Source organism: Balaenoptera borealis, assembly GCF_965194805.1.
Source record: "Balaenoptera borealis genome assembly, chromosome: 16".
Classification (NCBI taxonomy): Eukaryota; Metazoa; Chordata; class Mammalia; order Artiodactyla; family Balaenopteridae; genus Balaenoptera; species Balaenoptera borealis.
Window position 1 is genome coordinate 51,893,304 of NC_138872.1, and position 211,008 is coordinate 52,104,311.

Consider the following 211,008-nt stretch of genomic DNA (forward strand, 5'->3'; position numbering starts at 1 on the left):
ACTTTGGGAGCAGGATATATTAATTTTTCCCCTTTTCTTTTGTGAGTGTATACGTGTATGCTTCTGGGTGAGATTTTGTCTGTATAGCTTTGCTTTCACCATTAGTCCTAGGGTTAGAATAAATGTTTTCTTAATAATTTTTTCCTTATTTCCTATTTTTAGAAATTAAAAAAATTTTTTAATAAGTTTTTTCATATTTTTTATTTTTAAAAAATAAAAAATTTTTTTTCTTAATAAATTTTTTCTCAATTTTTTTCTTATTTTTTATTATAAAAACTTAATAAATCTATTTTTAAAAATTAAAAAAAATTTTTTCTTAATAAATTTATTCTTAACTTTTTTTTCTTCTTATTATTTTTTTTAAATTTATTTTATTGATTGACTGATTGCTATGTTGGGTCTTCGTTTCTGTGCTAGGGCTTTCTCTAGTTACGGCAAGCGGGGGCCACTCTTCATCGCGGTGCGCGGGCCTCTCACTATCGTGGCCTCTCTTGTTACGGAGCGCAGGCTCCAGACGCGCAGGCTCAGTAGTTGTGGCTCACGGGCCTAGTTGCTCCGCAGCATGTGGGATCTTCCCAGACCAGGGCTCGAACCCGTGTCCCCTGCATTAGCAGGCAGACTCTCAACCACTGCGCCACTAGGGAAGCCCTCTTATTTTTTATTATAATAGTTTTATTTTATTTTATCCTCTTTCTTTCTTTCTATTTTTTCTCCCTTTTACTCTGAGCCATGTGGATGAAAGGCTCTTGGTGCTCCAGCCAGGCATCAGGGCCATGCCTCTGAGGTGGGAGAGCCAACTTCAGGACCCTGGTCCACAAGAGACCTCCCAGCTCCACGTAATAGCAAATGGCAAAAATCTCTCAGAGATCTCCATCTCAACGTCAAGACCCAGCTTCACTCAACGACCAGCAAGCTACAGTGCTGGACACCCTATGCCAAACAACTAGCAAGACAAGAACACAGCCCCATCCATTAGCAGAGAGGCTGCCTAAAATCATAATAAGGCCACAGACACCCCAAAACACACCACCAGACGTGGACGTGCCCACCAGAAAGACAAGATCCAGCCTCATCCACCAGAACTCAGGCACTAGTTCCCTCCACCAGGAAGCCTACACAACCCACTGAACCAACCTTAGCCACTGGGGACAGATACCAAAAACAACGGGAACTACGAACCTGCAGCCTGTGAAAAGGAGATCCCAAACACAGTAAGATAAGCAAAGTGAGAGACGACAGAAAAACACACAGCAGATGAAGGAGCAGGGTCAAAACACACCAGACCTAACAAATGAAGAGGAAATAGGTAGTCTACCTGAAAAAGAATTCAGAATAATGATAGTAAGGATGATCCAAAATCTTGGAAATAGAATAGACAAAATGCAAGAAACATTTAACAAGGACGTAGAAGAACTAAAGAGGAACCAAGCAACGATGAAAAACACAATAAATGAAATTAAAAATACTCTAGATGGGATCAATAGCAGAATAACTGAGGCAGAAGAAAGGATAAGTGACCTGGAAGATAAAATGGTGGAAATAACTACTGCAGAGCAGGATAAAGAAAAAAGAATGAAAAGAACTGAGGACAGTCTCAGAGACCTCTGGGACAACATTAAATGCACCAACATTCGAATTATAGGGGTCCCAGAAGAAGAAGAGAAAAAGAAAGGGACTGAGAAAATATTTGAAGAGATTATAGTTGAAAACTTCCCTAATATGGGAAAGGAAATAGTTAATCAAGTCCTGGAAGCACAGAGAGTCCCATACAGGATAAACCCAAGGAGAAACACGCCAAGACACATATTAATCAAACTGTCAAAAATTAAATACAAAGAAAACATATTAAAAGCAGCAAGGGAAAAACAACAAATAACACACAAGGGAATCCCCATAAGGTTAACCTCTGATCTTTCAGCAGAAACTCTGCAAGCCAGAAGGGAGTGGCAGGATATACTTAAAGTGATGAAGGAGAAAAACCTACAACCAAGATTACTCTACCCAGCAAGGATCTCATTCAGATGTGATGGAGAAATTAAAACCTTTACAGACAAGCAAAAGCTGAGAGAGTTCAGCACCACCAAACCAGCTTTACAACAAATGCTAAAGGAACTTCTCTAGGCAAGAAACACAAGAGAAGGAAAACACCTACAATAACAAACCCAAAACATTTAAGAAAATGGGAATAGGAACATACATATCGATAATTACCTTGAATGTAAATGGATTAAATGCGCCCACCAAAAGACACAGACTGGCTGAATGGATACAAAAACAAGACCCATATATATGCTGTCTACAAGAGACCCACTTCAGACCTAGAGACACATACAGACTGAAAGTGAGGGGATGGAAAAAGATATTCCATGCAAATGGAAATCAAAAGAAAGCTGGAGTAGCAATTCTCATATCAGACAAAATAGACTTTAAAATAAAGACTATTACAAGAGACAAAGAAGGACACTATATAATGATCAAGGGATCGATCCAAGAGGAAGGTATAACAATTGTAAATATTTATGCACCCAACATAGGAGCACCTCAATACATAAGGCAAATACTAACAGCCATAAAAGGGGAAATCCACAGCAACACAATCATAGTAGGGGACTTTAACACCCCACTTTCACCAATGGACAGATCATCCAAAATGAAAATAAATAAGGAAACACGAGTTCTAAATGATACATTAAACAAGATGGACTTAATTGATATTTATAGGACATTCCATCCAAAAACAACAGAATACACATTTTTCTCAAGTGCTCATGGAACATTCTCCAGGATAGATCATATCTTGGGTCACAAATCAAGCCTTGGTAAATTTAAGAAAATTGAAATCGTATCAAGTATCTTTTCCGACCACAACACTATGAGACTAGATATCAATTACAGGAAAAGATCTGTAAAAAATACAAACACATGGAGGCTACACAATACACTACTTAATAACGAAGTCATCACTGAAGAAATCAAAGGGGAAATCAAAAAATACCTAGAAACAAATGACAATGGAGATACGACGACCCAAAACCTATGGGACGCAGCAAAAGCAGTGCTAAGAGGGAAGTTTATAGCAATACAAGCCTACCTCAAGAAACAGGAAACATCTCAAATAAACAACCTAAACTTGCACCTAAAGCAATTAGAGAAAGAAGAACAAAAAAACCCCAAAGCTAGCAGAAGGAAAGAAATCATAAAGATCAGGTCAGAAATAAATGAAAAAGAAATGAAGGAAACAATAGCAAAAATCAATGAAACTAAAAGCTGGTTCGTTGAGAAGATAAACAAAATTGATAAACCATTAGCCAGACTCATCAAGAGAAAAAGGGAGAAGACTCAAATCAATAGAATTAGAAATGAAAAAGGAGAAGTAACCACTGACACTGCAGAAATACAAAAGATCATGAGAGATTACTACAAGCAACTCTATGCCAATAAAATGGACAACCTGGAAGAAATGGACAGATTCTTAGAAATGCACAACCTGCCAAGACTGAACCAGGAAGAAATAGAAAATATGAACAGACCAATCACAAGCACTGAAATTGAAACTGTGATTAAAAATCTTCCAACAAACAAAAGCCCAGGACCAGATGGCTTCACACGTGAATTCTATCAAACATTTAGAGAAGAGCTAACACCTATCCTTCTCAAACTCTTCCAAAATATTGCAGAGGGAGGAACACTCCCCAACTCATTCTACGAGGCCACCATCACCCTGATACCAAAACCAGACAAAGATGTCACAAAGAAAGAAAACTACAGGCCAATATCACTGATGAACACAGATGCAAAAATCCTCAACAAAATACTAGCAAACAGAATCCAACAGCAGATTAAAAGGATTATACACCATGATCAAGTGGGGTTTATCCCAGGAATGCAAGGATTCTTCAATATACGCAAATCAATCAACGTGATACATCATATTAACAAATTAAAGGAGAAAAACCATATGATCATCTCAATAGATGCAGAGAAAGCTTTTGACAAAATTCAACATCCATTTATGATAAAAGCCCTGCAGAAAGTAGGCATAGAGGGAACTTTCCTCAACATAATAAAGGCCATATATGACAAACCCACAGCCAACATTGTCCTCAATGGTGAAAAACTGAAACCATTTCCACTAAGATCAGGAACAAGACAAGGTTGCCCACTCTCACCACTATTATTCAACATAGTTTTGGAAGTGTTAGCCACAGCAATCAGAGAAGACAAAGAAATAAAAGGAATCCAAATCGGAAAAGAAGTAAAGCTGTCACTGTTTGCAGATGACATGATACTATACATAGAGAATCCTAAAGATGCTACCAGAAAACTATTAGAGCTAATCAATGAATTTGGTAAATTAGCAGGATACAAAATTAATGCAGAGAAATCTCTTGCATTCCTATATACTAATGATGAAAAATCTGAAAGTGAAATTAAGAAAACACTCCCGTTTACCATTGCAACAAAAAGAATAAAATATCTAGGAATAAACCTACCTAAGGAGACAAAAGACCTGTATGCAGAAAATTATAGGACACTGATGAAAGAAATTAAAGATGATACAAATAGATGGAGAGATATACCATGTTCTTGGATTGGAAGAATCAACATTGTGAAAATGACTCTACTACCCAAAGCAATCTACAGATTCAATGCAATCCCTATCAAACTACCACTGGCATTTTTCACAGAACTAGAACAAAAAATTTCACAATTTGTATGGAGACACAAAAGACCCCGAATAGCCAAAGCAATCTTGAGAATGAAAAATGGAGCTGGGGGAATCAGGCTCCCTGATTTCAGACTATATTACAAAGCTACAGTAATCAAGACAGTTTGGTACTGGCACAAAAACAGAAATCTAGATCAATGGAACAGGATAGAAAGCCCAGAGATAAGCCCACGCACATATGGTCACCTTATCTTCGATAAAGGAGGCAAGCATATACAGTGGAGAAAAGACAGCATCTTCAATAAGTGGTGCTGGGAAAATTGGACAGATACATGTAAAAGTATGAAATTAGAACACTCCCTGACACCATGCACAAAAATAAACTCAAAATGGATTAAAGACCTAAGTGTAAGGCCAGACACTATCAAACTCTTAGAGGAAAACATAGGCAGAACACTCTTTGACATAAATCACAGCAAGATTCTTTTTGACCCAGCTCCCAGAGAAATGGAAATAAGAACACAAATAAACAAATGGGACCTAATGAAACTTAAAAGCTTTTGCACAGCAAAGGAAACCATAAACAAGACCAAAAGACAACCATCAGAATGGGAGAAAATATTTGCAAATGAAGCAACTGACAAAGGATTAATCTCCAAGATTTACAAGCAGCTCATGCAGCTCAATAACAAAAAAACGAACAACACAATCCAAAAATGGGCAGAAGACCTAAACAGACATTTCTCCAAAGAAGATATACAGATGGCCAACAGACACATGAAAGAATGCTCAACATCATTAATCATTAGAGAAATGCAAATCAAAACTACAATGAGATATCATCTCACACCGGTCAGAATGGCCATCATCAAAAAATCTAGAAAAAATAAATGCTGGAGAGGGTGTGGAGGAAAGGGAACACTCTTGCACAGTTGGTGGGAATGTAAATTGATACAGCCACTATGGAGAACAGTATGGAGGTTCCTTAAAAAACTACAAATAGAACTACCATACGACCCAGCAATCCCACTACTGGGCATATACCCTGAGAAAACCATAGTTCAAAAAGAGTCATGTACCAAAATGTTCATTGCAGCTCTATTTACAATAGCCAGGACATGGAAGCAACCTAAATGTCCATCGACAGATGAATGGATAAAGAAGATGTGGCACATATATACAATGGAATATTACTCAGCCATAAAAAGAAATGAAATGGAGGTATTTGTAATGAGGTGGATGGAGTTAGAGTCTGTCATACAGAGTGAAGTAAGTCAGAAAGAGAAAAACAAATACAGTATGCTAACACATATATACGGAATCTAAGGGAAAAAAAAAAAGGCCATGAAGAACCTAGTGGCAAGACAGGAATAAAGACACAGACCTACTAGAGAATGGACTTGAGGATATGGGGAGGGGGTGGGGTGAGATGTGACAGGGTGAGAGAGTGTCATGGACATATATACACTACCAAATGTAAAATAGATAGCTAGTGGGAAGCAGCCGCATAGCACAGGGAGATCAGCTCCATGCTTTGTGACCACCTAGAGGGGTGGGATGGGGAGGGTGGGAGGGAGGGAGATGCAAGAGGGAAGAGATATGGAAACATATTGTATATGTATAACTGATTCACTTTGTTATAAAGCAGAAGCTAACACACCATTGTAAGGCAATTATACTTCAATAAAGATGTTTAAAAAAAAAAAAAAAAGAAATAAGAGTGCGTCAATAAAAGGGAGCTGATGCTGAAGAAAACTCTCCTGGAAAATGGTGTAAAGCCCACGAGTGGCCCTGGAGCCAAAGGCCTCCTGCCCACCCAGCTCCACACCCTCCTCTGCCAACCCTACATGCCTCTTTCCTCACCCTGGACAAAGGGTCTTTCAGGTGGCCATTTAGCTACCCTGATTGTGCACTTGCATTTTTGGCTTATTCCACAGCAGCGAGTTCTGTAAACTGACTACGTATCGGGAAAAACGAGCACTTGTTTTTGTCTGGAACTTGACACAGGAGGCTCGTGCTGGGACTGCACTGGGTGACGGGGCCCGGGGGCCCACCTCGTGACTCACAGACCACGGTCATGTTCCCTCCCAGCCTTTATTTTGCGGACAGTCACCACGCACTAGGTGTGCCCTCCATGGGTGGCTGCTCAGCCCCACGGTGGTCCCCAACTGGCCTCCCGGCCTGTGGCTCACCCCTCCCCTCACCGGCCACTCTGGAAGACACTGGTGGGATGACGCTGGGCTCAGGGCCGGCTCTGTCTGGCGCAGTGTCCACCCTCTCAGGAGAGGGACTCCAGGATACCCAGCTGCACTGGAAACCAAGACCTCAGTGCCTAATTCAGCCGTATCTCCCCTGAGGACAGTGACAGGCGTCTTTCTGTCCATCCTGGGCAGCCTGGTGAGCCCGATGCCCACTGTCCTGCAGGCCTCCCCTTTCACCCCAGGGAAGCTCCATGCCAGGTGCGAACGCAGCGGTATGGCTGGGTACTCTCGACCCCTGGGTCAGTGAGGCCCCTTCCGGGACAGCTCTCCGCCCAGACCCCGCAGCCTGCCCACACAGACTGCCCGACACGCTCTTGGTGGGGATCTTGAGTTCTGGACAGCGGGCTTCAGAATGCCTGAGACGCGGACGTTCCCATGCTGCTTCCCAGCGTGAGGGCGCGACACACCCGGTCCATACTGTGCCTTGATTCTTCAATCCATTGTAGAAAACAGTGATCAGAAATAAAGGTGTAGGATGAGGTGAACTCGGAGCAAGAGAGGATGCCCACCTGTGAGCCCGGCTCCTCACGGCCCCTCGTCCTCGACAGGTGGCTGCAGGTGGGCGAAGCTCAGGAAGACCTGCTCCAGCGAGATCTGGCTCACAGAGTAGTCGTCCATGCCATACTTCTCCTTGGCCTTCTCCAGAACACCAAACACCTTTGGAAGCAGAAAAGCCACTGTTAACAAGCCAGGGCCTGGCTCCTCGGCTGGTCTGGGACTCCTCTGGCCATAGGGGGTGGTAAGGCCACCAGAGATCCTACCCCTGCACGGGGCGAGCAGGCCCCGGCACCAGGCTTCCTCCTGACTCTTCCCAGCTCAGAGTATGACCTTTGGGCAAGATGTGTTACCTCTCTGGGCCAGTCTCCTTTTTTGCACCATTTTTTTTCCAACTCAGATACTTGAGGTATAAACCCCCAAACCTAGCAGATATTAGGGTGAGTGTTAGAGCAGAAACTGAAAGTGATTCCTCCTTGGAAAGAGCTGGCTGGAGAAGGAGCAACTGCTGGAGGCCCAGTGGGGCCCAAGCTCACCTTCGCCCAGCTGAGGTCACTGCCAGGCAGGTGGTAATGGACCATCCCTTGGTGCTCATCTTCCAGGACGCTACCTGCACAAAGGAGAGACCGTGTCCCCCTGAGGGCCGGGCTGGATGGCCAAGGGAGGGAGGCCCAGGCCCCTGGAATCGTGGCCCTCGTCCCAGGGGTCAGGGATGGACAGACGCACAGACGACCTCTGCACAGCGGCACACACCTGGGAAGGTCAGGTCCACGAATGCCTTGAACTCTTCCAGGGCTTCCTGCTGCCTGTCGCTCCGGATCTTGGCCCGTAGGGAGTAGCCACTGCCAAACTTGCTCTTGAGGTGCTGTGGGCTGCCCAGGCACTTGAACTGACCCTGCACCATGATGGCCAGCCGGGTGCACAAGGCCTCACACTCCTCCATGCTGGGAAGAGGGAGTGCAGGCCTGATATAGCACTGGGGGATGCTGATGCCCACCCTCCACATCAAAAGCTGTGCACATGGGAAAGTACTGATGCCCAGATCAGGCTGTTCCTGATTCCCATACTCAGGGTGTGGCCCACACGGTAGAGCCTAGGGATTCTCCTCAGACTTCACCAGATGCTGACAGGTCTTCTGTCCACCCAGCCCCTCCCGGCCCACCCCTCCTACAGCCCCGGTCCTGGCTTTACCTGTGGGAGGTGATGACGATGGCCTTTCCGGACTCGCGGGCCCTTGCCACGGTGTCCCAGAGCAGGCGCCGGGCCACGGGGTCCATGCCAGTGGACGGCTCGTCCAGGAAGATGACTGCTGGCTCTCCAAGCAGGGCAATGCCGGTGCTGAGCTTCCGCTTGTTGCCGCCGCTAGGGCAGAGGGGGTGCAGGGGAAGGTAAGGCGGATGATTAGCATGGGCTCTCCGGGTCCCAGCACAGGACCGGGCCCAGTGATGGCAGAGTGTCCCAGGTGAAGAAGAATGAGGTGAGCGTGCCTGGAAAGCCCACCTCATAGAGTAGGAAGCCCTAGAGAGAGCTGTGCCCAGGGGGTTGGTCCACAGCCCCACACAGAGCAGTAACACCACCTGTCTGCACCTAAGGGGGCCTGACAGGGGGTCCTGGCTGTGCCTCCAGGTGGCAGGAACCTGAGGGGCAGCCCCTCTCATCTGGAGCTGCCTGGGCCATGCTGCCAAATCCTCACTGATCCTGGAATGATGGGTGGGAGCTCCAGCCCCTGACCCGCGTGCCCCCTGCTCTATGGTAACAGAGAGCCTGACTCCACCCTGGGAAGGCCTGAGGTCACTGAGGCGGGGGGCAGGGCAGGGGCCGGAACACAGGCGCACCTGTACGTCCTGACCAGCTTGTTGGCGTGCGGCTCCAGGAGCAGGCCCCGCAGCGTGTTCTCCACGCAGGCGCTGATGTAGCACTCGGGGACGCCCCGGAGCCGGGCGTACATGACCAGTGTCTCCCGGCCCGTCATGTGGTCCAGCAGGGCATCAAACTGGGGGCAGTAGCCAATCCGCTGCCGCATCTGGGGTTGGAGCACAGCCGGGAGACAGCAGGTCAGAGGGTTTCTCTCAGGGGATCTGTCTAGGGTGGTCCCTCAGTCGGTGCACAGGCCCTGGCGGCCTCCCACTGCCAAAGTTTGCCGAGCAGCACTTTGTTGGGGTTGCTGGAGGGGCTTGGCTGGCTCAGTGGCGGGGTAGGCACCGGGAGCCAGACTGCCCCCCACCCAGGGGTCAGAGACAGGTCAGAAACCGGTCTACCCCGGGCAGCACAGGGGCGGATGGATGCAAGAATGCATTGATTATACAAAGTGACCGTGTCCATGCAATGCTTTACAGCTGACAGATACCCGTTCATTAGACGCTTGACAAACATCTAATGTGTGCTGGGACCTTTCTTTTTCCTCCTCTATTAAGAGATGTTTGCTGGCAACACCTTTGGGGTGGGGCGTCACCTGGGCAGATGGCATGGCAGCTGGTCTCGGAACAAGTGGCTACGTTCAGCACAGCCAGGATGCCGCGTGGCAGGCCTCCACCTCCAGCCACGTTCGGCAGCTGGTGGGGACAGGCAAGCCTGGTTTCTGTGGATTCCAGAGATGTGGTTTCTTTTTCTTTAACCTCTTTGGGGTTCTTAGACTTCTGGAATCTGTTCTTAATTGGTCTGGGAAAGTTCTTGGCCATGACCATGGCAGTTACTACCTCTCCCCCCGTTCTCTCCTTTCCTGCTGGAACTCAGATTAAACGTATTTCAGACTTCTCACCTTGCCTCCATTTCCTAGATCACATTTACAGTTTCCTCTTCCTTGCGTATAATTTCAATCTTGTCTGTTTATTTGAACACAGTAACACAGTTGTTTTATAATCTGGGTCTGGTAACGGCAAATCCAAAGTGGTGGGCTTGTCCTGCCGTGGAGCCCTTGTGTCTGTGGGCTCCAGCCGCAGCACCCTGTCTGCTTTGTTTGCTTTGCTTGTGCACTGCTCACAGGCCTTGAAGCACTATGTGAGGGGCTCTTGGAGGCCTAGGATGAAAACCTTCCTGCAGAGAGGGTGTGAGCTGCAGTGTGGTGGCAGAGCCACCTGGAAGCCCCTGCTGCCAGTTCAGGAGATGCAGTCATTCCCAGGCACAAGCATCTTCTCTGTTCCTTCCCCTGCCCTGCTCAGCACACGGGAAACCGTCCATGCAATCCCCGGGGGTAGGGAGAGCAGGAGGGTGGCCTGCTTCATCCTAACGTAGAGGGGTGGTCCTTTGTTTCTGCCCCATACACTCGATAAGGTCCCTAAACCCAGTCACCGGGACCATAGCGCCCTCTGTGCAGGGGCACTCCGGTGGAGCCTCTCGGGGCTTGCAGATTGCGGAGGTCTTCACCATGCCTCGGGCTCTTCGATGCTCTTAACTATGTGGTTTGTCATTAACATTTTATCCTGCTTTTGGTTCTCGGTGGGACGTCTGGTTTGAACAGCCCAGAACACCATTATTATAAATCTATGCACACAGACTAGAGTTCTTTCCAGTGGGCAGAGTTCTGTGGGTGCCACTCTGTGCCCAGGTCCAAAGAAGCCACTTCTCCGGGAGGGACCCGGTCTCGGCCCGCCTGCCAGGCCTGGTCCCGTCTGGCCGAGGGGGCTGTAATCTCCTCAGTCTTCTCCCCATCACTTGCTTACCTTTGGCCGCGGTCACTGCCTCGTCCTGTTGTCCATGAACCATGAGCCAGAGACAAGCCCCATCCCTACCTCCCGGGTGCCCTTCTTCTTGCCTCCCTGGCTGTACCCACCTTCCCGATGTCAGAGCTGATGCTGTAGCCCCCAACAAAGGCGTCCCCAGAAGTAATGGTCTCCTCCCCAGTCAGCATTTTGAAAGTCGTGGTTTTGCCGGCTCCGTTGAAACCCAGCAGGCCAAAGCACTCCCCTTTCTGGACTGCGAGGGAGACCTTGTCCACGGCGAGGAGGGGCGCTCGCTGCTCATACACCTGCACAGTGCCCGGGAGAAAACACAGCTGTGCGGAGGCTTGGGGACAGCCGGGAGCCAGCTCTGGGGGGGGGGCCGGGGGATAGACCCGCGGAGAGAGGGCCCGCCTCACCTTGGAGAGCTCCTTGATAATCAGAGGCGTGTCCAGCAGGGAGTCCAGGCTGGGGGCCAGGATGCGGTTCCTTTCATCCACCACGTCCTGGTCTTCAGGAAGCGCTGACGTCTGGGTGTACACTTCTGTCTAATTGTTCCGGAGAAAGACCACCAGGGTGAGCTCCCGCCAGAGAGGTCCTTCCCCATGGGAGGAAGGGCTAAACTACTCACCCCAGCTCAGCCCCACGTGTGCCGACTCAGACCTCCCACAAGGAGAGCTGGGCAGCCGTAAGGGCTAACATTTGCCTCGAGGAGACACAAACTACCTGGGGGACAAGGACGGTGCAGGACTCATGGAGAAAACCACGAAACCCCTTTTCTTAGAAAAGTCATATCTTAACCCCAATTAGCCCTGGGTTCCTGTCCATCCAATGCTGTCTCAACAGGTTTTGTTTGTTTAGGGAGAGAATGTATGTGACAAACATGAGGGCGCCCCAGCCCACATGCCTCCACTGAGACCGAGGTCCCTGAGGCCCCAGGCTCCCTCGACTCCATGGCTTCAGGGTCTTGGGAAGGAGAGCCCCTGGGGACGGTGAGGCCGCAGCCCCTCCCAGGCTGCGAGCGCTGCCGATGGACACGCAGCCGGGCTGTGGCCAGTGTTGAGGCCCTCCCTGTGTGGTGGCCCCAAGGAAGCCCAACCTCGGTTGGAGGGCGCCCTACGCAGAGCAGCCAGAGGCCAGACGGGGGCCCTGGAGCTACTCACCAGCGCTCGCCTCCTCCGGAAGGCACACAGGCAGGCCTTCAGCCTCCACAGCAGATCGGTCTCAATGAGGAACAGCAGGGTGAGGTAGGCAAACCCTGAGGTGGCCATGGAGGTCACGAACCTGCCAACCCCCGGAGCGCTCCATGCATAGAAGTTCTCCTGGTACTGGATGTCTATGCAAGCAAGGGACAGGGTGCTGTGGCCATGCCCTGAGCGCCCCTCCCCTCCGGGGTCCCAGCCCATGACCCTCTCTCTGGGACCGTGAGGTGCCTGCACCCAGCCCCCAGGGTGGAGGATGCGCTGGCGCGGGGCCCACTGGGCTTCCGAGGGTGTGTCACTGCCACACGGGGGCCCCAAGCACCTCCTGCGTTTTGGTGGCTTCACCATGCGAGGTGGCCCTTGTGCCTGCGATGGGGGACAGGCTGTGCCGAGAGAGGCCTGGACACTCACTGTGTTTCCGGCAGTAGTGGGCTGCCACCTCGGAGGAGGTGCAGTACCTCCTTGTCTCGTAGTTCTCGTAGAAACTGCTGACCGCCATCCCCAAACAGTGGTTGGGCAGCACCAGGAACACGCGGTCCAGGGTTCTGGAAAGTTCTTCTAACTTGACCGCTGTGGGGAGGAGGCACAGACAAGTCAGCGCTGGAGGACACACCACACCTGCCTCCAAGAACAGAGCAATCGGGAAGGGCAGGTTTCTGGAGTTCCCTGCATAGCCAGCTGTGCCTCCCCCAGGGATCAGGCACCAGGCCTCCGGGGCAGCACCTCTGGCAGGCGGCCCCACCGGCCTGCCCGGTGCCCCCATCTGGGCCTCCCCCATCGGGCTGAGCAGCTCTGTGGGTGCAGGGATGGGGGTGCAGGGAGGTGGTCTCCTGGCTCCCACCTGGGATGCGCATGATGGTGACCACGAGGAAAGTGGCGATGCCCGACAAGATGTTGAATATGGTCAGCCTCGTGTAGGCGGTGGCCGCCCCAGAGAAAAAGAAGCTCATCAGGTACATGAGGGGGATGATGGCCCAGCCATAGAGCATGAGCAGCAGCAGGGCGTCGGCCACGTGGCCGTCCTGCGTGAAGGCGTGCACGTCGAAGGCTTTGAACACCACCTGCAGCAGCACAGACAGGCGGCCGGCGTGCCCACAGGGGGCGCATGAGCCCAGGCCCATCAGCCCCTCTGGCCGTTTCTGCCCCCCACCCACCTCCGTGGCTCTCCTGGTATCCTCCCTGAGGAAACAGGGAGCTGTCCACCAGGGCACCTGCTCCAGGGCCCTACCTACCAAAGGGGGGCAGAGGCTGGGGGTGTGCAGACAGGCGAGGGGGGCTGCCAGGGCATTCCCAACCTCCTCCCGCAACGGGGGCTGAGCTGCCAGCATGGACCCCAGGCTGGTTTCAGTCCACGCAGGGTCCCCAAGGCAAGCCCCCTGGACGCGTGGGGGAAGGGCCCCAGCACCATGCAGCTCACCAGCAGCAGCAGACTGGGGACGAGGAAGGACATGAGGTCCCACAGCAGAGCCGAGAGCCAGAAAGTAGCCACGTGGACTCCGCTCACAAACTGCACGTGCTTGGCCTGGACGGCCCTCTCGCTGACCGCCAGGATGGAGAATGTGCTGGACAAGAACGCCATGGCGAAGAGCAAGTTGAGGGCGATGTCGAATCCCTTCCGGCCCCTGCGGGGGTGAGGAGGGGGCGCACCGACAGGTCAGGGACAGAGCACAGCATGTCCGGGCAGGTGGGGGTATCAAGTGCTGGGTCACTACTGTCCAAAGCAGGTGATGCAGTGGCCCAGCCACTAAAGGGTTTAAGAGAGAACATGAGAGCCTCAGGGTCTCTGCACCAGGAAAATTCCATCCCCCTGAGAACAGCTCCTCCTCTGGACATCCTATCCCCAATGATGGCAGTGCCACTCTCCCAGTTGCCTTCAATCTGTCCCCGTGCCACCCACTCCCCACAGACACTCAGGTATGGATCTGAGACCTCCACCTCGCTCTCTCTGGCTGCCCCAGTCAGACCCGCTGTCGGGCACAGCATCAGGGTGGTGGCCGTCTCCCCGCTCTTGAGTGGGCAGGACATTCAGGTGCCAGCAACATGTTCCAGAAACCAGCGCTGACAGCATTATTCTGTAGCTTAAAACACCCCCACCCCACGAAAGGTTCAACAAATGGTGCTGGGACAAATGGATGCTATGTACTGAGTGAAGTGCTAACACAACGTGGATGAGCCTCAAGAGTGAAAGAAGCCAGTCATGAAAGGCCACGCACATGGTATCTGATTCCATCTACGTGAAGTGTCCAGGACAGGCAAATCCACGGAGACAGAAAGCAGACTCCTGGCTGCTTAGAGGTGGAGGAAAGAGGAATGGGGAGTGACTGCCAGTGGTCCCGGGGTTTCTTTCAGGGATAATGAAAACGTTCAATAAAATTATATTGTGGTGATGTCTCCACGACTCTGAATATACTAGAAACTGTTCAGTTGTACACCGTGAACAGGTGAACTGTATGGCAGGTGGATTATATCTCCTAGAGCTGTTACAACAAAATGAAAACTCCTGTTCCTTGTCCACTGTCACCCTACTAAGCCCGACTCCTCAGCCTGATCCCCGGCATGGCGAGAACAGAGGACCACCGCTGTGTCTCTGCTTCCGTGGTGGGGACTGGAGAGAGCAGAGGGGGAGGGAGACACTAGAGGGCCAGGGCACAGTCTAAAATGGGAAGTGGGGATGAAACCGCCCCCCACTGATTAACTGCCCTGAGGTAGGGTGATGGTTCTGAAATTAATTGATTTTTCCGGCTTCCTCTGGACGGTCCCCAGTGGTCTGGGGACTCTGCAACCAGGAAGAGGGAGAGTCCCACACACATGATGGTGTGACAGGCCTAAGGACAGAGATGCCCAACGGGCTCCCTGACTCGAGGCCACTGAGGGGCAGCGACACACACAACAGCTGCGTGCTGCAGGCTGGACGGGAGCAGACACTCGGATCCCCCAGGGACAGTGGCCAGCAAGAGCCGGGTGCAGATTTGGGAAGAGGGCACGGCCCTCCAAATCCTCAGGAGTCTCCCGTGGGGCCTGGGTGTATGGGGGCTGTGGTCTCACCAGCTTATCTGCTGTCCAAGGGAAGGCTGAGTATGGAAGGCTGAGAAGGATGTGGGGCAGGAGTCCCCAGCCAAGAACTGGGAGATTCCTGAGGGCAGAAACAATGCTGTTTTTACCGCTGTGGCCCTTGGGGGTCCCTGGCAGTGCCTGAGGTGGTCAGTCCTGGTGAGGGGTCCCGACCTGATGGGAGCAGGGTCCTGACTGGGCTGGGCCAGGTCCTGACCATGCGGGGATGGGGTCCTGAGGTGGGGGGACAGTGCACATACTCGTTGAACTGATCCTTGGCGGCCTGCAGGGCACTCCGGGGCTGAGGGTAGTTGGAGACCGTGATGGAGGCCTGAGGGCCGCACAGCAGCTTGAACAGAAGGTTGTCCACGATGGCCAGCGCGGTGGCCGGCGAGTGGTACGCCTGGTTGTTGAACAGGGCAGTGACCACCGTGCGCTCGCCCACGTCTCTGAAGGATGCCGCCACCAGGCACCGCTCGTTAAAGCCGCCCCCCTCCACCGAGGCCCTGAAAATCAGGAACTCCTCCAGGTCACCTGGGGGTGGGCAATGGCAGAGTCAGCAGCGTCCTGCGTCCCCCTCCGAGGCCCTGCTCTGTGGGGCTCTGAAGGGCTGGAGGAACAGCAGAAAGGATGCATCACCTTCCACCCGCACGCCGTCCACGGACCATGGGGCCACGCAGGGGGAGCAGCAGGACCTGGGGCTGCAGGCCTCGGGGGGGACACCCCCATAGCCACAGGAGCTGAGTGGCAGGGCAGGCTCTTCCTTCTCCCCCACAAACCCCCCGTTCACACACTAAAGGGCCTCTCAGAGATACAGGGCCCGGACCTGGGCCAGGGTCAACGTGGCAGGAAGAAGGCTGGATCAGGAGGAGGTGAGGGTCCAGAAGTCAGAGCTGTGGAAACCTCTGAGCTGCCTGAAGGGTGAAGCCCCCAGTCAGGTGCAGGGAGGGGCGGCCCTAGGTAGGCTTGGACCAGCCCTCAGGACCACAGGGGTGGGTGAGGGGCTACGTCCAAGGGTGCAATTACACAGGACTGTCCCTCTATGTCTCTGTTTTTCCAGTTTTCAAAGAAGGAATAAGTACCCTTTTATAATCATAAAAAAATAAGAGTTTTTAAAAAGAGTGGCCTGAGGGAAAAGGCCCTGGGAGAAGGAGCTGTTCTCTTGACACGCGGATGAGCTCCAGCGAATCCCCACTTCACATCAGATTCTCTGGGCAGTTGGGTTCTGGGCAGCCCATATGCCTGGCATTCTCCTGCAACCCAAGGGCAGCAACAGAATCCCAATCATGCCAGGTCCGTCACTTTGCTCCTCAGCTGTGGCACAGAGCAAGCGGGGGTTCTGACGGGGGTGGGGTCAGCTGTCCACCCACGAGTGACCTTGGGGGCATTCAGTTCCACTAGCTCACGAGCACACACTGCCCAGCCCACAGCTAGCCGCACAGCTGCAGGGAACCAGCATTTCACACACGCTCACTGCTCCCGCCTTGCCTCTCACTCAGCTGTCGCCTGGGGACAGCGATGACACCCACACTGTGGGACCCCAGTGTCAGCGAGGGGACAGGGACCCGTTGGTGAATCCTAATGGAGACAGTTACAGAGGCTCCCGGCAAGGTCTGCTGTGGCTCTTGGCACACAAGGAAAAGGGTCAGATGCATTAGGTGCAGCGTAATTCACCCACAGTAAGGTGCTCAGGACTGAAAGTCCCCACGCTCCATGAGGGAGCAGGCAGTCTGGCCTTCCACACCCTCCCAGGCCCGGGCATCTACGGCACTGTTCTAAATCCCTGGAGCCACCACGCACCATGACAGCCCTGAAATCTTCACACCAGGCCGAGTGACAGGCAGAAAACAAGATGGGATGGAATGGGGGTGACAAACAAGGCGCCCACCACTGTCAGTAGGGCTACTCAGGGCCCTGATCGCTGGCAGGCCGAGCAGGGACTCCGGCTGCAGCAGCTCCTCCTGGCAGCGGTGCCCCTGGCAGTGCCGGCCTGCTCTAGGCCGTTGATACGTTCGACATTTTCCTAAAGAAGAACCTGACCCCTGCCAAGATTTTGGGACCATCAGTGTGCTGAACCTCAAAGCTGCTGGCCAGGAAGTGGGAGGGGAGCAGAAAAACGTGAAAAACTTCAAGCATATTCCATTTAACTAGAGTGCGATGCCTGCTCTAAAGCCAGGGCAGTGTCCAACTGCCACCGCCAGGGACACAAGATAGTTTCGGTTTTAGGATGTGGGAAGAAAACACCATGTCACATAAGGCATATCGTGACCGGCCTCTCAAACAAAAAAAGGTAACGTAAACATCGCTGAGGTTTTACATTTCATTTGTAAATGGTCCTGAAGAATCTGACTTCTGTAAATGACCGCCTGGACAAAGTTTAGCCCTAGAGACGTGGACTTTTGTCTTCCTTTGACTCAGGGCAAAGATTTTCTCCCCCAGGGGACACCTGGCAATGTCTGGAGTGGGAGTGATGCCAGGAATGCTGCTAAGCAAAGAACCACCCCACATGTCCACAGTGCCTTGGCTGAGAAGCAGGCTCTGACAACACAACTCGGGCCCCAAGCCCCCTGGGGACACCCCTTACCCAGCACCTCTCGAGGTTCCTGGCCCTCAGCCTGCAGCATGTCTTTCAAATGCTCTGACAGCTGCTGATCCAGCCGAGAGGTCCCGGGAATCGAGAAGGGCATGATGGTTCTGCCATACTCGGCCAAGGTCAGCTTCAGGAGGGGGTCATCGAAGATCTCGGAGGAGTAGTTGATGGCCAGGAGGGCCAGGGTGATGCATGTCAGAGGGACCAGGACCTGGGCCGCTACCATCTTCCACTCCCGCCAGCTGTATGCGGCCTTCTTCAGGAACATGGCCCAGAACTGCTGGCAGTGGAGGGCCAGCTGCGACAGAGGGGATGAGGGTGATACAACCGCCACCCCAGAGCCAGTGCCTGACCCCGCCCCCCAGCAGCAGGCACGGTCTGCACATGAGCCTGGGGTCCCAGGGCTTCTCCTGGGGCCCAGTTGATGACATGGAAGACCCACAAGAACACATCCCCATAGGTCCCAGCTGGGCCCTGGGGGTCTCACATTAGCTGTGGTGGCAGGGCAGGCACTATTCCACCGTCGAAGGAGGTTAAGGGACCCTCTGCTATCCCAGAGGGGAGCCGAGGCCTCTGCTTTCCCCGTGCTCCTGGTCAGAGGACTCTGGCCACCCTCACAGCAGAGGAGATGGACAAACCTCCCCCCACTGCCTATATTCCCCACGCTCAGCCCTTCACTGTCCTCTAAGTGCAGGTCAGGCCGGCAGGGACCAGAGTCCAGCTCCGCCATGTGCTGCCCATTCGACCTTGGCCCAGGCCTCAGCTTCCTGTCTGTAAAATGGGACCAGTGCTGCCCTCTGTCTCACTGGGTGCCGGGCACACGGCAAGCTCTAAGCTCTCGGTACACGGGGCACTGTTAGCCTTATAAGCAGCGTTCACCCTTATTCGTGAGTGGCCAGGTTATTAGAACAACGAGAAACAACAGGTGCTCGACTAAAATGTTCCGGGTTTTCCTTCTGCCTGCCAGCCCATGGGAGCACGAGCTGTAATCTGCCCTCTTCCCAGAGTGCTGACCCTCCCTATGCTATCTGCCCCCGCGGCCTCTAACGCATGCAGTGCTCGGGGTTGCGCAGTCTCACCCCAGTGTTGAGCCTGACGGCAGTGTTCTCCTCGATCAGGGTGCCGACGCCGTCAGTTGGGTCCATTGTCCCGCACAGGTGGCTGTCCACGGCCCAGTCGCTCGCCCGCCTCTCGTGCTGGTACTGCAGGGCAGGGAGCTGGATGGCTTGGATGTCCATGCTGGTGTCCACCAGCTTACCGACCCTGGTCGAGACATGGAGGCCCACTCACAACTCGGCTCCTCGGGGAGGGAGAGGTGCAGCAAAGGCGGGCGACTGTCAGGGGCACTAAAGCAGAGCGCCATCTGCTCCATCAGCTGGGACTTCATTTGTTCATTCACTCATTCATCGATAAGTATCTCCAGGACACCAGCTATGGCAGCCAAGCAAAGTCCAGGAGAGAGACAACTAGACAGGGCCCTGCCCATGGGGGCCTCCCGGTCTCCCAGGGAGACTGATCGAAGTCAGCATTTATAACCCGGGCTTTCCAGAGGGACAGGATGGGGCTTGGGGCACGATGGCAGCACCAGGAGGGCTTGTCACAATACAGGCCACTGCGGCTTGGGGCGCTCACTGTCACGCTGAGACCAGGGAGCAGAAGAGTGTGTTCCAGAAGGGGCAACACTGGGACAGGTGAGACAGAGACGGGTGTGTGGAGGGCGGGCGGGTGGTAAGTCTGCCAGGCCCTGTGGCGGAGCCTGGTATCGGGGCCGCACCGAAGCCAGGGAGCCACCCGACTCAAATGGCACTGTACTTATATTCACTTATCCTGTTGCCTCCTCTAGGGTATGCGATCCTCAAGGAAAAACATCTATCTCACATTTATTTTTGTATTTCTTGTTCTTAGCACTGTATCTATTAAATAAAGCATTCAAGCAATGTTTGACCAATGTATTAACCATCTGGAGCTCACCCCGTAGTTCTGAGTGGTGAAGGCTAAATTTCACATCTTCATCATAGATGGAAACACACTCCGGGATCATTACCTAGACCTGAGAGGAGCCTGGCCAGCCTGATGCTGCTGAGGTGCTCCCGGGAGGGGCCCCAGGGGAGGTGCCAACACACTCACAACGTGGGAGTGGAGTTTCCAGTGATCAGAGCTCGGCTGCTCTGCTGACTGAGTCACTGCGTGTGTCAGGAACCTGGCTGAGTCTGTGCAAGTGTTAATATAGGGCTGTGATGTGAACTCGGGCTCTGACAGCCAGCCCACTGCCCTGCTGCCCACCCCCCCGGGCTGTAGGTCCACCTCAGATGGGTGTTCCAGATGACAATCAGGGGGATTGCTTTATTATCACACTTTAGAAAAATCATCCGCAAGGCTGAGCCCTAGACAGATGCAGACGCACGTTTACTTACCGCAGGAAGACTTCCTCCATGGTGGTGACAGAGGCCCCGAAGCTGGCGATGCCCAGCTCCTTCTGCTTCTTCTCCAGTTTAGCAAAAAGACTTTCAAACCTGAAAAAAAAGACCCTGAGTGATGAGTCACTTCTCAGTGACTTTCTAGATAATTTGTTTCTAAATAATCACCTCTGTGCTGCATGGGGGAGGAGCAAAGGAAGGTTAGCTCCTTGAGATGCCTTCTCAAAAAAAAAAAAGTTAGGCTTTGTTCTTCCCCTGCGCACCCTTTCTCCCCCCACGTAACATTTTTTTTTAATAATCTTCTTTTTTTTTTTTTGGCCATGCCGCACAGCTAGCAGGATCTCAGTTCCCCGACCAGGGATTGAACCCAGGCCACAGCAGGGAAAGTGCTGAAGCCTAACCACTAGACCACCAAGGAATTCCCACACATAACATTTTTTGAGTATGTTGGCCTATAAGGCATTCTTCGATACCTATACACCTACATGAAATCACAAAGCAAACCAAAAGAAACTGATGAATATTCTTTTACTTACAGGGTAGGGAAATACTTTCTAAGAAGAAATAACAAAGGAAAAGATATAACCCATTAATCCCATCTGCAGTGGGAAAAAAATCTCACAAAATTAAAAGGCAGCAACAAATTAGAAAAAGTTGCAACACAAATGGTCGATGTTAATACATAAGCCGTGAACATGCAACACGCAGAAGAAGCGATGCTTATAGCCCAATAAGCATGGGAAGCAGTCAACCTCCCGCCAGCAGGAATGGAAGAAACACAAAATGCCAATTACGCATGTGTGTGCCATTTTCACCATTAGATACACAAATATTAAAAAGAAATTTTACTCAAAGTTGGCAACTGTGGAGTAAATGGACACTCCCCTATCCTGCTGCTGGGGAACTCAAACACATCACCTTTCCAGAAGTGAATCTGGTAATATTTACCTCACTATTGGGAATCTATTCTAAGGAGTCATTGGAGATCTTGACAAAGATTTTTCTAAAAGGATGTGCATTAGCACATTTGTGTGTGTGTGATAACAGAGTAGGTGTAAAACAAATTATACTATATCTAAGTCAGAGAGGACTCCCCTGGTGGCACAGTGGTTAAGAATCCATCTGCCGGGCTTCCCTGGTGGCTTAGTGGTTAAGAATCTGCCTGCCAATGTAGGAAACACGGGTTCGAGCCCTGGTCCAGGAAGATCCCACATGCCGCGGAGCAACTAAGCCCATGCACCATAACTACTGAGCCTGTGCTCTAGAGCCCGCAAGCCACAACTACTGAAGCCCACGTGCCTAGAGCCCATGCTCCACAAGAGAAGTCACCGCAATGAGAAGCCCATGCACCGCAACGAAGAGTAGCCACAGCTCACCGCAACTAGAGAAAGCCCGCACACAGGAACGAAGACCCAATGCAGCCAAAAAAAAAAAAAAAGAATCTGCCTGCCAATGCAGGGGACTGGTTTCGAGCCCTGGTCCAGGAGGATCCTACATGCCACAGAGCAACTAAGCTTGTGCACCACAACTACTGAGCCTGCTCTCTAGAGCCCGCGAGCCACAACTACTGAGCCTGCGAGCCACAACTACTGAAGCCCGCATGCCTAGAGCCCATGTCCCACAAGAAGAGAAGCCACTGCAATGAGAAGCCCGTGCACCGCAACGAAGAATATCCCCTGCTAGCTGCAACTAGAGAAAGCCCGCGCGCAACAACAAAGACCCAACGCAGCCAAAAATAAATAAATAAATAAATAAATTAAAAAAAAAAAAGAGTCAGAGAACACTGCCGCGATTAAAACCACATTTCTCAATCCAGATTGCAGCAAGATTAATATACTTTTAAGTTTTCTATTCCAAAGTTTCTGAATGTGACTTAAGAGTTTGGTTTTTACCTCCCCACACCGGGAGTCTGCTCTGTTTATGAGGCCCGTGTTCATGACTCAGATTCTGAGACCAAGAAGACACACGAGTTCACAGCTGCACACTAACCCCGAGTGGCTGCGGTGTGAGGAGTGAGCCTCGTGCCGAGTGTGGATGGCACCAGGGCACCGAGCAGCCTGTGACGAGCCACTCTTCTCCTTCTCGGGTACAGCCCTGACGCACAGGGAGGCCTGGCAACCTGGGCCCAGCAAGCAGATTCAGTGGGTACCGACCATCACAGGCCCAGGAGCTAAGAGGTGCCCCTGGCCAAGCCACACAGGTGTAGGGTGGGTGACTCTACACACGGAGCCCTTAAGGCTCCCTGAGCCTCCTTCTCAGATCTGTACCTGTGGGTGCTCTGGGACACACACGTGCCTGTGCATGCTCTCTCTAGGATGTGTACCTGTGCGTGCTCTCTGGGACATGTATGTACCTGTGTGTGCTCTCCTTGGGAAGAATGAACGACAGCTCTGCTCCGGCACTGCTCTCCAGGGTGGCGTTGGGGACATGGTGGTGGACCAGCCGGGAGATGCCCTCGGGGTTGCAGTGAGGCTCCTTCACCAGCGTCATGTGGTAGCCTGCGCCTGGTACACCCAGGAGCCCAGTGAGGCTGCAACCCACTCTCCTCCTGGCCCGCCCAGGGCCCCGGGCTCCTGCAGGTCAGGCTCCTGGGAAAGGGGCTGCAGAGCTGGGGCAAGTGAACTGGAATCGATGCATCTCAGGGCACCTCAATGCTGTCCTGAGGGTCTCACCTCCCCACCTCCGCCCACTGGGGAGAGATATTGGAGGACCTGGGGTGCTGAGCATGATAAGGAGGTGAAACCAGAGCTGGACTTCAGATGTCAAGTCTCAGATACTGGGGTACAAACTGTCCCCAAGACCCCTTCTCCCTGCTTTCTCAGTAGCAGAACCTAAGGACAAAGGCCACTCTCTTACAGCCTCCCCCCAGCCTGATGGTGACCACACTAGGTCACCTTCTGCTTTCGGGGCTGTGTGCTGGCCAGAGGAAGCTGCAGATGTGAGGGGTGCAAATCCTGGGGTGTCCTGGGGGTGGGGCGCTGGTCTTCTGTATTGGCTCCTTCTGCTGGCGGGACATGGATGTGACCTGGCGTGCCAGGACCATGTTGGACCATGAGTTGCCCTCGAGATGGAAAGCCATGCTCATACAGCAAAGACGGGGCTGACTCCATGCGCTGCCCACCAGCCCTAGACAGTGCCGTGGGCCCCTCACTTGTTTGGGAGCTGCAACGCTGGCGAGCGGGCTTGGTCTCTGCAACGGCACCCCTGCTCTTGGTGGCCCTGGCACTTGACTGCTAGTCCACTGCTCAAGGCTGAATGATGCTCCAAATCAAGACTACCTGCTTCATTCCTTCTTCATTCTCACAGGCCCCTCTGCCTGGGGCCTCGGGTCTCTACCCACAGGTAGCAGAACAGGATGTCTAGAGAAGGCCTCTCCCTGCCTGATCTCAGTGGCCCTTCAGGAACGTTACCAGTGGATACTTTCTCCAGCACACTGGACCAGCAACGCTGACCCCACACAGAATGGAGTTTCGGCTGCCTGCCCCGCTGCTTGCCTGCGACCGCTCACCATATTTCTGCTTCAGGAACAGAGATGACCCGCAGCACTGCAGCTCCCCCTTGGCCATGATGGCGATGCGGTCCCCTAGTAGGTCGGCCTCATCCATGAAGTGGGTGGTCAGCAGGATGGTGTGGTCACTTTTGTGCTGCTGAAGAAGGTCCCAGATGGCCCTCCTGGAGATGGCGTCCATGCCCGAGGTGGGCTCGTCCAGCATCAGCACCTGGAGGGCAGAGGAAAGGGCTTGTGATGACGGCAGAGCCATGTCCTAGGCCCAGGCTGCTGTGCTGCAGGCCCCGCCACCCCTACCTTGGAGCCTGCGATGAGGGCAATGCCGATGGAGAGCTTGCGCCTCATCCCCCCGCTCAGGAACCTGCTCCGGGAGTCCCGCTTGTCCTCCAGACTGAGGATGTGCAGCATGCGTTTGACTTCTTCAGGGCACTTCTGGCGCGACAAGCCTTTCAGCTGACACAGCAGGGGACAGAGATCTGGCAGCAGATTCTGACGGGAGGCCAGCCCGTCCAGCTGGCACTGGAATGGTGCTGTCTCCGTCCCTCCCCAGGCTGGATCTCGCGTCCTGACACCCACCCCCCCGCAATTGGTGAACGCCTCCTCGGAGCAGGTTCAGTTTGCTGGGAGGCTAAGGGCTCACATGGCTGCCCTGGGGACCCGAGCATGTAGGTGATGGAATAACCACGACGACCCATGAATCCTGTCACCTGCCAGCTCACCTGAGCATAGAAATACAGGTGTTCTGCAACAGTCAGGTTGTCAAACAAGACGTCATGCTGCGGGCACAGGCCCAAGCTCTTCCGGATCTGAGCCATGTCTTGGGAGATTTCGTACCCACTGATATACGCCCGTCCACTGGTCGGGGGAAAGAGACCTAGGGCCAAGCAGAAGACCCCGGGGCTCAAGTTCAGTGCGAACATCCTCCAGTAGCACGAGGAGTGCTGAGCCTCCCTGGTTCACACGGTGTGCACCCTGCTGTGTGGGTCTCTGGAGACAGAGGACGGTGGGGGATGCCGACTGCCAGGATGTGTGGCTTGTAAGGAATGAAAGAGGCGCATCCCCCACGCTCTCCGAGCCCAGGTCCTACTCGAGCCTGTTCTCAGGGAGGACAGGACGACCGTCAGGGCTGGGCTGGCTCATCCAGGACGGCTTTCTAGGAGAGTGGGCTCGGGACCAAATCAGCGTGGGTGGGGCCACCTCTGTGTGGCCTGAGAGGCTCCCATCCTGTTCCCAGAGCCCCTGGGGCTCCACTAGCTATCAGCACAGCAGGGGGAGGACAATAGCCACCTGAGGGCACAAGGCCGGGGCAGCGCTGAGGTGGCCTTGAAGGAAGGGCCTGGAGGTCAGGGTGGGGCATGAAGGCTGGGCCCCTCACCGGTGAGCATGGAGAGGGTGGTGGTCTTCCCCGCGCCGTTGTGACCCAGCAGGACAGTGATCTGGCCCTCATACAGGTTCAGGTTCAGGTCTCTGACAGCTGCCTTGCCCTTGTTCCCCACTCTGAACACCTGCAGGAAAGGCAGAGGGTGGCCCCGGACTTCAGGAGCCCCTCACTGCAAAGGGCCCCTTCTACTCCCCTCTGGAATACCCGACCAAGCGTCTGGGGAGGAGACCACGCCCAGTACCGCCAACCAGCGCAGAGAGGCGGGAGGAGGACTGAGAGGAGGCCCCGCTGCTTCCTGCTGCTCTCCGCCCCACCCCAGGTCCCCAGCACCCCGGTGTTTTGGTGTCTCGGCAGGACTAGAAGGCCCATGACGCCCAGGCATCATACATGGCGAACACAGAGAGCATCCACTGCAAAGCTGGTCAGAGGTTAAGTGGGGCAGCACGGGTTGCTGACTCGACCCTGAGTCTCCACACTGGGCCCTGGGGACAGAGCCTGAGGGATGGCTGGTGCCCAGGAGAGCCGGTCAGAGGGCAGCCACAGGAATCCAGGAGAAACAAGGCCCAGAGGATGGTCTCCGCCCCGTGACCCTGCGGTCCCCGTCCCCATAGGTATGGCACCTTGGACACATGCTTGATCTTGATTCCGGCTACCAGGTCCTCTGGCTCAGCTTCAAAGTACTCGGTCCTAAGCACTTTCTCAGGGTCGTCATCTTCCTCCTCTTTCCCTAGAACTGTCCTCGGGTGCCCGCACCAATACGAGGGCTAGGATGGAAATCAGAAGCTCTCAAACAGCCAAGTCACGTCAGTTCATTTTGTTTGTGACAACCAACCGAAAAGCTAGAGCAGACAGCAGCTGCCCTTAGACTCCCCTGCTCGGCGCTGCTGCAGGGAAGACGCTGCTTAGAGTCCAGGGTTGGTGTGAGACCCAGCGCAGTTCTGCACCCAGCTGCCCCAGGAAGCTCTGAGACTGTTTCCTATTCTGCTGAAGGGGCTTACTGTGCACGTCAACTCAGAGGTGATACAGGGAAAGTTAACAATGGAATTTAATACAAAGACAGGTCATTAAGTCCAGCCCAGAGCCACGTGGGACGAGCCCCCAGCTGCATCCTCACTCAGCCACGCAGGCGCTCGTGAAATAAGCAGGAGAAGCCCAAGGTCCAGCCTCCCTCTGCTGGGAGGAGGCCTCCCCTTCTACGGTCTGGCCCCGGCAGTGCAGGTGTCACTTGAGGGTGGCACACTGATGGCACAGTGGCTGGGTAGGGTCACAAGAGAGGTGAGCACAGGGCCCTGGAAGAACGCCCACACCCCGGAGGGAAGCCCTGCAGGGGGAGAACATCTCACCCACAGCTCTAGCCCCCACATACCCCACGGCCTGGGGTGGTTCCTCATATCACAGTCCATTGGTTTTAGGGGACACGTGTCTCAAGTTTTAAGTGACTTTGAAATCAGAATGTGTCTTACAAATCACAGAAATGCCATAGTTTAACTGTCAGTATTTTTCTTTCTTAGTGATGAAGTAATGGTGCCTCTAAGAATCAGGGTCATCTTAGATTTTTTAAAAATGTATTTATAGCTTTATTTTATTTTTATTTATTTATTTTGGCCGCACCACACGGCTTGTGGGATCTTAGTTACCTGACCAGGGATCGAATCCTACCCTGGCAGCGAAAGCCCAAGTCCTAACCTAACCACTGGACTGCCACAGAATTCTCCAAGGCCCATCTTAGATTTGATGAAATACAGTAAATGGATGCTTGATACATATTTGTTGAATCAAAGAACGAACGATGAAGCGGCACCTGGCTAACCTAGCTCACCAACAGGGAATTAGTTAATGATACAGTGGTACATCCATGGAATACTGTGTAGTCATTAAAAAGTGAAGTTGGAAAAAAAAAAAAAAAAAAAGTGAAGTTGGGGCTTCCCTGGTGGTGCAGTGGTTAAGAATCCGCCTGCCAATGCAGGGGACACGGGTTCGAGCCCTGGTCCGGGAAGATCCCACATGCTGCGGAGCAACTAGGACTGTGCACCACAGCTACTGAGCCTGCGCTCTAGAGCCTGTGAGCCACAACTATTGAGCCCGTGTGCGACAACTACTGAGTCCGCACGCCTAGAGCCCATGCTCTGCAACAAGAGAAGCCACCACAGTGAGAAGCCCGTGCACCGCAGCGAAGATTAGCCCCCGCTCTCTGCAACCAGAGAAAGCCCGCGTGCAGCAACAAAGACCCAATGCAGACAAAATTAAATAAATAAATAAATATTAAAAAAAAAAAAAGTGAAGTTGGTTGATAAAAACACATATGTTTAAATAGAAATATATTTATAAATAAATTTTAAAAATTTATAAACGTGTAGATAAAAATCTAGAAGCATATTTGTAAATAGACCCACATGTATATGTACTTAAGATATCTAAGATGTACTGTTACGTTAAAAAAAAAAAGCAAGTTTCATGCATTTTTACAATATAATCCCCCCTTCTAAAAACAAGTGTATATATGTTATAGCTGCACATGCATAGAAAATCATCTGAAGAGCTACACCTCAAAGTGTCAGCGATGTTCATCTCTGGGGGGTGGGAGTGTGCTGTGCACTCCAGCATGTGATCGTTTTTACAAGAAGCTCTATTACTTTGTAGGCAGAAAACCCAACAAGACGTTTTTTGAGAAAGATGGCTGGGAGGGGGCTGTGTACTGGCCCTGTGGCAGGCCAGCCAGCGCCAGCTCCTCCTCTCGGACCCTGGAGTGCAGGGATCACCTCGGGCGTGGGGGTCTCGGGGCCTCTAGGACACACGGCTCATGACAGCGCACAGGGCATGCATTGTATGTCAGGGACTGGAGGGGCCTGGCGTGGGCGCTGGGCCCACCTCCACCCCCACAGAGGTGGCTGTCAGAACTTACCAGGATGAAGAAATACCAGGGCTGGGGCACGCCGAACTGGCCTGGGAGGACGGCCTCCACATACCAGGTCACCAGGCTGTAGAGGACGGAGTCCAGCAATAGCATGCCGAGCACTTGCCCAAAGGAGAAGTCGTCGTCCACGTTGACAGGACTCAGGAGGTCTCGCCACTGGACACCTGTGCCTGGAAGACACGCCAGGAAACGGGCCTGAAGCGGACCCGTGGCCGCCAATGCACATGTGTGCGCAGCAGTGCAAAGTCAGTGTGACGGCTCCCCGCGTACAGCAAACCTGACAACTTTCTTCAGGCATTCAGACAAGAGCAAGTCACCAAATCGGTGTCATAGAACCAGCAAAAGCTTGTGAACAGACGAGAGGGGCTCATGTTTGATTTATGACATATACACAGATAAACACATATCCATCTACATAACATACCTGTACATATACACGAATGCACATACACGTGTACATACACATACACACATACACGTATGTGATCTGGGTAAGGCCAACACTGGAAGAGGGTGCATTTAATACAAGTCTTTTCAAAAAAAGGAAACACTCCCAGCATACATAAAGCTCTGTTTAGTGGTGCTCGTGGTGTTCTGTCCTCTCTCTGGTTTGCAACATCACAGTCCAAATGATGCTTGGGGATTCTGTGCGGCTGGACCACCTGGGTTGGCTCGAGGGCCCCTGATGGAAATGGCTGCTCTCCAGTCTTGGTCACTGTTCACTTTCAAACAACTAGAAGTTTGTCTATTTTAAGAAAATTCAGGGACTTCCCTGGTGGTGCAGTGGTTAAGAATCTGCCTGCCAATGCAGGGGACACGGGTTCGATCCCTGGTCCGGGAAGATCCCACATGCCGTGGAGCAACTAAGCCCGTGTGCCACAACTACGAAGCCTGCACTCTAGAGCCTGTGAGACACAACTACTGAGCCTGCATGCCACAACTACTGAAGCCCACAGGCCTAGAGCCTGTGCTCCGCAACAAAGAGTAGGCCCTGCTCGCCACAACTAGAGAAAGCCCACGTACAGCAACAAACACCTAACACAGCCAAAAATAAAAAACAGGAGAAAATTAAAAAAAAAAAAAAAGAAGAAAATTCAATATAGAATTTTGAAAACCAAGAGGTGCCATATAGTTAGACTCCTCTTTATAAATGGCTTTTTAAAAAGCATTTGAACCCTGGAAGGGACTGTGCCTTTAAAAAAATCTACATTTTATCACACACTACTGAACGTGGAGAACCATGTATATTTAAAAGCTCCAGTGTCATAGGACTTTGCCAACTGAAGAAAAAAATTCTAATTAAGGATAAAGCCACACTAAAGGTTCCCGTGGTCACCCACCTCCCTCCCTCCTTAGACCCACAACTAGGAAGCTACAACTAGGAATTGCATGACTGGAAGAAACCAGAGCATTCAGCCTGATAGAGAACATCTGGGTGGGGCGGGGTGAGACCATCCCAAAATGCACTCAGGTCAGTCACTCAGAAGCGAGGTTGTATCTCACCTCCTGCTAGCAGAGCCAGAGCAACAACAGGAGCTCCTGGGAGACGGACACCGACACAACACCAGCCACGCATAAACTCATCCTGTCCCTTCTGTCTCCGCTTGGAACCAAGGCAAATGAGACAGAGGCAGGGCCGGGTCTGGGTCCACTTGCCTCTTCAAGGCCCTTCTGTGAGGTGGTCTGAGTGATCCAGAAATGAACGGGGCCTTCTCCTAAGAGGTGAGCGCTCCATCTCTGGAGATTTCCCAGCAGGTGTGGGGTTAAGGGTTAAACTAGGCGTCCTCTCAACCCTTTAGAGGAGCAGCCTTGACTCTACCATGTGAAATCTGAGAATCTCCTACAGGGTTTGCAAAATGGGAGCCCCCAGGCCAACGTCAGCCCTAGAGGTGTTTATTTGACACCCATGACATTTTAAAAATCAGGAAATTTCACAAAACTCAAGAAAGCAATGTCCTGGTCTGTGACTTGTTCCTCTCTCAGGCCTTCCTGCCATCATCATCAATCACTGCAGAAGGTATCAGGGGAACAGGAGGAGGGGAGATGCTAGTTCTACCAGTTTACCAAGAGCTGGGAGCCCATCGAACCCCGCAGACTGAGACCTCTGGCCTAGGGATCCTAAAGCCTCGAGAGGCAGGCAGAGACTCAGAGGCAACCAACTTGAATCCCACCACTGGCAGATGCAGACACTCACGGCCAGTGTTTTCCTGAAGTAACGGCCGGTTCCAGGCAGGGCTTCAGGGGAGCTCAGAGCCGGGACCACAATGGTCAGGTGGTGGCCAATGTTGCACTGGACACCTTAACTCTCTGTCCTGTGAACCACGTGTCTCTGACCCACCTCCCCTGTGGCTCTGGTCACTCCTCCCCGTCTGCCCTGGGCGTGAGCCTCCCCCTTGCTGAGGACCTGCCTTCCAAATGCACTGTTCGTTTAGCTGTGCTGATGTGTCTGATTATTGTTGGAGCGAGAGTCTTGAGGCTGGAGGCTTCTCTGCTTAGACCCTCTGGGGGTAACTGAATCAGCAAGGACAGCCTGTGTAAAGGAAAATACTCACCTTTTGCTTCAAATTTTCCTATGAGCTGGGCTCCCATTGCCATGGCAACATTGGACAGGAGGCAGGAGAATAGCTTCTGGCTAAGCGTCATCCAGTTGTATCGAGGGGCAACGAAGAAGTAAGGGATGTACGTGAAGAAGTAGAGGAAGCCCCCGATGGCTGCTGCCATGTTGGCTATGGGCGGAGAGAGGAAGACAAGTGTGCCAGAACCAGGCGAGAGCATCTGCACCGATGGGCTCCATCCATGGCACAAAGGACGCCTCTCTCGGGCGAGCTGCCCAACCCCAGCCTGGCAGGAGCTGGGGACACGGGGACACAAGCCTCAGTGCTGGGGGGGCGCTCCATGCTCGGCCCTCAGCCTCTGCCCTTGTTGGCGTGCCTGTGCCCACCCCGGGAACCGCACGTGGATTTCTCCACCCTCTCCTGCAGACCTACCTCCAGCTATCTGGGCATCGTACACCTGACACGACTAACACGGAGCATCTGATCCCCCACCTGGTCCTGCCCCACCTTGTTCACTCGTGCATCCCACAGATACTCGCTGGGCCCCTGCTCTGTGCTAGGCCCTGTTCCAGGCACCAGGAAACAGAACAGACAAAGCCCTCCGCTCGGGGAGCTTAGGATCCAGTGCAGACACAGCCAGTAGACAAGAAGGTAAGTAAAGCAGATGGTGCTGGGTGGGTACAGCCCTGCGAACAGCAACAAACCACAGACCCAGGACAAGACACTCCCTAGGCTGGGGGTTGCAACTATAACCAGGTGGCCAAGAAAGGCTTTGATGAGGAGGTGAACGTGGAAAAGACCTGAAAGAGGTAAGGATGGGGTGGTGGAGGTGTGGGGAGACAGCATGGCTTCAGTCCACGCAGTGGCCCTTACACTCTTTGGTCTTAAGACTCCTTTATGCTGTAAAAAGTTGTAGAGGATGTCAAAGAACTTTGTTTATGTGGGATACAAACATTACATATACGTCAATATTCCACTGTGTTAGAGATGAATACTAAAAAAATTTAAAGATATTTAAGAATAACAATAATAAACCCATTACAAGTTAACATAAGCATTTTTATGAACAACATCTGTATTTCCCACAATTTAGTGGGAAGAGTAGCCTCGTGTAACATTCTTGCAAACCTCTGTAAAGATTTAACCGATTACAGCTGGATTCTCATATCTGCTTCTGCATTCACTCTGATGTATTGCCTTGTTTTAGGTGAAGTGAATGAAGAAAATGAGCTTCACAGAGATCAGCAGTTGGAAAAGGGACAGGAATTTTAATAGCCTTTTTAGGTATTTTGGATATTCTTCTTTGTTACCACACCACCACTTAACAAGGGGTGGTTTCTTAAAGGTGAGGTGCCACGTGGAATCAACCTGAACAATGAACTTTTTATACTCTGTTATGTGAAAATCTATTGGTCCATCTTGTACCTGGAACGGGTTATTTCCTACTCTTGCATGATTTTGTAACATGATGCATTGGCCATTTGGAAAATATTGCTCGTTGGGCAAAAAACATCTTCCAAATGTTGACACATTTTATTACACCACATAAAAAAATCACATTGGGTAATATTATCACTAATTTCATAAAAAAGTAAGTAAGTACTGGGAGGCTGTAAAGCTCATGGTGGTAGATTAAAGTTTGCAAAACTCTATTTTTGTTGCCTGAAAGCCTGAATTTTGTAATTGACATCAGATATTGTCAGTTGTTTTCCTTAAAAAGGCAGCTCACACTTGAGAAAATGCTTACCAAATACCAGCATGTGAATGACAGTGTGACGGTCATTGTTTCAAGCAAAAATGGTGTTCCGTGAAAAAAGTGGCTAGTTTAGCTGACAACTCGAACACCTGCACACATGCCGTTCCTCAAGAGAATCATTATACTACAGTACTCAAGGAAGCGCTTTCTGTGGACATCTCATTGAGTCACACAGAATATTAGAAAAGTATACTTGAGAGTCAAAGGTTAACAAAATTAACACTTTTTACTGTTCCGTCAAGGACATTTTTGAATGAAACGGGCATTTTTGTTTGTTTGTTTATGAGAGCGTGTGGTGTGAAGAACACGCCACTGCCTAGTGCAGTTTGGAGCCTGTCTTGATCGTGCTCAGGGCCGACAGTTTTACCACTTTTGCTTTTGCACCATCAGTGCACATGTCAACATGGTAGAAAAGGCAAACGACATTCTGATATTATCATAAAAAGTTCTGATTTTGTGAACCTCTAAAGGTCCCAGGAGCCTGTGGACCACACTGGAGAACCTCTGACCTGGGTAGAAACTGAAGAGGGGCAGGGGCAGAAGCAGGGAGGCCAGTTATGGGGCCACCGCCGTCAACCAGGCTGGAGATGACAGTGGCTCGGGCCAGGGAGGGGCTGTGGGGGAGGTGGGAGGTGGCTGGAGTTCAGGGGTACCTTGCGGTACAGTGGACAGGATTTGACTGGACTGGGGCAGGATGCTAGAGGGAGAGGAGTCGAGGGCATTCCCAGGTTTTTAGTGTGAGCACATGGTAGAGATGGGGAAATGGGGTTTTGAGGACACCATCAGTAGTTCAGGACACGTCTGACTGAGACATATGTTAAACATCTAAGGGGAGTTGCTGGGCATGAGTCTAAATCTGGGAATCACCCCCATGTTTAAAGCTCTCCAAGGGAGTAAGTTTGAGTAGGAAAGAGACTTCAAAACAAGAACATCAAGGACTTTAAGGAGTAAATGAAGAAATGCTTCCATTGATAAAAGGAGGATTTTTCCCCACAAAAATGGATGAAGAAACAAGAATAAGTGGATATGTACAACAATCAACTGGAGAGTTGGTAAAGGATAAATATAGTCATAGAAATAAAATCTCAAAGATGAGACACAGTCTAGAACATACACAGTCCAAGAGAGAATTAGGGAATTAGAAGACAACTCTAAGGAATTCATATAGAGCTCAGCACAAAGAGATTTTTTAAGGTATGAAAAAGTAGTTAAGAGACATAAAGAACAGACTGAGAAATATACCTTACACCCAAGAGGGGGCTACTATAAAAAAAAGCAAAAAATAACAAGTATTGGTGAGGATGTGGAGAGATTGGAACACTTTTGCACTGTTGGTGGGAATATAAAACGGTTCAGCTGCTGTAGAAACAGTATGGCAGTTCCTCAAAAAATTAAAAATAGAATTACTATACAATCCAGCAGTTCTGCCTCTGGGTATACACTCAAATGAACTGAAAGCAGGGTCTCAAAGAGATCTTTGTACACCCATGTGCATAGCACCATTATTCACAATAGCCACAAACGTGGAAGCAACCCAAATATCCATTGATGAATGAATGGATATGCAAAATGTGGTCTATACCTATGATGAAATATTACTCAGCCTTACAAAGGAAGGAAACTCTGACACAAGCTGCAACAGGGATAAACCTTGAAGACATTATGCTAAATGAAGTAAGCCAGTCACAGAAAGACAAACGCTCCATGATTTCCACTTACATGAGGTCCCGAGTAGTCAAATTCATAGAGACAGAAAATGTAATGGTGGTTTCCAGGGTTGTGGGAACGGGGTAGGGAGTTAGTGTTTACTGGGGGCAGAGATTCAGTTTTGCAAGATGAAAAGATTTCTGGGGATGGATGTTGGTGACAGCTGCATGACAATGTGAATGTACTTAATGCCACTGAACTTTACACTTAAAATGGTTAAGGTGGTAAATTTATGTCATATGTATTTTACCACATTAATAAAAAAAAAAAAGTTACAAGACATGGAAGGACAGACTGAGAGGCTTCCACTTAGGTCTAATAGAAGAGAAGGGGGATTAACAGGGAGCAAAGTCTGATGGATGACGAACGGAAATGCAGAACTGAAAAGACATGAGTCCTCAGATCCAAACATCCATACAGAAAAATCAGACCTAGACTGTCAGCTGACTTCTTCCCAGCAATAATGGAAATCCGGTGGCAATAAGGTAACGTTATCAAAGCGCCAAGGAGAATTTTATATGCAGCTAAGACAGTATTCAGGAGTGAGGGCAAAACAGAGACATCTTCAGATACACAAAGTCAATGAGAATTAACCACTCGCTGAGCTTCACTGAAAGAACTGTTCAGGGATGTACTTTGACACCCAGAAAACTGAATCCAAAGGAAGGCACAGAGTAAAGAAAACCTCAGTCTCCGGATTATTTCTGCTCAGATGCCCTTGGACCCCTTGACCTTACTCATCCCAAGAGAAACTGCCGGTCTTCTGAGGTGTGCATCACCCACAGACCTCCACTCTCAGGGGCAGGACAACTCACCTTTGCTGAAGAAAGTGCTGACCATGAAGCTGAAGGAGATGGAGGAGACAGCAAAGCAGGCCAGAAAGACCAGCACCAGCGAGGGGTCACTTTGCGCGAGCACTGCCACGTTCTTCTTCACCTGTGCGGCCATCCCGTTGGCAGGTGGGGGCGGGTCGGGGCAGGGTAGGGGAGACAAAACCAGGAAGAGTCTCAAACTTTCCCAGCCCCAAATGGAGCTGGTAAGGGTGGGAGAAGGGCTACACCAGTCCTCTCTACCAAAAGGGCAGACTCCCCAACCAAAGCCGTAAGTGTGGAGTCTTGGGGTCTCCCTGGTGCTGCCACACCTGTCTCTGGCCCTCCCGCCAACTCCAACACCTTGCTTTTCATGTGAGACCCCCTTCTGAAGCCACACTCACCTTGATGCAGAAGAGCAGGGTCATGAAGGAGACAGTGACGAGGAGGAAGAGGAAGAACAGGAGGAACCACGCAGTCCAGTGCAGCCAGCTGCTGAGCCCCATCATGCGCATGTACTCCTGGGGGAGGGGCACATGTGCTGCTCCACACGCCCCACTGCTTGCCACCCCTGCCACACCAGACCCCGGGAGCCTCCCTCACACTAAACCCGCACCATCCAATACAGCGGCCTGCGGCCACACGTGGCTATTTTGGCTGAAATTACTTAAGATTAAAAAGCCAGCTCCTCAGCCGTGCCAGGCACAAGTGCCCAGTGGGGCCGTAGAGGACAGCAGACCCAGGCCTGTCTGTTACCACGGACAGCACTGGTCTGGGGGAGGGGACCAGGGCTGATTAAGTGTCTCTCATGTGCCAGGCACCAAGCTAGGCTGATTTTCCAACTTCCTCTCATGGACAATTTCAAACCATCAGAAAAATAGGAAGATTGGAACGGTGGCCACTCACATACCACTTGGGCTCAGTGATCACTCAACATCCCGCCACACTGGTTTCATCTATGCACCTGGAGGCGCGTGCGCGCACAAACATTTTTTCCTGAACCATTTCCTTGTCCACTGCTAACCACCTCAGCGTCACACCATTTTATTAAAGTTATTTAGGCACCGAAGTGGACAGGACCCACCTCATTAGTTCTCCCAGCCCCTCATTTACAGCAATTTAAAAGCGCCAATAGGGACTTCCCTGGTGGTCCAGTGGTTAAGACTCCAAGCTTCCAATGTAAGGGGCATGGGTTCAATCCCTCGTCGGGGAACTAGTAAGATGCCACATGCCGCATGGTGTGGCAAAAAAAAAAAAAAAGCTCCAATAATCACAGAGTTGGCACCACTGAGAATACTCTAAATGTCCTTCCACTGGCACTGCAGACATTGCCAAAGGAAGAACTTCACATAAATTCTGGGTAATTCTGGCAGCGTCAAAGGTGAGAGCTTACAGGGGACACTATTCACCCAGGTGTACACAGTTATGTCAGTGAGATGCCTGTGGAGCACACCTCACACACTTCTCCATCCCCCACGACACTGCCTGACAGCCGGGCACCACAGCTGTCCTTGATCATACGCAAAGTTCGCTTCCTGCTCTCCATGTATGTGAACATTTATCTCGTGTTGACCTACTGTTTCAACAGAAACAGAATTCGACCCGCATACGTAATTCAGAATTTCAGTAGCCACATCAAAAAAATTTAAAGGGAGACTTCCCTGGCAGTCCAGTGGTTAGGACTCCGCGCTTTCACTGCCGAGGGCGCGGGTTCCATCCCTGGTAGGGGAGCTAAGATCCTGCAAGTCACGTGGCGTGGCCAAAAAAAAAAAAGTTTAGGGACTTCCCTGGTGGCACAGTGGTTAAGAATCCGCCTGCCAATGCGGGGGACACGGGTTCGATCCCTGGTCCGGGAAGATCCCACATGCTGCGGAGCAACTAAGCCCGTGCGCCACAGCTACTGAGCCTGTGCTCTACAGCCTGCGAGCCACAACTACTGAGCCTGTGAGCCACAACTACTGAAGCCCACGTGCCTAGAGCCCATGCTCCGCAACAAGAGAAGCTACTGCAATGAGAAGCCCACGCACCACAACGAAGAGTAGCCCCTGCTCACCACAACTAGAGAAAGCCCGCGTGCAGCAACAAAGACCCAATGCAGCCAAAAAAGTTTAAAGGAACAAATGAAATTAGTTTCAACAATGTATTTTACTTTACCCAATGTATCCAAAACACTGTCTTTTCAATGTTCTGTCTTTAATATACAGCACATGAACTACAGCGCTTTATCAGGGTTTTAAAAATCTGGACAGAACAGGCTTGATTTCAAAGAAGCCTGAGATGGGCTGAGCCATGTGGGCACTAGCCCCACGCCCAGCTGCCCTGGTGCCCCCAGTGCCCAGGAGCTGCCCCCACCTGATGACAGGACTCAGGACACGACGGCCCATGGCCACACTGTGCCCGGACTCAGGATCTCTCAAAGCCAAACGCAAACAGGGTTACCTTCAGTTTCCTCTCTTTCTCCTGCACGACAGCCCGGATGATGCTGAGTGAGGTGTAAGTGAAGCTCAGCATGAGCAGCAGTGGAAGCTGGTACTGGATGGCGACGAGGAAGGGGTCCGAGATAAAAGGCGGGTAAGGGAACCTCTTGGCGATCACGGTGAGCTTCTCAAACAGCTGGTGCGTGGAGGCGTTGGCGTGGTACTGCATGACAGCCCTGTCCACGGCATGCTGCACGGCCAGGAAGCCCTCACGGATATACCCTGAGTGCGGGAGCAGAGGACGTTCCGGCACGTGGGGTCGATATATGTGGGAGAAGCCAGGTCCTGGGTGCTGGTGCTCAGAGCGCTGTGGGCACTGAGCTGGTGAAGTGGCCTGGGGTTTCCTGCAGGCCTCCAGTTTGCAGGGGCCGCCCTCGCTCTTTGGCTCGAGGCCCCTCCTTCCACCTTCCAAACCAGCCAGGCAACATCTCTCTGACTGGCTTCCGTGTCATCACATCTTTCTCTGACTCTCTCTTCTGCCTCCCTTGCCCACTTTTAAGGACCTACTGGGATAATCGACAAGTCTTGCTCCCTTGAGACCAGCTGATCAGCAACTTTCATTCCATCCACGCTTGAGTTACCATCTCAAAGGGAGGCAGGAACCACAGACCAAAGGCCACCACTACACGACCTTCGTGTGCTTTGTGGTCCCTCCCTGCTGGCCCTTTCTGACTCCCCACAGTTGTCTGCGATAACATTTTTAAAGTGATAAGGGTCAGGGGGATATGGTATTCCAGTCCAGAGCGAGGCTTGTGAGAGGCTGAGCCTATGGAAGGAGTGGGGCATAGCCTCAGGAGAGAGAAAGGCAGCCTGGATTCCTGAGGTCCGAGCCCAGGGGACAGAGAGGGGACATGGGGTGCAGGTCTGGGTGGCGTGGGCACCCTCATTCCTAAAATAGTGACATTTAGAACACCTAACATCCTCCAACACAGAACTGTCAGCTGCCTGAGTTCAAGCCTCTAGAAAAAAGAATAGCAATTTTATGCCCACCACACCCCCAGCATGAGGTCACCATGTCTGTGCACTTCTACCATCTCCCTTGAGTAAGTGGTTTTATGGCTGCAGAAATAGCAGGTGCTCAGTGAATGTTACCCCTCGTTGTGCTGGGTGGGGGTTTAGTTCTCGTCTTCATTGCGACCCTGCAGAGTAGTGAACGACAACTTCATTGGACAAACGGGGCCACTGAGGCCCAGGGCGTTGAGCCACACAAAGGGGGAGGGGACAAAGCTGAGACGGGACCCTGGTCTCTTGGCTTCAAAGCCAGCGTCTTTCTCACGTCACAACGCCTCCCCCAGGAAACGTCCTGCCTGCTTCCTGCTCCCTAGTTGTTCTTCCACGAGGTTCTGCATGCTGCCATGGGGTCTTCACCACCACAACCTCTGCAGCTGCTGAACACCGAGGCAAAGCCACCCTGTGTGATCAATCATGTCCCACTGCTGAAGTTTTTATGATCGTAAATAATGCTGTGTGGAACATCTTTTGTGCGTCTGCGTTTTCTCCTTCTTTCAGACTATTCCAGGGGCTCAATTTTTGTCAGGGGATCAGGGGTCTAAGGTATGGACATTTGGGGGTGGGCTTGGGGGGAACACTGGCCTAATTCTTGGAGGGCCTGCTGTGTGCCAGGTTCACATCCTTTCCACATCTCTTGGGGTCTTTGTGTTTTTTTTAAACTGATTTGGATTAAGGAATCCTTTATAAAACAGAAGGTATTTACCCTTTGTCATTTGCTGGAATGTTTTCCCCAGTCTCTTATTTGCTTTCAAAATTGGTGTTATGTCTTTTTCTCTTTTAGCAAATTTCAAGTTTGTACGTAGTGAAATCTGTCAGTCTTTTCCTTGGAGAACTTTCGCCTCTATTGCTTCCCAAGCTTAGGAAACTGTCCCCACAAACAGGACGGACAGCCCCGCCCCGGGTCACACAGCCAGTGTCTCCTGCTGCTGGCCACAGGCAGTGGGTGTGGCAGCTGATGTGGCTTCTCCTCCTCTCCGGTTGGTGACCTGTCCAGGGCTTCATTCTGGGGCCTTGCACACTTCACCTTGCCTTGCTCGTCTTAGCTCCTCTTTTGGATTTAAAATCTTTCCCTGGAACATTAGCCTGGTGATAGGGCCCTGGCACCAGAAAAACATCTCTAAACGCCGGCTGCCTCCTGCCTTCCCGGCGCTCTATTTAGGGCATTCCTGGGTCTTTTCATCAAAATCTCTAACAAGTTCTGCCTCTTGCAGACCAGGGAATTCTGTGTTCTTTGCAACACCCAGGATGCCGCCTGGAGCCTGCGGCTGGACCTCGGCTTGAGGGCAAAGTCTAGTCCTGGGCCCCAGCTACTTGGTTCTAAGATGGGACCTTGGTCAGAGGGGACAAACAAGCCAACTACCTGCCAGAGTTACAGCGGACAGACCGACACACCCTCTGGCAATACAGTGAGCTGAGATCCGACTTCTGCAAACATTCCACTGACTCAATGAAACCACGGACAATTACACAAGGACAACAGAGTGTACAGAGCCTACACAACTGTACAGAGAGAGGGGCAAGGAGAGAAGGGAAATGGAAAACCAAGCCCAAAAGACCCAGTGCAAACTGAAGCTCCTTAAAAACTGAAATATAAATGTTTCATTCAACAGCACGTTTGCTGGGAAATAGGGAGACAGCCTTTGCTGTTTTCAAAGATTATTTTGCTTTTCAGAAGCCAGTTTTACTGGATGTTTTCTTCCTTCTCCTACAAAGAAGAAGGCCAAATAATCATAAAAAATCTTCCTCCAGAGAAATGCAAGATGGGTTCCCCCCACATGATGATCATGAGCCAGCACCCCGGGGGAGGGAAGGAGACCCCCTAAAAGTGCTCCTCACCAGGTTCTCCGCCGTCAGGGGACGAGGGTTCCCTTGGTCCTGGGCTGGGGAAGAGTGGAAAAAGGGAAGTGGTGTGCCAGCCTTCTGTCTCTTTCAGGAAAAAGGAGCCTGTCTGGGTCCACATGTAATTTCTTCGCGTGTAACTGAACCGTAAGTGATATTTCACCTACGGAAACAAAGAGAAAACCAAGCGCTCTAAGGGATCCAGCCAGAGGAGCAAACGTCTGCATCCAGTGGGAGGGGCTGGGGGACCCTTGTTACCCTGACCTCACCACTGCCCCAGCCTCCGCCAGTGTCTGGCTCTCAGGAGGTCAGAGCGAGAGGTCCTGCCAGGGCACAGAGAGCCCAGGGGCACCTCTGTGGTGCTCTTCACCACCCTCTTCTGCCATTACCAATGGGAACTCCACGCATGACTCATCACTGCTAACCAGTGCAGGGCCGCCAGCGTGATGCTGAGGGACCTGACGGTTTCCCAGTCTTATTGCCACCAGGGCAACCAAAAAACCTTTCTGTTTGTTTGTTTAAATATGTAACAGAAATTCTAATGCCATATGGTGCTAAGTCCCGAGTATCTGCTACTTTCCTACTTGTCCTATTTGACTCTTTCGAAGGAGACCCGTAATGCCTTTCATAAAACGAGAGGACAAAGAGGGGCCACAGCAATGGTCTACGGCCACTTTCTTCAGACGGGAGAGGTTTCTAAACCGCTCTGGCCTGACAGGTCAAACACCACCAGGGCCCCTCAGTGAGCTAAGAGGTGATTCTGGACCCAAGGGGAAAGTCGCATTTGCTCCCAGGCAGGCAGAGCGCCTCTGGCTCCTGGGGGAGGAAGCTTGGCTCCGTGGGGCTGGGGTCCTCACCGCCAGCGGCAGGGGATCCCTGCTGTGGTTGAAGGCATGCTCGAACACCACGGCGGCCAGCACGTTGGCGGAGCAGTTGTCGTACCTGACGTAGTCCTCAAAGTCCTTTTCGGAGGGGAAGCCGCGAGCTGTGGGGAGCAGGGGGGCCCAGAGTTGCCCAATCGTCCACTCTGCTTGAGAAAGCTGAACCTTCAGATAAAGGACTAAAGCTTCCAAGTTTCTCTAGGGCTTTGTAAACCTTTCCTAAGACTCGAGGCTTTTGTTTTTGGCAGAGACGGGCTGCGGTGAAGACTGGCAGAACCTCACCATCGAAGCCGGCCCTGGGCATCTAGAAGCTGAGAGCTGGAGCAGGGCCCCTCCATGAGGGCAGCTGCCCTGCCCTGGGCTCTGCAGCCAGCATCAGTTTCTCTCATAACTATAATGGTGGGCTTTAAAAATTCAAGTGGACACTAACGTATAGTCTGTTCAACGACCTCTCTCACCCAGACCCCATTTCACATAAAGGGTTTGACTATAATCACATAGTGAGGGACCAGGGATCTTCCCCTAAGTGTTTGCTACACTGAATTAAACAGGCCACAGTGCCAAAATCAAGAGGGAGAGGAAAAGGGATAATACTTTCTATTCTGAAAGCAAAGACCTAGCGAGGGTGACTGGCACATTTCCTGGGAATGGCCCTCAGCAGGCTTCCTGATGACCTTTATCAGAGCTGTCCTCCCAAAACCATATCCCAGAAGAGATTCCTGACACCGGGCCTTGCCCTCATAATTAAAGAGCTTTGCAGGGTATGTGGACGCCATCTCCACTTTGAATAGCCAGGGGCTGTGAACTGTCACACACACTGCTTCCCGCAGCCCTCACAACCCTGATCCCTATTACAATGAGACATGACACAGGGATTCGCGGGCTGCGCGGCCACTACAGGGCAGGCTGCATTGGCTGCTGCCCGGCTCCCCGCCTGGCCAGTCCCTGCCCCACAGCCCAAGCCCCGCAGCACTACTGAGTCCCCAACAACTCACCTCTCATGTTGATCACCAGCGTCCTCCTCACCGTCTCCACGACGGTCCTCACGGCGTCACTCTGGGATGGGACGTAGGCGAGCTCCCAGGCGGCTCCCGGTGGAGGGAAGCTGAAGAACAGTGGCAGCTCCCGGATGGACTGGCCAGGGTAGAGGGTGGCATTGGGCACGTTCTCTGACTGGATCTTCAGGCGAAGCCAAATCAGGATCCCGGAAAACAGCAAGGGCAGGAAGAGCTCCAAGATGGTCACCAAGACCTTCCGCTTCTAAAGAGAAATGGAAGCCGAGGGCTGAGGAGTGCGAGGCGGGGGCTCCTGGAGCCCCTCCCACTGATGCCCCCTCTCGCTGACACGCCCTCTGCCAGGCCCCTCTCGCCCTTCCCCCTGCAGTGTGCCCCCAGGGCCAGACCCACCTGCAAAGTGTAGTTCTTCCAGAGCAGGAGCGCCAGCTGCCTGAGCACCGCCATCCTCACCAGAAGGGCCACTAGTTGTGGACCAAAGACAGAAAGGGTATTGGCTCAGGTTTGCGAATCGTGTTTGGGGAAGACGGGGAGAATGGGGGAGAGTCAGTCCTGAGACACAGACCCTCCACTTCTCCTCACCTTCTTTTGTCCCAGCCTAACTCAGAACAGCTCCCCAGAGGGAGAGGCCAGTTCTACTCTGTCTGTTCAAGGAACACACGCCCTTTCAGGAAGCTGACTTTGTTTCTTCTGGAAACGTGAGATGAATGGCAGGGCTGGTAGATGCAACGTGGCCACTGGAATGTCAATCATTCGATGAACGCTATTCAGATGTTCTCTGTGGTTCGTATGAATGTGCTATTTCTTAGCAAAAACTCAGGCTGATGGAATTCCCCTCCCTGACTGCTTTATTCTCCATCATCACAGAACAGTAAAAGGAAACTCAGCCCAGTGTCCTGGCTGCCAGCTGATTTCTAAGACCTGGAGAGGGCTGTGAGGGAGCAGGGGAGGAGCCTGGGGTGAGGGCCCTCAGTGGCCTTAACCCAGGGGCAGACACGGCAGGCGGACGCGTGGGTGGCAGGATGGCATGTGCTCTCCCACCTTGAACTTAAGAACCAGTTTTTCCTGCTTTAACTGTGAGCAGTGGTCTGTGAGCTTCCACACGACACTGGTCATTTTCCTCCAGAGAAAATCTACTCTATGTCAGGTATGAATGTTATATTTAAATCTGGCACGTATGGCTGGGAAAATCTGCTGAGAGACTGATTATCAAACACAGTGACAGCAGAAACAAGAACAGAGCTTTATAAAGGTCTCCCTCAATTTAGGGAAATCCATGTCACGAGACTGCAGTGTGAGAAGCAGAGACACGGAGCCACACTAACCTCTAGAGGAGGGAGTTGGAGTTAGGTCAGGAAGACCCCAGGACGCTCACGACTAGAAGCACCTAGTTCCGTAAGCTGCAGGCATGAATGCCGAGGCTGGACCTGAGGTGGGCAGCGAGGGCGGCAGAGGAGGGGAGGCCCTGGAGAGCTCCTGGTCACCGTCTGCGCCCAGGATGCAGATGGAGCGGAGAGGGGCCCTCCACAGCTCACGGTCCTTCAAGTGGGGAGAAGTATCCGTGACTCACAGGGAATAGTCCTGAGTACAGTGAGCCGGCTCCACACTCAGGTCGATACTAACCCAACACCATCCATTAGGCGCGTCAGGACGGCACGGACAAATGGCTGGTAAATCCTTCATTACTTAACCCGCTCTAACACTACGGCCCAAAGAACCCACCTCGAGACCCAGTGCGCATGGAGCGAGAGCTTGTTTTTTGTTTTTGAAACAGCCAGTTTTGCTTTTGACTTCAGTTAGCTGAAAAATCATTTCCATTAAAGCTCATTTTTAAATTAAACTCTTGCTTTTAAAAAAAAAGATGTAGCTGTCCATATCTGCCTAAAAGTAGTTCCTCAAAATTTAAGCTTTAAAGGGCACCCAGTAAATATTAGTACAAAACACAACTGCAAGAAGTTATTTACAAATTAACTTAAAATATGGCTTTTATTTAACCATATGGTTAAAATATGGAGAGATTAAAGCTAAAATAGTAATGAAGTGCTATTAAGTGGCAACTTAATAAATTATCCAAATTCTTTTAAAATTAATAAGGTGGAAAAACCTGTCTTAAAATCAGTCGTAGACAGTTAATAAAAGAGCAGTAGTGTAACGTTACCCACGAAGGCCTATGGCCTATGAACAGTTTCAAGAAGTGGTTTAGGCTAAGAGGGGAAAGCAGTGCCTCCAGCGGAGCTGATCATCCCCACAGAGAGCTGATGGGTGCCTGGCTTGGCCGAGATGAAGGTTCCTCCTCTACCAAGAGGGGAATGTGGAAAGGTCACAGTTCAAAGAAGTCTTCTGGTCAGAGAAGTCGATGACTTCCTTTTCTGGAAAAGTCTGGTTAAGAAAGGACACGTCCCCACGCTTAATCCCACCTCTCTAGGCCCAGAGGGGTGGGCAGGGCAGAGAGACAGACCGTCCACCTTCCCACTAGGACAACACCAGACAGCAACACCGGGGAACTGACCTGAGTCCTGGCAGAGGCTCCTGGCTGAGGCCTTCCTCTGGGGCTACAGGAGGTCTGGCTGGGAGGAGGTGGCCCTGCACAGAGGGCTCTGGGGTGGGGCCGGTAGGCCTCTGGAGTGCAGTGGGCTGACCTTGGAGCTCGGGAGCACTGACGCCTCACAGGACATCAGGAAGGGCCTGGGGCTCGCTGGCATGACACTCCGGCCACCTGTGGGCAAATGGAGGGTGCCAGAGCATAATTAAAAAAATAATCATAAAACACCTCTCACCGCGTTAGGAAATCGAAGTGCAAAATACACTGCAAGCATGTTATTTAAGCAAAGCCAAGTCCAATATCAAAGAAACATGGATTTCGGGAAACAGAGAACGCTGGGGTGGCTTTTGTTCTCTCCTGGTACAATAAACTGTAAGAAGCTTTTATTTTATATACTTTTATATTTATAGAGCCTCCTAATCCAGCCCAACTTCTGGTACCATCACCCTTTCAAGACTAAGAAACCAGGAGGAAGTGCCTGACCCAGGATCACACAGGAAGCAAGCCACAGACCCAGGATCTGAGCTTTCTAGTCTGTGTTTTTACCACTGCACCCCTACAGCCTTGTGTATCCTAAAAGCAGCAAACATCTTTGTAAAGTCTGTATGTATTTCTCCCAGAACCTAACATTAGAAATCAAAAAGAAAAAATATCCCTTGAGCCCCACCACCTTAACAGACATCGTACGTGTTTCTGTCTCCCCAAGGCACCCAGCTCTTTGCTCTGTGCCTGCCATGCTCTATCTGAAGTCTCACTAAATGCCATACTCGCGTCTGTTCTGTTTGAGCAGAAAAGGAATTTAAAGGAGATTCCCAGAATTACAAAATCTGGGAAGCTTTCTGGTTACGACAGCAAATGTACACGAGGAAAGGAAGTTAAAGTTCCTCAAAACACTTAAGACCGCGGCACTCGGAGTCCCCCAGAAGTGGCGGGGGTTGTGATCCAGAACCAGCCCAGGCGGGTCCACTCCAAAGCAACCGCTCGCAAAGCCCCACAAGAACGTCTGAGGACTTCCCCCGAGGCTCACTTCACTCCTCCCAGGACAGAGCCAGGAAGGGAAGGGAAAGCTCTTTTTACCACGGAAAGGCGTGTTTGCTTACCGTTAAAATATTAAACATTACACAAATCATTGAGTATTTCAATGTTTGGTTTTCAGGTGAGCAGTGGAGCTGGTCCAGAGTGAGTGCCTATTGTGGGCTGCTAACTTCTGAGAACTCTTTTTTTTAAAAATATTTATTTTTTTGGCCACACCAGGTCTTAGTCGTGGCATGCGGGATCTAACTCCCTGACCAGGGATCGAACCCGGGCCCCCTGCACTGGGAGAATGGAGTCTTAACCGCTGGACTAGCAGGGAAGTCCCTAAGAACTCTCTTGATGGCACACGGGATTCCTCTGAAAATGGCTGTCCCGGTTTGGGAAATGGTTGTCCTGGTTTGGGAGCACCGTGCCGGGTGCTTGCCACTGCGTGTTGAGTCCTGACACCTCTGCTTCCTGATTTGGGTATTTTTTTTCATTATGGGCTTGAATATGTCCTCCTTGGGCACATAGCATACGTCCTTGCTATGTGCCCAAGCAAAAGAAGCTTTTATTTCTGCATATACAGAACAGAATGGTGTTAACGCTTCTGGAAAGGTCACTGCCGAGTGGGCCTCAAGGCCAGCAAGCAGAAGTGGACAGAGCCCCGGGGCCAGGCACACGCTGTTATGTCACGTGTCCTGTTGTATCCCGAGCTTGGTGCCTTTCCTTCCACGGAAGCCGTCTGCACAGGCCTGGGGGAAGTCATGGCTGGGAGGGAGGGGGTCTCAGTAAGGTCAAGGCAGACATCTTGCTGTCACACAGAGAGCGGACAACCAGGGCTCTGCCCTCTTGACCACACATGTGGAACAGAGAGATGCCCTTGTTGGTGGTGCTGGCTGGGACTCGGCACTTTTCCTAAAGACCGAGGTGGGTGAGGACCCATCTCAGCTAGGAAAGCATTTCCTTCTGGACACGGGGAGCCCACAACAGTCAGCGGTGTTAAGTCTACGTGTGTACACGTTGCAGAAGGCATGATAGGTACTTCACGTTTGCTGGTAGAATCTGTGTTTTTTTAGGATACACAAAACAAAAAAGCATTTACTCATACAACAAACATTTGCCAATACTTACTGTGTGATAGGCACTTATACCAGGCACCAAAGATCTGGAAATGAAAATCACAGTGTTCTTAATCCAAGGAGTTCACAGTCTGCAAATGCTTGCATGTACTGTAATCACTATAACTGAAGCCAAATGAAGCATCATGAGATTCTGGAGATCAGGATTCTGTGTGTATGTGTAAGACAGGGTGAGCTCTGGGAAGGCTCCCAGGAACAGGTGACACAGGAGACCAGTCTCGGGTTTCTTGTTACTTGAGGTAGGGAGGGCATTATAGGATCATGAAGAAATGAAAAAGTGTGTGGGGGTAACAGCAAGTAATTCTGAGCGGCTGGGGAGGAGCAGCAGGGACGGAGCCAGAAGGGGAAGCCGACCAAGGCCTTGGATGCTGTGCCAAGAAGGGAGCAGGGGAGGAGCGGGGGTTGGGGTGGGATGGGGGGTGGGGAGGGGATCCAAAAGTGCAGTAATTCTGCTCGAGGGTGTTCTGTTTTGCTTATAATCTTTTACCCAGTACCTGATCTTTTAAATTGTGAAAATATCTAATTCAGTGGATTCTGCAGGTGAATGTCCAAATACCAATAAGCACCGTAAAATATAGGCTGAAAATAGCAGGCACATTTATAGAGGGTGGTCCCCACCAGTGAACCCCACTATTGGTCTTCAAGTGGGGTGAGCAAGACAATCTGCTAGAGTAAAGGAATGGTAAGAAATTCTACTTTAAAAATGAGGAAAAATTGGTTTTACTAATATTTAACACATGAATGCACCCTGGCACTCTTGCTGGCCTGTGTGTCAGCAGCCACAGGATCCTGACAGAGGAGGGGCTCTGTGACACGTGGGTGATGATTGGCCCTTGCCTGCTAGTTTACTTTAAGTCTCTCAGGTGTGTTGGAGTTTACATGCTTTGGGATATCATGGTTGTGGTCAATTAAAAAAAAAAAAAAAGACTCAAATAGCTAAAGCTTTACAATACTTTGCAGTGATCTGGGGAGTTGTGAATACCTGGTTATCTTGTGACTTAGAACTTAAAGAGGAAGTACACATTTTCTTTCATGAGAAGCGTCAAACCTGGAAACCTTTTTCTTTTTTTATTCAATGACAAATGAGTGCAGCAGTGTGTCAGCTAGCTTACTGGTTTTAAGCCAATGCACTCAAATCTGTCCCTTCCAGGAGAAGGTGACAATGCATGAGTTACAGCTTTTCAAAATAATCTGTGCCAAGAACAGAGCATTTATGAAAACAGATGTTTGGAGATGTTTCCACAGGTGTGTGACTGTATTGCCAAGGATGTGGCAAGTGTGCCATCCACATGAACACTGACACCTGCACAGCAAAAGCTTTGGGAACCAGGACTTTCACCTCCCCTGATAGCCCCTGAACACTTAGCAGCCCAGATTCATCAAGAGCCCTCGAATGACTGGCAGGTGGGATTGAAAAACAAGTACCAGACGCACAGCAAGTCTGCATGCCTCCCTGAGGTTCACTGTGCTTACCTGTGAACCCCTCAAGAACCAGGAACTGAAATAAACAGAACTCAGAACCACATGTTCAAATGCTGGACTCAGGTTTCACCAAGAGTTTATAAATGGGATGTAGACTTGATCACATGGCTTTCTTTTAAAAACAGCACACATTTGTACAATAGATTATGTACTATTGATACACTGAAAAATTTAATCGTGTTCACTTCGCCTCTCATCCATTTAATAGGTCTTTATTTGTATATGTTTCTATGTCCATGATATTCAAGACAGTAGTATATGGCTTTCTTTTATAATAAATAAATAAAATATATGGTGGTGCATGCTCAAATTCTTTTACGTATAGCAGTGAACAGGAAAAAAGCCTGTGGACAACTTATTTACAGAAATGACCCTTGTGTGGTTAAGGTGGGAACAAATGCCACAAGCCGCAGTCATTGTCCAAGAGCCCCATGAGGCCAGGTTCAAGGCCATGGTCATTTGCATTGGGAGGCCCAGATGGACACCTAGTTTACGGGTCTCACACTCAATGCCACCACCTGTGCTGTCCTGGGTCAGGGCGGCGGGCTCCTCAGAATCATGTGGCTCTGAGTTTACACTGGAGCTCCTGGCAGGGAGTGGTGGGGTATATTTTTAAGCCAAAGGTGTGGCCCAGAGGAGGCTATCGGGAGAGAGTTCTACAAAATCTGTGCCACTGCCTGCTCTCCTAACCCCTGCTGCAGCCTCGGGCCCATTCCCCGTCCTGCTAGCCTTCTGCCTCTCTAGGTGTAGGAAATGAGGTAAAGAGGCAATTGAGAATCCCCAGAGAGAGGTAACCATGGATCTTCTGCAACAAGCAAGGCAGCAAGCTCATTACTCAGCTCCTACAACCACACCTATCTGCCCATTGACTCCAAATCTCTCCAAATGTGGCGAACAACTCAGCCAGTCGGGGGGACAGGCACTGCCCAAATCTCCCAGGACAGGGACTGCCACGCCTTACTTTCCCGGGAGTGTGTGGGCCTTCTGTGGTTTTGTCGGCTTGGAGTATCACCCACCATTCCCATCTCTACTTTCTGAAATCCTTCCTATCATTTCCCAGTCCAGTTCTGGCCCCTCTGTGAAGCCGCCACTGACAACCCTGACTGGTTCAGGGGTTCTTTGTCTTGGCTTCACGATGGAATCTTCTGGGATGCTTTAAGACAGAAACTGATACTGGAGGCCCACCCCTGGAGATTCTGGGCTGTGGCCTGGGCATGGGACTCTTTCCCGGGTGATTCTAACATGCAGTCAGGGTTGACACCTTCTGCTCTTGTTGAAAGCCATCCCTCCACCTTTACATACTTGAGGCAGCTTTTCTGGATGTCTCATGTGGCACTTATCTCGTTCTGTCTTAGGTCAGTTACTTGTGAATAAATCATCTCTTTAGCTCCATCCTAAGGTCCCCGATCATGCACAGAGCCTTGCCCATCATTCTCCCCAGAGTTCTAGAATGCTCCCCACCCCGCAACAGACTCAATAGCAGAGGAGTCTACTGCTGTTTCAGGAAGCAGGGCAGGAAAAGAAACTGTCAACTAGGGAGTCTTACCTGGGCCTTCCCAGTTGAGACTAAGTCAAAACAGGTTCCCATGGACTGCCTGGCATATGCACTGTGGAAAGCTAGTAACTCAGAAAAAAAAAAAAAACCAACAGCTTGAGCTCCCTCTCTTGTTCCAAAAGGCTGTTTCATCAGAATGATGATAGATCACCTTAGAGAAGGAAAGATGTCATCCTGTTTGTCAAATATAGTAAGCAAGTGTTCAACTAAAAAAAAAAACCAAACAAACCTCTGAGAAGTTAAAAAAGGTGGGGGGATTCCCATGGCATCCATTTTTACCTGTTTTCCCTTTCTTTTACTTTTCCAATGATGTTAACTTTCTAAAGGAAAACATCCTTAACCTTTTCACATTTACAAAAGGCAGCATCAAAATGTTCTGAATCAAATGATATAGCTGCTCAGGAGAAAAGAGCATAACTCTTCCACTTGCACCTTGCCTGGATTTCCACACTGCTACAGGGTCTCATCCACTTACTTCTTCAGCAAGCGTTTCTTGAGTGCCTCTCATGTGCCAGGTGCTGGCTATGTGCTAGGAGTGCAAGCCCCAACAAGAGACAATCTGTGCCTTCAGGGAGCTCACAGATCAGGAGGCAAAGGGACAAACAAACAGAAACAACCCTATCAGGTAACAGGCTTTAATTAGGCAACGTCCAAGGAAGTGAGGAGGGGCATTCATGCATGCGACAAATATGCGCCAAGCATGTGTCCTAAGCCCTCATTTAGGAGATAGTCCCTGCCCTCATGAAGCTTATAGTCTAGCTGAGGAAGGAGCCAACACCTATGTAAACACAAATTCATACCAAGTACAGACTGACCATGGGCACCAGGGCTGTTGCAGGCCCTTCTGCCTAGACCAGGAGGTCCCTTTCCTTCTGTCCCCCACACAACTCCCACCACTAACAGCGGACCACTGGACCCCCATTCTGAGGCTCATGAGAAGGCGGGTTTGGGAGCAGGGCGGACTCCGTTACGGGGACGCATTCCCACCCACACCGGGAATCGCTGCACCGAGACATGAGCCAGCAGCATCCTTGGCGGGCCTGCCTCAGATCCCCAGCCTGTGATGCCGCCTGGCTTCAGCAGACAAGTGCTCAAACTGTCTGCCGGGTGAAGGCCAGCGGGTCTTAGTATGGTAAATGTCTGTCCACCCTCCTCGGCTCGGCACAAAGGATTCCACAGCGATTCTAGCTCCGGGAAGGTTACGTTTCTCCAAGGGGGACCGGCTTTAAGGAACTGCCTGAGGGGATGAGGACACGCCCAGAGGCTCGCGCCGAGGGGAAGCCTGAGTCAGGGCGGCCTTGCACTGCTGCGAGATGCACCTGCTGCGCCGCCGGAGGAGGCCGCGGGCAGGGCGGGGGCGGGGCAGGGCCGCAGGAGGGGCCGGGTGCCCGGCCGGGGAGGGCGGCAGCCCGCGGTGGGGAGGGGGCCCCGGGCGGGGAAGCGGCCCCCAAATCTCGAGCCTTGGGAGCCAGCGCGCGCGAGCGGCGGGTTCTGGGGCACTCACCGACCCTTAGCGCCCGGGCGGCGGCGGCCGGGGTGCTGCCCTCTCGCGGGGCCCCCTCCCTCGGCTCCCGGCTCTGCTCTGACCTCGCGGCGGCGGCAACCGCTGCTGACAACTGCTAGGCCGCCGCGGCGGGGAGGGAGAGCCCGAGACCCACGACGGGCGGAGGACCTGGCCGCTCGTGGTCCTGCAGGGGGCGCACCTCGGCCGGCTCGCGCATGCGCAGTGGGCCGCCCTGCGGGTGCTAGCCCCTCCCCGGGACGGGACGCCCCGCCCCGCCCCGCCCCGCCCCGCCCCTGATCGCGCCTGCGTAGGGCTCAGCGCGCCTGCTGCAAGGCCGGTAGAAGGGGCGACGCGCGGGATTCTGGGCGAGGGCTGGATCAGGGAGGAGACTCGCGTGGTCCGCAGGGACTTACAGGCGGCTGAAGTAGTCTTCTCCCGAATCTCTGCCTTCCCTGGCCATCCTCCATTTGCCGCCCAGCACTGTCTTTCATTGGGCGCCGGACACCTTCTCACGGAGGGAGGGCGCTTTGCTGCCTCAGGCCTGGCACGGAAGCTGCTGGGCGGAAGAGGCCCTGGGGGTGGACCTTTCTAGGAAATTTCTAGAAAACGACGGTGGGGTGGGCAGGACGGCCCAGCGTCCCTGAGTGTGGCCGCGGTCCCGGGGCGCAGTTCAGAGGGGCAGGGAGGCCTCGGGGTCACCTCAGGCAGGAGGGTCGAGAGTTAGGGTCAGGGTTACCTCAGGAGGGTCACGGGTTGGGTCGGGGTCCCCTGAAGCCGGGAGAGTTGTGAGGCTGGGTTGGGGGTCACCTTGGACGGGAGGGTCCCGAGGCCCGACAGGGATCACCGGGGGCGGAGGGTCTCGAGGCGGGGGCGGCGCGTGGCTAACAGTCCACGGGGGCTGGCCACTCGGCTCCCGACTGCCCAGGTCGTGAGCGCCGCCAGCGGCCCATCAATTCCGAGGATCCTCCCGCGGCCCGACGTGCACCTGCCGGCTGCCCAACTGCCCGGCTTCCCTCGGCCCAGCCTCTGGCGGCTCCTGGTGGAAGTCGCCGGGCCCAGGACGCCGCCTGCTGACCAGCCGGGCCCCGTCCCCGCTCCAAGCGCGCCTCTGGAATGAGGACAAGACTGACTGAATCGTAAAGTAATGACCCAATTCGGGAGGCAGACCTCTGCCCCCCAAGACTGTTTATGGATTAGTGATAAGAGCGTCTCAGTGCCCCATTTGTTTACTTAACATCTTTTATTATCTGAAGTAGTGTTATTTACTTGTTTTTTCTGTCTCTCACCAGAAGATGGGCTCCATGAGTAAAGGGATTTTGTCTAGTTCATGGCTACATCCCAGGGTCCTAGCATGTCTGGCACAGAGGAGGCATTTGATAAATATTTGTTGAATGAAAGGGTCACAAAGACCTGGCTTCAAATCTTGACCCTATCCCCTAACTAGTGCAGGCATGGCATTTAAACTTCCTGAACCTCAATTTCCTATCCCTGAAATTAAAATAATACCAAACGCAAAGGTAATTAGTATTTCAAAGTGAAATGAGAAAAAAACATAAGTGCTTATCGCAATGCCTGGCACATAAATGCGAAATAAATGGTAGTATAATGGGAATATAACTAGAGACTTATATAGTCTGGTCTCTGTAATGAGGATTCAGAAAAAAAAAATTGAAGGCAATTACTGGGTAGGTAGAAAAGTGGATTATTAGTATGTGACAAACATCTTAAAAACCATCTCTCCCCATTATTCCTCACAGACTGCACCCCTTCCCTCCCAACAAAAGTGTTGGGAAAAACTCTATGAACCTGGCTGACTGGTCCTTCTCTTCACCCTGCTTCTCCTCCTTAATCTTTTTTAATTTCAGGAACCCATCCTTCCCATTTCTAACTTACATTGGTTACACCTTGCAGTTTTTTTCAAACCCCTTCTAAACCTGATCCCAGTTTTGCATAACCAAATCCAGAAACAGAACTAGCTGACTCAGAATTTCCCTTATATGGAAGATGAGGGTAGGGGCACTGGAAAAAGAATGACCACGCAGATCAAGACAGACATCTGGGGACTTCCCTGGTGGTGCAATGGTTAGGAATCCGCCTGCCAATGCAGGAGACACGGGTTCAAGCCCTGGTCCGGGAAGATCCCACATGCTGCGGAGCAACTAAGCCCGTGTGCCACAACTACTGAGCCTGTGCTCTAGAGCCTGCGAGGCACAACTACTGAGCCCACGTGCCACAACTCTTGAAGCTTGAGTGCCTAGAGCCCATGCTCTGCAACGAGAGGCCACCACAATGAGAAGCCCACGTACCGTAACGAAGAGTAGGCCCCGCTCGCCACAACTAGAGAAAGCCTGTGTGCAGCAACGAAGACCCAACACAGCCAAAAGTAAATAAATAAATATATTAAGAAAAAAAAAAACAACGGCAAAGAGTTCTATATCTTTGTTCTTAATCATGTTAGGGTGCCTGCTATTGTAATTATTATCAATTATCATAATCATGAACTGGGAGGGTGTGAAGGTCACTGGCAAAGGCAGATTGTCACATGCAAAGATTCCAGGCTCTGGACTCCTGTTCAAAAACAACTGCCCACAGTGGGCTGGACTCTTCTGATGCTCTTCAACAATCACTGAAGAATCCACCAATGTTCTGCTCAAGGCCCACTACTGAAAAAAACAGAACAAACGTAGATGCTCCATCTAGTCTTCTCCTTCCATTGGGAGGCCCACATAATGGTCATAATTTTGTTCAAAGTACACAGTAGAGATGAGACTGGAACCCAGGTGTTCAGGTTCCTGAGCTCTTTAATACTCTATGGTACGTGAATTACTCACATTCATATACCATGAATATATGCATAGAAATTACATGGTATACTTCTTGGGATTCATATGGCTCAGACATTTCTCAAGATTGATGGCCAATGTTAAAGTCGATGGTGTCACTCATAAACAAATGTTATGGCTTTACAAAAGGCAGTAAACCTAGTCATTATAATAGTTGGCTGACATACATAATAATATACCTATATATACTATATGTGTTTTTAAAATGAAACCAATATTTTAGCACCTTTTTTTTTTAAATTATTTATTTATTTATTTATTTATGGCTGTGTTGGGTCTTCGTTTCTGTGCGAGGGCTTTCTCTAGTTGCGGCGAGCGGGGGCCACTCTTCATCGCGGTGCACGGGCCTCTCCCTATCGCAACCTCTCTTGTTGGGGAGCACAGGCTCCAGACGCGCAGGTTCAGTAGTTGTGGCTCACGGGCCCAGTTGCTCCGCGGCATGTGGGATCCTCCCAGACCAGGGCCCGAACCCGTGTCCCCTGTGTTGGCAGGCAGACTCTCAACCACTGCGCCACCAGGGAAGCCCCACACCTATTTCTTTTGAGGGGCACAAATACTAGCTAGTTAGCTAGCTATACCTACATATGCTTATATATGTATTTTTTTTTTGTACAGTAGTTACTGGTATTCAATGCAGAATTTATTTTATTTAATTAATTTATTTGGTTGCGCTGGGTCTTAGTTGTGGCAGGAGGCCTCCTTAGTTGCGGCATGCAAACTCTGAGTTGTCGTGTGCATGTGGGATCTAGTTCCCCTACCAGGGATCGAACCCGGGCCTCCTGCATTGGGAGCACGGAGTCTTACCCACTGCACCACCAGGGAGGTCCCCAATGCAGAATTTTAGAATAGGGTTTCTCCAGTTGTTTCCATAGGACTATGTTATAATTGAGGGATGCCTTCTAGACTAAGAGCTGTACACATACTCCTTCATTCAGTGATTAAGAGGCATTATATTGTAGTGGTTAAAACTGGTTATGGACTCTGACCACACAGCCTCAAATTGAATCCCAGATCTTAATGTCTTAACTTTTCTGTGCCTTGGTTTCCTTGTGTAAAATGGAGATTGTATAGTACGCACTTCATAGGATTGTTGTGAGTATTCGATGTATCAAAACATATAAATCCATGGTATATTTCTCCATCTGTTTGTATCATCTTTAATTTCTTTCATCAGTGTCTTATAGTTTTCTGCATACAGGTCTTTTGTCTCCTTGGGTAGGTTTATTCCTAGGTATTTTATTCTTTTTGTTGCAGTGGTAAATGGGAGTGTTTCCTTAATTTCTCTTTCAGATTTTTCATCATTAGTGTATAGGAATGCAAGAGATTTCTGTGCATTAATTTTGTATCCTGCTACTCTACCAAATTCATTGATTAGCTCTAGTAGTTTTCTGGTAGCATCTTTAGGATTCTCTATGTATAATGTCATGTCATCTGCAAACAGTGACAGTTTTACTTCTTCTTTCCTGATTTGGATTCCTTTTATTTCTTTTTCTTCTCTGTTTGCTGTGGCTAAAACTTCCAAAACTATGTTGAATAATAGTGGTGAGAGTGGGCAACCTTGTCTTGTTCCTGATCTTAGTGGAAATGGTTTCAGTTTTTCACCATTGAGGATGATGTTGGCTGTGGATTTGTCATATATGGCCTTTATTATGTTGAGGTAGGTTCCCTCTATGCCCGCTTTCTGGAGAGTTTTTTTTATCATAAATGGGTGTTGAATTTTGTCAAAAGCTTTTTCTGCATCTATTGAGATTATCATATGGTTTTTATCCTTCAATTTGTTAATATGGTGTATCACATTGATTAATTTGTGTATATTGAAGAATCCTTGCATTCCTGGGATAAACCCCACTTGATCATGGTGTATGATCCTTTTAATGTGCTGTTGGATTCTGTTTGCTAGTATTTTGTTGAGGATTTTTGCATCTATGTTCATCAGAGATATTGGGCTGTAGTTTTCTTTTTTTGTGACATCTTCGTCTGATTTTAGTATCAGGGTGATGGTGGCCTTGTAGAATGAGCTTGGGAGTGTTCCTCCCTCTGCTATATTTTGGAAGAGTTTGAGAAGGATAGGTGTTAGCTCTTCTCTAAATGTTTGATAGAATTCACGTGTGAAGCCATCTGGTCCTGGGCTTTTGTTTGTTGGAAGATTTTTAATCACAGTTTCAATTTCAGTGCTTGTGATGGGTCTGTTTATATTTTCTATTTCTCCCTGGTTCAGTCTCGGAAGGTTGTGCTTTTCTAAGAATTTGTCCATTTCTTCCAGGTTGTCCATTTTATTGGCATATAGTTGCTTGTAGTAATCTCTCATGATCCTTTGTATTTCTGCAGTGTCAGTTGTTATGTCTCCTTTTTCATTTATAATTCTGTTGATTTGAGTCTTCTCCCTTTTTTTCTTGATGAGTCTGGCTAATGGTTTATCAATTTTGTTTATATTCTCAAAGAACCAGCTTTTAGTTTTATTGATCTTTGCTATTGTTTCCTTCATTTCTTTTTCATTGATCTCTGATCTGATCTTTATGATTTCTTTCCTTCTGCTAACTTTGGGGATTTTTTTGTTCTTCTTTCTCTAATTGCTTTAGGTGTAAGGTTAAGTTGTTTATTTGAGATGTTTCCTGTTTCTTGAGGTAGGATTGTATTGCTATAAACTTCCCTCTTAGAACTGCTTTTGCTGCATCCCATAGGTTTTGGATCGTCGTGTTTTCATTGTTATTTTTTTCTAGGTATTTTTTGATTTCCTCTTTGATTTCTTCAGTGATCTCTTGGTTATTTAGTAGTGTATTGTTTAGCCTCCCTCTGTTTGTATTTTTTACAGTTTTTTTCCTGTAATTCATATCTAGTCTCACAGCGTTGTGGTCGGAAAAGATACTTGATACGATTTCAATTTTCTTAAATTTACCAAGGCTTGATTTGTGACCCAAGATACACTCTATCCTGGACAATGTTCCATGAGCACTTGAGAAGAATGTGTATTCTGTTGTTTTTGGATGGAATGTCCTATAAATATCAATTAAGTGCATCTCGCTTAATGTATCATTTAAAGGTTGTGTTTCCTTATTTATTTTCATTTTGTATGATCTGTCCATTGGTGAAAGTGGGGTGTTAAAGTCCCCTGCTATTATTGTGTTACTATTGATTTCCCCTTTTATGGCTGTTAGCATTTGCCTTATGTATTGAGGTGCTCCTATGTTGGGTGAATAAATATTTACAATTGTTATATCTTCTTCTTGGATTGATCCCTTGATCATTATGTAGTGTCCTTCTTTGTCTCTTGTAATAGTCTTTATTTTAAAGTCTATTTTGTCTGGTATGAGAACTGCTAGTCCAGCTTTCTTTTGATTTCCATTTTCATGGAATATCTTTTTCCACCCCCTCACTTTCAGTCTGTATGTGTCCCTAGGTCTGAAGTGGGTCTCTTGTAGACAGCATATGTATGGGTCTTGTTTTTGTATCCATTCAGCCAGTCTGTGTCTTTTGGTGAGAGCATTTAATCCATTTACATTTAAGGTAGTTATCGATATGTATGTTCCTATTACCATTTTCTTAATTGTTTTGGGTTTGTTATTGTAGGTGTTTTCCTTCTCTTGTGTTTCTTGCCTAGAGAAGTTCCTTTAGCATTTGTTGTAAAGCTGATTTGGTGGTGCTGAATTCTCTTAGCTTTTGCTTGTCTGTAAAGGTTTTAATTTCTCTGTCGAATCTGAACGAGATCCTTGGTGGGTCGAGTAATCTTGGTTGTAGCTTTTCCCCTTTCATTACTTTAAATATGTCCTGCCACTCCCTTCTGGCTTGCAGAGTTTCTGCTGAAAGATCAGCTGTTAACCTTATGGGGATTCCCTTGTATGTTATTTGTTGCTTTTCCCTTGCTGCTTTTAATATTTTTTCTTTGTATTTAATTTTTGATAGTTTGATTAATATGTGCCTCGGCATGTTTCTCTTTGGGTTTATCCTGTATGGTACTCTCTATGCTTCCTGGACTTGATTGACTATTTCCTTTCCCATGTTAGGGAAGTTTTCAACTATAATCTCTTCAAATATTTTCTCAGACCCTTTCTTTTTCCCTTCTTCTTCTGGGACTCCTATAATTCAAATGTTGTTGTGTTTAATGTTGTCCAAGAGGTCTCTGAGACTGTCCTCAATTCTTTTCATTCTTTTTTCTTTATTCTGCTCCCTGGCAGTTATGTCCACCATTTTATCTTCCAGCTCACTTATCCGTTCTTCTGCCTCAGTTATTCTGCTATTGATTCCTTCTAGAGTATTTTTTTTTTAATTCTTTTTTTTCTTTCTTTTTTTAAAAAATTATTTATTTATTTATTTTTGGCTGTGTTGGGTCTTCGTTTCTGTGCGAGGGCTTTCTCTAGTTGGCGGCGACTGGGGGCCACTCTTCATCGCGGTGCGCGGGCCTCTCACTATCGTGGCCTCTCTTGTTGCGGAGCACAGGCTCCAGATGCGCAGGCTCAGTAGTTGTGGCTCACGGGCCTAGTTGCTCCGCGGCATGTGGGATCTTCCCAGACCAGGGCTCGAACCTGTGTCCCCTGCATTAGCAGGCAGACTTTCAACCACTGCGCCACCAGGGAAGCCCTAGAGTATTTTGCTTTTAATTTATTTATTTATTTATTTATTTTTAGCTGTGTTGAGTCTTCGTTTCTGTGCGAGGGCTTTCTCTAGTTGCAGCAAGCGGGGGCCACTCTTCATCGCGGTGCATGGGCCTCTCACTGTCAAGGCCTCTCTTGTTGGGGAGCACAGGCTCCAGATGCGCAGGCTCAGTAGTTGTGGCTCACGGGCCCACTTGTTCCGCGGCATGTGGGATCTTCCTGGACCAGGGCTCGAACCCGTGTCCCCTGCATTGGCAAGCGGATTCTCAACCACTGCACCACCAGGGAAGCCCTAGAGTATTTTTAATTTCAGTAATTGTGTTGTTCATCACTCTTTGTTTGCTGTTTAGTTCTTCTAGATCCTTGTTAAATGTTTCCTGTATTTTCTCCATTCTGTTTCTGAGATTTTGGATCATCTTTACTATCATTACTCTGAATTCTTTTTCAGGTAGTTTGCCTATTTCGTCTTCCTTTCCAATTTGGATTCCTTTTATTTCTTTTTCTTGTCTGATTGCTATGGCTAGGACTTTCAATACTATGTTGAATGAAAGTGGCAAGAGTGGACATCCTTGTCTTATTCCTGATCTTAGAGGAAATGCTTTCAGCTTTTCACTGTTGAGTATTATGTTAGCTGTGGGCTTATCATATATGGCCCTATTAGGTTGTGGAATGGTCCCTCTATACCCACTTTGTGGAGAGTTTTTATCATTAATTGATGTTAAATTTTGTCAAAAGCTTTTTTTTTTGCATCTATTGAGAAATCATATGGTTTTTATTCTTCAGTATGTTAATGTGGTGTATCATATGGATTGATTTGTGGATATTGAACCACCTTTGCATCCTTGGGATATATCCCACCTGATCATGGTATATGATCCTTTTAATGTGTTGTTGAATTTGGTTTGCTAATATTTTGTTGAGGATTTTTGCATCTATATTCACCAGTGATATTGGCCTGTAATTTACTTTTTTTGTGTGATATTTTTGTCTGGTTTTGTTATCAGGATGATGCTGGCCTCATAGAATGAGTTTGGAAGCATTCCTTCCTTTGCAACTTTTTGGAATAGTTTAGAAGGATAAATCTTAACTCCCTTTTTTATTCTTAATTGATATGTCAGTTGGAATAGTTTAGAAGGATAAATCTTAACTCCCTTTTTTATTCTCAATTAAATTAACTCCCCTTTTTATTCTTAATTAGTATGTTGGCTCCCTTTTTGTGTTGACTTGGTGTGCTAGTGGATTATTTATTTTAGGGGTTTTATTTCCCAACCATCAATCCTTCTTTTCTCTTTTTAAATTTAAACTCTCTGCTATGAAACAATATCTTGTGTTTCTAAGAAATTTAGAATTAAGAAAACACATTACATAAACAATTCTTTCAATTGGAAAGGGTTGTTACAGACTATAGTCATGCGTACTATAACAGTGATCCTCTTCTTGCCAGAATCTCAACTATCATATTTTAAAAATACCTTTCAAGTTATAACTACATAAACTGAACATTTGATTACATCTATATTTTGTTTAAGAAAGATTGCCTTTCTTTCCTCTCATCAACAACACTTTCATTAAGCTAAAGCATCATACACATCCTTAGTATCCCTAACAGTGGGTGATAAAGATGTTAATGACCTATAAGAAGCTCTTGCAGCTGTGTAACTGCACAGACCTAGTTCCTTGAATCAGTTTAACCAGTTATGGTCTGTGTAATAAAAAATTACACACATTCCCAATTAATTGATTTTTAATTTAATTTGTATGACTTTTAAAATTTTCTAATTTAATAGTGAAGGGGTTTAGGATTATGAATTTTCCTGTTGATACAATTTTGCATCAGTATAGTTTTTTAAATAGAGTTTATTTTTTAGAGCAGGTTTAGGTTCACAGCAAGATTTAGAGGAAGGTACAGAGATTTTCCATATGCTCCTTGTCCCCTTACAGACACAGCCTCTTCCATTATCAACATCATTATTCCCCAAAGTCCATAGTTTACAGTAGGGTTCACTCTTGGTGTTGTACATTCTATGGGTCTTGACAAATGTATAATGACATGTATCCACCATTATAGTATCATACACAATAATTTCACTGCCCTAAAAATCCTCTGTGGGTCACCAATTCATCCCTCTCTCCCCAACAACCCCAGGCAACCACTGATCCTTTCACCGTCTCCATAGTTTTGCCTTTTCCAGAATGTCATATCATTGAAATCGTACAGTGTGTAGGCTTTTCAGATTGGCTTCTCTCACTTAGTAATATGCATTTAAGTTTTCTCCATGTCTTTCATGGTTGATAGTTCATTTCTTTTTAGCACTGAATAATATTTCATTGTCTATGTGTATCACAGGTTGTTTTCCATTCACCTACTGAAGGACATCTTGGTTGTTTCCAAGTTTGGGCAATTGTGAGTAAAATTGCTATAAACATCTGTGTGCAGATTTTTGTATGGACATAGTTTTTCATCTCATTTGGGTAAATGCCAAGGAGCACATTTGCTGAATTGTATGGTAAGAATATGTGTACTTTTGTAGGAAACTGCAAAACTGTCTTTCAAAGTGGCTGTTCCATTTTGCATTCCTACCATTAATGAATGAGACTTCCTGTTGTTCCGTGTCCTAGCCAGCATTTGATATTGTCAGTATTTTGGATTTTGGCCATTCTAATAGGTGTGTAGTGGTATCTCATTGTTGTTTTAATTTGCAATTCACTATGATGAATGATGTTGAGCCTCTTTTCATGTACTTATTTGTCATTTCCTTACTTCAGGTCTTTTGCTCATTAAATTTTTTTTCATTTTTTAAATCTGATTGTTCATTTTCTTACTGTTGAGTTATATGAGTTCTTTTTATATTTTGGATAACAATCCTTTATGACATATGTCTTTTGTAAATGTTTTCTGCCAGTCTATGACCTATAGCCTCTCATTTTCTTGGTCTATATAGTGTTTTGTGGTTTAGGAGAGAGTTTTTAATTTTCAAAGTTTGCAGTGTTTTTTTGTTTTTTTGTTTGTTTGTTTTTCCTGTGCTTAGTGCTTTTATTTTATTAATATTTACTTTCAGTACATTTTGATCTAGGAATATGGTCAGCATTATTCAGCTTTTTAGAATCTGACATTTTCTTTATGGTTGACACAACTCTGTTTTCATGAATAGTCCATGGATGTGTATAAACTTTTCTGACCCACTTATATTGACCCTTTTTCATATGGTGGACATTTTGACCCCAAGGATGATTTGAATGCACACTTTAAGTCAGAATTACACCAGCAATGATGAATTTTCATTTAGAAAGTATTTTCAACAAGAACTCCACTAAACTAATTTCAGTGAACCACATCAATATCTCAGTCCTTTTGGAGTCAGGGGTCAAGTCTTCTAGAAGTAGTAAACTGAGAACCTGAGAGACCTTATCTGTGGAAAGAGACAGAACTCCATGGCTGCCATCCAAACTCAAGTCCTGTGGTTGGACAGAGTATCTGGTTTTAGTTCCTAGCTTAAGGAGCCAACATAATGTAAATTGACTGGCAACTGACTGATATTTTACTGGAGTTTTATTTCTGGGGCATGGGGGGAATGTTTAATAAGCAAAATTCTGTAATTGTTCAACCCCTAAGTTAGTCTCTAGGTGTTTCTCAAAATCACACCAGTAAGAAGTGGGCTACTAAGGTTCTGCAGCTGCTCAGAAGGGAAATTGCCTCCTATTCCCTACTTGTGAAAGGCCATGAAGGATGGCAAATACAACCAGTTTTCCCTCTTTCAGTGTATGTTGGATGACTTGGGTGGTCATATTCTCATCTTTTAGCCCAAACTACCATAGCCCAGGGAGTCACATGTAGACCAGGACCAGAGAAATGCACATTGCCCAGACAGCCTAGCCTTGATCTTGGATACAGAAACTGCACAAAACATAGCAGATCTTCTTTTGAAGAGGGATCAAGTGTGTTTTATGTTGAACATAGATGGTTTATTATATTAGGCTGAGAAGTTTGGAAATTTTGTATGTAGGAAGGATTTCTCTTTTCTGGAGAGCAAAGGAGGTATGCTTTGTGCACCCCCCCCCATTTCTGCTGGTAATAGAAACCTTCTTTGTGTGTGTGTATGTTTGTGTGGGGTAACTATTCCATATAGTTCAGGAGATGCTGACCTCTTCTCCCCCATTTTCCATACCCTCCTTACGCCTGCCACTCTGCTGGGACCCAAGCTAACCCAATAAGAGTCCTCCTAGGAACTACCAGGAAGGAGACACTCTTCTCTGTGGGATTTTGATATAAGCCTAGAGCTCCTGGGGGCCATCTCCTCCCCCCACCCCACCATGTATTTAGAGACTGCCTGACAAGAAGATACACAGAGGAAAGTAGAATGGAGAGAGAGAGACAAACTTTGATTATATTATTTGAATACTTGGATTCAGCTGTGTTCTGTAGTTTATTCCACTTTGGACTTGCAGTTATCTGAGTAATGAATCCTTTTGTGGGGGGCGGGTGCTTAAGCTAGGTTGAATTGGACTTCTGATGCTTGTAACTGAAACAAGAAAAGAAGTGGATGGCATTGAGATATCTTTCAGAGACAGAATCATCAGGACTTACTGATGGATTTGATATGAGAGGTGAGGGAAAGAGATTAAGGTTAAAACCTAAATTTTTGGCTTAAGCAACTGGTATAGACTTACCATTTACTGAGCTGGATAGTAGAAAAGGCAGAGAGAATAAAATCAAGAGTACCTTTGTGGACACTTCAAGTTTGAGATGCGCATTAAATTCAGTGCCCACTACAAGTACTTTCTTGTGAAAGCTGCCCCATTTCTGAGTTATTTGGAATCATTTGAGCACTGATTGCATTTCATCCTCAATTTTTTTCAAGGGTGTTTATGGGTCCATCGATGTTTGCGTGCTTGAAAATGTCTGCCTGTTAACTTAGCTGATTATAACATCTTAGAATTGTACTCTTTTGCCTCCATCCTCTGAGGATATTCCTGTACTGTCTGCTGACAGTCTCTGGGGAGAGGACTGAGAGAGGGTGGACTGATTTTCTCCCTTCTGGTCAGTGATTTGAGTTGGTATTTTGTGGGGTTTTTTTACCTGGATGCTTGTAGGAATATTTCTTTATCCTTGAAGTTCAGTGATTCACCAGGATGGTCTCTATTTTTACAGTTCTATTTAGGTTTTTATTGGAACATGAGGATCTTTAAAACACTTTTTTTTCTGATTTAGCTATTCCTTCATTTGACACGTTTTCTCCTAATACACACGTATTTAAATATATATATATTTCTGTTCTAATTATGCCATTTGCTATGGATTGAATTGTATTCCCCTAAAATTCATATGTTGAAGCCCAAACTCCCAATGTGACTCATCTGGAGATAGAGTTTTTAGGTAATTGAGGTTAAATGAGGCCATAAGAGTAGGGCCCTAATCTGATAGGACTGGTCCTATAAGAAGAGGAAAAGAGAGGGAAGTCTCTCTCCATCATGGGAGGACACGGTGAGAAGGTGGCCATCTGTAAGCCAAGAAGTAAGCTCTCACTGAGACCTGACTATGCTGGCACCCTGATCTCAGTCTTCTAGCCCCCAGAACTGTAAGAAAATAAATTTCTGTTGTTTAAGCCATCGAGTCTATGGTATTTGTTATGGCAGCCCAAGAAGACCAACACACCATTCTCTATTTCAGGAATATTAATTATCTGCATCTTACATATCTTTTTATCTTTTCTATCTGTAATCTTGTTTCTATTTCTTTTGTCTCTATTCTTTTTCTCATATATTTTCTCACATTTATTATAAATAAGAAAATATATTTTCTCACGTATATCTTGCAGATCCCAGAATTCTGCTAGTACATAGAGCTCTTCCTTTTTTTTTTAAAGATCGCACATTACTTCATTGTTTAGATAAATAATAGTTTTTATAACTAATCCCCTATTGATGGATACTGGGCTGTTTACAATTCTTTGCTGTTATGAACACTGCTGCAATGAATAACCTTGTACATATGTCATTTCATACTTGTGCAAGTATGTCTGTAGAGTAGATTCCTAGAAGTGGGATTGGTGGGTCAAAGGGGTAGTAATATGTTCTTGTAGAAATTCTGAATAGTTACTGTGTTGCTTATTTTAAGCCCATTTTTTCTTTTTCTATCTCAGTCATCTGTTTTCCCAAATATAGCATAAATGGACTTTCCTTAACCCCCTTTCTACTTATCTGGGACCTGTTTGAATCCTGTCCTCATAATTGAGCTTGAGGCTGATAATTCATCATAGTTTGTGTTTGGTTGTGATGTGATCCTGCAGAAATGACTGAGGCCTTTATTCTGACTGCATTGCAGCCTGGCTTCTCTCTGCCCAGGCCTGCTTCCTTTACTCTCCAAAGCACTGATTTTGAGAGTGCTCTCCAGTAAACTTCCTGTGCAGAAATCTCCATCTCAGTGTCAGCTCTTGGTTTTAAAATGCATTTCCCTGATGACCAGATAGGTTGAACACTTTTTCATGTTTATTAGCCATTTGGTATTCTCTTTTGGAAGTCATCTGTTCAAATCTCTTGCCTATTTTTCTACTGAGATGTCTGTCTTTTTCTTAGTGACTTATAGGAGCTCTTTAAATATTCTATATACCAGTTGTTTGTCAGATGTATGTATTACAGATGTTGTAGATGTCTTTCATGGAACAAAGATTCTTAATTTTGATATAATTCCTTCTAGCGTTTTTTCTTTATATTTAGTGCTTTGCAGTCATGTTTAAGAAATCTTTACCTACTTCAAGGTCATGAATATGTTCTATTTTTTTTCTTAAAAGCTTCATTGTTTTACCTTTCACATTTCGATCTGTATTTCCCCTGAAGTTGCTATTTTGTGTGCGGTGGAGGCAGGAGTCAATATACATTGTTTTCCATGTGGACAGCCAATTGACTCTGAGCCATTTGTTGAAAAGACTGTTTCCCTGTGTTCTGCAGTGTCAGCTTTGTTATAAATCAAGTGACCATATACCTGTGAGGTCTTACTAGACTTTTACTCTGTTTCATTTGTCCTTAAGTTTGCTTATCCTTAAGTGCATCTCTTTTGATTCTCACTTTACTTGTGCTATAATGTTTTCCTTTGTATATATTATTTTCCCTTACTAGGCTTATTTTCCACCGCTGGGTTCCATGAAAATGAGCTCCATTACTGATCTTTTTATGCTATCGTTTTTCCCAGACACAGTGCCTTCAAAACATAATTGCTTTAGTGCATAATTGCCAGTTATTGTACATTACAAGAATCTAAATAAACTTTCTTTTTTTTAAAAAATTAATTAATTTATTTATGGCTGTGTTGGGTCTTTGTTGCTGTGTGCGGGCTTTCTCTAGTTGCGGTGAGCGGGGGCTACTCTTCGTGGCAGTGTGCGGGCTTCTCATTGCAGTGGCTTCTCTTTGTTGCGGAGCATGGGCTCTAGGTGTGCGGGCTTCAGTAGTTGTGGCACACGGGCTCTAGAGCACAGGCTCAGTAGTTGTGGCACACAGGCTTAGTTGCTCCGTGGCATGTGGGATCTTCCTGGAGCAGGTCTCGAACCCGTGTCCCCTGCATTGACAGGTGGATTCTTAACCACTGCACCACCAGGGAAGCCCAATAAACGTTCCTTTAAAAGGAACAGTCTACCTGTATTATCACAAATTTTTAAAAGATATGAAAACCTCCACCTGCTCTTATTTTTTTCCTGTCCACTGAACTGTAAATGTGGTTGGAGAAAACCATGTATTCTCATTGTCCCTGGCTGTTACTTTTTATTTGTGTTGCGCCAGTAATGAGCCAAAATACTTCCTCATCTACATGGTGAGGGTTAGGGTTGGCAAATTCTAATGCCGACTTTTAAAGAATTAAATGCTGAATGTTTTGGTAGGTGGATATTGTTCCTAGTTCTTCACTCTTTCCTTGTATGAAATTTTACATCTGTGCCCTTTACCATGTGATGCTGCAGTGCCCCCCACTAGAGTAGTCAGAGTTTCTTTCCCTGTTGTGCTAATACTGGGCTTGGCTGTGGGGTTTGCTCTGGCCAGTGGAATGCTTAGCAAGTGTATGAGCAGAAGCTTTCAGCGTATCTGTGTGGTTTGGCTTGGCCTCTTGCTATTAGAATAACATGCTCCAGCTGGTAGCTGGTCTGAGGAGACACATAGAGCAAATCTGTATTAGTTTGCTAGGGCTGCTATAACAAAATACCACAGATGAGGTGACTTAAAGAACAGAAATTTATTTTCTCACAGTTCTGGAGCCTGGAAGTCTAAGATCTAGGTGTCAGCAGGTTTGCGTTCTTCTGAGACTTTTCTCTTCAACTTGCAGGTGGCTGTCTTCTTGCTGTGTCTTCACATGGTCTTTCCTCTGTGCCCATGCATCCCTGGCTCCTCTTTGTGCGTCCAGATTTCCTCCTCTTCTAAGAACACCAGTCAGATTGGATTAGGGCCCACCCTAACGACCTCATTTGAACTGAATCACCTCTTTAAAGGCCCTAACTCCAAATACAGTCACATTTGAGGTACTGGGGGTTAGGACTTCAACATGTGAATTTGGTGGGGGGGGCACAATTCAGCCCATGACAGGCCTGAAGATAAGTCCAGCCAATCCCAGGAGGCCAGTACAGCCACAACTTTCCAGCAGACCCATAAGCAGGAAATAAGTGCCTGTTGTTGTAGGCCACTGAGTTCTGGTGTGGTGTTTGCCCTATAAGTTTATGGCAGCAATAGCTGACTAAATAAGTGCATCACTACATTCACTACTTTTGTTCATCGAGGGGAAATTCACATAACACATAATTAGCCATTTTAAATTGTACAATTCAGTGGTATTTCATGTACTAGTCATAATGCTGTTTCTTTAATTTCTTTCTTTTTTTTTTTTTTTGGCCGCGTGGTGCGGCATGCGGGATCTTAGTTACACAACCAGGGATCGAACCCGTGCCCCCTGCATTGGGAGCATGGAGTCATAACCACTGGACTTCCAGGGAAGTCCCAGTTTCTTTAATTTCTAATGCACAACGTCAGAGATACTTTAACTGGAGGAAAAATATGCATATTTCCTCAATGGAAAAATGTTTTTCTGAAAAAGAAAAGCTCATTGTGGTAGTATCTAAAAATTAAAGCATATGTTACACTTGGGAAACAAAGACTGAAAAGGGAAGGAACTTGGTGCTATCCAAAGTGTTTTTCTTTCCTCACAATCATGTCTGTTCCAACCACATGCCTACAAAAATTGCCTACCCTTTAATTAATTTATTTATTCATTCAATATTGCTGAATGACTACCACATGCTGGCCCTACTCTTATGTCTGGGGATTCAATGGTGAAGAAAAAAAAGAAAAGACAAAAAAATTCCCTGCCTTCATGGAGCATGTGAATTCTAGTAGAGAAATCATATTAAATCAGATAAATAAGTTAAATAAATACAACGTTAAATAGTTTAAAAGTGCTAAGAAGCAAAAATAACAGGGAAGATTGATACAAAATGTTTAGTGTTTTTGAAATTTTATATAGGATGATCAGGAAAGGCCTCATTGAGAAAGTGACTTTTAAATAAAGATCTGAAAGAAGTAGGAGAGCTAGCCATGTCAACACATGAGGGAAGTGTGTGCTGGGCAGAGGAAATAGCAAGTGCAAAGGTTTGAGGCAGAACTGTGGTTTCTCTGTTCTAGGCCTGTGACACAGGAGCGGGAGAAGGAGGGGAAGTAGACCAGGAAATGAAGTGAGAAGAGATGAGGGAGGTAACAGGTTGTATCCCCTAGAGCTTTGTAGCTCATCGTAAAGGCTAGGCTCTTCCTTGGAGCGAAATGCAAGCCATTAGAGAGTTTTGAGCAAAGGAGTGGGTGTGACCCGACTTGAACAGGATCACTCTTGCTAGTGCAGGGAGAATGGATCACAGGGTGGCAGGAGCAGACACATTGATACCACTGAGGAGGCTCTTGCAGAAATCCAGGCAAGAGATGAGGTGGTGTTGGACCAGGGTGATAAGAGAAGGGGTGGTGAAAAGAGATTGAATTCTGGGTATATTTTGTAAGTACAGTCAGTAACCCTGTGTAACTCAAAGAGTGGAACTGACATTCATTGAGATGAGGAAGACTGTAGGATGATCTGTTTTAGAAGAAATATGAGTAGCCCCGTTTTGACAGGTTAAGTGGAGATGGCAAGCAGGCAATTGGGCATTTGGGTCTAGAGTTAAAGGCAAGGTCAAGGCTGGAAATATAAATTTAAAAGTCATCATGTAGATGGATTTAAACCCAAAATAGTGAGTGGGAGCACCTTCGGAGTGAGTGCCGCTGGAAAAGAGATGAGTCCACAGATGGAGCCCTGGAGCACTTTAATATTTAGGGGGGGGGGAAGGGAGGAGGAGTCAGCAAAAAAGAGAAGGAACTGCTAGAAAGGAAGGAGGAAAAGTAGTCCAGAACGATGTTCTGAAAGCCTAAGAGAAGAAAGCTTTTCAAGGATGAAAGAGTAATTCAACATTTTTATGTTATGCATAATATTTCCCCCATTTGTTTCCCGACTAGTGGTGATCCCTCCTCTTCAGCTAGAAAAATGACAATGTTCAGGAACTTAAAACTTCTTCTCTGGAAGAATTTCATTTTAAAGGTAGGTATGGTTATCTGTAGGGAAAATGTGAGTCTCCTTGGGAGGAACTGAAATATTTAGTTAAATTCGTTTCTAATAATGGAGTAAAGAAAAAATTAAGAACTTTACTTGTAAAGGGGCCCTTTTGTGCAAATGAGCCATGTTTCCACAGTAATTCTGTTAGCCCTAATTATTGAAGGTAGCATCATTGTTACTGATTTCTAGCCATTGGTGTTATAGAAAAAATAAAAGGAGATGTTTCTAGCTAATTCTCATTCTGTTTTTTTCTTTGTCATGTGTTGTACAGGGAGGCTGGAAGAAATGAAAGCATTCTTTTATTTATATATGTAATATATATTTTAGTGAAGTATAGTTGATTGAAAACGGTCTTAATGGAAGAACATTTGCCACATAGCCACTTAATGCTTGTGTTCTATTTTGGATTAACATACGGCTTTTGTTTTTATTTTAGAAACGAAAGACTCTGGTAACTGTCCTTGAAATCTTGATGCCATTACTATTTTCTGCAATTGTAATGTATCTTCGTTTTGGTAGTTTGCCAAGAAATAGACCTTCTGTCGACTACTGTGCAATTGATATCACTTCACTGCCAGAATTCTTCAATCAATATCCTCTGAAAAATAGATTTCAACTAGTTTATATCCCTTCCAAAAGTGAAACTTTGAAGAGTATCACTGAAAGTGTGGAAAAAACCTTTGGCGTTGAGATTGAAGGTTAGACGTAAAGATGCGGGAAGGATAGAGGGGGTATTTTTATAAAGTATAGTTTGAAGTTTTTTCCTGTGAGTCCTTACAGTACTGATTCCAAATCTGGGGTCTCCGAATTCTTAAGAGTCTGCAAAGGTGGTAGTTGGGGGAAAGCAGTTCACGAGGTATAGTTACTGTTTCACACAACGCACAAGAGACTTGTATATTTATGTCACAAGGCTTCAAGGCTAGTTAAAATGTTACGTATTTGTTTTTAACTCACTGTAGCGACACTGGTTATCTCATATTAATCCTGGTTTGCAGTCATAATATGTCTCTGACTAATAAAAGACAAAACATTCAGAGTTTCTGAATTAGCCTTTTAACTGGTCTCTTTCCTCCTCTTCTTGTCCCATTCTCATCCAGTCTCTATGTGGAGCCAAAAAGATCTTTAAAAGATCTGTGGGATCTGGCCAATCTCCTGCTTCAGCCCCTTCAGTGACTTCCCGTTGCACTGGGAGTCAACCAAACCCTTCCCCAGTCTTGCCGGCTTCCTCTCTTCCTTGTGCTCCCATACTGGTGGTGTTGCCACCTTTCAATTCCCGGAATCTGTGAGCCTTTCCTCCCTTCTGACAAAATGTTTTGCCCCCAGGTCTTCCTGTGGGTTGCTCCTTCTTATCATTCAGGTTTCAACTAAAATGGCACTTAGAAATGTAGGTTTTAGGTTTCCCATCTCTGCCTTTTTCTCTCTCACAGAATCCTGTTGAATATGTTCATAGCATTTTGATAAATGTTTAATTACATTGCCACTCACTGCTTCCTGTGCATTGTCTGCCTTTCCCTGCTAGGTTCCACCTCCGTGAAGGCAGAAGACTATGTGTGTTTTGTTCATACACTGTGCCTGGCACACAGTAGGTACTCAATACATATTTATTGAATGAATGCAGTTAGGTAGATAAAATTTTTCAAAATATGGAGTAATTTTTCAAAGTTCCTATAATTGTAATATATGTTTTTATAAAGTATTCTAATAATATATAAGGTAGAACGTGAAAAGAAAAAGTTCTCCTCTCTCAGCTTTGAGTGCCACTCAATGGAGACAATTCTTTTAAAGGACCTCAGTGGTAAAATGTGTGGGAACTTCTGTTTTGAAAGTTGTGCTTTATGTTTGCCTAGTATTGTAAAATACTATTCTAATTTAGTTACCTTTTATAAATATGAGATTACGAAATTAAAAGAAAAAACCCCAGAATTCCTCCGTGGTGAGGTGATAATTTAGATAAAACATGATGATAAAGAACAAGCCATAGGAAATGGGAGGGTGGTGGGTTTCAGGAGGCAGGAGCTATCCAGGCAGGGGCACAGCGAGTAGCCAGGCCCTGAGGTGTTTGAGGATCTGAAAGTCATCAAGGGAAGCTGAAGTAAGTTGAGAGAGTTAGATGAGGTTTGAAATGTCTGTAGGAGCCACATAATGCAGAGCTTTGCAGGCCTTGTTAGAGTGTTTGGGTTTTCTTCTACATGCAGAAGGAACCATTGAAGTGGTTTTAAGAAGACAGGTTATGCTGCAATGTAATTTGTTTTAAAAAGGTTTCTCTGGTTATTCTCTGGAAGAGTGATTGGAAGGGGCTAGAATTTGCAGACATCAGGAAGGGAAAGATGCCTTGCTATTTGCCAAATCCAGTGCTTTCTTTCCCCTCTTCTTTTCTTTGTCCTCATTGTGACAGGGATGCTTTCATCCATCTTTTGCTTTCATCCATCTCTTTGGAATTCTGTACTGCTTTGAATGCTGTGATACTGTAATCTTCATCTATTTCTACCTCCCTGCCATTTCCACTGGAGTCTTCCTTGCTCACTTTTTGTCCTCAAGCAGTTTTCTGCCTTCTTTTCCTCCCTCTCTCATTACAGAATGATACATGAAACAATGCAGTGTTTAATGTAAAAAGTTAAAGTTCCCATCCCTAATCCCACTTCCCAGAATTCTTTGTTAACTGTTAGGGATGTATTTTTCTGGAATTAAAAAAAATTTTTAAAGCATCTTAAAATTTACAATAAATACAAGAATTCCTTGCACTGAAAATTTCAAACAATATAAAAAGATAATAAAAGTTAAACTCCCCTCTTCATTCCATTCCCCTAAGCAAATCCTCCACCCTAGAAGTAAGGACAAACAATAGTTTGAGGATCCCTTCCAAACTGTGGTAGACTTCTGGGTTTTTGTCTTCCCAGCATCTATCGACCCTTTTGACATATGCACAGCCTATTTCTCCCTGGAGGCCTGATCCCTCTCCCACTCTGAGCCCATGATGACTCCACCCTGGGCTCAGGATGAGTCATGTAACCTCTGTCTACACCAGTCTGCACTTGGCAGTCCCCTTGCTATAGGGATTCGTCCAGGGAAGACACATAACTCAGTAAGACTCAAGGAAACACTTAGATTTTTTTCCTGGGAATTTCTGGGAAAAAGATTATTGCTCTTCTGCTTCTGGTATTATGGCAGACTAGGTTATTTGGATCAACCCTCTTTTTGAAAAACAGATGCTGGATAAATATTAAAACATGTTCTTAAAAGTATTAAAGAACTAAATAGACAGTAAGGAACCATCAAGACAAACAACATAGGGTAAAAATATTTTATTTCTTGATCCAAGGGGTAATTACTTAGATGTTAATTTTATAATTGTTCATTAAACTGAACATTTGTGTTTCATATGCCTTCCTGTATGTATGCTATTTTGTGCAATTTAACCAAATATGTGTGTATGTATATGTGTGTGTTTAAAAAGAAACCTAAATAAGGCTAAGGAAACAAAATAACAACAATAACAAAAAAACCCATATATAGGATAAAAGGAAAATTTACTCATAATCCTATCACCCAGATACAAATGCTGTTTAAAACCTCACATACACCCTTCCTGCCCTTTTTCTAATAAAAATAGGATCATTTTGTATGAACTCTTTGTAACCTACTTTTTATTTACTGTATTGTTAAAATATTTCCATATTCTTAGATATTTTTCTTAAAAAAAAAAAGCGAGGTGAAGGAAAGAACCCAGAGAGGTCAGTGGAGTCCTCAAACTGCTTCTTATGAAAACTGCATCATATGAGGGGAAACTGAGATGTAGTTTCAAGCCTTGTAAGGCACAGAGGGAAAGAAGAAAAAGTCAAGGCTCATTCAGGAGGGATGTCTCACAGGAGACCATCTCCCCATAGAGCTGGGATCCCAAATGTCTGTACTCTTAGTGTAAGGTTGAGCCAGAAGAAAACACATCTCATTCCCACCCCTGAGGGGCTGTGAGGAGTGTTGCCTCCGAACTGAGCACAGCAGCAGGTGCACCCGTCCCGGGGATTTGTAGCTCAAATTCACATCAACTGGTTGTCCAAAGAAAACCCCTCAAACTATGGAGTGAGATGTCGACTGCCAGATGCAAATGTAAACCTCTGGAGGAACATGCTGTGATTCTGTATCTCAAAGAAGGGTGGCCACAAGTGTATCACGGTCAATGAGCACACACCAGGAAACAAGACAGCAAGGATGAAGATCAGTATGAACAATCGATGGCAAAAACAGAACCAGAAATATTTCAGATAATGGAATTATTAGCCTCACATTATAAAATCACTATGTTTACTAGATTTAAAGAAATAAAAGACAACTTGAAAGTATTTGTAGATAGCATTTCACTATAAAGAGTCACCTAGCAGGTGTGAGGGGGAAAAAAAGAACCAAACAGAACTTCCAGAGGTGAAAAATAAAATGATCAAAATATAAAACTCAGCTGAAGGTAAAACTGGTGAATTGGAAGATAGATCTGAAGGAAATTTTCAGAATACAACACAGAGAGAGATGAAATGACAAAATATAGAAGAAAGGTTAAGAGACAGGGCCCTTGTTATTCAATTCAGAACTTGAACTGGGAAGTCTTAGTCCCAGGAACTGCTAGCAACTGTCTTAGGACATCAAAGAAGTGATATGGAGGGAGAGAAAGAAAAGTCTTTTTAAAAAAAAATTTTTATTGAAGTATAGTTGATTTACAATGTTGTGTTAGTTTCAGGTGTACAGCAAAATGAATCAGTTATACATATACATATATCCACTCTTTTTTAGATTCTTTTCCCATATAGGCCATTACAGAGTATTGAGTAGATTTCCCTGTTCTATACAGCAGGTTCTTATTAGTTATCTATTTTATATATAGTAGTGTGTATATGTCAATCCCAATCTCCCAGTTTACCCCTCCCCCCCACCATCATACTGAGTGAAGTAAATCAGACAGAGAGGGACTTCCCTGGTGGCGCTGTGGTTAAGAATCCACCTGCCAATGCAGGGGACATGGGTTCGAGCCCTGGTCCGGGAAGATCCCACATGCCACGGAGCAACAAAGCCTGTGAGCCACAACTACTGAGCCTGCTCTCTAGAGCCCGCAAGCCACAACTACTGAAGCCCGCGAGCTTAGAGTCCGTGCTCCGCAACAAGAGAAGCCACCGTAATCAGAAGCCCGTGCACCGCAAGGAAGAGTAGCCCCCGCTCACTGCAACTAGAGAAAAGCCCGTGCACGGCAACGAAGACCCAATGCAGCCAAAAATAAATAAATTAATTAATTAATTAAAAAAAATTCAGACAGAGAAAGACAAATATATGATATCGCTTATATGTGGAATCTAAAAAAAGGGTACCAATGAACTTATCTACAAAACAAAGTCTTGATCGTACAATTTGAGAACTGGATCAAGTCTCAACTTTCATGGATCAAGTGGTTGCTTTTCTTTAAAGAATGGGTTTTGTTCTGGTAGAAAGTTAAAGTTCAGTTTCATCAAAAAGTCTATCAAGACTTTTAACCTTTTTTGTGGGGAAGGTGTGGAACAGCTTTTACTTTAAAGATAATTTATCCCATTACTGAGGTGTGACTCTTCTGAATGCCTCAAGTGATCACCAGGAACTGTCCACACTGGCTGGTCAGAACTCAAATGCCTCCTGGTGTTATGTGGGCTCTGGGCACCACTTAGCTCATACTTTCCTGTTTGCTCAGGCAGGGCATATCTTAGTATTCATTAAAGGGGTCCTCTGTGCAGATTTCTAGGGCGATTTCCAAGCACAGGCTTCTTCTCTTGGGAACTCTGCCCTGCAACTCTTAGCCATTTCAGACTCTTCAAACTCTAATCTCTGTCAATGCAGCCACATAGCTGCGTTCCACTTGGGTTTCCCCTCCCTATTCTATGGTCTGAAATGTGCCTCCAGACAGAAAACCAGGGCAATCTTAGTGATTACCTTGTTTGTTTCTCTTTTCTCAGGAATCATAATGCTGTGCTGCGTATTGTCCATTGTCTGATTCTTGATTCTTTTCTTTCCTGTCCAGTTTTCTGGTTATTTGTGGTAAGAGGGTAAATTCAATCTCCGTTACTCCATCATGGCCAAAAACATAAGTCATAGATTTTTTTTTTTTAAACATACAAACGAAAGTGGCTTAAAGAGATTGTGTCATGATAAAGGAATTGGGGGCTGATGGTAGGTGAATGATGCTTCACCTTTTAACCTTTAGTATCATTCAAAGTTTTACCATGTGCATGCCCTGTTTTTTTTTTTAAACCTAGTTAATGAAAAATTCTCATTAGTATTTTCAGAGACATTTGAGAAAATATTGCCACTCCAAAATGAAACTGGACTCATGTGAAAAGGAAACAATGAAAGAAACAGAAAGAGGACTTGGAAATTAAAAACGATTATCAAAATAACTTTCATGGAGATAATAAAATGGACATGTTTGAGGTTCTACTGGTGATGGGGAAGATAAAGTCAAGGAAGCCTCTGAGAATGTAAAGCAAAGAGACAAAGAAATGGAAAGTATGAAAGGTGGGTTAGACATGAAGGGCAGGTCTGGAAGTCCCACCTCATCTACTTGGATTTCTAGAAGGAAGAAAGGAGACAAATGAGGGGAGGAAAACAAAGTAATATAGAAAAGATTTCTGAACACCAGCATTTCCAGCTTGGACGGGTTCACTAGTTACAAACAGGGGAACAAAAAAGAGCAAACTTGGGCATGTATTAGTGACGTTTCTGAACCCAGAGATTAAGGAATAGAAGTCTCACTGGCTTCTGGTTACCTACAAGGAAATCACACATTACACTCAGCAACGCTGCATCCTAAACAGTGTAGTAACACCTTCAACATTCTGAGAAAGAATTATTTTCAAGGAGGATCCTGTATTAAATTGTCAGTCAGATGTGAGGGCAGGTGACTATAGAAATTACTTCTCTCATCAGAGCAGCTATATTTCTTTATGATTTTGTTTCCACTTTTGGTTGTTATAACCGTGAAGAGAAGGCTGCAATGGAGCAATAATTTCCTCACTAACATGGACAAGAATCGTGCTCTATGTACTGTAGCCCTAAGTGCGACCTAGCTAAGAAGAACTCGAATACAAGAGCTTTCAGAATGCCACGGAGGCTGAGGCTGTTATCATTTGACTTTGTGTTCCCACTGCCTAGCACAGCCCGGGGCATCTTACACAAGATGCGCCCATTTGTTTGCAGAATGAAGGACTGAGTGAATGACGGTTTCCAGCCTTCAGTTGAGAAGCTGGCAAGACCATATCTCCTTTGGTAGAAAGAGGATAGTTGGGCAGCATTTGCCTTCCCACCAGCCACTCACTAACTGGATTTTTCTCTCTGTAGTTCTAGGCTATCCTTCAGTACCTTCATTTGAAAATTACATAATTCAGGATCCCAAAGCTTTCTACGTATTGACTGGAATTGGTTTTGATCATGACTTCAATGACAGCAAGGAGCCCTTGCCACTTGAGGTAAGAGCATCTTTTCCATCACAACCTTATTGTGCTACCCAGCCTTGAGCATCAGTTCAATAAGCAGTCTTGTTACCTGAGCTGCCTCTAGTCAGCTTTGTCAGCTGGTGGCAATCTTATTTCCAGAGGAGGTAAGAGAATACTCCTGATTTTATATCTTATATCCTGGACTTTGAGATCCCTTCCAGTTTTCAGATTCTTTAAAAGAGAAGACTTTTTTGGAGTAAGCCTCTGTCGCAAGGGTACAGGACGGCATATTTTCAGCTGCTGGATTACAGAAGCGAGCCCCAATGCCAGACTCCATAGACTGGAGTCCCAGCTCTGCAGCGTCTTACTGTGTAACCTTGGGACAGTCACTAACATTCCTAGGCCTCAGTTTCCTAATCAGTGTAATGAGATTGATAGTAGTTCCTAACTCATAGAACCATTGTGAGGATTAAATGAATTTATGCCTATAAAGTGCTTAGAACAGAGCCTGGAGCAGAGGCATTTTCCAGAAGGAATAGTTATTGTCATTATTACTAATCCCACAGACTTCAGATATGGTAGGTCTGTTTGTTTAAGGAAAAGGCAGTGTTTTAAATATCAGAATACTTGTTTTCTGCTTTAGGATGGGAAAACCACTAATGTAGAGCTTTTGTGTTGTGCTGTACAGTCTATCTAATGATCAGTTGTTAGAACTGGCATGGGATGTTGGTAGGTGGAGACAAGGCATTTTTCGAACACTTACTCATGCCAGGCCCATCACAGGGACCATCTCACTTGACCCCACAGCACCTCTGAGGTAGGTACTGTTAACATCATTCCCATTTTACTGATGAGGAAACCAAGGCAAGAAGATTAAGTAATTTGCCAAAAGTGCCATGGCTATTCATTAGGAGATTGGGGTTTGGATCCAGGTGGTCTGGCTCCAGAGCCTGCACTCAGAACTGTTCTGCAGCACTCCTTTCCGGATGGGGGCTCAGTAGCCCCTTGTCTGTTTCTTAGAATGGTCACAGCAGAATGCAGAGAAGACCACAACTACAGTGTGCTCCGCAGAGGGGCATCTACCACTGTGGGTGCCTTTCCTCCCATCGCAGCTGACGTCAGGCACACCCTTGCTCTGTCCTGTTCCTTTTCTGAGTTTCACAATCTCATGACCGAATTTGTTTCTCTTTATTCTTCATAGGTTAAGTATTACTTGCGCTTCAGTTGTTTTCAGAGGAATTATTTATTCTTGAGGCTAATACTCCATGAAGATGACTTTCAAGGCTGGAGCACATCCTATCTTTATCCTCCTAACCTAAACCAAGAACCCTGGGACTATGGACTTTCCGATGGGGGATCCCCTAGTGAGGAAGCCTCTGTGTGTTATCATGAGTACAGCCTGCTTTTGTCCCATATTTATGATGCTATTTGTGTTGTTTTTGCTCTCTGAACACTTGCTAAACTAACATTTCAGAAGAGGTTGAAGGAGTTACATTTAGAAATGTGGCATTCTGTAAAGCGCTTACATTCTAGAGTAAGTTAGTCCAGCAGTTATGCATTTGATTGTTTTGTACTGATACTGAATTGTTCGAGAGAAGAATGGAAGCATTTTACAGGAACAAGTGCCTTCTTTATGTTTCTGTATGTGTTAACTTTTCTGCTTATAAAAATGTGTACCTGCCGTTAACTCTCTGCAGACTATGGGAGAACAGTGGGGCAACGTGGAGATCTGCTCATCCTCTCTCCTCCACAATAAGCATCGTATTCCTGACTGGAGTCCCACGAACTGATCCTCTCTTGGACTCAGGCCCTCCACTTCACTGTCGAGTTTTGGTCTCCCTCTTTGTGAGGGGTTTAGGGTGACCATCCTCTAGGGAACTAACTGCTCTTAGAAAATTAAGTTGACAGTCTGCACCACCTTGTAGAGTGACCACACAATTGACCTGAAGCCGTGGGCTTGCAAGCCCCCCAAGTGGGAATCCAAGTCCCAGGGTTTATAGTTTCATGTGATTCTAGAAAAGATGTGAGCAGTTCTGCAGTCAAGAAAATGTAATAGTTCCCAGAACTTTATCATCAAATTTGTTCCTGCCTTTTTCATCCTGACAGATCTGGAGGCCTGCCTAGGTCTAGGCCAACAGAAGACCTTAGTCCCCTCAACTCCAGTGCTGGCATACCCGACCCTGGCTCTGCCGGTTTGGAGGCCTGGTGATCCTTGCTTGGAAGTGGGGCCATTATTTCGTAGAAGACTCCAAAACCAGGGCTCTTTGCCTTTCAATCTATTGTTCCCCAAAGCTGACCTTAGCACACCAGCTGTGCTGTATTGAAACAAGGGTTACTTATGGTAAAGACTGTTTTTGAGGCTTGGCAGCAAAATTCAGTGACCATAACCCTTGGACTACAGTAGTGACAACTCAGAGACAGGTCACAGCAGTTGAGGGGGGCTGTGTCTTCCAAGTGCTTTGAATTTAACTACTCGTATGTGCTGGATGAGCAAAACTGCAGAATGGGCACACTTTCCCTGAAGCCTGAGTACTTAGGGGAGAAGATGCAGTCCCACCTGGAAGATTGTAATATTGGGTATCCCTTATTTTGTCTGCCCAGAACAACTTTACCCCATTTTCTGATAAAAGACACTGTCCCTCAGCCACAGGGGTCCCATTGTGACTTTCTGCTCTTTCTTCCATATTGTAGCATCTTGGCTATAGGAATGCCTTTTCTATTCCTGTCTGTGTGTGAATGGCTAGCCATGACCCATCTGAATTATCTGTTGTTTTTCATCTTCATTCTTAATCTCTTATACTTGATATCCACTGCTTTCTCCTGTAGGATACAACAAAGAAATCTTCCTGGCCATACAGCGTGCAACAGATAAAGCCATTATGTGGCACCACACTCCCAGTGAGACGACCAAGTTGTTTGAGAGTCTCAATGTGCTTCTGAAGAGATTCCCACATGGAGCCTGTGTCCAGGACAGTTTCTTCCTGGTCCTTCAGAATGAGTTCCCTTTTTTCATCATGCTCAGCTTCATCTGCATTGAGCTCACCACCATCAATTCCATTGCACTGGAGAAAGAGAGAAAACTGAAGGTAACTCCATCACATCAGATGTGTGCCTCTCTCTGGACAGGAATGTATGGGAGCTGCTAATAAAAATGGCCAGAGTAGGAGGGAGGCCAAGGCAGGTAAGAGGTTGCTTTAGGTATCAGAGCAAACTCCAAGCAACTTGGAAGTTCTTTCATCATTTTAACCGGCTTGCAACTTAATTCATGTTATTACATGAATTCTTACTTTTAGACTGGGAGCGTCCAGCCTAGTGGTTCCTGATTTGCTAACACGCAGCCTCGCACATGATAGGTGTTCAGAAAATGTCTGTGGAATGACTAACTGATAAATGAGGGAAATAATCATCCAAAATTAACTCAGTCTCATTTTGCTGCAAGGTAGATGGGAAGCATTCTGTAGAAGATACAACTTAAGACAAGGTTGATCTTTCTGCACTCCTCTGTTGCTTACTTAATCTCTCCTGTTACTTCTCTCCTCACTTTTTGCTCTTTAAAAAAATCTTCTCTTCTCACTCTTTAGTTTTCTTCTCTTTTTGTTGATTCTTATGTATTAAAATAGCCTGCCAGTGGCTCCCTGAGCTTTGCTTGGCCTCACCAATAGTGTTTGGTTTGCTCTGTCTTCTTGCATATTCAGGCATAAGGAGCAGTCTCATCCTGCTGCCTTGTTAGGCTACGTCTGATAGGGTGGAAAGGCAGGGAACCTGCTTTGCGCTGCGATGGGTGATGGTGGGACAGTGGCCTACCTGGCAGGCCTCTCCACTTGGCTCTGCACCGACTGAAAAACCCCAGGGAAACTAGAAGCTTCTGGTGTGTTGTTGGAAACCCCTTTTAGTTCCTGGATGGGAGAGAGAGTATTCTTTTTCCTGTTTGTTAAACTGTTTCAGCAACAAATTGGTGGAGGGAAGGGGTGGGCATCAAATGTTTACACTTAATGCCATTGAATTGGTTGTGTGTTTCCTATTTCACGCTTGAGTCTACTCTTTAGACAAGAGTAGGTTAAAGAACACTTTTGAAAAACTTAAAAGTAACCACCAACAGTATTTAAAAGTAGGACATATAATTCTTAAAACCCTGGAGAAAATAAAAGGAAAGAAAATATAGTCCATATACCAAAAGACAGAAAACAAAGGAAATCACCAAAAAAAGCCTACAGAACAGAAAGTATAATATTAAATAAGGTAGCAGAAGACCAAATATGGCAGTTATAAAATAATAGTCGATGGGATCAGCTTTCCTTTTAAAAGAAAAAAAAATTAGAATAGCTCAAGAAACAAAATCCAACTAACACAAAATGGCATAAAACATGTTGTTTGTTGATTTAATAGTATGTACTTGTATGTGGTGCTTGCCTTGTGCTGGGCAGCACTGTAGGACCATTCAATCCTTTCACCCTCCTACCTTTTATTTGACCCTCCAGATGCACTCTTCACTTTTCTCCACTTTGTTCTCTGTCCAGAAGGCTGAGCCGCCCATGTTCCAAAACATGCTCCCATGGGGAGGGAGCCCGAAGAACCTCAGAAGAAGGAAGTAGGGGGCTGAGGTCAGGGTGTGTCCTGTCCCCCCATCCCAGTTCTCTCCCCACAGGTAGTTTTGGGCTCGGTTTGTCCGTTAGCTGAAGGTCACTGTCTTCTCAAGGTATCTTGCTCCACAAGACTCTCTCCTCTCCTAGGGTCTGGTAACCTCTCTTCCTTCTCACCCCTTTGGGCCCAAAGGTTATAATAGCTCTGTTGGCTGCTGGCCCTAGGTTTCTGCACTGTCCTAGTGTTTCCTATCACTGTGTAAGCATTTGTAATTAGGCCTCTTATAAACAAACCCTCCTCAAATTATTCTGAGTTGAGTATAACATCTGTTGCTTTTAGGGACCCTGACTGATATACAATTCTATGAGATAACTACTACTATTATTCTATTTAGTAGAGGAGGTACCCTGAGGCACACAGAGATTGATAATTGCAAGATAACTTTATACAGGACAGTACAACTAGCAATAAAAAACAATTTTCGTTCTCAGATAAATAATATCTCTCCCTAAGCAAAGTAAAACAGATTTCCAATAATTAAGCTTTTGCCTTTCCAAGTGGAATCTTAAATGACATATGCCAGAGAGGAATACGCTCTGTTTTGGCTGGGTGAATTGTCTGAAAAAGGGCGTCCACTGGGGGGTTCTAGAAAAGCCCTTAGCCTTGGAGGCTGATAGGATCATGAGTTAGCTCCTCCTTTCTGTTCACATTATAACTGAGACTCAGCCCAAACCTTTCAACTGTTCCTTGGTGAGGAACCAGGAGCAGGTAAGTTACAGTCCAGGAGGAGTCATGAATATGGGATCTGTTCCATGAGGGAGGACGCCCTGACAGAATCTGTCCCTGGGACCAAGGTGGGAGAATGGGAGAGGGGGGCAACCAGTGTCACTTTCCACTTTGAACACAGGATACAACCAGTATTCTGAGAGCTAGGCCCTTTTCAGATCTAGTTTTGATATGGTCTGACTATGTAAATAGGTTGAGGAGGATTAAAATGGATTGTCTTTAATTTAGAAATCTCCTGCACAAGCCCTCGCACCCTGGCATAAGCCCTTTGCTCTAGTTGAATAGATCCCTTTTCTATCCCTTAAGTAGGTGCTAGCTATTCCTCCTGCAGGTGGGCCTCTCTGTTTGGAATGCCCTCTACCTGAAAATTCATACTATAGTTCATGTCCTTCAGGAAGCCTTTCTAAATTTCATCAAATTTTCATTCCATCTTCCCACAGCATGTTGTTTCCACTTCTGTTATAGTATAGATGGAGCTTTCTTAACTCATCTCCATGTAATCCATTCCCAAATTAACTGACACTCCATCACTTCTGAAAAGCTTCTTGCTTGGAGCTCCCAGCACACTGCAGCTGGTGAGCTTCTCTCTACTACACATGGGCTTATGGCCTCTCACCTGCTGAATTGTGTGTTTATCAAGGTTTGTTCCTAAATCTCTTCATACCTGTACACGTTCTAATAATTTATGCCTTAATTAAATTTTATATAAATGGATGAAAGGGACTGGAGTTGCCTTTGAAAGTTTATTTGAATGTTTTGGAAAGATTCAGTAAGGTAGCTCTCTAAAAACATGTTAGTAGAGAGTTCCCTGGCAGTCCAGAGGTTAGGACTCAGCACTTTCATTGCCAAGGGCCTGGGTTCAATCCCTGGTTGGGTAACTAAGATCCTGCCAGCTGCGCAGTGCGGCTGGGACATGGCGGGTGGGGCGGGGGGACGGGGGGAAGCATGTTAGTAAATTTCACGTGGGTGAAACCGCTGTAAAATTTGGGGGAAAAAATTATAAAAGCCCGGGAAGAGTCTGTACTAGGTTACTTTACACCTGTATTTTGCATCCTCAGTGCACTTTGAAGACTGCGATCCTGGAGTGAGCTTTATGTGGACATTACACTAGTGCTCCAATGAGCACGCCCATGCTTCAGAAGAAGAGTTCATGTTCTGACATCGTAGTACTAGCACACATTACACATTTATGTGCTTTAAGTGAAGATAAAATTTTAAATCATGTGTATGTCACTTTTGTGATTCCCTGATAACCAACTTTTTTTGATTCATTGACCTACTACCACATCCAATCTTAAAAGATAAAAACTCTACTTCTGTACTTAGGGTGTGGAGTATACAGGGTTATTATCATATATGTATCTCCAGTACTAGACTGTGAACTTTTGGAAGGCAGTCGCTCTGCCCATTGTATGTTTTCTGCATGGTACCCAGCATAGAGCTTTGCATTTATTCACTTATCAAACATTTATTAACTTGTATTTACCAAACATGTGCATGTGAGTTACAGACATAAATGACACAGTCCTTTCCCTCAGGCGATTCATGTTACAAAAGAATCCCAAGTGCTAAGGTAATGGAATGTATAGATGTGATGGCTGTGTGGAGGATGGGCGAAGCTGACCAGAGAAGGCTTCACAGAGCAGGTAACTCTTGAACCAGGTTTTGAAAATCAAGTAAGATTTCACTACATAAAGAGAGAATGAGAGGAAAAAGAGTCAGAACAACATGTGTGAGAGGCAAAAAACAAAAACAAACAAACAAACAAAAAAGACATAGAAGTCACGGTGTATTCAGTGAATTGCAGGAAGTTTTTTGTGACCAGAGCACAGTATGCCAAGGAGTTTAGATTCTATCCTCAGAGCCATAGGAGCCATTTACTAATAGTCAGTGTTCAATAAATGAGTGAACTAGCAGTATACTTACCATTGCAAAAGAAGAATAATTTTAACACAAGGCCTACTACTAGGTAAACTCCACTTTCTGGTTTGTAGGTCTCTTTACAACTCATTCAGTCTTCATCACCTCCATGATCCACCTCTTCCCAGGACACACATATGACCCTTCATCCCAGACTGCTCAGGTTTCAGTAATAAACAGCTAAACCAGACCAGTTGAAACTGAGCATTAGACTCTGTAACATCTGGTTCTTTTGCTTTTTCTAGGAGTTTATGTGTATGATGGGGCTGCACAACTGGCAACACTGGGTTGCTTGGTTCACCATGTTCTCCATTTCTGCCTTCATTGTTGTTTCTTTCATGACCATTCTCTTCTGCACAAAGGTACACGTCTCTTATCTTTCAGGATGTGCTAAGCCGTGAAGATATGGGGAAAAAATCTGGTGTGGTGTGGGTGGTGGTGCTGAGATTCAATAGATGATGAAAACACAGTTATTGATGAACATTTTTAAAACCTCAGGTTGATATGTGGTGGTATTTGCTAAAACTTTGGCAGATGAAGCATTGAAATTTTATGATCTGGGAGAGCTTTGCCCTCCCTTCAGTTCACTGGTCTTCAAGTAGTGGACATGGGTGTGTTTACTCCATTAGGAAAGTGGAATTCCAAAAGATGTTTTTTATAAACTTTAAAACATTGCAAATTTTGTGCTCCATAAATAATTGAAAATAGCTATTGTAAAAGATAAGAACATTCTTTTATGCCCATGGTATCTTGTTAATTTTTCCTTTTATGCTGCCAGTGGAATTTAGTGTTCCAATTTGCTAACTTGTATTTAATAACTGAATTATAATATATGGATATATGAAAATTTACCTTCTAAATCACCAAAATTGGGGCACTTTGTTCAAAGGAAGGCAAGAGAACCCAGACTATATAGCAAAATATATAAAACAAAGAAAACGGCCAGAAAACAATAAAAAGAGGAGATGTAAGATATCAAAAGGAATATTACAATTATTTGTAATAGTGATAATGATAAATAGGATAAATTCTCTTATTAAAGCAAAAAGAACATTCACATTGGGCCAAAAATTGATATCAAACTTATGCTTTCCTTAAAAGAGATACATGCGTAGAGTGTAATTTGTAAGTGGTAATGGAAGCTGGATCAAAGGTCTGCCTTAAAAATATATATATATTGTTTTGCTTAAGATAATCTTGGTTTTTTAAAAAACTTATGCATTATTTTAAGGGTCCTTTATGCCTTCTCTTCATTCTTTTCATGTAAAAATTACATGCATCTGTGATTGTTTTGTAGGTAAACGATGTGGCAGTGTTCAAAAACAGTGACCCTAGTTTGATATTTGTGTTTCTAATGTATTTTGCAATTGCCACAATTTTCTTTGCATTCATGATCAACACATTCTTCCAAAAAGGTGAGTCCTGATACAATTTTCTGTCAGAGAGTATGTTTATGACTTCTTTTCTTGGTAGCATTGCTGTTCTCATTACCTATGGCATTAATTATTATTCCTTCAGAGTCAAGTTTTCACTTTTTAAAAAAATTAATTTATTTTATCTTATTTGTTTTATTTTTGGCTGCGTTGGGTCTTCGTTGCTGCGCGTGGGCTTTTCTCTGGTTGTGGCGAGTGGGGGCTACTCTTCGTTGTGATGTGCAGGCTTCTCATTGAGATGGCTTCTCTTGTTGCAGAGCATGGTCTCTAGGCGTGTGGGCTTCAGTAGTTGTGGCACATGGGCTCAGTAGTTGTGGCTCACAGGCTCTAGAGCACAGACTCAGTAGTTGTGGCGCACAGGCTTAGTGGCTCTGCAGCATGTGGGATCCTCCCAGACCAGGTCTCGAACCTGTGTCCCCTGCATTGGCAGGCAGATTCTTAACCACTGTACCATGAGGAAAGTCCCTGATCAATTGATTTTTGACAAAGGGGCCAAGACAATTCAACAGACAAGGAAGGGTCTTTTAAACAAATGGTGCTGGAACAACTAGATATCCACATATAAAAGAATGAAGTTGGATCTCTACATAACATCATACACAAAAATTAACTCAACGTGGATTATAAACTTAAATGTAAGAACTAGCTAATACTATACAACTCTTAAAATAAAATACAGAAATAAATCTTCATCATCTTGGGTTAGACAGTGATTTCTTAGATATGACATCAGAAGCCCAAGTGATAAAAGAGAGGACTGATAAGTTGGACTTCATCAGCATTAAAAATTTTATGCTTCAAAGGATACAATCAAGAAAGTGAAAAGACAACCTACAGGCTGGGAGAAAACATCTGCAAGTAAACTATTTCATAAGAGACTTGTGTCCAGAATAACTAAAAGAAAACTTACTCAAAAATAAAAACACAAATATTCATAACTCATTCTATAGGCAGCATTACCTTGATACCAAAGCCAGAAAACACATCACAATAAAACTACAGGGGGGGACTTCCCTGATGGCGCAGTGGTTAAGAATCTGCCCGCCAATGCAGGGTACATGGGTTCGATCCTGGTCCAGGAAGATCCCACATGCCATGGAGCAACTAAGCCCGTGCGCCACAACCACTGAGCCTGCGCTCTAGAGCCCGTGAGCCACAACTACTGAGCCCGCGCACCACAACTGCTGAAGCCCACATGCCCTAGAGCCCCCGTGCTGCAACAAGGGAAGCCACTGCAATGAGAAGCCGGCACACTGCAACAAAGAGTAACCCCTGCTCGCAGCTACTAGAGAAAGCCCACATGCAGCAACAAAGGCCCAATGCAGCCAAAAAAGAAAAACAAACACTACAGGGGACTTCCCTGGTGGTCCAGTGGGTAGGACTCCATGCTCCCAATGCAGGGGGCCCAGGTTTGATCCCTGGTTGGGGAACTAGACCCCACATGCATGCTGCAACTAAGAAGCCCTCATGCTGCAACTAAGAGAGTCCACGTGCCACAACAAAGATCCCGTGTGCCGCAACTAAGACCCAGCACAGCCAAAATAAAAAAATAAAAGGTAAAAATAAATAAAACACCTACAGACCAGTATCCCTTATGAATATCGATGGGGAAATCCTCAACAAAATACTACTAAACTAAATCTAGCAGCATATTAAAAGGATTATACACTATACCAAGTGGGATTTATCCCAGGAATACAAGAGTGATTCAACAGATGAAAAGCAATCAATGTAATACACCACTTAATAGAATGAAGGAAAAAATAAACACAATTTTATTCATTTTTATTTATCACAATTGATACTGAAAAAGCATATGACAAAATCCAATATCTTTCATGATAAAAAAAAATTAACAAACCGGGATATAAAGGAACTTCCTCAACCTGATACTGAGCATTTATGAAAACCCCACAGCTAGCATCATAGTCTGTTGTGAAAGATTGAAAGCCTTCCCCCTAAGATCAGGAATAAGACAAAGAATATCACTGAATATCACTTTCCCCTCTGATATTCAGTTTTATACTGGAAGTTCTAGCCAGAGCAATTAGGAAATAAAAAGCATGCAATTTGGGAAGAAGAAGTAAAACTATCTCTATTCAAAGATGACATGATCTTATATATGAAAAATCCTAAAGAATCCACAGAAGGAACTATTGGAGCTAATAAATGAATTCAGCAAATTTGCAGGGCACAAGATGGACACACAAAAATCAGTTATATTTCTATATACTAGCAATGAACATTCTGAAAAGAAATCAAGAAAACAATTCCACTTAAAATAGCATCCAAGATAAAATACCTAGGAATACATCTGACCACTAAGATGAAATACTTGTACACTGAAAACTACAGAGCATTGCTAAAATAAATCAAAGAAGTCTTAAATTGATGAAAAGACATCCTATGTTCATAGATTGGAAGACAATATTAAGATAGCAATACTCCCCAAATTGATCTACAGATTCAATTCAATCTCTATTAAAATCCCAACTGCCTTTTTCTCAGAAACTGACAAATTTCATATGAAATTGCAAGGGGCCTCAAAATGGCAAAACAATTTTGGAAAGAGTTGGAGGACTCACACTTCATGATTTCAAACTTACTACCAAGCTATAGAGATCAAAACCGTGTGGTACCAGCATAAAGATAGACATACAGATCAATGGAATAGAACTGAGGGTCTAGAAACCCATACATCTCATTGCCAATTGATTTTTGACAAGGATGCCAAGACCATTCAATGAAGAAAGAATAGTCTGTTCAACAAATGGCACCAGGACAATGGGATAGCCACTTGAACTTCTTCCTCACTTCATTCCTTATGATGGCTGAGTAATACTCCCCACATTTTGTTTATCTATTCATCTGTTGATGAACATTGGGTTGTTTCTACCTTTTGACTGTTGTGAATAATTCTGTTATGAACATTCATGTACAAGTATCTGTTTGAGTCCCTGTTTTCAGTTCCTTTGGGTATACACCGAGGAGTGTAATTGCTGAGTCATATGGTCATTCTATTTAACTTTTTGAGGCATCATCAAACTGTTGTTTTCCACAGAAGCTGCGCCATTTTACATTCCCATCAGAAATACACAAGGGTTCCAATTTCTTTGTAGAAATGTCTATTCAAGTCCTTTGCTCATGTTTTGCTTGCATTGTTTGTTTTGTTGACATTGAGTTGTAGGAGTTCTTTATGTATTTTGGATATCAATTCCTTAATAGATATATGGCTTGCAAATATTTTGTTCCATTCTGTGAGTAGTCTTTTTACTCTCTTGGTAGTGTCTTTTGATGCATAAAAGTTTTAAAATTGTTGAAGTTCAATTTATCTATTTTTTTCTTTTGTTGTCTGTGTTTTTGGTATCATACGTAAGAAACTGTTGCCAAATCCAAGGTTATGAAGATTTTCCACTAAGTTTTCTTCTAAGAGTTTTATGGTTTTTAGCTTTATGTTTAGATCTTTGATCCATTTTGAATTAATTTTTGCATATGGTATAAGGTAAGGGTTCCACTTCATTCTTCTGAATGGAGATATCCAGTTTTCCCAGCACCATTTGTTGAAAGACTGTCCATTGAATAGTCTTGGCACCCAAGTTAATTATATTTGTGAGGGTTTATTTCTGGGCTCTCTAATGTATTCCATTGGTCTTTATATCTAGAGTTTGAGAAAGATTGGTGTTAACTCATCTTTAAATGTTTGATAGAATTCACCAGAGAAGGCATCTAGTCCTGGGCTTTTCTTTGTTAGAACAGAACCTGAGAGACCTGTGGGACACCATCAAACACCAGCATACACATCATAGGAGTCCCAGAATGAGAAGAGAGAGAGAAAAGAAGCAGAAAAAATATTTGAAGAAATAATGGCTGAAAACTCCTCCTAATTTGATGAAATACATGAATCTACAAACCCAAGAAGCTCAATGAACTCCAAGCAAGATAAACTCAAAGAGATCCCCAGTAAAAGTCTAAAATTCCAATTGTCAGAACTCAAAGACAAAGAGAGCATTTTGAAAGCAGCAAGAGAGAAGAGAGTCCCTACATACTCAATAAGATTAACAGCTGATTTCTCTAGAGAAACTATGGAGTCTAGAAGGTAGTGAGATGACATTTTAAATCTTGAAAGGAAAAAAAAAACTTTTAACCAAGAATTTTCTATCTGGCAAAACTATCCCTCAAGAATGATGGAGAAATTAAGACATTTTTGGATAAACAAAGGCTGAGGGAGTTTATTACCAATAGGCCTTCCGTTCCCTGCTAAAGGGAGTTCTTCAGGCTGAAATGAAAAGTCACTAGACAGTAACTCAAAGCCATAAGAAGAAATAAAGACCCCTGATAAAGGTAACTAAAGCCAATGGCCAAAGGGCATATGAAAAGATGCTCAACATTGCTAATTATTAGAGAAATGCAAATCAAAACTGCAATGAGGTATCACCTCACATTAGTCAGAATGGCCATTATCAAAAAGTCTAGAAATAATAAATGCTGGAGAGGGTATGGGGAAAAGCGAACCCCTGTTGGTGGGAATGTAAACTAGTGCAACCACTATGGAAAACAGTCTGGAGGTTCCTTAAAAAACTAAAAATAGAATTACCATATGATCCAGCAATCCCACTCCTGGGCATATATCTAGAAAAGACAAAAACTATAATTCGAAAAGATACATGCACCCCCAATGTCCATAGCAGCATTATTTGCAATGGCCAAGACATGAAAGCAACATGTGTCCATCAACAGATGAATGGATAAAGAAGATGTGGTGTATATATAATGGAATATCACTCAGACGTAAAAAAGAATGAAATAGTGCCATTTGCAGCAACATGGATAGACCTAGAGATAATCATACAAAGCGAAGTAAGTCAGACAGAGAAAGACAAATATCATATAGTATCACTTACATGTGGAATCTAAAAAAAATGATACAAATGAACTTATTTACAAGACAGAAACAGATTCACAGACATAGAAAACAAATTTATGGTTACCAAAGGGAAAGGGGAGAGAATAAATTAAGAGTATGGGATTAGGAGATATATACTACTATATATCAAGTAGATAAACAAGAAGGCTTTACTTGTTACAGCAAGGTCAGAAGCTCTTGCTCTGGCCTCAGAGTGCTGTATTTACATCTTGGTGTAGATCCTGACCTTGAGCAGGTCAATAGATTCTGTATCCATTTCCCCTTCTGTGAAACTGGAAAATGATAGCACTTATAACTTAGTTATGAGGATTAAATGGGATGTAAAATGCTGAGAACAATACTTGGTATATAGTAAGAACTTAGTACATGTTAGCAATTATTATCACCTTTTACAAAAGAAGAAACAAAGTCAGAGAAGTTATAGAAGACCCAGGGTCAGCCATAGTTCATGTAGTCAGGTTCAGTGAAGGGCTGCCTGATGCCTTAACTGTGGCTCTTTCTGTTATATATGCAATCCTTACATTTTCGATCTATATTCTCTTAACTTCCTGGAAGGCAGATGTTTGCATTTATTTTGCATTTATCTCCCAGACTTCAGTTTGATTGGTTTATCTCCAAATCTGGAGCCACTATACTTAGAGCCTGGGAAACCTTGAATCCTTGACCCATCATTTACTAGTTCCATGACATTGAGCAAATTTATTTAATGCGGCCAAGCCTCAGTTTCTTCCTCTGAAAAACAGGGAGGTTATGAAGATTAAATAAGATACTGTATATAAAGTGCTTGCCACAGTGCCAGGCAATGCTCCATAGATGCTATATAATCTACCGCTCATCTTTGAAGAAGATGGTTTTTATTGTAGGAGATGTTATTAATGCAGTATTAGAGGAAGTTTTAGGCAATTAAATGTTTGTGCTTTTTCGTAAGGATTGATTAATTTTTAAGTGCAACAAATCCTCTTAGTCTTTTGATAGTGAAAGTGCAAGTATAAAAGGTTTCTATCAAAATTTCTTAAAAAACTGCTTCCCTTCTGAAATGCTGAGACAAATGCAGAGATGCTTTCCTTACCATGGCAGGGAAAAGAGACTTGCATTATACTTCTTTGTGCATTATTTTTTTATTTAAAAAAAAATTTATTTCATTGAAATATAGTTGATTTACAATGTTATATTAATTTCTGCTGTACAGCAAAGTGATTCAGTTATACATATACATATATTCATTCTCTTTTAGATTGTTTTCTCATATAGGTTCTTTGTGCATTATTTTTTTATATAAATTTATTTATTTATTTATTTTTGGCTGTGTTGAGTCTTTGTTGCTGCATGCAGGCTTTCTCTAGTTGCGGCGAGCAGGGGCTACTCTTCGTTGCGGTGTGCGGGCTTCTCATTGCGGTGGCTTCTCTTGTTGCGGAGCACGGGCTCTAGGCGCACAGGCTTCAGTAGTTGTGGCACGTGGGCTCAGTAGTTGTGGCTCATGGGCTCTAGAGCACAGGCTCAGTAGTTGTGGCACACAGTCTTAGTTGCTCTGCAGCATGTGTGATCCTCCCAAACTAGGGCTTGAACCCGTGTCCCCTGCATTGGCAGGCGGACTCTTAACCACTGCACCACCAGGGAAGTCCCTCTTTGTGCATTATTGATGAAACTCTTTTCATTTCTTCCCTCTGAATTTGCAGCTCATGTTGCAACCGCCTCCAGAGGCATCATCTTCTTCTTCACCTACCTCCCATACCTGTACCTCACTTTCAGCTACAACCAAAGGAGTCACTTCCAAATGATTGCCTTTTGTCTCCTCTCCAATGATGCCATGGCGCTGGGAGGCTGATTAATCTCCACATATGAGACAAAAGGTGAGCCTTACCTTTCTCAAGGTAAACTGCCTTGATGTTTTGCCATTTGCTGACAGGCAGACTTGACCTTCATTTCCAAATAAACATAACTGGCTCATTTTATTCAGTGTTCTGAGCATTTACAGTATACTTACACCTATGGTAGGTACTGTAAGGAACACTTAAGAAATGTAGAATGAAGTTTACATCATGCAGCTTACAATGTAGTTTGGGAGAAAAACTAAACCATGTAAATGATTTAGGGAATTTTACACCTATATAGTTGTATAGATCTAAAATATATAGATTTATGATTAGAAGTTCAAATAACACTTTAGAACTTTACAGATAATGTAGTGCTATTACAGATACCATATTTTATTCTCATAGGCTTCAGAGTTAGTCTTCTTTCACAAGTTGGTCTAGGGGACCTTCCGTCAGAAATGTTACAACTTCCACACTTTGGGGTGAAAGTACAACATCAAGTTTTCATTTGTCTCATGTTGCTGGAGTTTGAAGAATTCCCCACAACATCTACAGTCATTGCAGAAGATTGCAGCCAACATGTCAATCAAAATATAGGACCCTGGGACTTCCCTGGTGGCACAGTGGTTAAGAATCCACCGCCAAGGCAGGGGACACAGGTTCGAGCCCTGGTCCGGGAAGATCCCACATGCCACGGAGTAACTAAGCCCCTGCGCCACAACTACTGAGCCTGCGCTCTAGAGCCCATGAGCCACAACTACTGAGCCCACATGCCACAACTACTGAAGCCCACGTGCCTAGAGCCTGTGCTCTGCAAGAAGAGAAGCCACTGAATGAGAAGCCCGCACACTGCAACGAAGAGTAGCCCCTGATCACCACAACTAGAGAAAGCCCATGCGCAGCAACGAAGACCCAACACAGCCATAAACAAACAAACAAATAAATAAATAAAATGTAGGACCCTGAGGTCTGTGGGGTTACAGTACTTACTGAATGGAACAGTTTCACATTTCAGTGGTACTAAGATGATCTGCTCTGAACACTCTAGCAAGTGCCTTCTTTGCTCAACGTTAGCTTTTATCACCAGAGTCCAGGTCCCAAATGATAAAGCTTGGATTAGCAGCAGATAACAGGGATAGGAGTTATAAGTTGGATCGAGTTTGTGGGTCCCCTTACTGCAATTAGGATAATCTCCAATGTCCTGGTTAGAGGCATCACCTACCAATGAATTTCTTTATTAAGTTTGGATGGTCTAAATGGATTAAGGGTGCTTAAAATTTAATAAAGGATGTTAAGTTGACCAGAATTTATTGAAAGTGAGTGGTTTTCTTTAACAAAGCAATGTTGAGACCATGATTTACAAATACTTATGGAGGGAAGCTAGATTTGAAATGGTATATCTGATTCCTTACATGTTAGTGAATGAACGTAGATGCTTTATGGAGCCTATCTGTTGAAATTGAGGGAATTTAGGTAGGTGGTTGGACTGGATGAACTGTGTGTTATGATCAGTGTTCATTCCTGAAAGGCACAGGATAGCCCACAAATGGTGTCTAGTGTTACAACTGAAGGAAATGCAAATGCATATGATCATAAGCAGGTAGGAATCTCTAAGAATATAATTGATGAAATGTTAGAAATCCGAGGATAATATTTCTTATTTAGAATCCTCATACTTTCACTGGATTAGTTTTTCCTATTCATGTGACCTATCTGCTCAAATCAGATAGCACGCCTTCTAGTGAGTGAATAGATAAAATTACTCTGTACATTTTCGCAGTAAGTCTAGTGCAGAGCTTTCAGTTTTAATCTTGAGCAGGAATCACTATATACAACATGAATCAGGCCTCTGGTTGTATGGCAGAAACATTTTGGCCTCTTAAAATCAGAACCTGCATGCTTGTGGAGCAACTGGGTTTGTCACTTGAAACTTCCATTTATTGATTTATTTGTTAATTTATTATTTACTAGATTGATTTTAGTTTTTAAGAGGCCCAGTAAATAGCACCCTTCTCCCCTCCTTAGTTTCTGAACCAGTTGAGAAACAAAACAGAGATGTCATCTTATTAATACCCAAATATCTTTTTATAACTAATAAAAAACTTAGTGGATGGGTTATTATAGATGCTCAGATGGGCCATTTTATCTCAACTCCTCAAGCTTGTCAGTGCTATCTTGTAGCCCTGACTAATCTTGTTTCAATCTCTTCCCTTCCACAGGTATTGATCTCAAGGGTATTCCTTAATAAACATTTTGCATACTAAACTCCATTTCAGGGTCTGTGTCACAAAGAACCTAACCTGTGACTATTGAATTTATCTCTGGGACCCCTATTAATGTGAGAAGGGCCTCCTATTATGCTCTCCACCTGGGTGGGACGCTGGGCCTTGTTGTTTAGCTCCCTTGCCTTGAAAGGCCATCCGAATGGAAGCCCAAAGTTTTCTTGTTAGCAAATGACCTCTGAGCAAAAGAGTTCCAGTAGGAAAACAGAGAATAGGGCAGAGAAATACATTTGAAAAGATGGTGGCCAAACTTGTTCCAAAACTGGATTTCAGGAAGCCCAGCAAATCCCAAACAAGATTAACAATAAGAAATCTACATTAGACATACCAACATAAAATTGAACATACCAGAGGTCAAGAGAAAAATCTTAAAAGTAGCTGGAGGGGAAAAAAAAAGACATTGCTTTTCAAAGGAGCCAAGAGTGGGAGCCTGAAGATAGTGGCTTTATACGTTGTATAAAATAATAATGGGGAGCTTCCCTGGTGGCGCAGTGGTTGAGAGTCTGCCTGCCAATGCAGGGGACACGGGTTCGAGCCCTGGTCTGGGAAGATCCCACATGCCACGGAGCAAATAGGCCTGTTAGCCACAATTACTGAGCCTGCGCGTCTGGAGCCTGTGCTCCGCAACAAGAGAGGCCGCGACGGTGAGAGGCCCGCGCACCGCGATGAAGAGTGGCCCCCACTTGCCGCAACTAGAGAAAGCCCTCGCACAGAAACGAAGACCCAACACAGCCAATAAATAAATAAATTTAAAAAAAAAATGAGGAAGAAAATGGTCTTTAAAAAAAAAAATAATAATGATGATGATGATGATAATGATGATGTCTTTAGGATCTTTTTTAAAAGATAGAATTAAAATACATAAAAGGGTTTTTGAGGAGATAAAGTCAGAAATCAGTGGGGGTAAATACTTTTTGGAAGGGGAATAAAGATATTGATTAACTTTAGACTTTGCGGCAATGTAGACCTGGTAATTCATTACTGAGCCGACCAGGAAAAGGCTAGGAACAGTGTATAACTTTCAAACTTAATAGAGAGAAAATGGAATAATCAAAAGATTGGTTGAGTCAAGAAGTGGTGTGGGAGAGGAATTATGTCACATGGCCTCTTCTACTGCAAAGGGGGATGAGAAGTCAGGGAAGAACAATCATGATCAAAGAGATGTGGGGACAGGTGAACTTTGCCAGATTGCTTTCAGTAGCACCCTGCTCTCAAAACACAAATAAATAAATTGTGGAAAGAAGTAACAGCTAACTCCTACCCAATCCAAACTCCAGCAGTATTTTTGTTTTGTTTTGTTTTTTAAATAGAACTCGATGAGCTGATTCTCAAATGTACATGGGAGTATAAAGGACCAAGAATAGCCAAGAACTCTTGAGGAAGAACAAAATAGCAAAACTTGTTTTACCGGATTTCGTGATTTATCATAAAGCAATAGTAATTAAGATTATGGTTGACAAATAGACTAATAGAACAGAAAAGAAGGGAGAGGTAAATGCATTGTTAAATATCAGAGATGATACTTCAGAGCAGTGGGATTTAATAAATGGTGCTGGAGCAACTAAAGAACCTTATGGAAAAAATTGAAATTGGACTTTGAATTCACACCATACACAGATATCAATTCCAATGTAAAAAAACTATAAAGTTTTTTGGAGATGATATAGGAGGGTACATTCATGTACTTGAAGTAGGAAAGATTTCTTAAACAAGGCACAAAAATAACTAACCATCAGGAAAAGACTGATAAATAATGACATTAAAATTAAGACACCATGAAGAGAATGAAAGGAGAAGCTACAGAGTGGGAGAGGATGCTCGATACATTTAACCTGCAAAAGGCTTGTATCCAGAATATTTAAAGAATTCATAAAATCAATTATATATCATACTTTATAGTAAAGAAAAAAACAGGCAAAAATAGGCACTTCATGAAAAGACATATCCAAATAGCCAATAAACATATGCAAGCTAGAAGAAAATGAAGTGACATAGTTAAAGAAAGTACTGAAAGAAAAACCTTGTCAACTCAGTGTTCTATATCCAGGGGAAAATTAGGGAGAAATGAAGACTCTCTCAAACCAAAGCGACAGAATCGATTGCTGGGAGACATTACGAGAAATGTTGAGTTCTTCAAGCAAAAACAATATCATATCAGACAGAAGCTTGGATCTGCACAAAGAAATTAAGAGCACTGAAAATTGAAAATACAGTTTATTTTGTCTTTTGTGGAGTTTTCTGGCTCTAAAAGAGAACTGACTGTCTAAAGCAAAAGTGGTAGCAATGTATTGTGTTTATAGCTTATGTGAAAATAAAATGTATGACAACAGTAGCAAAGGGTGGGAGGGAAGAACTGGAAACTGGAAATTGTTGTAAGATCCTCATGCTACACATGAAGTAGTATAATATTATTTGAAGATAGACTAATTAAAGATGATTTTAAACCCTAGAACAACACTAAAAAAATTTTTAGAGTTATAAGTAATAAATCGATAGTGGAAATAAAATGGAATCATTAAAAAAAATCCCCATTAATGCAAGAAGAAGAGGAAAAAAGAAACAAAGAAAAGTTTGAACCAAATAGAAAAGAGCTGGCAAAGTGGTAGATTTTAATCCAATCAATAATCACATTAAACGTGAATAATCTAAACATACCAATTAAAAAGAGACTGTCAGTTTAGATAAAAAGGCAAAACCCAACTAGATGCTGCCTACAGACAAAGATGACGGTGAAGTTGTAAAGGAGGTGTGCATATTTGGGGTTTTGGGGGTTACTGATTTGGGTGGTAGTTGTACAAAGTACTTCCTTTGTAATTGCTTGTTAAACTCCATTTTATATACTTGATATGTATATTCCCAATAAATAAATAAAGTTAACTGGCAATCAAATGTCTGCTGAGGTGGGGAAGGAGCCTTGTCTCTTTCTTCTTTTCGGACACTGCAGACTTACACTGAACAAGGATGCACCTGGCTTTCACAAACTAAGTGTGCTGACTGTTTACGGCAGCTGAGGTTTGCGAGACCTGTCTGTAAGCCGTGGTGAAAGGCAAGGCTCTCGATTGGCACAAAGACAGACACAAGTCATAGAATCTCATCTCAGGAAGGGCCTCAGAGGTTTCCTGGCCCCTCGCCCCTCACAGCATGGCCTGTGCACCAGCAGCATCAGAACCCTCAGAGAGCTTGTTAGGAATGCAGACTCCCAGGCCCATCCAGACACACTTAATCAGAACAAAATCCCCAGGTGATTAGTGAGTACAGGAAAGTTTGAGGAGCACCGTTCTAGCCCATCTGTCTGCTCACCAGTATTTGAACGTCTCCTCTGGTGTTGCTAGTTACCACCTCCTCAATCCTGCCGTGTGGCAGCAGATGCAGGGTATCTTGGATGCTTTACATGAGAAGCTTAGTCAGCTTGCATTCAGATTAGACACTTGGCATCACAAAGGATACTTATCTTTATACGCACCCAGGAATTGGTCCCAAGCCCATCCTCAGCACTCCTTTCTTCATGGCATATGTATGTATTGAGCAGCTGCTGCATATGAGGCCCTGGGTCAGATGTTGGAGATACTGAGATAACCTGACAGTCCCTGGCCCCAAGCTGGGGTTGGCAATAAGTGAGCAGATTCACAGTGCGGAGTGAGACCTTCAATGCTCACAGTTAGCGCAGGGTGCCCCAGATGCACGTGGGTTAGACATATAACCCAAGAGAGTGAGTATACATGCTTGCTGGGGAAGGAGATACCTGTGCTGACCTACCAAGTAAGAATTAACCAAGCAAAAAAGGTGGGGAGGAGTAGGAAGGGCTTTCCTGACAGCATGTGCAAGAGTGTGAAGATGTGTCTCAGATGACCAAATTTCTACTTCTTGGTGCCAAAGAATCATTTTGCCGATAATAAGAATGTTTTATTAGGAATTCCCTGTCAGCCCAGTGGTTAGGACTCAGCGCTTTCACGGCTGGGCCCAAGTTCAATCCCTGGTTGGGGAACTAAGATCCCACAAGCTGTGTGGCATGGTCAAAAAAACCAAAAAACAAACAAAAACAAAAACAAAAAAGTTTTACCTTCTTTGAGAAACCAACAACTAGCTTTTCTTTTCCTGTGCCTAACTTTTGTCCCTTAATACCCCAGACATGAATAGTCCAGTCTTCTCATTGGCTTGTTCTCCAACTGCTTGATTGGAAAGTTCTGGTAACTTTTCTCTGTCTTCGATGTGGTGACTGTTTTCCTTCCTTTGGAATAGGCACAGGCATCCAATGGAGGAACATGGGCAGTATAGGAGGAGAGTTTAACTTCACTCAGGTGCTGCTGATGCTACTGCTGGACTCTCTCTTATATGGCTTGGTGGCCTGGTATGTGGAGTCCGTCTTCCCAGGGGTGTATGGTACACCCAAACCTTGGTACTTCTTTCTCATGGTGATTACTGATGCTGCTGTTTTATAGATTGACATTAGAATTTTTATAGCTCATCATCAATATTCCTATCCCTCTTTGTGGTGTTGGTTGCAACCTCAAACTCCTGGAAATCTAAGTGCAGTTCTCTAACCTGGATTCACCCCAAACCTATCAACTTGTGGTTGCCAAGGGAGCATAATTAACAAGTCTGTCTCTCTGACTCTTGCCCCACTGCTGATACCCTGTGCAGAGTCCCCTTAAGAGTGCCTGTGACTGTCTCACATGTGCCCACTTGAGTGGCAGGCCCTGCATTCTCTCACAGAATGGCACCCCAACAAGGTAGAGCCCTCAGGACTCCTCGGCCTTTTTCCTCTTTGGGCTGGTGACAAGGCCCTGAAGCTCTTTGAGACACCTCTGTGACCTGGGGGCATGGGCACGGGGCACAGCTTTCGTTGACAAGCCCATGAAGCTCTCCAAATCTTTTCTCTCCTATGGTGAGTAAATTTTTCCTACAAAGTTGAACCCATCATGCCTGATTCAGTCCTCTTGCAGATTCAGTCTGATCCCATCTGAATTGCACAGGTACTCACTTCAGGCCTCGGCAAAGGCTGCCATGCTTGCCCTTCTTGGTCTGTGGAGAAATGGGTAGATTGTTAACGCCAGTATTTCTCCAGGCCTCAGCCCACAGGGGTGCTGACTGCCAACACGACAGCTTCCCCAGTACACCAGGAGTGTGGATACGAGGCATCATTTGTAGCTCCATCCTCCGGACCACGGGTTGTAGGTTGAAATGCAGTTTATTAGTAGTAAGTCTGTGAGCAAATTCTTGACTTCTTCAGGCACCATTAAGTGTTCGATACCAGGAAACTCCGGTGGGTGAGGCTGGGGTGGGGATGGGGGGAGGGAAGTGTGAGAATTTAATTTACCAAAATATTTATCTTCCAGAAGAAGAGAGCCAATTCACCTAAATGTATTAATGCAAGTTGACTTCCTCTCTAGCCCTCCTACTGGCGTGGAGAACTTATATCCCTTACGAATTCAGTGCTGGAGTTGGGGGATCCTCAGAAAGCTCTGTAAAGCAAGTTCATTCAGGAAGAGCCTACTGATTTGATAAAAGGAATTGAAATCCAACATCTATACAAGGTATCAGCTCACAAATCTTCTTCCAAGGACTTGAGAAATAGTGCATAGAGGCTTCTGTTTTATTCTGACAGTGGTTACAAGGTACATTTTGTGATAGATTTTTAATTCCCTTCTGTAATGTTATCCTCAAAATTAGGAGTATAATGTAAAATGTCCTGTTTTCTGTCATAAAGTTAAATGACTGGATGGAGGGTCTAGGTGATCGTTCTTGAAACAGTCTCGCAAATGCCAAACATCTCTTGTTGGGGACACCCTGGAACTCAGTCATTTGATGGCTGACTTTGATCCACCAGTGTTTTTACATAACCAAATCAAATAGTAAACCAGATTTCACTGCTGGCTTCCAGATGCAGAAGTGTTTGTTCTTTCACCAGTGTCTGCTGAGTCCTGCATTGACTAAGGACTCCCCTGACAGGATGATTGGCTATAAGCTCTGTACCCTGGTGTGTCCTCCAGAGCATTATTTTTTTGTTTGGAATCTTCCATTCTTCAAATACGATGAGCCTAAGGAGAAGCAGTGTCCTCTGTATGACTGATACAAGGTCACAGTCAAGGTGCTAGCTCAATACTTTGTGTCGCCTCCTTGGCCTATGGGATCAAGTGGATCACATGCTGGCCCAGGGGCTCCACAGCATGGGGGATCATCCCAGCTCCTTTACATACTGTGGTAGCAGCTTGGAATGCTCCAGTCTTCACCCAATTTATTGTAGCTTCAATAAGCAGGGATTTCGTTTCCTCTTTTCACATAACAAGCAGTCTGCAGGCACATGGTTCTGGCATGATTTCAGCTGCTCAGCAAAGCCGTCCCAGACCCCTGCTCTTTGTGCTCACTTGCTTTCATTTATTTTCCCTGGGCCAGTGGAAGCACATAGCTCTCATCTTCGTGCTTGTCATTTCCCGGTTGCAAGATGGCTGCTGTCGCTCATCTATAGGGAAAGATAAGAGCGAGGGGCTTTCTTTTAGGAGGACTTCTTCCTTCTTTCCTTCCTTCCTTCCTTCCTTCCTCCCTTCCTCCCTTCCTTCCTTCCTCCCTTCCTCCCTTCCTCCCTCCCTTCCTTCCTTCCTTCTTTTCTGCCCTTCGGTAGATCACCCCTGATTCTTATTGCCCAGAATTCTGCCACATGTCCACCTCAACTGCAAAAGGGAGACTGAGAAGTTAGGGAAGAGGACCGTCACACTTGATTCAAAATAATCATACCAGATGGATGTGGGGGCAGGAGAAGTGTGCCAAATTCCTTTCCGCAGCACCCTGCTCCCAAACACAGTTAGATAAATGGTGGGAAGAAGTGATGTCTAAGTTTCACCCAACTATAATGTCTGTACTCCAGACCCCAAGTCCAGTCCAGATGCAATTAGACAGGACAGAAATTGTCTAAGGCGTGGACAGAAATTGTCTAAGGCCTAGACTGAAATGTGATGTATCTCTGCAAGTGGCATTATGGGTGATTTTATTTTCTTCCTTATACTCATATATGAATTACTTGTATAATAAGAAAAAAATAAATGGTATTTAAAATACTGGAGACATTTGATTTAGAAAACAGGACGGTCTGTCTGGTGTTCTCTTCCTAGATCAACACCACCCACAAAAGAGGCAGGGTGCCGTTTCTCAGGGGATTAGCCAGGCAGTGCAGAGCAAGGTGTGGCTTGAGAAGCAGGGAGGTCTCGTTCAAGCTCGGAGCCCTTCGTCCTTGCGCTCTGGCCTCTGTGGTTCAGCTGCTCTACCACCAGGCTCCAGAGGCCAGGGAAACTCCCCTGGTGTTGCTCCCCATCATGGTCCTCAGTAGCTCCAGGCAGCTAAACTCTGAAAGAAGGAGCTCCCTTATGGATTTCCACTTGGAGTCCCACTGATGAACTTTCGGAGGAAATTGGTGTGGGTGCTCGGCCTGTCATAGGTTCTTCAGAAATGCCACATGCGTGTGCATATTACACTGTCAGTCAGAGTTGGCTTTTCAACAGGTGTTCTACAAGGGAAGGGATGAACACATGGCAGTCAAAGATCTGACCATGAACCTGTACCAAGGGCAGATCACTGTTCTCCTGGGGCACAAGGGAGCAGGCAAAACCACCACCTGCGGCATGCTCACAGGTATGTGTGTGGGGTCAGCCCTCCCGAGGAAGCGCTGAAGAAATTGTTGATCCAGATCTAGATGTTTTGGCTCCATCTCCTCTCATCAGATTTCACTGGCACCTTTGTTTGTTGTTTGTTTTTTTACTATCTATGTAGAGGTGCCTGGTTGTTCACATTACCCTGTAGCAGGAAAAGGGAATCTTTGACTCTTTTGGTCAGTCTGAGGAACTTAGTTTCAAACACTATCAGGAAGCTGTGAACACTGCTTAGCATGTTTCCTTCCAGGTAGAACTTTCCGGTACAGTGAGGCACCACTAATCTCTCAACCACATATTTCATCCACTTACTTTTGATTGCCAGGGGCACTTTTAGAATGATACCTGGTGAATTATTCTAAAATTATCTGTTTCAGAATAGTTTTTTTTTTAAACAATTAGCAAAGATTATTATTATTATTTTATTTATGGCTGTGTTGGGTCTTCGTTTCTGTGCGAGGGCTTTCTCTAGTTGCGGCGAGCGGGGGCCACACTTCATCGCGGCGCGCGGGCCTCTCACCACCGCGGCCTCACTTGTTGCGGACCACAGGCTCCAGACGTGCAGGCTCAGTAACTGTGGCTCACGGGCCCAGGCTGCTCTGCGGCATGTGGGATCTTCCCAGACCAGGGCTCGAACCCGTGTCCCCTGCATTGGCAGGCAGACTCTCAACCACTGCGCCACCAGGGAAGCCCAAAAAAAGACTTTTAAATTCACTGTAGAGTAGTATCACTTTTTTTCCCTTTTCCCCCAAACACTCATGGTGCTTTATTATCCACAACCAAAATGGAAGATCTGAAAACCCCAATCAGTGGGTAATTTGGCAGTAAGTATCAAAAACCTTTAAAGTCTTGTCCCCCTTTTGACCTACTAGATCTACCTGTATTGACTTAGACTAAGAAAACAATTGGGGAATCAGGCAAAGTTATATCACATGGGCTTCCCTGGTGGCGCAGTGGTTGAGAATCTGCCTGCTAATGCAGAGGACACGGGTTCAAGCCCTGGTCTGGGAAGATCCCACATGCCGCGGAGCAGCTAGGCCCGTGAGCCACAACTACTGAGCCTGCGCGTCTGGAGCCTGTGCTCTGCAACAAAAGAGGCCACGATAGTGAGAGGCCCGCGCACTGCGATGAAGAGTGGCCCCCACTTGCCACAACTAGAGAAAGCCCTCGCACAGAAACGAAGACCCAACACAGCCAAAAATAAATAAATAATTGATTAATTAATTAAAAAAAAATCTTAATGTTGAAAACATCAAGATTTGTCAAAATTATTAAAAAAAACAAACAAACAAAGTTATATCACATGTTTATACTTGTGAAGAATTGCAAATAACCTAAATATCTACCAGTATGGGTTGAATAAATAAATAGGATATATTCATAACAATGAAATCTTTTTTTGCCTTTAAAAATTGTATAGATTCTGTTGATGTAGACAAATGGCCTCAATACATTGTTGTATGAAAAAGCCAGTTAAAAAACCAGAATTTATATTTTCCCATTTTTAGTAAAATATTAATGTGTGAGTCAGTATATGCATAAAAAATACATAAAGTTACATAGCACAATGTTAGCAGTTGTCTTTTTATGATGGGATTTGTATAACCTTTGTTTTCTTATGCTTTCTTCTCCAACTTTGTTGCAATAGAAATTTATTGTCCTTTTTCAATATGAAAAATATCCTTAAAATAAGAAAATGTGAATAAAGACAAAGATAGTATACAGATGAGCAGCCTGCAAAGTTTTACACTGACATACATTTGGCAGTGAGTGCATTCATTCAGTGGGATTTATTTGGAATTTATTGGGAAGGAATCAGAGATGAGTCAGTCATGGATCATGCCTTCAAGGATCCCAATTTGAAACTTTTAGGTGCCAGAAATACTTTTCTCCTTGACCATATTTACTTATGCATCCATATTATTACTTTTTAAAATTGAAGTATAGTTGATTTACAATGTTGTGTTAGTTTCAGGTGTACAGCAAAGTGATTCAGATATGTGTATATATATATATGTATATATAGGTACATATATATATACACACACACACATATATATTCTTTTTCAGATTCTTTTCCATTATAGGTCATTACAAGATATTGAATATAGTTCCCTGTGCTATACATTAGGTCTTTATTGTTTCACTATTTATAGGAAAATAGATATAGTTTATCTATCTATGGTTGTTTATAGTAATGTGTGTATGTTAATCCCAAACTGCTAATTTCCCCCCCCCCCCATTTCCCGTTTGGTAACCACAAGTTTGTTTTCTATGTCTGTGAGTCTATTTCTGTTCTGTAAATAAGTTTATTTGTATCATTTTTTTTAGATTCCACATATAAGTGATATCATATATTTGTCTTTCTCAGTCTTACTTCACTTAATATGATAATCTCTAGGTCCATCCATGTTGCTGCAAATGGCATTATTTCATTCTTTTTTATGGCTGAGTAATATTGCATTGTATGTATGTGTGTGTGTGTGTATATATATATATATATATATATATATATATATATATATATATATATATACACACACACACACACAGACACACCACACCTTCTTTATCCATTCTTCTATTGATGGACACTTATGTTGCTTCCATGTCTTGGCTATTGTAAATAGTGCTGCAATGAACATTAGGGTGCATGGAGCTTTTGGAATTAGAGTTTTCTCTGGATATATGCCCAGGAGTGGGATTGCTGGATCATATGGTAACTCTATTTTTAGTTTTTTGAGGAACCTCCATACTGTTATCCATAGTGGCCGCACCAATTTACATTCCCACCAACAACGCAGGAGGGTTCCTTTTTCTCCACACCCTCTCCAGCATTTATTATTTGTAGACTTTTTGATGCTGACCATTCTGACTTGTGTAAGGTGATACCTCACTGTAGTTTTGCTTTGCATTTTTCTAATAATTAGCGATATTGAGCATCTTTTCATATGTCTGTTGGCCATCTGTATGTCTTCTTGGTAGAAGTGTCTATTTAGATTTTCTGCCCAGTTTTTGATTGAGGTTTTTTTTTATATTAAGCTGTATAAGTTGTATATTTTGGAAATTAATCCCTTGTTGGTAGCATCTTTGCAATATTTTCTCCCATTCCATAGGTTTTTTCATTTTGTTTATGGTTTCTTTTGCTGTGCAAAAGCTTTTAAGTTTAATTAGGTCCCATTTGTTTATTTTTGTTTTTGTTTCCCTTGCCTTAGGAGACAGATCCAAAAAAATTATTGCTACAATTTATGTCAAAGAGTGTTCTATGTTTTCTTCTAGGAGTTTTACAATATCCGGTCTTACATTTAGATCTTTAATCTATTTTGAGTTTTTTTTTTGTATATATATGGTGTGAGAAAATGTTCTAATTTCCTTCATTTACATGTAGATGTCCAGTTTCCCCAGCATCGCTTCCTGAAGAGACAGTCTTTTCTCCATTGTATATTCTTGCCTCTTTTATCATAGATTAATTGACCATAAGTGCATGGGTTTATTTCTGGGATTTCTATCCTGTTCCATTGCTCTATGTGTCTGTTTTTGTGCCAGTACCATACTGTTTTCATTACTGTAGTTTTATAGTATAGTCTGAAACCAGGGAGCATGATTCCTCCTGCTCCGTTCTTCTTTATCAAGATCGTTTTGGTTATTCAGGGTCTTTTGTATTTCCGTACAAATTTAAAAATTTTTTGTTCCAGTTCTGTGAAAAAATGCCATTGGTAATTTGATAGGGGTTGCACTGAATCTATAGATAGCCTTGGGTAGTATGGTCATTTTAACAATAATAATTCTTCCAATCCAAGAGCACTGTATATCTCTTTACATCTCTTTGTGTCATCTTCAATTTCTTTCATCAGCGTCTTACAGTTTTCCAAGTACAGGTCTTTTATCTCCTTAGGTAGCTTTATTCTTAGGTATTGTGTTCTTTTTTATGCGCTGGTAAATGGGATTGTTTCCTTCATTTCCTTTTCTGATATTTCATTGTTAGTGTATAGAAATGCAACAGATTTTTTGGTACTAATTTTGTATCTTGCAACTTTACCAAGATATGTGTCCATATCATTTTTTTTAATTAAAAAAATTTTTTTTTAATTTTTGGTTGCATTGGGTCTTCGTTGCTGCACACAGACTTTCTCTAGTTGCATCCAGTGGGGGCTACTCTTCTTTGCAGTGCACAGGCTTCTCATTGTGGCTTCTCTTGTTGTGGACCATGGGATCTAGGCATGCGGGCTTCAGTAGTTGCGGTTCTTGGGCTCTAGAGTGCAGGCTCAGTAGTTGTGGCACACAGGCTTATTTGCTCCGTGACATGTGGGATCTTCCCAGACCAATCCCCTGCATTGGCAGGCGGATTCTTAACCACTGCACCATCAGGGAAGTCCTCCATATTATTACTTAATGCTTATAGCCATGTAATTTGCTTTACGAACACCTATGTGTGTTTTATACAGTTAACCAGATTGGAACTCATCAAAAGCAGGAAGGACATCTCCCATCTCTACTACCCCCAGATGTCCTCATACACTGTTATAGAACATATACTCCTTGGATGTTACTGACTATGACACGAAGAATAGGGTAGTATGTGTGAGAACAAGCAAACAAAGCAGAGGACATCATTAAGCCTTTGCACTGTTGTGGCTCTGAATGACAATGATTTTAGGATATTATGTCTTCCACTTGCTTCTAGGTCTTATTTCCCCTTCAAGTGGACAGGTATATATCAATGGATATGAAATTTCTCAAGACATGCTTCAAGTCCGGAAGAGCATGGGCTGGTGCCCCCAGCATGATATCTTGTTTGATAACTTGACTGTAGCAGAACATCTTTATTTCTATGTTCAGGTGAGTCAGTGGGTGAAAGACTTGGTTTCCTCTGTATCCTTTCTTGAGGATGGTAAGATATCCTGCAGCTCTCTGACTCAACCTCAGAGGGACTTGAAACCTCTTATGGACACTATTCCCTAAACATTCAGGAAGAGGAAGGGGTGTGACATTTAAGATTTTTTAGTTAAAGGATTTCTAGAAAGTGTTGTTTTAATTTAATTCTTTACTTCTTTTTAGATGAAATTCACATAACATAAAATTCACCATTTTACAATACAAAATTTAGTAGTTTTAAAAATTATATTCACAATGTTGTGCAACCATCACCACTATCTAATTGTGGAACATTTTCATCACCCCAAAAAGAAACCTGGATCCACTAGCAGCCACTCCCTCTTCTTCCTTCACCCCAGCTGCTGGAAACCACTAATCTGCTTTCTGTCACTATGGATTTGACTCTTCTGAGTAGTTCATATGAATGGAGTCATACAAAATGTGACCTTCTGTGTCCAGTTTCTTTCACTTAACATAATGTTTTCAAGATTTATCCATGTTGCAGCAATTATCAAAACTTCACTCCTTTTAATGGCTGAATAGTATTCCATTGTATGGAATTGTATGTGATATCTTGTTTATCTGTTCATCAGTTGATGGACATCTGGGTTATTTGTACCTTTTGGCTATGTGAATAGTGCTATGAATATTAGTCTTCAAGTTTTTGTTTAAACACCTTTCAGTTCTTAGGGATGTATACCTAGTAGTGAAATTCATGGGTCATAAGATCTAACTCTGTGTTTAACTTTTTTTTAAACTTTCTGAGGTACTTCCATTCTAGTAGCTGTGAATTGGTATCACATTGTGGTTTTGATTTGCATTTCCCGAATGACTAATGATATTAAGCATATTTGCTTATGTGCCATTTGTTTATTTCTTTGGAGAAATGTCTATTCAAGTCCTTTGCTCATTTTTCAATTGGGTTGCTTATCTTTTTGTAGTTTAGTTGTGAGAATTTTTTTTATGTATTCTATATGGTAGACCCTTATCAAATATATGATTTGCAAAAACTTTCTCCCATTCTGGGAATTATCTTTTCCCCTTGTTGATAATGTTCTCTGATGCACAAAAGTTTTAAATTTTGATGAAATTCAACTTATCTATTTTTTCTTTAGTTGCTTATGCTTTTGATGTCATATTTTAAAAAGTGTTGTGGGACTTCCCTGGTGGCACAGTGGTTGAGAATCTGCCTGCCAATGCAGGGACACAGGTTCGAGCCCTGGTCTGGGAGGATCTCACATGCTGCAGAGCAACTGACCCCATGTGCCACAACTACTGAGCCTGTGCTCTAGAGCCTGGGAGCCACAACTACTGAGCCCGCATGCCGCAACTACTGAAGCCCTCATGCCTAGAGCCCGTGCTCCGCAACAAGAGAAGCCACTGCAATGAGAAGCCCACGCACCACAACGAAGAGTAGCCCCCGCTCGCCGCAACTAGAGAAAGCCCGCACGCAGCAACAAAGACCCAACGCAGCCAAAAATAAATAGCAAAATAAAATAAATAAATTTATTAAAAAAAGAACTAATGTTTGAAACTCTTAGAACGAAACATAGGTGTAAATCCTATGCAATGCTTTTTATTTTTAAAATTTATTTATTTATTTATTCATTTTTGGTTGCTTTGGGTCTTCGTTGCTGCGCGTGGGCTTTCTCTAGTTGTGGCGAGTGGGGGCTACTCTTCGTTGCGGTGCGTGGGCTTCTCATTGCGGTGGCTTCTTTTTTTGGGGAGCATGGGCTCTAGGATCACAGGCTTCAGTAGTTGTGGCACGAGGGCCCAGTAGTTGTGGCTCTCGGGCTCTAGAGCGTAGGCTTAGTAGTTGTGCCGCATGGGCTCAGTTGCTCTGCAGCGTGTAGGATCTTCCCGAACCAGGGCTCGAACCCGTGCCCCCTGCATTGGCAGGCGGATTCTTAACCACTGCGCCACCAGGGAAGCCCCATACGTTAGTTCTTACATTTAGGTCTTTGATTCATTTTGAGCTAATTTTTATATGGTGTGAGGTAGGTGTCAAATTCATTCTTTTGCATGTGGATATCCAGTTGTCCAGCACCATTTGTTGAAAAGACTGTTCTTTCCCCATTGAATGGTCTTGGCACCTTTGTCAAAAATCAATTGACCAGGGGACTTCCCTGGTGGCGCAGTGGTGCAGAATCCGCCTGCCAATGCAGGGGACACGGGTTCAATCCCTGGTCAGGGAATTAGATCCTGCATGCCACAACTAAGAGCTTGCATGCCGCAACTAAAAAAAAAGATCCCACATGCTTCAACGAAGATCCCTCATGCCACAACTAAGACCTGGCGCAGCCAAATAAATAAATAAATATTTTAAAAAAGAATCAGGACCAGCCAAAAGAAGAGACATATAGGGTGATGTCTGGGAGGGTCCCAAATGAAAAGCTTCCGTGTCTTCAGAATGTGTCACGCTCCTGGCACATTGCTATATAGAGGGTAGCTCACCTAAGCTTCAAGTGTCTAGTTTTTACTGGGGTTTCATTACATGGCCGTGAATGATTGAATCATGGACCTCGTGACTGAGCTCAGTCTGCAGTCTTTCCCTCCCAGCTGATTGGGAGGTCAGATTGATATCACGGCTCAAAGCCCCAACCATCATATCACATGGTTGGTCTTTTTGGTATGACCAGCCCAGATCTTGATCACCTCATTAGCATAAACTCAGGTGTGGCCTGAGGGTACTACCAGCAAAGACACCCCTATCACTCCAAGGATTTAGATGCCCCTCCCATTAACTGGGGACAGAGGCCAGCCAGATTCTTTATTATACAACACTTACATTGATTTTTAATATGCTGAACCTTCCTTGCATTCCTGGGATAAATCCCACTTGGTCATGGTGTATAATCCTTTTAATATGCTGCGGTACTTAGTATTAATAAGTCATATATTCAAGTACAGGTTTCTGGTAACTGACTGTACTGCTGAACTGAATGAATAAACATTTTCAGAACTCTAATGAAAAACTGATGAACTCATAAAAGTGCTAACAAAAGATCAAGATGAAAAAAAAATTAATTACATGGGACTGAGTGAACTGATGAGGATGAGTATAATTTTTGTGACTTTCTGTTTGAATTAAAAAAAAAAAAATCCCACAGGGACTCAGAGGCAAAGAATATACAAATTAATTTTCACTGCAAAATAAAGGAGCTGCTACAGTGGAGGATTACTGGACTGAATGTCAATATTATGACATAGTATGAGTGTGTTTCATGTTTGGTAATTGCAATCATTGTTGCTTTTGTTGTGCTCATCCATGTACAATGCTTGATGTCAGTCTATTTATCTCTTGTAAAAAAAAAAAGAAAAAAAAAGTCATATATTTAAATGGTTCAAGATACAAAAGCCGGGAATTCCCTGGCAGTCCAGTGGTTAAGGCTCCGCATTTTCACTGCCAAGGGCCCGGGTTTAATCCCTGGTCAGGGAACTAAGATCCCACAAGCCTCATGATGTGGGAAAAAGAAAAAAAAAAAAAAGATGCAAAAGCCTTTTGTTTATCCCTTTCCCTGAAGGTAGTAAGTTTATTGTGTATCTTTCTTATGTACAGTTTATGTATATACAATAGTCCCTGCTTATTGCGGGGGATTTGTTCCAAGACCAACAGTGGATGCCTGAAACCTCAGATAGTACCAAAGCCTATATATACTATGTTTTTTCCTATACATACATACCTATGACAAAGTTTAATTTGTAAATTAGACACAGTAAGACATTAAACCAATAGCTAGTGGGAAGCAGCCACATAGCACAGGGAGATCAGCTCAGTGCTTTGTGACCACCTAGAGGGGTGGGATAGGGAGGGTGGGAAGGAGGGAGACGCAAGAGGGAAGAGATATGGGGATATATGTATATGTATAATGGATTCACTTTGTTATAAAGCAGAAACTAACACACCATTGTAAAGCAATTATACTCCAATAAAGATGTTAAAAAATAAAAAAATTTAAAAAAAACCAAAACAATAACTAATAATAAAATAGAACAATTATAGCAATATACTGTAATTAAAGTTATGTGAATGTGGTCTTGCTTTCTCTCTCTAAGAATATCTTATTGTACTGTACTTACCCTTCTTGTGATTTGAGATGATAAAATGCCCATGTGATGAGATGAAGTCAGGTGAGTGATATAAGCATTGTGACACAGCATTAGACTGTTGACCTACTGACAATACATCAGAAGGAGAATCATCTGCTCCAAGTGATCCTGGATCATCTAGTCATGACAACGTCGATGGTTGGATGTCAAGGGCAGACGATGTCGATGGTTGGGGATCCCGAGCAGGACAGAGCTGGATGGCACAGGATTTCAGAGTTCAAGATACTCAGAACGGTGCACAATTTAAAACTATGAGTTGTTTATTTCTGTAATTTTTTAAAATTTATTTACTTATTTATGTATTTTTTGGCTGCATTGGGTCTTCGTTGCTGTGCGCGGGCTTTCTCTAGTTGCGGTGAGCGGGGGCTACTCTTCGTTGCGGTGCACGGGCTTCTCATTGCGGTGGCTTCTCTTGTTGCAGAGCACAGGCTCTACATGCTCGGGCTTCAGTAGTTGTGGCATGCAGGCTCAGTAGTTGTGGCACATGGGCTCAGTTGCTCCACGGCATGTGGGATCTTCCCGGACCAGGGCTCAAACCCGTGTCCCCTGCATTGGCAGGCATAGTCTTAACCACTGCGCCACCAGGAAAGTCCCCTATTTCTGTAATTTTTCATTTAATATTTTCAAACCACAGTTGACTGTGGGTAGTGGGTAACTAAAACTGTGGAAAGCAAAACCTCAGATAAGGGGGGACTGCTGTACAAGCAAAATGCTTGTTGGACACGCCAGCCTCCCGTCAGAAGCCCCTGCCAGATCTCTGTCCTCTGCTATTTTAGCTGAAAGGCTTGTTGTGCCAGAAGTGCCCTGAAGAAATCAAATGCGTGCTGCACATCCTCAGTCTGCAGGACAAACGGGACTCCCGGAGCAGGTTCCTGACCGGGGGAATGAGGCGCAAGCTCTCCATTGGCATCGCCCTCATCGGCATCGCCCTCGTCGGCATCGCCCTCATCGCAGGCTCCAAGGTAGGGGGTGGCAGGGCCTGGCTTCCTGAAAGACACAGGTCAGGGCCCCCACATGCAGTAGAAAAACACTTTGGGTCAGCAGGGCCCAGAAGTATCATTTTCTAGTTCCCACTTGGCCTGGGCTGGCTGCAGGCCCTTCAGCCATGGCCCAGGCACCTCAGCTCTGGACGCCCTGGATGGGCAGTCTGGTGTGGGTGATACTGCTGAATCTTCATTGACCTCCAGTCACATGGGGCCTGCAGCGCAGCCAGCCGGGGCCTGGGACGTGACTCTGCCGTCATCACAAGGCCATTCCTCTGCCCTTCAGGTGCTGATGCTGGACGAGCCAACCTCAGGCGTTGACTCCATCTCCAGGAGGGCCATCTGGGACCTTCCTCAGCAGCACAAAAGTGACCACATCATCCTGCTGACCACCCACTTCATGGATGAAGCCGACCTGCTGGGAGACCACATTGCCATCATGGCCAAGAGGGAGCTGCAGTGCTGCGGGTCATCTCTGTTCCTGAAGCAGAAATATGGTGAGCGGCCGCAGGCAAGCAGCGGGGCAGGCAGCCGAAACTCCATTCTGTGTGGGGTCAGCGTTGCTGGTCCAGTGTGCTGGAGAAAGTATCCACTGGTAACGTTCCTGAAGGGCCACTGAGATCAGGCAGGGAGAGGCCTTCTCTAGACATCCTGTTCTGCTACCTGTGGGTAAAGACCCGAGGCCCCAGGCAGAGGGCCTTGTGAGAACGAAGAAGGAATGAAGCAGAAAAAATCTCTGAGACTTGGAGTCAGAAGGCCTGTGTTTGAGTTCCACTCTGGTAGTTTACTCCCTTTTCATCCTTTCTACCAAGTTAGTTCCTCCTTTTTTGGCCTTAGTTTTCTGATCTATACAATGGAGATTAAGATACCATGTTCCTCAAAGTGGGAGCTAGTGCATGCAAAAGCGTGAGTTGTTACTTCCACAACTGGGTGTACTCCTCATCAGGATCCCACCACAAACATCCTCCCCTTGTTTTCCTGGACCCCCAGCCCTCTGGGTTTCCCTCTTATGTCTCTGACTGCTCCTTTGCATCACTTCTACTTCTAAACATGGAAGTGCCTTGGTTGCTTTACTATTCTTTCTCTGCCCACTGACTTAGTGATCTCATCCAGTGTCCTGACTTTAAATACTTACCTGGCTGAAAAACGTATGTATCTCTGGCTGGACCTCTCAACTGAACTCCAGATTTGTGTATTTAACTGCCTACTCCACACATCCACATAGACAGTGAACAGACCTGAAAGACTTGTCCAAAACCTGTGCAGAGCTGAGCTCCAGCTCTTTACTGCCAAACCATCTCCCCCACAGTAAAGGCAGCTCCATTCTTCTAGGTGCTTGGCCAGAACCTTGGGGGCTCCCTGATCCTCTGTCTCTCATAGCCCATAACTGATCCATCTGCAAACTCTAGTGACCTTGCCTTCCTCCCACCTCTACCACTTGTTAGCGCCCTGGTCCAGGCTGCCATTCTTCTACCTGCATTATTGCAGTTGCTTCTAACCCACCCCTGGTCTCTGCCCAGTTGTCAGAATGAGTGTGTCACTCTTCTGCTCAGTCCACCAATGACTTCCTGTCCCACTGAAAGGAAAAGGCAGAGTCCTGGGAGTGGCCCAAAGGCCTTGCTTGGCCTGGTCCTATTACCCCGACCACATTTCCTAAAGTTCTTCAGCTGCTTTGCTCTGCTCCTGCCTCATGGCCCCCTTTCTTATCCAGCATACTGGGCCTGCTCCTTCCTCCGGGCCACACATTGCCATGCCTTCTCCTCTTCCTTAGGTCTTCAGTCCTTTTACAGATGTCACATTCTCAGTGAGGCTTTCCTTGTGACCCTGTTTAAAGTCACAATCCCCGATACTCTGTATCCCCTCCCCTGTTCATCTTTCGCCTTAGCACTTGTCACTAATATACTCTAAATTTTACTTGTTTATCTTATTATCTGTCTCACATCCCTTTAAGGAAAGCCCCTTGAGAGTAGGGATCTTTGACTATTTGGTCCACTGCTATGTGCTCAGTGCCTAGAAGAGTGCCTGTCACATCATGAGAGCTCAATGAATGTTTGTTGAATGACTGCATTGCCAGCAGTGCAGTAACAAGTGTTACTAGTAATTTCTGAAAGAATGTTTAGAATACCATAAGGTATGTATCCTCAAAAACATAATTTAATTATGATAGAGGTATGCTTGTTCTTAACCTTAATGTTCAAGGGCCCTACCTACTAAGTTTTCACTTCCCCACATTAGTTATCACTTAAAGAGAGTGTTGCCCTTAATACAACCCTCCTTTATTTTGCCTAGCATTGCTAAATGTGCTATTATCACCTCCCAACTATGGAGTAGAAGGTAAGACTCAAGAGTAGCATTATAGACCGTCAGAGGCAAGTTCACTGTGGTTTAAATTCAACCCCGCAGGGCTCACCAGCTTCTCTATCCTGTGGAGCTATCCTGTTCTAGGATATAGAACACTAAATGTGACTAAAAAGGGTAAAACTGTTTCATGATCTTTTAACTGTTGTTTCAGGTGCAGGATATTATATGACTTCAGTGAAAAAACCTCACTGTAACACAGAGAAGATTTCTCATCTGATTTATCAACACACACCAAATGTAATTTTCCAGTCTAGCACTGGTGAAGAAATAACATTTATACTTCCTAAAGAGAGCGTGCACAGGTATGGACCTGAGAGGACTGGAGTAATTGTTTGCATGTACTGAGTGTGCAGTTGTCTCTCCTATCCCTGTCCTCGCCAAGGGCACTCGAAGCTGTAATGGTCTGGATCCCTAGGCCTTTGGTATTTCCTAGAAAGACACCACACCCCAGCCAGAGTGCACTTGAAAATACAGGACTCTGATCATGTTTCCTCCTCCTTAAAAACCCTTGATGGTTCCCAGTTGCCTTCAGGTTAAAATCAAATTCTTTAAGATGGCTTTAGAGGGGCCCTTGATTGTGTGAACTCTAATTACATGCACCCAAGTAACTGAGCTCAGATGAAGAGTTTACTTGATTTTCCTCTAAATTACAGTTGACCCTTGAACAACACAGGTTTGAACTGCGTGGGTCCACTTACACACAGATTTTTTCAATAAATAGGTTACTATGGTACTAGTACATTACTACACTATCCCCGTTTGGTTAAATCTGCAGATGTGGAACATTTGGATATGGAAGGCTGACTATAAAGTTATAAGTGGATTTCTGATGTGGGGTGGGAGCAGAAGTCAGCCCTGTAATTATCTCAGACCTCAGATTGGTTCCTAACACTTCCCTCTCTCCCTCTCCTCAGTCCCCATGTTGCTTTCAGATAGGAATCTTACCTTATACTTCATTGAGAAAATAAACACCATCCAACAAGAACTCTATTTTATCCCTATCACAAACCTACAAACTTGCTTGCTTCGTCACCAGCCCAAGTACCCACCCACCTCATCTTCTCAAGAGTTCACTTGTTTGATAATTTCCTCTCTCATCTACATCACCAACTTCTCTCTCTTTGGGTCATTTCCATGAACATATTAGTGTGATCTGGAAAAACACTCTCTTGAGCCTACCTGTCTTTCCAGCCACCACTCCATGCCCTGCAACCCTGCACAGTCAAAACTCTCTAAAAATGGGCCAAGCATGTTGCCTGCTTTATCTCATCACCCATGCATTACTCAGTCTACTTCACAGTGGCTTTCAAACCCTTCCATCCAAACTGGAAAAATGCCTATTCAGATCTTCTGCCCATTTTAAAATCAGGTTGCTTTTTCTTTGATATTGAGTTGAATGAGCTGTTTATACATTTTGGATATTAACCCCTTATCAGTCATATACTATTTGCAAATATTTTCTCCCATTCAGTCGTTTATCTTTTTGCTTGTCAATAGTTTCCTTTGCTGTGCAAAAGCTTTTAAGTTTAATTAGGTCCCATTTGTTTATTTTTGCTTTTGTTTCCTTTGCCTTAGGAGACAGATCCAAAAAAATATTGTTACGATTTATGTCAAAGAGTGTTCTGCCTATGTTTTCTTCTAGGAGTTTTATGACTTCTGGTCTTACATTTAGGTCTTTAATATATTTTGAGTTTATTTTTGTATATGATGTGAGAAAATGTTCTAATTTCACTGTTTTACATGTAGCTGTCCAGTTTTCCCAGCACAACTTAATGAAGAGACTGTGTTTTCCCCATTGCATATTCTTGCCTCCTTTGTTGTAAATTAATTGACCATAGGTGCATAGGTTTATTTCTGCATTCTGTATTCTGTTTCATTGATCTATTTGTCTGTTTTTGTGCCAGTACCATATTGTTTTGATTACTGTAGCTTTGCATGATACCTCCAGCTCTAGACTTCTTTCTCAAGATTGCTTTGGCTATTCAGGGCCTTTCGTGTTTCCATACAAATTTTAGACTTATTTGTTCTAGTTCCGTCAAAAATGTCATTGGTATTTTGATAGAGATTGCATTGAATCTGTAGATTGCCTTGGGTAGTATGGTCATTTTAATAATAATAATTCTTCCAATCCATGAACACAGTATATCCACCTCTTTGTGTTGTCTTGAATTTCTTTCATTAGTGTCTTATAGTTTTCCAAGAACAGGTCTTTTATCTCCATAGGTAGGTTTATTCCTAGGTATTGTGTTCTTTTTTATGTGACAGTAAACGGGATTGTTTCCTTCATTTCTCTTTCTGATAATTTGTTGTAAGTGTATAGAAATGCAATAGATTTCTGTATATTAATTTTGTATCCTGCAACTTTTACCAAATTCATTGATGAGTTCTAGTAGTTTTTTTGGTGGCATCTTGAGGATTTTCTATGTATAGTCATTTTCACAATATTGATTCTGCCTATCCAAGAACATGGTATATTTTTCCATCTGTTTGTGTCATCTTCGAATTCTTTCATCAGCATCTTATAGTTTTCTTAGTACAGGTCTTTTGTCTCCTTAGGTAGGTTTATCCCCAAGTATTTTATTCTTTTGATGTGATGGTAAATGGGATTGTTTATTTAATTTCTCTTTCAGATCTTTCGTTGTTAGTGTATAGAAATGCAACAGATTTCTGTGTATTAATTTTGTATCCTGCAACTTTACCAAATTCATTGAGGAACTCTAGTAGTTTTCTGGTAGCATCTTTTGAATTTTTATGTATAGTATCATGTCATCTTCAAACAGTGACAGTTTTACTTCTTCCCTTCCAATTTGGATTCCTTTTATTTCTTTTTCTTGTCTGATTGCTGTGGCCAGTACTTCTAATACTATGTTGAATGAAAGTGGTGAGAGTGGGCATCCTTGTCTTATTCCTGATCTGAGAGGAAATGCTTTCAGCTTTTCACTGTCAAGTATGATGTCAGCTGTGGGCTTATCATATATGGCCCCATTATGTTGACGAATGGTCCCTCTATATCCACTTTGTGGAGAGTTTTTATCATAAATGGATGTTGAATTTTGTCCAAAAGCTTTTTCTGCATCTATTGAGATGATCATATGGTTTTATTCTCTAGTTTGTTAATGTGGTGTATCACATTGATTGATTGAACCAACCTTGCATCCCTGGGATAAATCCAACTTGATCATGATGTATGAACCTTTTAATGTGTTGCTGAATTCAGTCTGCTAATTTTTTTTTTCACACACACACACACACACACTGTATTTTATTTTTACAAGAGATAGACTGACATCAAGCATTGTACATGGATGAGCACAACAAAAGCAACAATGATTGCAATTACCAAACATGAAACACACTCATACTATGTCATAATATTGACATTCAGTCCAGTAATCCTCCACTGTAGCAGCTCCTTTACTTTGCAGTGAAAATTGATTTGTATATTCTTTGCCTCTGAGTCCCTGTGGGATTTTTTTTTTAATTCAAACAGAAAGTCACAAAAATTATACTCATCCTCATCAGTTCACTCAGTCCCATGTAATTAATTTTTTTTTTCATCTTGATCTTTTGTTAGCACTTTTATGAGTTCATCAGTTTTTCATTAGAGTTCTGAAAATGCTTATTCATTCAGTTCAGCAGTACAGTCAGTTACCAGAAACCTGTACTTGTCAGAGTCTTTTCCATGATTTTCTTGAAGATGAAAACCTTTTATAGGAACATATTTGCAAAAGCATCAGAGTACACCCAGAACTGTCTGTAAATGACAAAAGGCTTAAAAATGACCACGGTTAAAGATTTGATGAAAGTTCATAATAATGCAGTTGACAAGAAAATTAGTTATTTCTGAGATATACATTTTAAAGTAATAACTAGGATTATGACTTATAACATTATACCAGAACATATAAGATTTTTAGAAATTTCATGTAATGTCTGAAACATTTATATTAACATATTTCCATACAAATAACCCAATGAAAGTTTAGTATTAGTTGTTTTGTTTGTTTGTTTTTTTATACTGCAGGTTCTTATTAGTCATCAGTTTTATACACATCAGTGTATACATGTCAATCCCAATCGCCCAAATCAGCACACCACCATCCCCACCCCACTGCAGTTTTCCCCCCTTGGTGTCCATATGTCTGTTCTCTACATCTGTGTCTCAACTTCTGCCCTGCACAGTTTGCTAATATTTTATTGAGGATTTTTGCATCTATGTTCATTAGTGATATTGGCCTGTAATTTTCTTTTTTTGTGCTGTATCTTTATCTGGTTTTGGTATCAGGGCCTTGTAGATAGAGTTTGGAAGCATTACTTCCTCTGCAATTTTTTGGAATAGTTTGAGAAGGATTTTTCTTCTCTAAATGTTTGGTAGAATTCACCTGTGAAGACATCTGGTCCTGGACTTTTGTTTGTTGGGAGGTTTTTTTTGTTTGTTTTGTTTTGTTTTTATTGATTCAATTTCATTACTGGTAATTGGTCTGTTCATATTTTCTATTTCTTCCTGTTTCAGTCTTGGGAGATTGTACATTTCTGTGAATTTGTCCATTTCTTCTAGGTTGTCCATGTTATTGGTGTATAATTGTTCATAGTAATGTCTTATATTCCTTTGTGTTTCTGTGGTGTCCATTGTAACTTCTCCTTTTTCATTCTGATTTTATTGATTTGGGCCCTCTCTCTTTTTTTCTTGATGAGTCTGGTTAAAGGCTTATCAATTTGTTTATCTTTTCAAAGAAACTGCTCTTAGTTTTATTGATTATTTTCTATTTTTTTGGTCTTTATTTCATTTATTTCTGCTCTAACATTTATGATTTATTTTCTTCTACTAAATTTGGGTTTTGTTTATTTTTCTTCTTCTGGTTCCTTTAGGTGTAAGTTTTGATTGTTTATTTGAGATTTTTCTTGTTTCCTGAGGTAGGCTTGTATCACTATAAACTTCCTTCTTAGAACTGCCTTTGCTGCATCACGTACATTTTGGATTATTGTGTTTTCATTTTCATTTGTCTCCAGGTATTTTTTAATTTCTTCTTTGATTTCTTCAGTGACTCATTCGTTGTTTAGTAGCCGATTGTTTAGCCTCCAGGTGTTTGTGGTTTTTGCAGTTTTTTTCGTGTAGTTGATTTCTAGTCTCATAGTGTTTTGGTCAGAAAAGATGCTTGATATGATTTCAATTTTCTTAAACTTACCAAGACTTGTTTTTTGGCCTGGCATGTGATCTATCCTGGAGAATATTCCATGTGCACTTGAAAAGAATGTGTATTCTGCTGCTTTTGGATGGAATGTTCCATATATATATATATATATATATATATATATATATATATATATATATACAGAGAGAGAGAGAGAGTCCATCTGGTGTAATGTGTCATTTAAGCCCAGAGTTTCCTTATTGATTTTCTGTCTGGATGGTCTGTCCATTGATGTAAGTGGGGAGTTAAAGTCCCCTAGTATTATTGTGTTACTATCAGTATCTCCCTTTATGTCTGTCACTATTTGCTTTATATATTTAGGTGATCCTATATTGGGTGCATATATATTTACAATTGTTATATCTTCTTCTTGGATTGATCCCTTCATCATTATGTAATGTACTTCTTTGTCTCTTGTTACTGTCTTCATTTTAAAGTCTATTTTGTCTGATATAAGTATTGCTACCCTGGCTTTCTTTTTATTTCCATTAGCATGGAATACCTTTTTCCATCCCCTCATTTTTAGTCTGTGTGTGTATTTAGATCTGAAGTCTCTAGTAGGCAATGTATAAATGGGTCTTGTTTTTGTATCCATTCAGCCACTCTGTCTTTTGATGGGAGTATTTAGTCCATTTACATTTAAAGTAATTATTTGTACTTATTGCCAATTGTTAATTGTTTGGGGGTTGTTTTGTAGTTCTTTTTTGTTTCTTTCTTCTTCTTTTGCTCTCTTTCCTTGTGATTTGATGACTATCTTTATTGTTCTATTTGGATTCCTTTCTCTTTTTTGTGAGTATATCTATTACAGATTTTAGGTTTGTGGTTACCATGAGGTTAATGTATAGCAAACTATATCTATATATCTATATCTATAATTTCAAGTTGCTGATCTCTTAAGTTGGAACGTATTTTAACAACCCTGCATTTTTACTTCCCCCCACCAATGTTTACTGTTTTTGACACCATATTTTACATCTTTTTGTTTTGTGTATCCCTTAACTACTTATTGTGGATATAGATGGTTATACTACTTTTGTCTTTTAACCTTCCTAATAGCATTATAAGTGGTTGACTTAGTACCTTTACTGTATATTTGCCTTTACTAATGATATTTTTCCTTTCATAATTTTCACATTTCTACTTGTGACCTTTTCTTTTTGCTTAGAGAAGTCCCTTTAACATTTCTTGTAAAGCTAGTTTTGTGGTGCTGAACTCTTTTAGCTTTTATTGTCTGTAACACTATTGATCTCCCCATTAAATCTGAATGACAGCCTTTCTGGGTAGAGTATTATTGGTTGTAGGTTTTTCCCTTTCATCATTTAAAATATATTGTGCCACTCCCTTCTAGCCTGCAGAGGTTCTGCTGAAAGTCACCTGATAGCCTTATGGGAGTCCCCTTGTACATAACTTGTTGCTTTTCCCTTGCTGCTTTTAATATTTTCTCTTTGTCTTTAATTTTTGCCATTTTAACTACAATGTGTTTTGGTGTGGTCTTCTTTGGGTTGGTCCTGTTTGGGACTCTCTTACTTCCTGGACCTGAATATCTGTTTCCCTTCCCAGGTTAGGGAAATTTTCAGGTATTATGTCTTCAAATATGTCCTCAGTCTCTTTCTCTCTCTCTCTTTTCCTTCTGGGACCCCTGTAATGTGAATGTTAGTACACTTGATATTGTCCAAGAAGTCTCTTAAACTGTCCTCATTTTAAAAAATTCTTGTTTCTGTTCAGCTTGAGTGATTTCCGTTACCCTGTCTTCCAGTTAGCTGATCCATTTTTCTGTATTGTTTAATCTACTGTTGATTCCTTCTAGTGTATTTTTTTACTTCAGTTATTGTATTCTTCAGCTCTGTTTGGTTCTTCTTCATATTTTCTAACCCCTTGTTAAACTTTTCACTGTGTTCACCCATATTTCTCCTGAGTTCTTTGAGCATCTTTAGGATAATTACCTTGAACTCTTTGTCAGTTAGTGACTTCACTTAGTTCTGTTTCTGGGGTTTTATCTTGTTCCTTCATTTGGAAAATATTCTTCTGTCACCTCATTTTGCCTAATTCCAGCTGTTTTTATTTTTATGTATTTGATAGATTGGTCACATTTCCTGATCTTGGAGAAGTGGCCTTAGGTAGGGGACATCACATCCTATGCATCCCAGCAGTGCACTCCTGTCTGGTCACCAGAGCTCTATGCTCTACAGGTGTTTCCTATGTGGGCTATGTGTGCTCTTCTGTTGTGGCAGGCTGGCTACTATGGGCAGTCTAGTAGGTGTGGCTGACTCCCAGTCCAGTTGTTGCCAGGCTCCCACAGAAGTTATTTACCTTTTCAGCACTGTCCTCAGCGAGCCGTTGAGAGGATTCACAGAGTTAATATATGGAAAAGGGCTTAGAATGGACCCTGGCATTTAGTAAGCACTCCAAAAATAGTACTGTTATTTCTTCTTGCTCAAAATAAAAGATATTAATTAATATTTACTTTGCATCTGCAATGTGCTAGGTATATGTTTGATTTATCCTTACAGAAAGTTTTTGAAGTAAATGCTATTATGCTCATTGTTCAAGTTCAGAGTCATGAAGCTAGAGAGGGACAGAGTTGAGATTTGAACAAAAATATTCTAGACTCCATAGCCCATGCTTTTTCCTCTGTAGAAAGCCAATGGTCATAATGAGGGATTCACCTTCCACCACTGAGGAATAAAACTGTTCTTCCGTCCCAGGTTTGAATCTCTATTTACTGACTTGGAACTGAGGCAGGAAGAGCTGGGCATTGCCAGCTTTGGGGCCTCTGTCACCACTATGGAAGAAGTCTTCATTCGGTAAGCAAGTACAAAACTATAGACTCCAGGAATCTTAGTGTTGGAAGGGATTTTAAACATTGCCCTGTGCTTGAATCCTTTCTATAACATCCTCACTGAATGGTCTTCCAGCCTCTGACTAGTACTTCCAATAATAGAGATATTGGTTAATGCAGAAACTATTGAATGTAATATCACCCAACAAACAAAATTTTAACATAAATTTCTAGGAATGAAAATCAAAAAAAATATTATACCAGTTGGGATACTTTTGATTGTAAGTAACAGATAACCCACACTCAGCTGGTTTATTAGGAAGGTTTATTATTTCATTTAAAAAGATTTCCCAAGTTAGGGCAGCTCTGAGATTGGCTGATTCATCCACCAAGCTATTTGAATGTAATGAAGCAGGGATGCTGGCTCAATGCTAGGAAGGCTTTGAGGGGGCATTCCAGGTAAACTACCCAAGAGGCCACACTAGGCCATAAAGTGGCAAGAAGAACAGGTGAGTATTTTACCCAGTCTGGTAATATTTGTCTTCTAAATGGAATATGTAGGCTATTTACGAGTATTACTTATGATACATTAAAATTTATATCTATCATTTTATATTTTATACTAGTCCTGCTTAGTCTATATGGCTTATTCTCTCCCTTTTTTGGATTATTTTTTCTCATTCTATATTTTCCTCCCTACCCCACACTAGCTGGAAACTATATATTCTTATTTTATTATTTTAGTGGTAAGCCTAGATATTGAGATACACATATGTAATTTATCAAAGTCTCAGGTGAATTAGTATCTTTCCTATGCTCCTGGAAAATACCAAGACCTTGGAACACTTTAATTTTATTCATACACATCCCACCATCACCACCTTCTATACTATTGTTATATATTTTAATTCTCTTTTTTAACTCCACAAAACATTATTGTTGTTTGGGGAAGACAATGGTCATTTAAATTCATGTACATAGTTAGCTCTTTCTGTTTTTTCCTCGTGCTTCTCCAGTAACTTTCCTTCTGCCTGCAGTACATTCTGTACCACGTCCTTTACTGTTTTTATGCTGGTGCCAAACACTCTCAGTTATTTTGGTCTGGAAATGATTTTATTTCTCCCTGATTTTTGAAGGATATTTTCCTTGTCCATCCTTTTGCATTTATTCTAACTGTAGCCATATATTTTAAATGTATTTCTTATAAACAGAATATAGCTGGAGTTTAAAAAAACATTAATTTGTCTATCTTTACTTTTTAAATAGAAGCTTTGGTCCTTTACAACTAATAAAAATTCTAATTCATTTGGTTTTGAATCTACCATGTTATTCAGTGTTTTTTATTTATCCCACCAATTCCATATTCTCTTATTTCCTTTCTGGTCTTTTGGATTGATTTAGTGGATTTGTTTGTTTTTTTACTTTGTATTTTCTCCTCTGTTAGTTTAGAATTTGTAAGTTATTTTGCTGTTCTCTTGGTGGTTATCCTAAGATTACAATGTGCATTTTTAACTTATTAAAGTTTACAATAAACTAGTACATTTCACATTCCAGACAATGCAAGGTACATAGCACACTTAAATTCCATTTATTCTACTTACAGAGATATGTGCTATTTCGTTCAACTATTTCAATTCTGTGTATTTTTAAAAACCCATAAGACATTATTGTTTTTTGTGTAATCGGTATTCATTTAAATTTAGCACATATTTATAATATCGCTTACATGTGGAATCTAGAAAAATGATACAGATGAACTTATTTGCAAAGTAGAAATAGAGACACAGAAGTAGAGAACAAACCTATGGATACCAAGGAGGGGAGGGGGCGGTGGGATGAATTGGGAGATTGGGATTGACATATATACACTATTGATACTATGTATAAAATAGATAACTAATGAGAACCTACTGTATAGCACAGGGAACTCTACCCAATGCTCTGTGGTGACCTAAATGGGAAGGAAATCCAAAAAAGAGGGGATATATGTATATGTGTAGCTGATTCACTTTGCTGTACAGCAGAAACTAACACAGCATTGTAAAGCAGCTATACTCCAATAAAAATTAATTAAAAATAAATTTAGCACATATTTACCCTTTGCATTGTTCTTTAAACCTTCATTCACCCTTAAGCTTCCATCTAGAACTGTTTTCTTCCTGCCTAAACAATATCTATTTCCTTTAGTGCAGATTTTCTGGTGATAAAGTCTCAGAGTTTTTGTTTGCCTGAAAATATATTTTTGGCCTTGGTTTTTGAAGGAATTTTTCCTTGCTATAGAATTCTACTTTAGCAGGGTTTTTTAAACACTTCTACAATGTAATTCTATTGTATTCTTTTTAAAACATATTTACTGAGGTTTAATTTACATATTGTAACATTAATCAGTAATTCATACCATGAAGTTTGATGGCTTTTAGTAAATTTACAGAGTTGTGTGACCATAACCAAAATCCAATGTTAGAACATTTTCATCACTCTGAAAAGATCTTTCATGTTCATTTGCAAACGTTCCTTGTTCCCATCTCTAGCCCAAGGCAACCACTAGTCTACTTTCTGTCTTTATATATTTACCTATTCTGGGCATTTCATAAGAATGGAATCATTTGGATTCATATGCAGAAAATCATATAGTATGTATTTTATGTCTGGCTTCTTTCACTTAGAAGAATTTTTGGAGGTTCATTCATGTTGTGGCATTTATAATAAATACTTGTTCTTTTTTATTGCTGAATAGTACTCCCTCCATCATATGGATAGATCATTTTTGCTTATCCATTCCATTCTATTGTCTTCTGGCTTCCATTATGTCCACTGATATGTCAGCTGCCAGTATTATTTTTATTCTTTTAATGCAATCTGTCCTTTACCTCCGGCTGCTTTTAATATTGTTTTTCTTTGTCTTAGGTTTTCAACATTTTTACAGTGATGTGCCTTTGTGTGGTTTTCTTTGTGTTCCTCTGCTTAGGATTTTTACCACTTTTCACAATGTGCTTGCTGATATTGGTCAGTTTTGGAAAATTCTCAACCAATCTCTCTTCTGATCCTTCCTCTCTTTCCACTCCTCCTGGGACTACTACTTATGCATGATTTTTCCCTTTCAGGTGCTCATGTCTGTTATACTCTTTTTTTGGCTTGTATTCATTATCTATTGCTGCATAACAAATTACCCTAAAACTTAGCAGCCTTGAAACAACAAACATTTATTACCTCACAGTTTCTGTGGGTCAGGAGTCCAGGAGCTGGTAGATAGGTGGTTCTCGCTGAGGGTCTCCTGGGAGGTGGTTGTAGTCAAGCTGTTAGCCAGGGCTGCAGTCTCTAAAGGCTCAACTGGGGGAGGATCCACTTCCAAGTTCACTTCTGTTGTTGCTGGCTGACCTCAGTTCCTTGGTATCTATTGGCCTCAGTTCTTCACCATGTGGGCCTCTTCCCAGGTTGCTGGAGTGACCTTGTGATATGGCAGGCAACTGGCTTCCCCCACAGCGAGTAATCAGAGAAAGAGAGAAAACGTGACCAAGATGGAAGCTACATTCATTTTGTAACCTAATCTTGGAAGTGACATTTTTATCACTTTTGCTATATTCTGTTCATTAGAAGTTAGTCACTAGGTCCAGCTCACAATCAAAGGGAGGATATTAGCACAAGCAACAGAAGGAAAAATAAACAGGTAGAACTACATCAAAATAAAAAAGCTCTGCACAGCAAACAAAATGATCAACAAAATTAAAAGGCAACCTACTGAATGGGAGAAAGTATTCACAGACACTTATATAATAAGGGGTTAGTATCCAAAAAATATAAAGAAGTCATACAACTCAATAGCAAAAAAGAAAAAAAAAATCCAATTTTTAAATGGGCAAAGGGCCTGGATAGACTTTTTTTCCAAAGAATATATTCAGATGACCAACAGATACATGAAAAGGTGTTCAACATCACTAATCATTAGGGAAATGCAAATCAAAACCACTATGAGATAACACCTCACACCTGTTAGAATGGGAGAGAGACAGGAGATAACAAGCTTTGGCCAGGATGTGGAGAAAAGGGAACACTTGTGTTCTGTTGGTCGGAATGTAAAATGGTGCAGCCACTATGAAAACCGATATTGAAGGTTCCTCAAAAAATTAAAAATAGAGGGACTTTCCTCGTGGCACAGTGGTTAAGAATCTGCCTGCCAATGCAGGGGACACGAGTTTGAGCCCTGGTCCAGGAAGATCCCATATGCCACGGAGCAACTAAGCCCGCAGGCCACAACTACTGAGCCTGTGCTTTAGAGCCCACGAGCCACAACTACTGAGCCCACATGCCACAACTACTGAAGCCCGTGTGCCTAGAGCCCGTGCTCCACAACAAGAGAAGCCACCGCAATGAGAAGCCCACGCGCTGCAATGAAGAGTAGCCCCCGCTCGCCACAACTAGAGAAAGCCTGCGCACAGCAACGAAGACCCAATGCAGCCAAAAATAAATTAATTAATTTAAAAAAAATAGAACTACCATATGATCCAACAATTCCACTTACGGGTATATATCTAAAGGAAATATACTCACTACCTCAAAGAGATATCTGCACCCCCATGTTCATTGCAGCATTATTTACAACGGCCAAGTTGTAGAAACAACCTAAGTGTCCATCAGCAGGGGAATGGATAAAGAAAATGTGATTGATAAACACACACACACACACACACACACACACACACACACGCTATTTGGCCATTAAAAAAAAAAAAAAAAAAGAGGAATCCTGACACTTGCAACAACATGGATAGGCCTTGAGGGCATTATGCTCAGTGAAATAAGTCAGACACAGAAAGACAAACATTGTATGATCTTACTTACATGTGGAATCTTAAAAAAAAAAAAAAAACCTCATAGAAACACAGAACAGATTTGCGGTTGCCAGAGGTTGGAGGTAGGGGTGGGGGAATTGTGTGAAGGTGGTCAAAAGTTCTAACCCTCTAATCACTTGTTTTTTGTTCCCATGGCAACCAACCCCCATCCTTTGGTGCTTTCCAAAAGTCACTCCATTAACATAACAAAAGACACTTTTATGGCTCTCATCACTTAGAAATTTACAAGGGTTTTAGGCGCTCTATTCCAGAACCAGGACAAAGATCAAATACATATTTCTTATTATAAATCACAATAATCACAAAAGGTAGTAATAAAAACTTCATTTCCTCATGATTTGGCTACATTTTACTATTATCAGTGCTCTTGAGGTTATTTTTACATCTACTTACATCTGTATGATGGAAATGTTATGTTGATAATTTGAAATCAATCATGGTGAGAGTATTTACAACATGGAAATTGATAAACACTATAAACTGGGGTTTAATTTATTGCTTTGTTGATTGTCTAGATTAAAAAAGTAATGACTGAGAAAATGTTAATAGTGTGAATTAAGCTTAAAAGTATGTCATATCTGAAGCAATTTCATTAAGAATAGAATTTGAGGAAATACTCTTCCAGTATTAAAAAAATGTTATTCAATCCAACAAAAATGTTGCTCACCTCATGGATGAATGAGTGAAGTTCTGACATACATCTTTGTTGTTTCACTTTTATCTTAATCATTAATGTTACTTAAACCATCAACCAATGTTCTTGTCAGAACTATAGAGAACCACACACTACTGCCTCCTGCCCGCAGCCACATAAGGGCACCACCCTGAGAGCTGACCCTCCTGCCCCAGTCCAGCCTTCAGACAACTGCAGCCTGGCCAATAGCTTGACTACAGCCTCAGGAGAGACCTTGAGACAGAACCACCCAGCTGAGCCACTCCCAAATTCCTGACCCACAGGAACTTCGTGAGATGCTAAACGTTTACTGTTGTTTTAAGATGCTGGGACCTCCCTGGTGGTCCAGTGGTTAAGACTCCATGCCCCCAGTGCAAGGGGAGTGGGTTCAATCTCTGGTCAGGGAACTAAGATTCCATAAGCCATGTGGCAAGGCCAAAAGATTTTTAAATAAATAAATAAATAAATAAAGATGCTAAATTTTGGGATAATCTGTGTCACAGCAATAAATAACAATTAATTCACTGTCTTTTGCAGAACCATACTGGAGGGAAAGTGAGTCACCTGTTTACTGGATTATTTTGTTGTGGCAAATTCCCAGAGGTAGAATAACTGGCCCAAAGACTATGAATAAAAATATGTTTCTTGACCTAACAGTTTGCTGCCAACAATGAATACATCTTTTTGCCTTGGTGTGGGGGGGTGGTTTTGGGCAAACTTTTTCTTAAAGGGCCAGATAGTAAATACTTCAGGCTATGTAGGTTTAGTGGCATAATCAAGGGTATTATGTAAGTCACTTAGATAACCATCTAAACATGTAACCATTTAAAAATGTAAAATCCTTTCTGAGCTGGATTTGGCCTACTGGCCATAGTTCACAAACCCCTGTCCTAGAGCGTCAGCAATGCTGCATTTTATAATTTATAGTTTTGCTCATAAAATAGATATTAGTGATATTTTTGTTTTAATTTGTGTGTGGTATCTTTTAAGGGAAATAATGAAATCTATTTATGCTAGTGTTGCCTCAGTTATTTGGAAAAGCCATTGGTCAGTTAATTCAGTTCTTATTTAGTGCCTACTTAAGAACTTTCTAGCCAGTATATACTTGCTAGCAGTATGTAATCTTGGTGCAGCTCTTTTTTCTCTCATTATTGTCCTAACTTATTTTTTTTATATCTTACACAACTTTCATTCTTTAAATCCAAACAAAATGAAATGTGTTGTGATTTTGAGAATTTTTATTTCTTTTTGTTTCTGGTTTGGTTTAGGGTTAGTAAGTTGGTAGATTCCAGTATACATATGCAATCATCAAGCTTCCCTCCTTCCATTCTCACCCGCTGGTTAGCCGAGTTCCTGTTAACAGAATTAAACGTCTTCATTCAAGGATTTTCTCAATACGGTCCAGCCAACCAAACCAACCAAACACTGGGGTGAGCAAATATTTCAAATGCATGCAAGAAAGCAGATTTTTATTTCATTCTTGGAATCATGATATTATTCTGTCAAGAAGTATATATCAACCTTTAATAAGGGCTTAAGAAAATATGTGCAGATTTTAGGCATAGAAGATTGGCTCTGCTGGGTTTCAGCAGTACCATGCTCTTTGCTCCACTTCAAAGTCAGAATGCTGGTGTTTTCTGACTAGGATCAACACAATGGAAGGGAGTATCAGAAAAGATCTAGAAAAGGTCGTGGCCATTCCTTTCACCAGGAAGAAGAAAGAATAAAAGCATTAAATCTACTGGCCAAAAAGCATACTTAATCTTTCTTTTTAATTTTTCACTGTGAAACAGATCATGTATTGTACCACCTGGAATTTAAATTTTTAAAAATATATTCTTATGAAATACATGGACATTCTTTTAATGCTTAAAAAAAGAATATTGATATGCATTTTATATAGTGGTCTTGATTTAGCTATCTATAAGGTATGTTGCAAAATAATGAGACTGGTTTTCATGGGTTAGTGAAGAGATTAGTCTCACTGTTTCATAGTCTTAAATCACCTATTCAAGGGGAAGCTGCCATTCATGGAGCCTCCAAGTTGGAAAGGGTCTTGGGGGTCATCTAGGCCAGTGCCTGTCTTATACAGGAGGCTCTTCTCCAACCCCCAGGAAGGATCTATCCGGCCTCTACTTGGCCAAGCTTTGCTTTAGCAAACAGCTCTGGAACCTTCCCAGGAAGTATTTCTCAGAGCACCACCTCTGGTGAGTTATTAGCAGTGCCTTTTAATGAATGTTTGAGGGGAAAGGAGCTTCCATCATGTCAAATGTGGGAAACTTGGGGGGTGGTGCTTGGTAGAGATTTTCAGGGATTCTTTGGTATTCTGAGAACAAGGAACACTGGCGCCTGAGGCTTGAAGGCCCCGCTGCCTGCCCCAGCTAGTGCAGCACTACAGAGAAGCTGGGTGGGAGCATGCAGTGCCCACCTCCACAGTCTGCTGCCTCTGGGCCCAGCAGTGGATCTTGGGATCTCAGTGCACACGACTACACACTTTGACATTTACTGTCAATGCCACAGGGACATCTCTGTGCGTGTCCTGCATACTTACACAAGTATACCTGTAGGATACATTACTAGAAGTAAAATTTCTATATTAAAGACTGTGTGAATATCAAATTAATTTTATTCATTCAGCTAATTTGTTTTCTAAAAAAAGTCATACCAAATTAAAACGCCAGCAATGGCATTTTCCTCATATCCTCATCAACTTAAAATTTTTGCCAATCTGGCAGGTAAAAAACAATTGTATCATGTTTATATTTGGTATCTGTTTAGGCTACTCTTCCAGACTCTTTCCAATCTGTGCCTTCTTTTTCTGCCATTAAATGTTAATCAAATAATTAAGTCAAAGAATTTTAATCTGAAGCAATTTTTAACATCATCAAAATGTTAGACACAATATGAGAGAATACAATTGGACGTGAGCCACGTAACTGCCTGCCAGCTTCTACCTGTGACCATGTTAATGTTGTTTCCCCCTTTTTTTAAATTGTAGTTCAGCCTTCTCTGCCAACAGTTCTATGCCATGTTCTTGAAAAGGGCTACATATTCTTGGTGCAACTCGATGATGATGCTGTCAATACAGATCCTGGTACCTCTGGTGATCCTTATGGTCAGCCTCTCATTCCTCAACTTCAGTACAAGCATGGAAAATGTCCCATTGGAGTTGACCCTAAAAAACATATGGTCAAAAAACAAACAAACAAACAAAAAACCAAACAAACATATGGTCAAACTATTGTTCCATTCTTTATTTCTCTGAATTCCAGGCTGGGTCCTCAGCTTTCAGAACATTTTACAGATATGCTCATGGCTGAGGAACAGATTCCTCTGCAGCTGCTAAGTAAGTACCAGGCCCAGGAAAATGGGGCAGGAAGCAGGCCCATTGCTCCTTGTAGTGAAGCCATGTGCTTCCAGGCCACGTGATGCTCCCTGAAGTCAGAGTGAATAGCTAGAAGTCTCAGAAAAACATCTTTCAAAAGCCAAACGACAGGAAAGGGAGAGTTCCCAGAAATGAGACCAAGTTGTGTCTTTCTAGGGACTAAAGCATGTCCAAAAATGAAACTGATAAATTTTCTGTTACATTTGAATGTATTAAGAAGAGATTTACAGTCCCTCCCACAAAGGGAGTTTGTGGATGACTTAGTGATAGATGTAGAGAAAACTAAGCAAATGAGAAAAGGAGAACATTATTAACTTCAGAGGGGGAAAGTTGTACAAAAAAAGAAACATGTCATAATATACTGCTTGGTTCAGCTGTGAATAATTTTTACTTTGTCATAGTAATGTCAAAACTGACTATTGATTAAACCGAATTTATTATACAACTCTAGGGGGAGGAGAGGGGAGGGGAAGGCCATAGGGGGCAGGGATAGTCATAAAAGAACAAAATCCTTGCATCCAAGATAGGATATCAGTAGAGAGATGGGCTATTTAGCAATCCAGAGAAACACGAACTAAATGATTTCAAAGTGGTTGCCTCTGGTGAGCAGGTACCAGGGATGGTGATGGGTAGGCCATGGCACTGCCATTTCTCATTATAAGTTTTATATAATTATTTGATTTTTAAAATTATATTCATGTGATATTTTAATTTAAAATAAAAATATTAAGCATTTTTTTTAGTAAAGTAAAGAGACCAAATGCAGAACGTGATGTAGCAAAGTGGTTGGGATTACAGTGACCTACCTCTCCAAACCTTGGTTTCCTCTTCTGCAAAATGGAAAGAATAATAAACCTTGCCTCACATTGTCATCGGAGGATTCCATGAGAGAGTGCCTATCATGAGCTTTGCACACTGTTAACACTGGCACTCAGTAACCTTCAGCCACTGGTACAATTATCATTATTGTGGGGTTTTTTTGGTTTTTTTTTTCAATTATCATTATTGTTGTTGCTGTGATTGAAGGTCCCTTCCAGCACTAAAAATTCCAGAATTCTAAGTGGGTCATATATTTCACTTGGCACTGTGTGCTGGAAGTCCAGTGATGAACAGTATTACTACCAGCCCTTGATGAGCTTCTAGCCCAGAGATCATATGGATAAGTGACAGTAGTTACAATACAAAGGAACAGTAAATGATGGTCTCATAGACATGTCTCAGCCTTGGAGAGCCAGAGGACGCTCCAGAGTTAAGAACCTAAGGTGTGAATAGGTACTGACCCACAACAGGGGAATGTAACCCAAAGAACATTCCAAACCATGAGAAGAGCATTTGTAAGCATGGGGAACGGTGAGTCCTTAGGCATGGCTAGAACTTCAAGACAGGAAGCGGAGTCTGGATAACAGCTGGGCACTGTAGGTCGTGTGCAGGAGGTTAGCTTTATCCCGAGAGCAGGGAGGAGTCACTTGAAATTGTTGGGTAGGGTGCGTGTGATCAGACATGTCCTTTCACATGAGACTGGAGGGACTGGATAGGAGGCAAGGAGCTCTGTTGGAGCCACACAGTCCAGGCAAAGGTGGTGGGGCCTGGGCTGCGTCAAGGCCATGGGGAGGAGGGGAGTAGACAGAGCTGAGATTTAAAAGATGACTAGACAAGACTTTTTTATACTGCTCCAGTCAATGAAAGGAAAACTTTCTTGATGCCCTGGGGTCATGGGGCTCGGGCAGGAGGCAGCCCTGTGGGCAAAGGGGATCACTGGAATTCAGAGCACGGCCACGTCAGGAGGAGCCCACTTTCGGATGTGGGCGGGGGTTAGTGATGAGATAGATACCCAGGAGGAGCAGTGGTTGGGGGAGGCCAAAGGCGAATCCTCTCTGCCTCACTGGGCCTGGTGTGACACTCTCGGATGGTCTGCTCTCTTCTACGTTCAGTAGAGCCATTCCTCCTGAAAAAGTTAGAGGAGGAGCCCGAGGTCTTTGATCAGAACTACCTAGTGGCAGCTTCCTTTGAAGACGTGGGGAACCACACCATAGTGACAGCGCTGTTCAACAACCAGGCGTACCATTCCACTGCCCTGGCGCTGGCACTGGTGGACAATGTCCTCTTCAAGTTGCTTTCTGGTGCCAGGGCTTCAATAACGGTATTCGACCACCCTCAACCTCAGTCAAACAGGGAGACCTCGGAGAATATCTTGTACGAGTATGTGCGACTTTCCTTCCCTCCTCAGTGCTTCTCCCTTTACCACCTACTTCTTCCTTTTTTTTGTTTTGTTTTGTTTTGTTTTAATCACAAATTGTTATTTTGGAGTATGGTTGCTATGAGCAGTTCTACTTAAATGGCTACCTCTCTCCTTATATCCTGTCTTTTACAGGGGTCCTAAAGGACATTATCTTGTTATCAACTTACTTTTTGGAATGGCTTTCCTGTCTAGCTCTTTCTGCAACTTGACAGTCAAAGAGAGATGCATCAAGACCAAGCAGGTCCAGTTCATCAGTGGCGTTTACGTGGCTACTTTCTGGCTCTCGGCTCTGCTGTGGGACCTCATCTCCTTCCTCACCCCCACTCTGCTGCTGCTGGTGAGCTGCATGGTGCTAGGGCCTTTCCCCTGCACATCACAGGGGGCTTGCCTTGGGGACCCTGTGAAGAACCAGAACCCTACCTGAAGTCCAGGCTGGCAGCTAAGCCCCTGATTGGCCACACAGGGTGTGAAAGCACCTTCATTGCTGACCCTCAGTAAAAGATGATTTCAGTCCCAGCATCATTAGGAGCAGAGGGGCCGGCTCTAGGGTCTCTAATTTGTGGCTTCCCCACAACTGCTGCCTCAAACTAGTAAATGACAGTGCCTTGGGGACAGTGCCCAGAAATAGCTCACCAGGGCACTGAGGGTTGCAAGTCTTTGGTGGTGACTGAGTTGTGCAGTTGAGGTTCCCTGGTCATTTGTGCAGAATGGATCACGTCCTCCTTTGTTCTGCCTCTGAGCCCCTGATCTCACTGCACTGATTTCCAGGGGCAGAGCCAGCTGTCTCTGTACCGCTGGATGAGTAAGGGAAGGGAGTTGCCAATGTAGTACTGCTAACACCTTATTTACTTTATTTTTAAAATTGAGATTATCATATCCTTTCTCTAATGCTTAGGACTGACTCTTAGTGACTTTTCCAAATTCTACCCCGCTTTCCTAAGGTGGTGTTTTTGTACTATGATGAAGAAGCTTTTACACACCCGGAAAACATCCCTGCTGTTGTCTTGATGCTAATGTTCTATGCCTGGGCGATCATCCCCTTCATCTACCTGACCAGCTTCTTCTTTGACAATGTGGGTAGCGCCTGTGTTAAGCTCATCATCACGCTCACCTTTTTAGCATCGGCCCCCTTGTTCTCGTCTCAGTCACAAGTGAAAAAGGTGAGGACCGTTATGGCTACACATCACACAGCTTTAACTTTCCCTCCAGCAGCCACAGAAGTTGTAACCATGAAAATGTGTGTCTGCCAGGGGCCTGTGTGAGGCTCTTCTCAGCAGCTGTCAATGGAAGAGCCCCAAACTGTCAACGTCCCAAACATGCATCTCCAGGAGGACAGAGACACACAGTGGTTATATTCATCAGCAGAGTATGCTCAGCAACAAAGAGGGAACAGACGCTCACCACGTGCAGCAGCGCAAACATCAAAACAGGGTGCTGCGTGGAAGAGGCACACTCTGAGCCAGAAAAGCGTTTGGCTCAGAGCTGGGGGGAGGGGGTCCACTACATGGAGACCTTAGGGAACTTTCTGGAGTGTTGGAAACATTCTGTATCTTGATCGAGGTGTTGGTTACATGGGCATAAATATTTGTCAAAATTCATCAAACTGTCCACTTATGATCATGCATTTCACTGAAATAAATTATTCCTCAGTTTAAAAGAAGGTAATAATAAGCCAGGGTTGGACGAAGGCTGCTTGGTGACGTGCAATTAGAGTCAAAGAAACTGAGGGGTGAGCCATCTTCACACCACATCCTCTAAAACCGACGTCTTCATGTCTGTGCTGCCGTCTCTCTCTGGGTCAGGGTTGGATATCCATGATCATATTTTACCTCTGTAATGCTTTTTTTCCTTTGTTTTTATGCTGACCACCTCCTTCAAATTGATTTTGGGGTTTTGTTCGTTTCTTTCTTTTAATTTAAAAATATGTTAACAGCTTCTTCTGCTTTCATCTTGGGAGTCATTCTGTCTCTTAAAGGATGTGTGTGTATTCCCTATTTTGAATTTATTTTACTAGTCTAACAGAGTTAGTGGTGCCTTTTCTAGTTCTCATACATACCACCTGTGGAATTTCAGAGACGGAATTATTTTCATCTGAGAGGATCATAAAAGTGACAGTGTTTTGACTTTATGATTGAAATAGAACAAAAAGCGCACTGCAGGCAGAGGAAAGGGGATACACAAAGGCCTGTCCTGAGGGAAGCCAAATCCAGCAGTTCTCAGCTGTAAACTCCATCTGAGATTCACTGATCAGCACTTAAAGACATCCTGCATGATTCCGACACAAGTGGTACAGGGAATCACTCTGAGAAATGTTTGCTCTAATCTCCAGGGAGAATCTAAGGATTCCTCCCTTTCTCTTCTCCTCTGTCGCTCAACCCACCCAAGAGGGACAAGCACCTGAAAGTCCAAGGACACTGAGGGCCCTGATGGGAGCAGAGCTTTAAAGAAGATGACCAAGCTAGCGCCTGACTCTCTGGACATTCTCCCTGGATCCCTTGGCCTTGCTGGGATCTGTTTCTTCTTAGATTGCTTCATGCTATTTCTTCTCTTCCCTCCAATGCAGCAATAACAGGGACCAAGGCACTTCTTCTGCTTAGCAGGAGGCAACTGCTAAAACTAACTGGAAATCGGGTGAGTCAAAGAGGAGGGAGGCTGGGACAAGGCAAGAAGCTTCACCTCTGGTCTGGGGAAAAGGATGCCAGTGCCTTCACAGGCTCCATCCCTACTCCCTGAGAAAGAAAACTATACATTAGAGGCTCGCCCTTGGCCCTTGTACACATGCCCTAGAGGCCTCATTAAGATGCTGTCACCATGGCAGTAGACAGAGAGTTATGAAAGCTAGATCTGAGCTCTCTTTTTCCTGAGACTCCACTAAAACGATAGCAAAGGAAATAAAAATGTATGAATTCACAATGAAGAAACATCTAAAGTGCATTGAGAGGGGGAAATGGCTGAGCAAGTACCTAATTTAGCAACACAGAATCCTCGAGAGGCTTGGGACCGCAGAGAAAGGGAGTGAAACAGTCTGTTCCATCTCCATTGGCCCTACTACCACTCCCCACCCGGAAGCAGTCAGAGATCCCTCCTCTTGATGAATTGAACCTGCTTCCAAAAGAGACCTAAACATTATGGACTGGTCCCCTGCCTGGTTGCCTTAAAATGTAGCCTGGCCCCTTACCTCCATACACAAAGCTAGCAAATCACCTCCTGGTGCCTCATTTGTCTCTCTGAATAGACAGACAATCAAGGATCACTGATCATTTGAGGATGGCAGCCAAGAAAAGACTAAAACAAACCAACAAAAAGGAGACACAGGGGTAGGGACGTGCAGGAAACAAAACCAAACAAAACAAAGATTTTGGAAAAGATTGCATCTATTAAACAACAGAATTCCATAAAGAAGAAAAACTTTGAGAACAAGAAAGAGCTGATTGCCAAAATAAAAATTTAGCAGAAGTGTTGGAAAATAAAGTCAATTAACCTGCCAAAGTAGAGCAAAAAGATAAGAGAAATAGGAGAAGTTGAGAAAAAGGGCAGGTAACGTGAGAGTAAGTCCAGGAGATGCTATTATATTCAATTGATAAGCATTCCAGAAAGAGAAAACAGAGGAAATGAAGTTGAGGAAACTACCAAAGAAATGAAACAAAAAAATTTCCCAGAGTTGAAAAATCAAACTTCAAGATTGAAGGGATCCATCAAATATCCAACACTGAATGAAAAAAGACCCAGATGCTTCCTAGATGACAACGAGTTCTATACTGAATTCACTTGTCAGTCAGGTGTATGGACAGAACAAAGACAATTTCAAATGGGCGAACAGAAATTGAAGCCACCACGTCACTTTCTTGGAAAGTTAAGGATATAGGCCAGCAAAGTGAAGGAGTAAAGTAAAGGAGAAAGAAGACACGAGATCCAGAAAAGGATGGATCCCACCCAGGAATGTGGCAGAGAAAAGTCCTTCAGTTGGAGGGCTAGATATGGGTGGTTTGTGACCTCTCCTCAGTCTTCAACAAGCTTTGGAGTAGGATCCACAGAGAAGGAAGGACCGAAAACAAGCAGAAGTTGTAAATAACTGTTCCTTTGATTACACGTATTGTTGGTGAACTGATTCTGGTTAGGGTGAGCTTGGGGCGTGGGGTTGTCCCCTCTCAGATTTCAACCACTCCTCTCTTAGGGGCCTGAAGATTTTCACTGAACAGGGGAAGGTCTGGGAGGAGACCGTGGCTGACTGTTCATTCCCAGTCTGGGCTCATGAGCCTTGCTTATGGTTAAGTCTTTCTCTCTACCCCACACAGGAGCTGCACTGCTGATGTTCTGGTAGTTTTCCCGTCTCCCCTCTACCTGAGTCTCCAGGTTAGATTTCCAAATTTAGAATTCTAAAGAGAGAAAATGAGGAGGACATGACCCACTGTGTCTCCTTCCCAGAGCCATGTCTGCCACCTTTGCAGCTGTACTGCTGAGGCGTGGTCTCCTTGGATGCAGCTGTCTGGTCACCAGAGCCATGACTCTGGGGCCTCGGCGACAGTGTGGAGCCACGACTTCCGAGTTGTGCCCCAAACTGCGCCTCCAACCCCATGGGTGGACCCTGGCTCTGATGCTCAGTTTCTGAGTCCTGGCCCAGAAAATGTTGGTCTGGAGACCTCATATCCAAGTTCACCTCACCATACATCACAGTGGCCTCCACTGACAGGAATTTCACAGATTGACACCCAAAAGCTGTACTACTCTAAATCCAAGCCCTGAGAGTAGAGTTCATTTTTTTATATGAAGAGTTTATTCAGCCTCTCTTCAGGGAATCTGTAAGTCACACGTCCACAGGCTCTCTCCCTTGGACTACCCACTGGTTTAGAGCTGGTGGTGTGACTAGTCATGAAGTCTGAAATTAGAGCTCTAATCCCACCCAGTTATTTACCCTTTTTGTTGGTGAGGATATTTTGTGGTTTGTGAAGGATGGCGGCTAGTAGCACGTGTAGTTATCAGGGATAAGCACGAAGTGGCCTGTTGGGTGGGTGAGGGCTTGATTACGTTTGTGGACTGTAAACATGGCCCCACTGCTGGCCCATGACCCATGCAGCACATTATGAGTTAATCCTCTTACAAATTAATTAGCTTATGAGTAGCATATTTATTTTGCAGAGCAGTTGTGTTTATTTGTTGTAAATAAACATTTAAAATATTTTAAATATACCACAGTTTATTTATAACCCCGTTTGGCATTTCTTCACTTTTCAATATAACATGAACCTAAAAAATTGGCTTCTAAAACCTCTAAGAGGCCCCAGTTTCTGTATATTTATTTTATAACCAGCCAGTTTACTGACCTCTCTTTTATTTCTTTTTTTTTAAATGAAGTATAGTTGATCTACAATATTGTGTTAATTTCTGCTGTACAGCAATGTGATTCAGTTATACACATATATACATTCTTTTCCATTATGCTTTATCATAGGATATTGAATATAGATTTCCCTGTGCTATACAGTAGGACCTTGTTGTTTATCCATCCTATGCGTAATAGCTTACATCTGCTAATCCCAGCCTCCCACTCCACTCCATCCTTCCCCCAACCCCCTCCCCCTTGGCAACCACAAGTCTGTTCTCTATGTCTGCGAGTCTGTTCTGTTCTCTCTTTTCTTTCTTTCTTTTTTTTTTGGCTGCAAGACTTTTGGGGTCTTAGTTCCCCGACCAGGGATCAAACCCATGTCCCCTGCATTGGAAGCGTGGAGTCCTAACCACTGGACCACCAGGAAGTTCCCTCTCTTATTTCTAATAGCACTTTGATTGATTCTTGTGGCTTTTCTAGGTACATGATAATGTACAGCATTTGCAAATAATGATGGTTTTGGCTCTACAAACTGTACAGGCAGGAACTGTGTTCTTATCTACCTGTAAGATGACACTCAAATAACTCCAAAGCTGGCCCACCAGACCCTCCTGTCTGGCCCTAACTCATTTGTAAACCTCCAGCCTTCAAATCCACTGCTTCCACAGGTGCATCCCATACTGCAGCCACGCTCTTGCTGGTTTTCTCAAACACACCAAGCTCTTTCTGATTTGTCTGCATAAACAATAGGAATAGAAGTAAAATGACAGGTTCAGGAAGCACTGCAAAAGAAAAGTACTTATGGCTTGGAGGTTGAATGACTACAGGGGAAGAGGGAACACTGGGAGTCAGGGAGAACCTGATTCCGGTCTTGGGCCTGGCAGTGTGACGTGCAGAGATAGATATAGCAACAGATAGAGATAACAGATCCTTTATACAGGATAAAAGGCACAGTGGGTTCAGAGAGTTGCTAGGGGATGTTCCCTTTTCTTCCTGAAAGAAGAGTTAATATTTTCTATTCCCCTCACAGATCTAGGCTACACAAAAGTCTCTGAGTCTTTGGATCACACATTCCTACTGCTTCCAGGCCACTGCCTGGGGATGGCTTTCTCCAACTTACATTACAGCTTTGAACTACAGAAGTTTTGCAATGCCAAGAGCCTGAACCAGACTGAGTGCAATCAAGTTTGTGAGTATTGCAAGCAGAATTTGTTAATTACATTTTTTATTGAGATATAATTCATAGAAAATTCACCCTTTTAAAGTATACAATTCATTGGTTTTTAGTATATTCACAAGGTTGTACAACCATCACCACCATCTAATTCCAGAACATTTTCGTCACCCGAAAAAAAGAAATACCCCATCCATTAACAGTCACTCCCCATTCCCTTTTCCCCCAAGCATCTGACAACCAATAATCTACTTTCTGTCTCTATGGATTTGCCTGTTCTGGACATTTCATGTATATGGAATCATACACTATGTGACCTTCTGTATCTGGCTTCTTTCACTTATAACAATGTTTTTGAGGTTCATCCAGGTTGTGGTGTGCATCGGTACTTTGTTCCTTTTTATGGCTGAATAATATTCCATTGCATAGATAGACTACAATTTGTTTATCCATTCATCAGTTGATGGACATTTGGGTTGTCTCTACATTTTGGCTATTATGAATAATGCTGCTGTGAACATTCACGTACAAGTTTTTGTTCGAAGATGTTTTCAGTTATCTTGAGTATATGCCTAGGAGTGGGTTTGCTGGGTCTTTTTTTTTTTTTTTTTAAAGGAATTCCTTTATTTATTTATTTATTTATTTATTTATTTTTGGCTGTGTTGGGTCTTCGTTTCTGTGTGAGGGCTTTCTCCAGTTGCAGCGAGTGGGGGCCACTCTTCATCACAGTGCGTGGGCCTCTCACTATCGCGGCCTCTCTTGTTGCGGAGCACAGGCTCCAGACGTGCTGGCTCAGTAGTTGTGGCTCATGGGCCTAGTTGCTCCGTGGCATGTGGGATCTTCCCAGACCAGGGCTTGAACCTGTGTCCCCTGCATTGGGGGGCAGATTCTCAACCACTGCGCCACCAGGGAAGCCCCGGTTTGCTGGGTCTTATGGTGACTTTATTTAGCTTTTTCAGGAACCACCAAACTATTTTCACAGTGGCTGCACCATTTTACATTTCACTAGCAATGTATGAGGGCTCCAATTTATCCACATCCTTTCAACACCTTTTAAAATTAATTATTTTCTTAAATTGTGGAAAAATATATACGAAGTTTACCATTTTAACCATTTTTACATGTACAGTTCGGTGGCATTAAGTACATTCACATTGTTGTGCAACCATCATAACCATTATCTCCAGAACTTTTTTCAACTTGCAAAACTGAAACTCTGAATCCATGAAACACTAACTACCCGTCTCCCTCCCCCCAGCCCCTGGCAGCTATCATTCCACTTTCCGTCTCTATGAGTTTGACTACTCTAGGTACCTCATATGAAACATTTTAATTCCTTTCTCGTTTCCTTTTGAGTATATTCTACAGCTATTTTCTTTGTGGTTACCATGGGAATTACATTTAACATCCTAAAGTTACAACATTCTAATTTGAATTTATATCAGTTTAACTTCAAAAACATATAAAAACTACTCCTATACAGCCCTGTCCCCACTCTCTTTTAATTACTGATGTCACAGTACCTCTTTATGTATTATGTGTCCAGAAGCATAGACTAATAATTGTTTTTTATGCATTAGTTTCTTAAGTCATATAGAAAACAAAAAGTGGAGTTACCTACCAAAGTTACAACAATACTAGTTGCTACAATTGTCCATGTATTTACCTTTGCCAGAGATCTGTATTATTTTGATCTATATGTCCTGATATGGCCAATGTCTGTTACATATTAGTAAATGAAACAAAGGAATTGGAGAAGATAATGCATAGTATCATTCTACCTGTATTTTAAAAGATTATATCCAGAAGGTATGGAAGGATTATATACAAAACTGTAACAATAGTTGTGGGGAAAGGAGAAGTACCTTGACTTTCTACCTCATACATGTTTCTTCTTTCCAATGAGTGTGTATTTACTGTATGATTTTAAAATACATGTATTTTGGGACTTCCCTGGTGGTCCAGTGGGTAAAACTCCACGCTCCCGATGCAGGGGGCCCAGGTTTGATCCCTGGTCAGGGAACTAGATCCCGCATGCTGCAACTAAGGGTCCGCATACCACAACTAAAGATCCCACATGCCACAACGAAGATACCATGTGCCGCAGCTAAGACCTGGCACAGCCTAAATAAATATTTTAATAAAAATAAACTAGAACAAATCATCTTAAAATTTGTATGGAGACACAAAAGACCCCGAATAGCCAAAGCAGTCTTGAGGGAAAAAACCGGAGCTGGAGGAATCAGATTCCCTAACTTCAGACTCTACTACAAAGCTACAGTAATCAAGACAATATGGTACTGGCACAAAAACAGAAACATAGATCAATGGAACAAGATAGAAAGCCCAGAGATAAACCCACGCACCTATGGTCAACTAATCTATGACAAAGGAGGCAAAGATATACAATGGAGAAAAGACAGTCTCTTCAATAAGTGGTGCTGGGAAAACCGGACAGCTATATGTAAAAGAATGAAATTAGAATACTCCCTAACACCATACACAAAAATAAACTCAAAATAGATTCGAGACCTAAATGTAAGACCGGACACTATAAAACTCTTAGAGGAAAACATAGGAAGAACACTCTTTGACATGAATCACAGCAAGATCTTTTTTGATCCACCTCCTAGAGTAATGGAAATAAAAACAAAAATAAACAAATGGGACCTAATGAAACTTCAAAGCTTTTGCACAGCAAAGAAAACCATAAACAAGAGGAAAAGACAACCCTCAGAATGGGAGAAAATATTTGCAAACGAATCAACGGACAAAGGATTAATCTCCAAAATATATAAACAGCTCACTCAGCTCAATTTTAAAGAAACAAACAACCCAATCCAAAAATGGGCAGAAGACCTAAACAGACATTTCTCCAAAGAAGACATACAGATGGCCAAGAAGCACATGAAAGGATGCTCAATATCACTAATCATTAGAGAAATGCAAATCAAAACTACAATGAGGTATCACCTCACACCAGTTAGAATGGGCATCATCAGAAAATCTACAAACAAATGCTGGAGAGGGTGTGGAGAAAAGGGAACCCTCTTGCACTGTTGGTGGGAATGTAAATTGATACAGCCACTATGGAGAACAATATGGAGGTTCCTTAAAAAACTAAAAATAGAATTCCCATATGATCCAGCAATCCCACTACTGGGCATATACCCAGAGAAAACCGTAATTCAAAAAGACACATGCACCCCAATGTTCATTGCAGCACTATTTACAATAGCCAGGTCATGGAAGCAACCTAAATGCCCATCAACAGACAAATGGATAAAGAAGATGTGGTACATATATACAATGGAATATTACTCAGCCATAAAAAGGAACGAAATTGAGTCATTTATTGAGACGTGGATGGATCTAGAGACTGTCATACAGAGTGAAGTAAGTCAGAAAGAGAAATACAAATATCATATATTAATGCATGTATGTGGAACCTAGAAAAGTGGTACAGATGAACCGGTTTGCAGGGCAGAAGTTGAGACACAGATGTAGAGAACAAACGTATGGACACCAAGGGGGGAAAACCGTGATGGGGTGGGGATGGTGGTGTGCTGAATTGGGCGATTGGGATTGACATGTATACACTGATGTGTATAAAAATGATGACTGATTTAAAAAAAAAGAAAAAAGAAAAATACATGTATTTAAAAGAAAATTTGAAGGCAAATCAGATTAAAATAGGAGAATAGAGGCTGCTGAGTATTTTTAAATGAGTGGTCAGTTGAAGTTACAGGGTGATTAATGATTGATAAAAGAACCAAGCATATAAATATTTTGCATTTCAAATAACTGTCATATGGACAGGGAGCAGTGTTTTACTTTACTGCATTATTTTTGCAAGACATTGGTTCTAGCAAGGAAAACAGAATATTATGTTTCCCATCTGCTGGGATGTGGTAACAACATTGATGACAATAATGCTTCTTTTAAATGATATTTGTTATAATAGGAATTGACCTACTATATGTAATTTGATAATATCTGTTTATCCCATTTTAGCAGAGGGATATGTTGTCCAAAAGAACATCTATGCCTGGGAGTCTCTAGGGATGGGGAAGTATCTGATAGCCCTTGCCATCTCAGGACCTGTGTACCTCATCCTGCTTTTCCTCATTGAAACCAGTGTCTTGTGGGAACTGAAAGCCAAGTTTTCTGGCTTCAACAGGAAGCAAAAATTGGTGAGTGGATCCAAGTGTAAGTCTCCAATTACAGGTCAAGGGGCTGGCTCCATAGCTTCCTTCCTACAACCTGCAGTGGCCCTGATTCTCAGCATCCGAGGTCTTGGAGACCATATAATCCACCCGTAGGGTAGAGAGGTAACGGCCATCCCTGGGATCCCCTGTTGAGGGAAGAGCATTGGCTTGGCCCCTGTAACCCTGGCCAGCCGAGTAGAAACAAGACCCTGGATTTCCTAAAACTAGTCAGCTTGGAACACCTCTTCGCCTCAGTCATTCAGGAGCCACATAGGAGAAAGGGCTGTTGTGTCAGCTCTTGCCCTGAATATCTTCCAAAGGCAAAGCCCCTTCCCCTACCCCCCAGGACAAAGGAAATTCTGTAGAAAATGGGATTTGTTATATCTTGACATCTCCAGGCTTCAGGTCTTTTTATTTTCCTTAAAAGCCAATGCCGGGCTTCCCTGGTGGTGCAGTGGTTGAGAATCTGCCTGCCAATGCAGGGGATACGGGTTCGAGCCCTGGCCTGGGAGGATCCCACATGCCGCGGAGCAACTGGGCCCATGAGCCACAACTACTGAGCCTGCGCGTCTGGAGCCTGTGCTCCGCAACAAGAGAGGCCGCGATAGTGAGAGGCCCGCGCACCGCGATGAGGAGTGGCCCCCACTTGCCGCAACTAGAGAAAGCCCTTGCACAGAAACACAGACCCAACACAGCCATAAATAAATAAATAAATAAATAAATAAATAAATAAATAAATAAATAAACCCAAAGTTTAAAAAAAACAAAAAAACACTATGCTTTAAAAAAAGCAAACCTACTCTCAAAGATAAACTCAAATCTCCACCAAAAAAAAAAAAACCAATGCTCCGTAAAGTTTCCTTGTCCACCATATCACGGTCATGTCAGCATGCATTCAGTCTTGCCTGTGGCTGACCCTGAGAACGGGTGTGCGTGCAGGAACTGAGCACGGCCGGGGCGACTTCAAGGCCTTCCCAGGGAGGACCAAGTCCCTGTGGGCCCCTTGACCTCTACCTACTACCCTCGCAAAAGCACTTACACCTGCCATCCTTGTCTCGGGAAAGCAGGTAGTTTTGCACAGTGCGGAGTCCACGCCTGGAGACCAAGATGTGGAAGAAGAAGAGAAAATGATCGAGACCTTTTTGGAAAATTTTTGTAAGAAAAATCCACTGGTTCTTAAAGGAGTGTCTAAGGTAAAGTTCGACATGGCTTCGAAAGCAAAGACCATTACTCTTGGGGGCCCTTTGCATAAGAAAGCAGCCACCATGGCTCCAGGACCTGCCTGCTGGCTTGGAGTACAGTAGTACCCCTTTACCAGCAGGTTTGCTTTCTGAGGTTTCAGCTAACTGCAGTCAATTGTGGTCCAAAAATATTAAATGGAAAATTCCAGAAATATCAAAGTTTTAAATTATGCGCCGTTCTGAGTAGTGGGACTGACTCTGGAGCCGTCCCGCTCCCTCCCTTTGTCCAGCTTATCCACCGTTTAATCACTTAGTTGCCAGTTCAGTTATCCGATCAACTGTTGCACTATCACAGTGCTTGTGTTCAAGTAATTGTTATTTCATTTAATAATGATCCCAAAGCGCAAGAGTAGTGATGCTGGCAATTCGGATATTCTCTTACTGTGCTTAATTTTTTTTTTTTTGTTTTTGTTTGTTTTTTTAAAAATTTATTTTATTTTTTTATTTTTGACTGCATTGGTTCTTCGTTGCTGTGCACAGGCTTTCTCTAGTTGCAGGGGGCGAGGGATACTCTCCGTTGCAGTGCGCGGGCTTCTCATTGTGAGGGTTTCTCTTTGTTGCGGAGTACGGTCTCTAGGCACACAGGCTTCAGTAGTTGTGGCACTCGGGCTCAGTAGTTGTGGCTCGCGGGCTCTAGAGCACAGGCTCAGTAGTTGTGGCGCTCGGGCTTAGTTGCTCCGTGGCATGTGGGATCTTCCCAGACCAGGGCTCAAACCCGTGTCCCCCCTGCATTGGCAGGCGGATTCTTAACCACTGCGCCACCAAGGAAGTCCCTGTGCTTAATTTATAAGTTAAACTTTGTCATAGGTATGTATGTATAGGAAAAAATATAGTATATATAGGGTTCTGTGCTATCCACCGTTTCACGCACCCACTGTGGGTCTTGGACCATATCCCCTGTGGATAAGGGGGGACTACTGTACTGGCAAAGGATTCAGGTGAGTTTTGGTGGAGAAAGACTCAGAGAGAGGTTTCCTCTGTGAACAGATCACATTTGAGTTCGTTTGTGTGCCCAGAGACTGAAGTTATCACCTCAGCCTTCCATTGTCTCTTCTGGGGTCCCCTGGAAGACAGGAAGGCCTGAGATGGGAGGGGCACCAGAACCATGAACCCCAAGAAGCCTTGAAGGTTGGACATGGTTGAGTCTCTCCTCAATCTAGAAAACAGTTTGTGGAGGAGCCAAGGTGGGGGAATAGGTTCTGAAAGCTCAGACCAAGCCTGTTAGTCTTCCTGAGACCCCCAGCGGGAATTGTGTTGAGACATCCTTCAAATATCCAGGAGATAGATAGATAGATAGATAGATAGATAGATAGATAGATAGATAGATAGATAGATAGATATATATATATATATATATATATACACACACACACACACACACACGCACACATATGGAGAGAGAGGGAGAGAGACAGAGAGACAGACAGAAAGAGAGAGTTGTTTCCCTATAGTTCCTGGTGGTTAAAAAAACAAACAAAAAAAAACCCAGCCCCAAAACCAATTGAGGCAACGTCAAAGGGGTTTTCTTTGCTTCAAGGACAGAGGGAAGAGGCTTATCTTAGAGAACTAGGGTCTCAGTTTGCAGGGACAGGAGGAGAGAAAACCTCACTAGACCTGCTGGGAGCAGCAGCTGGGAGGAGAAGGCAGATTCAAGCCTGGCTACACTGGAGCCCCTAGGCCCTGAGGGCAGCTCAACCTGTCCCAGAACTGGTATGCAACAGTTAACTCCAGACTGCTCACTCCAGGCCTCCTCACTGTGTGTCTTCTGTCTTGTGTATCTCAGGTCTATGCCAAGAAGTTACCCCCACTGGCTGTGAACAAGGTTTCCTTCACTGTTCAAGCAGAAGAATGCTTTGGCCTTCTTGGCCTCAATGGAGCTGGGAAAACTTCCATTTTCAAAATGCTGACTGGGGAAGAGCCTATCACCTCTGGGGATGCCTTTGTCAACGGCCTCAGCATCAGATCTGACTTGGGGAAGGTAGGCTGTGACCTGAGACGAGGGAGGCATGAACCTGGAGATGGTGTGGGTGTATCAGGAAGAGGGGGGCACTGAAATACACCTAGGGGTGTTACACAGGGTTGGGGAAAGGGAACTGGAATGGAATTGATCTTTGAAAATTCCAGGTATCAGGTTTATCTCTGACTCCCAAATCCATAGCTCCATCCTAGACCTCTTCTCTGAGCTTTAGATCATATATCAAGCTGCTTACTCAACATTGCCTCTAAAATGTCCCTGAAACGCAAGGCACCTGAAGCCCAATGGACCCCCAAAGCCATCAGCTGTCCCCACACACCCCCAACCTCTTCTTCCCCCTCCCCCTGTGCTTCCTGTGGGAGTGGCACACATCTACAGCTGTCCAAGGCACCACTCAAGACGTCTAGTCGGCGACCTTAGTCCATGGATGCTCCCTTCCAAACAGCCCTGGAATCTGTTCTCCCTGGCCCCATGCCCATTGCACTCACCAAGTCAAGCCTACTCCTAACTTTGAGTCAGCTTCCTTGCCTTCTCTGCAAAATTTCTTTTTTTTTAAAAATTAATTTATTTAATTTATTTATTTTTGGCTGCAGTGGGTCTTCATTGCTGTGCACGGGCTTTCTCTAGTTGCAGCGAGCAGGGACTACTCTTTGTTGCGGTGCAGGGGCTTCTCATTGCGGTGGCTTCTCTTGTTGCAGAGCACGGGCTCTAGAGCGCAGGCTCAGTAGTTCTGCAGCATTTCTTAATGCAGGCCTTTTTCTCCTTCAAATTCTCGCCTTCCTTTGTTTACTTCTATAGCTTCCCCTCTCGTCTGGCTCTTCTCTATCACTGACACTTCTTTCTTAGACCCACTTGGTAGATCTTCTTCATCTAGCCCGTTAGACTGTGGTGCTCCTCAGGACTGCAACATCAGCCCACTGGCTTTCTCCTTCTACACACTGTCCCCGCCTGATCTCATTCCTTACGCTGACTCCCATTATCTTCTGTCAGCTGACATCTCCCAAGTAGCCGCATCCTCAGCCCAATCCCAGTCCTGTGTTTCAGACCTACTTATATACATGCCTTCTAGACAGCCTTACTCAGACTTTCTCCCATTTTAAACTCAAATTTAATATATAACCCTCAAACCTGAACTTTTTTAAAAAATTTTCTTTATTTTTATAAATTTATTTATTTATTTATTTATTTTTGGCTGCATTGGGTCTTCATTGCTGCGCGGACTTTCTCTAGTTGCGGTGAGCAGGGGCTACTCTTTGTTTTGGTGCGCAGGCTCCTTCTCATTGCCGTGGCTTCTCCTGTTGCGGAGCACCGGCTCTAGGCACACACACGGGCTCAGTAGTTGTGGCTCATGGGCTCTAGAGTGCAGGCTCAGCAGTTGTGGCCCACGGGCTTAGTTGCTCTGCGGCATGTGTGATCTTCCTGGACCAGGGCTCAAACCCATGTCCCCTGCATTGGCAGGTGGATTCTCAACCACTGTGCCACCAGGGAAGCCCCCTGACATTCTTATTGAAGTCTACTTCAATTATTGGCACCAATTCAATGAAACAATTTTTGAATGCCTAGTATATGCCAGCAATTGTGCTAGGCCGAGTGATTCTCACTTGCAAGGAGCTCATGGTCATGTGAACCAGCCATTTCCATGCAGTGAGGTAAGTGTAATGACAGAGGTGGTGGTCAGTGTACAGTGGATTCAATGACAGGCATATGAGGAGACCGAACTACAGAGGCCTAATCAAAGTTGCACTGTTCACAGCATGAACCATACTAGCACCGAGGAGTTTATCAAACCAGCTTTACTGTGCCCTGTACTCTCTAAAATAAAGTTTAGAGAGAAAACAGAAGAACTGACACAGGCTAGTGTGTCAGAATCCACACTCTTAATTACCAGTCTCTATCAACCTTGTGGTATACATAGCCTGGTTGAACAATCATAACCAGTATAAGTCTCTCATGGCTATGAAACATTTGATATTAATTTTAATTTTTTGTTATTTTAATAATTATGGACAAGTCTTTTGGTAATGGCAAATCAGGTAACTCTAATCCCCTTCCTGATGATCATTAGTAACTAGAAAAACAGGACCAAAGTTTTAAAACGTGTCTTCAAAGGATTCAGAGAGCTAACAAGACAGTGAAGACTTACGAGCCAAGAGGTAGGAGGGGACAGAGGCCCAGGGAGATGGCCAATTCCAGGCTGGGTTGCTGAGAGCTGAGTGTTGCTCTTGGTGTTGAAGTGGCAGGCACTGGAGTTCAGGATGAGCCCTCTGGGGCAGGGGGAGGCCTGGTGAAAGCATCCTTTCTTTGAGTTGGGACCCCAAAGGGCTGCATCCTAAGTGCAGGGATGAACTATACTTAGACAAGTTCACACAAGGATTGCAAAACAACTTGGACTCTTATCAGTCCCTGAAATGGAATTGATGTGACCCTAAATCACCAGTGCTCCCAGGCACCTGGGAGGAGCAAATGTAAAGAGAAGTCTGGTGGAAGATGCCATCATCATAGGCCTCATATGATTTCTACAATTTTGCCAGTGCAATGTTTGGTGTACATTAAAAAAATAACCAGGCACATGTACCTAAAAGACAACTCCCCCCACAAAAATAATTTAGAATGAAGCACTGAGAGTCAACAGGGTAGAAAATATACGAAAGAAGGTAAGAGACATTGTGGTATACCTTCAAGACAGCCTGTAAAAACCCCCTCCTGATATTTACAACCTTGACTAGTCCCCTCCCAGATTGTACCAGGGTTGGTCTGTGTGACTGACAGAATACTGTAGAAGAGATGGCATGTCACTTCTGAGATTGGGTTATGAAAGACACTGCAGCTTATGTTTTGAGTACACTCTCCCCTTCACATCACTCACTCTGAGGGAAGCTAGCAGCCATGTCATGAAGACACTCAGGGGACTTCCCTGGTGGTCCAGTGGTTAAGAATCTGCCTTGTGCCACAACTACTGAGCCCGTGCCACAACTATGGAGAGAAGCCCGCACACCGCAAGGAAAGATCCCACGTGCTGCAACTAAGACCTGACACAGCCGAAAAATAAAATAAATAAATATTTAAAGAAAAAAAAAGACACTCAGGCAGCCCTCTGGATTATAAAAAATAGTCAATAGAGGACAATAAGTGTGAGAGAAAAAGGAACATAGAACACATGGGACAAGTAGGTAGCCCTAATAAGATGGTAGATTTAAATCCAAATATATTAATAATTGCATTATATATAAATGGACTAAAGACTCCAATTAAAAGATTAAGATTATTAGAGAAGATAGGTTAAACACAGAGTTACCATATGACCCAGCAATTTCACTCCTAGGTATATATCCAAGAGAACTGAAAAGTTACATTCACACAAAAATTTGTACATGAATGTTCATAGCAGCATTTTTCACAGTAGCCAAAAGGTGGAATCAGCCCAAATGTCCACCAACAAACAGATGAATGGATAAACAAAATGTAATCTATCCATGCAGTAGGATATTATTCAACCATAAAAAGGGGACTTCCCTGGTGGTGCAGTGGTTAAGAATCTGCCTGCCAAGGCAGGGGACACGGGTTCGAGCCCTGGTCCAGGAAGATCCCACATGCCATGGAGCAACTAAGCCCATGTGCCACAACTACTGAGCCTGCACTCTAGAGCCCACGAGCCACAACTACTGAGCCTGTGTGCCACAAATACTGAAGCCCGCATGCCTAGAGCCCGTGCTCCACAACAAGAGAAGCCACCACAATGAGAAGCCCACACACCATAACAAAGAGTAGCCCCCGCTTGCCACAGCTAGAGAAAGCTTGTGCACAGCAATGAAGACTCAACACAGCCAAAAATAAATGAATTAATTAAAAAAAAAAACCATAAAAATGAATGAAGCACTGACACACGCTACAATATGGATGGACCTTAAATACATGATGCTAAGTGAAAGAAGCAAGTCACGAAAGGCCACAGATTGTGTGATTCTGTTTGTATGGAATATCCAGAACAGGTAAATCTATGGAGACAGTAAGTAGACTAGTGGGGAAAGGCGGCAGTAACTGTTCATGGATTTGAGGTTGTTCTGCGGAGGAGTGAGGAAATGCTGTAAGTTTGATTGTGATCATGGACCACCACTGTGACTACATTAAAAACCATTGAACTGAACACATCTGATGGGTGATTGTGGTAAATGGATGAATTGTATGGTATGCGAATTATATCTCAATAAGCTGTTGTAAAAAAGAAGGAAGGAATGAACAAATGAACAAACAAAGGAATAAAAGACAAAACAAGACAGGGCAAGGGCAGATGGTCGTGGAGAGACCCTCCCACTGGCCTTATTGTCATCAATCATCCATCCAACAGACATTTACTGAAGCTCATAGACAAGAAAGTATGAACCTACTCCATAAACTCAAATGATAAGAAGTGTTACATTTCTTTGTATTATTTAAAATCAAGTGGCATCTGCCTATAAGACCTTCATCCTGCCTGGCTGGCAAGAAATTGGATTTCAGTCTCCCTGGAACCCATCTGCACATCACCTCCTGGCAATTTGTGAAAATTCATAGTTGGAAATATAGAATTTAAATATAGTTAAACCTGCTCCTCCACTTCTCCATTTTCTCCTAGAAATCTCACATGGATTAATCTCATCAGCAAACTCTAACAGAGGTACATCTTTGCTCTCTTCCTTTGTGAGCCTTCTGCTTACCACCCTTTATCTGTACAAATATATTTAAGCATTCTTTCACATTTCCTAAAATACATTCTTACCAGAATCTGCTAGTATTCTAAAAATCAGCAGTGACTTCTGAGAGTCCGCATGCGTTTCTGTCAGAGTTACTCACTCAGAATCATTCAGCTCCACTGTGGGATTGTCATTGGTCCATGGTGCCACCATGCTCTGAGCAGGGCTCCTTGGCCATCCCAGATGAGCCACCATGGCAACAGGCTTACTGCAAACTCAGGTGTGTAAGAAACATCACATTTCTTCATTTTCTTTGCATCAAATAATAACATTTTCAAGCCTTCTATCCCAAAATTTGTTCATGAAATAGAAAGCCTATATAGACCAAAACTGGAGGTAAAATTGAAATAATGATTAAAGATCTACCCCTTCTTAAAAGAGTCTAGGCTAAAAGGGATTGATGGGCAAGTATACCAACCACCACCAAACAGTTATTTCCTTCTTGTATATCCACTTCAGAAGCATAGGAGAGAAGACAGAGTGCTACCCAATCTTAAGTGAAAAACCAGACAAAGACAGTATCCAACATGAGCCATAGGCCAATTTCATACAGGAACATAAATACCCTAAATAAGATATTAACAATACAAATTCAGCAGTATATTGAAAGAAAAAAAATTACAATCATGAGGTTTATTCCAGAAATGTAAGGTTTAACAGTAGGAAATCCACCAATGTAAAGCACTACCTTCACAGATGAAAGGAGAAAAATATTTATCAATAGAAGCTGAAAAAGCAATTGATAAAAACTCAGTACCCACTCATGATTTTTTTTTAATTTTAGCAAACTGTCTTGAGAAAAAAGAACAGAGCTGGAGGGTTTCCCTGGTGGTGCAGTGGTTGAGAGTCCACCTGCCAATGCAGGGGACACGGGTTCGATCCCTGGTCCAGGAAGATCCCACATGCCACAGAGCAACTAAGCCCGTGCGCCACAATTACTGAGCCTGCGCTCTAGAGCCCGTAGGCCACAACTACTGAGCCTGTGTGCCGCAACTACTGAAGCCCACGTGCCTAGAGCCCATGCTCTGCACCAAGAGAAGCCACCGCAATGGGAAGCCCACACACCGCAATGAAGAGTAGCCCCCGCTCACAGCAACTATAGAAAGCCCACATGCAGCAACGAAGATCCAATGCAGCCAAAAATAAATAAATAAAAAATAAATAAATTTATATATTAAAAAAAAAAGAACAGAGCTGGAGGTATCATGTTCCCTGACTTCAGACTATACTACAAAGCTCCAATAATCAAAACTGTATGGTACTGGCCTAAAAACAGACACATAGATCAATGGAACAGAATAGAGAGCCCAGAAATAAACCTATGCACTTATGGTCAACTAATCTACAACAAAGGAGGCAAGAATACATAACAGAGGAAAAAACAGTCTCTTCAATAAGGTGCTGGAAAAACTGTAAAAGAATGTGTAAAAGAGTGAAATTAGAACATTTTCAGATACAAACTACTATATATAAAATAGATAAATAACAATGTCCTACTGTATAGCATAGGAAACTATATTCAACATCTTGTAATAAACCACAATGGAAAAGAAGATGAAAAAGAATATATATGTATAACTGAATCACTTTGCTGTATACCAGAAACTAACACAAGATTGTAAATCAACTATACTTCAATAAAATACTAAAAAAGAAATTAGAACATTTTCTCACACCATTTACAAAAATAAACTCAAAATGGATTAAAGATAAAATAAAATGTAAGAGCAGAAACCATAAAACTCCTAGAAGAGGGGCTTCCCTGGTGGCGCAGTGGTTGAGAATCTGCCTGCCAATGCAGGGGACACAGGTTCGAGCCCTGGTCTGGGAAGATCCCACGTGCCACGGACCAACTAGGCCCGTGAGCCACGATTGCTGAGCCTGCGCGTCTGGAGCCTGTGCTCCGCAACAAGAGAGGCCGCGATGATGAGAGGCCCGCGCACCGTGATGAAGAGTGGCCCCCACTTGCCACAACTAGAGAAAGCCCTCGCACAGAAACGAAGACCCAACACAGCCATAAATAATTAAATATAAATAAATAAATAAACCCAAAGTATAAAAAAAAAGAAAAATCTCCTAGAAGAGAACATAGAACACTCTTTGACATAAATCATAGCAGTATCTTTTTTGAATCTGTCTCCTACGGCAAGGGAAACAAAAGGAAAAATAAACAAATGGGACCTGATTAAACTTAAAAACTTTTGCCCAGCAGAGGAAGCCATCGACAAAATGAAAAGGCAACCTACTGAATGGGAGAAAATATTTGCAAGTGTTATGACTGATAAGGAGTTAATATCCAAAATATATAAAGAGCTCATACAACTCAATATCAAAAAAACAAACAACCTGATTAAAAAATGGGCAGAAGGGAATTCCCTGGAGGTCCATTTGTTAGGACTCCGCGTTTTCACTGCCGAGGACGCAGGTTCAGTCCCTGGTTGGGGAACTAAGATACCACAAGCCACGCAGTACAGCCAATACAGGTTTGTATTTACTGACCAAGGAAGATCTTTAAGACATAATGGCGAGTTAAAAAAGCAAGTTGCAGAATGGTAGATAAAGGATGATACTCTTTGTAACACAGTTGGTCCCCTATGGGGAGCACCCAGCCATGCAAAAGTTTGGAAGTGCACCCCCATGTGACTGCACTGCCCGGGGCGTGCCCTGGCAAGAGACTCCAGCAGCCTTACAAAGAAAATCTATTCGTGGGTTACATGTCTAATAGAAAATGTGTTCAAAGGGGAAAAAATAAAGCGTCTTCTGCTGACCATATACTTGGAAGGTGACAAGAGGTAGGGAGCACTGGGCACTGAGGTTTCCTGCCAGGCAGGCAGGAAATAAGCACTCCAGCCCCACATGCACCCTCCAGAACTGGGGTTCACGCCACCAGCAAGTGCTGCATCCAGACTCCTGAACGTCACTGTTGGACCATGGCACCCCATGGCACACGTCTGTTCATGTGGCACACGTGGGGGTGCACAGGGCAGAGGCAGGGTCCAGGCCCCTGCCCAATTGGTAGCTTTCCTTCTGACACACCTACCCCTTGGGCTGTGTTCCAACCCCAGGTGCGGCAGTGGATCGGCTACTGTCCCCATTTTGATGCCCTGCTGGACCACATGACGGGCAAGGAGACACTGGTCATGTATGCCCGGCTCCGGGGCATCCCCGAGCGCCACATCAGTGCCTGTGTGGACCAAATTCTTGATGACTTACTCATGTACATGTACGCCGACAACCTGGTGAAGACCTACAGGTGAGACTTGGGGCTCCCTCGGCCCTTCCCCCTCCGGTAATAAGATGTGTTGTGGTTCTTCTCAGTGCTGAGGGGTAGGGCAAGGCGTGTCAGCTCCGTGCTTGGGGTAGTTTTGTGGTCCATGCCACTGCATGGATTTTTGGGGAGGTGGCCTCCCTCCCCTGTAAGAATGGGTCAATGGCCTGGGCTGCCCCAAGGCACAGCTTCCTCTTGGCCCCAGGCAGTTATGTGGCTGAGGACGGGCTGCTGCACCATTGGTGTTATTCTTCCTGTCGCTTCACAAAGGGCTTCTGATTTTTGGTAGACTTGCATTTCAAGCACACACTACCTTATCCCGCTCTGTGTGAGGCATCTGAGCTGTTGTTCTGCTGAGAAGCCTGGGGGATTCCTCAGTCTTATGTTGCCAGTGATCCTAACCCAACTCCAGTTAGCTTAAACAAAGCAAGGCCACACATGTCCGGAATCCCAGGCCACCCCTCGAGTTGTGCACAGCGCCCCTGCAGGCTGGCAGCAGTACCCCAATCCCGGGACAGGAAAGTCAGAGGCGGTTAGATGATGTCGCCCTGTCTCTTTCCTCTGTTGACTTCAGTTTCAAGCATGTTTTTGTGTTTCCTTGCATCTTTTGATGATTAAATGAGTTAACACCTGGGATGTTTAGAAGAGTGCCTTGTACATTGTAAATGCTATGTGTTCATTAAATAAAGTTAGCTAAAACGGCCCTATGCTCTTATCCCCCTAACACACATAGAGACCCTCAAAGGAGATTCATGGACCATGTGCTCACCCTGGACCGATCCCTGTGTCCAGGGGAATGGTTTAGATGCTGAGTGGACAGCCAAGTCACAGTGCACCCCTGGGGGAGGGTGGTGGGCCATGTTACTGAATGCCCCACCAGGGGGCGTGAGCACTTTCTTCATAGAGAAGAAAAAAGGGGGGAGGATTGTACTACTGGAAACTTAAGATTGCCAATTACCCAACTTCTCACCCTCTGCCCCAGCAGTGGCAACAAGCGGAAGCTGAGCGCCGGCATTGCCTTGCTTGGAGAGCCCACGGTTATCTTCCTGGACGAGCCGTCCACTGGCATGGACCCCGTGGCCCGGAGCCTGCTCTGGGGCACCGTCGCGAGGGCCCGCAAGTCTGGCAAGGCCATTGTCATCACCTCCCACAGGTAAAGCCAGGACCGGGGCTGTGGGAGGGCTGGGCTGGGAGGGGCTGGGTGGAGAGAAGACCTGTCAGCATCTGGTAAGAGTCTGTGAGGAGAGTCCCCAGGCTCTACCATGTGGGCCACACCCTGAGCATGGGAATCAGGAACAGCCTGATCTGGGCATCAACACCTTCCCATCTGCACAAGACTTTGACGTGGATGGCGGGCATCAGCATCTCCCAGCCTTTTGTCAGGCCTCCACCCCCTCTCCCCAGCATGGAGGACTGTGAGGCCTTGTGCACCCGGCTGGCCATCATGGTGCAGGGTCAGTTCAAGTGCCTGGGCAGCCCACATCACCTCAAGAGCAAGTTTGGCAGTGGCTACTCCCTATGGGCCAAGATCTGGAGTGACAGGCAGCAGGAGGCCCTGGAAGAGTTCAAGGCATTCGTGGACCTGACCTTCCCAGGTACGTGCTGCTGTGCAGAGGTCATCTGTGCGTATGTCCATCCCTGACCTCTGGGACGAGGGCCACGATTCCAGGGGCCTGGGCCTCCCTCCCCTGGCCGTCCAGCCCGGCCCTCATGGGGACACTGTGCAGGCAGCGTCCTGGAAGATGAGCACCAAGGGATGGTCCATTACCACCTGCCTGGCAATGACCTCAGCTGGGCGAAGGTGAGCACATACCTGGGCATCAGAGGGAGCACAACTCTGATGTCACCCACTTTCTGGTGTTCTCTCTTTCGGGTAGAAGTCTTATTCAGTGCTGCTGCAACATTCACGTGGATTTCATAGAAAATAAGAATGTTTGAGTTGGAAGGGACCTCGGAGGTCAGCTCCTCCTGCCCCCTCATTTCACAGAGAGGCGAGCAGACCCAGAGAGGGGACACCATATGCCCAGGGTCACACAGCAATCCAGGGACCCAGCTGGGGCCTCTGCCTTCTGGCCCCACTCCCAGCCAGGGTCCCTTTCCCTAAAATCACAGAGAGCTCAATTCTGTAGGACTGACTTCTTGAGAGGTGGTCTGGGAGCAGCTGAGAGAGGGATGGGTCTTTGGGGGGCTTTGTAACAACCCCAAAGACCCTTCCTCTTTCCAGCCCCTGTTGCCTCCTCTCCCTTCCCTGTGCCCATCATCTATAGCGGCCTCCTCCTTTCCCACAGGTGTTTGGCATTTTGGAGCAAGCCAAGAAAAAGTACATGTTGGAAGACTACTCAGTCAACCAGATCTCTCTGGAGGACATCTTCCTGAGCTTCACCTGCCCTGTGCCCCCCAACGAAGGGGAAAACAAACAAGCGAAGGCAGAACCAGCAGGCCCCTTGTTACCTTTTCCACCTCCCTCTCCACCTTCTTCCCAACCTCCCTCCCTGACTCCCTTCCAACGTCCCTCCCAGCCTCCCTCTTCACCTCTCACTCCACCTCCCACTCCATCTTCCTCCCAGCCTTTCTCCCACCTTTCCTCCCAGCCTCCCTCCTGGCCTCCCACGCCACCTCCCTTCAGGTCTTCCTCCTGGTCTTCCTCCTGGCCTCCCTCCCAGCCTCCCTCACCACTTCCCTCAAAGGCTGTCTTGCTGTAATAAAGAGTTCCCAGTGCCAGGTTAGCCCACGTGCACACAGCCTGCCATGGGCTGCAAGGGTTACAGAGGCAACTTGAGGACCCAGTGAGCTCAGCTTGGGGGTGGAGGGGTGGGGGCAGCTCTCTGCCAGATTGAGGCCACTCACCTTAGAGGCCTGATGGAGGACCCAGGTGCATTTCTGTGGAAAAGGATCCCCTCGAGTCCCACCTGGGTGGCTTTCAGCCTCACTGAGACCTGGCCATAGAAGCATCCTCAGAGGAACAACACCTGCCATGTCCTGTCAGGAGTATGGAGGTCTGGGGGTGACCATGGTTGTAATGATGCTGTACTTCTGAAGGTAGGAGGAGAGAAGAGATTGACAAGTTTGCAAACTTAAGGCACCATTTTTCAATATTTGGATTCGTGGGGCTCCATGCGTTCTCTGCCCTGGCCCATGCGAATGTTAGGGGTGAGCCTGTATGTGGCCCTCCGTCAACCCATGATGTGGACATGATTATTATCCCATTGCCCAGAAGAGTAAGCTGAGACTTAGAGATATCCGGCAACTTTCCATGGTCAACAGATGGTAGAGCCAGCATTCAACTCAGGCAGAAGTTCTCAAAGTGGAGTTTCTGACCAGAAGCATCCACATCATCCAGAAACTTGTTAGAAATGCATATTCTCAGGCCCCACCCCAAACCCACTGAATCAGAAGTCTGGGGGGTGAGGACCAGCAATGTGTGTTAGCAGGTGCTTCTGATGCAGCTCAGGCGTGAGAAGCACTGAGCTAAGCCTGTGAGCTCAGACCATCCGGCCTGAGTGCAGATGGACGTGGCCGTGTACCTTTGTCACGAGGGCTCTCCTCCGAGAAGTGCCCTGCCCAATAGCCTTTCTCCCTGCAGCATGGTCACACCAGCCCCTCTACAAAGCCCCATTCGGCTTCTCCTTTGCAGGTAGTTCTCTCCCTCCCTTCTCAGCTCAGCTCTGGGAAAGTGGTGTCTACCATCCCTGCCTGTACTCCCTACCTCCCCTCACCACTCACCAAAAGTACAGCGTTGTCACATGCCTGGCTGCCACACCCACTCCGTCCATTTTTCCTGTGACTTCTCTGAGGCATCTCAGTGTCCCCTGCCCCCTTCTCCCCACTGCACCAGGCCCCCCATGGCCCCTCATCTGCCTCCTCTGTAGGCTCCTCTTCCTTTCTCTCTGAGTGGGGGATGCCTCAGGCTCCCAGCCTGCTTCACTTTTCCTTACTCTCCCCTCTGCACCCTTCCACCCTTGAATTTCTTTCTCATTCACCCCCAGGCCTTCAACTGCCATCTTATTCCAGTCAGGAACTTGCCTGAGCTCCCCAAAATCTAGACTCTTCCAGTGAGTTCTCTCACCTTCCTGAAGCCCAATGGGAAATGGGCTCTTCTCACACCCTCTGGGAGTGGCTTATCACCCCTCTGGGCCCAGGGGCTCTTACTGCCAGGGCAGTGGGTGGGGGTGAGGGATGGCATGGCTGCAGCAGAGCCAAGAGAAGAACGCCTATTTCCTGAAAAACAAGAAAACTTTACCTCTGAATAAATAAAAGAGTGGTAAGGACATAGGAGCAAGATAAAGGACAACTGAGAGACTGGTCAGGGTGCCGCTTGGACTCCACAGACACGCAGCGTCACAGGGTAGCGAGAGCGTGACTTACTCACTCACTGGTGAAGCTAATGCCACCAAAATCTAACACAGAGAGTGCACCTCTGCCCTGGGGAGACCAGCAACAAAGAAAGTAACAGTGCAGGGGGAGGACAACAAAGTACCAAATCGGGAAACAGTAACCAATGGAAACAAAGGTGAGGTGAAGAAGACTGAAAACCCTTAGGGGTCCTGTGGATTCTCCTGTCCTCTGGTGTGGGAACATGGGGCATCTGGGGAGCAAGTTCCAAGCTTGCTCTGCTCTACCCACTCCTCTTCCTGTGCACATCACCCCTGCCCCTCCTCCACCCCCAGCTTCCAAGGCCCCATATCCCACGCTGTGATCATCCGTTCGTCTCCTGCTCCAGACTGGCATGGAGCCTTGGCACCATGGCTCCTGTGTGTGTTCGGCTCCTGAGCACAGACCAAGTACCCTGAAGGGGTTCAGCGAGTATAAGTGGTAGCGGGACAGAGTGCTGTCTGAGGCTGTGGGGAAGGGGGGAGGAGAGTCCTGACCCAGATTCCCCGGCTTCTCCAGGAAAAGCCACTCTGTCCTCTTCCATCAAACACTTCTCCCAGGAGATTGCATTTCTTTCCTTGTCCAAAGGTCTCATGAAAGAGGTGGGATGTGAGCTGGTTCCGGAAAGACAGACTGGGTGGGCACTGCCTAATACCTGAGTAAACAGAACGCTCAGCTGTGGCTGAAAGCAGCCAGTAAAGCAAGCAGGTGTGCACTTCTATTTTAGTTGGGCTCCCAGGTGACCGCGAGGAGACACTGGGGACTGACAGGGGACGATATCTAGTCCAAGTGTGAAGGTGAGGGCTTGCCCTGGGCAGGGATGGAGGAGGGGTCCAGAGTGAGCCACGTTTCAAGGGAAGAAGGAGTCAAACGTTCTGGATGAGTCAATGAAGATTTCAAGCACCAGCTCTCTGGACTCCACTTTCTGCATTACGATCTATGCCAACAGCGACTCGGCCACCGAACCAGGGGTCTCCTCGCCTGAAGCAAGGGCTGGAAGCAGGGCGTGCGGCCTCGGGGTGCGGGTCGGAAAGGTCAGGGCCAGCCTCTGTGAGGCGCATCCCGCGGGTGCCGGCTAGCCTGCGTCCCCGCAGGTAGAAGACGACGTCGGGGTCCCCGCTCCGAGACCCCGGGCTCGGAGGCGCGGCCGGTCAGCTCAGACCTTCACTGACAAACCATTGCATGCCGTGGCCTCCGGTCGCTGGGACCTCTTGCCGCCGAGTCAACCGCAATGCCTAAGCCCAGAACAGGCCAGGTCCACGCGGGCCGGAGCGGATTCAGAGACGCCGCTGCAGCCAGCCCAGAGCCACGCTCCTTAGGGACCCCCCGCCAGGGTCGGGGAGGCGGGGCGGCCGCGCAAGCTCTACCAATCAACAGCCGGCGTTCGAATTCGCATCCTGGCGAGGCCAATCGCGAGCGTCCGAGTCCGAGGGGGCGGGGAGGGGGCGGGGCCCGGCCGAGCAGTGGCGCGCGCCCCCCCGGGCGGGCCAATGGGAGCGCCTGGTGCATTTGAAAACTCCGGCGGGCGGTGGGCAGGTCTGCGCCTGCGTGGGGAGGCGCGCTCTGGGCCGGCAAGGCGGCACTGGGAGCGATAGCGGCGACGGCAGCGACGGCAGCCACGGTTATGGGGAGCGGAGGCGGTGAGCGCTGGGCGCGGGGCGCGGCGGGGCGGCCTCGAGACTGAGCAGGGCTGGCTCGAGCCCTTCGGCCCGGGGTGCGTGTCTTCCCGGCGGCGACCGCCCGGCGCGCGGTTTAAATGCCTGGGAGCGCCCTGCTCCGCGTGAAAGCCGCGCGCGGGGTTTGCCACCTGTCGAGGGCCGTGAGCGCCACTCAGGTTTCCGTGGTTATTATCGTGGCTGTCCTAGAGCAAGGGGATGAGAAAAATGCGGTAAAACGCGGGGATCGGTCGCCCCGCGTTTACGCTTGGCTTTCGCAGCGTGTTAATTGATGATGGGAAGACCCAGGTGAAGAGCGAGGGGAGGGGGGCAGGAAGAAGCCCTGAGGAGGGAGTCGTGCGGGTGGGAGAGCAGCTACCTCCTGTGGGGACTGGAGGAAGGAACGAGTGGGAAACCAGGTGAATTGTAGGTGATGGGCTTCTCCTGCCTCAAGCTTCTATGTCGTCTGCTTAGAGTCAGCAAAGAGTTGCTGAAGTTGAAGTTGGAAGGACCTCCTGTGGGGAGAGAGGACACTGAGACTGGCTGGGCAGCTCTGACATCCGCAGAGCTGGGACAGGCCTGGCCTCCAAGTCCACCTTTGGCTTCTCTGCAGGGTGGACCCTCCTAGTTTGGACTCGAAAACCAGACTGTTCAAGTCCACAGATCCTTATTAACATTATGCATTTTAGTCATGTGTGCAGATAGAAGCAAAGAGATCAGTAAGGGTCAAGGCACCTCCCTGAGAGTGAAATGCAAGGCTAACCATCATCAGCGTTGGCTGCTTTTTCCCCCTTCCTGGTTGTCATCTGGGCTCTGGATCAGAAGGTTTCCCAATAGCCAGGTTACATGATTACTACTCACCATCAATGTTTATTGAATATTTGAATGAATGATGATGTCTTCTGTACCACTACTACTCCTTTATTTAATCTTTGTTTAGGACTGTAAATATGGCTGGGGCAGAGGTCAGTAACTGTTAAATCATGTTCAGATATAACTTTTCATATCAGCACAACTCGTTTCCAACACATCACTTAGACCATTCTGATTTTTTTTTTTAAGTGATCCACTGTAGGTGTGCCAAGTGTTTCTGTTATCCTACAAAGCGGAGAATAAGAAGGAGACCCCGAAACCTAACGATCTTGAGTCTCCCTGAAGATGTGCTCTTTCATATCCTGAAATGGCTTTCTGTTGGAGACATCCTCGCTGTCCGAGCTGTAAGTTGTCAGATGAAAATAGTGTCAGGCCTGGCATCATTGGTTATATTGTACCATGAAGGCTTCGTGTCTTAAATGTCAGGACAAAAACTTTGGCTACAAATGAAGGTAGAGGAAACAACGGTGATATTGGTAATAGATGCCTGAGGTTGTTCTGATTGCAGGAAAGCTAAAACGTAGGACAGCAAGGTTTGAGTCTGCTCATTGTAGTGTTTATTTTGACAGAGAAAATACCCTTTTATGACAGTGAAATTTGCATCCCTCAAGAAATAAGATAGTATTAAGAAGAAAAATAGTATGTTCTTGAGGACAAAGCCCACGTAATATTCAGCACTGAAAGGGACTCTGGGAGTTATTTTGCAGATTTCGGAACTGAAGCCTCACTTTGAGCGATTTAACCAAGGGCATACAGCAAATTAGTGGGGGAACACCAATAAGAACCCACTTCTCTGACTCCCAAACCTGCCTCCATTGCATTCATAATATCCATGGGTGCTGAATTTCCAATGGCAGTGGAAGCTTTAGCACTTAAAATGCTCACCTGTGCTCAGGGCCCCCTGCCTGGACACTTCCTGCTATCACCCAGGACAGAAGTCCTACCTGAGGCTGCTGTCATGTGTTTCAGTCTTTTCTGAGAGCCCCCACTGACCTGCAGGCTCCAGCTGTGCTCCCACTAGCAAGACCCTAAGTAGAGGAGCTCAAAACAGATTTCTGACCTACCTGTTCCCATTAGAGTTGGTTTCCCTGATCCTTGCAGGTATTATAGCATTATATCCCCTTTCTCAGCCTAGGTGCTTATTCCCCCTTCCGGGACCACTGTCCCCATCTTTAGAGCCACAGAGAAAGTTGTTTCTGGGCTCTTTTCTCTATTCAAAGCAATTGTTAGTCACTCTGATACACAGAGGCTAGGCCTTTACTACTAGGGTGAGGAGGGAAACAGGACACCCTACATCTGTCTACACCCTGTCTTCAAGAGCTCCAGAAGTGGGGCTTCTGGGAGGTCCCTTGATTAACCGCCACTCCCCCACTTCCATTGTTCTTCAGGTGCACTCCCACCTGAAGTACCTGGTGGATAACCATGCCAGCGTGTGGGCATGTGCCAGCTTCCAGGAGCTGTGGCCTTCTCCAAAGAACCTGAAGCTCTTTGAAAGGTATCTCTGCACCCTGAGAAGAGCGTGGCTTTCTCCCACCTTTGGGCCTCCCTGCTATGCCAGTCTGTGTCTCAAGGCCTGACCTGGGAATGATTTTCCTCTTGCTTGTTGCTCCCGCCAACACCTTATCCCCCAGGGAGTGACTGAGGGCTGTCGACCTCACCCATCGAGTCACACAACTTCCAGCACAGTCATGGGTCATCCACACCACCAGCACAGGCCTGACTCTCATTAGTCACAGCGGTGCTTCTGAAGGGTCCACTTGAGCTATGACCCATGGTGTGTGACTCAGGTGCAGGTCACCTGCATGTGGAAACTTTCCTCAACCCTCTTCTTTTGGTCAGAACAATGTGATTTGAATCCTATTACATTATACTGACTGGCTGATCCCACCTCCCCGGCCGGGGTTGGGACCTAGAGGAAGGGCCGGAGGGGCTGCAAGCTGCAGTGTGCCAGTGGTCGCAGGCAGGCTGCCTGAGACATAGTCCACCAACCACACAATTTACCCATTTAAAGTGTACAACTCAATGGTTTTTAGTATGCTCACAGAGTTGCGCAATCATCAACACTATCTAACTTTAGGACATTCTCATGACCCCCAAATGAAACCCCATAACCATTAGCAGTCACTCCCTATTTTCCCTATAGTAACGCAAACCCTATGCAGCCACTAATCTGCTTTCTGTCTCTATGGATTTGCCTATTCTGGACATTTCATATGAGTGGAATCATACAACATGTGGCCTTTTGTGTCTGTCTTCTTTCACTTAAGTGTGTTTTCAAGGCTCATCCATGTTGTAGCATGTCATGGATAATTGATATTTAGCTGCATTGCCAAAAAAATTTTCTGTTCAGAAAATAGGTACTGTAGTTTTAAGTGCTGTGGTGGAACATAACCTTTATGGAATAAAATCATGTGATGTTTCATGTTCTTAATGTTCTAGGGCTGCCGAAAAAGGGAATTTTGAAGCTGCTGTGAAGCTGGGCATAGCCTACCTCTACAATGAAGGCCGTAAGTCCTCGTGGGACTGGTGCTGGGGCTGGCGCTGGGGCTGGCCTCACCCCACTTGGTACTGACGTTTTAGAACAAGCACGAGGGACTTCCCTGGTGGTCCAGTGGTTAAGACTCTGTGCTTCCACTGCAGGGGGCGCAGGTTAGATCCCAGGCTGGAGAACTAAGATCCCGCATGCTTCGTGGTGTAGCCAAAAACAAAAAACCTAATAGAACAAGCATGAGCCCTTGCCCGTGTCAGCAGTTTAGACGCTGTTCTTGCTGTGTCTGGCTGTGTACCATCCCCCCTGGGGGGCTTGTGCCAGAGGTGTCCTGCTCAGGGACCCATGGATGAAGTTTGATTTTGCAGTTTGGGGGAGTTGCCTCTTTTTTTAATGAACCATTAATTTCGGTTGACAACGAGTGACTCTGAGCAGAGACTCAGAATGGGGGCTACTCAGGCAAGCCAGCCCTCCCTGGCTGCCTAGTTAACACCACAGCCCATGCGTAGACCCCGGCTTCTCTCCTTGGCCACAGCTCATCTGAGGAACCTGGGGCAGCGGTCAAAGCGTGCCTGATGCCAAGTGTCAGTAACACAGGGAGCCAAGGCTCCAAGTGGGAGGCAAGTACAAACAGGTCAAAGCCAGCCTGGTACCTAGATTCCTTCACCCCTAAGGGGCAGGTGCTCCTCTAAAGAACCTGATGCGGCCCTCTCTCCCAATTGCTGCCTGTCTGCTGAGCACACTAAGGAGCGAGCCTGCAGTTCGTCCTGTCCCAGCTCCCAAGATGCATAAAGACTTGGGTATAGTTGCCATTTTTCTGCTTCTAAAAGACCTGGCGTCTTGCTGAGAGGTCACCCCAGTCACAGCTGGTTGACAGGACTGTTGGACCTGCAGACGATGAGCAGTCCTGCGCCCACCCTCCTGTCAGATGGCTTTGCCCAGACGAAATTCACACACCACTCAGCTCACCTGTATAGTGTGTACAGTCCAGTGGTTTGGGTATCTTCACAGAGTCGTGCAGCCATCACCACTCATTTTGGAGCCATCATCTCATTACCTCACAAAGAAACCCCCTACCTGTTAACAGGGGGCTGGGCAGCAGTTCCCCACAGGAGGGAGGATGGGCATCTGATGCCTCCATGGGGGGGGGACCTTCCCAGATCTTCGGAATCCAGGCCGCTGGGAGGAGCCGCAGGGCACTTGGTTCACAAAACATGGGAAGAAAAGGGAGGAGCCCCCATCCCAGCTCTTCTGTCCTAAAACACCAGCAACTTCACGTTGTAGTGGCTTAAGGCTTTAAACTTTCCAAAAAGACTGGGGAACTTCCCACACCCCTCCTCCAGAGACATCCTGGGCTGTGTTCTGTCCGTCTCTTCAGTGTCTGTGTCTGATGAGGCCCGGGCGGAAGTGAACGGGCTGAAGGCCTCTCGCTTCTTCAGTCTCGCGGAGCGCCTGAATGTGGGCGCCGCACCCTTCATCTGGCTCTTCATCCGCCCACCTTGGTCGGTGTCCGGAAGCTGCTGCAAGGCCGTGGTTCACGAGAGCCTCAGGATGGAGTGCCAGCTGCAGAAAGTGAGTCCTGGCAAGGGGTGCAAGTAGGGCAGGCCGTGCTAGGCGGGCTGAGCCCCGTAGGGTCCCGGGAGGTGAGAAAACCTTGAGGGGAGATGCTGTGGACCATGTAAAGTCAGGGACCCGAGGGCAGTGGAGGCACATAAAACAGTGCAGATGTGGGAGCATCTGCTAACGACTAGCAGGAGAGGAGGCCTCGGAGCCAGGGTCAGGGGAATCGGGTGAGGGGCTGGGCTGCAGACGGGTCGACTGCTGGAAAGGCAGGACTGAGGCTCTGTGAAGCAGTTGGCAGAGGCCTGGAATCAGGGAGCGGTCCTCTGTGCAGAGGGGCTGGGCAGGGAGCAGGAAGACCCACACCCGGAGGGACAGCCCCTGGGAAGTTCTGTCCGCTGACAGTCACCCCTCCTCCTCCACCTCCTTTCTCTAGACTCACAGAGCATCCATACTGCACTGCTTGGGGAGAGTGCTGAGTCTTTTTGAGGTGAGTCCCCTCCGCCATCCCACGGGGCCCTGCGTTGTTTGGCGTCCTGGCCCGGGTGAGCACGCAGGGCACAGCGGGTCTGCATTTTTGTGCTGCTCGCCTTTCTGGCAGCTTCAAGCACCAAGAACCAGGAACTGCGTGAAAGGCAGCAGAAGGGGGCTTCCGGGGTTCAAAGCCAAGATGAGCCCTGTCTGTGAGGCTGTGTGGAGCCAGGAAGAGTGTCTGAGCAGGACAGGACCCCGGGTCTATTTGTTTCACGGCTCTGCTACTGGCGGCTCCCTCCCACTCCTCACGCAGACCTCTCTACTTAGTGAGCCTTGTGATTCGGGAACCCCCTCTGCAGCAGTCTTGGGGGAGGTGGTGGCTCCTGGTGCTAGGTGCTCTGACAGCAGCAGGGAGGGACACTTACTATGAGCGAGGAGCTGGAAGACCTTGGGAAACCCTCCCCCATCACCATCTGGGCAGTGCCTGGAGCCAAGTCCAGCACAAACCTCGTGCAGGAGGAAGCAGGGCCTGAGGGCAGAACTCGTGGGCTTGCCTTCACGAGTTCGTTGTCAAATCGTGTATCTTCAGACAAGTTGTTTTTACTCTAATGTAGTTAACTCATTTTATTAAAGATGAGAACAGTATATGTGATTACTCAGAGGTACTTATTCTAGGATGAAGAGAAACAGAAGCAGGCCCGGGACCTGTTTGAAGAGTCTGCTAACCAGGGGTGTTTGACCAGCTCATACCTCCTCTGGGAAAGTGACAGAAAGATGGATGTGAGTGGGCCTAGGTCTGGGGAAAGAATGGATTATGTTGGCCAAAGGCACAATCTCCAGAGTAGCCCTTGGACAAGGTTCTGCCACCGCAGCCGGGGTCCTCCTGGGGCTCCAGGAGCTGCTGGTCATGGAGCTGCTCTCAGCACTGCCCCTGAAACGACCACCACCATTTGGGGGATAAAGGGCTGGGAAGAAAACACAGTTGGGGACCCTCTGGAGGTGTCAGGGGGAACATTTAAGAAGACTATGGGTTGGTTCTGAGTTTCTCCAGAGACATGACCATGTAAGGGCATGGTGACTCTCCCGTTGACAGATGTCAGATCCTGGACGATGCCTCCACAGCTTCCGGAAACTCAGGGACTTTGCTGCCAAAGGCTGCTGGGAAGCGCAGGTGAGCTGGGAGCTGGCCTTTGTCCTGACATCTCCTCTCGTGGGGACCGTGGGGGCAACACTGCCAGGTTCCCACCCAGGATGCAGTAAGAGTGGCCCAGGGTTTGGAACTTAGTCTAAGGGAGTTTTCAGCTCTAGGGTGTGCGGGGAGGAGAGCCCAAAAGCACTTTCCTCATCTCTGCCCGTTGCATCTAAGACAGCCAGCCACTTAATTTCTAAGTGCTGTGGACTACATCTGCATCAAAATTTATATAGCTCCCTAAAGTTGGCCTGTAGGGAAAGCATCTTGGCAACAGAACTTAGAGCTCCTTAGAGCAGATGGGCGTGTGGAATGCTGTCCTCTTCTCATTATCTGACCTGCTCACCAGGTTGTCCAGTGTTGGAACCAGGACATCAGGGGTCTGTAATTGGCGTTCTCCAGACACTCTCCCTGTGTAGCTGTAAAGAAGTCATTATTTCAAGACAAATCAAAGAAAGTCCCCCTTTGCCAAGCTGGCAGACGCTTGCTCTTGTCACCCCACCAAGTTGGGGGCTGAGAGTCATCTGCCCTTAAAAGCTAGGGAAGAAATCACAAAGAGGGATGGCCCGCCTGACACATCACAGGACGTTGTAATGTTTATGTCCAAAAAGGCACTTAACAAGTTTACAAGAAATACAACAATGAACAATGTGGTTCTAGTTCAAGCTCAGACTAATCAATAAGAATAGTAAGGCCCTGTAGAAGTTCATAGGGCCTCAGTATACTCAAAAAAGAGGAAATAAATACAAGCAGTCAAAATACGGAGCAGGTTTGACCTCTCTGCTAGTCAAAAAGGCACACGTTTAAAGAGATCGTGGCTGATCACACTAGCAAATCATATACACGTAGTCTTTGTGTTTTTGAGTGGATAGCTAGTAACTTCTGAAAATACACTTCGGCTTTTTTTTATTGTTTTTTGGGGGGTTTTTTTGGCTGTGTTGGGTCTTTGTTGCTGGGTACGGGCTTTCTCTAGTTGAGACAAGCAGGGGCTACTCTTTGTTGCGGTGCGCGGGCTTCTCATTGTCGTGGCTTCTCTTGTTGCAGAGCACACGCTCTAGAGTGCAGGCTCCGTAGTTGTGGCACACAGGCTTATTTGCTCCACGGCATGTGGGATCTTCCTGGGCCAGGGATCGAACCCGTTTCCCCTGCATTGGCAGGCGGATTCTTAACCACTGCGCCACCAGGGAAGCCCTGAAAATATACATTTTTAACGATAGCAGTTTTTGCCAGCAAACATGTGATAAAATAGTGTTCCTATGAGTGTGTGTGAAAATGCACGCAGGAATTTCAGAAAGCGCCTGGGCACAGGTAGCGCCTGTGGGTCGACTGCGTGAGCAGAAGGTGCACAAGACTGCACAAAGGTGACCCTCAAAGTGACAAAACCAACAGAAACCCCCTCAAAGGAAGAACAAGGAAAACACGCTTACAGAAGTCTCCTATCACAAAGAACCACGTTATCATTAGGCAGGCAAAGAAAAGGTAATGTGTGTTCTGTGATCACAAATGCACATGCACACTGCTACAAGTGCATAGAAAACTCTGGAAGGAAATATGTAGAGATGGTCGACAGTAACCACCGAGGGCCTGGTGGGCCCCGGCGGGTCCTGAGCAAGGTGCTCGTGCATCTCATTCAATTCTCATGGCATCTGCCGAAGCTGCTGCTGTTGTGCCATTTGGTGAAAAGGGAAACTGAGGTGCAGTGAAGCCCCCAGTTCGCCTGTGGTCACACATAGACCCAGGTCTTAAAGCCGGGTCATTCGAGCCCCCAGCCAGCTCTCGGCCACTGTGCTACGTGGCCTCCCCCAGAGCATCAGTTTTCACTAGGGAGTGGTGAGCAGAAACAAACTTAATTTAAAAGAAAATGCTGGCAGAAGACTGGAATTGGCCGTGGAGCTGTGCTGGGCAGGAAGTCAACTGACATCCCATTATGCACCTTTTGTCCCTTTTAAAATGTTCTATTGTGATATATTATTTATTTCCGAAAGATTAAAATTTTGGCCCTCCTGGTTTCAGAAGGCTTAGAAGGTGTAAGTGGGCCAGTGTATGTACAGGCAGAATCCTCCTTGCGTTCAGAAGCAGCAACCTTAAAACCCCCTGCTCATCCCTTGAGTCTTTTCGTCCTCAGCTGTCTCTAGCCAAAGCCTGTGCACACGGAAACCAGCTCGGACTGGAAGCGAAAGCCTCCAACGAGATAGTCTGCCAGCTGTTCCAGGCCTCCCACGCTGTCAGTAAGCAGAGGGTCTTCTCTGTGCAGAAGGGACTCAATGACACAATGAGGTGAGGGGTCCGAGCCACCCCACCTGGATCCACGTGTGTGTGTGTGTGTGTGTGTGTGTGTGTGTGTGTGTGTGTGTGTGTGTGTGTGTGTGTGTGTGTTTTCTAAAACCAGTAATGCCTAAGCTATCCAGGGCTTTGAAAAGAAAAATTTCCCACATAAATGTCTGCTCTCTCCAGTTTTCCTTTTTAAGCCTCAGACTATATTAAACCATACTAAACATCTTTCAAAAATGATGCCAAAAAACCACCTTTTCTTTCCAACCCATCATCACGCGCATCAGCGTGCGGTAGTGCAGGGGGCAGCTGCCATGTGCCTGCAGCCTCAGAACCCCCACAAACTGCCTCTTCCTGCAGGTCCATTTTCCTCCAAGGTTTGGAGATAACACACTTTTACACTCAATCACAGAACATGTTTAGAGAGTAAAATGGAAAATGTGAATAATTTTTTAAGCTTACACCAGAGATTTCAAATACATTTTAGATTTATAATGGGCAGGCTCTGGCTGTACTGCGGCAGACAAAGCCCAGCACCTGGTAAGCTCTCTTCCCTGGAGAGGCTCCATCTTTACTCACAGCAGGGGGTGCAGTGTCCTTGGCTCCCACATTAAATGTCACCAAGCTGCTGTGATTTTGAGTCCTGTGTCTGTGCTGGGGGTGGTGCCTCCTCCCCCACGCCGTGCCCTCCCAGTCTGCCTTTCTTTTGGCGGCAGGAGCCGGGGGACCGTTGCTATTCCTTTTGTGTGCTGGAGGTGGGGGTTAACATAAACTTAACCTTTCTTTTCTTTTCAAGAGCTAAAGTAGTTTTATTAAAATAATATCATTTCAACCCCCCAGTTGAGCATCTTTACATTTTCCTCTATGTTAAGCAACAGTTGACTTTTTCTTCCTTTTTTCTATTGAGTTATAATTGACATGTAACATTAGTTTCAGGTTTAACCATTTTAAAATGTACAGTTCCACTGGTCTGTTTTTATAAGTCAGATCACTGAGCTTGTCAAAGGTGTCTGCGTAGGAAGCTTCCTCTTCTGCCCCTAATCCTGAAACACCTGGCCTTGCGTGTCTTCCTCCCCAGCCCGTTCCCCTTTCATCCCGCCTCCTTCTTCCCCTCCCCAACTCGGCCCCAGCACTCCCTCCTTCCCTCTGCCTATGAAAGATGCTCCTGTCCGGGCTGACACCTGGACTAGTCCTTCCTGTCTGCCTAGAATCACTCACCACCACGTTTCTTCTCTCTCTTGCTTCTCTTCTCCCCGTCTCCTCTCCCTTGTGCAAAAAGGTGTTCACCATGCTTGGGCATCCTTGATGTTGCATGCAGTATCCCCTTGTGACGTCTGTGTCCCTGGCCCGGCTTTTAGCCCCGTCGAGGAGGGACCCTATGTCTGTTGGCTCTACCGGCCCAAGTCCTCCATCACGGTTGCTGGGTGACTAAGAACTCCAGCACATAGGCTCAGGGAATCCTGCTTTAGCTGCATTCCTGGCTCTTTGCTCCACTGCGGAGGGTTGTGATAAATGACCCCACGGGTGAGAGTTCCTCAGAGAGAAGACAGGTTTGCAGGACGATAAACTTTGACTTTTCTCCTGTCCTGTGACCTGTCCCAGGTCCACGGAGCAGACCTGCTTTGCTCCCTTACAAGTGACGGTCCAGGCTCATCCAGTGCCTGGGGGCCCCGGGGTGGGGGAGGCAGAGTACACATATGTGCAGCCCACCTGCCTCCCAGGAACAAAGTCGGGAGTCATGGGGCCTCCCAGCCCCTTGGACAGGGTGTCTCAGCCTTGAACAGGTGCCTGGGTAAGCCAGTGATGCCTAAAGTGATCGCTCACCCCTCGGGACAGATGGCCGGGCAGGAATGGGAGACGGGACACTCATGAAGGCTTGGCCTGGTTTTCAGGGATGGTGCTCGTCCCACAGGTACATTCTCATCGATTGGCTGGTAGAGGTCGCCACCATGAAGGACTTCTCAAGCCTGTGCCTTCACCTGACCGTGGAGTGCGTGGACCGGTACCTGCGGAGGCGGCTGGTGCCCCGGTACAGGCTCCAGCTGCTGGGCATCGCCTGCATGGTCATCTGCACCCGGTGAGAAGCCCCCCAGGCTGGGCCCGCAGACGGAACACAGCATGCTGGCGCTGCCCAGTTCACAGGCTGGCTTTTCAGTGGAACAAGCCTTCAGCACCCCACCTCCATATGACAGGGGTTTTCATTTTAGTGGGTGCCCACGCCGAGTGGTCCTACCCACACGGGGGTGGCAGGGCTGACCCTTGGTGTGTGGGCAGCCGCTCATCCCAACACGCGGCCTCAGGACCCAGAACGTGGCCTCTGTCGGGCAGGCTCAGGCTGGAACCCTCTTCCCCTGGCCCCTGAGGGCAACACAGCGATGAGGGAGGGTCACAGGCGGCTGCCCTTGCCAGTCCGGTTCTCAACTCTGCGTCCAGAGACCTGCGTTTCATCGGTCTCATGTGCCCCCCACCCCCAACTCCCCACAGACCCCCTCCAACCACGTGGGCAGGATGCGTCCTCCTCAGAGAGGCAGCCTACCCCTACAGCAGCTCTGACTTTTCAAATCAAACCATTTTAAGTTTTACCCAAATCCACCTTTCCACCCAGTTTTGCCTTTGGACACAATGTGGATGGCAGTTCCCACCATACATTTTGCATTTTCTTGTTTTCCTAAAGCAGACTTCTACGTGGTCTGCTATCTCCCCCGGGCGGTGCTTTCCAGACCAACATCCTTATCTGTAAGGCTTGTGAGGGAGGAACAGGCTCATTGCACACAGTGGTGTCAACTATGGACAGACTGATTTGTCTTCCGCACGGTAACCCAGAGGCTTGTGTCACTGGGATGGTTTATCTGTTTCATGACGTCATGAAGGAGGCCCAGGTCCTGACTTGCTCTCTGCTACCTGCCATGACCCCTGAGGCCACCAGGTCCACCTTTGCAGTGAGCGCAGTCATGTGGCCATGACGGGAACTGGGAAGTGGGGTCTCTAGGTGGCTGTGGAAGCAGGGTCCGTGGGCTCAGGGTCGGTGAGCAAATGCCACACGCTGTCTGGCACCTCTCACGTGTGCTCTCGGAACCCGGCGTTCCAGGTCTTGTCACCAGGGAGGGCTGAACAGACGGGTCCCCAGCCTCCCTGGATCTAAATGGCATAGTTACGTCCTTGCAATGAGAGACTGAGGTACCAGACCACAGGCTGCTGGCAATGAGATGATAATTGCTTTGAAAGATTTTTAGAAGCCGAGATGCCCCTACATCCACTCTCAAAGCAGCACCTGCCGCTGCTCCGAGCACAGGGCTTTCGCCCTCCCCACTCACATAACATCCCCCAGCGCCTGCGGTCCCTACAACTCCTGTCCTCTCTCTTGGCCCAGCCAACAGCAAACGCGGGAGCTGCAGAGTCCCCATGACAGAGCAGACAAGGGCCCAGTCCCAGTCCACCCTTGTGTGGGGAGGTGTCCTCGGCAGGCCGCTGGACTAGCGTGTTCCCTGATAGTTGGAGCTGGTGGAGAGTAGAGAACAGGGTGACCACCTGCCTAAGGACAGTCCAGTTCCCACGGCCAGACCCCGTGCTGGGTCCAGACCTTCAAACAACCTCTATCTCTGGTTCTGCTGGCTCATCTGCCTTCTGGGTTAAAGCTGTTTATACTCGCTCCATAGAAGCTGACACAAGGCAGGGCGAACCCTCATCCCTCGGGTCGTTAAGAGGATTGACCGATCATGTCATTCGTGGGTGCATTTTGCAGAAACACCTGCATGCCTAGCAGTCCAGCAGCTCTCACTGCCACTGATCTGTAACACTAATCCCCCTTCCCTTCCAGCCCCCATGATAGGCTCATCTGACCTTTTCAGTTCCCCTCAGCGGCTAGGGGCAGCCGGGTCCACTCTTTGGACCCCCCAACCCCATCACTGAAGCCTAAAGTGATCACCCCACCAAGGGGAGTGGGCTCAGTGCTCAGACCCCTTCTTAACACTCCAGGTTCATCAGCAAAGAGATCCTGACGATCCGGGAGGCTGTGTGGCTCACAGACAACACGTACAAATACGAGGACCTGGTGAGGATGATGGGAGAGATCATCTCTGCCTTGGAAGGAAAGATTCGAGTAAGTGGCCACTCGCTTTTTCCTTTTGAATCAAAGTTGAGGTCACGTGAGGGCATGGGAAGGGCAGAGGGTATCTGCATGGCTTTGAGCTTCCCTGCTCTGGGAAGCCCTCCTGGACCCAGAGGGCGCGAGGCCACAGCTGTTTGGCATGCACAGCGGTCGGGCCAGATGCTGGGCTGACCACACCGAGGGTGGTGTTTCTAAGGTCCAGCCTCCCCACCGAGTGGGTGGAGGGGCCCTCTGTGTGCTGAGACCCCACGTCCGCCTCCCCGTTCCCTCTAGGTCCCCACCGTGGTCGATTACAAGGACGTCCTGCTGACGCTGGTCCCCATGGCACCAAGAACCCAGCACCTGTGCAGCTTCCTCTGCGAGCTCTCCCTGCTGCACACCAGCCTGGCCGCCTATGCCCCAGCCCACCTGGCTGCAGCCGCTCTGCTCCTGGCGAGGCTGACACACGGGCAGAGTAAGGAGCTGGTCCTCCCCACCAGCCACTCAGAACATGCGCTGAGCCAGTGGTCCGGGGGATTCCTGGAGTCAGGAGCCAGTGCTCAAATTCAAGGGGGTTGGAGGGAGAAAAAGAAGTGTGTTCATCTCCTGGAGAAGGAAACACCAGAATGGACTAAAAGCCATTGTCTGGGGGTGAGGTTAGAGACAGTTCTAGCTTAATATTTCCCACGCTGTCGACAATGAGCACGCATGCTCTGTACCTGGGGCCTTTTCAACCCTGAGCCCTAGGAAACTCCATCCCAGAACCATCAGGGCTGTGGGGCACGAGAGGGCATCAGAACGGCCCCACTGTTCCTGCTTTCCTCCCCAGCACAGCCCTGGACCACTCGCTTATGGGACCTCACTGGGTTCTCCTGTGAAGACCTCATCCCCTGTGTCTTAAGCCTTCACCAAAAGTGGTAAGCGTGTAAGGAAGCAATTCCCCCACAGCCCCCCGGCCATCCCCCCACACAGAGGGTGTGTCCTCAATACTGCAAGTCCAGGGGGAATTTGCTCTCACGTGAGGACTGTCAAGACACTCAGACCTTCCCCGCGTGAGCCGCGTGTCTCAGGATTGACGTTTAGAAATTCCAGGGCCATGTTGCTTATTTCATACGTTTTTAACATTTTATGTGTGGGCAGCAGCTCCCCCCAACCCAAACCTAATTCCATGGGCAGTGGAACATAAGAAAAAATGAGACTGTCTCCCTGACCAGCGGTAATTTCAGTCTAGAACAGGTTGGCCTCCAGCTCTGGAGTTGGCAGACCGCAGCCCCGGGCACACACCTTGGCCCTTTCCCTCGCCTCCTGTCTCAGCTTGGCTGGCAGACTCGCTCCTCCCACTCCTCAGTCCCACCTGCACTCCCCACCACATGCATATCTGCTAAAGCCCCCAGGGACCTCCTCCTTTCTCCGCCAGGCCACGCTGCCTCAGTGTCCCCTTCCCCGACACGAGGGTACGGGTAATTCTGCCTTTCTGCCTGTCCCCAGACGCTCCCTGGGAGACTTAACCACTTCCAGGATTCAGAACACATCTAAAAGCCAACCTCTGACCCAAGCCACAGACCCCCCTGCCAGCATGTCCACGCCAGGCCATTCCTCCTTATAGATTTCATTTGGTGCTTGGTGGACAAGGCCCCAGTCATCCTATCAGAGCCCTCAGGCCAGCCCATTTCTGCTTCTCTGTCCCTGCATCCCAGCAGCTCTCGGAGCCAAGGCACTTTCTTCACCTGCCCACGGTCATTGTCCCAGCCGCCTCCTGGATTTCCACAGGGCAGCCTCTGAGCATGGCGCTTCTGCTTACACCTTGGGGATGAGATCAGAACTTGGGCACGAGTCTAGAGATTCCTCTGACCAGCCCCTCTGGCCCATCTGCCACTTCTCCCCCTCCCCGCTAACATGGGGAGCCTGTCAGCATTTCCTGGGGTAGTGTGTGCACCCCGTTTCTCCTGCAGGGCCCAGACCTCGTCGCTGGTGGATAAGAGCATGGGTGACGGTGGCAGGTCAACACGTGTCTGACCCCGAGGTTGCTCAGACCAGTGCAGAGAGTCGGTGCCTGACCAGGCTGCCAAAAGCTGCTGCTTGGCTGCCTTCCTACACCCATCCCCCGCCCCCCACCGAGTTTTTTTTTTTTTTTCCCAATCCAGATAAACTGGAAACATATTTATTTACGAACGAAACTTTTTTAAAGTGTACAATTCAACAGGCTCTTGGTATATTCAGAATTGTGCAGCCGTCATCACAAACCACAATCGATTTGAGAACATCTTCCCCGCCCTCGCTACCTATTACCTTCATGTTTCCCCTCCCCACCAGCCCCCAGCAAACACTCATCTATTTCCTGGCTCTTTCTGTTCTGGATGTTTCACCAACATGGACTCGTACAACATGGGGCCTTTTGTGACCAGCCTCTCACCTACATAATGTTTCCACTGTACAAATAACCCACTGGATGTAGGGACCACATCTTGTTTATTCAGTCGTGCACTGATGGACATTTGGGGTTTTTCTACCTTCCAGCTGTTGCGAATAATGCTGCTGTGAATATATGTGTCCAGGTTTCTGTGTGGATCTCTGTTCCCCTTTCTCCTGGGGATGCACCTGGGGGTCAGGTGACTCGAGGAACCGCCAGACTGTGCACAGCAGTGCTGGGCTTCACTCCCATTGCTGGGCTGGTTTTGAAAATGTCTTGTCCTCTCACTTCAGTGAGTGGAGGCTAAAGATGGGAGCCTTTGGGGTGGAGGTGCCAGCACTGCCTGCCCCTCGCTACCCCTCACGTGTCCCTCTGTCGGCAGCTTCCACGACGATGCCCCCAAGGACTACAGGCAGGTCTCTCTCACCGCCGTGAAGCAGCGATTTGAGGACAAGCGATACGAAGAGATCAGCCAGGAAGAGGTGCTGGTGGGTGCTAGGGAGCGGAGGTCCTCGCCTGCCCCTCGGGGCCTCGGCCCTCCCTCTGACCCCGGCTTCCCCTCAGGTGCTGAGCTATGGCCAGTTGTGTGCAGCTCTAGGGGTGAAACAAGAGAGCCCAGAACCCGCGTCTTTCCTCAGCACAGGAGACATTCACACCTTCCTCAGCTCTCCCTCTGGAAGGAGAACCAAGCGGTGAGTGAGCCCTGCAGGCCAGGCCTGGGTTCCCTCGTGACCTGTGCAGCCATTAGGGCTCCTGAGGAGCAGCAGGGAGAGAGCAGATCCCCAGAAAACTGAAGCTGCAGTTGGTAGTCTCCACTGCCTACATTACCGTCTCCTTTCCCCAGTGTGGCTCTCTGGCTCCAGCCTGGTTCCCTGTGAGGGAAGGTGGTCTTGAGCACAGGTTGAGCCCGCTCAGGCTCTGGCCCTGCCCCACGCCCGGTGTGAGCCATACGGGACTGCTCTGCTCCACCACATTGTGTCACTCCCAGCGCTCCAGCTGTGCCCTCATTGTGTGCATCCCTTTTACCCCCGTCTCTTCCATCTCAATGTCCCAGCTGTACTGCCTGGAATAACCTCCCCCTCCACCTCACCCACCTAAAGAACTATCCATCCTACAAAGTCCAGATGAGCAGGAACCTCGCCGTGCTGCTGGCCCTGCTTCTGCGAATCTGCCCTGGGCTTCTGAGGGCAGTTCCTGGGTGGCTGTGTTGTCCCTGCTCACAGCACATGGGGGCAGGGTCAGGCAGGTGCCAAGAACCAGACTGGGCCTCCCAACACTGCTGCCTATGACCCGGCTCCCGGCTCTCCCACCGCACAGGAAACGGGAGAACAGCCTCCAGGAGGACAGGGGCAGCTTCGTCACCACGCCGACCGCAGAGCTGTCCAGCCAGGAGGAGACACTGTTGGGCAGCTTCCTGGACTGGAGCCTGGACTACTGCTCCGGCTACGAGGGCGACCAAGAGAGCGAGGGCGAGAAGGAGGGTGATGGTGAGTGCCAGGGCCGGAGACCACCTGGTGCTGCCCCAAAGGAGACAGCGGGCAGGAGGGCCCCCAGCCTGAGCTGCAGGAGAGTGTGTCCAGACACAGGTAGACATTAGAGAGCAGAGCCCCTAGAATACCAGCCCACAGGGAGGACAGGATGTGGGCCCAACCTGCGCCCAGCTCCAGCTGGACCTGGGCTGATGGAAGGACCTCACCAGGTCAGGGACAGAGGAATAGACCTTTCTAGAAGGTTGTGTGAGATGTGCCCTCTGCTGGGCTCTGTCCCTCAGGCACCTGTCCAGGGCAGGCTGCAGGAGGCTCTGGACCCATGTCTCGTCAGCCATCTGCACAGGAAGCCCAGTTCGATAGCTTCTGTTGATTTTCCAACTGCTATTTTTGTGTCCACTCAGGGGATTAACTAAATTATTAGATGGCCAGTTTGTTGTCACTTCCTACTGTCCCCTAAGTCACATTGGGTATTACCCCAAGTTTGAAAGGAGACACTTCACCCCCAATTTCTTACGTAAAGGAAAGGGGACTGTCCAGCGAGGTTCAGGATGTGTGGCCAAGAGCTGGACCCTGGGCTCCCCTGGGTCCTGACTGGGCACGGGGTCACCCCAATGCTCAGGCTATGGTCTGACCTCTCCCCCATCTCCCATAGTGACGGCTCCCAGCGGTGTCCTCGATGTCACTGTGGTCTACCTGAACCCGGAACAGCACTGCTGCCAGGAATCAAGCGATGAGGAGGCCTGCCCGGAGGAGGAGGGGCGTCAGGACACACAGGCGTCGGCACCAGGCAGCCAGACACCTTGGACCCCAGGGCTCGAGCGCCCTCTGTGTAGCAGGAGGGGGCCAGGCAAGGACATCACGACCTCAGGGTACTCCTCTGTCAGCAGCACGAGTCCCACAAACTCCGCAGACGGCTTGGGGGGCCTTCCCCGATCTACCTCAGTACTGTCCCCGGGCAGCGACTTGAACACACAGCCTTGCCACCATCACGCGAGGAAGTCGTGTGTACAGTGTCGTCCCCCAAGCCCCCCGGAGAGCTGTGCTCCCCAGCAACAGGTGAAGAGGAAAAACCTGTCCGCCCACAATGAGGAGGAGGAGGACATGAACTTGGGCTTTTTGAAGCTGTGAGTGTGTCAGTGCGTTTGCTGAAGTGAATGTTTGCTGAGGGAGGGCTGCTGTTGCACTAGCGAGGGGGAGGGGGGGCGCTGGAGATGGATCCCTGTAAACCCCTGGTGGCAGTCACACGGGGAATAGAAAGGAGAACTTGGGGCAGTAAGTTTCTTTCTCCAGGGGAGCCCATTGCGAGCCATCAGAATGTCTAAATCACAACAAAAACTCAGTTCCTTCTCTCTGGAAAGTTTAGCCTCAAAGCAATCATGCCATACTGTGTGAAGCCTATTTCTCTGTCCCCTCCCATGTTTGTCCTGCTTGCTCTGGGAAACTTAAGCCCACGTCCTGAACTTCCCAGCCCCACGGAGCCCCAGGCACTCCGGGAGCTGAGAGCTTTCACAGTTGAGAACGTGTGACCCAGGTATCCTGGCACAGCTCACCCCCTCCCACATTTATCTGGTTCGGGGTTTCAGGGGGAGCCAACAGCTGAGCACACCATCCCTGCGCCCACATTGGCCTGCCCTGCCCCAGGCAGCCGTTCCTTTCCTCACTGGGTGGTGGGTCCTGTCGTGAGGGAACTCTGCCCCGCGGATTGTTTCGGACTGCGTGTGAATACCGGGCAAGTGGGCCCTGACATTTTTGCAGGCCAGGGCCTTGATGTCTTGGTCACAGGCTCTCTTCCTCCCATATTCTCAGCTCATTTTAGAAATCTGCCCCTTCTCCTGCGATGGTTTGTCTGTGTCCCCAACAGATGATGTCTGTGTGAACTTCGGAATGTCTGGGCCATTTCTTTCCCTGTCTTTACTTCCATCCTCCATCCCTCTAAGATAAAAAACAAAAGAAAAATTAAAAATAGAAGGTATTAGGGCTTCCCTGGTGGCGCAGTGGCTAAGAATCCGCCTGCCAATGCAGCGGACACGGGTTCGAGCCCTGGTCCGGGAAGATCCCACATGCTGCAGAGCAACTAAGCCCGTGCGCCGTAACTACTGAGCCTGTGCTCTAGAGCCCGCGAGTCACAACTACTGAAGCCTGCACGCCTAGAGCCCGTGCTCCACAGCAAGAGAAGCCACCGCATCGAGAAGCCCGCGCACCTCAAGGAAGAGTAGCCCCCGCTCGCCGCAACTAGAGAAAAGCCCGCGCACAGCAACGAAGACCCAACGCAGCCAAAAATAAATAATAAATAAAATAAATACATTTTTTTAAAAACATTAAAAATAAAAGGTATTAATTTTTAAAAAATTCTCAACATTATTTAGGCTCAACTGAAAAAAGAAAATTTGATTCAAACCCCTCAGTGCTATTCTGACACTGTATGCAAAACCAATTTTCCCAGAGAGGTTAGCCAGAAAAAAAATTAAATGTCATTTGTAACATCTGAGTTGACCAAGATACAGAAGAGCAAGATGCAGAGGACCTGTTTGTTGGGTGAGGGTGGATCTGCTTTGAGTTCCTGAGAATAATGACCCCAGGAACTTGGGATCTGACGAAGACTGACCCTGACCTCTCTCCCCTGCTGACACACTCACCCTGATAGCTTTTGCTTCCTCTCGAAAATGTCAGAAAGAACCACTTAGCCAGGAGTGTCCCCCAAATGCTCTTGAACCAAAACGACAGGGACAGGGAGATGCTGACTCCGTGAGGCTTTTCTGAGTGTTGATTTCCCTGTAGGAGCTCTTTTTGCTACTGTAGTAGAATTCTGACCACACTGGGTCAGGCATGGTTGAGTAAGGGAATCCCAGCATAGGGATTGCAGACCTCCCTGTTGACTGTGTGCCCCTAGGCATGTGTGAGCCTCAGCCCCATCTGTAAGAGGGGGCAATAATACCTATCTCACAGGGGTGTTGTGAGGATTAAATGTGATGAGGGTAGTAGCAGCCGCATGATGTGCATGACTGAACTGCCTTCTCCCACTCCAGTGGGGACCTAGTACCACCTGACCGTGGGGTGGGGTGGGGTCTCCCTGAATCTTCTAAGCACTGACTGAAGCCCTCTCCCCTCCCCTCCTACCTCACAGAGAATCTCATTTTAGTCAGAATGCTGTCGGCCTCCCCGCACTAGGCAAGAAAATAGGCCACTACCGATGGAGGGGCCCACCCTAAGGGCACTTCCAGGGCTGCCTGGGTCCTGACCCCCTTCCCCTTCTCTGCCTGGCACCCTCAACTCCCCTCCTTTGTGTCTCTGTCCTCTGCTGCAGCACCTTCCTATCAGTAACTGTGAAATGGACACCTCGCCAACTTGAAACAACCCCTCCCAGGTTTGTCACCCGTCCTGCTCTCCCCTGAGATTTCTTGGCCCCTGAGGGGTTGGCATTCATCTGTTTTTCCTGTTATCTCCAATTACAGTGGACCCTGCTGCCCGCACCACTCCTCCCAGCCAGCATCTGTCCCCACAATCCCTCCTCGCCAGGTGTCTCCTGATTCTCTGAAGGTCCCGTTCCCCCATCCCGCAGACATTCCCTCCTGGGATAGCCTCCTCTGGTTTCTGTGACACCAGGCTCTGCTGTCCCTCCACCTCTCTGGGCTCCAGCTTCCCCTCACCTGTCCCCATCCATGCACACCTGCCCCACCTTGGACCAGCTTGCCCAGGCCCATTGCTCCATGTGCCACATCCTTGGCTCCTGGGCTTCATCCGCCTCTGCCCAGGTGCCCACTGATGCCTCCCCTGGATGTCATCACCTCACCAACATATCCAAAAGTGGACACTCCCTCCTCCCTTGTCCCTGCTCCCAACACACATGTCATCCTCACTTCTAGCGACTGCAGTAAATACCTACTGGGCCCCTCCATGTGCCTTGCCCTGTGCTAGGTGGCCCGGGGTCAGCAAGGCAGCAGGGCCCTGCTTTAGAGCGTCTTCAATACAAAGACGAAGCCAACCGTTAAGCGATCACAGGTGCCACCATCTACCTGGTTATCCAACCCAGAAGCCTGAGCGTCACCCGAGGTCCTCACCCGCTTCCCCTCCGCTGCTCCCGGCCCGAGCTCAGAACCGGCGTCACTCCTTGGACCCCGCGGGACGGGGGGCGCCTTGAGGCGGGATCTTCATCGGGTAGGGCGGGCCCTGAACTCTGGGCTCGGGATTGGGCAGTCCGGCCGGAAGGGGCGATCTCCTAGGCCGGAAGGGGCGGGATTTTGCGGCGGCGGCAGATCGTGAAGAACGGCTACCGCCTTCATGTTGCTTGCTGGCGGCTCGCGCCGGTGGGTCCAGCGCCGCTGGAGGGGGTGGGAGGGTGCGCGGCCCGAGGCTGGCCAGGGTGCTGAGCCTCTGGTGCGTCCTTTCCAGGCTAGTGGCCGAGCTGCGTGACGCCCTGGACTCGTGCGCCGAGCGACAGCGGCAGCTGGAGCGGAGCCTGCGAGTCTCCCGGCGGCTGCTGCGTGCCTGGTACGCGGACCCCGGGACCACCCGGCTAGGCCTCCCTCGGACCGTCAGAACCCCGCTTAGAGACCCCGGGCCGGGAGGCCTGGTCCAGCGCTCACTTCCGAGTTGCGGGTTGTCAGTGCTCCCCGCTTTTCCTGCAGGCTCTGAGGCTGCGGGTCTGCCCCTAGGCCAGGCGGCCCTGGGGGCCTGTTGGGCCCGGGCAGTGCCTCCTGGCCGTGCCACGGCTGCCTTGTGTCTTCGCAGGGAACCAGCCGAGACCCTGGCTCCGGAGCCAACCCCAGGGCCAGAAACTAATGAAGAGGCCCCATCTGCAGGTAAACCTCAGCCACCCACCTTCTCAAGGTGCCGCCCCTGGTCTGTCTTCTGACATGCAGTGGTGAGGGACCTTTACATGACTCTTGGTTTTTGCAGCATGCGCACCCAGCCTGCAAGACCTCGAGGAGCTGGAGCTTCTGACCCAGGCACTGGAGAAGGCTGTACGGGTGCGAAAAGGTTTATCAAAGGCTGGAGAAGGAGACAAGGCCCCCAGCCTGAAGTCTGGGTCCATTGCCACTTCCCCTGCCACCAGAGCCTCTGCCCCACCCAGCACCTCACGCAGGGCTGGCAGCCGTGCATCAGAGACAGAACCCCCCAGGGGCATCCGCCAAACCAGGGTGCCTGCCAAGGACCTCCCTGAGCGCAGGCTTCTGTCAGTGGGGGATCAGGCCTGTATGGGGCAAGGGGCTGGAGCCACCAAGCCTGAATCAGGCCTCAGGAACGAACAAATAGTCCTGTCGGCTGCTTCTCAGGCCCCAGAAGCTTTTACACTCAAGGATAAGGGGTAGGTTTCCCAGACCCTCACTAGAGGAACTACTGTCTCTACCTGATCAGATCCTGGGCAGCAGCAGGAGTCTGGGTTTGGGGTGACAGGGAGGGCAGGGCATTGAGCTGGATGTGGGCCAGGGGAGCCCCAGGATGCCACCCCATGAGGCCCAAGCCCAGAAGCTGGCAGAGTGGAACAGCTGGCTGTGAAGGTCCCACGTTTGATGCACTGGGGCCTGTCCTGTGCCCTATCCATTTACCCACCCAGCCCCAGGGCTCCACATGAGCTCTCGAAGGCCTGGGCTCTGCTTTCTCTTCTCTCTGCCAGGTGGGACCTGGACTGGGCTGGCTCCTGTGGTCACCCTGGAAGCCCTGTCTGAGGGGTGGGTGAGCTTCATCCCTCACTGGGCTCTGAGTAGGGAGTGGGGCCTGCAGCCCCCAGAATGAGACAGAGCTGCCCTGAGCACCGGGCTTCCCTGACAGGATCCTGCTGCAGCTGCCCGAGGCCTTCAGGAAAGCGTCTTCCCGGAATTCCCGGTGAGGCTGAGTCTTGTGGCTGGGTGAAGGGGGAGGGGAGACCGGGGGAGTGTGGAGAGCAGGGAGGCTGAGGCTTCCCACTGGTAAGACTCTTCCCACGGGTCCCTCAGCTTTCTTTGCTGGGTGGCAACACTCTCCACATTAGGAGAGTCAGCCTCCCTAGGACGGCTGTAGTCACCTTAGACTCAGCTAGCGGCCTCTGAGGCTCCAAGGCACTTAGTGTCTCCAAGTCCCCATTTGTCTTTCTTGTGGAGATGAGAATAATAGTACCAGTTTCTAGAGATGTTGTAGGGGTTAAATGAGGTGGTGCCTTTTCGGGTGTTAGTGCTGTGCCTGGTACAGAGCCAGCATCCAAAGCTCTTACCAGACATTTTGGTCACCAGTCACTGCTGGCTCCTCTCCCCTTTTTCCTTGAATTCTCTCCTAGCATTTCCCAGAGTGGGTCAGCTCTGTCCCCTTTTCATGGACAGTGTCCCCCTCGGTTCCCCAGGACCCCCAAAGGCCCCTCCTGACATTCAGCAGAGCCAGACACCCCAGGCTGGGGCCTCTACCCTGGCCCTTGCCTACTTTTCGTGGTCCAGCCCAGCTGGCTGGAGTAACCATGTTGCTTTCTGGTTTGTGGGCTGCGCATGTGTGCATCCCAGCCTGTGGGCCCAGCTCAGCTCTACACAGACCAGTGATTCTGTGGATGCTGCTACCACCGCCAAAATGCAGTTCCTCCAGAAAATGCAGACAACTGTATCCTTGCGGGGCTTGGGGGAGTGAGGGGTGGGGGGGCAGAGGATCTGGCTCTAAACCTGGCGAGTCTGAGGAGGAGCAACTCCAGGAAGGGCCAGAGCTACTCCAGCACCCAGCCCTTGGGGAAAGCGGAGGGGCCTGACCACAGGGGACTTTCCCTGACCCACATGCAGTCAGGCTGGCCTGGCTCCAGGCTCAGTGCCACCGAGGTGGAGGCGGAGGTGCGGCACCTGCAGAAGGCCTGCTTGCTGCTAAGACTTCGAATGGGGGAAGAGCTCACGGCAGGTTAGTGGGCCCTTAGTCACGTCTCTGGTCAGGGTGGGGAGGGCTTCAGGACCGGTGTGGACCTGACCTGCTCCCCCTGGCTCTCATGTAGACCCCAAGGACTGGATGCAGGAGTACCGCTGCCTGCTCACCTTGGAGGAGCTGCAGGCCATCGTGGGGCAGTGTCTCCACAGGCTGCGGGAGCTGTGCACAGGTGAGGCCTGCCCTGCCCGTGCTGAAGTCTGGTTGGGATCAAAGTCCTCTAGCCACGGGGTGGTGTTGGGACTTTTAACAGCAGCCTGGGAGCGGAGGCAGGCAGGCAGGCCGGCCCTTCCCTGTGTCTCCCCACTGCATTCTGAGTTCTCTGCAGTTGTGCTGTGGAGCTGGCCAGCACAGCACCCTTGCTCCAATCTCTCTCCCGACACACAGATCCCACCACTCTGAGTAGCTTACTTATTTATCTAGTTATTGAAAAAGTGCCTTGTGACAGTCAGAGAGGTACTGGCAGATGCCTGGTATTGCAAGAGTTAGTTGTTCATGGACATTAGGGCTTCATACAGGAGGCAAGGGGAGACTTTGCACCCCCTTAAAGGGGCCTGGGGAGGAGGTGCCTGGCTGCTGCCCTGTGAGGCCGTATCTCCTGTCCTCGCAGCAGTGGTGGAACAGCAGCTGGGGCCGTGGCCTGAGGGGAGGTTCCCCAGGGCCTCCTTGCCCTGTGGAGGAGAAGCAGACCCTATCTGGAGCCCCCAGTTGCTTCTCTACTCTAGTACCCAGGAGCTGCAGACCCTGGCATCCCTCAGGCTGCGGGTGGCCATGCTGCACCAGCAGATCCACCTGGAAAAGGTACTTCTAGAGTAGGGAGTGGGTGACTGAGTGTCGGGGAGCCGTGGGCCCTGGGGAGGACTCTAGGTCTGCAGCCTCATGAGGGCTTGGCCTCAAGAGCCTATCTGTGCTCCTCCTGCCAAGACCCACCAGGGAAGGGTGGGAGCTGCTGGGCCTGTGCCCGTGTGAGGGTGCTGGAGCTTCTGGAGGAGGGATGGGCTGGGGTGTGGTGCCTCAAAGCCTGCCCTGGTTTGAGCCCGCCTCTGGGGGCCCTGGGCCAGCTGGGACAGGGCCCCCTTGAGACCTTGGTCCTGCACCACCCCCCAGGTCCTGATGGCCGAACTCCTCCCCCTGGTGAGCAAGCAGGAGCCGCTGGGGCCACCCTGGCTAGCGCTGTGCCGGGCTGTCCACAGCCTGCTCTGTGAGGGAGGCCAGCGCTTCCTCACCATCCTACGAGAAGATAAGCCTGCTGACTGAGCCCTTCCCATGGCCAGGCCCACCCCCAGTCCCCCAGAACCTTGCAGCAAAGGCAGGCTGGCTCTGCCCCTAGCCTGACTGTCAGTGAGAGCCCCCCTTCCCTAGGAGGAATCAAATGAATGGGCATTGAGGGGATTTTCACTGGTACAGTGAGCCAGGGGCCCAGAGATGCCTGTACCCCCTTAGGAAACCAGGTTTCCAAGGGGTGGGGACTGCCCCCTGGCTCTTCCTGAGGAACTTAGGGCCTTTCTAATGGCTGCTAAACCTGCTGGTCAGGGCTCAGCTTGGCTTGGCTTTCCACAGGCTCAGGAGACCTGAGACTGGTGGGGGCTTTTCTTAGCTACCTCTGTTTTCTCTTGCTGTACACTTAAAAGCTACTTGTGACATTAAAACTACTTTAGAAAGTTTACATATTTAAATCATACCAAGGTGGGACTTGATGCATGTTTGTTTTCTTCTTTGTGTTTATTACTTACCAAGAATATATCAAGTATACTTACCAAGAATAGGCATATCCCTTGTGTACTGAAGGGAGGGGGCAAAGCCACTCAAGGTGGGCTGCCCTGGGGACTTGTCTCATGCACTGGCCCAAGCACACCTGAAACCTCTCCCCACAAGTGCCTAGATTTGTACCAGGCTTATCAAAAGACAAAAAAGCCACAAGCCAGTATCGCAGTGGACGGCCACTGTCTGCCCACAGCCATCTTTCCTGGCACCCATGCCCACCACCTGCTCCTGTGCCATTGCTGTGGCTGATGTGGGCCCCCGAGACTGGGTCCACCCCTCCCATGCTCTACTGTCACCTCCAAGGCTCCTACCTCCCCTGCTGAAGGAGCCACTGTTTCTTGGAAGGCAAGAAAGTGTAGAGGTCAAGGTCACAGCCTCTGGGTTTACAAGTCACTCATCTTCGGTTTACATCATGACTTGTTTGCTGCTCTGGAACTTCCAGCAAGATTCTTGAAGACTCTGAGCCTCAGTTCCCAGTGTTGTCCCCACTGTCATACTGGGGTAGTGGTTATTACCACTGGGCTGAAGATGAATAAGACGGTGTTAGATGCTTCACAGCTCTGGACCCTGGTGAGGGCTTTGAGGCAGCGGTGTCCCTTTTATGAGCCTTTAGTGAGCACCTGTGTGGACCAGGCACAGTCCTCAGAGCTGGGGCAGTAGCCCTTTGTGTGGACAGTGATGTGTGAGACCGAATAACCGCTGCTTCTGCCCTGAGAAGCCCAGGCCCAGGAAGCAGATGACTCCTGGAGAAGGCCAGGTCTTCTGCAAGCCTGATGAAGTGCTGCAGGTATGGGGGATGAACTGGGTGAAGTTGAAGCCACCTCAGGGTAGCCCCACCCTGCAGGAGGCCCTACTTGTAAAGGGCCCCACAGTCCAACAGGCCAGAAACCTTGGACATGGAGTCCTAGGTCCTTGGGGCTGCTGGGGACCAGATGACAGACCAAAGTAGAAAATGAAAAATCAGGGCCCTCACTGCACTGAGGGGGCCTCCAGGGAGTGGAACTCCAGAGTAGGAAACCCAGGGAAGGGGGAGAAAGAAAGAGAGGGAGCCTGGGGTACAGCCACTTCCTTCTGGCCACTCCACTGCTGCCTCCAGAGCTTATATCCAGGTGCTGGGATCTGGAGGAACCCTTAATGTCCGGGGCAAATCCCACCACCCCCCCGTTACTGGCCACCCCAGAATCCGTTTCTATAGCAGGTGGTCTTCACCACAATTATTTCACCCACTGGTTCTTAGTTTATTGTGCACTTTATCTATTGGCAGGGATGCCAACCACCTGCATCTCTAGCTAAGCGCAGATGGGCGCCCAGAGGTTGTTGACTCAATGACCCACCTCTCCAGGGCCAATCCTGGGCACTGGTGGTGTCCTGCGGACCTCTGTGGGCACCTGGGCCTTCATGGGCAGGGAGGTGCCAGCAGATAACATGAGGGGAGAGATCTGGGTAGGTCCCAACACAAGGCACCCAGAGCAGAAAGGGGAGACCCACTGCGAGTTAGCGCCCGCCCACCTCTATTCCACACGAAGCCGGGAGGCTGCAGCGAAGAACTCCTGTCCCCGTGGCGTCACTGCATCGCCGGCCAATCTGCTCCGACGTGGCAGGCAAGCGGGGCTGCAGGGGGCGCCCACACCCACCCGGAGCGCAGACCCCGCTTCGGCAGCATGAGCGTGGCCGAGCGCCCGCCCCCGGCGCCCGCCGAGGCCCCTGAGCCCCACGGGGCCCTACGCTCGCTGCTCTTGGCCACCGGCGTCGCGGGGGGGCTCTTGGCCGCGCTGCATCCTGCCGTTCGGCGCCGTGGTTCTGCTTGCAGGCGACGCTGCCACGGCCATCACCTTTTCGCTCTGCGGACCCCGCCTGGACCTGGCCCACGGCTCGGCGCGGGCCTCGGGCTACTGGCCGCCGCCTTTCTGTGCTGGCGCGCACGGCGGCGGCGGCGGCGGCAGAGGGCCGGGCGCGTGGGGCGGCGGGAGCCGGGGACGCCCTGAGCCCACGCGCCAAGCCCTCTCCCCTGCGAGGTCACGGCGAGCCGGCGCCTCCTCCCTCCGGATCTCGCCTGGGCCCGGCTGGCGCAGTGCCAAGCGCGTGTCGCGGAAGCCTCCTCCCCAGATGCCGTCCCCAAACCATTCTGTTCTGAACCCTCAGGATGCCCGAGCTTTGGGCACTTAGAGCCATCTCCCTCCCCTCCCCCGACTCGGCTCTCCCGCTCTCGCACACACCTCCGCCCATGTTGCTTTTGAGCGTTTCGCCTGGCGCGCAGAGCCGGCCTGGCTGAGTGCGGGGCTGGCGGCAGTCTGCGCGGCACGGGGGCCCTGCAGGGTATGCAGGGTCCTGGGCGGCGGCGGGCCGGGTACTTGGCGTGGCTACCCTACTCGGGGCGAGGCACAGTGGGCTGTGTCCCCCTCCCCTAGCTGTCTTTCTTCCCCACTGGTTTGGAAGCCCCTCGAGGCAAAATAGGCGCTCAATAAACGTTTGTGCTATATATGAACAAGTGGTGGCTTGCAAAAGTCTGGCAGGGACAGTAGGTCCTGGGCTAAGCCGGGAGTATTTGATCAGTTGGCCTTTTAAGAGAAAGACCCCAGCCCCCTGAGACATGTCAGGACCCCCTCCGTCCCTTTTCCCCCAGAGAGGTTCCTGGAGCCCCAGAGCTAGCAGCTGTCACTCTGAGTGGGGGCAGGGGAGGGGAGGCCTACAGCAGCCTGAGGAGTTGCAGGTGGGCAACTAGAGGCTGAGCTTCTTCTAAGGTGCCAGGAAGGGGCAGGGCCAGCAGAGAGGTGTGAGGTCTGAGAGGCCCTAGTCAAGGACTGGGGACAGATGGCTGAGTCCCAAGGAGCACAGAGCCTGGGTGGGGGTCTGTGAGGAAGGCCCTCCCTAACTCCCATCACACCATCTGCCAGGGCTGCCCCCGGGGCCAGAATAGAAAGCACACCTAGGGCCACTCCAGAAAAGAGCCTGGGCTGCCTGCAGCCACCTCCCTGGGGAGCTAGTGGGGCAACGACGCTCTGGGCCAGGTCCCTGACTGCTGACCCCAATGAACACTCTGCAGGCCGAGCCCTGGGGGCCTTCACCCACACCAGAGGCCACCAGATGTTCTGCAGACCCTACCCCAACTCACGAGGAGGCTGTGCTGCACACAAAGCCTGCAAGGCTGGGGAGGGGGAGCTGCTCCCTGCTTTCCTCCTTCCCAGCAGGCGTCCTGCAGTCCAGACAGCCAAGGTTTCCCTGGAGTCTTGTCTCAGGCCGCAGGGAACCACTGGCTTGGGCCTGGGCATTTCTCCCCACTGTGGCCACCTCCTTGCTTCTAACGGTCCCAGAAGGATCTATCACACCTCCTGCTCTCCCACCAGGGCTCCCCCCATCCCAAGCAGGTTTGAGGCTGATGATCAGAAGAACCTTGAAGAGAATGGTTGGGAAGGTGCTCTTTCTGAACTTGACCCATCCCAGAGCAGAACCGTGCTCCCTGCCAGCTCCCTCATTCGTGCATGGCTGTTTGTTATAAGGGACACATTCTCTTTATTGGGAAGTTGAGGGACAGGCCCCAGTGGCACCTGCTTTGTGGGGTGAGGGGCACCCTCAGCCTTCCTGTTGCTGCCAGAGAAGAGAGAGGCCAGCAGCCCCTCTGGCCCTCCTGGCTCAGTCTTTCCAAAGTCTCCTATTATCCCTTCACCCCTCACCCCTGCATTTGTGCTGGTTAGGCTTGGTGAAGGGCCTGACCAGAGAGTGTCAGTCGCTCCAGGTAGCCCATCAATCACCCTGTCTTCCTGCTGCTCCTTCTCCAAGGTCAAGCCCTGGTGTGTCCTCCTCTTCTCCTTCAGTATCCCCTGGGAGGCTTCTATGTCCTCCTGCTCCTCCTCTCCTAAATAGCACAAGGATTCTGCTTCTCTCCATCCTCTTCTTATCTGTCCTTGCAGTGTCTCTGGCCCAACTGAGGGTGGCAGCCCCGCCTACACAGACACACCCATGTGGTGTCCTCCACTGACAGCTGGGCTTGGCCTGGGGTCAGCCTCCCATCTAGAACTTCAGGCCTCAGAGCTGCTCCCAGGTGGGATATATTCTCATGTTCCCTGCCCCCTTTGCATGGGGCTGACCCTTCCTGGGATGCTTTGCCTCCTCCATCAAGGAGGGACTCCAGTCTGTTGAGCTCCCTGGCTACATCCAATACCTATGTGGCTCATGAAATCCCAACAGCTTGGCAAAGTTGAATAATAGGCATCTGGCTGATGAGGAAACTGAGGCTTGGGCAGGTTGAGGAATTGAAACCACACAACTAGAAACTGGAGCAGCTTGGATTCAGAATCAGACCTGGCCCCAATCCTGGGTTCTTTTTACTACAGCAGACTGCTGCCCTGGGGACACCCCACAACCACCAGCCCAGCTTGGCTCCCTCTGTGCTGAGTGTGCCCTGTAGGGACCAATGGGAGCATGCGGGTCCCACCTTCAGATCCAGGGCCCAGCCAGCCTGATGGGCCTGAGGGAGGAGGCAGCCAGACCCCCACCCAGCACGTGGCACAACCCCAGGAGCAGTCAAAGCCTGGAGGCAGGCCGGGGGCCGGCTGGGTGGTCCCCCACGGGCTCCGTGGCTGAGCCACCCCCTCCAGAGCCCTCCCACCAGCACATTCCTGGCTCCCCGGCCCCTCCCCCGGCTCCAGGGCCTCCCAGCCCCCTCCCCCGCTGGCCCAGCCAGTGTCTGAATCTGCTTCTGATTCCGGCTCTGCCGACGAGGCCCCCTCCCCTCCCCTCCCTCCTTCCCGGCCCGAGCAGCCCCGCCCCCGGCTGGGCCGAGGCTTGCGCCTGCTGCGCCCCCCACCCTCTACTGGCACAGCTCGCCCGCCCTCGCTGCAGCCGGGAGGAGGTGGCGGCCGGGGCGCCCCAGGCCCCGCCCGCCCTCGGCCGGTCCCGGGAGGCCGGGAGACCTGCTCGACCCGGCCCTCGGTGGGTGAGTGCGAGCGGCGGGCGGCGGGTGGGGCCTCTGCGGGCGGAGGCGCCGAGAGCGGGGGCGACGCCTGTCAACGCTCCAGGCCCAGCGGGAGGACGCGCCGACATCCCCGCTGCTCCGCTCGGCCCGCGGCGTGCCGGCGGCTGCGCCCACCTCTGGGCCCCGACTGGAGCGGCCCGGGGCTCTGGTTGCTCGGCACCGCGGGCCAGCGGGCAGAGCCTCGGATCGGGCTCTCTCTCCCGAGGGCAGCGGCGCAGGCCCCCGGCCGGCTGGCTGACCCACGGCGGCTCCGGCCATGCCCGGCTGGCCCTGGGGGCTGCTGCTGGCCGCGGGCACGCTCTCGGCCGCGCTGAGCCCGGGGCCGCCGGCGCCCGCCGACCCCTGCCATGACGAGGGGGGCGCGCCCCGCGGTTGCGTGCCCGGCCTGGTGAACGCGGCCTTGGGCCGCGAGGTGCTGGCGTCCAGCACGTGCGGGCGGCCGGCCACGCGGGCCTGCGACGCTTCGGACCCGCGGCGGGCACACCCCGCCGCTCTCCTGACCTCCGCAGGGGGCACCACAAGCCCGGTGTGTTGGCGTTCGGACTCGCTGACGCAAGTGCCCCTCAACGTGACCCTCACAGTGCCCCTCGGCAAGGCTTTTGAGCTGGTGTTCGTGAGCCTGCGCTTCTGTTCTGCACCCCCCACTTCGGTGGCCCTGCTCAAGTCGCAGGACCATGGCCGAAGCTGGACCCCACTGGGCTTCTTCTCCTCCCGCTGTGGCCTGGACTATGGCCGCGTGCCTGCCCCTGCCGATGGCCCAGCTGGCCTGGGGCCCGAAGCCCTGTGCTTCCCTGAGCCCCAGGCCCAGCCTGATGGGGGTGGCCTTCTGGCCTTCAGCGTGCAGGACGGCAGCCCGCCAGGCCTGGATCTGGACAGCAGCCCGGTGCTCCAAGACTGGGTGACCGCCACAGACATTCAAGTAGTGCTCACAAGGCCTACCATGCTGGGGGACACGAGGGATGCCATGGCCATGGTCCCTTACTCTTACTCAGCCACTGAGCTCCAGGTAGGCGGGCGCTGCAAGTGCAATGGGCATGCCGCCAGGTGCCTGCTGGACAGCCAGGGCCATCTGATCTGCGACTGCCGTCATGGCACCGAGGGCCCCGACTGCGGCCGCTGCAAGCCCTTCTACTGCGACAGGCCATGGCAGCGGGCCACGGCCCGGGAAGCCCACGCCTGCCTTGGTGAGGCCTTGGAGGGTGGCCTGGGGATCTGAGACCAGGCCAGCCTGTCCCTGACTCATCCCTCCCTGCAGCTTGCTCCTGCAATGGCCATGCCCGCCGCTGCCGCTTCAACATGGAGCTGTACCGACTGTCTGGCCGCCGCAGTGGAGGTGTCTGCCTCAACTGCCGGCATAATACCGCCGGCCGGCACTGCCACTACTGCCAGGAGGGCTTCTATCGAGACCCAGGCCGTGCCCTGAGTGACCGCCGCGCTTGTAGGGGTGAGCGTGCCGCCAGCCACCTGCACACCCTCACCTTCCGGTTTCCCACATCCCCAGATGGGCTTCTGACCATCCCACTTCTATCCTCAGCCTGTGACTGTCACCCTGTTGGTGCTGCTGGCAAAACCTGCAACCAGACCACAGGCCAGTGTCCCTGCAAGGATGGCGTAACTGGCCTCACCTGCAACCGCTGTGCCCCTGGCTTCCAGCAGAGCCGCTCTCCAGTGGCACCCTGCGTTAGTGAGTGATGCTGCCCTGCTTAGACCACCTCAGCCAAGGTCAACCCAGCTCCCTGCTGCTGCCAACCTGGGCCCCACAGATCCCCCTGCCCCCCTCAGCTGTCCCCTGAGCCCTGCAGATTCCCTTGGCCCCCTTCAAAGGAAGGCCTTTATCCCATCCTCTCCACAGAGACCCCTGTCCCTGGACCCACTGAGGAGAGCAGCCCTGTGGAGCCCCAGGGTGAGTGGAGGTCCCAGAGGGGCATGTCCTTGGCTGGAGGGGGCTATGGATTCCAGGAGGGAAGGAGGAGAGGGTGGGAGAAGGAGGTGCAGATCGGTGCCAACCTCCTCCTGCGCCCTCCTCCCAGACTGCGACTTGCACTGCAAACCTGCCCGTGGCAGCTACCGCATCAGCTTGAAGAAGTTCTGCAGGAAGGACTACGGTAGGCCGCCCTCAGGCCTCCTGCCCTCGTCCTCCTCACCTTGCCCTCTCTACTGTCCCTCTGTATACCCTGACCCTCGCTGGACCCCAAGGCCATCCCCCGGCCCTCAGGTCCTCCGTTGTCGCCGGCCCCGCCCTGTCAGCCCCCTTGGCCTCTCGATGCTCCCGCTGCGGCGTGTCCTCTTTGTGTTCCTCCTCCACCCCCCCTCCGACCCCCGCGGGCGCCCTGTGCTCCTCTGCGCGGCCCGCCCCCTCCGGGCCCCGCCCGCTTGACCCCTCCCCTTCTCGCCTCCCCCGCAGCGGTGCAGGTGGCGGTGCGCGCGCGCGGCGAGGCGCGCGGCTCCTGGACCCGCTTCCCGGTGGCCGTGCTCGCCGTGTTCCGGAGCGGCGAGGAGCGCGCGCGGCGCGGGAGCAGCGTGCTGTGGGTGCCGGCGCGGGACGCCGCCTGCGGCTGCCCGCGCCTGCTACCCGACCGCCGCTACCTGCTGCTGGGGGGCGGGCCGGGGGCCGCGGCCGGGGGTCCCGAGGGCCGGGGGCCCGGGCTCAGCGCCGCCCGCGGGAGCCTCGTGTTGCCCTGGCGGGATGCGTGGACTAGGCGCCTTCGGAGGCTGCAGAGGCGCGAGCGGCGGGGGCGCTGCGGGGCGGCCTGAGCCCGCGGGCCGGGCGGGGGCCGGGCGGGGCGCTTCTCACACATCAAGGCACACGTTCATCCAGTGCATCCGCCTGCCGAGAAGTCTTTGCTCGCGTCGCGCGCGTCGCCATCTGGGCCCCCCGCCTCGACTCTGCCCCGCGCCTCCCTCGGTGCCTCGAGCTCCTGCCCAGGAGGGGTGTGACGGACGCAGGGACACCCCCGCCCCAACACAGAGGGATGTGATAGCCCCAGAGAGGTGCTTTGAGGCCCCCTGGGGCAGCTGTCATCCAAAGGACCCCTTGGCCCCCCCACCTTCAAGCTATCTGCCTCCTCCAAGGGGCACCACGATACCCCCAGAGGGCTGTGAACCCCCTGTGGGGCCGAATACTTAATAGGCTCTGCGAACACCTCAAGGGCCTCTGTGACACAGCCCCCCGTGATGTCGTGGTCCCTCAGCGTTCCCACTTTCCTGAAAGGCACTGACACCCCCCTCATATACTTATGAACCCCCTTCTGATGCCAGGACCCATAGAGATCTGCGAACACCCCAAGGGCCGCTGAGACTCCACCCGCCCCCGGACTCTGTGATCCGCCAGAGAGCGCCCTGACTCCCCAGGAGGCACTGTGGCTACCACAGACGCCTGTGGACCCCCATGGAGCTCGGTGACACTGGCTCCCCCGCCCCCTGTCAGGACACGCAGAGGGCGCTATGACTCCTCCCCCAACGAGGACGGCGGCCTCTGGTTCCCGTCTGTCTCGCAGGTCACCTCTGCCTGTCCTGTCTCTGCCGGCTGGGCGGCCGTGTCCCTGTCTCCCGCTGTGTTCAGCCTCTTTTTTGCCCCGTTGTGTCCCTGTCTCTTGTCTCCGTCTGGTTGTCTCTCTTGGCCTCGGCCTCAGGATTCCTCCACCCAGGTCCCACCCTGAGGCCCCCCCTGCACTCCTCCTCCACCCGCTCGGGACCGGACGTCGTGCCCACGCGGGCGCGCGTTCCCAGGTCTACGCGTAACCCGGCGCGGCAGCGACTCCGGCGGGCACCCCTGCCGACTCCCGATGCCCCAGCCTTGCCCACAGCTGGGCCTGGCAGCCACCCGCCCACTCGCGCGCGCCCCCTCGCCTCACATCGGGACCCGTGCTGAGCCGGCGCATGCTCCTGCCGCCTCGCCTCGGGGCGTCAGCGCGCATGCCCGGAGCCCGCTGCCCCAGAGACCCGCGGGCGCCGCGGGTGGGCAGCCGGCGGCGCGTCTCGGCGGGGGCGGGGCCGCGTGCGCGCGTGCGCAGAAAGGCCGACGCTCGGTAGCTCAGTTAGCTGAGGAGAAAGCGGCGCGGCGCGGCGCCGGGAGGTGGGTTCTCGGCCAGCGCGACGGGCGGAGGTAGGTGCGCGACGGGGTGGGCGGGGGCGTGACGGCCCGGCGCGGGGGCCGCGGGGTCTGGTGGCCGACTGTCACCGCGTCCCGGGCGTGCTGACGGAGGGGGCGTGGGGGCCTGGCTGCCGGGCCTCCGTCCGAGCGGGGCGCGGGGGCCGGCCGCGGCGCGGGTGGCGATTCCGTGGCCCGCGCGCCCGGAGCCCGCGGCCGTCCGCCGGGCACTGCCCGCCGCCGCCGGCGCTGCCCCGCGGCCCGAGCGCCGGGCAGGGCGCGACGTGGGGCCGGAGCCGACCTCGGCCCCGCGGGACACCCACCCCGGGGGTCGCGCCGGCGCCCCTCACCAGGCGCTGTCGGCGCTCTGGCCGGCTCCGGGCGAGGCGGCGGTGGGAAGAGCTGGCTCTGTGTCACTCCTTCCTCGGGCGCTTTCGGTCTCTGCGGGGTAGGAAATCCTCTTCTGGACTCGAAATTGCAGCAGATTCTCTGATAACGTTCTGTCTTCGAAGACCTACAGCTGCTCCCGTTCTGGCCCTACGGTTGCCCCAGGATGACACGCCGCCCACCTGCCGCCTAGGTATCTACCCAGCCTCTGAGCCCTGTCTGGCGGGTGCCTCCTGGGGTGGCCGCTGTGCCAGGCGGCAGCTGTCCGCCAGGCTGTGCTGGGGGCGGAAGCGTTTCCACAGGGCCCCTGGGCGCTGTGCTCTCTGAGCCTTGAGTAAGCACAGCTGGAGGTCGGGGATGGGCTGCACTCGGTCAAGGTCCTCTTCTGGCAAGGGCGCTGGTGGCCTGGTGGCCTTACTCGGTAGGGAACAGACGAGCGGTGGGCTTCCTGGATTATCACTTGCTAGGCTGACACTAAAGGCCAGAGGCTGTCTGAAGACCATCTGGGCAGTGCGGAGGCACGGGTCAGCTGTTAGGATAGCGATGTGCCTGGGAGGCACAGGCCTGGTGGCCGATGTGGCTGTGGTTGTGATGCTGGTGTTGAGGTCTTTACCTAGCTGCTTATTCCTAGTGAGGAGTTTGCCTGCCTTTCCAGGGCCAGTAGAAGGACTTGAAGGTGGTTTTCCTTAGTTCTGTGTGTGTTTGCTCCCAGGTTAGCAGGAACATCTAGGTAATTACCGGGGGGAAAAAATCCCATTATTCATCAGATATAGCGGTTTATCCTACTTGAGGCCGAGGGCTCCCCTCTGTCTTCACTTTCTAGCCCCAGCACACAGTAGCCACCTGTAAACATTTACTTAATTGCCTTAAAGATAGGTGTGCTGGTTTTTTCTTTTTAAGGGATACAGGCTTGGAGAAACAAACCCAGGTAAGAAAAGATCAAGAAATCCCGCAGAGGTTTTACAGTTTCTATTTCTAGACAGTGGTACAACCCCCACATATGCATCCTTTTATCCTGAAGGTTGGTCCTCATTTAGTCTTCTCAGCCCTCAGGTAAAGCTTGTATGAGAAGTGTTTATCCAGTAGCCAGTGCTCTGTTTAGAAGCTCATCTCTCCCTATGAACAGGGCCGGAGCCACGTCGCGTTCATCTTTGCTCCCCCATTGCCTCATATGGAATGGGCCAGGGGTTCTCCCTGAATCGTTGTTGAAATGAATCAAGGTGCTAAAACTAATGCAGTGGTTTTCATCTGGATGAAGGGTGACCTTCAGGGGATGTAAAGTAATCTAGTAATCTAGGCAGGTTTTTCATAATAACAAAATTCACCCTCTGAATTTGCAAGTTCACCTGCTGGTGAGCCATGCTAGCTGTCGCTGACCACACCTGCCAGGACTGTCCAGCAGGCCAAGTGACCTTGGGCATGCAGTGTTGCGCCTAAGTCTCATTACAGTCTGAGCCAATCTCAGAAGACATATTTAAGTGTTTGCTTTTAGATGGTTTCTGGTTTGAAGTACATAAGGACAATGAAGCAGTTTATAAAAAAGCACTTAATATTTACCCTGTTCAATGTTTTACCTGTTTGAGCATAGCTTCTCTGTTATGACAACTCTGTGCAGGGAAGAAAAAAGGCCTTTTCAACTCGAAGCAGCAGTTTCAGTGGCTGTTTCAAGTGTCACTTTCCAAATGGAGATAATATCAGAGAAACAACACCTTGGGCTTTTCACTAAGGACCAATCTGAATTCATTATTTGATGATTTTTGTGATTCTTTCAATGCAAATTTATCCAAATCATACTTCACATGATGAGGACTTGTGCCTCGTATTCTGTGGCTACAAAGTTGAGTGAGCCTGTGCCCTTGAAGAGCTTAGGGTACAGTGAGGAGACGGGCCAGTGAACTGTGGCACTGCGGTCGGCGCTCTCACAGAGGCAGACGGAGCTTGCTATGGGCACAGAGGGGTGGAGTCCAGCTGGCCTTTAGTGGGGGCTCCTGAGAAGGGCTCAAATTAAATTTTGAAGAACGGGGAGTCCCTGGCAGTCCAGTGGTTAAGGCTCCACGCTCTCATTGCCGAGGGCATGGGTTCAATCCCTGGTCCGGGAACTAAGATCCCATAAGCCTCGCGGTGTGGTCAAAAAAAAAAAAAAATTTTTTTTTTTTTTTTGAAGAACGAATGGGAGTGGCAGGACCACATGAGGGAACAAGACTTCCAGGCCAAGGGACGGTGTGTGAAGTACAGGAACACAGCTCCCACCCACCGGCTGTTGGGAGAAGGGCAGTGGGTAGCTCTGGTGGTTGGGGTGAGGAGAGGGAGATGAAGTTAAGGAGCTAAGCTGGCGGCAGTCAGGAGAGGCCTTGAGTACCAGTCCCGAGTTTGCATTTTACCCTGAGAGTGGTGGGGAGCTGCAAAGGGATCTCGGGTTTGTGAGTGACTGGTCAGATTGTGCCCTCATGGGTGACCAGGCAGTGGTGGCCAGGGTGGGTTGGTGAACTCCTGCACTGAGTGAGGGCGGTTAACAGAACACGGGGATATACCTGGTGGGACAAAAGGCCCAGCACCAAGGAAGGGCAGTGGGGACAGAAAAGAGAGCAAGACCTTGAGACAGGTGGCTGCGGGGATGGGCAGGACCAGGGATAGGACTTAGGGACCTAAGTCCAAGGTTGAGTGACTGGCAGCTGGTAGGGCCGTGCCACACAGAGTGTGCTGGAAGGGACAGGCCTGGGAGTGGGTGATGACTTGCGGTGTGGAGATGTTGAGCTGAGGGTTGGTAAGAATTCCTGGATAGAGATTGGTCTGGAGCCAAGGAGAGCAAGCACAAAAGTGTTCTGGGCACTCCTTCCTGTGTGGCACTGAAGCCAGGGAGTGGGGTGGTGTGGAGTGAGAAAAAGAAGACTGAACCCTGGAGATGCCTGATGTTTCATGTCTGTAGACCAGAGTAGATAAGGTAACAAAAATCTGATAATGATCTCTTGCCTTTTGGGGGGATGGGGGCAGGATAGTGGGCTTTTTATTTCTGTCCTAGAGCCCCTGTTTGTTGGTTAAACAGCAAAATGTAAGATACTAAAGGTGCAAAATCACATGATTGATTCCCGGGGCTTCCTGTCACATGTGTGTTTATTTGCCTTTTGGGAAACTTCCAGATTGTCACTCATCTCAAAGGACCTCATTCCCCTCCAGCCCGACGGTTGGTCCTCTCAGGGCGTTCTCACAATTAGATCTCTGAAAAAAGGCCTTCTCAGACGCAGAGATAGACCCAAGGTTGCAGAATGCTCTGGGTCCTGTCGCTCTCCTTCCAGGACCCCAGTTTCTGTGTAGTGCATCAGCATTAGCAGCAGGTGGGACTTCGGAAAGACTCTTGAAAATACAGAGGCCAAGTGTATAGTGCCCCCTCCGTAATCTTTCCCCCATGCTGAGGGGCCGCACGGAGAGGGTGAGGAAAGGCTGTTGCAAAAGGAGTTCCTCTTTACCCACAGGAGGCACATGGCCCCCAGGGCTGTCCTGGCCTCTGAATAAGTGTCGTTAGCAGTTATCTTAGTCTGTTAGGGAACCTGCTCACTTAGGGATACGTGCAACAAGCTTTCCTTCTGTCTTGTGCAGTTATGGTCCCCTGCCTGGCCGTGGGACCTTATCTATCTCCCCTGGGTATTGCCCAAGGAGCTGCTGGCAGGGGTCACGTGTGCGCGGTCATGGTTTCTCCCTCCAGCCTGCACTCTCCTCTTACAGGCCATTGAGAAGCCACTACACATGGCTTGGCCTGTTTCGCATAACCTGAAACTGTGTCCGCCTAATTGTTACACAGTTTTAATTGGGTACCAATTGATTACCGATGGGTGATTCTGTTACCAATAAAAGCCCTTCCACTGTGTAGCATTCTAAATGTAGCTCATTACCTGTGTCCCACCAAAAGCTTCCCTGGCTTCTGTCTCTTCAGCCTTTCCTTGAATTAGTTTGTCCTCATTCCTTAATTATCATCTGTAATTCATTTTTCAGCAAGGGTCATTCCCGCCTTCCTATCTTTCTAAACCTGTGGGCCTTCAAAGGATCCAGGGGTATACATTAACTCCACTTGCCTCTGGTTTCTTTCCCTGCCTTCCTGGGCCATCCCCTCCCCACCTCCCAGCACACAGGAGCACTGTCCTTCCTCGGCAGCCTGGTGAACCCCAGGCCTCTGTCTTGGGCCCTTTGGCTTCTTAGAGCCCATGAAGCTGGGCTGTAGAACTGTCTTTGAATCTGAGCCATGAATGACACTCACCGGCCCCAAACAGCTATGCTCTCCAAGGCCCTGTCCTGTTCGCATGCTGTTTCTGCTGCTTCCTGGACGAAGGCCTCCTCAGCCTTCAGGATCTAGGCCAGGCAGGTGCTGGCTAGGGAATCCTTCCAGACCCCTCTTTTCTTGTGGGCTGGGGGCCCAGACACCCTGTGCTTTTCTCTCATAGCATCTGCACCTGAGTTAGCATGGTCAATACACCATGTCCCCACGTCCAGAAGCTCATTGAGAGCTAGGACTGGGCCTTGCATCTTCATATTCCAGCACTTGATACACTGGTGTTCAGGAAGTGTCTTGAATGCCTACTAAAATGATTAAACCTGCAAGATTCCCTCGCAGCCCAGCTCTGTTGTCAGGCCTAAAGATACTTGCTGAGAGCCTGCCATGTGCCCAGCCTTCCGAGGCACACCTATCACAGGCACCTTGCTCAGAATTCAGACCAGTCAAAATTCTAGCTTCTGACAGCTGCGTTTTCTCCCTCTGCTTCTCATTTTGTGCAGCTAGTTGGTTTCTCCTATGCCCTTGGGGGCTGTTTTCCCAGACCTGCTGTTGGGAGGACCTTTTGAACTCAGAAGATAAAGATCTTGAATTAGCAGAGCCCCCTTGCAACCCCAGTCCCTGCTTGTGGGTGGACCAAACCAGCGGTGAGCGGGGGCTGCTCCTCATTGTGGTGCACAGGCTTCTCATTGCAGTGGCTTCTCTTTGTTGCAGAGCACAGGCTCTAGGCACGGGCTTCAGTAGTTGCAGCACTCGGGCCCTAGAGCACGCGGGCTTCAGTAGTTGCAGTGCATGGGCTCAGTAGTTGTGGCGCACAGGCTTAGCTGCTCTGTGGCATGTGGGACCTTCCCGGACCAAGGATCGAACTCATGTCCCCTGCGTTGGCAGGCGGATTCTTACCCACTGCGCTACCAGGGAAGTCCCAGTGCCAAGTCTTAACCACTAGACCGCCAGGGAAGTCCCCGAGTCCCTGCAGAAAACCTTTCGAGTGGCTAATACGGTTAGGACTCTGCCCTGCTCGGGTCCCATCCATAGGCTCAGTTGCCACTGGTAAGACCTGCATTTGAACTTCTGACCGGCGGCAGCAGATGGGCCAGCCAACTGGACTGCGGTGCTGTGACTAACGCCTCCTTAATGGTTACGCCCCTTTATACCTGGCACGTGCTCTCCATTATGTGCCATCAGCAAAGGGCCCACTATCAGGTTCCCGGTAACTGGCAGCCTGGCAGTCACTGTGGAATGCCAGTTGCCATTAGCATTTGAAAAATCCCAGTGCTGCTTCAGGGCTGAGGCGGAGCCCAGCCTGCCTTCTCGTCATGTGAAGATGTCTGCCTGGGAAGGACACACGCCTAGAACAAACAAGTTGGCAAATGGCCCCTGTTATTTAGAGTTAAATTTCCCTCTTGGGCCCAAGTGGTTTGGGATTTTCCTGAGTCTCCATTTGTTTCCTTCTCTTGCTTCCTCCTTCATGGGTACACTGAGTATATAGTGTGAGACACCTGGGCTCAAAGTCACAGTAGAGTAGAAGAGCTTGACTCATAAGCAGCTCATCACAGAGGCCTGCCAAGTTCAAACAGACCTGGACAAGGAGGGGTGGAGTGTGGGGAGGTCGCCCTCAGTCCTGCCTGTGAGGTCAGGAGTCTAGAAGGGCTGGTGAAGGAGGGGGCGTTATGGGCCGAGGCTTGAAGCAGACTGGCCCGAGAGGAGAAAGAACAGGTGTGTCCTGCCTTTCCCCCTTCCCACTGTCAAGACTCCTGAAGCTGCCCTACCTGGAGGGCAGGTAGGGCCAAATCCTGAAAGGAGGGGGGGTGGGGCGGTGGGCGGGAAAGGGTTTCAGGTGGAGAGTGGGGCAGAGTGGGTTGGGAGTCAGCTGAGCTGTGTTGGAGTCACACAGAGTGTGTGAAGGTGGGGAGACTTCAGGAAAGCAGTTGGAGGTATGGGACCTGAGAATTCTTGGCTGAAAAGAAGATGGATTTCTGCAAAGGAGACATTTGAGGGACAGGGACAGGAGCAGCAGCAGCCAGAGAGGCAAGGAGACAGACAGAAGGGGTTTCTGGAGGCCTGGGGAGAGGAGAGCTGAGAGCAGTGAGGTCAGCTGTGTGTGATTCAGGGAGATAAGGGCTCAAAGGTGTCTGTTAGGTCTGGCAGCCAGGCGTGAAGGGCGAGGGGGGAGACATACAGCCTGCTCTCCCCGGGAGCTTGACTGGGAAGGAAAGAAAGAGGAAAGGCTTAGCTCAAGGGGAGTGCCGGGTGCTGGGATTGGGGGTTGGGGGCCTGTCTAACAGATCCAGGACCAAGGGTGGGGGTGCAGATCAAGGGCCAGGGTCAGACAGGAGAGGATGCTTCTTGCCTAACACCGGGTTCTCAAGGAGAGTGGGAGATGTGAAGCTGTTGGCTAGTGTGGGGACCAGGGGCGGGTGCCACGAGGCATGCTGAGGGCTGCCAGGTGGCTCCAAGGGCCACGAGCAGGGCAGTGTGATTTTCTCTCTACAGTTGGTGCGCGGGCGTGGAGAGGCATGCCATCAAGCTGGCCTCTCGTGGGGCTTCTTCTGGGTAGCTGAGACAGGAGCATGGGAGTGGTGGAGCTGAGGCTTGGAGGGTCAGGTCTAGGCTAAGCAGACAAGTAAAGTCACAAAGGGCTGGCGGTGCAGGGAGATAGAGTTATGGTGAGTGGGAGGAGGGCAGTGAAGAGCTTCAGGACAGTTACAAGAGAGTGGGGTGTTTGTGATATGCGCCCTCTGAGTGGAGGAGTTTCTGGGGCTGACCTGGGTGTAGATGAAGCATCAGAGATGTAAAGGTTTCTAAAGTTGGGGAGCTTTGAGCCAGGTCTGCCTGCTTGACCCTCGAATGCCCTGCAATGAGGGCAGCTGAGGGGAGGAGGCCAAGAACTGGAATGAAGTGTGTGACACGTCCTGGGGAGACCCTGGAGAGAGGGGGCAGGGTCCCAGGGAGAGCCCCCTGCTTTCTGGCCTGGAGGAAGGGTGCATTAGGGGAGAGGATGAGGAGGTGGGGGATTGTTTGCTACAAGCCAAGTTCCAGAGCAAGAAGAGAGATGGGAGTTGGGAGTGAGGTCAGTAAAAAGCAAGGCAGCAAAGGAAGTAAATGTGGGGGATCGGTGACCATAGTCACCCCAATCAATGACACTGTCACCACCAGTCATCTGCAGAATCGGGAATCATCCTACTGCTGAGGCCTTGGGCGGGGAGATGAGTATCCTCGACCCAGGGCTCCAGACAGAGTCTTGACGCTGTGTCTCCGAGGCCTCCAGCAGATCCTTGGGAGTGGGGTTGGGCATTTCCCTGGCCTCTCCTTATAGATGGATGGGAGCACTGGGCCTCTCATGAGGAAGTCAGACTTGGACTTGAGAGGAAGGTCCCAGCCTGAGGAGAGGTTGGAATGCATCCTGCTCCAGGCCCCACCCACCCCGCCCCTTCTGGGTGTCCTAGGTGGATGGCCTCAGGGATAACTCCTACCCCCCACCTCCGTCCACCTTCTCTGCTTCAGAGCTCCACCTGCCATACCCTACCCACCAGCCCAGATTCCCTTCCAGGCTATCCCACCCGCCCTGCTCCTCTACCCAAATACCCTGCAAGCAGAGCCACAGGCAGGAGGTCATCTGCTCTTCCCTGTCCTGCTGCCATATTCCATGCCTGGCACCCTGAGATCTTCTTATCAGGCAGTGACCATGTCCTGTAATTGCTGTGTCTTTCTCATCCCCAGACCTCACATACCCTGAGGGCTAAGAGTGGGGCCACTAGTTGTTTGAAGGATTCGTCATTCTGCGTCCTGGCTGGGGACCGATGGTCTCTGAGGGTGAGGGGCTCCCTAGAGAGCGCGTGCTCTGAATTCCACCCTGGGGAAACTGCCTGAGAGGAGCGTACGTTTCTTGGTCACATGGAACTCCTCAGGCCCAGGACCTAGCGCCTCTCACTGCCCCTCCTGCCCATCTGTCGCCCCATTCTTGGCCGGTCGGCAGGGCTGGAACCAGCCTCCTTCCTCTTTCTTTGTTTCCTGATCTCACTCTCAGGAAACAGATGTGGGGTTGCTCAGAGTGAAGGGGAAGAACTGAGACACAACCGTGCAGCACCCTGTCCTGTGGTGCAGTGACTAAGGCCCGGCCAGGCTGAGCCCCGGTTGCTTGGGCTATGAGCTATTCCTGCAGCCAAGGGGGAGGGCGGGGAGTGGTCAGGCTGGGCTGGGCAGGGGTCAGTAGGAGTGGGTAGGATTCCTGGGGAGCACCAGGCTCCCTCTGCATAGGGCTGCCACTTTCCACCTGGGCCACAGTTGGCTCTTTGGTGGCCTCCGGGTGTGTGGAGGGGCCATCCATGAGGCCCACTGGGTGACACAGGAGTCCAGGAGCCAGTGTAGGTGTCAGGGCTGAGGGCTGGGTGTCTGGGCAGGACCTCAGCACAGCAGCCCAGGGTTCTGCCTCACCTGAGCTGCTCTGGCATTTGCCTGAGAGGCATCTGTGTCATAACAGGCACTTTAAAATGGAGCACTTCCTCTGCCCCACCAAAACCCCACCCCTGGGCCAGAATTCTCTGTTCTTTGCTTGGGTCTTTGCCCCCCACCCCGAACAGGTCACCACATCTGGTGGAATCCACCCCATCTTCTGCATCCTCCCTGGCCGGCTCAGCCCAGCCCAGCCCTCCTCCTGCCTCCGTTTCTGGACTCTGCCCTCCTTCCTCCTCGGCCACCAGGGGTTTTTTCTAAAATGCAGATCTGATATGTCACCTTCTGCTTCAGCTCTTCTCCTCCTGCTCCCTCTTGTGTGGGGATGATGTCCGGTCTTCTAGTGCAGCTGGCACAGAAGGCCATCAGCCCCTCGTATCCCACCTCCGGCCACTCCCTACCATCTCTCTGAGGCTCCCCAGTTTGCCGTGCTCTCCCTCATGCATTTGTCCCCACCCCCGCCTTTGTACACTCAGGTACCATTGCCCCCTCTGTGGGACTCACACCGAGTCAGCGCCTGCCTTGGTGGTCTGCCAGTGCCCCGCCTGGGCTCTTGTAGTCTCACTGTGGATGCCGTGACCACTGGTCTCCTCGAGAGCTGTCTTTTACCCTCGTATCCCCGGTGCCCTGCCCAGAAAAGGAACTTCGTAGAAGTTTGTTAAATGAATCAAAGTTTGAGTCAAGGGGAGGCATGATGGGGTGCTGGGCCCTCTGGGAGAGGCAGCCTGTAAGGAAGGCATAGTGCCCAGTGTTGTCGGGTGGTTAAGATGGGATCACCCAGGCTTAATGTGGGGGGGGTCTGTCACATGCAAGAGAGTTTTTTTCAAATCCAGCTGTTTGGGAAAATCATGTTCCCCACTAAAAAGGTAAGAAAGGCAGAGGTCTTGTGACTCATCAGACCATGGGTGGTGCTTTGGGATAGCAGTGTGGCATTAAGAAGCCAGCCCTCGGACTTCCCTGGTGGCGGTGTTTAAGAATCCGCCTGCCAATGCAAGGGACACGGGTTCGAGCCCTGGTCCGGGAAGATCCCACATGCCACGGAACAACTAAGCCCGTGCGCCACAACTACTGAGCCTGTGTTCTAGAGCCCACGAGCCACAACTACTGAGCCCACGTGCCACAACTACTGAAGCCCGTGCACTCTAGGGCCCATGCTTTGCAACAAAGAGAAACCACTGCAATGAGAAGCCCGTGCACTGCAACAAAGCATAGCCCCCGCTCGCCACAACTAGAGAAAGCCTGCGCGCAGCAGTGAAGACCCAACACAGCCAAAAATAAGTAAATAAATAAATAAATAAATTTATTAAAAAAAAAAAAAGAAGCCACCCCTCAACTGGCTGAGGAGAGAGTGCAGTGGGGCTGGCCCTCCTGGGTGACCTGCGCTCCTGAGATGGGAGAGGGGTCGAGGACACTTGTGGGGTCACTCTGGAGGCAGAAGTGGCAGGTACGGGGTGGGGGGCTCCTCCCACCCCACTGGCCGCCTCCCTCTTCCTGTGGGCACACTTAGGGGGTTCACCAAGGAGGGCAGAGTTCGGGTTTATTTGACCTCCCATGGGGTGTTCCCAGCCAAAGCGTCATCTCACAGGAACTCACCTCCTCAGAAAAGCTTCCTGGCCCAGGGCCCATGGGACTGCAGTCCTAGAGCTGCTGAAGGGGCCCCCTAACACCCCTAAATAGAGGTCACTTAGTTCCACTTAACGTTTTTATTTTTTCTTTTTAAGGAATACTTGCGTTCCATTAGGCAGCCTGAACTCTCAAAACAGGTATAGTATTTGTGAGTAAAGGGACATGACGGTGACTGGAAGGGGCTTCCGGGTGGGGAAGCAGTAGCACAGGCAGGGAAGGGGAAGAAGGGCCCTCGAAGAGGCCATTCGGAGGGACCATCCCGAAGAGAGCAGGGGCCTTCTCTGGCCCGTGGGAGAACCTTGGCAGCAGCCTCCTGTGGCTGCACTGCCCCCTTAAGGAGGGGCACGGTTCGGCCTCACCACAGGACTGATCGGGCATTGGCATTGACCTGCCTGACCCCATCACTCCCCAGACGTCCCTGAGCCAGTGCCAAGCCAGTGCCCAAGGAGCAGTAACCACGAGAGGCTCTCAGGACTTCTGAGCTGCCCTGCTGAGCCAGGCCGGGCTGAGTGCCTTCTATAAACAGGCTCAGTTAATCCTCACAGCAGTCAGCTTTTAAACCCCTCCGTTGGATCACATACCTTCCCTGCTTCCCACTGCACTTATAGTCCAGGCTCCTCCCCGTGCACGATCCAGCCCATGGATGTCTCCGCTCTTCTTTCTCACTGTGCCCTGGCCGTACCGGATGCCTTTCCCTTCCTGGAGCAGGCCTCTTCCTGCCTCGGGGCCTTTGCACGCGCTCTTCTCGTGGTCCAGAGTGACCTCTCCTCAGCTCTTCTGGCAGCTTCCCTCTCATCACTTCAGCTCAGGAGAGGAGCGGTCCTCCTGACAACCCTAGCTGAAGTAGCCGCCACCCTCCAGACACACTGCATGGTGTCCCCACTATCTGAAATGGTCACTGTGTGCAGTTCTTGTGAGTCTAACAGGATGCTGAGCAGAATTTTTCCTGTTTTCCCAGAGTTGCAGGTTAGGCCCAAAGCTAAGGACAGAAAACACAAAGTTCCTTCCTACAGTCTAAATTCAGGGAGCTGCAGGCAGCTGGGGCCAGCCTCCTCCCACAGGGCTGATGGAGAGGTGCCACCCTGGAGCCAGCCCTGCCCCCACCCCCTTCTTCTGCAGTGAACTTGAGACTGGGGGGGGGGGCGGTGCTTAAGGTGAGTGCAGTGTTTGTGATTAGAATTCACTCCCTCCCTCCCCTTCCTGAGGCTGAGGGAAAGTGGTTTCCCAGGGCACCTGCCGCCAGGGCCCCGCTGGCCGAGAAGAGTGGCCGCTTGCCCTGGGCTGCCGCAGGGCAAGGGGGAGTGGGAGAGAGTGGGACGTGCCTGTGTGCGGGGTGTCACCCACACCCCAGCCAGCGAGCCCAGAGTAAGAGCTTAACCCACAGGTGCTGTGTGGGGATTAATGTCTGTCCAGTGGCTCATATTCATCAGCTCCATTTTAGAGACGGGCACCAGCTGTTCGGGGAGGAGGCGCAGCTTATCAGAGGTTCAGCGCAACAAGCAGCAGAACTGGACTCTGAGCCTGGCCTGTCTGACTTTAAACTGGCTCGCTTCCCGAGTAAGCTCCTGCTTCCCTTCTCTACCACTGGCCGCCAGGCGTGGACGGGGGAGCACGGCCTCCTTCCCGGGCCTGGCGCCTCAGTCAGGAGCTAGGGGACTGGGGAGCCGGTGAGGCCTTGTGTTCTGAGTGGGAGCTGGAGGTGTGGACAGTGTTGCAGGATGGCTGCAAGCCGCAGGTGGGACAGCTGGGGGAGGGTGTACCTTCACCTCCATACGGTGAGTGAGGGTCCAGCCCAGTGACTTTGTGTTTTTGATCTGTTTCCCATCTCCTGACTTCCCCTTCCCAATAGCCAGCTTAAACCATCTAACAGGGTTGTGGATGTGTGTGCACGTAAATGCAAGAAAAAGGTTTTGAAGGACATGCACTTAGATGTGAACGGTGATTACCTTAGGTAGAAGAGGGAGTAGGATTGAGGGGGTAACTTAAACAGGACTTTATATTTTTACTCTATAATTTTGTATTACTGGATGTTTTCATGATTATGTGTTTATGTAAAAAACAAACCAAACAAAAACCTGCCCTGAGACCTGGCTTTATAGATGCCTAAGGAGGTCATCATAAGCCTTGTTTGCCTTGCTCCACAAACACCATGCTGTCTTTTCAGGTGGGAGGAGGCCTGCAGGGATCCAGGACCTCCTTCAGGGTCTTCTGCATCTGTCTTTGCCTCGGAATCCCCAGGCTGCAACAACTTGCTACAGCAAATAAAACGGTGGGGGACTTCCCTGGCGGTCCAGTGGTTAGGACTCTGCGCTTCCACTGCAGGGGGCGTGGGTTTGATCCCTGATTGGGGAACTAAGATCCCACATGCACTGTGGCACAGCCAAAAAAGAACAAACAAAAAGTGGGTCTGCTTCTCCCTGAAGGTCCTTTCTGAAGGAATTTGCAAGGAGCAACAACCGTTTTTGGAGTTTCCAGTTTAATATTCAACCTGAATCTGAGGCCACTTGAGCAAGGTTTGGCACTGTCCTGCCTAGCTCTTGTTCTGTTTATAAACATGTTTATTACCCTGACGAGGAGTGGGTTCCATTCGAGAAAAGAGGATGGGCCTGGGGTCCCTCCAGAGGCTAGTGGGCTCAGAGCCTGGAACGAAAGATGTAAACTCTACAGGTAATTCACAACCTGGGGAAATGGGGGAGCCCTAACTGCCATCCCTCCCAGGACAGAGCAAACAAACCAACTGCCATTTGGGATTCTTTTCTGGGGAAGAAAGTTCCATCACTGTCGGCACCTGGTCCTGCTGTGGGTAAGGTTTTTCCAGTGGGACGTGTTAAGTGGATGTTGTCACAAGACCTTATTTCTGTGGGAAAGTTTCTATAAAAACAGTATCAATGGATATATATCCAGGGACTTGAACAGATACTTGTACAGCTGTGTTCACAGCAGAATTATTCATAACAGCCAAAAGGTAGAAACAACCCAAATGTCCATCGACAGATGAATGGATAAACAAAATGTGTCTGTCCATACAATGGAATATTATTAGCCATAAAGAGGAATGAAATTCTGATGTTGCAGGGAGCAGGGATGAATAGGTGGAGCACAGGATTTTTAGGGCAGTGAAAATACATTTTATGATACTATAATAAGGATACATGTCATTTTATATTTGTCCAAACTCATAGTATGTACAACACCAAGAATGAATCCTCATTAATCTATAGATTTGGGTGATGTGTCAGTTTAAGCTCATCGATTGTAACAAATGTACCATCTAGTGGGGAAGGTTGATAACAGGGAGGCTGTGCATGTGTGGGGGCAGAGGGTATGTGGGGAAATCTCTGTACCATCCTCTCTAGCTGTGAACCTAAAACTGCTCTAAATAATAGTCTTAAATTCAAAAAATATATTCTCATACATGCTATAAACATAGATGAACCTTGAGGACATTATGATCAGTGAAATAAGCCAGACACAAAAGGACAAATATTGTATGATTCCACTAATATGAGGTCCCTAGAGTGGTCAAATTCATAGGAAGTAGAATGGTGGTTAACAAGCTGGGGACCAGGGGATGAGGAGCTGGTGTTTGAAGGATGCAGAGTTTCCATTTGGGAAGATGAAAAAGTTCCAGAGATGGATGGTGGCGATGGTTGCACAGCATTGTGAACGTACTTAATGCTACTGAACTGTATATTTATAAATGGTTAAAATGGTAAATTTTGTTAGGTATATTTTAACACAATAAAAAAAGCGCCACCATATCAAGGTGCTTTCTCAAGACATCTTCTCGAACATAACAGGTTTTACATTACAGTTCTTTCCACTCAATATTTTTAAAATGTTACTTTTTATATTTTCAGATAAATGTTCTTGATGCAAGCAGAACCGGAATGATCTGGTCATTTACCAAAACTCACTGAAGCAAACCCTTGTGATAACTCCGGACAGTGTACCATCCCAGGTGGAAAGGTTAGTCTGAGGTGCATGGGCAGACTATTGTGCTTTAGTGTTGAGGACAGTAGCCTTTGGCAAAAACAAATGTCAAATTGCGGTATTCTGAACAGTAGACTTCT

The 211,008-nt window shown here is 47.6% G+C and overlaps 5 protein-coding genes across 17 annotated transcripts; 4 read left to right on the top strand and 1 right to left on the bottom strand.

Annotated features, from left to right (window-relative positions):
- Positions 1 to 6,744: 6,744 nt before the first annotated feature.
- On the bottom strand, positions 6,745 to 51,652 carry ABCA3 (ATP binding cassette subfamily A member 3). Of its 9 annotated transcripts, none has more exons than XM_082360378.1 (35): positions 51,432 to 51,651; positions 49,919 to 49,989; positions 46,883 to 46,916; positions 44,702 to 44,908; positions 44,351 to 44,571; positions 43,518 to 43,731; positions 42,586 to 42,656; positions 42,175 to 42,439; positions 41,156 to 41,283; positions 40,296 to 40,461; positions 37,411 to 37,670; positions 35,376 to 35,492; positions 34,978 to 35,098; positions 30,697 to 30,870; positions 28,133 to 28,314; positions 25,851 to 25,994; positions 25,225 to 25,354; positions 24,569 to 24,723; positions 24,147 to 24,302; positions 23,850 to 24,060; positions 22,695 to 22,845; positions 20,339 to 20,437; positions 19,004 to 19,187; positions 17,919 to 18,222; positions 15,595 to 15,868; positions 13,701 to 13,905; positions 13,125 to 13,344; positions 12,695 to 12,853; positions 12,245 to 12,417; positions 11,501 to 11,629; positions 11,195 to 11,389; positions 9,261 to 9,448; positions 8,617 to 8,787; positions 8,179 to 8,369; positions 6,745 to 7,587 (listed from the first exon to the last, which is right to left on the bottom strand). In XM_082360378.1, exons 7-35 carry the CDS (start codon positions 42,637 to 42,639, stop codon positions 7,007 to 7,009), a joined length of 5,487 nt encoding a protein of 1,828 aa, XP_082216504.1. In that variant the 5' UTR covers positions 42,640 to 42,656; positions 43,518 to 43,731; positions 44,351 to 44,571; positions 44,702 to 44,908; positions 46,883 to 46,916; positions 49,919 to 49,989; positions 51,432 to 51,651; the 3' UTR covers positions 6,745 to 7,006. The 9 variants fall into 9 exon arrangements, with proteins under 9 accessions (XP_082216504.1, XP_082216503.1, XP_082216505.1 ...); XM_082360377.1 differs by having other exon boundaries at positions 49,919 to 50,078; XM_082360379.1 differs by lacking the exon at positions 49,919 to 49,989.
- Positions 51,653 to 67,371: 15,719 nt separating this feature from the next.
- LOC309613551 (ATP-binding cassette sub-family A member 17-like) lies at positions 67,372 to 158,419 on the top strand. The gene is given in 35 exon segments (XM_082360468.1): positions 67,372 to 69,448; positions 69,900 to 70,161; positions 76,808 to 76,935; positions 78,104 to 78,266; positions 79,729 to 79,988; positions 84,435 to 84,551; positions 85,487 to 85,604; positions 92,223 to 92,368; positions 92,372 to 92,396; positions 98,882 to 99,054; positions 100,033 to 100,107; positions 100,111 to 100,176; positions 102,136 to 102,265; positions 106,967 to 107,121; positions 112,044 to 112,229; positions 112,537 to 112,747; positions 114,763 to 114,913; positions 122,509 to 122,607; positions 129,374 to 129,408; positions 129,411 to 129,535; positions 131,104 to 131,283; positions 131,286 to 131,451; positions 133,422 to 133,689; positions 133,862 to 134,066; positions 134,671 to 134,842; positions 134,845 to 134,889; positions 140,083 to 140,241; positions 144,241 to 144,419; positions 145,502 to 145,627; positions 147,459 to 147,653; positions 155,446 to 155,633; positions 156,631 to 156,801; positions 157,053 to 157,247; positions 157,380 to 157,449; positions 157,937 to 158,419. Coding segments are annotated over 35 exon segments (5,475 nt in total). The 5' UTR covers positions 67,372 to 69,331; the 3' UTR covers positions 158,351 to 158,419.
- Positions 158,420 to 161,555: 3,136 nt separating this feature from the next.
- Positions 161,556 to 182,516, top strand: CCNF (cyclin F). 2 transcript variants are annotated; one of them, XM_082360580.1, is made up of 17 exons: positions 161,556 to 161,659; positions 162,737 to 162,891; positions 163,936 to 164,042; positions 164,987 to 165,054; positions 166,414 to 166,607; positions 167,032 to 167,085; positions 167,745 to 167,849; positions 168,163 to 168,240; positions 170,384 to 170,535; positions 172,442 to 172,606; positions 174,505 to 174,628; positions 174,911 to 175,091; positions 175,446 to 175,533; positions 177,409 to 177,514; positions 177,591 to 177,718; positions 178,344 to 178,513; positions 179,169 to 182,516. In XM_082360580.1, exons 1-17 carry the CDS (start codon positions 161,644 to 161,646, stop codon positions 179,642 to 179,644), a joined length of 2,367 nt encoding a protein of 788 aa, XP_082216706.1. In that variant the 5' UTR covers positions 161,556 to 161,643; the 3' UTR covers positions 179,645 to 182,516. The 2 variants fall into 2 exon arrangements, with proteins under 2 accessions (XP_082216706.1, XP_082216707.1); XM_082360581.1 differs by having other exon boundaries at positions 177,409 to 177,508.
- Positions 182,517 to 182,724: 208 nt separating this feature from the next.
- TEDC2 (tubulin epsilon and delta complex 2) lies at positions 182,725 to 187,064 on the top strand. Of its 4 annotated transcripts, none has more exons than XM_082360585.1 (10): positions 182,725 to 182,820; positions 182,906 to 183,004; positions 183,245 to 183,315; positions 183,413 to 183,821; positions 184,286 to 184,339; positions 184,984 to 185,077; positions 185,251 to 185,362; positions 185,454 to 185,555; positions 186,109 to 186,184; positions 186,491 to 186,633. In XM_082360585.1, the coding sequence occupies exons 1-10, from the start codon at positions 182,795 to 182,797 to the stop codon at positions 186,495 to 186,497; spliced, it is 1,050 nt and encodes a 349-aa protein (XP_082216711.1). In that variant the 5' UTR covers positions 182,725 to 182,794; the 3' UTR covers positions 186,498 to 186,633. The 4 variants fall into 4 exon arrangements, with proteins under 4 accessions (XP_082216711.1, XP_082216710.1, XP_082216708.1 ...); XM_082360582.1 differs by having other exon boundaries at positions 182,726 to 182,820; positions 185,994 to 186,184; positions 186,491 to 187,064; XM_082360583.1 differs by having other exon boundaries at positions 182,726 to 182,820; positions 185,997 to 186,184; positions 186,491 to 187,064.
- Positions 187,065 to 192,245: 5,181 nt separating this feature from the next.
- Positions 192,246 to 196,028, top strand: NTN3 (netrin 3). Its single transcript, XM_082360717.1, has 6 exons — positions 192,246 to 193,303; positions 193,375 to 193,563; positions 193,654 to 193,803; positions 193,972 to 194,022; positions 194,150 to 194,224; positions 194,524 to 196,028. The coding sequence occupies exons 1-6, from the start codon at positions 192,376 to 192,378 to the stop codon at positions 194,871 to 194,873; spliced, it is 1,743 nt and encodes a 580-aa protein (XP_082216843.1). The 5' UTR covers positions 192,246 to 192,375; the 3' UTR covers positions 194,874 to 196,028.
- Positions 196,029 to 211,008: the final 14,980 nt, after the last annotated feature.

Bases quoted from the DNA above. Each gene is read 5' to 3' on its own strand.
- ABCA3 (XM_082360381.1), bottom strand. From the start codon at position 42,639: ATGGCGGTGCTCAGGCAGCTGGCGCTCCTGCTCTGGAAGAACTACACT. The intron at 22,846-23,849 runs GTGAGCGGTCGC...TGGGTGTACCAG, and splicing joins GTTCCTGAAGCAGAAATATG to GCGCAGGCTACCACATGACG. The intron at 12,418-12,694 runs GTGAGTGTCCAG...TTGCTTGCATAG, and splicing joins CCACTACTGCCGGAAACACA to ACATCCAGTACCAGGAGAAC.
- CCNF (XM_082360580.1), top strand. The intron at 164,043-164,986 runs GTATCTCTGCAC...TTAATGTTCTAG, and splicing joins AACCTGAAGCTCTTTGAAAG to GGCTGCCGAAAAAGGGAATT. The intron at 175,534-177,408 runs GTAAGCGTGTAA...CTCTGTCGGCAG, and splicing joins TTAAGCCTTCACCAAAAGTG to CTTCCACGACGATGCCCCCA.
- TEDC2 (XM_082360582.1), top strand. From the start codon at position 182,795: ATGTTGCTTGCTGGCGGCTCGCGCCG. The intron at 183,005-183,244 runs GTACGCGGACCC...GTGTCTTCGCAG, and splicing joins CGGCGGCTGCTGCGTGCCTG to GGAACCAGCCGAGACCCTGG. The intron at 183,822-184,285 runs GTAGGTTTCCCA...CTTCCCTGACAG, and splicing joins TTTACACTCAAGGATAAGGG to GATCCTGCTGCAGCTGCCCG.
- NTN3 (XM_082360717.1), top strand. From the start codon at position 192,376: ATGCCCGGCTGGCCCTGGGGGCTGCTGCTGGCCGCGGGCACGCTCTCG. The intron at 193,564-193,653 runs GTGAGCGTGCCG...TTCTATCCTCAG, and splicing joins TGACCGCCGCGCTTGTAGGG to CCTGTGACTGTCACCCTGTT. The intron at 193,804-193,971 runs GTGAGTGATGCT...TCCTCTCCACAG, and splicing joins TCCAGTGGCACCCTGCGTTA to AGACCCCTGTCCCTGGACCC.